The following is a 288,358-nucleotide window of genomic DNA, read 5'->3' on the forward strand; positions in this document are numbered from 1 at the left end:
CCTTCTCAAACATTGTTATGATGACCATGCATCATCGCAGAATCCTCGAACGTTGAGTTTTAGAGGTGTTGGGGGACGCCAATTTGTGAAACACAACCCTTAAAATAAAAAGGAAGTTAACATTGTGTGTAATTTTTTTTATCAAAGGAAAGAGGAAGTGAGAGAGTGACTGCAAAGAATATTCGCAGCTCAACTTTCTGTCACCAGTGCGTTTTTCACCACGTGCTGGGACATAATGCACCCTGAAGCTCTACATCTAAAAGATAGTAAAAGAAAGATGTTACGTTTGGTAATTGTTACTATCTTAATGTGGAGTTGAATAACATCGGCCTTTCACACATGTTCCCTCTCACATTTACAAGAACTATTTGTATAGTTTATATTCCGGATGTTTGAGTGATTATAAAAACGTTCCTGCTATTGGGAAAAAAAATAACATGTAATTTGATACACTATATAGGACTGTGTTTGTCTAAATCGCTGCGTCGCTTTTTTGTATCCAGTCTGCTGCAGCCCATCGACTCCCTCCGATGCGCACCCAGGCCTCACTACTCACCTTTTCGTGGACAGGACACCTTCTGCATCATGTAGTCCTGACGGGCCACTAAGAAGTCTCATATATGGTGCCGAGTCTTGATATCAGTATGGCTAATGACATACTTGTGCTCCCATCATCATCGCAGGTTCCTCACCCGCTCAGTGCTTCTGATACCACTAACTCAGTGACCAAAGAGGCCACACACGTAGTGATGGCCCCCCCTACTCGGTGGTTCGGGTCTACATGAGGCGTTTGAACCAGTAGGACGGGCATTACAGCGCTTGGGATGGGAGCGACTCTAAAATGGCGTAGACCATGTGTGCCCCGTCTTTTTTATTGGTAGGGTCACATGTGTTGTGACGCAGGTGCTGGATGGGTATGATGTGGGTGTATACCAGCCATGAAGGGGTGTGTGTGTACCGTTCTGACAACTAGACCTGGAACTAAGAAATCACTACAATTAAATCTGAGCAATGTTTCGTTGTTATGTTTTCCTGGAAGCGTAAATGGAGTGGGCTGTCCTGACGTATGCCAGTGCTGCACGAGGCTCTGAACTATGATTCCGGAGCTATGGGCGTGGTCCCGTTGTGAGCTATATGAGAAATCAAGTGATTTGGACGTCCGTTTTGTAGTGCTGACGTCACCCGGGTCTTAAAAAGAGATGCGTCATTATATCTGTAAAGTCCCACAACTTGGCCAACATGGAAGGTACGGGGTATCACTGACTCTATATTCGTTCATAGTTGCATACATACAAGATGGTGGACATGACACATTTCTGTGATTATGAATCTTTGTTGTACATTCAGTGGAGTGTTGTAGCTGTAGTAATACAGAGCTGTGAAAGGTTTAAGTTGCAGTTTTTGGCACATGAAGGGCAGCTAATATATATATATATATATATATATTCACTGAAAAAACCATAGGTTATACACCATATATAGTTAGGAATTAGCATTTAAAAAACCTTATTTTACTCACACAAAACCATTGAAATTCCATATATAGTTAGTTGCACTAACTATATATCGCGCACCCGCAATCCACTGCTGATCATGTCACATATTACATCATTCATGACATGGTCAGTGACATCACTGATGACATCACTGATGACATCTCAAATGACATCACTGATGAGATCACTGATGACATCATCCAGTGACTGTGTGTTTCTGTAAAGTTTAAATATGTTTTACATATTGAAGAATGAGTAGATGTATAAGTGTCTGGACGAAGGATTTAGTAGGTGCATGACTGAATGTATGAGTGAGTGATTAAATGTGTCTCACTGAGTGCATGGGTTAGTGACTAAACTGTCTTAATTTGTGCATCATTATGTCTGTTGTTCTGTAAACTGCTGCATGTGTTGATCAGTAGCTATATGATTAACTATATGGGTTATTGATTGATTGTCCAAGTATTTGTATAGGAGACTGAGTGTGTGTGTGGCTGGCTGGGAGGTGTGTGACTCTGTGCAGATCAATGTGTACTTGTATCAATGATTGTATAAGAAAGTAAGTATGTGTTAGTATATGTTTGAAAATGTAAGGTGCTCTATGTTTAACTGTATAGACAAGAAAATGGAAGTGTGATTGATTCTTTACAGGACTGACTAGGTGTGTGAGTAACTCCATGGATGAGTGGCAGAGTGTAAGTGTCTGTATAGGTGTATGAGTGCATATGATAGTGTTGTAAAGATGAGTGATTGTATGTATGAATGATTGTATGGGTGAATGAGTGAATGTGTGTGTAGACGTAGGAATCAGTGAGTACGTATGTAGTAACTAGTATTGGTGTGTCAATGGTTTCAAAAATTATACTCTGTATTTAACACTGGGTGAAACAGAGGTTATATTAAAACGTGAGGAGATGCATTGTATTGTCACATGAATGATATCATCAGTGATGTGGTCATTGATGTCAAATGAGATGTCATCAGTGATCTCATCAGTGATGTCATTTGAGATGTCATCAGTGATGTCATCAGTGATGTCACTGACCATGTCATGAATGATGTAATATGTGACATGAGCAGCAGTGGATTGCGGGTGCGCGATATATAGTTAGTGCAACTAACTATATATGGAATTTCAATGGTTTTGTGTGAGTAAAATAAGGTTTTTTAAATGCTAATTCCTAACTATATATGGTGTATAACCTATGGTTTTTTCAGTGAATTTTCAAGGTTTTGTAAATGCTAATTCCTAACTATATATGGTCTATAACCTATTGTTTTTTCAGTGAATTTCAATGGTTTTTTAATAGCAAATATCATAAGCTGTCGAATGTCAAGTACGTGGTAAGTAAAAACATTTTCGTGTTTATGCACACTGATCTGCTTTGAATGCTGCCCCCCACCCCTCATTTCTATTAGGAGTACTCTCTCTTTGCAGATAGTGAAGGGTAGTTAACGCAGCCCTTTGCCCCCTTTGTAATCCGTCGTGCCTGCTTCTCTCTCCATTTGATTGATTGTTCTCTTTGGGTCATTCTCTATTTACAAACAAGCACAGAGTCGCAATACTCTGTTTAGTCTTTGCAGATAGCGAAAAATCGTGTAAAAAAACAAAAGGAATCGAGCAAAATCAGTAGGCCACTAATGGGATCTCTTTTTGACCTCGCTAAAATAGAAACATTAGGAACAACCTGTTGAAAATAGCAATGCGTATGTACATAAGCGGCGTTCATTTGTGTTCACAGTACCCCTTGTTGATTGTTTGAATCGAGCATTGAATTGTTCGAAGTTAATTCTCTTAAGGATCTTCTCTGCCTGCAAACGAGGAAGAATAGGAATATTCTCTCTCCCATTGCAGATAGTGAAGGGTAGGTAACGCAAGCCTTTAACACGTCGTACCTATTTCATTCCTCATTGATTGATTGATTGTCCGAACATTGACTGTTTGGGAATTAGTTCTTTTTGGAGGTATTCCCTGTTTGCAAATAAACGTAGGAAAATCTTTGCAAGTAGTGAAAGGGTACGTAATGCGGACCTTTCTCCCCCGTTGTAATCTGTCATGCCTATCTACTCCCCACTGATTGATGCACCTGTTTCACCCGGACCATTTACTAGAGATACGTCATCTGGCCCGACCAGAGAGCACCCCTAGTGAAAAGGACATATGCAATAATAACGAAGTGATCACTGTATCCTGTTAACAGAAACTTTAGCATGAAACAACCTGGAAAGAAAAGAATAGGAAAACGAAAATCAGTAAGCCACTGATGAACATGAACTTTTATTAAACAACGAACAAAGAAACGATAACATAACGTAATGATAAAACCTATTAATGTCCTAGAAACAAGAAAACGTTAAAATATGCCAGTGGTGAGAGACCAGAAAAACAGTAAGAGAAACCAAATCACCCCTCGCTGTCCCACCGCCTGCCACGCCAAAAAAATCGATAGACTAGGGAAAATGCAAGTCAGTAGAACATCCGCCCCCACTCTGGAAACTTCCAAGGTGGGGCAGGGTTCCGGCTACGCCCAGCCGGGAGCAGCCCATATAAGGCAGGTCCTGCTGCCACGCCTCGGCCAGGAGATCCTAACGTAGGGTGTAGCCAGAGTAGAGGCCGAGGCCAGCGGGACCCGGCCAGGGGATTGCCTTTACAACGCTGAACAGTTGCAGGGGGGGGGAATGTCTCCTCGACCCTCCCCTCTCTCTCCCAGTCCGGCCGCGGTGGCCCTTGAGAGTTGCAGGTAGTCCCGCCACATGCTCCTCCGGTCCGGCCACCAACGGTCGGGGGGCCGAGGCCGACGGGATCCGGCTGCAGCCGATAAACCAAGAAACCCGTTCATGGGGCCAGAGCCAGGGGCGTCCGGCCGACATCTACCGGAAGCCCGGCCCGAAGACGGACGGGACACTTCTTCTTTCTTGAATAATGGCTGCGACAACACTGGGGGGGGATGTCTTGCACATGCCTCCGACCCCCCCCCCCTCGTCCTCATCGCCTGGTCCGGCCATAACAAATCTCAAGCGAGACGCCGTGGGGTGCACTGGGAGGGAGAGACGGTGCGAACAGGCCTCTCCCGCCTCCCCAGGTGGAGGCTTCCCAGCTGCACCCTCAGCGCTCCAGGCGCCCGGAAAAGGGTTCTTCCACTGTGGCCATGCTGCAACGTCTCGCCCGGCAGGGTGGAGCCCGTCCGCTCATGTGACCCCGCGATCGCCGGTAGCTGCCGAACTCTCAAAATGGCGGTCGACCTGGCAAGAGCGGGCCCAGCATAAAGAAATGGCCCGGTCACTGGTTGACTCCACCACCGTAGTCCTCCACGACCTTGAAGATTCTAGAGGAGCCGCGGGAGTCTCCGACCCCCGATGGGGAATGACTGCCATGATCGCCCGTGGAGTGACGAAACTGTATCCGCGGGACGTCGGCGCTCCCATGCTGGCGCCAGCCTCACTTTGAATTACTAGAATCCTGCAGACCTCACTTCCGGTGAAAGCACAGTGTGACCCGGTAGGAAAAATTATTGCACCCCCTCCCCTTTTTGACTGATAGTTCAAACCACCGATCCTTTCCTTTGCCCTTTTAACGGAACTTTGGACTGCCTCCCCCTCTTTTACATTTTCTAGAGAAAACAAAACATTAACCACTACATTAGCATAGCAGTTGACACCAGAACTGTTTTCAAATTGAAAACCAACAACATCTTCAACAGAATCCTTTTTGTTTCTGCTGTGACCCTGCTACAGCACAGGCATTGTCTCCAGCAGTAATTCTGCAATGCCGGTAAGAATAGCTGTGGTGCCTACTGGACTCATTCACCCCCGCGGCGCCCCACGCCGTTATTTGCTGGGCGGCAACTTACTAGACATCACCTTCGTGCCATCTAGATTTCAGCGCGTTCTGCTGCCTTGGAACTATTCGCACAACAGACCGCTACTGACAAGAATATTTCATTATTGGTGCTGTCAATTTCAATAAATCTATTGGATAATTCAAAAGAAATTGCCACGGTCTCTTCGTTGTTTAAATGTTTTTACTGTTTTTGTTTTGTTGTATATATTTATATGTTATTAAAGTTTTATATTCCTACTACTTTGTTGGAGTGCTATATATTTTTAATGTGACACATAATTGTAAAAACTTTGATGTACAAAGAGTCATTCCTGGAATCTTCCGCTTCAGGCTCGGTCCCCTCCCCAATCACAATACAGGATGGTTTTCAGATAGTAGGAACACGTGTGGTGTGACGGATCTCATCGGGTGTGGGCCTTGATCTACTATAACTCCTTTGAAGAGGGGTGATTCTTTACAGCTGGGGCCATAAACTACATCTGCAGGGCTAGCTGATAGCCTGGACAATCGGACACAGAGGAAGAGGAGTGTCAGAGGGTGCGGTAGTGAATAGGGCGAAAGGGAGGTGTCGGGCGGGCACAGAGTGTGATTCTCAGGGAAGAGCAGCGCAGATGGGGGGAGGTTTATTGCCCATGCATGAGACAGAGAGCGGTGGTGACCAGTGCCTGGGGAAGATGCTTGCGTGGGTGAGGAGCCATGCTACGAATCGACAGCGTGCAGAGAGTGGGTCTGGTCAAGACATCTAAAATGGCTGCCGTGCAGGACAAAAGTGTGGCATTTCAAAAAAGGCAAGATGGCGCAGACAATGTTTTTCAACACTTCCTCATTTCCTTCGAATCGAACGTTAACAGACGTTGGGGCATATTACCAAAGTTAAGCGATATTTATCGCTAACGATGCTTACCAACGAATTTTTTACCACTAAGCATCGTCAGAAATTATCGAAGATAAACCTTGCTATTATCAAGCTTTATCGCAAATGCGATAATAAACGGCCGCAATGCATGAATATCGCTAAAACTCAGCGATATTCATGCATTACCGAGCTAATGCTCTTAGCCATGTTATCCACCTTCCATTGGATAACATGGCTAAGAACTGCTCAGGGCAGGTGTTACTTTTTGGAGATATTCGCGCTTAGCGCGAATATCTCCAAAAGTTGGTAATAGGAGATAGATATCTTGCATGTTGTAATGCAAGTTATTGTGGTATATGGAACTCATACCATAATCTCTCAGGAAAGCAGAAACTGATCCTTTTGAGACCGCCTAAAAAGGCCTAGGGGGTGAGGAGTACTCTACTTTGCCCCCTTTTCACGTTCCGAACTATTTTATTTTACTCTCTTCTGTAATTACACAAAATAGCAGCGATAAGATGCATCGGAGACACACAGTGAGAGAAAGGAGGCCGGAGATGAAGAAGAGATGTCAAATACACATTGGAGATAATATAGTGGCAGAAGGGAAGTAAATATGAGTAAACTTACCATGTAACATAAAAATGTTGCACTCTATACTATAAGTCTCATTTTATACTACAATCACTTCGCTACAACCTCATAAATTAAAAATAAAAATGAATAATGTCTCAAACAATTTTTGATTTCTAAATATAAATTTATTCTTCAGAATTTTCTAAATTTGAAAGAACTAGTAACATGTCCTCATCAGCAATGTCCTCATGAAAAGTCTCCAATGATGATTCTTGTAACTCTATGGTCTCCAAACACTCGATAAATTCGCCATCAAGAGATTGATCAAAAAAATCATTCAAGTCATCTCCTCCTTGTGACAATATTTCATTATTGGTGCTGTCAATTTCAATCAATGTAGTGGAATCATTCAAGTCATCTCCTCCTTGTAACAATATTTCATTATTGGTGCTGTCCATTTCAATCAATCTAATGGAATCATACAAGTCATCTCCTCCTTGTGACAATATTTCATTATTGGTGCTCTCAATTTCAATCAATGTAGTGGAATCATTCAAGTCATCTCCTTGTGACAATATTTCATTCTTGGTGCTGTCCATTTCAATCAATCTAATGGAATCATACAAGTCATGTCCTCCTTGTGACAATATTTCATTATTGGTGCTCTCAATTTCAATCAATGTAGTGGACAATTCAAAAGAAATTGCCACGGTCTCTTCATTGTGAGCCATTTTATTTTGAAATTGCTTGCTGTAAATTGCAGAAAAAAATAATCACTTTCATTTATCGTTTTTAGTAATACATAATATAAAACTAACTTTATCAAGTATTTAGTATAACAGAAGGACTGCAAATAAATAACAGAAAACATTTTTCAAATTATCTTCAAGTGTACAACATAGTTCCCCTTACAAATTAACAACTCACCTTTTTAAAAGTAGGAGAAGTGTTAGTACTGTGTAAATCAAACACCAGAAATTCACCACCAAAAATTCCTCACAAATGTACCTCAGACAGTAGTATCACAAAATGGCTGTGGTTTCCTCTCATTTGAAATATATACATAACCAATTAACTTTCATCACACACAAATACAAAACCAAAGTAACATTTTAATTGGTTCTAAATTTCAACACTTTCAAATGTGTTTTCCCCATGCAATTTTCCATAGGACATTTACATACGTCTACAGCCTGAATGGCTGAACGGAATTACACCAAACTTGGCAAAATGGTACATCAAACCTAAGAGGTCAGGAAGGATCTACTATGCCCCCTTATGGTCATTTCCCCCTTCACTTTGGCCTCCTCTTGTCTCTCAATCCTACCGAGAGACAAGATGGCGGCCGCTACGGACTGTTTGGAATGTTGACAGACGCCGGAGAACCAATCAGCTTCGCAAAGCTCCGTAACGCAAAAAGTACGCGAAGCGGAGCGCTGTTACAGATATATATCTTTTTTTGAACGTTAATTTCTCAAAATCCACTGGAGCACATATATTGATACCTAGCAAAGGCACATCGGGCTACCAGTCCCTAATATTTTGCCAAGTTTCGTGCAAATCCATTCAGCCGTTCGATTATTATTATTTATTTTTTTTTGCCCCGCGGGGCCCTTTTAAAACCTCCACATCAAACATAGGGGGTCAGCGAGGATCTACTATTCCCCCTTATGGTCATTTGCCCCTTCGCTTTGGCCTCCTCTTGTCTCTCGATCCTACCGAGAGACAAGATGGCGGCCGCTACGGTCTGTTTGGAATGTTGACAGACGCCGGAGAACCAATCAGCTTCGCTTCACAAAGCTCCGTTGCGCGAAAAGTACGCGTCCTGGAGCGCTGCCCGGTCCGCTGTTACAGATATATATCTTTTTTTAATGTTAATTTCTCAAAATCCACTGGAGCACATATATTGAGACCTACAAAAGGCACATCGGGCTACCAGTCCCTACAATTTTGCCAAGTTTCGTGCAAATCCATTCAGCCGTTCGGGCTAAAAGTGAGGCCAACCGCCCTATGGAAAACTCAATGTTAAAAACACGTTTTGGGACCCCCCTTATTTCTCAGCCCCCCCTTGACGAACCCCCCCCAAATTTTCAAGGGCTGCTCAGAAACAAAATGTGCCATTTTCCTGAAAATTTCAGCCAATTCCGTCCACAAACGCCAAAGTTATTAGACATAGAATTTTCAAAAAACCCATAGAGAAAAAATCCTAACTATATATACCTACTGGCGACCGCCAGTAGGTAATATATATATATACCTATTTGGTTATTCAGGTACACTTTAGAACTTGGTGCTGGAGTTGCGTCCACATCCTGTTATTGTAGAGTAATGTCATAATGTACGCGTGCCTGAAAATGTATTAGTTTTGGGTTGATTTTACGCTATAAAAAAGGAGGAATAGCCCACACTTACTGTCACAGGTAAGATGGTTGCATATGCTATTTATAGCACAATATAATGTGGTAGGGCAGAGGAGCAGCATTTTACAAACACAATAAATACAAAGACACAGATAGATAGTTGAAGTGGGTACGGGTATGTGTGCTTGACTCCATTTTATTATGTTGTTTTTGGTAAGAAGTAGAATAGTAATCATGATAGCATATACAGATATTTAATCATAAACGGTTTATGACTTCTGCTGTACAAAGGTAGGAGCATTGTATGTCAAATAATACACAGAAGATTCTATCGTAAAGAGTTCATGAGTTGTGGTGGACTGACGTAGGGGTGGTTTGCGTGGAGCCTGCAATGATTTGTAGTACAGTCAGACCGCACTGGTAAAAATGTGTTTTGACTATTGAATTTTGCCTTAACAAGGGCACGTGGCGATTATATGCGGTGTAGTGAGTTAGTGGTACATCTGGTGTTTATCATGTGCTCACCCTGTGATGATGTGTGGTCTATACGGGCTGCACTGAAATCATTCACTGTTGCATACTGGACTATATGAACTTTGAGGGGGAAAAAACTAGCATCGATGGTTATCAAATGCTGTGAAAACTAGGTGTACTGATTGCTCCCCATAACAAATTACACAATTCCTCTTCACGCAGTGCATTGTAACTTTCACAAATTGGGGACGTATGTCTGGTGGCGATGTTGAAGGTGATACCCCAGAGGTACTTGGTATTGCTGGTGGTGGAGGTACATTTTGGCGCAATGTTGTACATTGTTTGTTATCATAGTTCATATGATGCAGCTATTGAAGGTGCTTGCACATACTAGCAGTGCAACAGCACTATTTGTTTCTCTGCTTTAAATAAATCATGGCTGAATTTATTGCTGTCTGTAGTGTAGATGAAAAGGAAAATTCAAGTTGAGAACCCTACGATGCTCAGTGTACATAGAAGTTAGTAGTCAGTACAGTTCTAGAACAATGTTTTTTTTCACTTATTTTAACAAAATCTGAAAACATACAGTATAATTCTCTCTGCATTAAATAAATCAAGGTTGAATTTCCTACTGTCTATAGTGTAGATGCAACAGTGAATTCAAGTTGTAAACCGTGCTGTCCACAGTGTAGATCTTAGGGTGGAGTGCATCATCTGCAATTATGATTCAAGTGGAAGATAGAACATGTATGCAGCGTGCATTTTATTATTCAACTAAAGGTATAAGTGATATAAAATACGTTTTTCAAGGAAGCATAATAAAGGGATATTGTGTAGGGTTTGATAGGTGTTATACTTAGTTTGGTTTCTACTGAGTTAGTGGTATCTAAGACAAGAAGGTTCTGTGGAGCCTGCGATGATGCGTGGTCCGGACAGGCTGTACTGATAGTAATGTTTTTTTGTGTTGTAAATGGTGCCTTAATTAGGCCATGAGATAATCATTTTTGGTGTACTGAGTTACTAGTATCTTTGGTGCTTAGCGTGTACATATTCTGCGATGATGAGTGGTCTGGGGGAGGGGGGTACAGTAATTGGAGTAATGTCTTTTGTCGATTGGATTCTGAATGAATTCCATTTAAAAGGGACAGTATGTTTCACCATGACATAAAACTGTCACTCTTCTTTCCGATGATTTATGGTGCACTGAGTTAATAATATCTTTGGCACTAAGCTTGTACGTACCCTGCGATAATGCGTAATGCAGGGGGCTGTACTGGGATCAATGTTTTTTTCCTAGAGAATTCTGCTTTAATAAGGCTACGGGGAAATGACTTGTGATGCAGTGATTTAGTGGTACCGAAAGATGTCAGCGTGTGTCTACCCTGTGATGATTCGTGGTTCGGGGGGGAGTCGCAGTGTTATAATGTCTCTTGTCTACTGGAATGCATGATGTAAAATCGTCATTCTATCTGAAAAAATCTGAACACATACAATACAATTGTCTCTGCATTAAATTAATCAAGGTTGAATTCCTTATTGTCCATAGTATACATGCAAAGGTGACTTCAAGTTGTGAACCCTGCTGTCCGCAGAGTACATCGAAGGCTGTAGTTGACACACACATATAGGAATGCTTTTTTTGTTACATATTTTAACAAAATCTGATGACACAGTACTATTTTTCTGCCTTAAATAAATCGAGACTGAATTTTATGTTGTCTGTAGTGCTTATGCGCCACTGGTATCAAGCGGTAAACTCTTTTGATCGTAGTGTACATTTGAAAACAGAACTCACTACAGTCATTGAGGAATGTTTATTGTGGCATCCTTTGAGAAAATAATCTTTGCCTTACATAAATCAAGGATATCTTGAATACTGTCCGTAGTGTAGATGGAAAGCTGAATTCAAGTTGTGAACCCTGTTGTACGCAGTGTAGATTTAAGGCATTAGTCAACACAAAGATCGAAGCATGCTATTTTGTCACAGAATCTGAGGACACAGTACAACTGTCTCTGCCTTAAATAAAGCAAGGCTGGATTCAATGCTGTCCCTAGTGTTGAGGCAAAGCTGAATTCAAGTTGTGAACCCTGTTGTACGTAGTGTAGATCGAAGGCAGTAGTCGACACAAAGATCGATGAATGCTATTTTGTCACAGTTAATAGAATCTGAGGACACAGTACAAATGTCTCTGCCTTAAATAAAACAAGGCTGGATTCAATGCTGTCCGTAGTGTTGATGCAAAGCTGAATTCAACTGGTATTAAGTTGTCAACTCTACTGACCGCAGAATAGATTGAAGGCAGTTCTCAGCACAGATACTGAAGACAAATTTAGATCCAAAGTTGAATTCAAGTTGTGAACCCTGCTGTTCGCAGTGACAATGGAAACCACTAGTCGATACAGACATACGTTTGCGGTACTGTGGCGCTGAGTTCGCAATCAGCCTGTATCAAGGAAGCACGCGGTCATGGTGGCAGCCACGTGGCGGGGTGGGGATCTTCGCTGCGCCACAGTCTCTTCTCTTTGCTGAAGTGAACAACGCCCAAGGCGTAGCCTAATTATTTATAGTTGTACGTTGACGTTGTTAACGTTGGACTAGCTTACTCCGCTTCTGTTTCAAAGAGGGGGGGGGGTGAACACAGCTACATGACCAAAATATTCCCCAGTGTCTGAGATAATATGGTTGTGTCCACTATTCAGTACACTACATGTATCAATGGTCTATCTACATATTGAAAAGGGGACATATTATTTGGAAAGGTTCATTGTCCTGTTTTGCGCTGTCTCTGAGGTAGTAGGAAGGAGAGGTCCGTGGGGGTGGTTGTAGTTGTAGTGGTGCTGAGTATTGTGATTTTGTTGGATGTCAGAAGTGTATAATTACAATCTCTAACACATATTGCTCTTTAAACATGGGTTTGAGTTTGATGTAATTTACGTAATACATGTTCAACGTTCTTACAGTAGTTAAATGTTGATGTTAATTTGTTAGTGGTAAGTGGAACTATTGCCTGATTTTTTACGTAGCATTGCAGATTTGGTTTCTGGTTGAAAATATGGGGAAGTGGTCAACATAATAAGTAGAAATTGTCATTTAAAAAACCTTTGAAATTCACTGAAAAACCCATAGGTTTCAAGCAGGTTATAGTAGGAATTATCATTTAAAAAACCTTTGAAATTCACTGAAATAAATCATAGGTTTCAAGCAGGTTATAGTTAGGAATTAGCATTTAAAAAACCTGAGAAATTCACTGAAAAAACCATAGGTTGTAGGAATGTTATAGTTAGCTGGACATTTCACTCATACAAAACCATTGAAATTCCACTGTTATAGTTAGTATAAGTATATTTCATAGTGCTCTATTGATCATTGACAGCATGTATGAGTGAATCTATAGATAATTGATTACATGTTTGTGTAGATCTAAGAATGACTGAGTGGGGTTTTAGATAATTGTATTGGTGTGTCAATGGATTCAAATATGGTACTCTATATTTTACAGTGAGTGATGAAAGATTATAGTAGTGTATGATGAGGTGTATCTGATTGTCACGTGGATGATGTCATCAGTGATGTCATCTGTGATGTCATTTGAGATGTCATCAGTGATGTCATCAGTGATGTCACTGACCATGTCATTAATGATGTAATATGTGACACCATCACCAGTGGATTGCGGGCGCGAGAGTTACAGTTAGTACAACTAAGTATAACAGAAGAATTTCAATGGTTTTGTATGAGTGAAATGTGCAGTTAAATATAACATTCCTAAAACCTATGGTGTTTCAGTGAATTTCTAAGGTTTTTTAAATGCTAATTCCTAACTATAACCTGCCTGAAACCTATGTTTTTTCAGTGAATATATATATATACATATATATATATATATATATTTTTTTTTTTTTGTTTTGTTGTTTTTTTGTTGCCATGTGTAAGATAGGGGAAGCAGAATGACTTGAATGACAAGATTACAGTTTCTCAAAGGCATAAGACAGGGATGAGTCCTGGCCCCTACTCTATTTTCCTTCATTATAAGCAATATTGTTTCCATTTTTACTCACGTCGATGCAGATGCACCCTCTTTTGCCCATGTCAAAATACCAGTACTATTTTTCACAGACGATACTATTTTGGTCTCAAAGACCCAGATGGGCCTCCAGAAACTCTTGACGCATTTTGAGGAGTTCTGTCTCAATAGGGGTCTGGAGCTAAATATGACCAAAACTAAGCAAATGACATTTAACCCACAAAAATCTTTCAGAAAGGTAGAAGTTGTTCATAGCTTCACTAATTTGGCCCCTTTCTCTTTAGTCCCTTTTTCGTCATCAGGGAAGAGCATAAATCCGATCCAAAATTCAGTTTTGCCCAACAAGTCAAAGCACATTGAGTTCATCACTTGTCTCTGTTTTACCCCCTTGTTGAGCAAAAAATAGGTTATAGTATTTTCTCTCTCCTTTCAAGTGGGCCAGGCAACTCATCTGCACTTTTATAAACGTGTGCGAAGACGGTCCAAAACCACCGGCTAGGCTCGGTGTGCGCCACATCTCAATCAGCAAGCGTGTTTTGCTTAATTTTGCACCTTAAGTGCATCTTCTGCTGTTCTCTCAGACATTGGGTATGGTGCAGGCCCACCTAGACTATCATAGACAGGTGCAGCCCTGATTGGGTCAATGCAAAAATCACAGCAGGCACGGTCCTGTCCAGGCCAAAGGCAATATTGAACCCAATCGGGCCCAAGCAATGATCACAGTAGATGTATCCTGAACCGGGCTAAAGGCAATTGCAGTCTTGATTGGTCAAAATCAATGATCATGGCTGAGATAGACCCAACTGGGCCAAAGGCAGTTGTAGCCCTGATCAGACCAAAGTGATGATCACAGCAGTTGCAGTCCATGAATGGGCCAAAAAAAGTTGCAGTCTGAAATTGGGTCTTGACATATCTAGCCCACAGCTGGAACAAAAACACAACATCTAGGGGTGTGGTTCCTACCAAGAACTGATGGTGAAAGACTAGAGAGACCCTCTGTGGTGCTGGTCACTTCTAGCTCACTCTCAGGTAGACAGCTCTCTCTGGGCATCCCTCAGTCCCTCGGGCGACTTGGCTGCTCTCCCTCTGGACAGTCTCAACTCCTGGTCTTCAGCTTCTCCAGCAGAAACTGTGGACTTTAAGTAATGTTACAAAACCTATGGAAGGCTGTCTGTTAGACAGACACTATCTCTCATTGCACATTACTATGCTGGGTACTTTGCAGAGCTGTCCCTTTCCTGATCATGACCAAGTGGAGTGATTTAGGTCTTGCTTTTATACACTTTTTCCTGACAAGAGGTGTTGATCCACCGTAGCAAACTGTAGAATCTGTTTCAAGTGGTTATTCATTCATGTGTCTTCTTCAGGCAGCTCTCCAGACACAGTCTTTACATAACACAGTCTTTACATAAAGGGATGCTTCTCACAGCAGTTAGCAGTGGTGCTCTCTCCAAACTGAAGCACCCACAACCCAGGGACAGGTCTGAAATTTCTGCACCTGGCTATCATAAGCCTAAGTGAAATAGTAATCAGGGCAAGACAAATGGCCAGGTCTTATCTAGAAACATCCTCAATTCCCACAAAAGAACTACAGTCCCACCCCTCACCCCTACCATCAACCAAATAGCAGTGCTCAGGAAGACTAAACAGCAGCCCATTGCTACCAAAAGTCCACAAGCATTTTCAAAAGGTAGTCCTGTCTCCATTCTCCTCACTTCTGTATCTGGTTATCATCCCTCTAGTCACAGGAAAAGAGGCATAACACTTCCACTGCCTGGTAGAAAATAATCTTTACTTGTCATTGTGTGCTATGTCAGGCCAGGGGTATCCAAAATGGATTCTGCTAGCCTAAGTACTTAGGGTTACTCATTCAAATTCACCCCCACTACTAGGCATACTCTGGATGCACTGCACATGTGCATGCACTCAACACACACAGGATGCCAGCAAAGGGCCTGATTCACAAAGGGTCTCCACACTTGTGGCGGAGGTCCTGCAGTCATGAGGGAGTCTCCGCACTCGAGCTCAATTTCCACAATGAGAATTCCCATTACGGAGATTCCGCCTTGAGTGCAGTGGCTCCCCACTACTGCAGGGCCTCCCCCACGAGTGCGGTGGCACTTTGTAATTCAGGACCTCAATGTTCTGCACATACCTATAACAGCAGAACTTTACATGAGAGGGGCCAATAGGCAGAGTGGTACACCAGGATATCATGCATAGTACAATATAGCAACATAAGAATGGCACAAACACAATAACAAAGTGAAACTGAACTATACAATCATCACCAACATAACAACTAATAAACCACACAATTCACACTGCCTGCACCACAATCAATAAAACAGCACAATAGAGTAACACAGCACAGATACAACAGATCACAATATTGACACTCTGAAGTGACACAACAAACGACCAACACAAAAAATAATACAGAACAACCACACCACAACAACATATCAACAAAACAGCCCAAATGTACAACACAATTTCATTGTTGTACTTTTCTTCCAGTGTTTTGGTATGTATTGTTGTGGTGTGCTGTTTTTGGATGCTGACGTTTTGTTGTTCTGCAGTTATGTTAAAATGCTTTATTGTATTCTGCTTGTTTATTTTATTTATTTATAACGTTTTATATAGTACGAACAAGATCCCAAAGGATATCAGAGCTCTTTACATTAGGATAGAAGGAAAGACATACATGCAATATTGACATCAAGTAGGAGTAGAAAAACGGGAATGATCACAGATTACAGGACAATTTGCTCATGGAGGGCAGTACAATAAACAGATACAAGCAGGCAACAAAGGGGGTTACAGTATGCAGTAAAGAAGAGCAGTATCAAATGATGGTACAATGGTAGTAGGAGCAATGTCTTCAAGCAAGTGAGTCTAGCCCACTTAAGGTAAGAATTTATTCATTAGGAATCTTTTGGCTTCCGATTTGAACGCCATCGTTGAGGAGATTCTGTGTACTTCCAGGGGAAGAGAGTTCCATATCTTTGGGGCAGCGCCAGCGAAGGCTCGGTGACAAGTTCTCTTTTTGCTAAGGATGAGTGGTTTTAAGAGGAAAGTATTGGTGCTTCTTGTGTAACCCTGGGCATAGTTTGCATAGTAGCCCTACTCGTAGCTGCGTGAAGTGCACTTTGCACTACACAAGCTATGCGAACTGTGTAGTGCGGTAGGGAAAATGCTCTTCGCACTGATTGCACAGTGCCAGCTGCTTGTCTGCACTGTGCAATCATTGCAAACGCCATCTTGCACAGTGCAAGCAGTCTTTTTCTGCCGCTCAAGTAGATTTGTACTCGAGCGGCAGCTTTCTCAACACGACTGGTAGTTTCTCATTGCGAGCGGTCGCAAGCATACGCGACCACTTGCAATGAGAAACCTGACCTCCCCGCGTTGAGAATCGTGCCGGGAGGTTTATTTTCCACGCTCGCGATCGGCAATTTGATGTTGCTGATCGCGAATGAGGAAAAAGTCTCGCCAGGATGTTGATTTTGCTCGCTCGCAGTCGCCAACTTGACGTTGAGGACCGCGAGCAAGCAAAAAATTTCCACTATGCTATGCTATGCGTTTTTGCACTGTGCTATGTGCAATTCACATAGTGCGTAGTAGCGCAAACTAAGCCCAGGGTTATTCTTGAGGATAGTTCAAGTTTCTTGCGCAAGGTACCAGGGAGTTTTGAAGTTAAGGGCTCTGTGTGCCAGAACGGCAATCTTTAACTGAATTCGTGCTTCATAGGACAACCATTTAAGAGATTTTAGGACTGGGGATATGTGCTCATTTTGTTTGGTGCCTGTAGCCAGTCTAGCCGCAGCGTTCAGTGATACCCTTAGGAGAGCCAGGGTGTATTTGGGAAGGCCACACAGGTTAGCACTGCCATAGTTTAGCCTCAGCAAGACCAGCGCTTGGACCACCTGCTTGAAATCATTTTGTAGAAGGAAAGGTTTGATATTTGTGAGTGACCTCATCAAGTGGTTTGCTCCCTTACACACATTGCTGATATGATTTTTCATATTCAGGTGCATGTCCATGGTGACTCAGAGAGATTTGGCTGAGTAAATGATGAGAATGCAGTTGAAAGCAGTGAGGTGACTCAGCCAAAGGTCTAGCTTGGGTATGTGGTTTGGAGGGGAGATGAGCAGGAATTCAGTTTTGGAGATGTTGAGCAGGAGAAGGTTCTCAGTTAACCAGTTTTGATTAGACTTTAGCGTAGTGTTGAGTGAGATGATGTTTTCAGGGGATGAGATTTTCAAATAGAGTAGCGTATTGTCCGCATATATATGGAAGAGAATGTTCGTGGAATTTAGTGAGTGGTTATGGTATAGTGGAACTATATGGTTCCAAGAAAAGGTTGAAGAGGATATGAGTTTGGGCGGACCCTTGTGGGACTCCCATGAGTACTGGAGAGGGCAGGGAGAGAGAGTGGTTTGCCTTGACTCTTTGAGATCTGTGGTGGAGGAAGGAATGAGAACCATTGTAGAACCAGACCAGAAAAACCCATCCTGTTTTTCAGAATCAATAGGAGGTTGTCATGATTAACAGCGTCAAATGCGGAGGAAAGGTCAAGGAGGATCAGGAGGCAGGATTCATTTTGGTAAAGCATTTTTAAAATGTCACCCATAACGTGAGTGAGAGCTGATTCGGTGCTGTGCCCCTTCTGAAAGCCGGATTGAAGCTGGTCTAGGAGTTGATAATTCTCTATGTGAGTACAAAGTTGGGATTGTAAGCATTTTGCTAGGAGTTTCGCTGGGGGGGATGCTGGAGATAGGGCAGAAGTTATTGAGATCAACTTTGTCTGCGTTAGTTTTTTTAGTATAGGTGATACCTGAGCTGCTTTTAGGCAGTCTGGGATCGTGCCTTGTGATAAAGAAGCGTTTACAATCCTTGTCCAGGTGGGGATGAGTATATTCTTTATTTCATTGAAGATGGTCGGGGGCAAGGGATCACTGAAGTGGTTGGATGGGTTGACATTCTGAAGAATCTTGTTGATGCCTTTTTCACTAAATGGGGTACAGGTGCCCCATAATGCATCGTTCTTGGTGCTCAGGCTGGTAGATTTGTGCTTTTCTAAGAGGTCAAGGGGTGGTGCGGCCCTGAAGGAAGGCAATGGAGCCTTCTTAGAGGCGAGGTCAATGTAGTGTGGCTGAAGGAATAAGTATTTTCCAAGCATATAGCAATGCTTTCATTCCAGGTAATAAACCCACGACAGAGCAAGACAGCAACCAGGCATATAATGACTGAAGAGAATCTTACATTCTAGAATACCTATAATGAGACATAGGGCCTCATTTATGAGACCTTGCATCAGTTTTGCGCTTCCGATGCGTCACTTTTTGTGACGCATCGGCAGCGTAAAACATGCCTCCTGTTGCGCCCTATTTAAAAAGTGATGCATCTAAGCAGATGCGTCACTTTGTAAACCCCTGCGCTACATTATACCTGCGTCAGGTATAATGTATGCAGGGGGAGCGTTCCCCTGCAAATAGCCTTGTATCTATGAGATTTCACTGCGCCACTTCTCGGACGCCGTTGAATCAAAACCTTACGCCTGCCTCACAGCAGGCGTAAGACTGACGCAGGCCCTTTCACATGCCCCATGTGAAAGGACGCATTGCTGGAGTTGCTTCACTTTTGTGACACACTCCAGCAATGCGGCACTTTTGCGCCATACAGATACGTCAGAAATACTGACGTATCTGTAACTCCTTGCGACATGATGCGTCATACAGTAAATATGACGCATCAGGTATGTCGCAAGGAGTGCGCACTGAGAAGTGACGCATCGCTGCTTTCACGCAGCGATGCATCATTTTTCATAAATGAGGCCCATAGAATCTACAAACACAACTATTCCATAAAGTGGTTTTACATAAAAGAAACACACCATTATATAATATGTAAAAAATACCCTTACCACACATCCCCCTTTTTATATAAACAAAAGAAATTGAACACAAATTAAAATGAGAGTAAGATCAAAATTAACAAATCAAAGAAACAACATAATATAAACAATTGAGGATAGCACTTTTAAACAACATAGGGCCATATGTTGTATTGAAATTCGCTTAAGCAAAGGCCGAAAATCGCAGAATTTCAGCCTTTGCGAATGCGAATTCGCTAAATGGTATGTATGATTGCAAAATGATTGGGATTCAAGGAATCGGTAAAAATGCGAATCCCTATTTTGCAAAAATGGCCAATCTGCGATTATTCTGCGATTCCCTACATTTGCGAGTTCTCAGTTTGCGAAAATCGCAAACGGAAAATCGCAAATGTCGGTAATTGCAATTACCACCAAGTAGGAGCAGGTGGTAACCAGGTGCAAACTATTTAAGCAGCAACAAAATTCCACAAACTGTTTACCACAATGGCGGGGCTTTACCTGATAGCTAGGAGGATGCGTCTGAGAGCTGCTGGACAGAGGAGGATACGCCTGGAGAGGATATTCTGTTTGCGCGTCAGCATCTCCCAGCGCCTTGAGGAGGAGCTCTACACCCATTACAGGCTGGATGAAGACAGCATTAATGATTTAATTGCAGAACTCAGACCCTACCTTGAACACCCCACACGCAGGACAAATGCCATCTCCACTGAAATACAGGTCCTGGGTTCATTACACCTGTTGGCCTCAGGATGTTTTCAGGGTGTGATTGCCACAGCAGGAGGGGTGTCACAAAGTGCCCTTTCGCGATTCTTCCATGCCTTTCTAGATGCCATGGTTCAGAGGATGCAACATCACATTTACTTCCCCAGCACCCCACAGGCACTAGCCCAGACAAAGCAGGACTTTTGTCAAATCTCGCAATTCCCACACGTGATAGGATGCATAGATGGCACACATGTTGCTATATCCCCCCCTCAAGCAATTAATACATCTTCAGGAACCGGAAATGCTACCACTCACTGAACATTCAGGTGGTGTGTGATGCCAAACACATCATAACTGACATTGTAGCAAAGTATCCTGGCAGCACACATGACGCATTCCTCTTCTGTCACAGTGAGATATACCGTAGACTCTCAAGAGGGGAGTTTGGTGAGGGATACCTACTCGGTAAATACCTTCAGACATAGGGCTCATTTGTACTAACTACCATGTGCATTTCACAGACTGACCATTTAATTTCAAACCCACAGGTGACAGTGCATATGCAGTACAGGATTTCATCTTGACTCCCTACCTCAATCCTACCAATGCTAGTGAACGCAGACACAACAGGGCACACATCGCAACCAGAGGCACCATCGAACTGACCTTTGGGATCCTGAAAAGCAGATTTCGGTGCCTCCCTAAAAGTGGAGGTGCACTCCAATACAGCCCCAATACGTGTTGCAAAACAGTGGTAGCATGTGCCATGCTGCATAATATTGCCACAAGAAAAGGCACACCAGTGGAGCTGAGTGACTCAGGATCCTCTGACGTGGAGGGGCCTGGACCAGGACGTATGGTAGCTGGTAGAGCTGTTGCAGCAGCTGGGCGCCAGAGGCGTGATGAGATTGCACGCAACTATTTTTAGGTAAGGAAAAATGACACAATGCCAAATCTTGTAAGTGTGAATGTGGTATTTTAATCCTTACTTGCAGGAAAAATAATAACACAAAACGTTCAGGCACAGTAGTCATACTACATATGTTTGGCACATGTTTCAGTCACAGTGCTAAAAAGTAAAAAAGGAGTGACTTTAAAGTGAGATGTTGCAAAGCGTGATGCTAATTGGAAGGTGTAGGCCTATTGGTCCTGCCACTACGGCGCCTCTCCAAGGTGGGTGGTAGGGTGGTGCTGCTCCGACCTGACTGCACGTCCTCTTCACTTGGAGTTAGCACTCCAGGCCCTGTTGTGCGTACTTGCCGCAGCTCGTCCACAGCAGTTGTTACTTGCAAAAGTGTATTTGCAATATCCTGTGCAGCATGTGTGAACTGACGCTGCATCTCAATGCTGCGCCTGGCCTGGATGCTTGTTGTACCCGCCAAGCAGTTGATGGCCCGGGTATAATGATCTTGGTGCTGCAAAGCTCTGCGCCTAGCAGCACCCTCTGTGTGCAATTCCTCACATACCACCTGTAGGCCATGCCTCGGTTCATTCCTCAATTTCCTAAAGCCTGCCCTCACCTCTCTTTGTAACAGTTTAATGTTTTTGGCTTGCAGGCGCTGCACCTGCAACATATTGAGTTCCAGGCCGGTAAACACAGAATCCTCGCCTCGGCCTTCAACATTGTTGGTCGTGCGCCATCTGCGCCTGGCTGCACTTTGTGGGACATGATGGTCTGGTGCAGGGCCCTCTTGCTGTGGCTGTGTGTCATCATTTGTCAAATTTTCACCACTAGCATCTGCATCATCCTGTATTAGCGCAAGTGGTCTCACAATGTGTCTCCTCTTTTGCCTGTGAGTGGTCACGGTGCTCTCCTCCCCATCAGTGTTCTCATCATGGCCGGCATCCCCTGAGTCCAAACCTTCACCGACTGTCCCACTGCCTGTGGGCTGTGTTGAAGATGGTGCTGTGGACATAACAGCACACATTAATTGACGGTACTCACTTGCACTGTATAAATAAATTTGTCTCACCTATTCGGTTTACATTGGTGTTTGTTTCCCTGTCATGACCTGCAGATTCTATGTTTGACTATTTTAGCAGCAAATTTAGAACTTTGATTTTCATGTGACTACATCTCCCATAATGCATTGCTATGTCTGCCTGTGTGCCTGCTCTGGACTACCTATCTTTTTTCCTGACCCTTGGTCACTGCTGGGGGGTGTTGGGGGGTGTAAGGGGTGTGAGGGCATGCTTCTTACCTTTTCCAGATGCTGGTTGGTCAGAGCTGTCAAGATCAGCCACTCCTCCCACACTCTCTGGTTGCAGGGTCCCCTCCACCAGTTCCTCAAGGGGTGTGGAGTCCGAAACAGATGAGGTCCCACCACCGGTTAGCCTGGACTGCCCCAGCCTGACAGCTAGCTTCTCTTTTGAGCGCAGGCGCAGGTCATACCAGCACTTTTTGAGGTCCTCCACACTCCGGGGTGTCACCCCCACAGCATTCACCTTATGCTGGATGTCCTCCCAAATTCGACTTTTCCGGCTCTCTGGCACCTTCAGGGATTTTTTACCAAATAATAATTTATGGTTTGACACCATTTCTTGAATCAAAGCCTCCAGTTCTGCCTCAGAAAATGTTTGCTTTCTTTTCCTGGAGCTTTCACTCTCCTGCTGCTGGGATTCCTGCCTGAGCATGTCTCCACTTTCTGCCATGTTGCTCCAGGAGCACAGTTCACTCTCCCAAACACACCTTCACTCTGCCTCTGACTCAGGAACTCAGGTGCAGCATGGGTAGTCAATCACTTCCTGGTTGTGATGTCATCATGCTGCACCAGAGTCCCTGATTGGCTTATTTGCGAAATTCGCAAAATTGCAATTTTTTCCTTTACGGAATCGCAAAAATTTTGATTTTCTGGTGCGATTAAGGTTAAGGAATTGCACTAGGGTAATTCGCAAATAAATAGCAATTTATAAGGAATCGCTATTTATTTGCGATTTCTTTCATACATACCGATTTGCGATTCTGAATGTGCGATTCGGTAAAAATCGCAAATAAAGAATCGCAAATCGCTACTTTCATACATATGGCCCATAGTCTCTTAGACGAACAGGAACAGTTCTAACTATGTTACTGCTCCTACTTCCCCCACTACATATCCCCTCTCCTTCCCCTTTAACAGGAATCATAGCACGAGGTTGTAAAACAGAACTGGGATGAGTAGAAACACCATCACCTTGACCTGAAAATGAAGGATGAGAAGAAGAATTATTGACTACGGGGTAGTCAAATCACCAAATCCATACCAATTGTCGTTGACACTATCACTTTTGTTAACATGAGTTTTGTGTATAATAGCCACTTGCTTAGATGTAACTCTGACCACAGCATTTTTGTTCCACCAACCCTTGTCTTGAAGCAGAACTGCCATGCTTGAGACTTTCAACACTCGAACGGGCAAAGAAAATCTAGATTGACCTTTGGAAACTCTAATTGTTTTTTTAATAAGAAACCAATCACCTGAACACAATGATTTGTCTTTGACATGCATACGTTTATCATAATCACTTTTATATGCAGCTTGTTTTATCTTAACTCCTTCCTGATTTTATCCAAGTCTAGGGCTGGATGATCACACTTGTCCATTAACCATGCAGGATTAAGTTTAGAAATGGGAGTACGACCCCTGAGTAAAACATATTGAGAAACACCCGTAGTACTATGAGATGTTGTATTATAATTCCAGACTTTTTTAAATAAAAAGGAAGCAAAATCCAAACTATTAGCCACAGTAGTCTGGACTCCTTCTTTAAGTAGGCGATTGGCACGTTCCACCAGACCATTGGAAGATGGACTATATAAAGGAACTAAAATATGCTTAACATCAAGTTTTGTGAGAAATGAATTTACTTCTTGTGCAATGAAATGAGAACCATTATCAGTTATTACTTCCTTACGAGTCCCCTCAATACAAAATAGGCGGTGTAAAACCAGTACAACTGAGTTGGCATCAGCATTTTTGACAAAAGAATAATATATTCATTTCGAGAAATAATATATGGCAACTAAGAGGAATTTCTTGTCTTTACCAAAAACAGAAAAGGGCCCTGCAAAATCAAGACTGTTTTTTTGCCAAGCACCATTAGGCCATTGAACAGGACAAACGGGGTACACTAGAAGTTTTCCAGTGCTTGTCAGAACATCGTCATTGCGGACACTGGTCGATGTGACCTTTAAATTGGTTGTCAATACCAGGCCACCAATATGTCTGTTTGATTTTACTTATGGTAGCAGTAATTCCTAAGTGCCCCTCATGAGCTAAAGCTATAATGATATCTCTCAGACCCTTGGGAGGAACAAACTTGTCTTGACGTAACAAAATGCCATTAGAAAAAGATAACTCTGGGGCTATCTGGGCAAAAGTCTTTTCTTCCAGAGAAAGATTTCTGTCAAGTAGCCAACCTTTAACTAAAAACTTCTTGACGTTGCGCATTGAGTCATCAGTCTCAAAGATACCTAACCATTGTTCTTGGGTGATTTTAGTGTTCTGAACTACATCCTCAATAGAAAAAACACATTACAAATCATAATCACTTCTGACCAAATCATCAACTCCAGGTAAAGGAAGAAATGAAAGACAATCAGCACGTGCATTTTTCCCTCCTGGTAAATATTTAATATCAAAATCAAATTCCTGAAGTCTGGAAAGTAATCTTATGAGTCTTGAAGAAGCTTTGTTAGAACACCTATCACCAAGCATACATATCAAGGATTTGTGATCCGTGTAAAGTTGGAATTTGGTCCCCCAAATGTACATTCTAAACTTTTCAACTGACCAGGAAGACGCTAGTGCCTCACGCTCAATAGCACTATAGTTTTGTTCGGCTGAACTGAGAGTGCGAGAGGCGAAAGCTATGGTGCTCTCTTGGCCATTCACTATTTGACTTAGAACAGCACCAATACCCTTGGCACTAGCATCCACAGTTATGATGCACCCAACATCATGTGTAAAAGTTTTAATAGCAGGAGCATTGATAATCAGATTCTTAACAGAAGTCAAAGCTGCTTGTGTGTCTTAAGACCATAAAAATGTAGCATGTTTTTTAAGCAAATGTCTTAGAGGTTGCACTAGCAAAGCATAACCTTGAATGAAACGAGCATAATATTCGCTTAAACCAAGGAACGCTCTTAAAGAGTCTTTGTCTAATGGAGTAGGGGCATTATTGATTACATCAAGTAAGGATGTTTTACGTTTAATTCCTGCACTAGTGCAACCTCTAAGAAATTTGCTTAACAAACATGCTACATTTTTATGGTCAGAAGTGATTATGATTTGGAATGTGTTTTTTCTACAGACAAAGGAACTTGATGATACGCAGAGCGTAAATCTATGGTGGAAAAAAACTTGCTACTGCCTATTTTTGCAAGCATATCAGGAATACGGGGCAAAGGGTGGCAATCCACCACAATGTTGCGATTTAGTACCCTCAAATCAGCACAGAGGCGAATATCCCCTGAAGATTTGCCTGCAACCAATGCAGCCGAAACCCACTCAGAAGATTCAATGGGACAAATGATGTCCTATGAACACAACTGTGCTAGGTGAGTCTTTAGATCTTCTCTCACAGAAAGAGGTACAGGTCTAACTTTTTGAATGACTGGAACAGCATTGTCATTCAACTTAATAGAATGTTCAAAGCCTCTTACCAGACCAATATTGGCACTGAAAACAGTACTGTATTTATCAAACAAATTGAGTAAAGATGAATCCTGAGACTGAGAACAGTTTACTGATAATGTAGGCAGATCACCAAGTACAACTGGCTCAGGATGATCTAGTCTCAAAAAGATGCCAAAATCAGCTTGATCACGCCATTCAAGAATGTTTCTACCTTTCTGTGCCACATATATTTTAGTATGAATCTCCCGATCTTTAAACTTGAGAGTGTCACTAAAATATCCACACATAATAATATCATACTCCCCGAATGCTTTGGGATCAACATCAGAAGGCGATAACGCAGTGTTGGTCCACAATTTGTAAAAAGTTTTGCTAGCTAAGATAGTAATTGGAGAACCTGAATCTGCAGTAATATGAAGTGAAATAGAACAGATAAGTACTTCACAAATTGGTCCGTTGATCACTTTATGATAAAGCATGTTAACATCTTTAGAGAAGGAAACAATATTCAATGCATCACAAATTGACTCATCTTCAGTACTAATTTGACTAACTTTGCTCTTGTCCTTAACTGCTTTACAAACAGTATGACAATGCCCAATTTGTTTACAACTAATACACCTTTTTACCTTGGGCAGGACAATTAGGAAAATTTCCTACATGGAATTTAGAACCACACCTGTAACAAAATACAGTTGATCTTCGTTCAACTGTCTTCTTATTTTTTAAACGAGTAGCAACTACATTAACATCAGGTTCACTATTACTGTTTGTAGAAGGAGCCATAACACTGGTGATAGGAGTAACTGTGTAATTAGTATTAGTATTTTCAGCAAGAATTTTGGATGAAGTGACAGAACAGTCGGTGCTCCAATCAATTCCCATGACTTCATCAAAAGTAGGATTCTTACAGGTGAGTATACCCTCTTGTATCTTCTTGTTGAAACAGTTGAAAACAAGTTGATGCTGTAATGAAATGTCAAGAGTGATACCAAACTCACACTTAGCAGCAAGAACAGATAAAGTAGCTGAATAATCCTCAATGGATTCATCATGTTGTTTTCGTTTAAAGAATACATGACGTTCCACCATTACTGACAGTTCATCTTTTTATTGCTTTCCCAAATGTGCAAGTGCTTCAAGATACACATTCCAATTGTCATCACCAGAGGTTGCAGGTGGGACAGGTAAGTTATCAAACAATTGTTGACCTGCAGTGCCTAGATGATTAAAAAGTTACAGGCTGGATGAAGACAGCATTAATGATTTAATTGCAGAACTCAGACCCTACCTTGAACACCCCACACGCAGGACAAATGCCATCTCCACTGAAATACAGGTCCTGGGTTCATTACACCTGTTGGCCTCAGGATGTTTTCAGGGTGTGATTGCCACAGCAGGAGGGGTGTCACAAAGTGCCCTTTCGCGATTCTTCCATGCCTTTCTAGATGCCATGGTTCAGAGGATGCAACATCACATTTACTTCCCCAGCACCCCACAGGCACTAGCCCAGACAAAGCAGGACTTTTGTCAAATCTTGCAATTCCCACACGTGATAGGATGCATAGATGGCACACATGTTGCTATATCCCCCCCTCAAGCAATGAATACATCTTCAGGAACCGGAAATGCTACCACTCACTGAACATTCAGGTGGTGTGTGATGCCAAACACATCATAACTGACATTGTAGCAAAGTATCCTGGCAGCACACATGACGCATTCCTCTTCTGTCACAGTGAGATATACCGTAGACTCTCAAGAGGGGAGTTTGGTGAGGGATACCTACTCGGTAAATACCTTCAGACATAGGGCTCATTTGTACTAACTACCATGTGCATTTCACAGACTGACCATTTAATTTCAAACCCACAGGTGACAGGGCATTTGCAGTACAGGATTTCATCTTGACTCCCTACCTCAATCCTACCAATGCTAGTGAACGCAGACACAACAGGGCACACATCGCAACCAGAGGCACCATCGAACGGACCTTTGGGATCCTGAAAAGCAGATTTTGGTGCCTCCCTAAAAGTGGAGGTGCACTCCAATACAGCCCCAATACGTGTTGCAAAATAGTGGTAGCATGTGCCATGCTGCATAATATTGCCACAAGAAAAGGCACACCAGTGGAGCTGAGTGACTCAGGATCCTCTGACGTGGAGGGGCCTGGACCAGGACGTATGGTAGCTGGTAGAGCTGTTGCAGCAGCTGGGCGCCAGAGGCGTGATGAGATTGCACGCAACTATTTTTAGGCAAGGAAAAATGACACAATGACAAATCTTGTAAGTGTGAATGTGGTATTTTAATCCTTACTTGCAGGAAAAATAATAACACAAAACGTTCAGGCACAGTAGTCATACTACATATGTTTGGCACATGTTTCAGTCACAGTGCTAAAAGGTAAAAAAGGAGTGACTTTAAAGTGAGATGTTGCAAAGCGTGATGCTAATTGGAAGGTGTAGGCCTATTGGTCCTGCCACTACGGCGCCTCTCCAAGGTGGGTGGTAGGGTGGTGCTGCTCCGACCTGACTGCACGTCCTCTTCACTTGGAGTTAGCACTCCAGGCCCTGTTGTGCGTACTTGCCGCAGCTCGTCCACAGCAGTTGTTACTTGCAAAAGTGTATTTGCAATATCCTGTGCAGCATGTGTGAACTGACGCTGCATCTCAATGCTGCGCCTGGCCTGGATGCTTGTTGTACCCGCCAAGCAGTTGATGGCCCGGGTATAATGATCTTGGCGCTGCAAAGCTCTGCGCCTAGCAGCATCCTCTGTGTGCAATTCCTCACATACCACCTGTAGGCCATGCCTCGGTTCATTCCTCAATTTCCTAAAGCCTGCCCTCACCTCTCTTTGTAACAGTTTAATGTTTTTGGCTTGCAGGCGCTGCACCTGCAACATATTGAGTTCCAGGCCGGTAAACACAGAATCCTCGCCTCGGCCTTCAACATTGTTGGTCGTGCGCCATCTGCGCCTGGCTGCACTTTGTGGGACATGATGGTCTGGTGCAGGGCCCTCTTGCTGTGGCTGTGTGTCATCATTTGTCAAATTTTCACCACTAGCATCTGCATCATCCTGTATTAGCGCAAGTGGTCTCACAATGTGTCTCCTCTTTTGCCTGTGAGTGGTCACGGTGCTCTCCTCCCCATCAGTGTTCTCATCATGGCCGGCATCCCCTGAGTCCAAACCTTCACCGACTGTCCCACTGCCTGTGGGCTGTGTTGAAGATGGTGCTGTGGACATAACAGCACACATTAATTGACGGTACTCACTTGCACTGTATAAATAAATTTGTCTCACCTATTCGGTTTACATTGGTGTTGGTTTCCCTGTCATGACCTGCAGATTCTATGTTTGACTATTTTAGCAGCAAATTTAGAACTTTGATTTTCATGTGACTACATCTCCCATAATGCATTGCTATGTCTGCCTGTGTGCCTGCTCTGGACTACCTATCTTTTTTCCTGACCCTTGGTCACTGCTGGGGGGTGTTGGGGGGTGTAAGGGGTGTGAGGGCATGCTTCTTACCTTTTCCAGATGCTGGTTGGTCAGAGCTGTCAAGATCAGCCACTCCTCCCACACTCTCTGGTTGCAGGGTCCCCTCCACCAGTTCCTCAAGGGGTGTGGAGTCCGAAACAGATGAGGTCCCACCACCGGTTAGCCTGGACTGCCCCAGCCTGACAGCTAGCTTCTCTTTTGAGCGCAGGCGCAGGTCATACCAGCACTTTTTGAGGTCCTCCACACTCCGGGGTGTCACCCCCACAGCATTCACCTTATGCTGGATGTCCTCCCAAATTCGACTTTTCCGGCTCTCTGGCACCTTCAGGGATTTTTTACCAAATAATAATTTATGGTTTGACACCATTTCTTGAATCAAAGCCTCCAGTTCTGCCTCAGAAAATGTTTGCTTTCTTTTCCTGGAGCTTTCACTCTCCTGCTGCTGGGATTCCTGCCTGAGCATGTCTCCACTTTCTGCCATGTTGCTCCAGGAGCCCAGTTCACTCTCCCAAACACACCTTCAGTCTGCCTCTGACTCAGGAACTCAGGTGCAGCATGGGTAGTCAATCACTTCCTGGTTGTGATGTCATCATGCTGCACCAGAGTCCCTGATTGGCTTATTTGCGAAATTCGCAAAATTGCAATTTTTTCCTTTACGGAATCGCAAAAATTGTGATTTTCTGGTGCGATTAAGGTTAAGGAATTGCACTAGGGTAATTCGCAAATAAATAGCAATTTATAAGGAATCGCTATTTATTTGCGATTTCTTTCATACATACCGATTTGCGATTCTGAATGTGCGATTCGGTAAAAATCGCAAATAAAGAATCGCAAATCGCTACTTTCATACATATGGCCCATAGTCTCTTAGGCGAACAGGAACAGTTCTAACTATGTTACTGCTCCTACTTCCCCCACTACATATCCCCTCTCCTTCCCCTTTAACAGGAATCATAGCACGAGGTTGTAAAACAGAACTGGGATGAGTAGAAACACCATCACCTTGACCTGAAAATGAAGGATGAGAAGAAGAATTATTGACTACGGGGTAGTCAAATCACCAAATCCATACCAATTGTCGTTGACACTATCACTTTTGTTAACATGAGTTTTGTGTATAATAGCCACTTGCTTAGATGTAACTCTGACCACAGCATTTTTGTTCCACCAACCCTTGTCTTGAAGCAGAACTGCCATGCTTGAGACTTTCAACACTCGAACGGGCAAAGAAAATCTAGATTGACCTTTGGAAACTCTAATTGTTTTTTTAATAAGAAACCAATCACCTGAACACAATGATTTGTCTTTGACATGCATACGTTTATCATAATCACTTTTATATGCAGCTTGTTTTATCTTAACTCCTTCCCTGATTTTATCCAAGTCTAGGGCTGGATGATCACACTTGTCCATTAACCATGCAGGATTAAGTTTAGAAATGGGAGAACGACCCCTGAGTAAAACATATTGAGAAACACCCGTAGTACTATGAGATGTTGTATTATAATTCCAGACTTTTTTAAATAAAAAGGAAGCAAAATCCAAACCATTAGCCACAGTAGTCTGGACTCCTTCTTTAAGTAGGCGATTGGCACGTTCCACCAGACCATTGGAAGATGGACTATATAAAGGAACTAAAATATGCTTAACATCAAGTTTTGTGAGAAATGAATTTACTTCTTGTGCAATGAAATGAGAACCATTATCAGTTATTACTTCCTTACGAGTCCCCTCAATACAAAATAGGCGGTGTAAAACCAGTACAACTGAGTTGGCATCAGCATTTTTGACAAAAGAATAATATATTCATTTCGAGAAATAATATATGGCAACTAAGAGGAATTTCTTGTCTTTACCAAAAACAGAAAAGGGCCCTGCAAAATCAAGACTGTTTTTTTGCCAAGCACCATTAGGCCATTGAACAGGACAAACGGGGTACACTAGAAGTTTTCCAGTGCTTGTCAGAACATCGTCATTGCGGACACTGGTCGATGTGACCTTTAAATTGGTTGTCAATACCAGGCCACCAATATGTCTGTTTGATTTTACTTATGGTAGCAGTAATTCCTAACTGCCCCTCATGAGCTAAAGCTATAATGATATCTCTCAGACCCTTGGGAGGAACAAACTTGTCTTGACGTAACAAAATGCCATTAGAAAAAGATAACTCTGGAGCTATCTGGGCAAAAGTCTTTTCTTCCAGAGAAAGATTTCTGTCAAGTAGCCAACCTTTAACTAAAAACTTCTTGACGTTGCGCATTGAGTCATCAGTCTCAACGCTACCTAACCATTGTTCTTGGGTGATTTTAGTGTTCTGAACTACATCCTCAATAGAAAAAACACATTACAAATCATAATCACTTCTGACCAAATCATCAACTCCAGGTAAAGGAAGAAATGAAAGACAATCAGCACGTGCATTTTTCCCTCCTGGTAAATATTTAATATCAAAATCAAATTCCTGAAGTCTGGAAAGTAATCTTATGAGTCTTGAAGAAGCTTTGTTAGAACACCTATCACCAAGCATACATATCAAGGATTTGTGATCCGTGTAAAGTTGGAATTTGGTCCCCCAAATGTACATTCTAAACTTTTCAACTGACCAGGAAGACGCTAGTGCCTCACGCTCAATAGCACTATAGTTTTGTTCGGCTGAACTGAGAGTGCGAGAGGCGAAAGCTATGGTGCTCTCTTGGCCATTCACTATTTGACTTAGAACAGCACCAATACCCTTGGCACTAGCATCCACAGTTATGATGCACCCAACATCATGTGTAAAAGTTTTAATAGCAGGAGCATTGATAATCAGATTCTTAACAGAAGTCAAAGCTGCTTGTGTGTCTTAAGACCATAAAAATGTAGCATGTTTTTTAAGCAAATGTCTTAGAGGTTGCACTAGCAAAGCATAACCTTGAATGAAACGAGCATAATATTCGCTTAAACCAAGGAACGCTCTTAAAGAGTCTTTGTCTAATGGAGTAGGGGCATTATTGATTACATCAAGTAAGGATGTTTTACGTTTAATTCCTGCACTAGTGCAACCTCTAAGAAATTTGCTTAACAAACATGCTACATTTTTATGGTCAGAAGTGATTATGATTTGGAATGTGTTTTTTCTACAGACAAAGGAACTTGATGATACGCAGAGCGTAAATCTATGGCGGAAAAAAACTTGCTACTGCCTATTTTTGCAAGCATATCAGGAATACGGGGCAAAGGGTGGCAATCCACCACAATGTTGCGATTTAGTACCCTCAAATCAGCACAGAGGCGAATATCTCCTGAAGATTTGCCTGCAACCAATGCAGCCGAAACCCACTCAGAAGATTCAATGGGACAAATGATGTCCTGTGAACACAACTGTGCTAGGTGAGTCTTTAGATCTTCTCTCACAGAAAGAGGTACAGGTCTAACTTTTTGAATGACTGGAACAACATTGTCATTCAACTTAATAGAATGTTCAAAGCCTCTTACCAGACCAATATTGGCACTGAAAACAGTACTGTATTTATCAAACAAATTGAGTAAAGATGAATCCTGAGACTGAGAACAGTTTACTGATAATGTAGGCAGATCACCAAGTACAACTGGCTCAGGATGATCTGGTCTCAAAAAGATGCCAAAATCAGCTTGATCACGCCATTCAAGAATGTTTCTACCTTTCTGTGCCACATATATTTTAGTATGAATCTCCCGATCTTTAAACTTGAGAGTGTCACTAAAATATCCACACATAATAATATCATACTCCCCGAATGCTTTGGGATCAACATCAGAAGGCGATAACGCAGTGTTGGTCCACAATTTGTAAAAAGTTTTGCTAGCTAAGATAGTAACTGGAGAACCTGAATCTGCAGTAATATGAAGTGAAATAGAACAGATAAGTACTTCACAAATTGGTCCGTTGATCACTTTATGATAAAGCATGTTAACATCTTTAGAGAAGGAAACAATATTCAATGCATCACAAATTGACTCATCTTCAGTACTAATTTGACTAACTTTGCTCTTGTCCTTAACTGCTTTACAAACAGTATGACAATGCCCAATTTGTTTACAACTAATACACCTTTTTACCTTGGGCAGGACAATTAGGAAAATTTCCTACATGGAATTTAGAACCACACCTGTAACAAAATACAGTTGATCTTCGTTCAACTGTCTTCTTATTTTTTTAAACGAGTAGCAACTACATTAACATCAGGTTCACTATTACTGTTTGTAGAAGGAGCCATAACACTGGTGATAGGAGTAACTGTGTAATTAGTATTAGTATTTTCAGCAAGAATTTTGGATGAAGTGACAGAACAGTCGGTGCTCCAATCAATTCCCATGACTTCATCAAAAGTAGGATTCTTAAAGGTGAGTATACCCTCTTGTATCTTCTTGTTGAAACAGTTGAAAACAAGTTGATGCTGTAATGAAATGTCAAGAGTGATACCAAACTCACACTTAGCAGCAAGAACAGATAAAGTAGCTGAATAATCCTCAATGGATTCATCATGTTGTTGTTTTCGTTTAAAGAATACATGACGTTCCACCATTACTGACAGTTCATCTTTTTATTGCTTTCCCAAATGTGCAAGTGCTTCAAGATACACATTCCAATTGTCATCACCAGAGGTTGCAGGTGGGACAGGTAAGTTATCAAACAATTGTTGACCTGCAGTGCCTAGATGATTAAAAAGTATTGTTCTTTTTCTGGAAGGTGAGTTCTCAGTAGCATCAATTGCCTCTAGATAATTTGAAAATACTCTCAACCACTTATCCCAAGGGGTAACAGGTTTTCCTAGTACTTGTAAAAAAGGAGGTGGAGACAAAATGTTATTGGAATTAGCCATGAGAAGAAAATAAAAAAATGTAAAAAAACATTTGTACCTTACTTGAGTAATCACAGATTGCAGCTTGAATTATAATGATGCAAGCAGAATCCAGTAAAATTGAAACTAAATAAATAAATAATGTGTGCTCGTCACAGAAGAGTAAACCGATCTGTGCACTGAAACATTGTACAACAGGTAATATTCAAGCTGGGTTATGCCAAAGTCCAAGATGGCAGCCAAAAACATCAAAAATGTAATAAGCGTATGACGTGGAGCATGTTGCGTTGCTTGTCTCTGAAGGAAATAGAGTGCAGAGACAATAGAGTAACGAATCTCCGATTCGAATATCAGCAGCGCCAAGGAATCTCAGCTTCGGCAGTGAGCGGGGAAGGTGCGCGTGGAATAGCAGCCTGTAAGGTTTAAAAAATAAGAATGGTTGAGCGACAAACCAGCATCCAAAATTATGCCAGAAAACAGTTTAAAATTACTCACAATCTCCTCATCAGCACCAGAGAAACAGGTTTTTCCGAAAACAATAGCACATCGAAATTGGCGCCCGATTTTACAGGAAAAAGTGTAGATATATGGGCATAGGTCGGTGGGTCCAACGTCAGGTATCCAAAAATCAGGAAAATAAAGCCCCAAATCGTTGCCAATTTATGTAGTGTGGCTGAAGGAATAAAAGAAGTATTTTCCAAGCATATAGCAATGCTTTAATTCCAGGTAATATACCCACGACAGAGCAAGACAGCAATCAGGCATATAATGACTCAATAGAATCTTACATTCTAGAATACCTATCATGAGACATAGAATCTACAAACACAACTATTCCATAAAGTGGTTTTACATAAAAGAAACACACCATTATATAATATGTAAAATAACCTTACCACAGTCAATGGAGATGAGTCTTGATTTCTCAGTGAAGAAAGCAACAAGTTCATCGCATGGGGGTGGGCTGCTACCAGGGTTAGAGTGGTTTGGACCTACAACAGATTGCTGTTTGACCAATTCGAAAAGTTTCTTGGGGGCGGTTAGCCGCTTGATCCAGTTGGAGTCTGAAGTAGTCAGCCTAAGCGCCCTTGATTTTTTTGTTGTAGAGGCTCCTAACATCTCTAAGTAGTTTAGTTGGTCCGAGGAGGGATTGGATCACCCGGAACGATCAACTGCCCTAAGGTTGCGGTGTTCCGTGTTTAAGTTGTCATTATACCATGATTTGGATATTTTTGTAGAGGCATTTTTTTGTTGGAATGTAGCAATGTCATCCATGATGTTGGAGATGGTCGAATTGTAGGAGTCGGTGAGTGACTGCACCTCAACCAAGTCAGCTTGGGAGGAGAGGGCAGATTTACAGGGGCAGCTAGTTCATTAGAGTTTATTGATCTGAAGTCCCTTTTCCATATCTTTGATTTCGTTGGTTGAGCCTTCCTCAGCGACACCTCACTGTTGTTGAGTTGATTATGGGTATTTGGGTACTATCTTGCATTGCTATTTTGTCTTCTTGTAGCAAGGTTGTGCTATTGTGTTGGTGTATTTTATTTAGTTGGCTTGTTGTGTTGAATATGTGTTGTTGTGTGGCTATGTGTTGTTGCTATGCTGTGTGTACTCCTGTTGAGGTAATGAGCTGCTGTGCCATTTTCATTCTAATGTTGTGCTGCTGTGGTGTTCTTGTTTTGTCTTTGCAACTCGGCTTCAGGCCATCTTAAGTATGTATATACATTCGTATTGCGTATTTCCTCCTCCAAATTAAGAGCTCTTTTATTAGACAGTGGTTTAAGGTGCGTTCACCAAGTGTTCACATCAGGGACATGTAATAGCAACAACCAAAAATCAGCACATATCTAAAGTCTGACTACTATTGTAAACATTCCTATGTGCTTTGTTGTGCGGAAAATGATAGTGTTCACTTGGTGTGAGTAAAGCAAGTTATTATTTTCCATACTGCACAGATTTGTTCCTAGATAGGGCCGCCAAGTTTTGCCCTATGTGGAAGAATCGGGATTCTTGCCATTTGGCCGGATGCCGGAAATTTTGATGCGGGAGTTGATCACTTAGATTCTGCATGCCACACAGAAAAACATCTCCTGATACCTTGCCAGCAAGACGAATCAATTTTTCTTTTTTTTTTCAATAATACTGCCTATAAAGATCTCAGTTTAGAAATGTACGTTTTATTTGCTAACTACGGCCCACTCCTGGACACAAGAGCACCACACAAACCCAGGTTTATCTGAGGCATTTGCAACGAAAACATTGGGGCTTGGAGTTATTCGATTTAAAATGACGAGACTATGGGTCATATATACAATGATAAGTTATTTGTTCCACTGAAATGCAATCATGTGAAAATGTTATATCATACTAGAGGATCATGTATAAAACAGATGCAGATAATAAAGGAGTAAGTTAAGGCACATACATCCTGATTCTGAGTGGCGTGCAAATGAAAATTCAGATGCACCAGTTTTTGCACCAAGTTTTACACCTTGCAGCCACTGCTGCATGAGTGCTAATACGCCTCAATCTAAACGTTCGCTAGAGTTATTTCTTCCAGTCCGTAGCTGGAGGAATTCGACCATGTAAAACTGTACCATATGAGCAGACCTTCTGAAATGAATGCAGCTGTGGAGGGCATCATTGTACACTATGACTGCAGCACAGAAAAGATAATTATACAGCAATTCATCCACACCTTTTTTGCAAAAGAAAACGGGTTTGAACAACGGTTTAGTAGATTTAAAATTCATTATGTATTTGTCTGACTAAGAGTTATTTTAAGATTCCAGACAGAGAACTTAAAAATGTATTGCAACACATTTGTGATTCTGCTACGGTGGCGTGCGCTTTTGAAATAGCTGCCGGATTGATAATAGAATCTTTGATGTCAATTTGAATTGGTGTTATATATTGACATTTTAAAAAAATAGTGAAAAATTCGAAAATTTTCTACCCACTCTGTTCGAATTACAAGATGTGCGAACCTGTTTGACGGGTGCACACACTCTAATTCGAAGTTTGCACATTGCAAGATAGATTTCTTTATATGTTCAAATTACATAATAGGTTTTCCATAAACTTTTACTGACTACTAAAATGAGTTTGCGACCCCATAATGATTCTCTGTTCGGGAGGGGCGTGTTATAGGCATATGATCCAAATACTATATCAGTATAAGATGTATCAATGTTTTGTGGGCGAATTTGATCGCAAAACCTTGAAATCGTACGAAATCCCAAACTATGCTGGTGAGCTATTCTAAAAAGAGAAGGGGTCCCCTTCATATCCGTTCGCCTTTGTGAATGTAAAACAAAAAGGCTGTTGGGGACGAAGCAATGGTACAGGGGACCACTGGCAACTCTAAAACAATTTTTCTAAAAAAAAAAAAAACTTCTATTTTTAAAACCAACAATGATTCTGTTAAAGAAAACGGGTGGCATTAACAACTAATGTATCATCATCCATGTGATGGCCACCAACCTGAATAAGCCTCAATTTGCGACCTATCTCATTACTACTCCTTACGACCCACTCTGAATTCGAATTTTATGAACTGACACATTGGCTCATATATCAGTATTACAATTCTTCAATGGTTGCACAAACATTGGTCATAAATTACATAATGTTTTTTTAATTAGTAATTCAGACATCAGGGCCTACATTTTTTCTTTGTTACTGCACACAAAAGCCCTGTTCTTGAAATGGGACTTTTACTCTCTCGGCGTTATAGGCATATGGAGGAGCGGTGCTTACAGGGGCATAACTGTCCACCATACTATGAGAGGTGATGTGGTCTGAAAGCAATAGATGCGCTTATCATTGGTCAGTTTCCGCACATGTTAAAAACTGTAACTGGAGAGAGACAAGGGATGCCGGCAGAGAGGCAGGGCCTGCTTCCCAGCCGGACCCCCTGCTGACATATACCAGCTGCCCAGAGCAGGTGGTAACTATCAGCAGTACCGTTGAAGGAAATGGGGAAACACGTAGATTGTCACCCGGTACTATTGTGTCATCTTAATTATTCCACATTCCAGGGATTATAACTCATAATGGCCAAATTGAAGTGCAGAGATACCAGCTGGAGTCTGAGATTCCAGCCTCCTTGCATTCCTCTAGCAAAAGAATGAAATTTGTACTTGTAAAGCACACTTATACCCCAACTGGGGTGTCCTGGCGCTGTACGCATACCACTGCAGAACCCTTCCTGTCTTTTCCCTGTGAAATGTCCACTCCTGGGCACCCCCAAGGTGAAGCCAGGCATCCCAGCGCTGTTGGGGCAGTTGAGGAGATTAAGCAACCTATTGCCCAGAGTTGCAGAGTGGGACCCATGATTAGAATAGGCACCGAGGCGAGAATTATCAGGTCCGAGGAAATTGAGCCCAAGACCCGCCGATGCGGGAATTGAACCCTGGTCCTGGGCCAGACCTCTGCATCAGGGTCTGCTGCTCTAACCATTGAGCCACACTTCTCCAAAAATGAGCAGCTCGTCATAAGGGTCTATGAAGGCAACAGAGTACTGAAAGTCATGAGCAATTACATTTTTCAGTCATCAGCATTTCAAGAGGTGAATGACTATTTACAGCTTGAACAATTTAAAGTTACTCTTATATAAGGTCCTATTACGACCGTGGTGGTGCGGCGTCGGGTCCGCCAAAACCGTGGTCGGGCTGCACACCAGATTAGGAGTTTCCTCCTGTCTGGCGGGAGATTTTTTGGCGTTCGGAATAGCGGTGCCTCTAAAAATGGGCACCATACTGGGAACATCAATAACAGTTCCTGCATGGCGTGGACTGAAATGTCCACGCTGTGCCAACACTGATGTGCATGCACATGGGGGGCACATGTTGTGCCCCCCTGTGTGCATCCACAAGGTGCAGAGGAACCAGGGGCCTGTAGGGCCTCCATTGTTTCCTCTCTGCCAGGGTTTTCATGGAGGAGGAACTGCCTTGGAAACCCTGGTGGAGAGGAAACTCCTAATATGCTTGGCGTAACCACTGTGGTTCTGACAAGCATCTGTATACCTCTACACCGTCGCAACACAGGCTGTAGAGGGACTGTGGTGGTTTTACCGCCCAACTCCTAATAGAGCAGTCACGAGACCGCCACTGCCGCCCCCCCACGAGTCTGGCGGTCCGTGGACTGCAGAATCGTAAACTGGCCCATAGTGGACCCCATGTGCAGGCATTTTAATAACTTTTGATAATTTTACCTCTATTTGTAACAAAATTGCGTTTTTATCCATGACCCTGGGTATTTGCACAAAAACAGTTGTAAAGATTGTTTTTACACATTATTTACCATTGCTTACCAAAAAAGCTCTAATAGGCTTCAAAAGCCAAAACAATGCCACTCGCAAATGGTATTTAACCAGATGTTTTTTATTCATAATATTACAGTGACGTTAGCATGAGGCTGCTAGTAGGCTCAGAGTGTAAAGTGGCCCAACATGTTGCATGAGATTTAGCTAAGCAACTTGGGTAGGAGAAGCGTGCAAAACAAAAGAGATATCATCAGTAATGTCATCAATGTAAGGTCATAAGCAGCAATGCATGGGGTGCAGATTATGGTGAGTTTACCTAACCGTAACTGGCGAATTTCAGTGCTTTTTAGGTTTTGGTTTGTAACCATAACTGTGCTTTAACTCATTTTATTCCAGCGGATTTCTACATTAAGGTCTTATAACCAAAGCTGAACCTCACTTTGTTCTAACCTTTGTTTTTTCAGCAAATACATATATTACATATATGGTGATATTGCCGATATTGCCTTAGTGCTTAGGTCAGAGTTTACACAGAAAATGCATTTTTTTGGTTTATTTCACAAATCTGAATGAAACTTTCCAATTAAAAAGGTCCACTTTGGGTTCAACCTGACAAGTTTTGTGCAGATCCATCAAGCAGGGGCTGAGAAAAAGAGGGGTCAAAATTAGTTTTTCCTCATTTAATTCCCATAGCAGGAAAAAAACTGCTGAAAGGCATTGTATCAAACTTGACATGACAGAAGAACTTTACTCAAGGAAGTTCCTTTGATTGGTTTCGTATAAATCTATTCAGCAGTTGTTGACGAACTAGCACTTAGCATTGAATACAAATGATTTCAGTCTATGATTAAGAGGTGAAATAATAGTGATATCTTGACAGTTGGAAAGGTGTATTTTTGATTTTTATATTCAATGGGTACAATTAAAAAGGAAGGGGTCAAAAAGTGTTAGTGTGCTAACCCGCTGTTCCGCTGGGGTCATATGCAGGGAGTCAGTACCCTTCTTCCCCGACAGGACAAGGAGGTTCCCGTTAAGAAGGAACTATGTAAAACTGATGAGCTGCTCAGAACAGTATTCTCATTGTCAATCCTTGAACTACCAAGGAATTACAAAAGTGGGTTGCTGCTGCCACTTTGCTCCTCATTTGATGATAGTATTAGTTTAACATTATTGGTTGGCATAGCGTAATATACCCTCTTCAGGGTATAACATCTCTAAGCGGTTTGCTCATACGATATGCCTTATCTGATTGTGTTGTTTTGAACAGACAGCTGACTATTGATGGTGTGTTTATTGTGTCCTCCCCAGGTCTCCCTCCATGCTGTCCCTTCCCTTTCCTTCCCTCGCTTGACTATTTCACCAATCTGTGTATAAATGTATTCCGAAATTGGGGCAGTAGAGTAGTGGACCCCTGAAATGAAATGAAATTTGATTTATAAAGCGCATGGCTGCCCAAGAGCATCCCAGCGCTAACAGAAAAGAACAAAGAACAAATTGAGGAGGGTACCGTTACTTAGGGGTCCTTGGGAAAAATAAATGTTTTAAGCAACTTTCGAAATTTGAGATGACAGGGTTCGGTTCGGTTCCGATCTGGCTAGGGAGGGCATTCCAAATTTTTGCCGCATTTAAAATAAAATAAAATAAAATAAAATTATGCCACAGATATTAGCACACTAATATCTGTGGCATAATTTTATGAATCCACTTGAAATATGGCAGAAATTAGCATGTTTCTTTTTGTGTGATATGGTAACTGTTGTGCAGATTCATCATGTGGGCAAAGTTAAAGGTGGGGGGTGTAAAAAGGATTTCATGTTCTAGAAACTTTGGAGCTGTTTAATTGATCTGCTTGAATTTGAAAGGCTGTTGGCATATTAAACCCAGTGCAGGAATCTCAGATTTATAGCAGTTCTGGTAAGGGAGTTATTAACCGGTATTAGATCGGACGATCGGGGGAGACTTTTGCCTAACTTTGCACTAGGGAGGAGTGGGAATTTAAATTTCTTTTAAAAAAATGTTTGTAGTGTTTTAATCTGACTGTGCTTACAGTGAAGGGTGCATTGTTATTAGTCCTCTTTCTTTGAGTGAGGACTTGTGACACTGAGAGCAGGGGCGGCTCCTCCATGTGGGCGGAGGAGCGTCGCCTCACTGCTTTCTCGCAGTGCGAGAAGCAGACACATAAAATGGTATTATAAATACCATTTTATGTTTCTGTTTCTTGCATTGTGAGAAAGCAGAAAGGTTTGGTTGGGGGTGGGCAGGCGGGTCTGCTCTAGGACAGGGGAGGAGTGGCTTGCCCACTGCTGAGGGCGCTGACTGTTTGGTCGGCCCTCTGGGGCCGACCAAACCAGTCATGCTCACTTTGCCTTTTTTCCAGCTAGGCAGTGTCAGGTTCCTCCTTCCAGAATCCTCAGGGTTGTGCTGATGCTCAAAGGGGTTTATCTGCCCCTATAAGCCTTCCCGGACTCTCCGGTCGGACTTCGGAAACCTGGCCAAGGTTCCCAGAGTTAGGAAGGTGCGCACGGGGGGACGCCGTTTTTCGGTAAATGCGGCAAAAATTTGGAATGCCCTCCCTAGCCAGATCCGAACCGAACCCTGTCATCTCAAATTTCGAAAGTTGCTTAAAACATTTATTTTTCCCAAGGACCCCTAAGTAACGGTACCCTCCTCAGTTTGTTCTTTGTTCTTTTCTGTTAGCGCTGGGATGCTCTTGGGCAGCCATGCGCTTTATAAATCAAATTTCATTTCATTTCAGGGGTCCACTACTCTACTGCCCCAATTTCGGAATACATTTATACACAGATTGGTGAGATAGTCAAGCGAGGGAAGGAAAGGGAAGGGACAGCATGGAGGGAGACCTGGGGAGGACACAATAAACACACCATCAATAGTCAGCTGTCTGTTCAAAACAACACAATCAGATAAGGCATATCGTATGAGCAAACCGCTTAGAGATGTTATACCCTGAAGAGGGTATATTACGCTATGCCAACCAATAATGTTAAACTAATACTATCATCAAATGAGGAGCAAAGTGTCAGCAGCAACCCACTTTTGTAATTCCTTGGTAGTTCAAGGATTGACAATGAGAATACTGTTCTGAGCAGCTCATCAGTTTTACATAGTTCCTTCTTACCGGGAACCTCCTTGTCCTGTCGGGGAAGAAGGGTACTGACTCCCTGCATATGACCCCAGCGGAACAGCGGGTCTCTCCAACATGGAGTTGTGATGTAAAATGCCCAAGGAATCCCACCAGGCCTTCCTCTGCAATGAGACAGTGTAAACAATCTGTCTCTTCCAACAGAGGAGCGTGGGGGAATAATGAATCATCAAGGGGCACTAGCGTGTTCCTCTGCAAGAGACGCTATGGAGCTTTCTCGCCAACAGAGGAGAGAGCGCGGCACGCCGTCAAAGGAACAAAGAACACGGACCACCAGGAAAGTACTCACGGCAACCCCAAATGGTGCGAGTCGCACTCACACCGCCAAACTTCCTGAAATCCAGAGAATCACAAGGACAGCCATCCGTAAAGAATAATCGGCAGCGCCTGATCTTCCTGCTTGCGTTATATCCGGTTTCCAGTATAGCATCCGAGTCACATGGGGCTTGACTCACGCAATGCATGCTGGGAAATGTAGTCCAGAAGGGCTGGGTTACGTCCTGGTTTACCATTCGATGAGCAGTCAGTGCATTACCGGCTGCTAGGGCCTGACAGGCTGCATGCAGCCTACATGGAGAAAATGGCCTACCCATAGGCTGGATGACTTCCCGACCAATCACAATGCTGCTATTGCAGCATTGTGATTGGCTTAGGGGAGAGGAGGGAGGCTGCCTGCTTCCTGTTCCAGTAAAGACGACGCAGGACCGACGATGCGGGACCGGAAGGCGGAGATAAGTTATCTTTTTATTTTCTATTTTTTTTATTTTAAATGAAACCTCCCCCCACGTGAACCCCTCCCAGCGCGAACCTACACCCCCTCAGCCATGAGTCATGCCAGCCACAACTGAGAGGGGACATTTGTTCCACAGTACACTCCAGTGTTCTGGAGGAAGAGACAAGCCCCTCCTATAAGAAGATTGATGCAGCGCAGATGCATGCAGCGGGCACCTAAGGCAAGCACATCTGCGCCCATCTGTGTCCTGACCGCGCCCAGCCACCATGCCTGATTTACCCTAGAATAGTGTATTCTTCACCTGAACTACAAGGTATGAGAGTTAGGGATAAGAGTATATGCAACCCTATTTTAGTGGACTGCGAAGACCCGGCTTCTTGCTCTAAGTGTAAATACCCATTACATCCTTTAAATAGAAGGACCAGGGGTTCAAAGGACACAGCTGTTACCCAGGCCAAATGAAAATCTGCTTGGAGTAACGTGCTCTCCTTTTACAAACTCAAGCCTCTTAGAGGATACCCAGTTAGATGCCCTCTTCTTGACCAAAACATGATTGAGGTAGGACTCTTGTCGTGATCTACAGCTTGTCATTCCCGTAGACTATACTTGTGCCCATGTGGATAGGGTAGGTTAATGCGGTGGGAACTAGCCACAGTAGTTAAGAAAAATATCAAATGCTGTACCTTTCAGCTGGATGAAATGAGTGATGCAGAAGCTCTTGGCTTCTGCTTATCATCCTCTGCCCAATGTTCTTTTACGGGGGTGCTAGTGTATTGCTTCCCGGGATATGCAGGGGACTTTATCACATTTCTAGCCCAGACAATTGCACCCGAGATTATTAGCAATGCCAATTTCATGGTGTTAGGTGACTTTAATATCCATATGGACAATACGGAGGATACTTTGGTTGAGCGGTTCATAGAAACATTAGTAGCTTTTAACCTCTTGGTGGTTCCCATTGGTCCAAAACATAGGCATGCCATAGATGGGATGGCATGCCATAGATGGGATACTGTCAAATGCTTAGGACCAGTTGGATACCTCAAGACAAGAAGTTTGGCCTGCCCATTTCTTACTTCCCTTTTCGTGGTCCCTACCTTCACCTATGGTGGACATGCAGGTTTCTTCAATGTGGCCCTGGAATAATGTAATAATTGCATATCTCCAAAAGGCTTTCATTACTGCCCTGTTGACTGTGCTGGATGATCTTCGTTTGCGTGCAGACAAGGGTCAACATGCCATCCTGATCCTATTAGACCTGTCTGCCTGAACGGAGTTAAGTACATAGATAAATAAATAAAACAAATTACATTGCCTGCCCTGCAACGCCAAATGGCGATGCAGCGTGCGCAATGCAATTTGTTTTATTTATGTATTTATGTACTGAACTCTGTTCACACATATGCCGGAGTTTACTACCCCCACCCTGCCCCTCCCTGCCCCACCTCACTTTAAGAATGTTAAAGAAATTCCTGGATTTTCTTCTATAGGACACGTGGATAATAGTGGTCAGTGGTGATTCTTTCCAGATTGGGCTAAATCAACGTTCTCTATCTTGGAATTCCAGATTATCTTTTATAACATCTCCAGGTTGTACAGAACACGGCAATCTACCTTCTGTTTAAACTGTCTAAATGTTCCTCTGTGTCCCACTTCGGGAAACAAATGAACTGTTTGCCAGTCTGTAAGAAAGTGACTTTTAAGGCATTAAAAATCGCACACTGAGCCTTCCCAATACAGGGTTCAAATATCTTACTGAGAGGATTCTTGAATACTGCCATGCTAAGGCCCTGCACTCAGAAATGAATTGATGATAGCTGTCCCCCACTTTAGAAGAAACCGATGGGGTATGCCTCCTTTGTAGTACTTGTTGCCAAGATTTGGAATCAGCTTTCTCTTCAATTTAGAGCCCTTACGGGTGAGGCTAATTTCTGAAAATCCCTAAAAATGTATCTATTCAATGTAGAAGTCTTACTCCCTGTCTGGGATTTTGCCTTAGCACCGGGACGCTCGCTGAGTAGCTGCGTGCTATACAAATACCAGTCATTCATTCATTAAATGGGAAGAGGAGAACCAAAAAAACTTTATTTGCTAATTGCTTTGGTGCAGTTTCACAGATCTGCATAATACTTGGCATACACTTACCATGTTTAGTTTACACGTTATATTATGAATTTCACGCACATTTGTCAAGGGGGGATGCTTAATGAGGTAGTCAAAAAGCAGCATTTCCGATTTTAACTCCCACAGACATGTTTCCTCTCTGCTACAGAATAAAACCTGAATGGTATTACACAAACGTGGCATGAGAGTAAACGTTATATCTGGGAAGTGCCTCTGCTTCGAATATATGACATTTCAATGCAAACAATTACCACGCATGCTTTTGCAATGCCGTTTTTACATCAAAACTACTATTACATCGCATGAGTTTACAACTCATGCCATTACCACGCATTTTTTAAAACTACCATTTCAACACATTCCATTACAACGCATACCATTACAACAAATACCATTACAACGCATAAAACCTTTAGGGCGACAGTAGGGTAAGTGTTGGATAGTGTAGGGGTAAAAATTACTATTCCCACTCCAGTAAGTGCAAAAGTAGAGTAAGTGTTAGGTAGTTTAGGGGTAAAAATTACTATTCCCACTCTAGTGAGTGCAACAGTCAGGAAAGTGTTGGATAGTGTAGTGGTAAAAATTACTATTCCCATCTACCCCAAAACCCATGCCCACCCAAAAACTAAAAAATCTCCATTACTTACCTTATAATGCGTTGTAATGACATGCTTTGTAATGGTATGCGTTGTAATGCATGCATTGTAGTGACATGCGTTGTAATGGCATGAGTTGTAATGGCATGCGATTTAAAAGGCAGTTGAGTTGTATCAGTTGCGTTGTAAAAGCAGTGCAATGTGATGACTGCGTTTTAATGGATGTTTCCCCTCTGCTTCATTTGTTGTAAATACATTCATATGTTTTCATGAAATTAACATCACAAAATATGTTGATGGCCCTGAAAGGGTTAAAAGTCAGAGCCATTCGGGTGTCTACTCCCCAGACAGTCCTCAGACCCTGTTTGCAGACTGATCACAAACTACATTTAAAAATAAAAGCCCACCATTGATTGCAAAAGCTTTTTGCTCCCAGTGTCCATTTCAGGTCCATAGGACCAAAGTTGAGTCTGTGAACCACAAAACAGGGTTACTCAAACACTTTATACTATGGCGAGAGAAAGTCAGGTCAGTTGCACTCTCCCGCTTATGATGCTTTCACACCCAAGCAACTGATGCCTTAGAAGTTCTTCCAAGGGACACTAAGCTTCTTGTTGGGTCAGGATGTTGTGTTTTACCTCTGCCCTATCCTGCAAGAGGGGAGTAGCCAAAGAAATTGGAGTAGAGCAGGATCCCTGCTTTTCCAGTTTTGCTTTATCTAGGAACTCCCATTTCATCTATGGGTGAGTCCGCCTGGGTAGTATCATCTTACTGGGGTGTGGATCGGTGCCAATGATGAAGCGTGTCACGTTAAGTGAGTGAGGCATCTACTCCAATATCTTTGGATACCCCCATCTTACAGGATAGGGCATAGGTAAAACACAACATCCTGACCCAACAAGAAGCCTCAAACACTTAAGCATATAATGAAAATACATATCAGGCCCTACATCCAACACACTCTGCCCAATACTAAAGGCCATGTCCTATTACTTACCGGTAATCTTCATTACTCCTGGTCCCGTTGACCTCGTCCCATTCCTTAAAATATGGAGATGACCATCTCCACGACAGAAAAAAAGAAAGGAGCATTCTGGGATACCCTACCTGCTCCCTCCCCACTGGGAGTACATAAGCGGTACCAGCCCAGCATGCAGCCTGAAATACCAAGCCAACAACAGGAAGGCCGGCCGCAAGGGAGGGAGGGAGGGAAGTAAGGAATGGGACGAGGTCAATGGGACCAGGAGTAATGAAGATTACCGGTAAGTAATAGGACATTACCCCCAGGTCCCTCCTGACCTCGTCCCATTCCTTAAAATATGGAGAATACCAAAGCAGAGAACCCGGCCTTCCGGAACCCCACCAACAACAAGGGCACCAGACCAAACAACAGAACCCTAGAGGCCCGAACCAAGTCCCCAAAGGCCAGAAGGGGACCGCCACACAGAAGGGAGGCACAGAAGCAGAGCCAAGCCCCCAAGGGAGCAAGCAGAGGGCAAAAACCAAGGCCCCCCCCACGACCAAAGGAAGCCCAGGAGAAGCGCACACGCCCCAACAGAGAACGGAGCCAGGAAAGGGCAAAAAAACTGCGAGAAACCCCCAAAGGCGAAGCCCCCGAACCCAGGCCGCCAAACAACCAGGGGCCAAAAGACCAACCCAGCCCAAAGGACAAGGACAGAAAGAACAGCCCGCACAGGGCGGACGAGCCGAAGGAACAGGAAGGAACAAAGCAGAGGGACGACCCCAACACAGCAGGGGAAGCCCCCAGCAGAACCGAAAAGAGGGCAGCAACAGGGAACCACAGAGGAACCAGGCCACAGGGCAGGACCAAACAAAGGCCAACCCCCGCAGAGACCCTGAAGCAGCAGCACCAAAAAAGCCAACCAACCGGGAGAAGAACCCGGCGCCCCAGAAACGACCAAGAACGGGGCAAAAACGAGGGTGGAGCCAAGAAAGACAACACAGGCCCACACGGAACCAGGGACACCAAAATCCCAGACCCGGAAAGGAGGAACCGACCCCCAGGAGGAAAAAAGGGAGCCACCACGGAACCACCGAAGGCGAAACCCCAAAGGCAGAAGGCCAACAACAAGGCCCACAGCCCAACCCCACGAAACCAGCCGCAGAAGAGGCAGGCCAGCCAGCCGGGAGGCACACAACACTGCACCACCAGGACCCCGAAGGAAAGGAAAAACAAAACCCCCAACCAGGAAGGGGCACAGGAAAGGCACAACAGCCAACCACAGCCAGACTTCCCCGAGAAAGGAGAAGCAGAGGGAGGAAGCCCAGAGCCCACACAACGGACCCAGCTCCACAGCCAACCGAAGGGAGCGGACCCAGAAAGGACCGAAGACCAATCCAGGACCGTGACAAAGCCCAAGAGAAGGAGCAGCCAGGAAAGGACCCCAGCAGGGACCAAAAAAAGGACCCGAAGCAAAGAAGGGCCCCACAGCACAAAGCCCAACACAAGCAAGCCAAGAGGCGCACCAGCGACCTAATCGCAAAGAGAACGGGATGCTAAAACAGGGACCGGAAAGGCAAAACCAACAGAGGCAGAGCCACGGCCCCAGAGCACACGGGAAAAACACCCGGCACCGAAAGCAAAGGAGAGGAGGCCGAAGAAGCCCAAGGCGCACCACTCAACAAGGGAGCGGGAAGGAACACCCCAGCACCAACGAGAGAGCAAAGGGCACAGGCCGAAAAACAGCCCGCGCGGGAGCACAGGGCCAACGCCAGGCCCCCAAAGCCCCAGACCCGAAGCAAAGCCAACCGCAACCCAAGGCAGAGCGAGAGGGGCAGGAAGCAGAAAACCCGGCCACACACCAGGGGAGGCAGACACCCAAACCCCACAAGGAGGGAAAAGGCACGGCCAACAGGGCAGGGCACAAGAGTGGAACAACCAAAGAACAAGAGGCCACCAAAAGCAAAAGCCAAGGAAGACCAAGAAATCCCAGCCACCACCGGAGGGAAAGAGGGTGGCATGCGAGAATAAACCCGAGCCAACACCACCAAAAAGGCCAAGGCCCATCAGCAAGGAGGAAGGGCACAACAAACCCACCACTCCTGGAAACCAGGGGGAGTCACCACCAGAAGGCAGACACTCCAAGCACAGGACAAGCAAAAGCACCCGACGGGAGCAAGAAGCGCCCACCACCGAAAACCGCAGGCAGGCAGGCTGGCACCCAGACAGGCACCCACCCCTCACAAACCAACAGAAGGGCAGGAACCAAGGGGCAAAAGGAAGGCGCAGAGAGGCCACACACCCGGGGAGACCGACACCCAAAACCCACCAGCAGGGAAAGGGCACAGCACAGCCAGGACCGGCAGACAGGGAGGGGCACAGGAGCCAGGCACCCGAAGGAACAAGCGCCCACCCAAGGCAGAGCCAACGACCCAGCCACCATCGGAGGCAACAGTGGCCAGCGAAGCAAAGCCCCAAAACACAACCCATCATCCAGAGAAACAAGAGGGGAGAAGGAAACCACAACAGGAAACCAAACCCTACCAGGCAGAAGGCAAGAAGGAGGAGCACAACCAGCCCGGCCCGGAGCCAACAGCCGAACAACGACAAGGCGCCACCAGGACAGAGGAAGGGCCCAACAGCCCCCCCAACAAGAAAACAAGGGGAGGACACAGGAACCCGCCGAAAACCAGAAGCCCCGAGCACGGCCCAAGCAAAGCACCCGAGAGGAAGCAAGATGCGACCAGCAGCGGACACCGCAGGAACCCGACAGGCACGCACCAGGACCGAACCCACAGGAACGCCAGGAACCACAGGGCAGAAGGCCGCAGAAAGCGAGCCACGGACCAGCAGGAAGACACCCCACCAGGGACGGCCAGGCAGCAGGAGGACCAGAAGCCACAGGGCAACACAGCCGCAGAGCACAGCACAAGCGGCAAACGACCCACTCCAAGCGGCAAGCACCAGAGGGAGAGGCCGGACAGAAACAGAAAAGAAAGTCAGCAAGAACCCCGGAACCAGAAAGCACAGGGAGCCGCAGCAGCCGGAGAAGGACAGAACAGGAGCCCGTCAAGGCCCAACCGGAACCCCCAAACAGGACACAGGCCAGGGGAACAGGAAGAAAAAGCCTAAACCAAGGCACAAGGGCAAGCCAACCAAAGAGGCACGCCCAAGGCACACAGGGGAAAACAGAAGCGTCCCCAGAACACAAAAAAGAAACACAGGGAACCAGGGCGTAGGCAGGAAGCGAGAAGGAACGTACACCCCTCCAAGGGCACAAGCGCACCCACCAGGGGCGCAACAAGGGCAGAGCAGGGGGGCCCGAGCAACAGGGGACCCCCGCAGCAAAAAAGTCGGGCAGGAGAACGCCTGAGAGAGCCAAAAGGAGAGGGCCAACACACACGAAGCAGGAGGCCCCCACCACAGGAGAAACACCCCAGAACCCCACCAAAGACGAAACCCAAGAGGAGTTGAAAAGGACTCCAAGGTGGCAGGAAAAATGCACCACCAGCCCACCGCCCCGATCAACAGAACACAAGCAGCTGAGGAGGCATGGGGAAGGCAAACCAAGGCAGCAACAGAAGAGCCAAGGCAGCACAGGAGACCAAGTGACATGCGGACACGAGCGGATGAAACAGTGCAGGAAAACAGCACACACCCCACTCAACCGGCAGGGAGACGCCCAGAGGACGACACCCACCAGCCAAAGCCCCGGATAACAGCAGGCAAAAGACAAAGAGAGAAACAGGAAAGAAACAGGGACCGCCGACACTCGGCACCCACCCGGGAGGCAGGAAGAGGGCGACAACAGCACCCCCTACCCCCCACCCTCAATAGACTGGCCCGGCGCCCACCAGAACACCAGCGCCTGGCAGAGAAGGCCGCCCCGCCGAGGCCAAGGCAAGATCCACATCGGCCACAGTCAGGGAGCCAAGCACCCGGCCCAGGAGGAACCTGCAAAAGAAAGACAGCAGGAAAGTCGGACAACAACAAACCCAAGAGGAGGAGAAAAGGACTCCAAGGCGGCAGGAAAAACGCACCACCAGCCCACCGCCCCGATCAACAGAACACAAGCAGCCGAGGAGGCATGGGGAAGGCAAACCAAGGCAGCAACAGAAGAGCCAAGGCAGCACAGGAGACCAAGCGACATGCGAACACGAGCGGATGAAACAGTGCAGGAAAACAGCACACACCCCACTCAACCGGCAGGGAGACGCCCAGAGGACGACACCCACCAGCCACAGCCCCGGATAACAGCAGGCAAAAGACAAAGAGAGAAACAGGAAAGAAACAGGGACCGCCGACACACGGCACCCACCCGGGAGGCAGGAAGAGGGCGACAACAGCACCCCCTCCCCCCCACCCTCAATAGACTGGCCCGGAGCCCACCAGAACACCAGCGCCTGGCAGAGAAGGCCGCCCCGCCGAGGCCAAGGCAAGATCCACATTGGCCACAGTCAGGGAGCCAAGGACCCGGCCCAGGAGGAACCTGCAAAAGAAAGACAGCAGGAAAGTCGGACAACAACAAAGAAAGAAACAGGGACCGCTACGCGGTACTCACCAGGAGGGCAGGAGGAGCACTCCAACAGCTCATCGCCCCCCAAGAAACCTGCCCAGGCGCCCACCAGGACATCAGCACCAGGCAGAGTAGGCCACACCACACGCACATCTGGGGAAGACAAACAGCAGCCCCAAGTGAGGACACACCGGAAAAGACCCGCCAACAAGAGGCACAGCGAGGTCGAACCAGGAACGGAGACATGGCGCCAGCGCATGGGGCCGCCAACTTCACATCCAGCGAAGACACATTAACTGCGACCACCGGGAGGGCGCAGGCCAGACCACCAGGAGGTGCCCCAGCAGTCACTCAACACAGACACCAGCATAAGCAACCAGTCTGCGTCCAGCCGGCAAGGGAAACGTGGCACCCCGTCATGGAAACGAACTATTACTTTCCCGGGCCCACAGCCTGAATAGGGCAAATGCGAGCGAAGGCTGCGGTGATGCAACAGACACGGGACAAGAAAAGAGTCAAACACCGCAAAGCGGGACTCACCCGTAGCGGGGGCCGCAGCACCAGGTAACGAGGCCCCCACACACCCAGCCGGCACCAGAATCCAACCAGCGCCACGCCAGCAAGCCACAGGAGCAGCGCGTCTCCCACCCGGCCAAGCTCGGGGAGGCGCGCCCTGGCGACCCGGAAGAACAGGGATGACGGTGCACCAGCCGCAAAGGGCCGGCAAACCGGAAAGCAGCCAGGAAGCAGCCCCGCGACCCAGCAAGCCAGGCAGGCCGGGAAGCAGACAAAGCAAGGACCAGGAAACAGCACCCCTGCCCGCGAAGCCAGGCAGCCGGGCAGGGGAAGCAGAGAAGGACCAGCACGCCACCCCAGCCCAGCAGGAGCAGGCGCAGGTGCAGTAAGTAGAACACAGCACACTTGAACATCCATTCTGTCGGAGACAGAAAAAAAGAACAGGCTGCATGCTGGGCTGGTACCGCTTATGTACTCCCAGTGGGAGGGAGCAGGTAGGGTATCCCAGCATGCTCCTTTCTTTTTTTCTGTCATGGAGATGGTCATATTTTAAGGAATGGGACGAGGTCAGGAGGGACCTGGGGGTAATGCCCTGCAGGTGTTGGCCACTTGCAAAGGGTTGACTGAAGGGCTTTGCCACAAAGCAGCCCCCCATTGCCAACCCCAACTATATACAGCCAAAGGCAGTGCACAGTAGGTGTTGGCATTTCACAGCAGTTTGGTCGCAGAGGATGCTCTTCAGCCCCATGGGCCAAAATCAGTTGCACGTTGCCATCCTACATGGCCTGGCCAACTTCTGCGGCATAAGGCCTTTTTACTTTGCCTATCCCTTTAGCTCATGATGAAGCACCAAATACAAAAGCAAATGTTTTTTTATCACCCGTTAACCTTGTCCCACTTGTCAGAAGTGCTTGAGTGCTGAGATTCCTCCCCCCCCCTATTTAACTGAACCCTCCTTGATGGATTTCCATGAAAATCAATATATCAAGAGTAAGGTAAACATGATAAAGGACTGTCAAATGTTGCAGAATTGTGATTAGGCACCAAAATATGACATACCAACAGAAAACGTAATGTTCTAATAGATCGCCAAATGTAATGCAGAATCATGAAACTGTATCACGGTTATAAATCTTCACAAAACATTCGGAAAATGAGCAAATTTATTTCAGTTCCTTCTTGAAAAGTTTCGTTGTGATCCATCAAGCGGGAGCTGAGAAAAAAGGAGAGTCCCAAAACACAAAATCCCCATTAACGTTTAATAGACTTCTTTAAGAAGCACTACAGCAAACACTGCTGGATGGAACTCCACCAAATATGACAGGAAGCTAGATCTCGTTCGTCAGATTGTGCATTCTGTGATTTGGTGTAAATACCTTCAGTAGCTTTTGAGCAATTAAGGTTTAAAATATTTGTGTATGTAGACGGTAGGGTCTGCGAGAGTCTCACAAGTGTCTTGAGGGAGCGCCAACTTAACAAATAGGTTGGCCCAAGGAGCTTTATTCCCCTTGGGCCATTTTGGCCCCTTGGGAGTCAGGCTTCCTCAGGAGCAGACACTCTGATTGGCTGCCAGCAACATGACATAAATGTTGCTGACAGCAATTACAGCACTGAGACTTAGGGCCATATTTACAATGAAATTGTGCAGCGTGGCACTGCAAGCAATTTAGCTGCACCACACTCTGTCATTTCAAATATGCAGGGATGCATCATATTTACAAGAATACAGTGCACTCCTGTATTTTCCCTTGCGCCAGGGCTAGAAATATCTGCCTGGCACCAGCGTGGGCCCTCTTGCAGCATGGTGCAAGGGTGCCTTCATTGCAGGGATGATCGTGTTTGTGCAGGAAGGTACACCTTTCTGCACAAAAACAACTATTGAATTGGTTTTTTCTCCTTCTATGAGTGCTGCAGACTGCAGCAAAAAGGGAGGAGAAATAAAATATTTCTCCTTGTTGTGTCACTCTAACGCCTCCTTTCCAAAGGCATTCGTTTCTGGTGCTGCCTCAGATTGACAGATCCTTGCAAATTTGGCACAGTGTCAAAAAGCAATGGGTGTTGCTTGGGAACGCCCACAGCAAACCCCATTGCACGCCCCTTTGCCACAGAAAAACTGAGACGAGGAGGGCCATATTTACAAGACGGTGTTACGCCATGCAAAGTGGCCTAGCACTACTTTATAAATATGGAGCAGGGCACTGTGCCACCGGGGCGGGTATATTTATGGGGATGGTGTGTGCAGCAGGGATGAAGGCAGACAAACAGAACAACATACTGCTCCCGCATAAATAGCTGCCCCCTGCAGGCGGAACCAATACCAGCTTCCGCAGCAATTTTGTGCATGGTTGATGCCCCGGGCGGGTACCAGGGCAAACACCTACAAATAATGAAGTCCACTGGGAATGGGGTCCCCAGGGCCAACATAGAATCAAGGAGTGGGGCCGTGCAGCCCTCTCCCCTTCAGTAAATGCATTGGGCCCCTGAAGATGGGGTCTCCTGGGCTGAAAATGGCTTGGGGAGGTGGGTGCATGTTCCTCCACTTTTTAATCGTCTTTGACCCAAGGTTTGGGATCTCCAGGGCCTGATAAGGCTTAGCCCCCTCCTCTCATTTTGATCTACGAAGGCTCGTGAGGAGGATACATGGCCCCCTCTACTTTTTTATTGGTTTGGCCCCGGGGACATAATCCCTGGTGCCTAATAATGCTCGAGGAGAGGGGCCACAGGAACCCCTCCCCCTTTCTATTGCATTTGCCCCCAGGAAATGGGCTATCAAGGGCTTGGAGAGGTGGGGCTGCACGCCCCCTCCCCTTCATATTTATGTTTTGGCTTTGGGGAAGGAGATCCCCTGGGCCCGAAGGCCAGCCCTATGCCCGCACACCAAAGGTGTGGGGTTGGCAGCTTCCTGGCTGGGGGTTTGGTCACAGGGCGTGGCGACATGCCTAGCCCTGTCGCCAATAACCCTGGGTGTAGTTTGCATAGTAGCACTACGCATAGCAACGTGCAGTGCACTTCGCACTACGTGTAGCTACGCGAACTGAGTAGTGCGGTAAGTAAAATGCTTGTCATACTGATTGCACAGTGCCGGATGCTTGTCCGCACTGTGCAATCATTGCAAACAGCATCTTGCAAAATGCAAGCGGTTGCTTTCTGCTGCTCAAGTAGATTTGTACTCGAGTGGCAGCTTTTTCAACGCGTACTGGTAGTTTCTCATTGCGAGCGGTCGAGCACACACACGCGACCACTCGCAATGAGTAACCTGACCTCCCCACGTTGAGAATCTTGCCGGGAGGTTTATTTTACACGCTCGCGATCGGCAACTTGATGTTGCTGATCGTGAACGAGAAAAAAGTCTCACCAGGATGTTGATTTTGCTCGCTCGTGGTCGCCGACTTGACATTGAGGACCGCGAGCAAGCAAAATATGCCTGCGACGCTAGGCGTTTTTGCACTGTGCTACGTGCAATTCGCGTTACATGTAGTAGCGCAAACTACGCACGCTCCGCGAGCGTAGCGTAGTCCTATGCCCAGGGTTAGTCACCAATCCCCCGCTTCACCGGGCCAAAGGCTGTGCACGGCATGGACTTGACAGTCTGCTGGGCTTTTGCTCTAAGGTAACTATAACTCAAGCCCTCACAGTGCACTCCTAATTACCCCATATATTACATCACTTATGACATCTTCTATGACATAATTGATAATATTACTGCAAGATTTGCAATAAACGTTTTGATGAGAAAACTGTACATGGTAGAAGCATTAGTTATAGTTACCTTAGGGCACGAGTTATAGTTACTTGTGATAGCTTTAACTACAAATAGTGATGTTTATGTTTTTCTTAATGAATATTTCACCAAACTATAATGTCACTTTTAGCTATGTTTTTTTCAGTGAATATATAAATATATGGCAGTCACCATTGTTAGTTACAGTTAGGGCCACATTTCCCTAGAAATTAGATATAACAAATCTTCCCAAAACTTTCATCAAGAAAGTTTCAGCCACCTGAGCTTATTCATGGGAAGTTTGGGGGTGATCCGTCAAGGGGGTAGAGAAATCGTTTTCCCCATGCAGTTTCCCATAGGAACTTTAGACAATACTACTGCCAAAATGACTGAAAAGAATTACATCAAATTTGGCAGAAAGCTAGTTCTTTACCCAGAAAGCATTCTTTATGTGATTTGGTGTAATTCCCTCCAGACATTTTAGAGCAAAAAAGCTTCAAATTTTATAGATATCTAGCAATGAGCTTCTACGGAGGGAGTACCGAGGTACTAAACAACAAATGATGCATATTGATTAGCTTTATCTATTGGACCGAGACCAATCCACTGACCTCAGGACTGGGATTTGCAGGCAACAACATAAAGAGAAATGTTCCAGCTGTGATTTTTGGACTCGGGGACTCAGTTCCCTTGTCCTAAAAATAATAAATATAAAAAAAAGAACAGGACAGGGTACAGGGTACCCTCACAACCCAACCCTGAGAGAACCTCCTGGGATCTAAGAGAAAAAATATATTTTTCACATCATTGCTGACTTGCAGCACTCTTGCAATGCTCAGCGCAAAATGAATGTGAAATTACTGCTTGATGACAGTGGGATAAAAAAAACAGTAGGTGAGTGTCCATGGGTTGTTGTGCGACAGTGGAGGATTGACTAGCAATGGGGGGGGTTGGCCACCCGGGGGCGTTCTATGTACAGCACACTGAGGTAACGGGTTTTTAGGAACCCGTTTGGTGCCAGGGGATAACACCCGAAGACCTCTGAGTTCTCCCTTGTTTCGGACCACAGAAACACTGAGTCTTCTAGTCGCAGTCAGAGATCAAGTTTTATTGGCAGCTACCAAGTAACAGGTGTCCTAGAAGCACGACAAACACGGGTCATGTGTTCTCAGGAGACTGTTCATTTTTACAGAACCAGCCTTCTCCTTATATACAAAAATAATAGCTGCAAGCAAGAATTCTTGAGTTTATGATATGGCTATACACATATTTCTACAATAATACAAAAGAGCGAAGTCATGTAGGCAAGCCCGTATTTTAGATGTCCAATTCGTGATAAATTACCCAGCCAACCCCGGAACTCCCATCAGATATCGGTGAAGCCCCAATAAAAGAAGGCACCTCCTAGTCATAAAACTGGCCATAAACAGGGAACGCGGACAGGCGTGTGTGTAGAAAACATGATCTGGATGTAGTGAATGGTTTGGGGCATGTTATGCATTGATGCTATCGTATTAGGCCACTGGGCGAGGAGCTGCCCAAACAGGTTTGGCTGGAGGCAAGGGAGTCAGTTGGGACAGGTCAGGGGGGAGTCAGGGAAGGTGGACGTGTCCTTTTAGATCAAGCTCGACCTTTAATTGACTTATCATGAGGGCAAGACACAAGATGGATACCGTTTACAAAATGGAGTCTGAGGGGTCGGGACGGAAACTACGATTCAGGGGTGTTAGCATGCCTTGATCATGACGCAAATGCATAGAAATGATGTCCTAATCATTATCGGTTCGTCGACACCAAATTCGTCATGGTACGTTGATGTTTCGGGACACGGGTATCGGACCTCGATACCGGGACAACAGTAGGGTCCAGAATTTCAGAACCACAACACGATTACCTGCCCAAGAGGGTTAGGTACATGCCAGGCCCTGCAGCTATTCTCAGGCCATGCACAAAGGCAGTGAACACACACTTTAGAGCTACTTTGGTAGGGTAATAAAATAATATTTGATGTTAATAAACCCTAGAAATTCACTGAAGAAAAGCAAAGTTTAAAGTGACGTTATACTTAGGTGAAAATGTCAGTAAAACTTTACATCGTAAATTCAAAAATTTACCAGTTCTAGTTAACTTAAGGAATTATAACTTACAACCTCGCCAGGTTCTGTCCATGACCTCGTACACTACATCACTCATGTTCTGTCACACCAATAATAATACCACTGATGACATCCACTGATGACATCTGATATGACATCATTGATGAGAACAGTGTGCATGGCGGGGCACACGTTATTGAGTAAACTATAACTCGTGGATTTTGTTATTTTTAATGCTTAGAATGTAACTGCAAGTTCCAAAATGGGGTAAGCCCTTCTAATCCTGCATATGGGCTAAGAGAAACAGTCTGGGAAAAAACAACGATGCAGTAGAACTAATCAGCCAATACTTATATCCAAGGGAGAAATATATTAATCCCTAACTAGAAAAAGTCTCTAACTAGAAAAAGAGAGATCGTCCTGTACACATTCGAGGGATTTTTCAACCCTCATTCGGACAAGGGGGGAATGTTGTTATCTGGTCGAAGAAAGACTGTTTGTATGAAGGCCTACGGCAACTTAATGACCCATCTTGTTACACCATGAGTATAAAATCAGAGGTACTAGCATCTTATTCTAAATACAATGAGATTTTGGTAGATTGGAAGGTTCAAGGATTACTGGAGTGTGAAGAGTTTTGTAGTTTGTACTGTACTGTAAGCACCTGCATATCCCTAGTTAGAATGTAACTGCGAGTTCCAAAATGGGGTAAGCCCTAATAATCCTCCTGCATCTGGGCTAAGAGAAACACTCTGGGAATAAAGAACGATGCAAAGGAGCTAATCAGCCAATACTAAGGGAGAAATATATGAATCCCTATCTGTGAGTAATAAATCTCTACAATTTTTTCATTTATTGGCAAAATCCATACTTACTCCAGAAGTAGTTGTAAAAACATATGTTTTATCAGATTTTTTCAACAAACAAAACTGACTGACAAATATACAAAACACAAATACATATATCCCCCCAAAAAATCTTTCCGCCCATTGCTGTTCTGTAACAGCAATGTAATTCCATCTCTAACTAGAAAAAGAGAGGTTGTCCTGTACACATTTGAGGGGCTTTTTCAACCCTCAATCGGACAAGGGGGGAATGTTGTTATCTGGTCGAAGGAAAATCATTTGTATGAAGGCCTATTGCAACTTAATGACCCATATTGTTACACAATGATTACAAAATCATAGGTACCAGCATCTTATTCTACATACAATGAAATGTTGGTAGATTGGAAGGTTCAAGGCTTACTGGAGTGGGAAGAGTTTTGTAGTTTGTACTGTACTGTAAGCACCCGGGTCACCCTAATATGTATCTGCTTCCAAAACTCGATAAAGATGCATTAAAACCACCTGGTAGACCGATAGTCTCCTCTACGGGATCACAGTTGGAGCTGACTTCCAAATGCATTGATCACTTTTTATGACTTTATGTATCAGATTTACCTGCCTATCTTAAAGATACAACACACTTTCTGACATTGATTGATGGTGTGGTATGGGAGGATAATTACATATTGATTACATTAGATGTAAATAGTCTGTACACCGGTATCAGACATGACTTGAGGATCCAGGCCATCAGACACTTTCTGCGAGTCAGGCCAATATTCTTGCTATTACACACTGAAATGCTTATTGAGATGGCGAGGTATTGTTTGACCAACAACTTCTTCTTCTTTGATCAGTAAATATACAAACAGACACAAGGAACAGCTATGGGCATCTGCTTCACCCCCAGCTATGCAAATTTATTCATGGGCTGGTGGGAGGAGCAGGTGCTCGAAAGCTGGGAAACCTAAGAAGAAAATATTGCGGGGAACCGTTTCCTAAATGCCACTAGCACACATCCTTCTAGCCTAATTCAGAATATTCCCTATGGGGAACTAAATAGGGTGAAAAGAAACTGCAGCACACAGATGGAATACACAGAAGAGAAACAGGTAATGAGTAAAAGATTTGAGCAACACGGTTATAGCAAAAGTACAATCAGACAAGCTGTAGGCAAGGCTGATGCACTACAAAGATCTGACTTATTGTATCCCTAACCATCAGTAGTAGGGAGTGAGGACAAGGTGAGATTCATAACAACATTTTCTTACTAAGCTTACATGATCAGGAAAATGCTTAATCGCAATTGGCACATCTTAAAAACAGATTCCATGATAAAAAGATATATGTACATGAGGCCCCGCAAATTACATTCAGAAGAGGTAGATCCCTGAAGGATGAGTTAAGCTATAATGCAGTAATACAGAGTGTAGCAGAGCAAGGGAAATCAAATGGACACTTGCCCTTTTGAAGGAGTTTGAGGAAAAGGCGCTGCAGGACAATACTGTTAAAATTGGACATCAAGTTATTTCGAGCATTTTGATGCATGGAAAATCACTAGTATATTTGGAAACATGAAGCCAGCATTTGCCCCAGGAATTAATAATACAGTGGAAAACGGAATTGAAGGCTTGAAAAACAGATCTTTAATATGTTGCAAAGGTTGCTTTTCAATGCATTATGGACATTGCAGTAATGAGAGACTACGGAGAGACGCTGTAGCCCTTTAAAAGCGGACTGAATTAAGTCATACCGTCACTATCTACTTGGCTCACCTGTGAACAAGACTCGACGAGAGTTGAAACGCGTCAGGATTGAATTTGTTGCCATTTGGAAGTTTACCTTAATAAAGCGCCTGTTATCATCATCAAAGTCCGGTCTGCGGCATGCTTCTTTGTGTTCCACAAGGGAGGTTATGTTGGATGTAAGCAGGGTGCTCCGATACCCGTGCGCCGTGGCCGCCCTGTGAAGGTCAGTGGCTCAAGATTGGGGAAAATTACGTTGGATATATATTCACTTATTTTTGAGCACTTTACACTCTCAGCACTGTTCTGATTGTCACTGACGCAGGCAAGGCGTAGGTTACCAACGAATCTAAGGCCATGACAACTAGTTATATGGGTTCATGTGCAACAATATCGATTAACTTAACAATGTTATTTGTGCTGATAGCCGGGGGCGGAGTAATTATTATGTATTATGCAGTAAGTAAAGAAAAGTATGATTAATTCTCATTTTGGCCCTTGGTTGCAGCTCCTGTTTCCGATCTCTATGATTGTCACTAGTATAAATCGTAGTGTTTGTAAATGCTAATTGTTCATTGGTCAGTGCATTTTTGTAATATTTGTATTACATTGATATTCAAAATGTGACCTGTGTTTATATTATGATTGTTGGTTAATATATAATTTATGATGTAGGAGTAATAACTTTTATTTCGATTTGGTAAATGTAAAACGCTAGTCTGCTTTCCACAAATGTAACCTTGGATTAAAGTCTTTCTTTTATGGAAGCCAGGGGTCACATGCCAATCTGTTTATTGTTTTCATTGGTGGTTAGTATTTTAAAATATGTGTTTGTTTCCAATCACTGTTATCTGGTGAGCAAGGCGACTGAGTTCGCCGAAACGCGTCTGGATCGGGGCACTCTAGATTCACTTTTAAGTTGCTGTCAAATATTGTACTCCCTGGCTTCATGGTCGATAACCTGTGTTTAATTGCAATTGCATATATTATGAATATAGTATTCATTGAAAATTCTGAAATACAGTCACAATATGCATAAAATAAAATACATCATCATTATATACAAGACAATAGTGTCTAACTTATTGTCTATAGTCCAGTGAGCACGGTGTATTCACATCGAAATGGTTGTTGAAGAAGTTGACCTATGCAGTAACAGGATTAGAACAGTAACATGTGTGATATGCATTGATCAAAGTGTACCAGAAAAAAGACAACACTGGGTGTATCCAATTAAAAAATATATATCTTAATAGAACAGGCCACAACATGACCATATGCTGCGCAGTGTAGCCAAGGATGATAAATGACAATGTAAAGTCCCGGGTAAGGTCACCTGTCTCTATGTACTCCATACTCCAAGTGGTCCTGATGGTGACTTGATGGCATATGTAAAAACAGAGAAATATATGACATCAACTGGTCTACTAGTAATCGTGAAGGTTATACCAATAAGGACAGGTATCTTGATACTTCAACATCTGTAAAACCACTAGTGTGTTATTCATATGTAATCACATGTAAGGCCACTCCTAATTGGAGGATATGAGGCCATCTAGGTAGTTAAATTAACCAGTTCTTGTCCGGAACCAAACTTTCTTACAAGGGGAGCTGGAAAAAAGCCAAAGAAAACTTGCAACGCCTGAGGTCTCAAAAGAGACATACATGGTGACCCACATAGTGAAACATGTCATAATAAAACCTGATGTATAGATCATCACAGATAAGCTGAAAATATCTTATCACACGATGTTGTTCACCCATGGAAATCTCAAAGAAAAGGTCAGGGAACCCAGTGCCCCAGGAATCCAATCAGACGAGGGCCCCTTCATTTCCTCCTAAAAAGGAATAACAGAAAAAAATATATGTTTAAAAACAGCTAAAATACTGAGGTCAAGTTAACCAACATGTTCTCTTGCTGGAGAACAAATAAGCGAGAGTTAAATCAAGCAGTGCACATAGCAACATTGTACATCGCAGCATTGTATTCATGAAATTCAACACAAAATATGAACCTAGGTTTTGTGTTCTTCCTGCAGATGTATGTCCAACTGCTCATCTAGTTATGTCCCCCCGAGCTTTTAGTTTCCAATTCCATAATGTGTTCGGAATCCTTTTTGAATAGGTTAAGCACTCTGTGTTCTCCTGTGTGATCACCCAATTCATGTTCGATGGCAAAGTATCCCAGAAGGGAACTGTTATAGAGATGGTATTGCTCAAAATGTCTTGCAACGGGGTAGTGGGCATCTTTGTTATTGATTGCCGCTCTGGGAAAGGTGCCGATGCTTTGTCTGTTTTTAAAATACCTCACAAACTGAATTTGTGTTGCACTTTTTAAAAATTGAATTGAATAGAAATTTACTGCGCTAAAAATCGCTGTGACACTGGCCAGACTCACTTCCTGGGGGACACACCGCTGAGAGCCAATCAGTGAAGAGGGGGGAGGGGACAAGGCTGACTACGGCTATTAATGCCGGTAGCAAAGCGGGAGTGCAGCGGGTACGCTGGCGGCGCGCCTAAAGCACGCCAAAGGCAAGCCCGTCTGCTGCTGACCGGGGCAAGTCACTATGCCCAAATCACAACCTACTCTGTGACCAAGCAAAAAATGCACCACTCTAACGAGCTAGCAGTCAACTATCTCACTTATACTAGGATAAGCAGGAACGGGATAATGGAAAAAAGATCCTCCTTTCCCGAATTCTCTCACCCTACACACCCTACTAAAGGCATTGATCCTCAGGTCATAAACAAGAAAAAGGCCTTATTGGTCATCTATCTAAACACCCGCTCCTTCATTAAACACCAACTAGACATAAAAAACCTGTTGATGGCCGAGAAACCAGATATACTACTACTAACAGAAACCTGTCTCACACATGACTCCGCCTCATATATTCTAGCAGTGCTACCTAGTGAGTTCTACATCCTCCAAGCCAACTGCGCTCAGGGAAAAATGGGGGGAGGGTGGCAGCTATAGTACACCAAGATTTTAAATTCACAGCACTTATTCCCCTCAACTTATCACAAGTAGACAACCTAGTGATTAAACTAGAATCTGACTTTGCCCCATTGGTCTGTGTGCTACTCTATAGACCACCAAAGAGCATGCCAAGTTCCCACAATCTCTGAGTGAACAGATGACACACCTAACAAATCACGCAAAAGTACTAATGATTAGTGACTTTAATTACTGGGCCAATGACTCAGCAGGTGGACCTCACTCAGCTGAACTAACAGACGTACTTACGGGGCTTAACCTCAGTCAGCATATCTCCACTGCCACACATATCAAAGGGTATATACTAGACCAGGTATGGTCTACCAACCTGGCTTTGACCAGCCCAGATGTCAATCCCTGTATATGGTCCAACCACTATCTCATTAAATTCTCCATATAAAATCTTACCCGACCTAAAACATTGTTACCTGATCTTGGACCATTTAGGAGCTGGAGCACCATTGACAAATGCCAATGTTTGGAGACATTGACCAACACAACTCCAATTATTCAATCCTCTATAGATCAGGGTGAGAAAAACATATCGGACTGGCTTGTGATAGCCAGCAATAAACATGCCCCACTCAGGAAAATACATCGAGCACGCCGCCATGAAGACCAGAGATGGTTTTCCTCTGACTTAAAGAAACTAAAACTCACTCTGCGTCAACCTGAAAGGAAGTGGAGGAGTAAATACTTGCATGATGACAAAAGCACTTACCTAGAAACACTTAGCACTTACAAAAAACCTATATTGGCTACTAAGGCAGAATATTTCTCATCCAAAATCATTACTTCCACAAATCGTACACCGATCGTACAATGGGGTACGGCACGTACACTGATCGTACAATGGAGGTACGGCATGTACACCGATCGTACAATGGGGTACGGCTCGTACACCGATGGTACAATGGGGGTATGGCATGTACACCGATCATACAATGGGGTACGGCACGTACACCGATCGTACAATGGGGTACGGCACGTACACCGATCGTACAATAGGGGTACGGCTCTTACACCCATCGTACAATGGGGTACGGCTCGTACACCCCATGATCGCAGGGGTACGGTGCGTACCCCTGCGATCATGGGGGGTACAAGCCGTACCCGGGGGGCCGTTCTGTACCTGTTTCGGCGCGAATTCTGCTTTTACGGCTGTTTTCAGCTCCCGTAGAAAAAGGGTCGTACGGAGTGTCGTCAACATGGATCGTACTTCCTGGTTCGGAAATGGCTGCCAATTAACGTACGGACGTGGCATACAGCGTCGGCCGGAGTGAATCCGTATGTACTTTTTTATTTGTACGGTGTTTGGTACGAGTCGTACGGAGTGGCGCTTTGGGTTGGGATCGTACTTGCTAGTTCGTACGGGGACGTTGTAGGTGTACGATTCGTACGGGAAAAAGGCTCCGTACAGCTAATCGGAGCACTTTTTACCGGATCGGAATCGACCCCCTAGTGTGGAAAACCTTGTTCCACCAAAGCGTTTCCGTTTAAATGGGGTGTGGTCAGGAGGTGCACATGGGCAGATCTCAGTTTGCGGGTCGGAGTGTACCTGTCGATAAGGCTATTGATGAATTTAAGGTTTCTGCCATTCAAGATTTAAAGATAATGCATCCCACCTTGAAGGTGCATCTCTGGAATGGTTCCCTGTTTAAATATCGACAACAAAAATATAGTTTACAAAAATATAGTTGTACAAATATCGATTACAAAAATATCGACTCCCTATACTTAAACAGGTAAGTACAATAATATTGACTCAAAAATATAGTTGTAAAAAATATCGTTGTAAAAAATATCGACTTTAAAAAATAATATAACTTAAATTAAATAATTATATAATATTAATATTATTAACCGGATACATTAAATTACATTTATATTTTAACTATTTATAACAAATAAACTTAATTTAATTAATATAAACACAATAAATGTGTACATATACATATATTTTCTTAAATACATTTTATTATTATCTTTATTTAATTTATAAACTTTAATAATTATATACAAATAAAATAAACACATATATAAAACATTTTGAAGAAAATAAAATATTCTATATTTAATTAACACATTAAAGTATTAAATAATAATAATTCATACATTTAATAACAAAATAAAAACATTTGATAGTGAAAGGGTAAAAATTACTATTCCCACTCCAAAGGGTGCAACAGTAGGGAAAGCGTTGGATACGTAGGGGTAAAAATTACTATTCCCACTCCAAAGAGTGCAACAGTAGGAAAAGCGTTGGATAGCGTAGGGGTAAAAATTACTATTCCCACTCCAGTGAGTGCAACAGTAGTGAAAGCGCTGGATAGTGTAGGGGTAAAAATTACTATTCCCACTCCAAAGGGTGCAACAGTAAGGAAAGCGCTGGATAACGTAGAGGTAAAAATTACTATTCCCACTCCAAAGGGTGCAACAGTAGGGAAAGCGTTGGATAGCGTAGGGGGGAAATTACTATTCCCACTCCAGCGAGTGCAACAGTAGGGAAAGAGCTGGAAAGCGTAGGGGTAAAAATTAGTATTCCCACTCCAGAGGGTGCTACAGTAGGGAAAGCGTTGGATAGCGTAGGGGTAAAAATTACTATTCCCACTCCAGTGAGTGCAACAGTAGGGAAAGCGCTGGATAGCGTAGGGGTAGAAATTAGTATTCCCACTCCAGAGGGTGCAACAATAGGGAAAGCGTTGGATAGCGTATGGGTAAAAATTACTATTCCCACTCCAGTGAATGCAACAGTAGGGAAAGCGCTGGATAGCGTAGGGGTAAAAATTTGTATTCCCACTCCAGAGGGTGCAACAGTAGGGAAAGCGTTGGATAGCGTAGGGGTTAAAATTACTATTCCCACTCCAGAGAGTGCAACAGTAGGGAAAGTGTTGGATAGCGTAGGGGTAAAAATTACTATTCCCACTCCAAACGGTGCGACAGTAGGGAAAGCGTTGGATAGCGTAGGGGTAAAAATTACTATTCACACTCCAGAGAGTACAATAGTAGGGAAAGAGCTGGAACCCAAAACAATAAAAAAAAATCAAAATTTTTAGTAAATTTAATTTCAGATATAAACATAATTAATATATACATTTAAATATATTTTTATTAACAACGATAATAAAATATAATTAATTACACATTATTTTACACTATAATATCCACCACACACACCTAAAATTAATTACACAATTACATTTATTATTTACTAATTAATTAATTCAAATTTAAAAAAAATTAATTAATTAAATAATTAATTACCAGTTTTCACACCATATACACTTATAAACACCACAACATAAACCTATAATTAATTACACATTTATAATTACTAATTACTAATTAATTAATGGTAATTAATTTAAAAAGTATTTAATAATTAATCAATAAATAATTAATTACTCACCACCCTTCACACCATTTGCACATATAAACTCCACAACACACACCTAAAAATAATTAATCAATTAACATAATTAATTAATAATTGACTAATTGAAATTAATTAGCAACTAATTATTAAACAATTATTAATAAATTAACACAATAATAATCAATTAATTTTATATAATTAAATTACTTCCCACCCTATTCCCCTATAAACCCACAACGCGCTATGGAACTAATAGCAAAAAATTCAACTTAAAATACATTAATAACTAATACAATTCCAAAACATATAATAAAATGACAACCAATTCTCTTCAAAAACACTAAAATACATAACATCATACATAATAAATCGATATTTTTGTAAACTATATTTTTGTAAACGATATTTATTCCAACTATAATATTGTTATCGATATTACTTAGTCAAACTATATTTTTGTCGTCGATATTTCTTCCACTCGATATTTCTGCTGAGATATTTATTTAACACGATATTTCTCCGTCGATATTCCTACTCTGCACCCTCTGGAATATAGGGAGCCAGTTTAGCTTCTTCAGGAGGGGAGAGACGTGTTGGTGGCTATTTTCCTGAAGAATCAATCTGGCCGCCTGGTTCTGGACCAATTGAAGGCGATGGGTGAGATAAGCTGGGATGCCAAAGTATAAAGAATTGGCGTAGTAGATGTGGGATACCACCAAGGCAAGTACTGCCTGTATTTTTGCTTCCTGTGTTAGGAACCTGCTGATTTTCTTTATTTTTCTTATTTGGAAGAAGCATGTAGAGATTACGGATCCTATTTGAGCTTTCATGGTGAGATCATTATTAAGTATGACTCCTTGGGTTTTGGCATGTGTGGAATGAGTGGGAGGCTGTCCCAGTTCCTTAGGCCAGAAATGAGAGCTGCAGTGGTTCAGTGAGCCTCCCGTGAGAATCACTTCAGTTTTATCTGAGTTCAATTTCAGATGATTGCTGTTCATCCAGTCACGGATAAACCGCATCGTCATCTGGAATTCGTGAATAGTGGCAAGCGAGTTGTTGATGGGGAGTAATAGTTGGAAGTCATCCGCATAGTTGAAGGTTTGAACGTTCCTTTCTTTCAGTGCGTGGATCAAGGGGAGAAGGTATAGATTGAAAAGATGAGGGGGAAAGTGAGGATCCCTGAGGAACACCACATGTAGTTTTAATCTTGGGGGTCATGAAGTGGCGAAGGCGAACCGCCTGTGAACGGTTTGTTAAGAAGGAACAGATCCATTCGTAGGGCCGTTCCTTGGATAACCAGCGTCCCTGACACGGTCGATCAGGATGTTATTGTGTGACCGTTACAAAGGCAGCAGAGAGATCCAGCAGCACCAGGGCATGCGGGGAGCCTCTATCTTCCTTCTCTTGCAGTTTGTCCAGTACTGACAGTATAACTGATTCTGTGGAGTGAGCCGGCGGAAGCCAGATTGGTGTGCATCCAGACAGTTGGACTGTTCCAGAAAGGCTGATAGGCTTTTGGCTACATGGGCTTTGAGTAGTTTAGCCAAGTACGGAAGCAGTGAGATAGGTCGATAATTGGTTAGGATTTTTGGGTCTACTCCTGGCTTTTTTAGGAGGGGGATGACAGAAGCCTCCTTAAAGGTATCCGGTACATAGCCCAGGGACAGTGACTCCTTTAGAAGGGTCATGGCTGGGTTATGGCAAGCCGTAAAGGCTTCTCTTAGGATCCACGGGGACAGCAGTCCCTGGGAGATTCGGATTTTACTTTTGCCAGTAGGTCTGAGAATATTTCTTGATTTATTATTGGAAACTGCTCCAGCCTGTATGAGTTCTTGGGTTTTGTAGGACCTGTAGGACCTGCAGGACTCGAGCATATGGGGATACTTGCTTTAATGGTTTTTATTTTGTCAATGAAGAAGTTGTTCAAGGAATCACATAGGGATTGCGAGGGTGTGATTTTTAATGTCACTGTCAGGGTTGGATAGTTTGTTGATTTTCGAGAAGATGTCTTTTGAGCGATTTGTGGAAGTACATCGGTATACGAGCCATACCCCATTGTACATCGGTGTACGAGCCGTACCCCCATTGTACGATCGGTGTACGTGCCGTACCCCCATTGTACGATGGGTGTACGAGCCGTACACCCATCGTACGATCGGTGTACGGCTCGTACACCGATCGTACAATGGGGTACGGCACGTACACCGATCGTACAATGGGGGTACGGCATGTACACCGATCGTACAATGGGGTACGAATCGTACACCGATCGTACAATGGGGGTACGGCATGTACACCGATTGTACAATGGGGTACGGCACGTATACCGATCGTACAATGGGGTACGGCACGTACACCGTACAATGGGGGTACGGCTCGTACACCCATCGCACAATGGGGTACGGCACGTACACCGATCGTACAATGGGGTTACGGCTCGTACACCCATCATACAATGGGGTACGGCACATACACCGATCGTACAATGGGGGTACGGCTCGTACACCCATCGTACAATGGAGTACGGCTCGTACACCCCATGATCGCAGGGGTACGGTGCGTACCCCTGCGATCATGGGGGTACGGACCGTACGGTGTGTATATATTTGTGTGCTTTTCCGTACGACTCGCCCTTACCTGACGTGGACCGTACGAATCGCGTCCTCATACTCCGGTCCGGATCGTACTCGTCGGGTCGTACGGCATGTGTACGAGTCGTACGGTATGTGTACGAGTCGTACGGTTCACATTTTCAGCCTTGCAATACGTACGGATCGCGACGATTCTGACGGATTCACGGAATGCGGATCGTACTTGGCGACTCGGACGGACGGGTACGATTCGTACGGAGAGGGCTCCGGATACAAATCGTACGGACGGTTTTTTTCCCGAATCGGAATCGACCCCTAGGTCCCAGATATTGGAATTCCCTACCTCTAGAGATTAGATCCTGCACAGATCTCATGACCTTCCGCAAACTTCAAAAAACATGGCTATTTAGACAGGTATACGAGTGAAGTATCACTCCAACACCTCCTAGAGTAGCGCCAAGAAACCAATCTGGTGTACGTGCCCTCTACAAATTAAGTATAACATAACATAACATATGTTCCAAGATTCTTTTATTCACCATGAAAGTGATACTACCCACTTAGCGTAGGTTGCATGGGCATTCAAGGACATATATTACATAATGGAACTACAGGGAAGAAATTGTGTTTTTCTTTTGTGCCTGGGCGTGGTGTGTTCTTTATTCATATAGCTACTGCAGTATGCCTTGCCGTGGCCACATGAAAAAAATCCCTGTAAGTTGTGTTAATTGGGACGACATCAGGCAGTAATGTCACCGCAAACCCATAAGTTGCGACTCCTTCTGTAAGTGACCCTAGGTCTTTCATGTAAAGTAGCCAATGATCCGGTCACTGGTCAAGATGTTCCAATTTTTGATAAGTATTTTCTGTGAGTTACTGTTGTATGTGAGAATGACCCTTGTGTTGTTAGAACATTCATCCTGTTCCTTAGTGGTGTTGTCAGTGAGGATGTATTCCCTTGAGACCTTGCTGGCTTTGTTTAATGCCTTTGTAAGAACCCATTTAGGATAGCCGCTTTCCTGGAACCTTTTTACCATGTTGTTCTTTTCTAAGTCATATGCTTCATCAGTGTTGCAGTTTCTCCTTGCTCTGAGCACCGAGCAGTTCTCCATATGGAATGTTCCATTTCAGATTGTCAGGGTGACTGCTCAGAGCATGAAAAAGACTGTTGCCTGCTGTGGGCTTACGAAACAGGTTGGTGTGTATGGTGTTGTTCACAATGTCGATACCTACATCAAGGAATTCAATGTTCTCTCTGCTCATGTTACATGTCAATATCATATTGTAATCATTGCAGTTCAACTTGTTCACAAACGTTCTGGCACTGTCCTCATTACCTCTCCAAATAATGAAGAGGTCGTCGATATATCTAAGCCAAAGAGTTACTTCACCCCCCTTTGCCAATTTCGGAATGCATCACATGTAGCTCCTCCTTACACACCCCTAGGAACAGATTGACAAAACTGTGAGCAAATCAAGTACCCATCTCTGTCCCCAGTATTTGCTTGTATATAGTACCATTAAACATAAAGATGTTGCTGTTCAGGCAGTGTTTGATAATTTCTAACAGCATATTAGTATGCTGTAAGGAACCAATGTTAGTATTTTTGAGGAAATTACAGCATGCCCTAACCCCTAGATGGTGATCAATATTAGTGTACAGGGAGTTCACTTTCATGGTGATGAGTAGGAAATCCTCTTCCCACACAACACCCTCCAATTTTGCCCCAAAAATCTTTAATGTCTCTGACATGCGAAGGTAATGCTGTAACAAAATCACTAAGGAAGTGGTTCACATATTTGGATATATTTTCCAAAGCACTTCCCCTAGAGGATACCATAGGTCTTCCTAGGGGTTCTCTTTGTCTTTGTGGATTTTGGGGAGTCAATACAGTAAGGGGAGTTTGTTATAATCATTCATTAGATAGCAAAACTCATCCCACTCAAGGATCCCCATGTCTTTCCATTCAGTAAGTTTGTCTCAGATTGCAACAATGCTATTGCTATAGTCTTCCTTTGTGATTTTGCTATAGAATCTGGTGTCATCAAATTGTCTAAGGGCCTCTGTCAAGTATTTTTCCCTACCCCAGAGGACTATATTGCCCCCCTTGTCTGAAGGATATATGATAATGTCATTCTCTTCTGCTAAGGATTGAATAATCTTTGATTGGGCTTGAGACATGTTGCGATTAGGATTGTTCTTAAACCATTTGTGGTGTCTGAATCTGATGAGATCTTTAATCATGGTGTCATGAAAAGTGTCTACATTTTCATGTGACATAATAGGAAAAAAAGGTTGAGCGTGGTTTGAAAGAAGTGGATGCTGCTTGATCAGTAGTGATGTTAAGTTCACTCAGGGTATCAATGATATCAGTGGAATTAATCACTGTCTCCCCTTGGAGACCATTAAGGGGGACAAGGGTACCAGTGTCACCCACATTAATATCTAACCTAGGATTAAATGCATCAATTACACCTGCCTCGGTATTTCCTCTAGTGTCTGTTTTGGCTTTGAGTCTATGTCATTTACTTAATTTTAATTTTCTAATAAATGAGTAAATATCAATCCTAATCTCTGCATAATTAAAAGGTTCTGATGGACAGAAAGATAGTCCCAAGCAAAGAGCACTTTTGTCATGTTTTTCCATATTGGATAGTTGGTGAATGGTAGGATTAACAATAGTTTTGCTTACCAATTGTTCCTCCATTACTCCATTGTAGTCTCTTTTTGGAGCTTCCTCTTTTTGTTCTCATGTGCTCCTTTCCTCTTCCCCTTTTGTTCTCTCTGCTTGTGAAACTTTCTCCTCGTTTTGGTCTTTGGCGGCATTGTTCTTGCTGCTTAATGGCCCCACCTGAGAAGTCAATCGTCATCTAAAAAATTTGTAGTTACTTTTCCTGTATTGGCACTTTCAGAGGTTGAGCTGGTTGCTGCGACCGAGGTGTCAGTGTCAGTATCACTGCTGTTCGTTGGTTCAATGCCAGTTTGTCCTGATGTTTTGGAGGAAGGATTCATTTCAGATTCTCCATCTTTGTAAAGATGGTCATACTTAGGGCTATACGTGAGAATCCTACCACTTTCATACTCACCGCAATCCCTATGCAGTTTCCTCTGTTTCCTTGCTTTTATATTGTCTTCGTATTTTCTCATACGAGGTTTCAATTCCTCCATAAATTTCCTAACGGTGTCCTGGTCATTACTGTATTTGAGTTCTTCCTCAATGTTCTTCAGTTCCTGGATAATGTTCTCCCTGTCTGACCATGCATATTTGATCAATATGTTAAGCATATTCTTTGAACTGGTTACAGAGTTTTCAATCCATTCATCCAACAATTTGGGGTTTGAGGACTTGTATGAGGGTGTAATATATATGCTTAATCCCTGGGGAACCATTTCCTTAACCAGGTAATCCTGTAGGGACATATATATATTGGACGTTAAGGTTTACCAAAGTGAAGGACAATTATGTACCACTCTGTATAGGAAAGAAACTGCTGGCAATCTAACTTTACAGGCCAGCAGTGCCCATCCAAAGCACATGATTGACAACATTCCTTATGGTGAATTCTTATGTCTCAAAAAGATTTGTAACAACAATGAGGATTTGAACAGATGCACTGAGGAGGCTTACCAAAGATTTAAACAGAGGGGCTATAGTGAGAGGATCCTTAAGACGGCCATTAACAAAACCAAGGAGAGATCTAGGGAATCCTTACTCTCGAACAAGGTAGAGAAACCAACTGATGATAACTCTGCCCCGAGACTGATCACTGCCTTCAGCAAACAAGAGAGAAAAGTACACGCGATTGTCAAACTTCACTAGCCAATAGTCTTAACAGATGGGGTATTGTCCGCTAGATTACCATCTCAACCTACTGTCACTTACAGGAAGGGCATCTCCATGCGCACACAAATCGGAAAGGCTTGCCCAGAATTGGCAGTGGCCAAAACTTGGCTACAGCCAAAGAATGGCTTTACAAAATGCACTACTTGTAGGGCTTGTAAATTTGGGAAAAATACAACACACTATTCGTCACTTTTTAGCCCAAACAATATAGCCATCAGGGGCAACTTTTCCTGTAGGACGGAGTTTGCTGTATATGTCCTGATGTGCACCTGCTGATTAAGTTATGTGGGTAGTACAAAGTTGCAGGTGCATGTCAGGATATTGCAGCAGTTATGTGCCATAGTAAATTGCGACCCCTCGTACCCAGTGGCTCGCCACTTTAAACAAACTCACAATAATGATCTCAGTTGTTTGAGTTATTTTGTGGCAGCAGCTATTCCGAAACAACGTCGGGGAGGGGATCGCGAGAAAGCCCTTAGACAGTTGGGGATAAAAATTATTTTAGAGCTTGACACTAAGTTTCCATATGGCCTGAATAACACAGTTCAGCTGCATACGTTTTTATAAATCTGTACAGTATTTGTGAGGTGGCCTTCCGTACCCAGTATACCAACATATATTTTATCTAGTTGTAGAGGAGCATCTATAGGAGCAGCGGCCTAAGACATTTGGATGCAGTCAGGGTTGGATTTTATTCAGTCTTGTGTGCACTGTATGTCAAGTGCCCTATATTTTAGAAAATTTTTATGAACAGTGAGGAATCAGTTAAGTTAGAACACTTGTAGTATTTGCACTTTAACACTATTACGGATTTGCACATTCAATATGCACTTTATATTTTGGTCACACTATTTGGCATAGTCTTATGGATAGTACTGCTGTGTTTTCAATATTTTGGATAGGAGAAGTATAGTAGGTTACATATATGAGATTGACAGTGTATTTAAGAAGGCATTGTAAGTTGTCTAAGAAGAGCATGACTAGTTACTATTAATTTGGTAGAAATGTTTTTCTGATTATCAATATTCATTTCATTTGTATATATATATATATTCACTGAAAAAAACATAGGTTATAGACCATATATAGTAAGGAATTAGCATTTAAAAAACCTTATTTTACTCACACAAAACCATTGAAATTCCATATATAGTTAGTTGCACTAACTATATATTGCGCACCCGCAATCCACTGCTGATGATGTCACATATTACATCATTCATGACATGGTCAGTGACATCACTGATGACATCACTGATGACATCTCAAATGACATCACTGATGACATGACTGATAACAACATCCAGTGATTTTTTGTTTCTGTAAAGTTTAAATATGTCTTACATATTGAAGAATGAGTGGATGTGTAAGTGTCTGGACGAAGGATTTAGTAGGTGCATGACTGACTGTATGACTGAGTGATTAAATGTGTCTCACTGAGTGCATGGGTTAGTGACTAAACTGTCTTAATTTGTGCATCATTATGTCTGTTGTTCTGTAAACTGATGCATGTGTTGATCAGTAGCTATATGAGTAACTATATGGGTTATTGATTGATTGCCCAAGTATTTGTATGGGAGACTGAGTGTGTGTGTGGCTGGCTGGGAGGTGTGTGACTCTGTGCAGATCAATGTGTACTTGTATCAATGATTGTATAAGAAGGTAAGTATGTGTTAGTATATGTTTGAAAATGTAAGGTGCTCTATGTTTAACTGTATAGACAAGAAAATGGAAGTGTCATTGATTCTTTACAGGACTGACTAGGTGTGTGAGTAACTCCATGGATGAGTGGCAGACTGTGAGTGTCTGTATAGGTGTATGAGTGCATATGATAGTGTTGTAAAGATGAGTGATTGTATGTATGAATGATTGTATGGGTGAATGAGTGAAACGTGTGTGTAGACGTAGGAATCAGTGAGTGCGTATGTAGTAACTAGTATTGGTGTGTCAATGGTTTCAAAAATTATACTCTGTATTTAACACTGGGTGAAACAGAGGTTATATTAAAATGTGAGGAGATGCATTGTATTGTCACATGAATGATATCATCAGTGATGTGGTCATTGATGTCAAATGAGATGTCATCAGTGATGTCATCAGTGATGTCATTTGAGATGTCATCAGTGATGTCATCAGTGATGTCACTGACCATGTCATGAATGATGTAATATGTGACATCATCAGCAGTGGATTGCGGGTGCGCGATATATAGTTAGTGCAACTAACTATATATGGAATTTCAATGGTTTTGTGTGAGTAAAATAAGGTTTTTTAAATGCTAATTCCTAACTATATATGGTCTATAACCTATGGTTTTTTCAGTGAATTTTCAAGGTTTTGTAAATGCTAATTCCTAACTATATATGGTCTATAACCTATGGTTTTTTCAGTGAATTTCAATGGTTTTTTAATAGCAAATATCATAAGCTGTCGAATGTCAAGTACGTGGTAAGTGAAAACATTTTCGTGTTTATGCACACTGATCTGCTTTGAATGGTGCCCCCCCCCCTCATTTCTATTAGGAGTACTCTCTCTTTGCACATAGTGAAGGGTAGTTAACGCAGGCCTTTGCCCCCGTTGTAATACGTCGTGCCTGCTTCTCTCTCCATTTGATTGATTGTTATCCAAGTATTTACTGTTTTAGAATTGGTTCTCTTTGGTTCATTCTCTATTTACAAACAAACACAGAGTCGCAATACTCTGTTTAGTCTTTGCAGATAACGAAAAATCGTGTAAAAAAAAAGAAAAGGAATCGAGCAAAATCAGTAGGCCACTAATGGGATCTCTTTTTGACCTCGCTAAAATAGAAACATTAGGAACAACCCCTCATGACAAATACAAAACTAGTGAGATGAACTGAACTCCACACAATGATGGCTGCAAAACAGCTCGGCTCCGCCACCCACCCCGCCCAAAATAACGATAAAGAGCGGCTGCCATGATTGGTTGCGGAATGGCCACGATGGAGCTACGAAATGGTGCTGCTCTCATGCTAACCCCAGCTTCAGTCTGAAACATCCAGAAACACTGTAGACTACCAATTCGATCAGTTCCGGTAGCGCCCCAATGTAACCCGGTAGAGAAGAACTAGCCCTCCCCTCTTTGACTGATGGTTCTTGTTGCCTGTCCCTTCTGTTGTCATTTAACAGAACTATTTAGCCTGCTGAAAGGGGTTGTGTTCCGACCGCTGGTTGGTGGAGACATTTTGACTATATTCTGGACCTGCGTTGTCGCGTAATGCGTCATATGACGCGCCGCGTTAGCGCATCCGGAAGTCATCCGGGGCGCGCAGCGCGTAACGTAAGCATAACAAGTCATGTGACTTGTTAATAAAACTTTTCATTGGTTCATTTTACTTTTCTTATTCTAATGATGAAAGGCTTGGTCATATGACCTAAAAATTACGCTTTTTATTACTTCCGAACATTATTTTTTCTTAAATATATGTTATAATGTTCCAGGCTAATGTACTTTCCCGGAAAATTTACAACTGTCCTGCAAGTAAAATATATTCTTTTTTCGAGAAAAAGAGCGTTTCTTCGTCCCATGACGGAGCCGTTGAGCAAAAGAGGGTCGACCTGCTGTCTTAGTCGCCGATACGCCTGAATATGAGATTCTTATCGATCACTTTATGTTGCAGGAGTAGAAAACACAACAGCCCTTGACCATTTATCTTTACTGCGTTCCTTCGTATTATACCTTTTACCCTTCATGTAATTGGTCTGCTTTATTTCACTTGCCTTTTAATGATTCTAAAACAGTGACTATTATTAAAAACTTTACCAATGTATATACTACTACCATGTTTTCTTTTAAAAACCTTTATTGTGAAAATTTCATTATACAAATACGAGCCTATAACCACGTGGGCCGGCCACGGAGCAAACTGTAATCGTATATGATGAGTAGACATTTACACTGTAGAGGAACGTAACGGGCGGGCCATTAGGTTGCAAGAACTAAGGTGTCTAACAGTTGCGGAATCGGTGGACGTACATTTTATAATTAAAATACGACAGGGCCAGTTACAATAAAATTATCTAGATATACATTTGCGGGCAAGTACCATGGGTGACGTTAATTCGAACTTTCAATAGTACAGTAATCAATAACACATCAGAACTTAATATCAATAGGGATGTCGAAATATTCAATCAATTCTCGTCCCCGCCCGCCATGTGCTTCAAAACTGCATACGTATCTCGTGATTTCAAGGTTCTGCAACCAGTACACAACAAGGAGTTACGAGTCCCATTTATTCCGCCGCCATTTTGGGCGAGGACGGGCAGGTCCAGGATATAGTCAAAATGTCTCTACCAACCATCGACTATGATGATGTTCATATGCTGTATTTATTAGAGTAACACTCATCTGTCCACATGAAATTAATTTGCCACAATCTAAACATGTCATTTTAATCTTTCCAAAGTTCTTCTAAATATTTGGGACCGTTTCCCTTGCCTCTGATGCTGTCAGTGCCACTTCTTTGATGAATGTACTAGCAGGTCAGGGGTTCTCCTCCAAATCTCTCTTTTATGCAGCACTATAATTAATTGGTGCCACCTCTCCATATGACGATGCATGGTATAGTTACCATAACTATATTTTTTTTCGGTTCCTCTGGAGAGTTCATCGTGGCAGATGAAGCGTGTAACGTACCGGGCATTTACCTTTTTTTGCATGTACAGGAAAGGAAAAAAAAATCGAGCGTCCGAGTTCTAAGGTGTCCCAGGGCCATTTTAGTGGACCAGGCCCAAATCCAAAGAACAGGCCGCCATTTTGAGAGTCCTGTTGCAGCCGCCTGTCGCTGTAGCATCAAGAGCAGCCGAAACTCAGCTGAATGGCAACTGAAACGGTAAAGGGGCGCCCACCTACAGCAGACGAGCCTCCACCTAGGAAGGCCCGTTCACGCCGCCTCCCCCCCCCACTTCGGGCACCCCACACCGTTATTCGGAGCACTATTGTAGGATGGCCACACCAGTGCGGCAACTTGCTAGACATCACCTCGGTGGTAACCGAATCTCAGCGCCTTGTGGTGTCTTCTATTCAGAAAACATTGTTGTGCTGCCTTCGACCTATTCGCCGCAAGTGCGCACGCAACTCAGCTGCATAGCTTGCTAGACACCACCTCGGTGCTAACCGAATCTCAGCGCCTTGTGGTCTCTTCTATTCCAAAAATATTGTTGCGCTGCCTTTGGCCCCATTCGCACATCGGTCCGCTACTGCCGCCATCTCACAGGCCAACGGGGCGCCCCACGCCGACTTTCAGCATTGTAGGATGGCCACACCAGTGCACCTTACTAGACACCACCTCGGTGCCATCCGGATCTTGGAATCTCAGCGCCTTGTGGTGTCTTCTAGTCAGAAAATATTGTTGCGCTGCCTTTGGCCCCATTCGCACATCGGTCGGCTACTGACACCATCTCACAGGCCAACAGGGCGCCCCACGCCGACTTTTACCATTGTAGGATGGCCACACCAGTGCCACAACTTGCTAGACACCACCTCGGTGCCATCCGGATCTTGGCATCTCAGCGCCTTGTGGTGTCTTCTATTCAGAAAATATTCTTGCGCTACCTTTGCCCCATTCACACAACGGTCCACTACTGACGCCATCTCACAGGCTAATGGGGCGCCCCACGCCGAGTTTCAGCATTGTAGGATGACCACACCAGTACAGCAACTTGCTAGACATCACCTCGGTGCCATCCGGATCTCGGCGCCCCACTGCAGATGAAGTGCCTCTCAACTATGAAACCACCACGGTGACATCCGGATCTTGGCGCCTTGTGCTGGTTCCGGCCTATTCACACATCGGTCCGCTACTGACGCCATCTCACAGGCTAATGGGGCGCCCCACGTTGAGTTTCAGCATTGTAGGATGACCACACCAGTACAGCAACTTGCTAGACATCACCTCGGTGCCATCCGGATCTCGGCGCCCCACTGCAGATGAAGTGCCTCTCAACTATGAAACCACCACGGTGACATCCGGATCTTGGCGCCTTGTGCTGGTTCCGGCCTATTCACACATCGGTCCGCTACTGACGCCATCTCACAGGCTAATGGGGCGCCCCACACCGAGTTTCAGCATTGTAGGATGACCACACCAGTACAGCAACTTGCTAGACATCACCTCGGTGCCATCCGGATCTTGGCATCTCAGCGCCTTGTGGTATCTTCCATACAGAAAATATTGTTGCGCTGCCTTTGGCCCCATTCGCACATCGGTCCGCTACTGACGCCATCTCACAGGCCAACGGGGCGCCCCACGCCGACTTTTACCATTGTAGGATGGCCACACCAGTACCACAACCTGCTAGGCACCACCTCGGTGCCATCCGAATCTTGGCATCTCAGCGCCTTGTGGTGTCTTCTAGTCAGAAAATATTGTTGCGCTGCCTTTGGCCCCATTCGCACATCGGTCCGCTACTGACGCCATCTCACAGGCCAACGGGGCGCCCCACGCCGACTTTCAACATTGTAGGATGGCCACACCAGTGCGGCAACGTACTAGACACCACCTCGGTGCCATCCGGATCTTGGCGCGTTGTGCTGCCTTCGGCCTATTCGCACATCGGTCCGCTACTGACGCAAACTCACAGGCCAACGGGGCGCCCCACGCCGACTTTCAGCATTGTAGGATGGCCACACCAGTGCTGCAACTTGCTGGACACCACCTCGGTGCCATCCGGATCTTGGCGCGTTGTGTTGCCTTCGGCCTATTCGCACATCGGTCCGCTACTGACTCCGCCTCACGTGCCAACGTATTTTCTCCGCATTTTATACCCTATGCCGCATAACAGGTTATGTGACTTGTTTATAAAACTTTTCATTGGTTCATTTTACTTTTGGTTTCCTAATGATGGAAGGCTTGATCATATGACCTAAAAACAACACTTTTCATTGGATGAAAACTTTTTTTTTTCCCAAACGATGAAAGCCCCACCTTGTTTCTGGATGTTTCAGACTGAAGCTGGCGTCAGCATGAGAGCACCACCATCTCGTAGCTCCGTCGTGGTCATTCCGCGAGCAATCATGGCAGCCGCTCCCCACCAGAAGCCTACAGGAGTCGGGGGCCCCCAAAACTTTTGATGAATCCTCAAGGCGGAGGGGACGCTTTCGAGAATGGGGTCCAAGACCTAGCAGACAAGCGTCCGATTTCCAAGGTGTCCCAGGGCCATTTCAGTGGACCAGGCCCAAAAAGGAAACAGCCTGCCGCCATTTTGAGAGTCCTGTGACAGCCGCCTATCGCTGCACCGCAAGAGTGGGCGCAACTCAGCTGAATTGCGGCTTTTGACACAGTGGACCAAAAGCGGACGGAATGGCAACTGAAACGGTAAAGGGGCGCCCCACTACAACAGACGAGACTCCACCTGGAGAGGCCCGTTCACGCCGCCTCCCCCGGGGCGCCCCACGCCGTTATTCGGAGCAGCATTGTAGGATACCAAAACCAGTGCGGCAACTTACTGGACATCACCTTGGTGCCATCGTTCTGCTGCCTTGGAACTATTCGCACAACAGTTTGCTACTGATGACCCACCCCCCGCGACGCCCCACGCCAGAAATCTGGACGTTGTGCTGTGTTGGGACTATTCGCACAGCCGACCGCTACTTCGTTGTTTTTCCCTAAAAATGTTTATATGTTATTACTGTTTTTGTTTTCTTGTATATATTTATAAGTTATTAAAGTTTTATAATCTTACTACTTTGTTGGAGTGCTATATATTTTTAATGTGACACATAATTGTAAAAACTTTGATGTACAAAGAGTCATCCCTGGAATCTTCCGCTTCAGGCTCGGTCCCCTCCCCAATCACAATACAGGATGGTTTTCAGATAATAGGAACGCGTCTGCTGTGACGGATCTCATCGAGTGTGGGCCTTGATCTACTATAACTCCTTTGAAGAGGGGTGATTCTTTACAGCTGGGGCCATAAACTACATCTGCAGGGCTAGCTGATACCCTAGGACCGGCCTGGACAATCGGACACAGAGGAAAAGGAGTGTCAGAGGGTGCGGTAGTGAATAGGGCGAAAGGGAGGTGTCGGGCGGCCACAGGGTGTGATTCTCAGGGAAGAGCAGCGCAGATGGGGGGTGGTTTATTACCCATGCATAAGACAGAGAGCGGGGGTGACCACTGCCTGGGGGAGATGCTTGCGAGGGTGGGGAGCCATGCTAAGGATCGACAGCGTGCACAGAGTGGGTCTGGTCAAGGCATCTAAAATGACTGCCGTGCACGACAAAAGTGTGGCATTTAAAAAAAGGCAAGATGGCGCAGACAATGTTTTTCAACACTTCCTGATTTCCTTCGAATCGAACGTTAACAGACGTTGGGGCATATTACCAAAGTTAAGCGATATTTATCCCTAACGATGCTTAGCAAGGATTAGCAACGCGTTTTGGGACCCCCCTTTTTTCTCGGCCCCCCCTTGACGAACCCCCCCAAAATTTTCAGGGGCTGCTCAGAAACAGAATGTGCCATTTTCCTGAAAATTTCAGCCAATTCCGTCCACAAACGCCAAAGTTATTAGACATAGAATTTTCAAAAAACCCAGCAACGATTTTTTTACCGTCAGAAATTATCGCAGATAAACCTTGCTATTATCAAGGTTTATCGGAAATACGATAAAAAACGACCGCAATGCATTAATATCGCTGAAAACTCAGCGATATTCATGCATTACCGAGCTAATGCTCTTAGCCATGTTATCCACCTCCCATTGGATAACATGGCTAAGAACTGCTCAGGGCAGGTGGTAGCTTTTGGAGATATTCGCCCTTATCTCGAATATTTCCAAAAGTTGATAATAGGAGATAGCGATGTTAGCGACTGTTTCCAGTCGCTAACATCTTGGCATGCCCACTTTGCATGTCATTAGTGATAAATATCACTCACATGCAAAGTGGGGCCCAAGATGGTCGCTATCTCCTACTAGCCGTCGCTAACTGGTGTTGGCAACAGCTAGGTAATACAGATATAATTTTATCTCCGCGAAGCGGAGCGCTGTTACAGATATATATCTTGTTTTGAACGTTAATTTCTCAAAATCCACTGAAGCACATATATTGAGACCTAGCAAAGGCACATCGAGCTACCAGTCCCTACAATTTTGCCAAGTTTCGTGCAAATCCATTCAGCCGTTCGATTATTATTATTATTATTTTTTTTGCCCCGCGGGGCCCTTTTAAAACCTCCACATCAAACCTAAGAGGTCAAGGAGGATCTACTATGCCCCCTTATGGTCATTTGCCCCTTCGCTTTGGCCTCCTCTTGTCTCTCGATCCTACCGAGAGACAAGATGGCGGCCGCTACGGACTGTTTGCAATGTTTACAGACGCCGGAGAACCAATCAGCTTCGCAAACCTCCGTTACGCGAAGCGGAGCGCTGTTACAGATATATATCTTTTTTTGAACGTTAATTTCTCAAAATCCACTGGAGCACATATATTGAGACCTAGCAAAGGCACATCGGGCTACCAGTCCCTAATATTTTACCAAGTTTCGTGCAAATCCATTCAGCCGTTCGATTATTATTATTATTATTTTTTTTTTTGCCCCGCGGGGCCCTTTTAAAACCTCCACATCAAACCTAGGGGGTCAGCGAGGATCTACTATGCCCCCTTATGGTCATTTGCCCCTTCGCTTTGGCCTCCTCTTGTCTCTCGATCCTACCGAGAGACAAGATGGCGGCCGCTACGGACTGTTTGGAATGTTCACAGACGCCGGAGAACCAATCAGCTTCGCTTCACAAAGCTCCGTACCGCGAAAAGTCCGCGAACCGGAGCGCTGCCCGGTCCGCTGTTACAGATATATATCTTTTTTTGAACGTTAATTTCTCAAAATCCACTGGAGCACATATATTGAGACCTAGCAAAGGCACATCGGGCTACCAGTCCCTACAATTTTGCCAAGTTTCGTGCAAATCCATTCAGCCGTTCGGGCTAAAAGTGAGGCCAACCGCCCTATGGAAAACTCAAACACGTTTTGGGACCCCCCTTTTTTCTCGGCCCCCCCTTGACGAACCCCCCCAAATTTTCAAGGGCTGCTCAGAAACAATATGTGCAATTTTCCTGAAAATTTCAGCCAATTCCGTCCACAAACGCCAAAGTTATTAGACATAGAATTTTCAAAAATCCCATAGAGAAAAAATCCTCACTATATATACCTACTGGCGACCGCCAGTAGGTAATATATATATATATATATATATATATATATATATATATATATATATATATATATATATATATATATGTGCTAGGAGTCTGCAAAGATGTTTATTCTCAGTAGCCTGCAAGTCACTAACATATTTGTAGCCCATGCACCACTGCTATAAGTGGCCATGGGAATACATTTGTCATTGTAAACCTTCAATAGGGCAGGTAGTGGTTTGGCCCCCAATCTCCCGGCAATGTCCAAGGTGGCTCCAACTGCTCTGGCAAGTGTGTTTTTTTGTGCCCTCTAAGCCACCCAAGGCCACCTTTCATCAATCAAAACACCTAACTATGGGAATGTAGATACTTTAGTCAAAGCCAAGTAATCTAACCAAATTCACCACGTGAATGAGCTCAATAGGGTGTGGAGATCTAGCAGAAAAGGGCGGGTCTCTGTGCCATCTTAAAGGCGCCCTTGACAAACCCATGGCCGCACTCCTTCAAAGGACTTATTGGAGAGTACAATAACAAGAAGGATGTATCTCTTAGTCTTTTAGCTTGGAATATTGCAGGTATTAGAGCTAAACTCTCTGACCTTGAATGGGGAGCATTCATAGGTCAGCATCATATTGTTATCTTACAGGAGACCTGGGCAGTTTTCCAGTATACAGGAGTGGGTTTTACACTTACTTCATCAATGAGGTCCCATCTTTGTCTGTTAAAGCGTCAGGGGAGTTACTAATCTGGCTCAGGTTGGATCTCTTTCCAAGAACTAAACTGGTCTTATGCAACAGTAAGGATCTCTTAGGCCTGAAAAAAACAGTGAATACGTTACAGGGAGACAGACATTTTTTTTATTGCACAAGCAGCAACGACAGACAGTGGCAGGGTCTGTCTAAAACCTGTATTGGCTGTATCACACGAAGCTTGCAAACAAAAACGCTATCTGCTTTCCCCTAAATTTGACTCTTTCGCCACATTAAGCTGTTTTTAAATGTGAAGGCTTTTTAATTTGCACTGAATTCTGGCACTAATTTGCGGGCGGCTGTGTGTGAAGACAGTTACTTACAGCGGGCTTGTTTGCTCTTTAAGTTCTTCAGTGTTAGTCTCTCCACGCCCTGGTCCGTCGCGGCGATCTTGTGCCGATTGTACGGAGGGCTGGGAAGAGGGGCAGAGCACTTACGGGTTCCCAGGGCAGAGCGGCAGTTAGCGCATAAGTGGGAAGGGGAAGATCCCTACTTAAAGCACATGCCACAGCGAACGCGCGCAGCGGGTCCGCCGCCGGCACGCCAAAGGCAAGCCCGTCTGCGCCAGTCCGCACCCGACCGGGGCCAGGTGCCAGAACCCCTGTCTATTCCGTGTCAGGTGTGCGCTACAGCTTTCAGCAGCTATATGCGATCGGCCCCATGCTGGGAGAGGAGTGCAGGCGCAGTTTAAAGGCAGACAGTAACAGGAAGTGCAATCACTGCTCCTTTACGTTTAGCCCACAGTTAGAGCCCAGGGAGACTGGTCAGAGATTGAGCCTCTCTATGATCAACTGTCGATCTATGAGGAAGCAGAGACGGGATATCTATAACCATCTATCTGATGGACAGATAGAAGTCCTGTTCCTCACAGAAACGTGGCTAAACGAGGATGCAGCCCTTGACATCCTGGAAGCCCTCCCCAATGGTTATGGCATTGCGAGGGTGGATAGATCCACTGGGAGAGGAAGGGGTATTGCAATAATTTATAGGCATTCTATACAGTGCACCCTTGAGCCCACTAACATTACGGACAGCGAAGCAGGGTTCTTCACCATAACTGTATCTAATAACTACATCATAAAGGGCCTTCTGGTGTATAGAACCCCAGGATCTTCCACACGGTTTGCTCCCAGCCTAATCGAGTATCTGTTTCAGCCAGCCAATATGAGAAACTGCTGTTATTAGGAGACCTGAACTTGCATTTCGATGATGCTGCCAAGTCTGGGGCACAAGGGATCTGCCAAGAATTGGCAGCATTACAGATGCCACTTAAATCAGACCTCCCCTCTCATCTACTGGGCCACTTACTCGATCCAATCTTTGCAAATTGGGATGCGCTAGATATTGAGCCGACATGTCCGGTCCCCTGGACAGATCATTTTGTGATCCCTTTTTAAGGTTCAGATGCCGGCTTGAAAGGTACAAAAGACATGGAATACAGGACAAAACACAGGAGATGGGCGAGCTTCTCACAAGAGAACTTCAACAAAGCACTCTTACAGGGTGGACCCCCGGGAGGGTGGGAGATTGACTCGGCCTGTGAGGCCTTAGTTAGGCGCATTACGGAGGCACTTGATAGTTGTGCACCCTGGGCCGCTAAAGAGTCCAGAAGGCAAGCAAAATCAGCCCCTTGGTTTGGAGATGAGCTTAGAATGGCAAAAGCTGCCTGTACACTCTTGGAACGGCGATGGAGAAAGGACTTCTTGGTAACGAGTATGAATGTGTACAAAGTGAGTCTCAAGCGCTATCATGCCCTCATTAGGAAATCGAGAGCCTCCTACTATAAGGAGAGAATTGAGAGTGCTGACAACTCGGTAAAGGAGATGTTTACCATTCACAAAGAGATCTCCTGTCTGGCCAATATCGCTGCACCAATTATAGGCTCAGTGGAATCCTGCGACCGGGTGGCAGAGTTTTTTGCCAAAAAGGTTGAGAAGATTTATTCCACCGTCCCGGTCTCAGCAAGGGTGGGGCACGCTGAGGGTGCGGCCCACAGCAACATAAAAGGAGGAGAAGGTCTGAACACCTTCACCATTGCTGACCGCGAGATCTTAATAAAGATAGCGAGCAGCATTAAGTCTGGTTTCCCCAGAGATCCGGCTAGGCCCGGGGTGCCGAGAGGGAGTATGGAGGGCCTTGAACCATATATCAGGCATCTGTTAGATCTCTCCTTTAGTTCAGGCATTGTGACTAAGAAATGGAAGGAGGCTGTGGTCTTACCGCTGAAAAAGAAGCCTAATGTTAGTGTGGACCAGCTAGACAATCTGCGTCCCATCTCCCTACTTCCATACCTTTCAAAAATTGTTGAGAAGGTTGTGAACAACCAGTTAACGGCTCATATCAACAAACATAGCCTTCTCCACCCCACCCAGTCTGGCCTCCGAGCATTGTATTCCACTGAATCGGCCCTGCTCCTTTCCACTGAGACTATTAGAAGGTACGTTGATGAGGGACAGACAGCGGCCTTAATTTTATTAGATCTGAGTGCCGCCTTCGACACTGTGGCCCATCACACGTTGCTACAATGTCTTAGAAAGGGAGGAGTGGGTGGTAAAACTCTGGAATGGATGGAGTCTTTCCTGCGGGACCGCAGTTTTCAGGTAGCACAGGGACCTTATCTGTCTAAGAGCATCAGGCTGAAATGGGGGGTGCCTCAAGGGTTCACACTCAGTCCGATGCTATTCAATCTTTATGTCACTCCTGTGGCAGAGATTGAGGGGAAGTTTGGTGTCGAAGTCGTGTCTTACACCGATGACACGCAACTGGTGGTATCCCTAGCGCAAGATGATGATAAGGCAGCCTGCAACTTCAACACATGCATGCATGAACTAGCAGTATGGATGGCCGACAACTGCCTCAAACTGAACGGGAGCTAGACGGAAATGCTGGTGGTTGGTAAAGCTCTTTATGTCTGAACATCAGCTTGGTGGCTACAGACCCTGGGCCCTACGCCTGTTCCTAGTGAACAGGTCAAGAACCTAGGGGTGTGGCTTCACCCAAGCTCTCATTTGAGCACCATACAAGGCGGGTGGCAGGTACATGCTTTGGAGTCTTGGGTGGTCTCCGTAAGACATTGGACCTGCTGCCTACCACAGCTAGGAAAACCATGGTCTACGCTTTGGTAACCTCTAGGCTGGACTACGGAAATGTCCTTTACCTGGGTGCTAATGTCAACTGCATACAGAGGCTTCAGCGTATCCAAAATGCAGCGGCCCGCATGGTTCTGATGCTACCCAAGAGAGCCTCCTCCAGGAAGGCCCTGGTTGCCCTGCATTGGCTGCCAATCAAGGAGCAAATCCTATTCAAGGCTCTGTGTGTGAGCCATAGGATTTTACACAGGAAGGGGCCCACTTACCTACATAACCTTCTGACTCCGTATACCCCTTCCCGCCAACTGAGATCTAGCGGAATGCGGCAGGTGAAGATACCCACTATCAGGAGGGCAAGAATGGGCGGTCGCTCCTTCTGTTTCACGGCGGCTCAACAATGGAACAAACTCCCAGGGTACCTTCGGCTGGAGGCCTCGGAGACAGGCTTCCGTAGGAATTTGAAAACCTTCCTATTCCCCACTGACTAGCTAATGGGTGGCAGGGTCTGAACGGCGGGGGGGTGGCGTTTGGTAATCTGCTTCTTTGCTTGTTGTACCTCAGCGCGGGGACACACTAGCCTAGTGTAACCAGACACTTTACAAACTTGCATATTATTATTATTATTATTATTATTATTATTATTATTTTATACATTAAATCAGTCCCGCCCAACTTGGTCTCCCCAATAGTAGACCAGCTCAGAGATATGCTGGCCCAATCCAATCAAGGTGTTTTAAAAATAATTGCAGGGGATTGCAATACCAGACTCTCTCGGGATGGGATGAAGATGATAAGACTTGCAGAGCCTGAGGACTTAGGTTCTCTAGAGGGTGTTAGGGATCAAGTAGCATTGAAAAAAATTGTTGTCACCTCTCAATTGGAAGAGCTGGTAGTTGAATTTGACCTGAGAATTGGCAATGGCAACACCCGCTCCAACTTCCCTCCACATCCAACTGTTAAAAGAGGTGTTTCAACTAGCCACATTGATTACATTTCTATTGACCAGGCACTCTGGTCAGTGCTGGTGGACATGGTCATTATCCCAAGGCTGGACAGTGATCACCAGGCATTATGTGCCAGGCTCTACTTAGCCTTATTCATGAGTGATACCCTAGTGCCCATTACTTTTTCCAGCACAATTGAGACAGTTAATAATAGGTGAACCATAAAATGGGCGGAAGTGTTTCAGAGACAAATTTATGAAGCCCTCATTTACACTTTTTCTGCCTACAATTCTCCTGCTACTGCTCATTGTCAGTTTGACTTTCTTGTCGTCCACTGCCAATTCTTGGATCGAATAAAGCCCATCTTCCTTAAGGCTAGAGCAAGGGAAAGTATCATAAAGAAATGACCTAGCTGGTCTGGTAACGATTGTAAACAGGAATAAAACACCCTGATAGAAATAATAAAAAAGGCAGCAAACCTGAGATATTTATGGCCATGAAACATTATAAGTCCATACTCCTGGCAGCAAGAAAGAGATGGGAGTGGGGTCAATGGGCTGACCTTACTGAGGCATTTGATAGCAAAAACCCACAGTCTTCTGTAAGTTAGTGGCTGAAGGCACACATACCATTGATGTTCACCTGGAGGTTGTTGTCCTGCCCAATAAATGGGTTACCCACTTTAGGTCACTTTATAAGGAGGAGGCTCTAGGAGGGCGATCTGATGGGCCCCAGGAGATAGTGGATGTACTAATGCCCCCTCCAATGCCCACCTACATTACGAGAGTGGCCCGTCCACCCAGGCACTCCCCCTGTTTTACCTTAAGCAAATTTGAAATTGCCCTAAGGCAAACTAAGAAAGTAAAGGTTCCAGGACTGGATGGTATTCCAGGAGATCTGTTTCTATCTAAACCTGAGGTTGTTTGTTCCTTACCTGGGTAATGCCATCAGGAAGGGCAGCAAAATTCCTCCATCCTAGCAGGGCGCTACTATTATCCCAATCTATGGGAAGGGGGTAGGGACAAACCACCAAACTACAGGCCTATTAGCATATTGAATATTAGCTACAAAATATTCTGCAGCCAGGTATTAACTTGGCTGCAAACTTGGGGGCCGATTAGGATGGCGGACGGAAATGGGTACTGTCCGCCATGGTGGGGGAAATTTTACTCCCGGCAGCGCCGCGGAGAAACCGCGGTTGGGATTAGGATATTCATGTCACGAAACTCCGACCGCGGCGGACGGAACACAACCAACACCGTCCGCGGTGGACGGAACACAACCAAGTCCGTCCGCGGCGGACGGAGTCCAATGAACAACCACTGCCGCGGACGGAAATGACCGCGGAAAATAAAACATGTACCGCCATCCCTGAGAATACTCCGTGGCCGCAATTAGGATAAATCCGCCCGTACAACGGAACTCACAGCCATCCACGTCCGCGGCGGAAACAATGCAACGAGAACCACAGCATCAGGGCGGAAGGCCAACACGCACAACATCCCTAGCGCCTAACAAATGTATGAAAGTGCACCGCAAGTCCTAAGCAAACATACGAACATTGACAAGGCCCCCCCCCCCAGCACAAGCCACCATGACACGTCCCAATTATCCAATAATGCACACAAGTCAACACGCCCACCTACCACCTGACTGCCAACAACCATCGAGACACGACTATAAAAAGACACCCCCACACAACCACAATCCCTTGCACCACAGCATTGCTGCCAGCAAGAGGGCCATTCGAGACACTGCTAACTCACATAAAATCACATAGAAGACACCCACCCACCACCCTACCACACAAACACCCACCACACAAATCCTACACATCACACACCACACACCTGCACCTCCCAACTCACTCAACTCACACACTGAGCACCACACACCATGGCACCCAAAAAAAACCCCAAATTCACGGAGACAGAGTTGCGGGTAATGGTAGATGAAATTATCCGTGTGGAGCCCAACATCTTCGGGGCCCAAGTCCAGCAGACGACCGTGGCGCAAAAGAACCACATGTGGGACAGGATCGTCACTCGTGTGAATGCGTCGGGGACTGTGCCGAGGACCAAGCACGACATTCAGAGGCGGTGGCATGACCTTAAGACCAGGGTCAAGGGCATCCGAGCGAAAAACCACGCCAGAGCCAATCTTACTGGCGGTGGCACACCCCCGGAGCCCATACCCTACACCGATTGGGAGGAGAAGGTGCTGGTGATACTACACCCAGAGAGCCTAGACGGCCTTGACGAAGGAGAAGAGACTGGTGAGTACAAACCAAGCACCACGATCAGCACGACATGGTCAGGCTCACACAACTGAGAAGAAACATCCCCCACGCCCCAACCCATGCACGTCGGACACCAACACACTAACATGTCCATGGCTCCCAACAGGCCCCCATGTTCACGGGGAGGGTGGCGGTGGTGGTGGAGGGTGGGGTGTGTGAGAGGCCCAAACTACAACTCCCAACAGGCCCCCATGTGCACGGGGAGGGTGGCGGTGGTGGTGGAGGGTGGGGTGTGTGAGAGGCCCAAACTACAACTCCCAACAGGCCCCCATGTGCACGGGGAGGGTGGCGGTGGTGGTGGAGGGTGGGGTGTGTGAGAGGCCCAAACTACAACTCCCAACAGGCCCCCATGTGCACGGGGAGGGTGGCGGTGGTGGAGGGTGGGGTGTGTGAGAGGCCCAAACTACAACTCCCAACAGGCCCCCATGTGCACGGGGAGGGTGGCGGTGGTGGAGGGTGGGGTGTGTGAGAGGCCCAAACTACAACTCCCAACAGGCCCCCATGTGCACGGGGAGGGTGGCGGTGGTGGAGGGTGGGGTGTGTGAGAGGCCCAAACTACAACTCCCAACAGGCCCCCATGTGCACGGGGAGGGTGGCGGTGGTGGTGGAGGGTGGGGTGTGTGAGAGGCCCAAACTACAACTCCCAACAGGCCCCCATGTGCACGGGGAGGGTGGCGGTGGTGGAGGGTGGGGTGTGTGAGAGGCCCAAACTACAACTCCCAACAGGCCCCCATGTGCACGGGGAGGGTGGCGGTGGTGGTGGAGGGTGGGGTGTGTGCGACAGGAAACAGAAATGTCTACAAATCAATGTAACCATGTACTGTCCACATTACTGACCTGCTCGATCTTGTCCCTCAGGTGATCGTCAACTGACTGGGGAAAGCAGTACCCGGCCGCCAGCCTCGCCTCCCACACCTACAGGACTCTCTGCCGACGACGACACAGGCAGCTCCGGGGCGGAGGATGGAGCGGGACCAAGCACGCAGCCAGGGCCATCTGGCTCACAGGGACTCCCGGGACCGACCAACGTCGCATGTGTGACTCCCGCGGCACCCGTCTCTGTGATCTGCACAGTCCCCACCACCACCAGTACCACCAGTACCACCAGTACCACCACTACCACCACTACCACGAGCACCACGACTCCTGCCGGTGCCACCCAGCATGACCCAGCGCGCAACGCTGGTCCAACGGCCCCACACACAAGCAGGGTGAGTGGGCCACAAACACAGGCAACGGGACAACTGCCAATCAGGCGACCCACACACCGCCGGTCAGAGGAGGGACAGCTACCCGAGCCAGTGGCACAGTCCCTACAAGCTCTTGCCAGGTGCCAGGCCTCATACGACCGGTCCCAGGCAAACGCTGATCGTGTTCACGAGGACTCAGTGGACAACACCAACAGCCTGCGCGAGATCTCTGGCATCCTTGGCCAGATGTTGGTGATCATGGGCCAGCAGGCAACGATGTGGAGGGAATGGGTTGCCCGGAACAACCCCCCCCCTCCTCCACCATGTGTGTCAGCGCCACCGCCACCGTCACCTCCGCCTCCCCCGTCGCCTCCGCCTCCGCCTCCACCGCCGCCACCACCACCTGAGCCCCTGGCGACGGATGTGGCCCATCACCAACCTGCCCTCCCAGCTGCCTCTGTACCACCTCCGAGACGGAGGGGGCGTCCGAGGCAGGAAGTTGCTGAGAGCAGTGTTGGAGCGCCAGGCACACGCTCCAAGAGGGGACGACCTTGACAATGCCACTGCCTGTGCCAGACATTCACCCTGCAAACCATCCTGTCCCACATAGACAATCATTGCCACTGGTCTGCTGGACTAGCCTGACACCCCCCAATGTGGTGTCAGCACGGACATTTCATCTGCCATTACCTACAACTCCAACTCCCTCCCTCCCACTTACTTGTATATATTCACCAGCACAAAAGCACAACCTGTCAATAAATTGCATTTACTCACACAATGATGTTTTGCCTCCATGTTTATTCACATGATTGCCATCAGATACAGACGTAAACAGGTACAGGGATCATAGTCGCACATGATCATGGCGCTGCGGGAGTGACCTAGAGAAAACCAGAGACAGCAAACACACGTCAGTAAAGAGATTCACACACATCACAACACAATGCACAGCAACATTACACAAACGACAACCATCACACAAGCATGGGATGGGAGCACACACATCATGGACACTCCTATGTCCAAAGACATGAAGACACACATGTGCAACCATCACAAACCACACCCAGCTGAATAACCCCATATCCACACAACACCAGATAACATACATGAGGCATTGTCAACCGCCACTAGAGGTAGATACTCACATTCAAGGGAAGTAGCGATCAATGAGCTGGCGCCTCTGGTCCACACCTTCCTCCTCACCACTATCCTCATCAGTCGACATGGGTGGGATGGGAGGCCGAGGAACTCCTTCGTCTTCAGGGTCCAACAGCAGTTCAATGTCATTGCGTACTGCCAGGTTGTGGAGCATGCAGCAGGCAATCACGATCTTGCATACTTTTCCTGGTGAGTAAGGCAGTGCCCCTCCGGTCTTATCGAGGCACCGAAACCTAGACTTCAGCAGTCCAAAGGTACGTTCGATGACTCTCCGTGTCCTTCCATGTGCCTCATTGTACCGCATTTCACCCGCCGTCCTCGGATTACGTAGGGGACTGAGGAGCCAGGGCCGGTTTGGGTAAGCCGAGTCGCCTATGTAGGGGGATGACAGAGACAAACATCAGAACAAGATATGGTGGGTACCCCATGCAACACAGAGATCACAAGAGTCCCCACTGCACACTCACCAACAAGCCACGCTTGACCGGGTGGCAGATTTGCCATGAGTCGTGGGACATTGCTGGTTCGCATGATGTGGGCGTCATGTGCGGATCCAGGAAATCTTGCACACACATGGGAGATGATGTTGCTCGCCAGGCACACCACCTGCACGTTCAGCGAATGAAAGTGTTTCCGATTCCTGAACACTTGTTCGCGTGCCCGTGGTGGAATGAGCGCGATGTGCGTGCCATCAATTGAGCCCACAACGTGAGGTATGTGGCCCAGTGCATAGAAACCAGCTTTGACAGCTGGCAACTCTTCCGGACGTGGGAAATGTATGTACTCATCCTTGTACAGCATCATAGCTGTTAACACATCCCGAAGAACCGTGCTGAACATTGCCTGTGACATACCCCCGGCACCTCCAACTGTATACTGAAATGTGCCAGTAGCGAAGAAATGTAGTACCGCCATGACCTTTGCAGTGGGTGTAAACGAGCCAGGATACGTTCTACGTGGCTGCAGATGAGGAGCCAATTGAGCCACAAGCTCCAGCAACCGACGTCGATCCAGCCTGAATTTCCGAATCACCTCCTCGTCTACCATATCCTCCAGCTGAGTGTATGGGCGATGCACATTTGGAGCCCTCCTGTGTGGGAGAGAGATGTAACTTAGGTCAACGTACAAACGACGCATACGTGTACAACTCCATCACATGTGTACCTTACTGACATAACTCCAGTCGTCACCCTAATGTATCGTAGACACATCACAGACACTCATGCAACTGCATGCACACAAACGATAAGTTTACACACGCCATGTCATCAAGCACAAATGCCACCACCAATGATGATGTGCATACTGTAATGACATGCATGGTGACAGAACGTATAAATCACATACACGGAATGCATGTGTACCACCACCACTGTAGTCACCTCGACACAACAATAAACCGACAACAGATGCATGAATTGGCCACACAGCCGTGATGTACTGTGTAGTTGTGAAGATGTAACAACGTCTGTAGGGTCAAACCCGACGTCAACACGTACGAATGCACATCTGTTGGCCATTGTGTGCCGACCGATGTCCATTGTATGGACACACATGCTATATTGTATGACATATGACCTTTCACAATCACGCTCACATCCCTCATGACGCAACTGCACACAACACATCACGGTGCAGCGTCTGACAAGATCACATATTTGGCGCCGCCATGGCGGTGCTCAACTTCCGCTACTTCCCAAAGGCAGAATGCGGCCTGCGTCCCTCTTCCCATTGGCTGCATGTGCAGGGACCGTGACGGGCACACATCGGCAACCGCACGTGCAAGCTTCAGGCACGGATGCTTCAGTTGCAACAATGTACTATCACTGGCGCCTCCATGGCGGGGCACGTACACAGCGGGGGAGGTGCAGGCCTATACACCCTGCAGATGTACTCAATGGACATGCCAGTTCATGACCCCCCTTACAGTCACCTTGCATCATCCACCGTACACCGGCCGGAGCGGCCGGCCCATGAACAACCGCCGTGCCCGGCCATGAACACAACCGCCATGGCCGTGCCCGGCCATGAACAACCGCCGTGCCCGGCCATGAACACAACCGCCATGGCCGTGCCCGGCCATGAACAACCGCCGTGCCCGGCCATGAACACAACCGCCATGGCCGTGCCCGGCCATGAACAACCGCCGTGCCCGGCCATGAACACAACCGCCATGGCCGTGCCCGGCCATGAACAACCGCCGTGCCCGGCCATGAACACAACCGCCATGGCCGTGCCCGGCCATGAACAACCGCCGTGCCCGGCCATGAACACAACCGCCATGGCCGTGCCCGGCCATGAACAACCGCCGGTCCCGGCCATGGCGGTTGTGTTCATGGCCGGGCACGGCGGATGTTCATGGGCCGGCCGCTCCGGCCGGTGTACGGTGGATGATGCAAGGTGACTGTAAGGGGGGTCATGAACTGGCATGTCCATTGAGTACATCTGCAGGGTGTATAGGCCTGCACCTCCCCCGCTGTGTACGTGCCCCGCCATGGAGGCGCCAGTGATAGTACATTGTTGCAACTGAAGCATCCGTGCCTGAAGCTTGCACGTGCGGTTGCCGATGTGTGCCCGTCACGGTCCCTGCACATGCAGCCAATGGGAAGAGGGACGCTGGCCGCATACGGCCAATCGCAAGTAGCGGAAGCTGTGCACCGCAACAACAGGGCCAGTCATTGGCCCATTTCACGATCACGCTCCCAGGGCTGACCAATTGCTGGCGACGTATGCCACTGACACGTGCTGAGGGCCCTATATATGTGTCTTGGCCAACATGAAACTTCCTACCCTGGGGACCAGTGCTGCCTGTGACCATCACCTCGACCTGCTGCTGCTGCTGAGCTGACCACCGACTGCTGCCTGTGACCATCACCTCGACCTGCTGCTGCTGCTGAGCTGACCACCGACTGCTGCTCTAGTGCCATACTCCGTGATCTTGCCATGTCGAGAGGCAAAGAGATCCGGTCTCGACCCTTCACCGCCGCGGAGCTTGATGTCCTCGTGGACGGTGTACTCCGCAACTATGGACGCCTCTACGGCGCACCGGGACGGGTGGTAAGTGCAGTGTGGGACATGTTGGTGTGCATGAGGGGGCCAAATGATCAGGCCTATTTATATCTTAGCTGTGTAGTGTGGGCTAGACATATGTTCCTGATTGTGCATGGCTGCTGACAGTAACGTCTTGCCCCTATGTGTGTGACAGGCCACCTGTCCACTGACTTAAACCCTTTTGTCTCCCATCATGGTAGGTCAAGCTGCACCTTCGCAAGGACCTGTGGAGGACCATAGCACGGGAAGTACGGGCATTGGGGGTGTGCAACAGACGACATACACACTGCCACAAACGCTGGGACGACATTTCCAGGCTGAGCAAGAATGTAGCGGAAGTAACACTGGGCCTGATTCCAAGGACGCCCCGTCTGGCCCGACGCTCCATGACCCCTCTCATGCACCGTATCATTGCAGTGACGCATCCTGAACTGGCCGAACGTCTGAGTGCCGATCAACAGCAAACTAGCGGTGAGCATACTGTCTGTGTAGGAAACTTGTGAGTGCTATGCATGTATTGGTGCACAGACACACCATTGAGTTCCGTGTTGCGTATGTATGCCTGTGATGGCATTTTGGTCCCATTGGGTGGTACTCATTTGACATCCAGGTCCGCCATGTTGACACGCCACTTGCTTAGTAGTTGAGTGTTAAAGCACATCCCCTAGTGGTCCATGTCCCCATGGCAGAAAATGTGAGGATGACTGGTAGGGGTGGGCCATGTGCAGGCTGAGGGCTCATGAACCTTTGTCTGCTATGTGATTTGGCTATCCTGTTCCTTCTGTACGTGAGTGTGCCCATGACTCACACATCTTTTCTGTGCATTTCAGCTTTGACAGAGGACACTCAGCCACAGATGGTGGAGAGTAGCCGAGGAAATGAGTCCGGCTCAGACTTCGCACACACGCAGACTGACACGGAGGAGGCCAGCGCCGGAGAGGGGGACAGGACCGTCCCTGAGGACTCGCATGTGGAGACACCATCGTCCTCCTCGTCGGACACTCTTGGTGAGCCTGCACTGTTGTCACAGACTGGGAGTGGGCACTCATCACCTTCTGTCGGAAGACAGCACACAGGGCCCACACTTCCGCCAACTGCACCATGTATTGTTCGTGGCCGAAGGAGTAGGGGGAGCAGAGTGGCGTTCGGTGCAGGCACCGCTGCCCCTGCCACGGTGAGCCAAAATGCACTGTGTGCTGAGGCCGTTGATCTGCTGCGACAGCTGTGTGTGGGTCAGACCAATATGACAAATGCTTTCCAGGATCATGATAGGAAGTTGGGGCAGGTGGTGGCATTCATGGAAGGGATGCATGGCGATCTTGCAGGTCTACACAGGACAGTGCAGTCATTGGCAAGCAGTGTGTCGTCTGCAATAGTACAGTCGAATGAACAGGGTGCTACTTCTGTTTCCCCATCTACACCGCTGGATGTCTCAGGGGGTAGTGATTATTCAGAGCAGGACTCAAATACAGGTTATTGCACTAGAAGCAGCGTCAGACAGCACGTCAGGGCACGCAGGGCACAGACCCCATCCCCTAGATCAGCTAAATCTGTTCAGGTAGACGACGTCAGATGCACTGGAGTACACACACAGGATCCACAAGTGTTGTTGGGGGACATGCCTTCCGGAGCTACACAGGCATTCAACACGAAAGGTACTCCGAAGGCAAGGGATACTCACATGTCCATGGACTGTTCCTTGGACAAGGCCAGTCAGAAGACAAAGGCACCTACTGAGAGCAGGGAGACTCCCAAGAGCAGGCCCACAGCAGTGGATAGGAACACTCCCAAGGACAGTGAGAAGACTAAGGCACCTACTAAGAGCAGGGAGACCCCCAAGAGCAGGCCCACAGCAGTGGATAGGAACACTCCCAAGGACAGTGAGAAGACTAAGGCACCTACTAAGAGCAGGGAGACTCCCAAGAGCAGGCCCACATCAGTGGATAGGAACACTCCCAAGGACAGTGAGAAGACTAAGGCACCTACTGAGAGCAGGGAGACCCCCAAGAGCAGGCCCACAGCAGTGGATAGGAACACTCCCAAGGACAGTGAGAAGACTAAGGCACCTACTGAGAGCAGGGAGACCCCCAAGAGCAGGCCCACAGCAGTGGATAGGAACACTCCCAAGGACAGTGAGAAGACTAAGGCACCTACTAAGAGCAGGGAGACTCCCAAGAGCAGGCCCACAGCAGTGGATAGGAACACTCCCAAGGGCAGCGACACACACAGGGAGCAGGTGTCTGCTGGAGGCAGGTGCACCACAGACGACAAGTCTGCTGGCAGGAACAGGGCGGCGAGCAGGGCACAGGCTACATCCAGAGACAACACTCCACCTAAGGATAAGGCACATCCTACGGACAAGGCATCTAGCATGGACAATGGCGCAATCAAGGACAGGCATACTTCACCCCTGGCTGCACTGAGGCTGATGTTTTCTACTAAACGCCAAACTGATGTCTCCGCGGCGGAGTCCCCCCATACCTCCACTCCCATCCAGGCCAGTCAGAAGCAGAGGAGGGTGTCCCCTGTTGTTGCATCCCCCATTACACATCATTCCGAGTCCAGGCGGCAGGCACAGAGCAAACGACAAGCAGGCTCCAGCACGTCCCCCGAAACCAGATCCCCGGCAGCAGTTGCTCCACCTATACTGGGTGGTGATTCTTTGGAGTCCCCACCACTTGGCAGTCCTGTCCTGTCCAGGGTGCACTCACACCTCCCTAAGAAACGCAGACACACACCATTGACACCTGCAAACCCCGATTTGGCTCTAGGTGAGCTATCCCCAGCTCCCAGGCCCACCCTGCCTCCTGGCCCATACAGCCCTGTGGCTCATCATTTCAGTTGTCCCAGTGGCGCCGGTGCAGTTGACTCTCATGTATCAGATGGTGGCACAGTGTCAGTTGTGCCCTCTCCTGTTGCAGGTCCTGGCAGTGTATCTGGGTCTATGGCTCACGTGTCAGTTAGAAGATCTGTGGCTGTGTTGCACACTCCTGTTTCTGGTGCTGGCAGTCTGTCTGGGTCAGTGGCTCACGTGTCAGTGACTACATCTGTGGCTGTGTCTCACACTCCTGTTGCTGGTGCTGCCAGTGTGTCTGGGTCCGTGGCCCATGTGTGTGTCACTCGGGCTGTGGCTGTGTCTCACACTCCTGTTGCTGGTGCTGCCAGTGTGTCTGGGTCCGTGGCCCATGTGTGTGTCACTCGGGCTGTGGCTGTGTCTCACACTCCTGTTGCTGGTGCTGCCAGTGTGTCTGGGTCCGTGGCCCATGTGTGTGTCACTCGGGCTGTGGCTGTGTCTCACACTCCTGTTGCTGGTGCTGCCAGTGTGTCTGGGTCCGTGGCCCATGTGTGTGTCACTCGGGCTGTGGCTGTGTCTCACACTCCTGTTGCTGGTGCTGCCAGTGTGTCCGAGGCAGGTAGTTCACGCAGTCCCCCCTGATTCTGTGATGTGACGTGCTGTACACTTCACTCAAATGTTAATTCACATGGTGTGTCCATTGAGAACTGCGTGGCACTCTTGTGGTCCCTGTGACGGGTTGGTAGGGACACGTAGTTGTGCTGCCTCTGATGTACCTGCTCTGTAATGCACAATGCCCTGTTGATGCTCTGATACTGCATACTGGCCTCTCGTTACCTGCCTCTGATGTACCTGCTCTGTAATGCACAATGCCCTGTTGATGCTCTGATACTGGCCTCTCGTTACCTGCCTCTGATGTACCTGCTCTGTAATGCACAATGCCCTGTTGATGCTCTGATACTGCATGCTGCCCTCTCGTTACCTGCCTCTGATGTACCTGCTCTGTTGGCCACACTGCCCTGTTGCTGTTCTGATACTGCATTCTGCCCTCTCATGTGCTGCCAGTGATGTGACTGTTCTGTGCAATGGACTGTTGATGCACTTGGCCCCTCTCACGTGCTGCCTCTGATGGAGCTGTTCTGTGCAATGGACTGTTGATGCACTTGGCCCCTCTCACGTGCTGCCTCTGATGGAGCTGTTCTGTGCAATGGACTGTTGATGCACTTGGCCCCTCTCACGTGCTGCCTCTGATGGAGCTGTTCTGTGCAATGGACTGTTGATGCACTTGGCCCCTCTCACGTGCTGCCTCTGATGGAGCTGTTCTGTGCAATGGACTGTTGATGCACTTAGCCCCTCTCACGTGCTGCCTCTGATGTACCTGCTCTGTTGGCCACACTGCCCTGTTGCTGTTCTGATACTGCATTCTGCCCTCTCATGTGCTGCCAGTGATGTGACTGTTCTGTGCAATGGACTGTTGATGCACTTGGCCCCTCTCACGTGCTGCCTCTGATGGAGCTGTTCTGTGCAATGGACTGTTGATGCACTTGGCCCCTCTCACGTGCTGCCTCTGATGGAGCTGTTCTGTGCAATGGACTGTTGATGCACTTAGCCCCTCTCACGTGCTGCCTCTGATGTACCTGCTCTGTTGGCCACACTGCCCTGTTGCTGTTCTGATACTGCATTCTGCCCTCTCATGTGCTGCCAGTGATGTGACTGTTCTGTGCAATGGACTGTTGATGCACTTGGCCCCTCTCACGTGCTGCCTCTGATGGAGCTGTTCTGTGCAATGGACTGTTGATGCACTTGGCCCCTCTCACGTGCTGCCTCTGATGTACCTGCTCTGTACTCTACAATGCCCTGTTGATGCTCTGATACTGCATACTGCCCTCTCGTTACCTGCCTCTGATGTACCTGCTCTGTACTCTACAATGCCCTGTTGATGCTCTGATACTGCATACTGGCCTCTCGTTACCTGCCTATGATGTACCTGCTCTGTAATGCACAATGCCCTGTTGATGCTCTGATACTGCATACTGCCCTCTCGTTACCTGCCTCTGATGTACCTGCTCTGTAATGCACAATGCCCTGTTGATGCTCTGATACTGCATACTGCCCTCTCGTTACCTGCCTATGATGTACCTGCTCTGTACTCTACAATGCCCTGTTGATGCTCTGATACTGCATACTGGCCTCACGTTACCTGCCTATGATGTACCTGCTCTGTAATGCACAATGCCCTGTTGATGCTCTGATACTGCATACTGCCCTCTCGTTACCTGCCTCTGATGTACCTGCTCTGTAATGCACAATGCCCTGTTGATGCTCTGATACTGCATACTGCCCTCTCGTTACCTGCCTCTGATGTACCTGCTCTGTACTCTACAATGCCCTGTTGATGCTCTGATACTGCATACTGGCCTCTCGTTACCTGCCTATGATGTACCTGCTCTGTAATGCACAATGCCCTGTTGATGCTCTGATACTGCATACTGCCCTCTCGTTACCTGCCTCTGATGTACCTGCTCTGTAATGCACAATGCCCTGTTGATGCTCTGATACTGCATACTGCCCTCTCGTTACCTGCCTATGATGTACCTGCTCTGTACTCTACAATGCCCTGTTGATGCTCTGATACTGCATACTGGCCTCTCGTTACCTGCCTATGATGTACCTGCTCTGTACTCTACAATGCCCTGTTGATGCTCTGATACTGCATGCTGCCCTCTCGTTACCTGCTATGTTGTACCTGCTCTGGTGCCCACTTTGCCCATGTTCACGCATACACTGTGATTTGACCCCTATTATTTGACAATAAAGGTAGTCTATCAAGTCTCGTGGTCTGTCGTTGTCATTCCTGCTTGCGTCCTGCTAATGTGTATTCGTATATGCTTCTCATCAGTGGTTTCGGTAACATGACACTCCCCCTCCCTACGTCACGTCCCTTGCTGGTATTCCCCTCCAGACAGCCAATGGTTTGTACCTTACCTGCGTCGTCGTCCATAGTAGGCCATGACTAGGACGTGGTGGATCGCGAAGAGCATCGGGAAAGCGTGTAGCGCCGGGTCCATGGTGGTGGTCAGCTTGCGGTGGGTATCTCGGCTGTGTCACCTATGTTCGCTGTGGGGATTCCGCCGTGTTAAGACAGGTTGTTTTTCCGCAGCGGTTTTATGTGTGTTTTCCGCCATCTTGATTTGGGGGACGGTCTTCGACGTCAGTGCGTACGGCGGAGCGTTTGGATGTGTTCCGTCCGCCGCGTGGTCGTGTGTAGTTGGCCGGCGGAGCGTGTTTTTCCGTCGCGGACGGAAATTTGACACGTTTTCCTATCCTGATATGGCGGACGGAGTATCCGCGGCAGGCGGACACGGAAAAGGCTTTTTCCGCCTACTCCAGGGCCGCGGTGGCTCTTCCGTCCGCCATCCTGATCGACCCCTTGGTTTGCAGACAACTATAGCCTGGAAGATGCCCAGGTAGGTTTCAGGAACAAAATAAGCACCATTGATCATGCCTTTCCGTTTAATGTCCCATGTTGGAAGTTGTCACCCTAAAGAAAGATCACTTATATGTTGCCTTCATTAACCTTCATTCATCTTTTGATCTGGTCCCTAGGAAAGGGCTATGGAGGATGCTGGGAAACTATTGGATTCCAGAGGATCTCCTCTGGATTCTCAGAGTATTGCATACCAACACATTTGCTCAAGTAATGTGGAACAACGTCGGCGCCCTCACTGAAGAGATCCCCATCGGAAGGGGTGTCAAACAGGGCTGTGTACTTGCCCCAACCTTATTTATCATGTACATTAATGGGGCAGTGAACAGGGTCTCTGCAGTTGAACACGATGCCCTAAAACTTGCTGGTATCTTGGTTCCGAGCCTAATGTTTGCTGATGACACATCACTTATTTCCAGAACCCCAATGGTATTCCGCAAGGAACTGGATTCATTTTCAGCTTTCTGCAAAAACAGAGGCCTAGACAAGTCCAAATTTATGGGGATTAATCCTCACAGGTCCTTTAGAGTAAAAATGAGTATTGGTGGTTCCCAGATAGAGTAGACAGTTTACTTTGATTATTTGAGCATAAGGATGTCAGATTCTCTAAAATGGGGGATGAAAATAGATAAGAGTAAGGTTGGACTAAACCAGCTCGCACTCTTAATCAGACAGAAACACAAGTCCACAGCAGGAGAGGCCATGTCACTGGCCCTAAAATATATATATAGCCACCACAGTGTCTGCCATCCTTTACGGAGCAGAGATTTGGGGCTAGACTGATGCACACTCCCTGCTACTATTTAAGTCGTTTGGCAGCGCGGACGCGTGTGGCGCACCAAAGGCAAGCCCGTCTGCTCCTGTCCGTGTACATCCGGGGCCGAAAGCATTATTGCATACACCTTCAGCCAACTTCGTCAATTACGGACCCCATAGAAAGATATGTGCCTTCATTCCATCTGTTTAATGAACGGTCTACCTCCATGCACTCACTGTGCCTTTGGTCCCTGCCCTACCCCACGGACACAGCCCAAACTGACGACCCCCAGTGCATATAAAATATTCCTCCTAAATTGCAGGTCCTTACCGAAACACTCTTCTGAAATCTATATCTTTCTTGAAGGAGAACAACCTGATGTTTTGTTCTAATGGAAACATGGCTCCATAAAGATCCTGAACCCGACCTTGTGCAAGCACTTCCTCCCGGTTATTACACTGTGAGGAAAGACCAGGAACTGAGGAAAGGGAAAGGCATTGCTATCATTCTCAAGGATTGCCTTAAGTGTCGAATGGAGCCTGACCTCATTCAAGACTTCGAAAGCCTGCTCGTCGCAATTTCGTTTTCTGCTACCCCATACCCTCCCAGGAATCCTCATCTTTCACCCCCAGGTCCTTGTGGACATTTTCTTAAATCTCTCACAGAAATTGATTCTCCACTAGCAATCTCCTCCCCTAACTTCACCCTCCTAGGAGAGTTCAATCTGCATTTAGAGGACACTTCAAAGTCTGAAACCTTGGAATTCACCCAAGATCTATTGGCTATCCAATTAACTCAAAAGGTCACCAGCCCTGCCCACTGTAAAGGCCACATTCTAGATCCAGTCTTTTCCAACAATGAAAAGCTCTCAGCAGGTGCCCCATCCCTGTGCCCTGGTCAGACCATTTTCTAATTCTGATTCAATGGAACATTCCGACACAGACCACTATTGCTCAATCGACCTGTAGTTGGGAACGCCCATGGGCTTAACTCCCTCTAGAAACTTGGATTATAGCCCTGTTGGCCTCCAGGCCTTTATTTGACCCCAACCTCAAAGTAACCACTGAAAAATTCAATCAGTGGATTGTGTCTTCTTTGAATGCTATCATGCTACCTCGGGAGAGGTGTGGCGCCGCGGCCAGGGCGACTGACGCTGGAATCTGGGGATAAGGGTTCGATCCCCGGCTCCGGCTGCAGGTTAGCCCACCACCATGCGACTCTGGGCAATAGCTTGCTTAATCTTCCCGACGGCCCCCAGCGCCTAGAGACCCTAACGGGTGATTGTGCGCTATACAAATGTGGATTATTATTATTATCAACCCATTCAAACCTGGTCACAAAAGGGAAAAAGAGAAAATGTCACCCTGGTACTCACCTTAACTCCGTAAACTCAAACAAACATGTAAAATACTAGAAAGAGCATGGAGGAAAAACTATGATACTTTAAAAAAACAGATATACAGGGAGGCTATCAAAATTTACCAAACAGACATAAAGAAAGCACAAGCAATGCATTTCAAAGAAAAAATTACCTCCGCAGCTAACAGCCCCTGGGAGATCTTCCGCTTTGCTCCACCCTAGTTCACTGCAATGAACTTGTGGAATTTTGTTATAAAAAAAATCCAAGACATATATAATGCCTTCCCCCATGCCCTTTGTCTCCACAATATTGTCTTGGAAGATGACCCACCATCTAACATCAAACACTGATTGGAGGAACTCTCAATCATGAACCTGGACACCCTTTCACAAATTCTTGCCCAGATTAAATCTGGCTCCTCTTGCGATCGGGCTCCTCTCCACTTCCTTCGTAAGGCAGAGGAAACCATACTCCCAGTCCCACTGGATGTGCTAAACCTGTCTATTTTCACTTGTCAAGTCCCTCTTTCGTGGACACATGCCATGGTAAGAGCCTTGCTAAAAAAACCTAGTCTAAATCCTGAGGTACTGGGTAACTATCATCCCATTTTGCTTCTCCCTGGGATAAACAAAATCCTAGAGAATTACGTCAACAGAACTCTGTCCGAGTTCCTAGAAACTCACACCATATTACATACAACACAAACCGGATTCCTATCACATGGTACGGAAACCATCCTTCTCGCAGTACTCGAGGAATCTAGGAAAATCCTCGACCAGGGGGAGCTGTTGTCATCATTCTCCTCGACCTGATCTCCGTGTTCGACACTGTCAACTAAAACATCCTTCTTAATAGACTTAGAAAGGTCGGGGTCTCAAGTGGCGTCATTACCTGGCTCAAGTCTTTCTTGCATGACAGATCATTCCAGGTATTTGAAGGAAGTAACACCTCTAAGAGTATGTCACTTACTTGTGGAGTTCCCCAGGGCTCCTCATTAAGCCCCACGCTGTTTAAAGTATATATGAAACCCCTTGCAGAGCTAATCCTGCCACAGGGGATCCACATCTTTGCATATGTCGATGATACACAACTGGTGGTAGCTCTAAAACACCCCCAGAAGCTTCCATCTGACCTGGAAATCTGTCTGGAGAAGGTGGCCAAATGGATGGAACACTCGTGCCTTAAGCTCAATGGAGACAAGACTGAGCTAATGGTCATGGGCAACCACTCTATCTCCAATTTTGGACTGGGCTAGCCTAACTGTCTTGACCCCCTTACCAACCCCAAAACCCAAAATTAAAAGCTTGGGGGTCTAGTTGGATAGGTCTCTCAAATTTGTCCACCAAGAGGTAAAGCTAGCAGCTACCTGCTTCAGCATCCTCAGACTGTTCTGGAAAATCCTACCACTCCTATGCCAGCTAGGAGAGTCTTGGTTCAAGCATTAGTTATCTCCCGCTTGGACTACGGGAACTCCCTCTTCCTTGTTGCCCAAAATCCACCATAATAAAACTTCAAGTTGTGCAGAATTGTGCAGTCAGGCTGCTACACAATACCCCCAAAACTCATTCAGCCAAGCCTGCCCTTAAAATGCTACATTGGCTGCCAATACATTAACAAATACAATTTAAAACACTGTGTATAGCCCACAAAACCCTCTGGGGCAAGGACCCACAATTAATCACTCCCTTATCTCCTTTTATCGCCCCTTGAGATGCCTTCATTCAGCCAACCTGTTCTTTGCATCAGCTCCCAAAATCAAAAAAACGCTTGTTCCGGAGGCCGCTCTTTCTCTTAAAACAAAGCCAGATTATGGAAGATCCTTCCTCCTCATCTTCACTCAACTGCTCATCACCTCTCTTTTTGGAAGCTGCTGTAGACCTGGCTGTTTCAGAATACGACCTGAGAACTATTGCTGTTGCTTGCCTGTCGTCACTATCGCTGGATTGCCTGCGGGTAGCTAAGCGCTCAATTAATGCTAAATAATAATAATAATGCATCCATATTATCCATTGAGGTAAAAAAATGTATTAAAGGTCTTTTCAACTTGCAGCAATGCGCCTCATTGGTTCTGTTGAGAGTTGATTGAGCCCTTAACCCCATCCACCTGGTACCTCTTCTCAACTCATAACTATATTGGGTGAGGGTTTAGTCTACCCCAAAATTAACTATTTGCAGAGAGGAACTCAGGGACCTGATTAATTGTGACAAACTCATCCGTAACCCATGGCTGAAGCATGTCAGAAAGCAGCTCAAACAAATCAATCTGGGTAATTTATGGGTCACTCCTGATGAAGTCACTAAAGGTGATAAGTTGCTCTTAAATACAATTTATTGGGATTGGGTTTTGACTAGAACCTGGGTTGAGCATAGGGAGGGGTCCCTGACAGGTCAATTCCTGCTTCACAAATGTTAGCCCAGTTTCGACATCTATTTGGACAAGATTTATCCTTCCGGGGCGAAATGTCTGTATTTCCAGTTCAGATTTGGTTCCCTACCCTTAAGATCCTTTACCTTGGGATGATGTGAAACAGAGTGTGATCCAGAGCTGCCCTTTTTCCCATCGTCAAAGGAAACAGAGGCCCACTTTCTGCTCTTTTGCCCCTGATATTATATTTTACACAAAAAATGCATAATTGCATTGTGTAAGTTAGAGGTTGTGAGTCACTATTGGGAGCCATTGGGATTATTGAAAATGGACATGAAACAGACAATAGTATTTGCGGTCTCATATGTTTTTTTGGGGTCTTGCTCAATACGAATGAAAAGTCCAAAATCAGCAAATCTGTAACCATTATTGCTGCTACTCATGTATGAGGTATACTTCTCACAAATTCAGGACCAATAGCCTAAATTGCTTTTACCAATTGATTCTAATCTTGCCTCCTTTTATGAGATCTAAAAAAATTTAATAGCAGGTCGGGTACTTAATATCCATGGACATTATGAGAGGGATATCGCTTCTCTTAGTATGGCTGGGGTATTCAACTTGGCCGACCACGTAGTAGCCTAGTTTTAGGTTACTATGAAGGTTTATGTTGATAGAGGCAACTGTTTTCCCTGAGGTCCCCTATCATGCTTACTGCATTGCTTGCTGTTAATCATAATGTTTATATATTATACTTGTCTGCTCTAAGTCTTACCTATTGTAATGTATTTATTGTAATTGCACCTTTATGGTCACTAGATCGAAATAAAGTATATCGATGACCTTAAAATACCCCCTCCCTGAGCCACTAGTGTTCTCCAGGACCCTACCCCCCTGGGGCCTTTATTTCAAATAAGGGAAGAGGGGTGTGCGGCCCCCATCCCTGAGCCACTAGCGGCCATAGGGATCCCAGTCAGCAAGGCCATTTCTTCTCTTTTAAACAAGGGGAGGGGGCATGCAGCCCCATCCCCGAGCCACCAAGGGCCTGAGGACCCCATCTCCTAAATAAGGGGAGGGAGGTTTGTGGCCAAGGTCGCCAAGGCCACAAGGACCCCCTGCCCCAGTGCCTTCCTTTCTAATTTGAGAGGGGGCTTGCAACCCCCTCATCCAGCCTTAACCAGCTTTCAGACTTCATCCACTGGGCCTCTATTGGCTCCCCCAGTGTCCACCAAGGGCACTCACAAGGCAGGGCCTGGGAATAATAGAAGGCCCCGGGGATGGTGTCACCAGTGCCCATAGGAACATGGGATGGGGGTTGTGCACCCCAATCTTTTATAGCAAAAGAAGGCCCTGTGGGATGGGTTCCCCTATGCCCATAGTGACAAGGAGTGTGGGTCTGAGTGCCACCCTCCACTTTATAATAAAAGAACACTCTGTGGGATGGGGTCCTCAGGGCCCTTAGTGGCTCAAGGAGGGGGGGTCACACACTACTTCCCCTTAACATATATGTTTTTGCTAGAGCCTATAGTGTCATGGGGAGTAGGGCTGCACGCCACCCTCCACTTTATAATAAAAGAAGGACTTGGTGGAAGGGGTCCCGGGGCCCAGAGGGGCTCAAGGAAGCGGGTCACATCCCATAAAATATATCTTGTGGCCCTGAGCAAAGTGGTCCAATTGGACCTGGCCGTTTTTGCAGGGTTATTCCAAAACGTTTTGCCTTCTCCCTCCTATTTTCTTTGTACCTTTTTTTGTTGGCTTTATGACTCTGGGCACTTTACCACTGCTAACCAGTGATAGAGTGCATATGCTCTCAGAATTTAAAACTACACTTTTTAGTGACGTTGTTTGAAAATGGCACTTTTAGAATGTGGTCATTTTCTTGCTTCACCATTCTGTTCCTCTGCCTGCCTGTGAAATCCACATCTGAGGGAGAGTGACAGTTGGGTTGTTTGTGTATTCACTCTAGAAAGTCGCACAAAGGGAGCTGAGGTGTGCCCTGCACATCCTGATGGCCCATCACCAGGCTGATGGGTCTTCCTGAGCTAGAGTGGTGGGTGGGAGAAGTTGTCACTGTCATTGTGCCTGTCCTCACACAAAGCTGTTTCCACCCCAATGTAATGTACCTGGAGCCAGTCAGGAAAAGGCAGGGTATTGTCTACTTCAAAGGCAGGAATTGGTATAAGTACTGGAGTTGTGACAACATAACTTAAGAACACTTCTGGACCAAGAGGACATTTTGACTGGAAGAAGAGCTGGATGCTGTAGGAGGGGAACAGGCACTCTGCTTGCTGCTATGTTATTCTGGCCTCCTGCTTGCTGCTCCTGTTCTGGAAGGGAAAGGACTGGACTTTGCTTTCTACACCCTGCTTCCATGGTTCTCCAAAGGCTTGTGTGTGCATGCCTCCTGTTAATAAGTCTCAGGGCCATCAAAGACTTCATCTGCAACCCCTGATTTCCTCTGCTGGGAGTTCTAACCTGCAATGTGGTGCCAATTATAGTTCTGGGCCCCATGAGTTTGTTCTTAACGCTAAGAAAACAAGAAAATTCATGCATTGACTCTCAGCACCTATTTTGCACGACGCAGCACCACCATGCACCACAAAAACCAACATATCACTGGGGTGCGGGTGAAAAATCGACGCAGCGTCTGCCATGCTTCAGAAAGATTGTCAAAGCTTGAGTCCAAAGCACCGTGGCATCGATGTCTGGGTCACCCTCTCTCACTCCGACTCAGACCCTGCTGTGTGACTGAAGAAATAGACGCATCACCTATTCCGCGGCTGGAGAATCGAGGCAGCGTCTGTTTGGCCATTGCCGCATAGACCCAGTGCATTTGGATTTTCAAAGCATCGCCACTGTGCACCAAGTTCTTCATAGACATAGCCCAGCAGTAAGGAACTGAGGCCGCGTGTCCAGAAACCGACGCATCACTTCCCCTGACAGCAAGGAAGCGGTGCATCACCTCCCCTGACAGTAAGGAATCGACGCATCCCCTCCGCTGCGCTACAGTAAGGAACCGACACATCACCTTCCCTGGCAGTAAGAAACCAACCCATCACCTCCCTTTGGAGTAAGGAATAGACACATTGCTTTTATTTTCTGGCACCTCACCATTCCTTCACCTGTTTTCATCTTTGATTTTGAATGCATCCCAGTTACTTAGTGAATATAGTGATGCATCCATAGTTTCCTATGTACTGAACAGTTTTGAACCTTTTAAAAGTGATATCTTTACTTGTATATGTTGGATTTTTATCCTTTTGGTCTTGTTTTATTCAGATAAATATTGGTTATGTTTCTAAACTGGTGTGGACTCATTTTGTAGTGTTTTCACTGCGTTACTGTGTGTGTTTGTACAAATGCTTTACACATTGCCTCTAAGATAAGCTTGACTGTTCGTGCCAAACTGCAAAGGTGTGAGCAGGGGTTATCTTAGCTATATGACTCCCTTACTCTGATTAGAATAAGGGTCCGTACTTGGACAGGGTGCAAACATCTGAAAACCAGAGATCTCCATTTCTAATAGGTCCACTGGGTCACTTGGGTAGGGGGCCATGTGTCCTCCTCCCCTTGAAGGCCCCTCGGGGCATCGGGAGGGGAGCTGCACGCCCCTGCCCTTTACAAATATCTTTTGACACTTAGAATGGGGTCCCTGGGGCCACCATTGGCTCATGGAGGGAGGTTGTGTGCCCACCCCCTTAATTTGAAAAAAGGCTGGGGGTGGAGTCCTAAGGGTGCACAGGGGAATGGGGAAGTTGGCTGTGTGCCCCTTCCCCTTTATAATAAAAGAATGCCCAGTGGGATGGGGTCCCACTGCATCGCCAATTTGGCACTGCAGCGCGAGCAATGTAATTCATTTTATTTATTTATTTATTTACTCAACTCTGTTTGGCCGTATTCCTGGGTTTACTACCCACCACCCTGCCCTCCCCCACCCAGCCCACTGCTCCACAGCACTCCCTCGAGGAGCCGCCACTGGTGCTGTGAAAATATGGCTCCCACCTGCAGGGGGCAGCATTACTAGCTGCTCTCTGTGGGCAGGAGCAATGCCGGCTCCTGCTGTATGCAGGGAGCCAGCTGGGGCCAAAGGGTCTCCCCGCTGCCCTCAACAAGACTATTGTGGGTGCCCAAAGTGGGCACCAAGGCACCCACCTTTTATTGTGATGGGGTCCTGGGGCCGAAATCAGCCCAAGTAGGGTGGCTCCTTGCCCTCCTCTCCCAAAGAGTGTTGGGCCCAGGGGTCTGGGGTCCCCAGGCTGAAGTCAGACCGGGGAGGGGGCCGCATGCCCGCCTTACTATAACAATTGCATATGCCCCAAGGGATGGGATCCCTGGACCTGGAATCGTCTGGTGGAGGGAGGCCTCATCCCCTTCCCCTAAAAATTATGCTGGTTCTCGGGGTGTGATCCCTAATGCCAAAATTGGCACAGGAAGGGGGTTGTGTGCCCCCTCCCCTGATAATAATACCAGGTCCTCAGAGCCTAAATCTGCCTGGGGGAAGGTGCTCCATGCCTCCCCTAAAAGACACTCTGGGCTCCATGGGATGGGGTCCCGGGGGCCCAAATCAGCCCAGAGAGGGGAGGCCATGTGCCCCCTAACCCTGATAATAACACTGGGCCATTGGAGATGGAGGGGGGACCGTGTGCCCCCTGATCCTGAATATAACACCAGGCCCCAGGGGATGGGGTCCTTGGGGCAGAAGTTGGCCCGGAGAGGGGGCCACAACACCCCCATCCCTGATAATCATGCTGGGACCTGGGGGTGGGGTTCCTAGGGCTGACATCGGCATGGGGAGGGGGGCAGATGCGCCCCCTTCCCTTTATTTAAAAGAGTGACCCATGGCATCACTCATGACACGTTCTGTGACATCATTTAATACATCACTGATGACATCTCAAAAAGCATCATGTAGTCCTTTTCTATCAAGGACCTCATTGAATATCTAAGGGGAGCCCTGTCTCCACCCTCCTTCACTTCAGTGTCTGAGTATCCATACTCCAGCCACAGGGATACAGTAAATGCATTTAAACTGTCTGGGGAAGCTGTATCCACCAGACATTTTGTGCTTTGCTAATCCAGGGGTCATCCAAGATGACATACTCAGACTGCCACCACCCACAGAGTCCAAACAACAAACATGTCAAACACTCACTGCACATACAAGCACTCATTGCACACTCTGAATATCAGCACATGGATTGGGATATACATTGCAGCAAAACCTTACACACATGAGGTCAGCCAAACAGTCTCCTTTACACACTAACACAAGCAAAGGCACTTACTTGAGTAAAGTTCTACTTACATGATAGGTTTGATATAAATCTATTCAGCCATTTTTTCTTACTGAGGTGCAAGGAATGCAATGGCAGTTCTAATGGTATATGTCACTTTTATAACCCTCTGCTCCCCTTCGCCATCCCTCCTTTACGGATCTGCAAAAACCTTGCCAAGAAGATCCCAAAGTGGATACATTTTCATTTAACAGATTATGCTTTTTCAATATAAAGTTTGATTTAACTTAAGTACTTAGGCACTATACATCAAGTCTACTGCCCTAAACCCTGCAGCCAGGCCTTGCATCCAACCTGCAGTGAGCGGACACACTTCACAGCTTACGACCTTCGGCCCTGAGAAGTGGAGCTGGGTACAAGGCATGGTCTGAGGCCAGGCCCTCTACCCAACCCTCTGCCATGCACCAACTCCTGCTGCGGCCGGACTTCGGCCATGTGCGGTGGGAGTTTGGGACACAGCGTTTCCTGCAACAAGCCCTGTGTCCTACCCTCTCCCATCAGTTACCCCAAGGGCTCATGGCCTTCAACTGTGGTAGGGTGGGTAGGGGTCAGGGTCTGCTCTACTTCTTGTTATGAGTTAACCCTTGCAGCTCATGGCCTCAGGCCGTACACAGCAATGATTGGAAATAGGACTTGGCCTATGGTCAGTCTCAGAATCCTATGCACTGCTGCCAGTCCACTCTTGGAATGCACATACTTTGGCCATGCACAATGGGATTTTTGTACAGGGGCCGGCCTGTGACCAGGCCTTGTGCTGTAACTCCTACCATCACTTAACACCCACTGTGCATAGCCTTCAGCCGTTTGCTACATGTCTTGATCCAAGACTTTGCCTGTAGCCCGGCCCAGTGCCCTCCCATCTGCCTGCAACGTTCCACCACAATGCACAGCCTTCTGGTGTGTGCCGGAGGGGTGGTTGCAAAGGCTACGTCTTTTCTTGTGGTCATACAGTTCTTAAAGTTTTTGCCTTTGCCTTTGCTTCTTGATTGATGGGCATGAAATTCCGGAGTCAGAAGTGGTTTGAGAGTCAACCACAAAAAGGAGGTCAATTTCAGGCCTGAAATGGCTGCCCGTGTCACTCTCAAACTGTGAATCACAAAGCAATTTGATGTTTTTCCTGATGTGTGGCTTGAGTTTTTGAGGCATAATGGTACAACCTAACATTCCCCCTGGAGCCAGGCACCTCTAAGGATGGCTTCCCATGGCGGTGCTCATTTCTTTCCACCGCACCAAACTATTGAGTAATGGCCGACTCATGAGTTGCAAGGCTCTTTAGAGTTACACGAGGTAACTCAGTGGCAACCGTTTGTATTTATTAAGTTTGCATTTAATGCCTCCCAACAAGCATGACATTCTAATCATCCAGACAGGGTTATTTGAATTTCCACATTTTATGCTTTTGGGCCTTTATTCAACGTTGTAATGTAGGACGTATGAAAGCATCACCCATGAAGAGACTACAACATAGGCTAGATGGCACAGAAAACACAGAATATGGGGAAGTTTATGTAAACTGAGTAGATCTTTGAAGAGGGAAGTTAAATAAGGGTTCCAATTACATAACCTGAATGGCAGCTTTAATTGATTTTTTCATTCGCTAAATCTTTAAAAGATTGTTTTAACTTGATATCCCTTTGTGAGACATCAAACAAATGGAGCGGAATCGGAAAGTGAACGCCAAGAAAGAAAGAGTGCTGAATTCAACAAACATCTATATCTGAATTATTGGAATCCATGCATAGCTGTTGCTACCCCCTGGTTTGTTCTTTGGTACCCCCAGCACTTCCCTTGGTATTTATTCCCAGACTAAAGTGTCATGAAGGTGGCAACACGTGTGGAAATTAAATAGGGAGAGTAAAGGCGCATTTACTTCCTCCAGTGTTGCCTTTCCTTTCCCCTTGTTCTAAGCAGAAAACGAGATGCCCGGGGGGACTAAAGATGGACCAAGGGTTTAACCGTGCACTGCTATCTAGGGTCAAAGGGCGCGTGAGCTCAATCCAGCTACCCTGGCCTTTTGGTGAATTGAAGCAGATGGAGCACTCAGAGAAATGTCTCTTCCTTTCCAGGAAGCGAAGGAGGGAAGGAAGGCAAACCACTGGGAAACAATCCAAACTAGCTGCCGTGCCTTTAATTCTGTGTCCTTCACCTCCATTTCGCCCTTCGCCTCCTCGTCGCTCCTCTTATCCCGGAAATGCAATTATCCTACTGCTGAGCTGCCGCTCCCGACGGAACAGGTGGTTTTCTCCATGATGCAGACTCTATAATTTATCCCGTTTAAAGTTATAGAATGCATTAGAAAAACAACAAAACATTGTATTGTATTTGGGGAAAAACTGAGCCATTTTTTTACTGCCTTTTTCCATTGTTATATCAATGACAGGAGTGACATGATTCACATATGACCCGCAGCTTGCTCACTAAACCTATTTTTAACCGTGAGTCTTATGGACTTGCTATGCTACTCCATGCCAACTGCTCTGCCTCAGAGGGCCTAGTTCTTCAACGTGCTGCTCGGCTTAAAGAGCTCTCCCTCCAAGTAAACAAGTCACGTGGATGTTATTTTAGGCTTCGGAGTAAATTTCCTACTCGAAGTGACTAACAAAACTACAACCACACTAAAATACACAGTGCATGCATGTTGTCTTTTATGGGCCCGTCCTCTTTTAAAAATATCAAAATGAATTTCCACAAGCTGAGGAGTGTCGCTTTAGAATGGGGTTCGTTCGCATTATTTAAGATCATGAGAGGTGAATAAATGAAGTGCGTCATTTTCCCAGGCACTCCTGCGTAGTATTTTCTGCTTTCCCTCCCTTCTACCCTCATGTAGTACACTACTAAAGAGTAGGCTGCATAGGTATCTGGCCTAAAAAGAACCACCTGTACACTGTCAAAGTCAATAGAGTTGCCTCGTATGGTAATTGCATTTATACAGTACTTACTACCCCTGACAAGGCATTGAAGCGCATCGTGGTGAGTAGCATGCTACTCCGAACCCAAGGCTAGTGGTTAATTTAGTGGTTTAGGTTGTTGAGTTTAGTCTTGTGTTATCTTAAAAAACCCTTCCATTAATTACTCCAGTTTGTGGTGGAATCAGAGGGAGTTAATTGTCATCGCTAACTGTGGCGAGTGGCTATGTTAATTTATTAGAATGATTGGTGGAGTCAATAGCTCGGTTGGAGAAGGATTGGAGTGTTGATTGGTTGCTGACAAGTGATCATCAGTTTTTGAGAAGGAAGGGGTTATGGTCTATGGAAAGAGACGTGGGAAATTCACATAAGTGCGTATAGAAAAGTAAGAAGAGCAGGGTGTGATGATGAGGATGTTAGGATTTTTATGATCATAAATCAATGTAATTTTTGGTTTGTGCAAGGATTATGCAATATAGTAAGAGGAAGATTGTCAGATTTGATTAAATGTGAGCAGGTTATTGAAAACAAAACAGCAGCATTTGGTTGTTTAATAGTGCTTTATTTGTGCATTTTAGTATACAGGGACCAGGTGAGTGAATGGTCAGTGTGCAGGTAAGATTGATTGAGTTCTTGCATAACACTTTGACTAGTTAGTCAGAGCTTCTTTTTGTGAATAGATCAGGCTTTATCCTTGCTTTGTGCTCTGTTTTGTAAAGCAGGTGTTTTAAGATGTCCATGATGGCCTTGCTTGGAATAGCTAGCTCTTGACCATTTATCTACGTACCTTGGGGCATATTCAGTAATCTTTCATGTAATGCAGAGTAGCAAGCAAAGTTGCTGTGCTGCATTACGTGAAAGGGAGCAAGCAGAAGTGCTTCATATTTTCAAAGATATGGAGCATTTCTGCTTTCTCATAGCGTTGGTGCAGTGTGGGTTGGCTAGCGCCAATGCAGGCACCCTTGACCAAAGTGCAAGGGTTAAACACATGAAATCCTTGGGTCTAAGAACACACACATGCCTGGAAAAGAGACAGCAGAGATGATCTCAACGTGCTACTAAAGGAGTCCCTTAATTAGGACGTAATCCCATCACACACCGAGGTGGCATGCTTCATCATCTGGGATTCTCCTCTTGACGGGGAGGCTGAAACATGTAGACCTGTTTACGTCCACCAAATGCAGTTATTATTTCAAGACTGCAGGTGCTCTGTTTTTAATCCTGACAACAGGCACGAACCAATGAAATCCATATTTCTCCTGGTAGTTATTTTTAACATCACTTCCTCAAATTATTACTGTCTTTTGTTTCGCCCTGCGCATGCCACCCAACCTATTAAGTTATCTTCTGGTCTGAAGGATTTATTATATCCTAAACACCACAGGAATAAAAACATCCCTGAGCTCCTCCCTCACAGTGAGGGGGTAGTAGCCCTTGGCGAGCCAGGGTTCCCCATCAAGAGGAGAATCCCAGATGATGAAGCATGCCCCTCGGTGGTTGATGGGACTACGCATATGTGTTTTTAGACCGGAGGATTTCATGTGTTTAATCATCATTGTTTAGGAATCTAATCCTCGCAGGTCTTAAAATTTTCAAGGACCCATCATACTCTGTTGTTTTCATTATTTCATCAAAGTTCAAGGGTGCCTGTGTTACAGGCAGGATTGTTTTTGTGCAAGAGGGTATACCTTCCTGCATAACAACAATCTTAAGAGGCATTTCACTCTTCCGTATGTGTGCTGCAGAATGCAGCAAACATGTAAAGAGGAAATAACGAGAAGGAACAATTATATTTCTCCTTGTTACGCCTCACTGGGGAAGGTGTAGCATTTTGATGCATTCCCAGGTTTACTAGCTTTAGTAAAAGAGCTGTTATGCATTATATTTCAAAGCCATGCAAGGCCACACAAATCAGGCTTGCATGAAATAAAATACCAGTATTTGTAAAGTGCACAGCTACCTCCGAAGTGGTGTCCCGGCGCTGGGTGCCTTGGAAGATTAAGCAAGCTATTGCCCAGAGTCACATCGTGCTGGGCTAACCTGCCGCCGGCACCGGGGATCGAACTGTGAACCCCATAGTCTAGCACCAAGCACCCTGGCCGCTGCGCCACACCTGCCTTTGAAAATTTCAGATAATCCTTTGCATTGCCCTGCGTCACCTTGCACAACTCAAGAGCAATGCAAAGGCTTACTAAATCTAGGCCCACATATTTGCCAGTTTTTCACTCTCTTATTTTTATGGGATGAAATCTACTTGGTGGCTCCCTGTATGCAGAAAGAAGTGTTGCACATTGTTTTCTTTTAAACATATTTTTATAGCCATTTTATAATGATACATGACAAAATAGCATAATCTCAGCACTTCACAAGGCTAACAGCAACCATACTTTGCATTAATACTACAACCACCCACCCATATGTACAGCAGTGAGCAGTACCCTATCCCAGACTATCAGTGGTCAATGCATAGGCTCCAAAAATGGCTCCCAAAATTAAAGGGCTCTGCCCATCTCAATTGATTTCCATGTCTTCTGGTTATCTGGCCTACTTTATAGATACCATAGTGTCTATCGTCCATGCCCCTTGACCTTACAGTTCCTCTGTGGGGGTTTCCTGGGTATCATGATACAGCATATGCCCATCTACCAAATAACTCTGTGCTCTCCAATAGAATATAGAAATAACTATTTTAGTGGCCATTTGAAATAGTAACTTGTATTAACAACCATAACAAAACCAAACGTCTTCAAGGGGAGTCCCTATCGTTCTAAGTCAGGGGTCAATGTGGCTACACCCTGTCCTGCAACCCTCTATCATCTTAGGAGAAAGGGGGCGGTCATGACTAGGGAGGGTGGCAGGGTAAGCCCGGGCAAGACCACCCTCCACCCTAGTGCCTCCTACACTGCATTCAGGTTTGGGCTCTAGGGCATAAATGGGTATGAGGCCCCTTTTGCACGAACAGGTGCGGGATTAGATAGTTCCGTTCCGAGCGTTTACTCGCGCATAGTCCCTGCATTCCTCCATTTCTGCTAGGAGTTCCTGCCAGTCGTATCCTTACCATTCTCATTATTAGTGGCTTCTTCCGAGTCTACCGTTAGCCTTTCCCAGTTCTCCAGTATCTCTGACCACAAGCTTGCAATAGTGCGCCTACGCACTCCTCTGGTATTTCCCTAATGAGGGCTCTCTGTTCCGCCCTGGCCCATGCCGTAACATCTCCCAACCAGCTTTCTAATCGTGGACCCGCTTCAGATTTCCATTCCAGTGCTCTCCGTCTCCTTGCCAGAGGAAGGGCCAGGTCTATAAACTGAGAACCCACTCTCTTTGGCTTGGGTCTAGGGAATAGGCCTAGCAAGTAGACGTCTAAGGAACAAGTAAGTGGATGGCCCAGTGCACCAGCCAGTCTACGCAACACCTCCCCCCCAAAATGAGCACAGTCTGGGGCAGCTCCAAGTCATTTGCTCGAAGTCTGCGCCAAAACTGCACATCCAGGACATGATTTCATGTCTCCCCCGTTGATGGCTTGAAGCTTACTCAGAGTCAAATAAGTCATGTGCAGATAGTTAAAAGGGATATACTTCAGCCGCATAGTCCAAGATCTGCTTGGGGTATGCTGGGGCTCTTCTTCATTTGCGTTCCGACAGTTTGCGCCCCATAATGGCTTCCCACTTAGTCATAAGGGCTGTAAGAGGCCATCTGGTCATGTCCAGCAGTGCTCTCTAGAACCATTTCACCAGGTGTCTGGCATCTCCCATAGTCAACAATAATTGTAGAAACCTATGCGTCTCGGGTTCGTTCCCACCGCCAGACCACATATATCGTCAAATGATCTTGTAAATGCTTTGTATGTTGGAAATTGACCTGGGGGCAACTCATAATTCTCCACCAGGTCCTCTAGTGGAATCAATGTCCCCAGCTGTAAGCAATTACCCACCGTGAGTAGTCCAGCTTTCGTCCATGCTATCAGCTGCTGGGCCCTATAGAACATAGTCAGGTCTCCAAGTGGGAACCCGCCCAATGGCAATGCCGGGGTGTACAACGGGCTCCCAGCTGTTCATCACAAGCACTGTTTCCAACAGTCTAACGCTACCACCAACAATTCCCCCGGTCATGGCATTTTGATCTTGCGGGACAAGAGCTGAGCCATTAGAGCTTCCTTGGGAGTCAGTCTTCCTGTCCGACCCATCTTCTCGAAACTCGAGTCTGCTAACCAGTGTGCCACCCATTGTAATGGAGCCAATAAATAATAAAGCTCAACATCTGGGACTCCAAGGCCTCTGTCCCCAGGTGGACGTCAAATTGTCTCTAGTGCCACTCTATATTGACCACAGTCCTACACCAGCTCTCTAAGGAGGATGTCCAGTTGTCTAAACCAGGACCTAAGTATCTTGGCTGGAAGATTGGTAAAGAATTACAGCAGTCCTGGTAGCATGACCATTTTGTACAATGAGAGTCGCGCTATAATGTGCAACTTCAGTGACCTCTAAAATGGGATGTAAGACTTAAGAGAATGGAGGGCGCCTCCCAGACTCCCCTCCCGCAGATCATCCATCATGTGAAAGACTTGTATTCCCAGGTATTTAAACATGAACGGGGACCAACTCAGACCATGCATTATATGGTCAGGCCTCTGACTGTCACCCACCACAGGAAACAAGCAAGTCTTAGCCTTGCACATTGTTGTCTTTTTTTAAGGTGAAAAGATTAAACACAGTGCTGGTCTGGAATGTAAGTTCCTAGGTTATGAGTGTGTATTTTCATCCATTGGAATTCAGGGCCTTTATCGTATATATTGCCTTACAAGTGATGTGTATGAGTGTAATTGAAGGTCTTCTTGTGATCGGTAATTAGTGGAGAGCCTCCAGGGAAAGGGATATGTGAGTGTGTATGTCTATACATGTAAGGTAATCATGTACCTGAGTTTTAAATTCTATGAAGTCTCACGGCTGAGAGAGGAATTCCACGATGCAGTCCATTTTACATAATCAACTTTTGAAAGGCTGTGTCATGTTGTTGCTTGAACCTTTTTGTGGAAAATCAAGCTGGGGGGAAAAGGCTATGGAGCGTCCTCATATAATAGAAAGCTAAGTTGGTTAGTTGGTCCACTTTAGAGTTCATTGAGAGTGCAGCGTGCATGACAATGCCAAGACCTTATATGTCTTTTGAGATATATGGGGATGGTCCTAGTTTGCTTGCCCAAAGTGAGTCTAAGGTTTCTGTTTTGGTAGTGTAGTGTACTGAGTTGCTGATAACTTTTGGAGGACTGTTTTGTCAAATGCTGTGGTCATTCAGTCGTAGCTCTTTACAGAGTTTGCCTACAGTTGTGTATTGGTGTAGATGGATTTCAAAGGCACCCCAACTCAGCTTGTTTCGGAGTGTGTTGGTTGCTACCAACTATGATGAATGCACTGAGTCTTAAATAGATCTAAGTGAGGAGGGAGGAGATGATGTGATGAGCAGTCAAGGGAAGGAGAAAGTTTCCATGGATTTTTATATAATGTCTGAGTTGCGGAGGATGGGTGTCTAATGCATCACCTGTTTTGTGGATGAACCCAGTGACAATCTGGAATAGGTTTGCGAGTGAACTTTCCTGAGAAAATAGCATTTGGTTGAGACATTTAAGGTTTATTGAGCCAGATATTTAGGACTCCATGAATGCTTTGCTTATGCTGGAGTGTGGGGGGGACATGTTTGATATTGCATCAATGAAATAAACATTATTGGGTGAGCTGTATAGAAGGGGGAAGTTGTAAGTGAATGTTGGACTTCAGGTTGCATCTAATAAGATGTTCTCAGACTTGTATTATAATATAATCTATTTTTGTGGCTGTTATGCCTTTCTTGGATATATGTGATATTCTCAATTTTCTCTGATGATTAAGAATAAAGCATTGATATTCTGGTGGAACTGATGCAAGAAGCACTGGGACTGTACCCTCATCTAACCATGTTTCTGTGACGAATAGTATGTCTAGTTTTGAGTCAGTCAATAAGTCAAAGATATTTTGTTTGCTTTGGTCATTGATCATGCTTTGATGAGCATACAATCTAGCCAGTGTTGGCAGAATGGGTTTGAGTATATTATTTTGTGGTAATGGTTGATATGTCATGATTTTTTTTTTTTTGCAGAGTTTTATATAGCGCGAACTAGAACCGAACCGAATCAGTTATCAGAGCGCTTTACATAGCACCAGTTACGTTACATGAGGACACACTTTCATTTTAGGCACGGGGAGATTAAGTGATTTGCCCAGAATCACAGGGGGTTTTTGGCGTTGTTACCGAGACTCGAACCCAGATCCCCAGGTCCGAGGTAGAGCGCCTTAGCTGTTAGCCGAAGTGGATGTCCTTCTTGTGAATTAGAGGGTATTGAAATCCATTGTGTAGATGAGATATTGATGATCAGTTGGTCCTGGCATCATTGCTGTCTGAGCTGGCAGTGTTCTGTACTAAGAGACATAATAAAGATTATTGGGACTGTTGTGAGCGGGAAAATAAGAGTCTTTGGGGCACATTAGGATGGCGGGCGGACCCTAATTCAGAACGTTACCACCCGCCATAAGGGCGGGGGTCCCGTAGGGGGAATTAGGATGTGCTCGCCACAGTGGCGGCTGATCCTACATGTTTATCATTGTGGCGGGCGGTGCACTCAGCATCGCCCGCCACAATGATAAACATTTCAGCACGCATTTGCATATGCAAAGCGGCAGGCACCGCGCGGTGCCTGCCGCTTTGCATATGCAAATGTGGGGGGGTACCATAGGTACCCCCCATGTGCACCCCCAACACTGGCATCACCTGGGGGCCTCTCAGGGGGCCCCCCGCAGCAATCACCGCCTGCCTTTCCATGGCTGCATTGCTGCCGCAGAAAGGCCCCTAAATTTAGCCATCGTAATATGGCTGGCGCTGTCCATTGGACACCGCCACCATATTATTCCATTACCACCGCGGTCGCAAGGCGACCGCGGCGGTAAAGCGGAAGACGGTCTTTGTGTCCGCCGCTGTCCCCCCGCCATCCTAATATGGCGGGGGGGATCCAGGCATTGGTGTCGGGTGGATTGCTTCCGCCAGGCCGGCGGTGGCAATCCGCCCGACATCATAATGGGCCCCTATGTGTTTGGGAAGAAGGTGTTGGTGGACAATTGTGGCTTGGAGATGTTTCAAGAAAAGTAGGGATTTGTTGTGCTGTGTAGTGTTGTGGGTGTCCTGCTACAGTATTACTGTTTGTGTTTGTTTTATGTTTTCTCAAGGTGGATGTGTGTTAGTCATAGTGGGGAGAAGCATGATGGTCTAACTTTAATATTCAGCATTTGAGGCTAGGCAGGCGTAAGTGGATTTATGATGAGATGTGGTATACTGATGTAATCGTGTGTTTGATAGAGTGTGATTGTGTATGAATACCACTAAATAGATGGTTGGTGTGGTGATGAACCTTAAAGAAGTGTGAGGACGCTGCTTAGCAAAGATTGTGTTGAAAGTTGTTTCTGGAAAAGCTGTTTTTGCAGAAGGAGATATAGGCTCATTTTGTGAATTTGGAATTAGAGGTATGGGCTAACCAAAATTGTAAGATGGTTGTGGTGAAGGGAGTTTGGTTTTGCTTGTAGTCTTTATCTAAACAATTCTTTGTGATTGGGAGGGATGTCAGAAATGAAAATGAGGTGAAGGATGTGTGAACTGTATATGAAGTGAGGGGTACTGACCATCTATGTAGAAGGTAGACCAGTTGGAATTCATGTTGTGAGAATATTTCCTCATGTCACTGTTGTCCAAAGTATAGGTACTCATTAAGAGCAGCAAACCAATGCATTAAACACACACTCAAAGAAGGGACTAAATAGGCATAAACAGTCCAAGCATATCCTGGACACATAGCAGGTACTGCACAGAAAGAAGCACTGCTAGCATCACTGACAGATTAAGGGTATACTATGGGCACTAACTGTATAGTCTCCCTTAGGCACACAAATAAGAGAAAGAACAACAGCAATGTAAGCTACACAAATGTACAGCAACAGCATAAACTTCTTTCACACAAATGGTAAGGCATAGACAGCAGCATGGCTGGCTTCGCTCACACACAGCACAAATTCAACACAGGCAGCAACATTATTTTTTTTGTCTTACAGCATGGAAAGCCTCTTTGGGGAAAGTGTTCATTCTGTAGGGGTCACATTTACTATTCCCACCTCAAACGTAGCCACACTGAGGAAAGTGTTTGACTCTAATAAACTCAGATATACTATAATCACCCTAACAATATTAAGTAAAAAAAAACATAAAAAAAATAATCAGAAATAAGTAAAATGTTATTTACCAATATGGTATCATATAGTTACCATTATTAAAAATGCAAACAAACACAAATACAAATGTATAAAGTACATAATCAATGAAGTAATTCACAGAGTTCCCAAGATAAAATTAACAATTAAATTACAATTATATCACCGCAAACAACGTTAAAGAACACTTCCACCCAAATTCCTTACAAAGGAAATGACCCACCAAATAAACAGTATATGAAACATATAAATTAATTACTGATATACTAATAGAAACAATTAGAATAAAAATCAATCAATAAGAAAACATTTTAATAATTAAATTTACAATGTATACAAATATAATTATATACATTAATTATTTAGCTCATAACATTAATTAACCAATTTGATTTTACACTTCAATAACACATAAAACGAATATTTCTTAAAACTATTATCCAACCAATTCTCCTACAAAGTCATAAACCTGCCAATAAAATAAGATATCAAAAATCAATAAATGAGAAATACAGTATGGAGTAATAATAGCACAAATTAAAAGTTTTAAATGACATCAAATATAAATAATGAATTGCAAACAACAAATGAAAATAATAAATACAAACATATTACTTACACAAATACATAAATTAACCAATTAAAAATAAAATAAATCAAAAACATTTCCTACCCTACTCCCCTACAAGCCCAACAACACACCAATCGATTTAAAATATTTATATCAAATCAACAATTAATACCATTACAATATTGTAATGCTATAAAAATAATTAATTATACATTCATGCAATAAAAAATTCCTAATTTAAAAAATACTAAATATTTGTAATCAAAAATGCATCCCATCCTATTCTACTATATTAAGTAAGCAAATTATTAGGTGTGCAACCTTCTGTCTATTCAGAACGAAGGGGTCTATTACCGTAAAGGTCAATGGGACCGATCGCAAGAGGTGCGGCGGCACCGCTGTGCCTATAAGGATGCGACCGCCACCATGGCGGTCGCATCCTGTATATTTAACATTGTGATGGGCGGTGCTGTATTCAGCACCCGCCACAATGTTAAACTGGCATGTTGTGCATTTGCATGCACAACGTGACAGGCATCGCACGGTGCCTGCGACGTTGTGCATGCAAATGGGGGTACCATAGGAACCCCCCATGTGCCCCCCACCTTCCCAAAATCCTGGGGGCCCGCAACGGGCCCCCAACTGTGAATACCGCATGCCTTTCCATGGCAGCATAGCTGCTACCCGCCTGCATCATAAAATGGATGGCTGTATCTTGCAGACACCGCCACCATATCAGGCCCCTTTTCCGCCCGTTCACCTGTGTGACCGACGGAAAACCGGCGGACGGTCTTTCCTTCCGCCGGGGTCCCCAGCGCCATCCTAATATGGTGGGGGGAAATTGGTGGCAGGAGGGGAATAATGTCGGGCGGATCGCCACCGCCATACGGGCGATCCGCCCGACATTATAATAGGCCCCTAAGTGTTCCATTGTAGCAAGAGACTTTTTAATTCATGAGCAAAGTGGGCTTTGGTCCAGGGCCCCGGCCTTTCAGGGGGCCCACTGAAGGAGCCAGCTCTGTTCTGCAGACAGTCCTACCCTGATGACCTTGAATAATTCTTCAACAAATTGTTTTAAATGCTGTTTTCCTTTCATTTAGTTTTAAAGTCGGTGATGTGCAAGAGTCTATGGAAGACATATTGCAGAGAACGTTTGCGATTATGTTTCTTGCAACATTCATAGAAAAAGTTTATTTTAGGGCAAAACAGGACCTCACAGGACAAATGGGAGGGGGTCACAGAGATTATTTGCAATATTAATGAGCTGCTGTTTTGTTACTACGTTGCAAATACACATCAATATGACTGAATACTAGATTTAAGCATATTTAACATTTGGACCAATGTGCCTGTGCGCTGTCAGTGATGCTGCCAAAGAGGGCATGGAAGAGCTGGAACTGGAGCATAAATCCAAATCAGTATGGAACAGGGGCCCCAAAATAAGATTGGCCCAGGGCCACCAAAATCCTTAGGCTGTCTCTGATTGCAGCATTTGACTTTCCCAGGGTAGGAATGCAGATCAGTCATAGGCCTACTCAGGGGAGGTGGTGCGTGTACGTACCCCAGTCCACTGGCACAAAACAAGCAACCCAAAAATTATCTAGTTCATGCTCTCACTTATAAAAAAGGAAAAATACTTTATTACTCATACACTACTCAATACTAGGCATTAATAAACAAAAATTTATGAGATGTCAGGTGGAGATACTTATGGTGACACCCTCCTAATAGTTCACTTCCCTAGCAAGTCCTAAACCCTAAAACCACAATATCCCTCACATATACTAGACAAAAGTCGGGCCTTCGGACTTTGTCAGGGTGCCACCTCACCAATAAAAACAGAAATATGTCACAATAAACCAATGCAACACCTTTAAAACTGCTAAGGATACCACCTTACAATTACATCCATTTATTTCAGCTTTGTACCTGGCAAAAAAAGCATTTAACTGACCTTAAATAATACACACAAAAATGGAACCAGTTTAATGACCTTTATTAATACATGTAATGATTTGCTGTTAATTTCTGCTATTGTTGATTAAACATTTCAATTTTGTGTCAACTGTTTGTAAACATACTTGTTTCTTCTATTGAACATACTACAAAGCAGTCTTAAGACTCACCAACAGGGGTCACTGCACACTAGAAGCTCTGGACTGAAAACCCCAGCTCCAATAATATTTGAAAGGTAAGAACAGTCTCTCCAGCTCATGTATCGTAGGACCTGAGAGACTTAGGATGAGGATAAAGCATGAGATGCTTTTGGTGGGAGGGGGAGTTCTGCATCCCTGATAGCCCCTAAATACCTTGCACTATTTGGTGCTGTCCCTGCCCTCTCTGGGGCACTACCAAAAGAGCTATGCAAATTTTACTATGCACATCATCAGCGTCAGAGTCTGAGGCGCATTCAGTGGTTTTCTATCTCTGGCCTCGAGCTGCAACACAGTGCTTTGGCTCCAATGCAGTTTTGCCCTGCACCTTTTCTGTTTTTCTTTTTGCACCTATTCCAGGGGTCATGGTGCAGATGGCTCTCCAACCACCCAGACCGCAGGTGGGATTGTCTTCCCAGGTCAATGAGATATGTGCACATGGAGGCAGAAGTAGCTCCCATCCCCTGTGGCTGAGCATGGTGGTGCTCTCCTTTCTTTGATTCCTGAGGAAGTGGGACTATCGGGGTTCTTCCCACCCCAGTGTGCAGTGATGCCCATGTTTTTTCTTTTCCGTTTCTTCTTTACCGAGTCCCTAGGCAGGGGGGCATGCAGAGGTCAGTGCATATAAGGATAGAGGGGTTGCATGTGCGCTCCCCCACTTATTTTCTTCCATGTGGCCTAGGCCCTCCCCTGGGAATTCAGAAAAACTCAGGAGCAAAGTGCTAAGCACGCCCAGTCTTGGTCAGTCCCAGGTGAGGGAATAAGCTTCCATCTGTGTTTTCTCAGCCTCATCTAGCCATTGCTGACCATTCAAGTGTTTTTTTCCTACTGGTGTCAGGCTCTTGCAACCACAGCTGTTGATTTTCAGCTCCCTGGCCTTTAACATTGTTAGATTCTTGAGGACCTGGATTTCTATAGTTTAACTCAGGACCTCTATCCAGCACCTGGTGTCCTTCCCAGCTTGGGGTCGCCTCTAGAGGCAGCCCCAAACTTGTGCTGCTCTGGGACATATCCACTCTGGAGCACGGCAATGCCAAGTTATTTTTTACTATTTCTTCTCTGATGAGTTCCTGATATGTTGGGATCCCTGGTGACAGTGCAAATAAGGAAAGGGAGGCTGCTATGAGCTCCTCTAGCCATTTCCTCCCTGTAGCCTTGACCGCCCCCTAGGAAGTTCAGGAAACTCCAGGAGTGGTGTCACTCCAGGGGACTGTATTTTCTCCTGTGTTTTCTCAGCCACTGTGGAACAATTTTGACTTTTCTGGTGCCTTTTTGCAGGACTGTGGATTTTTGACCTCCTGGCCTCTAAACTTTTACTATTTTTATGGAGCTACATTTCTATACTTTAGCTCAATAATCAGGACCAGGCTGGTGTCCTCCTCAGGTCGGGTCGGCTTCTAAGACAACTCTGCAGCTGTTCAGGCAGTATACCATCTATGCCCACACTCTTTTGGCCTCATACCCTCAGTGGCCACTTGTAGGATACCTGTGTGATAGCAGAAGTCAGGGAACACTCCCTGATGAGGACTACACCTTTGCAAGCCCAGACTTCAGAAGTTGTCCTCCAGGATTCCTCAGCTGGTCTTTCTCTCTACTGACCCTCAGAGGATGTACTAGTCTCATCCATCCTAAGCCCAGCATCCCAGACAGTGGTTCAAATGACACATCATCACTCCCTACCCCCTTCTTTTCCTAGGAAGACAGCAAAGCAGTAGCAAATAGCCTATTGTGTGAAGTAGCATTTGATGATGCAGCTTGCAAGCAGAGTAAATAACTTGGGCCAACGGGGAACAAAAAACAGGAATATAACAAAAGTCCTGTGCACACATTAGGTTAGTATTAATAAATGTCTATTAAAAAAATGCAACCGGAAAGAGCAACGATCCTAGTTCTCCTTGACTGTTAAGTAATCACCTGTGATGGTTGGACCCGCCCGTCATCCCTTGTTGCTGCTACCTAGGGAAGCGACCGATTTGTCCTCCCTTTGTTTCCCCTCATCAATCAGTGCCACTACTGGCCCTCCCTTACTTGCGAAACCCATTCTGGCCGGGTTAGAATTATCACCGGTCATACGATACTGTGCTTACTGCGTAACTTTCAGCCCTGAAGAGTCACGGTTGACTGGCCGATTGACGAAACACGTGTCGGCTGGTTTTTCCCTTGATGTTCCCCTTCTGAAGAAGAAGGTTTAAATACATGTCACCCAAAAATCCATCTACTGGTGTTGACCCTGTCTTCATTCCTGCTTTTACATTAAAAAATGTTTAATAGACATTTATTAATACTAACCTAACGCATGCACAGGACTTTTGTTGCATTTACTGAGTGGGCCCTTGCCACTTCTTTCCGGGGTATTTGGGTTTCCTCTGACCTAGTAGCACCATACTATTTGTATTGTATATTGCCTAACTCACCGCTACCAGGATAGAGCATAGAGCGCCATTCTTTCTGTATACTTAAAATCCTACACAGAACCTTCAAAAAACAGGAATATAATTAAGAGCCGAGTCAGCAAAATAAGGCAAATCCTCAAATGCCAGCATCAATGCTTATATGACAAACATCACAATAAATATACATTTGAGATCCATTTTTAGGTGTGGCATGCTAACTTTTTCAATTAAGCACTACTTACTTCATACAGACTACACCAGTTCAGCACCAATCCCTTAAGGGTACCTTCCGTAGCAGACAACCTGTGTGTCGTTCCCAGACTAAGATGGAACGTAGCCCTACTCACTTACTAATGCACAACCTAGTATGAAAAACAGGTAGTCCAAACACAAATAATCCAGGGGGTTAAGATGGCTTGAACCTGTTGTTATGCTCCCACAAACCTGAAAACCTGCTAAAAACATACACAACCTATAATCAAATGATTTAAACAAGCTATCACAAATAACATTAAATCATACAACAATTTATACACAATTATTAAACTAACAAAAAGTAAAAAATATACTCTACAAAGAAAAATAGATAACACATAGAATGACATTAAAGTAATCAACAATATGTACACCGATATTTGCACCAAAGTATAAAAAACCGATATTCTTACCCAGTGGCAGCTCCTCTGCTAAGGTGGAGCCTCGTCCCACTGCTTTTTGCCGTGTAAAAAAAGGAAAAATAAAATGATAACCTGATGTTATTATCATTTTAGTTTTCCCCGTTGTGGCGTCTTTGTGGGGTGGGGCTGCTCTCAGAGCAGGGGGAGGAGCGGTTAGCACTCGCTATGTGAGCCGGTGACTAGTCACAATATCGAAAACAAAATATCGACTGCACAGAATATCACGTTTTTATATAGAATGGACAGAATATCGAATTGCAAAAATATAGTGGTGCAGAATATTGAAATTCAGGTAAGAAATTTTGTTTTTCATAATATCGAAGTTAGTAATATCGACAATCATAATATATTAAAAATATTGAATTTTTTTATAGTGTTTTAAGTGTTAGCATATGTGTTAAAAGTATGTATTATTTTTGTTATGTATGTATGATTTTTTTTGAGTAATGAACGCTATGTTATTTAATTTTTGAGTAATTTAATTCTGTAGTGGGTTGTGGGTTTATAGGGGAATAGGGTGGGAAGTAATTTAATAATAGTAAATTAAACATACATTTTTTGGAATTACTAATTATTTTTAATTTAATTTTGCATTTTAGTTCTGTAGCGGGTTATGGGTGTATAGGGGAATAGGGTGGAAAGTAATTTCATTGTAATTAAGTAATTATTTATTTTGATTTATTGGTATTGAAAATTAATTTATTGTTAATTAATTATTAATTGGTAATTCATTTTTATGAATTGGTATTTAATTTTCATTAATTGATTTATTGACAATTATATTGATTGTATTAATTTATTATTCGGAGCGGGTTGTGGGTTTATAGGGGAATAGGGTGGGAAGTAATTTAATTGTACTTAAGTAATTATTGAAATTATTTTTGTGTATTGATAACTAATTTACTCTTATTTAATTATTAATTGGTATTTTTGTATTACTTATTTCTTTTGGGTATTGAAAATTATTTTTTGTTAATTAATTATTAATAGGTCATTAATTTTTAATAAATACTTGTTTATTGGTATTTATACATAATTAATTATTAAATATTATGTAACTGGTAAATAATTGTAATTAATGTTTTATTGGTATTGATAATGTATTTATTTTTATTTGAATATTAAATCATTATTTTCCCTACTGTTGCACTCACTGGAGTGGGAATAGTAATGTTTACCCCTACGCTATCCAACACTTTCCCTACTGTTGCACTCTCTGGAGTGGGAATAGTGATTTTTACCCCTACCCTATTCAACGTTTTCCCTACTGTTGCACTCTCTGTAGTGTGAATAGTAATTTCTACCCCTACGCTATCCAACACTTTACCTACTGTTGCAATCACTGGAGTGGGAATAGTCATTTTTACCCCTAAACTATCCAACGCTTTCCTTACTGTTGCACTCTCTGGAGTGGGAATAGTAATTTTTACCCCTAAGCTATCCAACATTTTCCCCTCTGTTGCACTCACTGGAGTGAGAATAGTAATTTTTACCTTCCCACTATCCAACGTTTTTCTTACTGTTGCACTCACTGGAGTGGGAATAGTAATTTTGATCCCTACGCAATCCAACGCTTTCCCTACTGTTGCACTCACTTGAGTGGGAATAGTAATTTTTACCCTCCCGCTATCCTACGCTAAAAATATTGATTTTTTTTATATTATTAAGTTAATATATATATGTGTTAAAAAATAAAAATGCATGTTTTTTTTAATTACATGAACTATTTATAAATGTTAAGGTTATTTAAGTATTTTTAGTATGTTTTACTTAATTGTATTTATTATTTCATTAATTTTACAATACTTTTAAGACATTTTAAAAATTCGATATTTTAACAAACTATATTATTTACAACGATATTTTGGATTCAATATTTTTGTACTTACTTGTTTGTAGATAGGAATTCGATATTTTGGTAGTTGATATTTTGTCATCGATAGTTTTGTAGGTTGATATTTAACTCCTCGATATTTTGTCAGTGATTCGTGTGAGCATTAGTGCTTGGCCGATCCTCTCGGCCACCCAAAACAGTCATGCACACATACCGTGTTCTCCATGCAGGCTTCATTACATCCTGCGTGGAGAATATGCCCACCCCTCCAGCGCCTGGCTGATCGTAGTGATACGAAGCTCAGACCAATCACAACGCTGCATTGCAGCATTATGATTGGCTGCAGGGAACCTGGGAGCCCTGGTGCTTCCTGTCTCCCCAAGAAGCCAGGAAGAGGACGTAGGTGAGGCGGCCGGGAGGTAAGTGATTTTATTTTTTACCTATTCCCCCGCCCCTTCTCCTCACCCCACCCCACTGCTGCTAAGAGGTAGCAGCCGACGCTTTTCTTATCATTGCTACTCCAGTGACGTTCTTGGCATAACAATATTTCTTCCATGATATTATCGACCAACAATATTATTAAATCATGATTAAGCTAGAACTCCTAAATGTGTTTAAATCACAGAGATGCATCGCAGAAGACGCGCTAACCCAATTTGCTCAACACCCACAATGGAATGCCCATGAAATGCACACAATTCAAACATTGAAGGCACAAATATGAAAGTAGAATGACATGCTCATACAAAATGCAGCGGCACTGCTACCTTTTAACAACAGTGGGGCAGGGGTGAATAGGTAAAAAAAAACACTTAACTCCCGGACGGCTGCTGCCTCTCCTACGTCCGCTTCCGGGCTTCTTGGGGAGACAGGAAGTTGGAAGCACCAGGGCTCCCTGGCTCCCTGCAGCCAATCACAACGTAGCGTTGTGATTAGTCTGAGCGCCGTGACACAGCCCCCAGTCAGGGCTGAAGGGGTGGGCCTCCTGAATGGAGAAAGCAGTGGGGCTACGCTTCTCTGTCTTAGTGGAGGAGCCACCTCTAGCAAAATGTAACAGCTATTGCAAAGGAAGAATACATGCTAAAATGCCCATCAATGACCTAGATACCCAGGGATTTAGGCGCTCTGCCTGCTTCAGAATTAACATACAACCATTTCACTTCCAGGGCATTCCTCTGTGCACATCTTATGTGCTCTTATGGGAGTCTCCACTTTTCTCAAGGCAGGTTTCCTCTTGAGCCACAGTGTATCCACTTTGAAAATGTGTCTGCCATTACTTTGAGTTTTCAGGTAACCATGGAGGGCACTGGGGCACTAGATCCCTACAAACCATATCTTCTACACAGTTCCAAGCTCTCCTGGCCCAATTTTAGGCCTCAAATCCCTCCTTTGCTTTGACTCCAGTCCTGAAAGTTTTTAGGGAGACTCCCTTTCAACTCTTAAAGTTGTTTCTTTACAGTTACTATTGGCCAAGTGCTTTCTGGTTTTTATTGCAATATGGGAGCCCAGGTGCTTCTTCGCAAAGAGCCCTACCTCTGGTAACTACCTGATGTTCTTGTATTGTGGCAATCTCCCACTTTTCTGACAAAGGTTGCATCTGAATTTCACTTAATTTTCTCTTATTTATTCCTGACATGGATTACTCTAGGGGGGGATATTTACAGTTGAATGCCAGAGAGCAGTGCTACTCCAAAAATGGTAATTCCGCGCTCCGACATTTTTTAAACATGAGGATGCCCTGTATTTACAAAAATACAGGGCACCCTTGCATTTCCCCTAGTGCAGGCGCTAAAAAAGCTGCCTAGCACTGGCGCAGGCACCCTTGCGCAATGTTGCAAGGATGCCCTGCCCTGCAGAGGCGATTGTTTATGTGCAGGAAGGAACACCTTCCTGCACATAAACAATGTTTAAAGGCAATTTTATGCTTCTATGAGTGCTGCAGAATGCAGCACATATAGAAAGAGCAAAATATGAGGAGATGTTAATATTTTCTCCGTCGCCTGTCTAAGACCAGGTATTCCCTTGTCTTAGTTTTTGGCTCTGCCCCATCCTTGTAAATATGGGGCAGCGTAACAAAGCAATGGGTGTTGCGGTGGAACACCCACTGCAACACCCATTAAAAGACCCTTTCATGCTAAGTGAAGAGTGAAAAGGGGCCTTAGTGGCTTAACACCAGCTTGTAAATAAGGAGAAGGGGATATCGCCACCAGAACGTAATGTTCTGGTGGCGATATCACTTGTAAATATGCCCCTAGGTGTGGGTCTTGTAGTACCTCTATCTACAGGTAGTGCAAGGCTCCTCTGCCAGGGTTGGTCCAAGGATACTCCACAATTGGTATAGTATCTCTATGGATTGGCCAGAAAGTTTGTAGGGGAGGGGAGGGATCGAAATGCATGACTACTGCGTGGCTGCCCTTGACACTTTTTGAAACATTCCAGCCTGGATGGTGGCACCGCTCAAGCAACCTCAGTACTGAACTTGGCCGCTTGTTTATGTGCTTATTTAGATTGAAGGTAGGCACTTCTACCTGTTGCGTTGCTTGAGTATTATATACTCCATGATCCAAGTTTTACACATATCTTTTGATGGACATTTTGAGATGCCTCACCAAAACCCCTAAAATCTTGGCATTCGGAAATTGGCGAAGCTCCCTAACTTTCCTCCCTTTAGCACTTCATTGCATCCCACCAAACATTTAGGCAGGCTAGCTTTCCAATTTCCTGAGTTAGTGGCTAATGCAACCAACCAATCCAAGAATCTATGTTTGACCTGATGGTCACTAGTGTGACCCTGATAGGTTTTTTTCATTTTTGTTTGAGCAGTTTTTATATAGGGCGAACATTACTCAACACAGAACCAGACATTACACTTTTGTTTTTGTTCTTATTAGGCACAGGGAGGCGAAGTGATTTCCCCAAAATAAGTGGATGTTGAGCTGCCGCAAGATTTGAACCTGCTCGCACAGTTCCGAAGTCGGCAGCTCTAGCCCAAAGGCCACACCACTCAGACTTTTCTTCTTCTTAGGTTGAATGACTAACATCATTGTATTGGGAAACAATGAACACCTGTTGTTCAGTGCCAAGACTACTGGGGAGTGGATGTGACATTTACTAATGCAGTTTATTGTTTTTCAGTTATGATAAATTGAAATGCAAATTCACTTTGGTGCATATTTTGTATAATTTCAGTGTTCACGCAACACGGCGCATGCTGTGCTTCATTGTGTGAGAGAGTAGAACTGCGCCATTTCTTCAAAGAAATGGCGCAGTTCGGGTCTCTCCATATGCTGATAAACGTGTGGCTGCCTAGCGCTAATGCAGGCATAACTGTGCAATAGAGCAAGGATGTCTCCGTTAAGGTCCGCATAGGACAGTTCTTGTGCCGGAAGAGGTGCCTTCCTGCGCAAAAACTGTTCTTTGAGGTTATTTCCTCTCAGCCGGGGACGGTAGTGGGAGTACCGGCCGGGCGGTGACGTGGGGAGGGGGAGGGGCAGGGTGGGGGGGTAGTAATGTATGGATTACGGACTTTAAAAGGTAAGCAAACATAAAAATAAATAAAACGAATTTCGTTGCACACACTGCATTACCAAATGCGATGTAGTGTGTGCAACGAACACACACTGCATCACATTTGGTAATGCAGTGTGTATTTATTTATATGTTTACTTACCTTTTAAAGTCCTTAATCCATACATTACTACTCCCCACCCTGCCCCAACCCCTCTCCACGTCACCGACCGGCTGGTACTCCCACTACCGGCCACGGCTGTTTTCTCTTTGTATGTGTGCAGCAGAATGCAGCACTTCTATCAAGAGGGAATTAAAAGGAAAAACATATTTCTCCTCTAGCTCAGGCAGGTGCACTTTTTTGGTGCAACCCATGTCTTTTTGAAGATATGGGTTTGCATAAAAATCCGTGGGTGGATGCACGGGAATGCCCATGCACCACCCATCGAATGCCTACATGACGCAAATTTGCATTGCTTTGTAAATACCTCATTGGATTTTCTGTTGGGTCTGCATCAAAAAACTGACAAAATCCGACGCAAAAGTTTTGAAATGTTTGTACAGTGGCATAACCAAAAATGATGGTGCCTCCTGCCATAAGTGAAGGAGGGTCCCAGAGTCTCCCATGTCTGACAAATATTCATTGGCCTTGGGGAAATTGGGCCCCTCCGAAAGGTTTGGTGGCCCTTGAAGGGTTGCAAGGAATGCAGGGCCCTGTGTTATGCCCCTGCATCTGTCGGCTAATGTTTGTAATGTAAAGAAGATGCTCAAAGGTGGTGGTCCCTTTCCCCACTGCTAGCAACACAATACCATTTTGTCCCGCAGGTCCACTTCCCTGCCACTCAGTGCATTTATGGGTTCCTAGTTTTAAACTTGGGGCCATATGTACAAGGGAAGTGGTGCAGCTTGTCGTTAGCCTCCTTGGCTTAACCACATGCTCCGCCACTTATGAAACGCAGGGCTGCACCATATTTACAAGCATATGGTGCAGCCCTGTGTTTCCCCCTGCGCTGGTGCTAAGTTTAACAGCTTAGCGCCAACGCAGGCATCCTTGCACCATAGTGCAAGGGTGTCTGCGTGCAGGGGAATATTGTTCATGTACAGGAAGGTCCCCCTTCCTGCACATAAACAATCTTGTAATGCCATTTTGTAACTTCTATGTGTGCTGCCACACAAAAGTTGCAAAACGGCTTTTTTTAACCCCTTCGGTGCGCGTGACGAGACCAGCTTGTCATGAGCCACGGTGGAGCTGTGTTCATGACGAGCTGGCCTCATCATAACGGCGCTGTTTTGCCCACAAGCAAATAATTCACCGCCTGTGTGGACGAATTAATCAGTGGACTGGGCCGTGACGAGACCAGCTCATCATGAGCACAGCTCCACTGTGACTCATGACGAGCTGGTCTCGTTACGAGCACTGCAGCGCCGCGCTCACCCCATGGGGGAATTACCCCCACAGCGAAGGGGCTAAAATTATTGTTTATGTACATAAACAGTCATTGGCCTTTTGCTGTTTTCTCCTCACTTCGCCAGGTTAAGGCCAGGTTTTATTTCTGGTGCTGCCTCCTATTTACATCTCTCTTGTAAATAGGAGGCAGCATCAGAAGCAATGGGTGTTGCAGTGAAATGCCCACTACAACACTCATTGCCCTCCCCTTTCACGCTAAGTATAGCGTGAATGGGTGCCTTATTTTCAAGACAGCGTTAAGCTACGTTAAGTGGCTTAGCACTGCCTTGTAAATAAGGCGTAGCCCCTATCGCCACAGGAACGTCAAAAACAGTGATGTTCCCATGGTGAAAGGGGCTTGAACATATCCCCTTAAAGTGATCTTGGCACGTTTCACCTCTCTTCTATTTGAGGCTCCTCCTATAACATTGCTCTGCTTTATGCTCTTAGTTGTTGTTTTGGGCACCACGTGTTCTTTTTATTTCTGAATTCTGGGCTTGCTACATCTAACCCAAGCATGGACACATTTTACCACAAATCTCCCAAACTCCTTACTGGGGGGAATGAACACACCTGTACCAGTTCAGTTGGAACCCCACACCATGTGCGTGTTGTGTACTGTGAGTGCTTTTTCTTTAATTGACATCAGAGTGTAAAACGTGTTACCTGTAGGCACTGTTGTGGTCTGACCATTGAAGCTCAATCGTGTTTCTTGCCCTGAACTTTTCCCGCAGGGCAGCAGTGGACATGGCACACCCTGGAACGTCAAAATTCCTAAAAGAGCAACTTTACCCCAAATATTGCAGGAGGCTTATTTAGTATTCCAACTCCAATCCTGGCATATTTTGGGGAAAGTTCTACATTCCCCAAGTATTTTTAGGAATGGTTGAATGTAGTAATTATGAATGGTAGAAAGTGCTGCCATAAGGGTGCAGCTCATGGTAAAAAACTAGGCATACCACCAATGAAGGGCCAAAATATACTGGCTGTGGGTTGGGTGCACTTTGGAGCAACACTGCCCTCTGCTGGTCTTCTCTTATATACTTATTCTGGAAACATTATCCAGGCTAAATATGGGGTGCCCAATTCTCACATAGAATTATAAATCCATACACAATGGGCCGCTTCACTTAGGCATTTATGAGTTTGTGAAGCAGTACTCATGTTGTACTCTTTTACGTACTTTTGCATGCCTTTATTAATTGATCACAAAACACGGAAATTGGGAAGTCTGAGAATAAGCATATACAAGCTATACAAATAGAAAAGTGACTGTTCTCTCTTTGCATTTTTAATAGCAGGGAGTGGGACATTTTGGGGGCTATTCAGAAAGTTGTGTATGAGTATGTAAAAAAGGTACTCTTGGAGTATTACTTCTTGTACTCATAAGTCATTTTGTGAATTGACTCACTAGACTTACTATTCCTAACGGTACAGATTCACAGTTTTTTCCCCCTTATTCACAAAACCAAAAAAGTAGTTTGCCTGGAAAGCTGCGCCATGCAATTCATTTAAATACTGTTATGTTCCAGTGTGTAATTGTACATAATGCATTCAGTGAAATGAATATTTGTACAGAGAATGCTTGGCTGAAGTCAGCTGCACCCTCTAGGTAACAGCTTCTCGCATAGTGATAAAGGGTACTGATTATGCACTTTTCTTCACAATCCTTGTCGGATAAGGTGAAGTGACATGACTAAGACTAGATTACTATGACTAGAGATTACGGCATCTTCTCGATATTTCCACAAAATTGTTCTTTCTGAACTGAAATTTGCAAATGTTTTAAAGTATGCTCTATCATTGCAAAAACATATAAAACATTGGGCCCGATTCACAAAGGTGAAGTTAGACATTTGGTCTAAACTTAGACCAAATGTCTAAGATAACGCCTTTGAGAATTCACAAAGGGCATTTACGAGTACTATCTTTATGTCCACACTCAGGCTGGATCTTCCTTCCTAGGACGAGCATAAAGATAGTACCTGTGAATGCCCTTTGTGACTTCTCAAAGTCAAAAACTTAGACTGGTCTTAGATTGGTCTAAGTTTAACTCTTTCGATGCTGATGACGGAACCGCTCCGTCATCAGCTGCGGTGGCGCTGTGCTGATGACGGAGCGGTTCCGTCATGGCCCGGCCGCCGTGCCTGCGCGGCACGGATTCCGCGCCTGCCCTGGGCGTTCTATTGAGCGGGCGGGGTCATGACGGAACCGCTCCGTCATCAGCACAGCCCAACCGCGGCTGGTGACGGAGCGGGTCCGTCACCAGCATGCGCCCGCCGCGCGGCCGCCCCGCCCCCTTAGCGCTGCGGCGGAATAGCCGCCGCAGCGATGTGGTTAAGCCAAACGTCCAAACTTACCTTTGTGAATCTAACCGCTCCGAAGGCGTATATAAAGATAGTACTTGTAAATGCCCTTCATGAATTCCCAAAGTCATAAACGTAGACATTTGGTCTAAGTTTGAGTCAAATGTCCAAGGTTACCTTTCTGAATTGGGCCTTATGCTATGAGCTTTACTTAGAGAAGGCAGTACTGGCCATCCGAAGTCCACCCGCTTTATGGGCATTTCAAATAAATAAATGTATTAATGTATAGTCCGCTATGCTATGGTGCTATAATAAACATATCCTCCCTTCCCACCCCAAAGTGTCTGCTGCTATGGACCGAAGTAGCCGTGGGGTAAAAATGTATGCCAAATCAGCAGCCAGTTCTAAACATGGTGGGCCTTCTCTGTGAGGGTTATCCGCAGTGGTTAATTTGTATAACAATAGGTGCTGGGGCCCAAAGTTTTACTCTGAAGCCCACAGCTAGCACAACTGAAAAAAGATGTGCAGAATACCAAGACTGTATAGTCTTGATTCCACCTCATGCCCCTTTAATTCACCACAACATATAAGCTCAGTCTTCCAGGCTCTTCTTTGCCCCTGCTTTTCCATTTGTCATGTTTTTTTCTTCTTTCTCTTCCTACGTCTTTCCCGTGTGTTCTTTTCTCTCCATTGCTCTGTGTCAAAGTCTGATGAGGTAAAATAAGTGTCTGTCCCCTTTAATGAGTGTTGGTGGCTCCAACTGCAACCACTGGCTCAAATTAAGCACTGGCTGGGGTGCCAATGAAAGGGTAAGCGGGGCTCAAAGTGCAAGACCGTGCATTTAACAGTGCATTTTTCAAAACATGCAGTATGCAATAAAATAGTTTATTTTCATTACTGCATATATTTTTTGAAAAAACAGACAGGCAAAAAACGACAAAGGTATTAGAAACACCTCAGAAAAGAAGATCATTAACAAATCTAATTCTTCAAGGTGCTTCTGCAGCACCAGTTGTGCAGTGGTGGGCCTGCCAAACTATAAATGGCCTTCTATATAGTGGACCTTGCTCAACAAAACAATAATACATTTAGGGGCATATTTGCTAAATGTTTGTGCCTATGCTTGGATGACACATTACAATGGAATGCCTAGAGTCTATTCACTATGCATTAAAAAGTTCCTCGAACCAACACAAATTTGCATTGCACCTTTGCATGAGTGCATGATGAAGCATCAGTACAGATACCTAGGGCCGCATTTATGGGTAGTTGGCGCAGGGCAGCACAGCAAATCACCTTGCTGAGCTACCATATTCAAAGTGAAACGGGCAGGAATGCACTATATTTATCCAATATAGTGCATTCTTGTTCTTTCCCCCTGCTCTGGTGCCGTTGCGGCAGACTAGCGAGAACGCAGGCACACCTGCACCATGGTGTAAGGGTGCCTGTGTTGTCGGCAGGATTGTTTTTATGTAGGGAGGTGCACCTTCCTGCACAAAAACAATAGTGGAAGGCTTTTTCCTCTTTCTTTGTGTGTTGCAGAATGCATCACCCATGGAAAGAGGAGAAATTAAGTTATTTCTTCTTGTTGTGCCTTCCTTGGCGAGGCGCAAGGTTTTGGCACTTCCCCAGGTTTATGTGGCTCTGCAAATCTGGGGAAGTGTCAAAACCCATGGGTGTTGCATGGGAACACCCACCGCAATGTCCATGGAACGCCTCCCTAGCAAAGAGTAAAGCAATGCAGTGATTTGCGCTGCCTTGCTTTACTCCATATGTATGACGCCAATCAAAGGCATGTAAAGTGGCTTTGCGTGACCTCATAAATATGATTTTGTAGTTTGTGATGCTAGAGCGTTACAAAAAGTAATTCTACGGTGGCAGAAGAGGCTTATAAATATACCCCCAGTGACCTATTGAAACAAAGCATTCACAAATGGTCGCTAGATGAGGATAACATAACATAAGTATTTGTAAAGCACATGTAAACCCATAGGCATCTTGGTTCTGAATAACATGTTTTTTGTTACCCAAATCAATGGTACTAATTTTATAAACCTCAGGTGGATGAAAGGCTGAGTGGATCTGTCGGGTTAGAGCCTGTAACCATGAGGTCAAACACAGGCCCCTGCAGTGGAAACCTTAGTTCACTGAGCCACCAGACCTGGCTCTTAAATATGCCCCCCGTCTTCACAAATTGTATCGTAGGGTATAGTGGTGTAGCAGAGGTGCAAGGGTCTGAGCAGGGCCTTCTCCAGGAGAAACACCATTCTTGGATGTGCTAATAAATGGTTATTGTTTAGGTGGGCGCCGTACTTTGGGAATGTTTAGGGTAGGCTGAGTGTGTGCAAATATTTGATGAAAAACATGTAGGGAGTCAGTGTAAAGCATACATCCTTGGCAATTGCACTTCCTATTTTTGTCAATCATTGTGCACCTAATAGAGGCCTTTTAGAAGTTTTGGGGGAATTGTGGACTTTTCGAGAAAGTGGGAATGCATGCCTTTATGTGTGGTGTTTTATATTGTAGCATTTGTAAAGAACTTACTAAACCTATGTGGGTCACGGAACGAAGCACTTATCCACACGAATAGACTGCAGCACTCTGTGGATATAAAGGCACATTTTTGTAGTTTGTGGTGTGCTAGCAGCTGTATTGTGTTGGTATTGTTTTCTTTTATGTTCCAAATTTGATTTCACCTGCTGGCGGCGGGAGGAGGACATCCTCTCGGTGAAAGATGGCAGGTGCAATAGAGAGTGAGGTGAATTTAATTTTTTTTTCTTATCCACTTTGGCAAAAAACATAATTCTATGCACACGAATGAAATACCTTCGTCTATGACGCGGTGTCTGCTGCCACCATGTGGACACAAATAAGGCAGCGTTCGTTGCATCTTCCCTGTCGGTCCTACCTGGAAAAAGTTAATCAACCACGTAGAACGTGCATATAACAGTGAATGTCAACTAGAAAACAAAAGCCAAAAAGTCACTGCTAGCCTTGGACCCGAAATCATAGTAAAAATGATTGTAAACATCGAACTTGAGGATAAGGATACCGAACATTAAAAAAATAAAGGTTGTGGGGTCCCCCAATTTTTTCCTCAGACGCCCTCAAGCGACTCTGGTGAATGCCAAGGATACCGAATGCCAATGCTGCCTATCCCCTATTCTACCTCATGCTTCTTTCTATGACAGCCATATGCTTCCTGTTTCTGTGTTTCACTGTTACTGTGATTCTGTGAACCCCTTATTCCCGCATGCCTAAAAAGGAATGTGACATTGTGTAATATAACTGGTGCTCATGTAAAGTGATTCAATACCTTTGTGCCAACTTCGGACTTCATAAAACTGCAAAACAAAAAATAAATTGTTCCTTTCTCATCCCTGTGTTCTTTCTTTGTCACTGGGGGCATATGTACGAGGAAGTGTCGGAGTGAGGCGTTAGCCGTCATGAGTTAATGCCTCACTACACCATTTCAGAAACGCAAGGCTGCACTATATTTACAAGGATATGCTGCAGCCTCGTGTTGCCCCCTGCGCTGGTGCTACAACGCATCTTTGTGCAAGGGAGGATTGTTTACGTATAGGAAGGTGTCCCTTCCTGCACATAAATAATCCATAAATGCCCTTTTGTCACTTCTACGTGTGCTGCTTGATACAGCACTCATGGAAGTTACAAAATGTATTTTTTTTAACGGTTGTTTATGTGCAAGAAGGGTCACCTTCCTACATATAAACAATCCAAGGCTTTTTGCTTTTTCCATGTGTGCTGCACAAGGCGGCAAACATGGAAAAAGCAAAAATGTGGAGAAATAAAGCATTTCTCCTCATTTTGCCAGCTTAAGACCAGGTTTTCTCTGGTCTTAATTTTGGTGCTGCCTCCTATTTACGCTGTCCGTGTAAATAGGGGGCAGTGTCAAAATCAATGGGTGTTGCGGTGGAACACCCACCGCAACACCCACTGCCCACCCCTTTCACGCTAAGCATTGAGTGAAAGGGGGCCTATTTACAAGGCAGTGTTCAGCGTTCAGTGGCTTGACTCTGCCTTGTAAATAAGCAAGGCCCCTATCGCCACGGGAATGGCACACAAAGTGACGTTCCAGTGGCGATAGGAGCTTGTACTGGAATCCTTTGTTTCTGTTCCACAAGCCTTGGAACCATAGGAGGCAGGGGGATTTACATTGGACCACACAGATTTTTGGACAAATACCCCCTTGGACTTTGAAGAGGAAACTGAAGATTAAACAGTGGCATGCTACAGATTGCCGGAGTCTGCTGGACGCACTGTTATCTGGATTCTTTATGACCTTTTTGTTTAGTTAATTAATTAATTGTGGTGCATATAGGTGTTTAACCTCTCCTAAAATCGCTCCGTTTGTCAAGCGATCTCTTCAATGAGACGCTTGGGAATTTCTGCAAATATCAGCCAGGCATGTTTTGTCACTGTGTTTGATCTTCAGTGTTTGCGGAAATATTCCAGACAGGAAACACACCTTTAAATTGATTGTGTCCGTTTGAGTTAAGGTGGGATAAATATGTTTGTTGAACTTCACATACTAGCAATCACTGAATAACAACAACTGAAGCACTTACCTTTGGTGTTAAATGGAAACAAGATTGATGTAACCCTTTATCAGTTCAGAAAAATTTTATTGAAAGAATTGTAGACAAAGGGAATACAATATATCAGTGAAAACGATATAAAATCGTAAACAGTAATATAAGAAAAATATGCAATAATGGCAATAACATCAATACCAGTAAAATCGGTTAAAGGAATTAAAGAAAAAGGGAAAGGGAAGGACAAGGGGGGGAAAGAGGGAACACAACTGATGGGGGGAAATAGTTATAAGCATGGCCAGTGAATTATAAAGTGAAAAATAATATGCCATTAAAAATTAAAACAGTATACCATTGAGAACTAAAATACGCCACTGAAAATGAGAACAATACTATGAAACATGCAAACTGAAACACAAACTGGAATAGAAGAGGTGACAAGCATATGGAACAACAAGAAGGAATCATGGAGGTTTAGGAACTTCCTGCTGCAAAGGAGAGAGAGGCAGAGAACGTCTGGCACTATCATCAAAAAATAACGTAACTGGCTCCCACAATACCTTTCTTTTTGTAGCCAAAATCAATGGATAAACAAAAGTCGTGTCTAGTCTGTGATTATAACATACAGCATACCACCAAGCCTGATATGATATTTTGGTGAAGTCTTTCCAATTTTTGGTGATTTGTTGGAAAGCTACTGCTAGAAGTAAATCAATTATCTTCGTGCGAGATGTACAGTGACTCCAAATCGGAGATAAACTACCTAAGAAGATGTGTGAGGCAGAGAAAGGGTGAATGGATGAAAAAATCAGATTTATCTGAGACCATACCTGCACCCAAAAATTATGGACTAGAGGACATTCAAAAAGCATGTGAAAAAGGTTTGCGTGAGGTGAGGAACATGACCAACATGAGTCTGTGGAGTCTGGAAACTATTTGCTGAGTGCAAGTGGTGAAAGTAATAGGCGATTGTAAATAAAAAATAATGTCTGAGTCGTGTTTGCGGCTCTAGAAGATTTGCGTACCTTCCGCCAGATATTATTCCATGTGTCAATGGGCCAAGAGGTATGCAAATCCTCTTCCCACTGCTCCTCCGTTTTAGTTTTAATACGAGAAGGAAATGGGGATAAAAGAAAAGCATAGATTTTTGAAGCTGTAGCTCCTTTAAGAAGGAGGGAGTAGAGAAGAGGGTTGTTAGAAGGCTCCGGATAAATCAAAGAGGGAGAAGTGAAGAATGCGTTGTACGCGTCTTGAAGCGCCTTAGTCAACAGAGAACACTTAGTGCGAAAGGATGGAGAAAGATGAAATATGGAAGCCGCTGACTGGAAAGAAAGGAGTTGACCATGATCATATAATTGATGAACCCATATAAGACCCCTTGATCTCCATGTCTTCCAAAAGAAAGGTTTGTTATTAATGAAGATAGACGAATTATGCCAAATGGGTTGCTCAAAAAAGGATGGGATAGGTAAACTTGGGAGAATTTTGGATGTATGTTTAAGAATGGGGGTAGAAAGAAATTGTGGTTTACGTGAAAACATAAGATATGCCTTAAATGAAAAGGGGGAAATGTAGGAGTTTTCCAGATCTAACCAAAGAGGGGGCGAGGAGGGAGAATCGGAAAGCCACTTGGACACTTGATGTAATAGGAAAGATTTGTGGTATGAAGAAAAATTAGGGAAGTTCACCCCGCCTTCTGACTTAGGGTGCATCAATTTGAGCAGAGACATACGAGGCTTTTTATGACCCCACAGAAAGGTAGAAAGAGTAGAATTTATTTTCTTTAAATATTTTAAAGGGATGGAAATTGGGATATTGGAAATGGTGAAGAGGATAATGGGAGAAAGCATCATCTTAATGGTGTCTAATCTTCCCCACCATGATAAATATAGAGGGTGCCATTTGGACGTAAGGGTTGTTAACTTTTGAATACAATCATTCATACAACGAGCCACCGTACCCGCTAGAGAAGCTGTAAAATGAAGGACTAAGTATTTAATATATTCAGTATTCCACGTAAATCCGGAAGCCAAGAAATCATTTTTAAGAGTATATTTTGTGCGGGGTAAGATTTCGCATGTATCCCTATTTAATTTGTACCCGGAAACACGAGCAAAATAATCCACCTCATTTAAGAATGCAGGGATTGAAGTACTAGGTTGAGATAAGAACAACAGAACATCATCGGCATAGGCGGCCATTTTAATGTTAGAGCGCGAAGAAGTAAAACCATGAATATCATTATTCTGACGAATTCGTAGTAAGAAAGGTTCAAGAGCAAGATTAAACAAGAAGGGGGAAAGAGGACAACCTTGCCTGACCCCCCTAGCAAGGGAGAAGTAAGACGATAAACCACCGTTTGCCGATATAGCTGCCCTTGGATGAGAATACAAGAGAGAGATTAATGTAGATATTTTTGGTCCAAAGCTAAACCATTTCAAAGTATGAAAAAGATATAGCCATTCGACCCTGTCGAAAGCTTTCTCAGCATCCAGAGTGATGGCTGCGAGAGGATGAGATAGATGTGAAGATTTAGAAAGGATGTCAACAAATAATCTAGTATTGTCTGCGAGAAATCTACTTTTAACAAAACCCGACTGTTCACTACCTAGAATATCAGGTAAATGTGATTCTAGACGAAGGGCCAGCGCTTTCGAGAATATTTTGTAATCGACATTTACCAGAGAAATTGGGCGATAATTTTTGCAATGTTGCAAATCTTTACCAGGTTTGGGGAGAATACAGATGAGAGCGTCAGAAAAAGTACCAGAGGCGGAACCCTTATCGAGAAAAGTAGAGATCAAAGTATGTAATTTGGGTATAAGGAGTGTAGAGAAGTGGGAGAAGAATTCGACCGTAAAACCATCAGGGCCCAGAGCCTTCCCTTGTTTAAGTGTATTCAATGCCCGAAAGAGCTCAGTTTGTGTAATGTCTGTTTCCAATGTAGAAAGATCTGGGGGTAAAGCAAAAGGGGATTGAATTTTAGAAAAGAAATGAGAAATAGATTCTTGAGAGGCGTTCGATTCGGAAGTATAGAGTAATTCGTAAAAATGATGAAATTCCTGTAAAATGTCATTATCCTTATGTTTAAGTAGACCATCCCGACCATGAATAGATTCTATGGTGACCCTGTTCTGTTTAGCTTTTAAATAATTAGCCAATAGTTTTCCGGCTTTATTTTGACCGCCGTAAAATTTGGCACTGGATTTTAGTAAGAAATTAGAAGCGTTATTCGTAGTATCCTTATTGAATTGCATTTTGGTTGTGATAAGCTCATTTAAGCATTCTTTGGACTTTGAAGTATAATAGGTGTGTTCTAAGCGTTTAATTTTAGAAAAAAGATCTTTAGTGGTTTGCTGTGCTTTTCTCCGTTTACGGGAGACGTAGCTAATAACAAAATCTCTGGCGGACGCTTTAAAGGCGTCCCAAACCACCTGAAATTGAATCTCAGCAGTCTGATTCAACAAAAAATACTCTTGAAAGAAGGCTTTGAAAGAAGAGACAAAATCAGAATCAAGGAGGAGGGAATTATTAAAACGCCATTTCTTAACCGACTTGGAAGTGGGAAGAACGTCTAAAGAGATAGAAACTGGTGCGTGGTCAGATATTAAAATGGAACCGATGTCGGAAGAAATGAGGGATTGAGCGAGTTGGTGTGAAACAAAAATGTAATCCAGTCGTGATTGAGTGTGGTGAGGTGGGAAAAAAAAGTTAATTCTTGCAGAGTGGGATTACATAACCTCCATGCATCTGTAAAGGAAAATTGGTGGATAAGTTGTGTGAAAGATTTATGTGCCTTATGGGGAATGTAAGCACTGGATGACCTTCTATCAAGGAATGGATCAAGAACTTCATTGCAATCTCCAGTCAAAATGAAATTTTCCGCATAATGTTGTGTAATGTGTGGGGCCAGAGAATGCCATAAGGAAGCATCACCAGAAACTGGGGCGTAGATGTTCAATATGGAGAAAGGAACCTTATCCAAAGTAAAATTTACCAGAACCCATCTACATGTTTGGTCATTGCAACTAGTTACAACTTTAATAGGAAGAGATTTACGGAACAAAATTAGGACTCCATTACGCTTACCATCACCTGGAGAAAAATAGACTTCCCCCACCCAACCTCTTTTCAATTTAATAGATTCTTCGGCTGAGAGGTGAGATTCTTGTATGCATGCTATATCCGCATTAAGTTTAGCAAGGTGGGACAGGACTCTTTGTCTTTTAATCGGGGAATGTAAACCTCTAACATTCCATGAGATAATTGTCAAAGGCATACAATAGCATGGAAATTAATGATCAGTAAAGGGCATTCATAGAAGATAAGAGACCAAGATAAAAAAATCATGCATAAACATAATAAATAGGAATGTATCAAAAACCAAGTAGTATACATCAATGGTAAACAGAAGGTAAAATTCAATACAAATCCATGAACAGATGGGTAAATGAAAGTATAGAAGAGCAGGAAGATAGCAAAGAAGAAAGAAAAGAGAGGAAGGTTGAGAGGAGGAAGAAAAGAAAATATAAAATAATGAAATAGGAAGGGAAATTTATGAACAAGTTAGGAAAGAGCAATAAAATGCATTCGAAAAATAACAAGATAGCATGAAAGAAGGAATGTACAATCAACCAACCATATAAAGAGGTAAATGAGCAAGAGACAGAGAACAAAAGCCCTGGAGAAAATAGGAAAAAGAAACAGGAAAATAGCACACAAAGAAAGAGAAGATCAGTTGAAGAACCCAACGGTGTTGAGCAATAGGAGATATGAGGAAACAGGTGTGAGTACATGTGAAACCATAGTGAAGACCAAATAACAACAAGCACTAGAAGAAGGGAATAAACAAAAAACTTACAAGACATCTGGAACATATAAAGGAGTGGGAGGGTGGAAGCCACGTGGATAATGGCGCAACCAAAGCTCAAAGGGGAGGACGAAGGGAGGGACTGGACCCGACGAACCTTAAGGACAGGGGTAGAAGCTTGACAAGCAAGAGAAAATCTGTGTAAAAAAGAAAAAAAAGAGAGAAATGTAAGAATGAATTAAGTAGACAATTAATAGAACATTTTATATACATAAAGCGATTTAAGCAACCATCAGAAACATTAACTGCAGAACATTAAGACATATCGGTTACAGTAATAAGAGTTATGAGGAACCAGAAGTAGAAGAGGTATCCATATTATCATTGGAGTGCGAATAAAGAAAACTTTTCAACTTTAAAGGGTCATCATAAGTAGTAGTCTTATTGTTAAGAGTCACTTTAAAGAGGCAGGGATGAAATAGCCCATATCGTGCTCCTAAAGAATGCATTTGAGGTCGAAGAGACAAGAACTCTTTGCGTCGGTCAGCAGTTGATTTGGCATAATCCTGTGAGAAATATAAAGGTTGACCTGACCATGTGATGCGATTCAGGGCTCGTGCTGCAGACAGAACTTTAAGTAGGTCAGTATATTCGAGAAAGTACATGATGACACCTCTCGATTTCTTCATTGTTGCAGCAGAGGATGTACCTCTAATAGGACCAAGACGGTGTGCTCTCTGTATGTTAAGATTGGTGCCTTCTGGTAAGTGAAGGAGTTTTGGCAGAACGGACTTGAAGTAAGAAATGGGATCAGATCCCTCCAAACCTTCCTCAAGGCCGTAAAGACGCAGATTATTTCGTCTACTTCTGTTCTCCAAATTTTCGATTTGCTTATGTAAAATCGATACTTGTGAACAAACTGGATTGACTTTAGAGATGGTGGACTCCAATGAAGCAACATTCTGTTCAAGCACAGTGATACGTTCATCAACAGTAAGCCATTTGTCTGAAAGTTGGTGTAGTGTAGTTTTAGTCTCTTCAATAAAGGGACGAAGAGCCCTGATTTCCGCCAGTAATAAATCCATTGTGGTAGAGGAAGATGCTTGTGAAGAAGGCGATGGAGGATCTTTTTTTAGTCTTTTAATTGTGCCTTTTTTAGATGAAGTAGAGGAAGTTGAACCTTTAGCAGATGAGTTATCTGGCAAATCCTCCATCACCAAACACTGGTAGCGAGAACTAGTACGAACAGAAAATTGTTCAGTATTAAGGGAAGGTTTGCGAAGGTTTTTAGAAAGGCTCTCCATACAGTAGACAGGTAAATCAAAATTGTGAGACCTATAAGAGCAATTCAACCTAGTCTAGTTGAAGTGAAGAAACAGATATCATATAGAACTACATCTGCATGAATGAGCAATGAGCAATGGTAAGTTCATTTAACAAATAACCGGTAAAATCATCATGCTGACAAAACGAGTTGCAAAGAACGTGGTGTGAGGTAAAACATAAGCGCATAACTAGTAGGCATATCGTAGGAAAAAGCCTGTAAGAAAGGCACTGCCAGTAGAACCTGTACTCATGAAAAGACACCTAGAGAAATGTAGAAGACCCAACATGAATGCCAGAGATATGAAAATAAAACATTCGATAATGTTAGAAAATCAGCATAAATCCTAATAAATCGTAGCCAGAAAGGAGGCACATGTAGACAATAGGTAATACAGCGCATTAAAGGTGCTTGAAGAAACAAAAGCGCTTGCATAAATGACGATGCTGCTCATAAAAAAAAACGATGAGTGAATCTGAAGTAATGAGGCAAGTCATAGCAACCATCAGACAAAATGGCGGTAGTCCGTCAGAGGTGACAAAAAGTAACAGTGAGTTGAAAAAAAAGCAAATGTCCCACGAAATGCAAATACGTAGTTAATATGGAGAGACCTTCAGGAACGCATGAACGTATATTGCGCAGGACCGTGAAGAAAACCGCTAGGTGCCGCGCTCCGTCAGCGGTAATTGCAAAATGGCGGCCATCAAGTCGGCAGCGCCTCAGTCACTCACTGTGGGTTTTCCGCATGAAGAAGGACCCGGTTAGGTCCGAGACAAGCAAGGAGGGCAGATGAGAACCTTCCTACAGCATATCTCCACTGTTCCAGGTGCCGTTCGTCGCGGGGGAAGGAACGCCGGGCCAGTCTCAGTCTTCGGCTCACGGAGAGCTACGGAACTGCGGCCATCACCATCGGGCGTAAGCCACACCCCCCTGATGTAACCCTTTAGTCTCTGAACTGCACAGTATGCATTCCTGGACACAAATCCTATCTTCTCTTCCCAACTTGACGAAATTATGTGATCCACAACTCATAGCTGGACTTCACTATGCAGCATAAGGATGAGACCATGGATACTGTGGAGCACAATTTGCAGGAAATAAGGGACTTGGGGCCAGATGTACGACTTACCATTTTGCGACTCGCAAATTGTGTCACATTTGCAACTCACAATTTGCGAATCGCAAATTGGGATGTGTAAAAGTGTCTCAGACCCTTTGACATTCCAAATGGGCTCGCAAATTGCATGCCTCATGAATGTAATGAGGCAGGCGCAATTTGTGACTCCATTAGGAATGGCTAGCATTCCCAGGGATGGTGGCCTGCTGGCGTCAGCCGACCGCCATGTCTGGAACGGCATTTATATAAAGCAGTCTTTTTTTTTTCTTTAAATGCAGCCCGTTTTCCTTAAATGAAAATGGGATGCATTTTAAAAAGAAAAATGAAACTTTTCAGTTTCATTATTTTAAGGGCAGGCAGAGGTCCTTGGGACCACTACCTGCTCTTAAAAACTATTTTCTCACATACCCACAAAGGGGAAAGGGTCCCATGGGAACTCTTCCCGCTTGGAAGTGGTTTACCACCTGGTTTACCTGGTAAACTGTGAGTTTTTTGCGGCCGCAAATGCAGTCACAAAATAATTGTACATGGCATGGTGACTTGCTATTTGGAAGGGACGCCCCTTCCTAATAGCGGGAGTCGCAAATGCTATTTTGCGAGTCAGTGACTCACAAAATAGCATTTGTATATGTCATTACCCTTTTTTGCGGTTGCAACTGGGAGGATCTCCCATTTGTGGCCGAAAAAAGGGTCGTACATCTGGCCCAAAGTGTTAGATTCACAATACTTCAACATGTTTGCCGTGCAAATCTGCCAGATAGAGACCAACAGAGCTGGGTGGAAGAAAGCACGGGAAATGAGTGTGAAAAGAGTGGCAGGAGCTTTTTTTGTAACCACTGTTTGAAAATTGCAAAGTTTCACTGTTAGGGTTGATTTACAAAAATTTGGTTGATGCGTTCAGGGGGTTCTACCACCTGTCTTACCTAAAAGGGCATCCAGGAAACCACCATTTTGAAAAGGAAATTTGTACACAAAGTTGCAATTATTTAAACGGAGAGAGAGCGAGCGGAAGAGAGATTTCGATTAGTTGCTGCCCAACTGCAATATACTGATTTTCATTGCAGCCAAGCCTTACAAATATACTGCATAACCGTGCAGACCTTTTTAATAACTAACACTGTATCATTCAAACATTGAGGTCATACTAAATACTTCCTGACCTATCACATCTGCCAACACACCAGTAGGAAGACGTTCTGTTATTTGCAAAGAGTGTCAACATTCTAAGAATGTGGGAATGACTTTCAGTTAAACCTGACATCCTTTGTGTGTTCTTCCTCACACATTTTCCCTTCGCCGCCTCATTTGTTTAAAACAATTTGTTTTTGTTGGCATTATGACTCTGTGGACTTTAATACTGCAAACCAGTGCAATATCCCTTAAACATGGTAAAATTGACTTACACCCAATTAACACATTTAATTTACTTGTATGTCCCTAGAAAAGTGGTACTATGTGTACCCACGGCCTGCAAATTAAATGTTGTAGTGGGCCTGCAGCACTTATTGTGCCGCCCACTAAAGTAGCACTTTACAGCATGTCTCAGGCCTGCCATTGCAGCCTCTAGTGCAGTTTTAATCAGAAAGTTCGAGCTAGCAAAATAAACCTTTTGCCAAGTCTAAAACCTCTTTTTAAATGCATGCAAGTCACCCCTAAGGTAGGCCCTGAACAGCCCACAGGGTAGGGTGTGTTGTATTTAAAAAATAAGACGTGTTAAGTTTTACATGTCCTGGAAAGTAAAAACTCATATTTATTTATCAGTACTGTAAGGCCAGCATTTTCATTACATTTACTTTGACTGGGAGCAGATAGGGATGTCAAGTTTGGACTCAAATTAATTTTAATTTGAAATCTCCTTTAATGGTAAAGTCAAATCTTAGGGCGCAATTCTGAAAAGCCACCTTTATAAATATGGCATTTTCTTGTCCTGACCATTTAGTGCCTGGTGTTAGTGTCCTGGGTCTCCGGACCCTGCTGTTAGGCTGTGTGCATTCCTACCAGCAAGTGAGATGATAGGGCTTAGGTTTTCGCAGGATGGGCCATCCGGACAAGATGGATGGTGGTGGAACATTTCCTAGCCTCACTTGCACTTCAATAGGGGCCATCTACAGCACACAGAAAGAAACCTAACACTAGTTTTTTTATGACCCTTGGCTTTTTGGAACCATGACAGGTGAAGGAAGGAACTCTCCAGAACGAGATGCGGGGGTAGCCTAGAAGTTTCTGCACTTTTGCCATAAGCTGTCACCAGGTTTACATATTGAACCCTCAGAGCAACTTTTCAGTACACTCCTGTAATTGTGGATATTACAGAGGAAGGACTGCTTTGCTTCTCACAGGACTACTCTGCTTCTTGAGGCTTGAAATGTTCCCCAGAGGACTGCTTTGCTGCTTGGTGACTGCCTTGTTTTTCAATGGAGTACCTAGTTGCTTGAGGCTTGCCTTGTTCCCCAGAGGGCTGATGGCAGAGACTATTAAACCTAACCAAGGGATACATTACTATCTTAGCAGAATGAAGGAAAGATGGGGCCAGGAGACAGGACAGCCATGGGTTACTGCAGGCCTGCTGCTCACCTTATTCTTCAATATCCTTAAAAAAGTATTGCTCACCAAAGTACAAAACAGACTAGACAACATATTTGGGTTGGACACAAAACCATGGCCAGTGATACAGGCCCATACCATACATTGTTAAAAGAAGAAAATAGAAAAAGACAAGTACAGACGGGCCTAAATACAGAGGGGCATAGTGAGGTTGGTACAGCAGAAATTAAAAAGGAAATGTTAAAGGGAGCAGTTTGTAGCCGCAGCCACACCGAGTTACACAATCCCAATGGGAAGAGACAAACAGGACTTCCAGGGATTCCAGACAAATGATCAAAGGGGAAGGGGAGGCCCTTTGAAAGATAACAGAGAATGTTTCTACTGCCGTAAGATGAGACACCTTGTAGGAGTTGTAGGACCATAATGTATCACGAGCAACAGGAAAAAAAAATTGGAGGAAAGGAAAGCATACATCACCCAGCCCCAGCACAATAGCAAACCAAAACACCCTCAGACACAGAACACTTATGCCCCCGGTGGACAACCACCCCAAGAAGGGCCTCTAGGAGCCCCCTTCTCACCACAAACATGATGGACAGTCCACACCTATGGCAGGACCAGCAAACAGCAGGGAACCTACCTCAAACATTAGCAAAGGGCCCAGGGTTCCCAGCAGCACAAGGAGAAGCAACAGTATGTGGGAGGGAGCTCAATGTTCTAGCCTAGGAACCCATACCGGGTCCAATGAAGGCACACAGGAAACTCCATGTGTCCAGTGTTGTGAGTCATGCACAGGTAGACGATGTACCCACTGTGACGGTGGCTATAAATGACATATCTTGCACCTTCTTAGTGGTCTTCGGGTATCAAGATCTTGCCTCAAGGAGGGGAATGTTCCCCTATTGTGGAACACCATGGACACACAGGGGTTGTCAGGGGCTGGGAGAAGGGTTCGATAGGTGGAAACCAACTCCTAGGTCAACTACTGTATCATCCTTCATCCCCTACCAGCCTTCTGGGGAGAGATCCAATGGCCAAACTAAACATTACAATTCACTTTTCAGTAGATGAACAATGATTTGCTCAACTCCCAGAATCTCCTCCTTCATGACTACGACCCAACTCTGGTAAAGGGGACACAGTCCTATCCTCACCAATAGACCAGGCCACATTCTCCAAGGCAGTTATTATCCTCATCGCCAATGCCACAACGCTATTAGGGAGACAAGTACATGAGGAATGGCATCAAGAGCGGGGGCCCCTGGAGGAGGAACTAGTGGCAGGTGAGGCTATGGAGATCAGACACACTTACGGGGTCTTGAGGGCCATTGATGACAATCAAGTCACATGGGAATGCATCATTTTCTTAGACCCAGTCCTTCATGAATTAGACATATCAGATGAACAACTGTTTGCCTACTACCCAGTAACCTCAACAATAGTCGTTAAAGATCCCATAGACAACAGAGTCAAGCTGCAGCACAGCGCCTTGCCGCCTGTCACCAGGGCAACATCCCTTAGAGATAAAGATTTCACACAGATACCCCGACGTCTATGGGCAACTGGTTCACATGATGTGGGACTCCTCAACGCCATCCTGAATGAGCCCCACCTTCTGGCACATACCCCTAAAGAGAGCATGCTCACCCACCTAAAACTAGGCTGGTTTATTCCCTAAGCAGCAGAAATTATCTCTAAGTACCTACAGTATGCCAGATGCGCTCACCTAAACCCACACTAAACAGTGAAGGTCATAGCCTCATCTATCCCAAGACTGTAGGTAGTCATCCTGCTTTACACCAGTAAAAGGCAGATGTTAAATTCTAACTGCTAATGCGGCTTATCGCCTGTTTTTGGATCGCATCGCAGATTTGGCTGGTCGTTGAAAATATCAGGCTGTGGTGTTTTTGTGTTTATTTTGCATGGGAATGCCATTTTGCATATCGTTAGTTGTCGCTCTCATTCGTGGCGATGTTTTTTGCAGAAGCTCTCGCTGGAAAACTGGCGATATCTTCAGTTTCACCAGGTTGAGAATGGAATGATAATTCTTTTGCTGCGCTAAAGTGCAGAAAACTCAACGATAAGTCCTTGAGAATACACCATATTGTTTTTTATTAATTTTTTGTCCAGATCCGTGCACCCACCCGCTTTTTAAAAAAAAAACAATAGTAATCATTTTTTGGCCCTGGGGCTTTTTGTGGGTTCCCCTGAGCAGGCCTAGGGGGTCAGGGTGTTTGTACACTGCCCACCTTTCTTGTTTTTTCATCTTTTTCTTGTGATTCACATCTAGCTACAACAGAGCAGAGTTATCGGCACTTTAGCGCAGTAAAAGTGGCAAAAGAATTATCGCCCCATTCTCAAGTTGGTGCACAATGCCACGTTGCCCACAGGCTGACGGTACCATCACAGCGGACAATCAGCATCCTTATGCAGACAAAGCTGCTGGCTGTGCTGCACCTGTTGGCCTCTGGTACCTTCCAACTAACAACTGCAGCCCTATAAAACTTCCTCATACATCTTGGCTGCATGTCTACAAAAGCAACATAGGGCCCCTGTATCCGCACCACCCGCTCGTCCCAATTCATAGTATTCCTGCACAACCAACCCCAACCCCAGCCGTTGCTTGACACCTCTGTGCTCCAGATCCAAGACTGTAGTCACTGAAATGGGGGTGCGCCAGGTCATGCAGTCTAGTAGTCAACAGTAGTGGAAAAACAGTACTTTATTAGAAAAACATAAATTAACAACACAAAAACATCAAACAACTAGTGACATTGCCAATTGGGAAAATCAACTTGTGGATCGAAATAACTGTAGATCATCCTGGAAATCCCAAAACTCTGTATTCAGAAACCTGTTGGATAAATGAAGGTAATGGTCAAGCATTAGTATGGTCATAAACGGATTATGGTACAATGTATTGCACTTGGACAAACCGGAATGCTTACGGGTATGATCAATCCTGCACAAAATAACCGTAACTGAAGTTCGTGTGGTCGTAACCTTCGCAGGAAAGAAAAGGAACCTTACAACCACACAAACTTTTGTTAAGGTCTCATTATGCAGGATTTATAACACCTGTAAGCATCACAGTTTGTTTCAGCTTGATACACCTGCATGTTCATTTCACCTACACTGCGTAGGAACAACTGGAGACCTAGCAAGGTAACCACCCCATAGCAGGCTTCCTGCACATGTTGGGAGCAACTGACTGTTCACATGTACCACTTGTGCCCCCTGCCGACACTGCACACAATCACCGCAACAGAAACCACACGCATTCCAACAATGTGCAGGCAAAACTGGACCACGGGGGCCTGTACAGTAATGTCGTCTCAAACTTCTCAGGCAGTGGGCATGATTCCTACATCTTTCGCAAAAATCCCAGCCCTGTTCCCTAGACCAGTATGCCACCCAGCGATGACTGCCTGACCCTGCATACCCAGACCTCAATGCTCACCTGCGGCCACCGGCGTGTCTCCTTGAGGACCCACCACGTGCCGTAGCAACCTCTGAAGCTGTCGCTGAATTCCGCAGCACAGGCCCCCAGCGCATCCTGCTGCACCACGCCGAGGAGTCATGTCTGTACTGCCAGCTGCCTTTGGCGTACATGGGGTTCAGCCGAGCTCACAATTCAAATCGAGTCTTGATTGCCACAATGATGTATCTATGCCTACGCATCATCGCAGGCTGCACACCCGCTCAGCTCTGGTGGCACTAACTCAGTGCAGCTCAAGTCATCGCCACATGGCGGGAGGCCCGTGTCGGCCAAAATGCCTCGGCTGTCACCAACTCTGTGCACCTTAAGTCATCGCCACGTGGTAGGAGGCCACTGTCTGGCAAAGTGCTTTGGCTGCCACCAACTCCGTGTACCTCAAGTCATCGCCACGTTGCGGGAGGCGTGTCGGCCAAAGTGCCTCAGTTGCCACCAACATAATAAGCACAAGGATACACCCAGATAGAGAGTGGAAATGGCGTAGAGCACGTGCACGTAACCCTTTTTATTGGCAGGGTCACATGTCCTGTGGTGCGTGCGCTGCATGGGTGTGGTGTGGGTGTAAACCAGCCATGAGGGAGTGGCTGTGGCATGCTGTCAACTAGACCTGTGATCAGCAGATCGCTACAGGGAAGACCTGGGACATGTTACCTTCCTGTAAGCATAAGCGGAGTGGGCTGGCTGATGCGCATCCTTCATGACTTTACCAATATGGCAGTTTGAATCCGCACACCCACTGAGATAGGTACAGGATGGGTGTGCAACTCCACTTTTTTCTCAAAATAAATAAATATATATATATAGGATATTAAAGTTACAAAATATCACAAATTTTTTTTTTCACAATTACTGAAGAAACCATAGGTTTAATGAACATTATAATTTGAAATTAGCAATTAAAAGACCTTTGAAATTCACTGAAAAAATCATAGGTTTCAGGGACGTTAAAGTCAGTTGGACATTTCTCTCGTACAAAACGATATAAATTACCCTGTTATAGTTAGTTCAGAAAATCTGATCTACTGCCTCACACTCTAATATAACCTTTAATACACCAACTGTAAAATATAGACTACCATTTTCGAAACCATCGACACACCAATACCAGTTACTACATACGCACTCACTGTTTCCTAAGTCCACACACACATCCACTCATTCACCCATACAATCACTCATACATGCAGTCACTCATCAATACAACACTATCATAAGCACTCAATTCAATTCAATTCAATATTCTTCATTCGGATATAACATATCCATAAAAGCACAGAGCAAATTACCAGCAAAATTGTACATTTTAAAACATTACATAGGTTAAAACGATAAACACACAACATAAGCACTCATACACCTATACAGACACTCACACACCACCACTCATCCAGAGTTACTCACACACCTAGTCAGTCATGCAAATAATCAATCACACTTCCATTCACTGACCTATACAGTTATACATACAGCACATCACTTCAAACAGAAACAAATGCATACTTACTCTCTTATACAATCACTGATACAAGTACACACTCATCCATACAGCCACTCTCACAATCACTGACGCGCTCATATAGCCATTATATACTTCAACTTTCACATACACTGCCTTTTACATATGAAGTTACTTGGACATGTAACATTGAGACATCCATTCACTCAGCAACACTCCCAAAAACACATTCACCCACCCATACAGCTGTTTCCACATGCACTCTTGAACCCATTCACACAGCGAATCAACCACTCAAACATCTATGCACAGAGTCACACACTTCCCACCCACCAACACACACACCCAGGCACTCATACAAATACTCAGGCAGCCAATCGATAAACCATATAGACACTCATGTAACTACTGACCAACCCATGCGGCAGCCTTTACAACAGACAGACTAATACAGACATTCACACAGTTTAGTCACTGACACATGCAGTCAGCAAGACACATGTAATCATTCACTTAAACAGTCAGTCACACACCTACTAAATCCTCCATTCAGACACTTATACACCCGTTCATTCTTCAGTGCACATTAGCATATATATAATATATATTTAAACTTTAAAGAAAAAGTCACTGGATGATGTCATCAGTGATGTCATTTGAGATGTCATCAGTGATGTTGTCAGTGATGTCACTGACCATGTCATGAATGATGTAATATGTGACGTCATCAACAGTGCATTGCGGGGGCGCGAGTTATAGTTAGGTGAACTAACTATAACGGGGGCAATTCTATGGTTTTGTACGGGAGAAATGTCCACCTAACTATAAAATCCTGGAAACCTATGGATTTTTCAGTGAAAATATATATATGTACTGGAAATGGGTCTGGATGGCTGTAAACTTTCAGCCGGTCAACAGCGCACAAGATTTCTGGAATTTCAGCTGCAGCATGAAAGGTCTGGGGCCCACTGGAGGGCTGAATAATTGATTATAAAGCAGGAATTGAATTGCGGCATGCACATGGACCCCACCAAGGGGAGTAAATTGAACTACATCGACCAGTATGCCTCACTGGAGAGTGCATAAATAATGGGAAGTGACGTATGTAGTTTTTTTCGTTGCTTGCTGCCTGCCCCTTGATAAAGAAGCATGGTGCTTTGAAACGTGTTGGGACTTGTCATAATTACCAACCTTTGATGTGCGGCTGCTTAAATAAAAGGATTTGTTAACCTTTCTTGTGCGGAGTGGCATCCTTATAGCTAGAGGCACCTTTGGAAGTTATGACTACGCGGCAGCCTCAGCCGCGGAGGATGCACCGCCCGGTGTACTGGAAACTGGTCTGGATGGCTGTGAACTTTCAGCCGGTCAACAGCGCACGAGATTTCTGGAATTTCAGCAGCAACATGAAAGATCTGGGGCCCACTGGAGGGCTGAATAATTGGTTATAAAGCAGGAATTGAATTGAGGCATGCATATGGACCCCACTGAGAGGAGTAAATTGATGTGCGGCTGCTTAAATTAAAGGATTTGTTAATCTTTCTTGTGCGGAGTGGCGTCCTTATAGCTAGAGGCCCCTTTGGATGATATATATATATGGGTCGAATAAATGGAACATTTCTTGCCCTTAAACTGTGTGGTCTGCGTCTCTTTCCTCGCCAAACCTCCACGGCGCTAGTTGGAGGTGGTTCGAGTGTCCAGGATATATATATAAAAGAATTGCCATGCAAGGAGATGCCACTTAGGTGATAACAAAGCCTTCATTTAATGTGGGCAACAGACACGTTGCAATCAGCCCCACCATCAGTATCGCCAAACATGTTTCGGGCATTGAGCCCTTGTTCACTGGCTGCAACACAAAGTTCCGGCAGCTGTGTGGACTTTCATATCCTGCCCCGCCCAAATGGGACTTCTCCATGCCCAATGGCATTCTGGGGTATGTAGTCCTACTAATACCTGAATAGGTGCTGTGCGAGGCTTCGTGCTCAAATATAAATCCCAAGTGGGTCCCAAGGTGAGGAAATGAAACAGTGTCCGCTGAATTAAGCACCCCACAAAATGCGGCAATTATCAGCTCCTCCAGGTGCCCCAATGTCAGGCACCTCGGGTCCACAAAGTACATGGCAGGGCATCTCCGCGGCGTGGCGCGCTGCAGTTCCATATCATGAAAAAGAATTGCCATGCAAGGAGATGCCACTTAGGTGATAACAAAGCCTTCATTTAATGTGGGCAACAGACACGTTGCAATCAGCCCCACCATCATTATCGCCAAACATGTTTCGGGCATTGAGCCTTGCCACTGGCTGCAACACAAAGTTCCGGCAGCTGTGTGGACTTTCATATCCGGCCCCGACCAAATGGGACTTCTCCATGCCCGATGGCATTCTGGCGTATGTAGTCCTACTAATACCTGAATAGGTGCTGTGCGAGGCTTCGTGCTCAAAAATAAATCCCAAGTGGGTCCCAAGGTGAGGAAATGAAACAGTGTCCGCTGATTTAAGCACCCCACAAAATTTGGCAATTATCAGCTCCTCCAGGCGCCCCAATGTCAGGCACCTCGGGTCCACAAAGTACGTGGCAGGGCATCTCCGCGACGTGGCGCGCCGCAGTTCCATATCATGAAAAAGAATTGCCATGCAAGGAGATGCCACTTAGGTGATAACAAAGCCTTCATTTAATGTGGGCAACAGACACGTTGCAATCAGCCCCACCATCAGTATCGCCAAACATGTTTCGGGCATTGAGCCCTTGTTCACTGGCTGCAACACAAAGTTCCGGCAGCTGTGTGGACTTTCATATCCGGCCCCGACCAAATTGGACTTCTCCATGCCCGATGGCATTCTGGCGTATGTAGTCCTACTAATACCTGAATAGGTGCTGTGCGAGGCTTCGAGCTCAAAAATAAATCCTAAAGTGGGTCCCAAGGTGAGGAAATGAAACAGTGTCCGCTGAATTAAGCACCCCACAACATTTGGCAATTATCAGCTCCTCCAGGCGCCCCAATGTCATGCACCTCGGGTCCACAAAGTACGTGGCAGGGCATCTCCGCGGCGTGGCGCGCCGCAGTTCCATATCATGAAAAAGAATTGCAATGCAAGGAGATGCCCGATGGCATTCTGGGGTATGTAGTCCTACTAATACCTGAATAGGTGCTGTGCGAGGCTTCGTGCTCAAAAAAAAATATATATATATTTATATTGTAGGTCATTCTCCCGTTCTGGAGCCCCCGACCCTACAGGGCGGCCTCAATGCAATGGGCACGGAGCAGCCCATCAAACCACTCATTACTGCATGCAACGTTTTATTCACAGTTCAGCTGCACTTGCTTCCTTTTCCCAACGTTTCGGCATCATCGCCTTGATCACGGGTTGAAGACCAACAGGTAAGTGCGCTCATACGTGCTTTTATAACAAAGTGAAATCACGTGACTGCATTAAAAACACTACTATTCCCACAATGCTTTGTTTAGTCCTTCGCCTTGTGCGATTTGGAAGTCCTCAAGAGTAAAATCTTAATGAGTCATTTATATACACATAGACCCCAACCCCTGCAGCCACATTTAAAGGAGTGGGGCATGCAACCACTCCTCCCCAAAATTTGTTTCAGGGCCCATGGATCCCAACCCCTCGGGCTGCATTTTATATAATTAAAAGCGAGGGGGGCATGTTCCCCCTCCTTGCCTTGAGTCTTATTGAGGCCAGCAAACCCCACTTCCTGGAACTGTTTAAACTTTAATAGGGAGGTGAGTGTGTGGCCCCACTACCCGAGCCATGCTATAGCCTAGGGGATCAAATCCGCCAGGGACAACACCATGATGGTGTCCTGGGACAATACCTCCAGGGACACTGTCTTTTACCTAACAAAATGATCACAGACATGGAAAAACATTTGTGCTCCCACACTGTGACAGCAGAATGAAAAGCAGCTCCCACCAAGTGGGAGCAAAGCTGACTCCTGCCACACCCAGGATAGGTGCTGGCAAGGGAGCCAGCAGAGTTGCAGGGACCATGGGCCTCACTTGCATCCCCACACGTGGCTAATGTTGTGTGGAAGACCAGAGTAGGCCCTGGGGCATCCCACTGAGAAAAAAAGGTTCCTGTTCCTCCACAGTCTAATAGAATGCGGCTACTTGCATGGAGTCAGGGGGCCCCGTGTCTCTTTCTGCAAACCCCAACTTAAATGTTTTTGTAGGGTGCTCTGAGTGGGCACCGGGGTGCCCAGAGTTAAAAATAATAACAAAAAAATGCTGTAAGGTGCTCCAGCTTCCAGAAAGCTAGCAAGATGGTGGGAGCTCTGGGGCTCAGCTGTGGCCCTCTACAAAAATAAAAACTGTGGGTGTCCCGGTTTTAAGCAGGACACCTATAAAAAAAAGAAATATAGAAAAAGAATAATAAAATATGAGTGGCCAGGAACACTCATGTATAATTCACTGCTCCTGTCAAGGAGCACCTTATAATGCCCTTCATGGGTTAATTTGCACACTTTTGGCTGCATGGTGGTGCCCTAATCAGGCCTGAGGCACAACTAGCATTTTAATTAGTGTTGTGGGGGCTGCAGGCAGTACCGCAGCCCCCCTCAAATCATTACAAAAACAAACCTATCACTCTTGGGGTCTAAATAACATGACCCCAATACAAGTTAATCACTGTTTTAGGCATTATCAGAGCTTTTGCTCTTCATAATGGAAATACAGAGATCCCTTGTGGTTGGTGTAGAGTTGCATTATGTCGCTTAAGGGGTGTAAAAGAAAGACTCTGATGTGTTTATTTGTTTATTTGATTATAAATACTTTATTAAAATGTTTATTGACAGACAGTACAATGATTCCCTGCAAAACCATTACACTTTCCTTTTATATACTGACAGTGATTTACATTTTTTTTAAAAACCTAGACATTAACTGAAAATCAAAGGTTAAAGTGACAGTTATAGTTAAGTATGCAAAACAACTTAAAATTCAGGGAAAAATACACAGGTTGTTGAGAGGTTATAATTAGGTGAAAATGTCAGGTAAAGCATGTTGTTTTAAATTAACAGAACCACTGGCATTAACTAGTTTCAGCTAGTTCCAGTAACTATTACCTCACATATTACATCACTCAAGGCATGCTCTATGACATCATTGATAACCACCTCAATATCTGAAATGATCTCATTGATGACAACACTATGATATGGATATATGCAGCACTTAAATAGTAATAAAGTGAAAACCAAAATCCGACACCAATTTAGAAACGTAGAGTAAATCTTAATAAATAATTTGACACCAAAACAACAAAAACCAATCAGTAGAACTGGAGCTATGAATGTTTAATGTTTAAACTGAAAAGCAGCCCCTTAAAGAGCCAAGTGCCAACCACGGACATCTATTCGCATGAGACTGCAGCAAAAAGCAAAAGTTGTTGTTGAGTGCGATTTAGCACGATTTAGATACACAAGGTGGATAGGGCCCAGTCTAAGCGTACTTTTGGACTTGAAAGGATTTTCCTTGAAAAATGCCCAGAGGAAGTAAAGTTGAGTGTGGCAAGAGAGCCGGAGGTATCCGAGGAGGAAGAGTTGTCTTTGTCATGGAGCCACTGCTTGAAGTCACAGTGAAGATTTCTACGTTGGGACTTAGGGCCTGATTTAGATGTTGGTGGACAGGTTTTTCTGTCACAAAGTTGACAAATATCTCATCCACCAAAATATAACTCCCACATGCTAGAATGGGAATTATATATCATGGGAACATCAAAATCACGTCCTTAGTTTATTTTATGGAAGATTAAAATTTCCAGTGGGATTGGCACACAGTAGATCCCATCTCTTCTCAATTCTCAGAGCACTTCATGGTAGAAAATTTTTTAAGTCTCAAGTTTTAGATTTGGGTTATCTGGGCACCTTTAGCTCTATTCTGGCTGGTTCCCGGTACTGGTTCAAGATGGTTGGATTCTGTCCCTGAGGCTCTGATCAGGAAAAACGACATACGGAGCTATACCTACCAATAGCCCCAATACCAATTACCAAATAACCAGTCAGTTGGCAGTGAAGAAAGTTCAATCGTTTATTATATAAAATACTCTATAGAGGAGCCTCTCCAATCCTCACCCATCAGGTGCGCGGAGAAGACTGCTGGCTCATAGTCCATACAGCGCATTTATACTTTCAGTTCAACACATGAAGTCACCGTAAATGGAAGAATACTACTTGGCTCTTGGGCCCTGAGGAAAGACCATATATGGCACACATGATTAGTTCAAACTCTGCTTAACTATTATTGGAGACGGTCAGGAGGGGTGACTCCCTTTCGTTCCGGTGCCCGGGGGTGCAGGCACCACGCCTCCAGGAATGTGCTTATCGCACCCAAAGCCAGATGGTACCTTGAGTCCCCGGGAAGAGAAGAATAGTGTGCATTCAGCTGCTCTCAGTAACTCAACCAGACAGGGGCCTAACGACTATTGGAGAGTAATCATGCTATCGCTGTTCGGGTCTAACACAGGCAGGGCAAAGATGGTGTCTGTGTGGTTCTTGGACTACTCAATGTGAACAGGACATACGAGTAGCGTATGCCCTTATCAACCTAGCTAAAACAAATTTTGTGAGGCCTCATACATACTAAAACGTTAGAAGTGATAAATGGAATTCAAACTACATGACCCATAATACCCCAGTTAAGTAATCATGTGTCAAGTGACGTAACGATTTGTTAAATACCAGAAAGTAACGTGGAGGCCTCACCGTGAACAAGTTCTAGGATAGAACGAAACGCGTAGGTGTGTTTGATTGCATGAATTTACAGAAATAAACTCTGATTGGAAAAAGGATTGCTGTTGTGCGACCCATTGCCTTTTCAACGAAAGGAAAAGTGTGTTTTATATGGAGGCGGGCTGCTCGCCCGCGGGATAACGCACAGCCCGAAGCAGCGCCAGAACCACGAACCTGAGCAAACAGTGGAGGATAACAAAGATACATATATAACTAATACTGCTACTATAGGGGAAATTAGATTTTTATCCCTGATGGAGGCCAGACAACTAGACCTTGGCCTCAATCTGGAACTCTTGTATACAAGCAGGAAAGCAGGCTTTAGGCAATATGGCAGTCCTCATACACGGCAGGCCACAGGCAGCAGGGCAATCCTTTGAGAGTCTTTCTGTGTATCCAGAACTGAACTGAAGAGTGGGTCAGAAGGTCCTAATGTTATACCTAGTACCATCTTTGAAGTGAAAGAAATTCAGGAGTTTCCCCACAGAGAATTGTCTGGAATTTCTGGCCTCCCTGCCCTAGTCCCAGTCTGTCTGCAGTGACAATAGACTAGTGTTAAGTTATGTGTGTGTCTTTAAAGTACAAGTGAGGCTGTCACAGCTTTGCCCCCCATTCTGCTAGGGTGGTTCATCCTTATAACACCCAGTTCCTCATTTGTGTGGCTGTCTAGGAGGAATGCACAAAGGTTAACTGCCAGCTACACATAGTTATGTGACCCAAAAAACAGGCTACAGGTACCAAATGGTTAGGACACAAAAATGCCAACTTTTGAAAGTGGCACTTTTAGAATTGTAGCTTTAAATCTGACTTTACCATTAAAGGTGATTTACATTTGTAGGGAGGAGTTTGCCTAACGGCTTGGGCGATCAGCCTCTAATCTAGGGAACTGGGTTCAAGTCTCCGCAATGACGCTGAACATCATGTGATTCTGGATAAATCATTTAATCTCCCCGTGCCTAACAAAAATGAATGTGTCCTCATGTAATGCAACTGGTGCTATGTAAAGCGCTCTGATAGCCGATACCTTTGGGTCAAGTTGGTGCTATATAAAACTCCGTAAAATAAAAATAAAATTACAACTCCTTAGACACCAAACATGACATTTCTCCCTGCTCATAAACAAAAGTTATCTCTTGTTAAATGTAAGAATTAAACCCAATGTTATCCTATGGAAGAGGTAGGCATCACAGTAGTGAAAATGTGAGTTGCAGGGTTTTCACTACCAGGACACATAGAACCTAAAATTACATGTCAAATTTTTAAATACAATGCACCTTGCCCTCTTGGCTGTTTAGGGCTTACCCTGTGTTGACCTATGTGTATTAAAAAGGGAGTTTTAGTCCTGGAACGTGGTTTATTTTGCCAAGTTGAAATGGCTATATAAATCTGATCCCTGGCTTCAATGACAGGCCTTGGATATGTTTCCAGGAACTACTTAAGTGGGTGGCACACTAAGTGCTGCAAGTCCACTATTAGCATTTAATTTACCAGTCCTGGATATATGGTATGCCATTCTTCTAGGGCCTTACTAGTACACTAAATATGACAATCAGGTGTAAGCCAATCTTACCATGTTTTAGCGAGTGAGCATAACCATATTAGCACTGGTTAGCAGTGGTAAAGTGCATAGAGTCCCCAGGCCAACAAAAATGAATTCAGCTAAACAGAAGGGGAGTATACAGAAGGTTTGGTGCAAGAACTCCCTGAGGCTAACAAGTCTAACAGTCACTTAAATGGGTTGTGTTAGTGACGCCTTTTATGCAATTCCATCAAAAGGATTAATTCCAGTCCACAACATAGAATAAGTGAAAAGGTTAAGCTTAAATCCCATAAATTAATCATTGAGAACAACCATCAGTATTGAAGAACATTATAAAATAACTGACATCAATGTTATTCCAGGAATGTAGTCAAAAATTGCAATTGGTCTATATTATCATGAAATATCTAAGGTCTGTTTTCCAAGATAGAAGATAATGAATGTCATTACTTTGTTGCAAAATTTAATATCTACTGCTTTCTGGAGACATGGAAGACTGAAGAATTAATGTTTGGTGGTTACAATGTATATCATATTCTGACAAGAAAGTCTAGACTAGGGTGGCCTGGTGGTGATCTACTAATTTCTTAACCTCGGATGGCTGCTGCTTCTAATAATATTCAATATGTAAGACTGTCCATGGGTAGCATGTAAGATGATTCTCTAGTAGTACTAGACATTCTGAATGTCTATGTACCGCCCGGCAATATCAAGGATTGGATATCAATTATAAATAATTTGTAAGAAATATTGACCCAAATCAGAAATTCAATGAAACCCACATAAAATAGTAGTTTGTGAGGATTTCAATAATGTTTTCCCATGGAAATTATTGAGGGTGTTATCATGGAGGAGGGCAGTACTTGAGGCATCCTAATTTATATCTTAACTTGGGGTAGATACCCAAAACATGGACAACTTTTTTCATAATTTCTATCAAACAACAGAATGCAATTCTTAAATGGTTGCATTAGTCCAGATATGCCAGCTACAAAAAAGGCCACTCTGATTGAGTATATGTTGGTTAATATGGAACCTTGGTCACTTGTTAGGAATGTGGAAGTTGGTAAGTTTGCAAGCAGCTAGAGAGTGAACATTATCCAGTGACACAGCTACTAAATTGGGATTTCTAATTACTGTGGATGAACAACTAAATAAGCCCAATATGAAGGGTCTTTAAAAAACGGATATACGGCTCATGGTGTTGAACCTTTTCTTCCACTCACAAGCATTAGTCTTGCTATAAATTATCAAGACTCAAGGATAATATGAATATTAATACAAGTGAAATGTTTACTGTAAGATATGTGCTATGCATAACTGGCCCCCTGGGATGAGAGAGGAATAATGCCCTGTGGCACAATGAGTACATTTGAGTGGCAGGAACAAGGCAGAGCGAAGGTGTTTTTGGAGAGCTCTGGGACTGCGGGGGCTTCTCGGGGCCTTGACGGCTGCCTGGTGGAGAGAGGCTCAACCCACTGGAAACAGCACACCAGACTCTCATGTGGAAGGGAGGAGCAGAACACCACAAGCTGTCCGAAAGGGTAAAAACAGCTGAATCATCCTTAGCAGACCTAACACCAGCACAAGCAGCATTATCTCAACAGGTCACGGGCCTCTCATCCAAAGTCGACACTTTTGAGCAAAGAGTGGAGGATGCGGAGGGCCACAACAGAAGAAATATTATCCGCATTGTGGGACTGCCTGAGAAAGTGTCGGGGGAGACATGATTGGCTACCTCAAGTCATTACTCTAAACGGTGGTGGCGCCAGATGGGGTGCCTACGTACTACACGTTGGAGAGTACGCACCGGGTCCCGGGAAGGCCCCTGGACCCACGTCGTCCCTCCCTGTGCCCAGTTGTGGCCAGACTGTTGCACTACATAGGGACTTACTCCTGGAGAGGGCACGATCCGATGGCCCATTTACAGTGAACATCAGTGTTGCGGTCTGAACGCTATGTGTTAGTTGTTTCTTTTTCCTTCCTTTTGGGACTTTGCGGGCGGGACCTTGCGGTCTTGAACTTGCGGGCAGGACTACATGGGTGGGAAGTTGCGGGCAGGAACTTGCGGGTGGGACTACACAGGCGGGATTCCATTAGGTGGAAATTGGCGGGCGGGAGCTTGCGGGCGGGACTGGTGGGCGGAACAGCATTAGGCCGGAATTCGATCCTGGAGCTGGGTAGATAGGCAGGATTCTCCCTTCTGTTTACCGCATTGTGATAGGTGGATGGGTGGGCCTTGGTTAGTATTTAAGGTCCCTGCTCCCTCCTTTCATTGCTTGGGTTCTCTTCCAGTTTTCGGCCCCGGAAGCTCTTCGACATTGGTATCCTGGCATCCTGATGTTTGGATCTTTGTCCCCTGCTCTATTGCTACTTGTTCTTAGGATTCCTGTTTTTGCCCTTGATTGGATCCCCTTCTTCTGTGACGGTCTTGTCTGTTTTCCGGCTGGAGCAGACCCTTCTTTGGAAATCTTTTCTACAATTCAAGTTGAATTCACCACGACTTTTCTTGGAGGGCAAACGAGTAGGGGAATTTTGTGGACTCTGGGAGAGATATATTGTTCATACTCTTGGAAGAACATTATATTTTTATTTTTTCAGTGCACTGAGAAAGGTTTTCTAGGACTATATTATTTTTGCCAGCTGGTTTTTGGTCACTCGTTCTGGAGGTGTTACTTTTTTTCCACATTTTTGGAGAACCTGGTGTTACGGGATATACCTGGAACTTCTTTTGTGAATACCCCCCTTTTTTGTTCAGGAGACCTCTGGATTGCCCGACACAATAAGAGAGAGAACTACGCTCTATTCTAGGTATGTGAAGGACAATGTGGAAGGGGTCTTGTTGGGTGACGCTATCTTTGGATATCGTTCTTACCTGTGGGTCTATCCAGTTCTCATAATCTGTTGTCTTTTGTTTATTTTTGCTACAGTATGTTCCTGGTATGGAGATGTGGTATGCCTGCAGTTTACAGGCTGGCCGTATGAATACCGGTACACCCACCATTATTGACGTTAACCAGTTCTCCCCCGGGTGCGTTGCCCGCTCGGGTGAATATTACTGAGTATCGCTTGAGGGGTTAAGGCACAGTTAGGGAGTGAATCGGGCCATCTTCACTTCTGTAGTACCTGTGTTTACAGGTGAGTGGGGTCGGAACAGAAACCCAGGCCCACAATATTTAATACTACCCAAGCAAAGATAGACGTGGACCCTTTACTGGGTGTATTGGGGGCAGGCCCTTCATTACAGGAATTGGCCCTGGCTCTTGCTTCTTTACAGGAGGAGGTGAGGGATTTGTGACAGGAAAATCAAGGATTACAAGGGGAATTGAATGCCTATAAGGCTAGGGAAAGGGCGGGGGTTGCTAAAACACCCGTACAACCCGCCACTTTCCTTTATGATTGTGCCTCTATTAGCACAGGTTCCTGTTGCAGTCTCGGTGAATACACCAATAACTTTGGCAGTCCCTGAGTGCTTTTCAGGGGATAGCAATAAATATGGCATCTTTATGAACCAATGCCATTTGCACTTCATGTGCACTTCATGTGTAGACCGACGGCCTTTCCTGATGATGCAGCAAAGTTTGCCTTTGTGATATCCTACTTGGCTGGGACGGCTGCATTATGGTCGGAACCCTTGGTGGATAATGATGATCTTATTTATTACAATTACAGGGCTTTTAAGGAGCAGATGAGGCGCATGTTTGCGAAGCATACTTTTATGCAAGCTAGCGATGCAGAGCTCCTTAAATTGTGACAGGGTAAACAAGATCTATTGATGTATATTGCTACCTTTAACCATTTAGTGTCCGAGACACATTGGCCCAATGGGAAGAGAACATCTCTTTTTTATCAGGGTCTATGTGAAGAGCTTAAAGACGTCATATCACAGATTGTCGATCCCCCTGAAGATTGTACTGAGCTTATTGACCTAGTGGTCAAATTGGATCCCAGATTATCGCAGAGGAAGGGGAGAGATATCGTTTGCCTATGTCTAGGTATTATGCTGGCCGTAGTGATGTTAAAACAGAGGCAGGAGAAAAGGATCATTCTGAGCCTATGCAGATAGGGAGTATACGAGGTCCCCTTTCCAAAGAGGAAAAAGAGAGGCAACAAAGGCTGAATCTTTGCTTGTACTGTGGAGGGAACTAGAAATTTGTGCTTGAATGTACAGTTAAGCCCTCTTCTGTGCGGTACGTAAGTCCGTGGCTTAAGTTGAACAGGGAGAAATGTTTAATGCAAAAGAACATCTACATGATTGTAATCCTTATGATGTGGCAGGGTTGGTATCTCATGTACTGCGTCATTTTACCATCACTGTCACGTTGGTGATATCCGGTAACAAAAGAAACACCTTTCCTGTCCTCCTTGATTCCGGTGCCATGGGAAATTTTATGGATATACAGCTGGCTAAAACCTTTGTCATCCCTTGTGTTAGTAAGACCCACCCTGAACCAGCGAGGGCTATTAATGGTACAGAGTTGTCCTCTGGATTGATCGTGAAGCAGACAGAACTGCTAATCTTGATTTGTGATAATGGTCACTCAGAGTCTTTAAGCCTTGATCTTATTGATGCTCCGGCTCTTGGTATTATACTGGGGTTGCCTTGTTGTTGCAGACACATAACCCCAAGATAGATTGGGTGAGATGTACATTTACCCTGGACTTAGGATATTGTTTGCAACACTGCTATCAGGGGGCATCGGATTGCTTGTCTCCTTTGGTATGTGCTAATGGATATATCCTGGCGGGTTCTGGTATTCCATCACAATATATGCCATTTGCCGATGTCTTTCATACAGTCAAATCCAGTGTTTTACCACCTCACCATACCTTTGACTGTTGCATTGACTTGGTTCCGGGGGGAAGTTTGCCCTGTAGCAGTATTTATGCCCTGTCTGAACCGGAAAAACAACATCTCCGGCCATATTTGGATGAAATGTTGGCTGCGGGTTTTATTCTGCATTCTTCCCCCCGTGTCTTCCCCTCTCTTTTTCGTACCGAAGAAGGGAGGTGAATTACGCACTTGCATTGATTACATGGCGTTGAATAAAGTGACCATTAAAAACAAATACCCTCTACCATTGATTGATTGGACCAACTGCGACATGCTACCATCTTTACAAAACTGGACCTGCGCAGGGCTTACCATCTCATTCGTGTCCGTGAAGGGGACGAATGGAAGACCGCCTCCAGAACAAAGTTCGGTCTTTTCGAGTATTGCGTTATGCCTTTTGGGCTGTGTAACCCCCCCCCCCCCCGCAGCGTTCCAGTTTTTTATCAATGAAGTGCTGAGGGATTTGTTGGATATTAGTGTCATCGTGTATATCGATGACATTTTGGTGTTTTCTAGAAATATCGGGGATCATGAAAAACGTGTCTCAGGTTTTGCAGCGTTTACATGAGCATTTGTTGTTTGTGATGCTTGAGAAAAGCATCTTTCAGACATCTCGCGTGGAATTTTTGGGTTTTATCATCGCGGCTGAGGGCGTACAGATGGATCCCAAAAAGAGGGAAGCCATTACAACCTGGCCAAGTCGTACATGTGTCTGGGATGTTCAAGTGTTGTTAGCATTTGCCAATTTCTATCGCCGCTTTATCTCTAATTTTTCAGATATAGTCACACCAATAACATCATTATGGAGAAAGGGGGTGGTGTTTCAATGGGCACCAGCGGCTCAAATGGCTTTTCAGACCTTGGTGGAACGGTTTATCACGACCCCCATTCTCCACCATCCTTGATCCGAAATTACCTTTTGTTGTGGAGGCAGATGCCTCACAGTATGCAGTGGGGAGGGGTATTATCGCAACGTGACTCTGAGATAGGACACATGCACCCTCTTGCCTTTTTTGTAAGAAATTGCAACCCGCCAAACAGAATTATACTGTGGCAGAAAGGGAATTATTGGCCATTAAGTTAGCCTTTCAAGAGTGGCAACATCATCTATGGGGTGCGAGACATTCAATCACGATTTATACTGACCACAAAAATCTGGAGTTCTTTCGCTCTGCTCACGCCTTGACGCCCCATCAGATGAGATGGGTAACATTCTTTAATGAATTTGATTTTACCATTACATATAGGCCTGCGGCTCAAAAGGTGAAATCTGATGCCTTGTGGCGTATTCATGTATCTTCGTTGTGTAGGGACATCTCTCCTAGTGAGGGTTCCATGATACCGGCAGAAAAGATCATGGGGTGTACCTCTTTTCAAGAGTTTGAAGATGAGATTAAGGTTTTGTTGTCTTCCATTGATCTGTCTCCTTGGTTGATGGATACATCTTTGCAGTTGAGGGAAGGATTATTGTTTCATGGTACACAGTTGTTCATTCCACCTGAGTTAAGAAATAAAGTCTTGAAGTGGTGTCATTCATCTTCTCTTATGGGTCATCCTGGTGTGACTAAAACACGGGAGATGTGTCTTTGTTGGTTCTGGTGGGCCTCAATTTCCCATGATATCAATGTGTTTCTTACCTCATGTCCGGTATTTGCTGTAAACAGGGCCTCACATACTCCTGTAGGGTTGTTGCAACCACTACCTGTTCCTCCTGCGCCTTGGCCTACCATTAGTATGGATCTTGTCACCGATTTGCCGATGGATGCAGGTTGTACTACTATCTTGGTGGTTGTCGATTTATTTACTAAATTGCTCACTTTGTGCCATTACCCAAGGTACCAACGGCTCAGGAGTTTGCTACAGTCTTTATTGCTCAGGTGTTACGTTTACATGGCATACTCACCACCATTGTGTCAGATAGGGGAGCCCGATTTGTGACTCACTTTTGGAGGGAGTTCGGTTCCTCATTGGATTTGGAACTCCGTTTGTCCTCGGCTTACCATCCCCAGAGTGATAGGGAAACGTAATGTACCAACCAAACTATGGAACAGTATTTGTGTTGTCTCCTGACTTCCCTTACCTGCAGTTGGGTGAAAGCCTTGCCCATTGCTGAATTTGCATCTAATAACAACTTTCATTCTGCACTGGGTGTTTCCCCTTTTTTTTTCGTTCCATGGGTTTCCATCCTAAGGCAGTTCCTATTCAGCCTATCCGGCTGTGGATACGCTAAGTCAGGAGCTTACTGCTGTGTGTCAGACTGCCTGTGGGCAATTGGTGGCTGCTAAGACTAAGATGAAGGTGAATGCTGATTGGCATTGTGTTCCTGCGCTATCTTATATACCTGGGGACCGTGTTTGGTTGTCATCCAAAAATATACCTTTGGCCGGGCCGTGAAAGTTGCAGTCACGCTATTTGGGTCCTTTTCGGGTTTGCTGAGTGGTGAACCCTGTTGCTATTGAATTGGAGTTGCCTGATAACTATCATGTGCACCCTGTGTTTCATACCTCTCTCCTTAAGACCGATGTCCCTCCTACTGTGCCTTTGCCCCCTCCTCCCCCTTTGTTGGTTGATGGTGATGAAGAGTATGTTGTGAGTGCCATTTTGGATCCTAGGAGGCGACAGGGGCTATTGTTTTACTTAGTGGATTGGGAGGGTTATCCCTCGAGGACCGTACTTGAGAACCTGCTAGTTTCGTTCATGCTCCCCGGCTGGTCCTTTTGTTTCACTGTCGTCACCCTTCTAAGCCCCGGCCTGTGGGTGGGCTTTTGAGGGAAGGTACTGCTGCGGTCTGAACGCTATATGTTTGTTTTTTCTTTTTCCTTTTCCTACCTTTCAGGGCTATGCGAGCGGGACCTTACGGGTGGGAACTTGCGGGCGGGACTACTCGGGTGGGAATTTGCAAGGGGGAACTTGCGGGCGAGATTCCACGGATGGGATTCCATTCGGCGGGAATTGGCGGGCGGGAGCTTGCGGGCGGGACTGGTGGGCGGAACCGCATTAGGCCGGAATTCGATCCTGGAGCTGGGTAGGTGGGCAGAATTCTCCCTTCTGCTTCCAGCATTGTGATGGGTGGATGGGTGGGGCCTTGGTTAGTATTTAAGGTCCCTGCTCCCTCCTTTTATTGCTTGGGTTCTCTTCCGGTTACGGCCCCGGAAGCACTTCGGCTTAGGTATCCTGGCTTCCTGATGTTTGGATCTTCGTCCCCTGCTCTATTGCTACTTGTTCTTGGGATTACTGTTTTTGCCCTTGATTGGATCCCCTTCTTCTGTGACGGACTTGTCTGTTTTCCGGCTGGAGCAGACCCTTTGTTGGAAATCTTTTCTTCTACAATTTAAGTTGGATTCACCTGGAGTTTTCTTGGAGGGCAAAACGAGTAGCGAAATGTTGTGGATTTTGGGAGAGATATATTGTTCATATACTTGGGAGAACATTATATTTATATTTTTTCAGTGCACTGAGAAAGGTTTTCTGGGACTATAATATTTTTGTCAGTGGGTTTTTGGTCACTCGTTCTGAAGGTGTTACTTTTTTTCTTGCATTTTTGGAGAACCTGGTGTTACGGGATATACCTGGTTCTCCCCCGGGTACGTTGCCCGCTCGGGTGATTATTATTGCTCGAGGGGTTAAGGCACAGTTAGGGGGTGAATCGGGCCATCTTCGCTCCTGTAGTACCTGTGTTTTCAGGTGAGTGGGGTCGGAACAAATAGTAAGGTCTCCATATTTGCTGATTACACACTGAAGGTCCGAAGGAGGGCCTTGTATCTAGAGGTGAAAAAAGCTCTGTGAAATGAAGGTCTCCAGTATTCGGTAATATTCCCTGCCTGCCTCCGCATCATTCTAGATGTTCAGTCACACTTCTGCGATGACCCTAAAATGGCATGAGACTAGATAGAGGCATACAAAACTGGTAAGCCGCTGGGTGAAGAAAGTCAATCCCAGAGGCGTGGAGACAGAAACAGGAAAAGATTCAGAAGACGACCCACACAGGAATAATTAAAAAGGCCCAGCCCCTCACAGACTGAAATGCTGAGGGCTGCAGCACTATGAGCGGTGGCTGAGATTGTACAAAGTGCTGGATCTCCCTTGGAGCTCGAGTTGGCTAAAGGAACGGAAGGCTCGGAGTCTGAAATCTCTGGAGTCGGCAGCATGATGCTTCGGAGGTTACCCCTGGAACTGCGGACGACATCATCTGACCAATGACTTGAGTGACACCAGGCCGCACCTGGAAATGCTGCGGGACCAGGGCCCTATGGACTCTGTGGAAGTTGTTCTAGCTCAGGCTTTGGGTTCTGGGCTGATGCAACAGGGTGAACTCTTAAATTTGCTCTACTGGATGCACATCCCGAGGGGCGGGTACCAGGATGGTCCCTGCTTTACATTGGTGGTTTGCAACTTGGGTAAGGTTTGGGTAGCTGACCGTTGTTGAGCCAATCTGTGATAAGGGAGTTGTAATTTATGGGAAGTTTTGTTTTTATGTGCTGTTGTTTTGTCCGCTAAACAGGGGTTATTACCAAGACACTGAGGGTGTTCGGGGGTGTTGAGGGTAGCTGTACTATTTCATATCATCATAGGTCATGGCAGCCACACCAGATAGCATTAGATTCCTCACCTGGAAGGTAAGGAGACTGGGGTCAATGATCAAGAGACACAATGTGTACAGCTATCTGAGAAGAAGGGGGGTCGTGATCACCTTACTCCAAGAAACGCACTTTTTGCAGAGCAAGAGACAGAAATTGACAGAACATGGAGAGGGCAGTTATACACAACAAGTTATTCAGCCCTCAATAGAGGTGTCCTGATATGGGTGCAGGCCAGGGATTTTCTTAGTCATCATGAGCTCTAAGATTGACAAGGAAGAGAGATATGTGTGTCTTACTGGTAATCTGAGATTCAGACACATCACCATTGGCAGGATCTATGCCCCAAATCATGACCAGCTTGCCTTTCTGCAAGGGCTTTTCACCCATTTAGTTGACCAGATGCCGGGGGCCACAATAATAGGGGGAGGCTTCTATTGTGTGACAGACGTGGCACTAGATCGCTCACACACGCCCTCTCTGGAACACAGCCAAATTGTACAACAGTGGGTTTTCAGGAGTGGAGTGATCACTGGGGATTGGTTGATACCGGAAGGGTGCAGCATGCATTGGATAGGGAATACTCCTTCTTTTCCCCAAAACACCAGGTACATGCTAGGTTAGATGCATTTCTTTTCACCCCTGAATTTAATGAGACTCTCACCCACACTGAATATTTAGGACGCATCTGCTAGGATCATAATCGCTGCTACTATGTCACTAATCCTCAAGAATTAGGCCCCCGATCCCTTTGTGGAGGTTCAGACCTGAAATCCTAGAGGACAGCCTATTTAAGGAGTCAGTAGAATCCTCAGTTGATACCAACTTTGCCGCAAACACATACTCTGCTCCCACGGAATTAGTGAAATGGGAAGGTTTTATAGTGGTGATCCGGGGGCACTGTTTGCTTACTGGCACGGTTGATTAGAACGGAAAGACGAGATTCCCAAATAACACAGATAAGCAACACTAGAGGCAAGATAGCATGTGAGCCAAAAGAGGTGAACACCATTCTCCAGTAATGTTATGAAGCACTATATGCTGCCCCACCCCTAGCCTCCAAGGGCTCAGTCAGAGAATTCTTGGCACCCCTGCAGCTGGTCAGCTTAAGCAGACCGTATCAGGAATTATTGGGAGGGCCAGTGACACTGCAGGAGACATTGCAGGCCATAACCGCAATGGTCACGGTGAAAACACCAGGACATGATAGTATTTCTGCCGCATTTTATACTATTTTTGCCCCTAAATTGGCACCCCATTTGGAGGTCCTGTATGCTACATCATTAAGGCTGGAACAGCTCCCAGACTACATGCAAAGCACCATAATGATCCCGCTCCCTAAGTCTAAAACCTCAGGAACCTGCGTGGAAGATTATAGACCAATATCCAAGCTCAATATGGATTTCAAATTCTTGAGCAAAGTGATGACACTGAGAATGCTCCCGCACATGCCCACACTAATAAATGCAGACCAGAATGGATTCATCCCTTCACAAAGTACCTCATACAATCTGAGGAGACTTTATTCAATATTATACCACCCTGAGGCAAGAACACGTGCACAAGCCACAATACTATTGATGGTCCTTAAAAAAGACTTTCGATAGAGTTAGCTGGGATTATTTATTTGAGCGCATGGAGAGAATGGTGCTGGGAGAGGGTTGGATTAAATGGGTTAAATTACTGTATGCCCATCTAACTGCCAGAGTCAAAATGGGTGGGACAGTTTTACCCCAATTTGGGATCTTCCATGGCACGTGACAGGGGTGCCCACTGTCGCCAGTATTGTTCGCTCTGGCGATGGAGCCGCTTGCTACACTGTTCCACCAGGGGGGGACTGGGATGGGGTTGACCCTCGATGGGCGGTAGCACATTACTTCCCTTTACGATTTTGTGGTCTATCTAAGCGAGGCAGTGGTCAGATCGGCTGTGGATTTGCACATCTTGGACAGATTTGTCACCCTGTCAGGACTGTGAGTTAATAAGGCCAAGATCTTCCTCTTCCAGGTACAGGGGCCACTGGTGAGGTCCCGGACACTCCTGGAAGATCTTAATTGGGTCCAGGATATGGTCAAGTACCTAGGTATACATATCTATCATTCCCTGGCTGATATGCATGGGGGCAACCTGGACAGAGCACTTCGATCACTCAAATCCTGTGTCGCATTTTGGAGCTCACTGAAGCTACCAGTAATGGTGCATATATCACTGACCAAAATGGTAATGCTGCCCAGGTTGCTGTACTATTTTGTGAACCTTTCTCTGGTCTTACCCAGAAGCTGGTTCACCCCACTGGGTTAATTGTTACGAGGCTTGATTTGGAGTAAGTGTCATAGGAGAGTCTCACTGGCAATACTGAGGCTCCTGATGCAGCAGGGAGGTTTGGGGGTACCCCACTTGGAATTTTATTACTGGCCTCCCAGCTACAGTGGTTGGCACAGTGGTTGGAGGGTGCTAATGCAGAAGGAACATTCATAGGCGAGTCAGGTGGCCATGCCACAATCCTACTTGCTAAGATTTTGGACCATAGGGTGGTGACGCCTTATAGATTAATACTACAAAACACAGCACTGCAGTGTTGGAGGAGGTATGTGTCCAGGATGCCTGCAGACCTCAACTATACACTACTGCTTCCCTTGGTGGGCTTCCCGCATGGGACTCCACACCAGATATTTACCCCCGAACGGCTACCAGAGTGGTCAGAGATGGGCTTGAAGACAGTAGGAGATTGTTATCAGGAAAATACATTTATTCCCTTTGAGAAGCTAGTGGAGCAATATTGATTGTAAGTGGACCAATTCTTGAAATATGAAGCTTTGGTCCGCACATTTGGAGATCTATGGGGTGGAAGCAGGGAGGAACCAGACACACACACCCTACTACATGCATTGCTCTCTCTGGGAGATGCATGAGTGCCCGAGGTGTGATCAACAAGACGTAGGTTTTACATACATGGTTTGGAATTGCCAACACTGACTCCCTTCTGGACTGAAGTTGTGAACTTGACAGGTGCAACCCTGGGGAGAAAGCTGGATAGCTTTGTGGAGGTGTGTCTACTGGGCCTATTTCTGAAACGGAAAGTAGGGTACATATTTATAGACCTAGCCATGGCCCTGGCCAAACAAGGGGTGGCAATGTCATGGAAGGCCAGAAAAAGACCTCAAGTAGAGACTTGGAAATGAGACATCATACGCTGGACTGAAGCAGAGGGGAGGGCACTCTCCAGGGAAGAAGCAAGGGGAGTCCGCAAGAGGCCCATTGCGGAACAGTGGAGGGAGTTGGTACACTCCTTGGAACACCTAATACTAGAAAACAATGTTTCAGCTGAAGAGAGAACCACAGGAACACTAGTCAGAGTATTTGAAACTGCATAGGAATTGGGTGCAACAAACACACAATCAAAGCTGTTAATAACCCCTAGTCAGTAGGAAACATACAGCAACCTGGGTGCCAATAACTCCAAGCCCTACATGGGTGGCCTGGCAGATAAAAGAAGCTGCCCCTCGCCTACCACAGACACTGCACACCCACCTTCTCATCCCAATAAAAGTATTGCATTAAGACACCCGCATGCGGAGATAAGTGTAGCACACTTTGCACTTGTTATGGTTTTATTTCAGTTTATAGTTGCTTTACAAATAATATTGGTGACTTATGATTACTAAAATAAAATAGATACCACAGTGAGATACTGTGGTATCGGACAGTGTAGGAAAGGACAGATCCCAAGTTGGCTGACGCACACTACAGGCATTACTTGGGTGTTGGAATCTAAGTGATGATACGTTATTGAATGTCTAAAGTGCTACCAAGTCATTATGAATATTACTGTAAAAATTTGATGTAATGTTGGGATTGATCTGCATTTATCCTGTAATATTCTGAATATACTTTTGGAAATACCAGTAAACAAATGTTATAAATAAAAAAAAAATCCATCCAATGAGTAGTTTACGTATTGTTTCATGGAATGTTAAAGGACTTCACAATCTAGTTATGAAGCAAAGTGTGTTGCCTCATTTATCAAAATTAAATTGTCATATTGCTTTATTTCAAGAAATGCATCTTAGAGAACAAGATATAGCCTCCTTGTGTAGGCAATGGGTTGGGGGTGTCTTTAGTTCCCCTGCTATAAACAACAAAAATGGTGTCGTAATATTGTTACATAAAGCTTTTGTAGTAATCACACCACGCTGATATGATGTAAACCAAGTAGGTTTATTCACAGGTTGGTTAACAGGTAGTAAAAGTCTTCATCAAGTAATCATAACATGTGGTAAATCACAGCCCCACCAGGAGCAGCCTGCTAGCTGCTCAGCCCCTCTCTCGCCAACTGTCATTCTTCATCCAGTCACCCAGGCATTCTACACAGGGCCCACACACCAACATTCTACCCAGAACACACACACACAGGCTGAGCAGCTAGGGAAAGAGTAACATAAAAGAAATACCATGACATGAGAATACTACATACCTCTTCCCTAATGAACAGAAGAATGAACGAATGCATAAAACTATAAACATGCAATAAACTATAAACATAAAAGTACATCATATGTAAAAAGTCCATAAACCAAAAATGAAGGCAACATCATGAAGAGGAAATGAACTATTAAAAACAGAGTCAAAAGTCCAGACCCAGGGATGACGTGAACACCGTACCACGAGAGGGAAAGGAACCCAATACAAGAAGGAAAGATGGATACTGAATACAATATAACCATCCCCCTCCTCAAATACAGAAAATAAATATAGATCAAAATGTAATGTGGAATAAAGGGACTGAAACCCCAAATCCTGCCCCTAACATAACCAAGGGACAACAATGTGAAGTCATGTGAACAAAGGGGCTAATACCCTGAGTCCTGCCTCCACCATTAACAAAGGACAACCGATAAAAACGTATGTGCTCTCCATGTAGAAACAAGTCACGTGAACAAAAGGGAATAAAAAAACCAGTGTCCTGCCTTAAACTAAAATAAGGGACACCAATGTAAAAATATGTGTCCTCCCATGTAGGAAGACAGGTAATGTGGACAGAAGGGACTTAAACCCAACGTCCTGCCCCAAACTATTCACTAGGGGACAACAAAAATGTAAAGTGCTCTCCATGTGGGGAGGCACGTAGGGAATATAACCCTGCATCAAAATCTTCCGTGCGGCACAAGGTGTCTTACGCACGCAGGGACCCACCCCTGCAACCTGTCAAAAAGACAACCCTCACGTAAGGGTAAAAATGTGATATAGAGCGTAAAATTGGACATTACAATCCCAAAACTTACCCTGATGTAGGGCCAATCCTGTTATAAGGGAACACTCACCCTGTGTAAGGGTTCACCCCTGTGTAGAGGCCATGTAAATTGCAGCTAAATCCTGCAAAGAAAACTACATGTCCCTAACGTAAGGGAAAACTTAATATGTAATGCAATACTGTAAAACTGTACTTGAGACATTTAAGATTGCTACATATATACTGAAAAGTGATTTTGACCTAAACGCTGCAAACAGATATGGAATTAAGACATCAAAAAGAAAATGTGAAAAATAGCCACTATATGGCAGCATTGTACAGATGAGTGAATGAAGATATGCATGTAAACCAGATCGACACAACTGGAGATAAAAAAAAATGCAACCTTCAAAGGAAACGAGTCACTGTTGTTATTTCGAAATCACATGTGCTCAGATAAACCTTCAAAGTATGTTTTGCCGATTTCTTCATGCTACAGTTTCATGAGATAAGTTGTAGAATCAGAAGGCGACAAATAAATCCTCTCACCGGACATAGCTTAATCCTCATGAAAATTCACAAACAGGCAAGGAAAGCATGTAATTGTTGCTCCCACGACGGTGTTCCTGAAAGGCCAAAGCTTCAATTAGCTGTATGTAAAACATCACAACCGACACAAACGTGGTTGGCAAAACGGGAGTCAAGCACTTGAAATTGTACTGTAAAATCACACTTGAATTTTAAGAGTAGAATTGCCAGCCTTAAGATGGAGGCACGTTCATCACGTCGCACCGGTTGGCTCCTGGCACACTCCTGCTGCTAAACATCCATAAGCAGCATTGCTTTGAAGAAGTCATGAGGAGTTCTGTAGCTTCTCCTCACCACAACACGAGCCAGGTAAGGTGCGCGAGCTGAATTCAAAATTTGATTGGTAACACAACAGTTGTCCCTAAAGGCCTTTTTTGGCAGAGAGACGAGGTGAAATGTGTCAACAGAAATGACACTGTCTTACCTCAAACACTTTCACCACTCTGCTCCGTGTACGTTTTAATACATTGAGAGTGTGACCACAGCTTTAAAATGTAGAAAAGAGACCTCTTTAATGACCTTGTGCGAGTGTATTAATCCCTGTACACAAGTTGTGGCATATAGTCATTAATCAAGCACCACCAAAATAGCACCCACAGCTGTCCATGAGAATCTTGTCATTTGCCCCATGCCATGGGCATTTAAACAGATTATGCAGGAATTTTCAGCTAGATTCATGAAGCCAAATTGCGCTCGCAATTGCTGCGAATTCGCAATTGCCATCGCAATTTGACGAAAAGGAATTCATGATACAGAAAAGTGCAAAAAAGCGAATTCGCAAAAAAATAAATAGCGACTTCGCAAATAAATGTGCAGAATCCTGGAGGATGGGCATTAGCGAACCTGAAATTGCGAGAAACCATGAAATCTGCGAATTAAATTGCGAAGTCGCAAAACATTTGCAATCGACATTCATGAACAATCGCTAATTGCGAAATACCAGGAAATCGCTATTTGCGACGCGCAAAATAAGAAGAACACAAATCAGGTGGTAACCAGTAAGGAAACATTCTTTTTTTTCAAAAAACGGTTAACAAACTACAAACAGGTGCAGGGCTGACAAAACATATTTAAGGCCATGCAGCTGGAGCCTGAGGATTCTCACAATGCCTGGACTCTACATGTTGGTGAGGCGGCGAAGGCTACAGCGAGCAGCACAGAACAGAAGGAGGATCCAGGAGCGGATGTTCCGCCAGCGGGTCTCCCTCCTGGGCCAAACCAGGGAGCAAATTTATGCAAAGTACCGCTTGAGTGGGGCTATGATCATCAAGCTCATCCAGGACCTGGACCCCCTGATGCAGCACCCAACAAGGAGGACCAATGCCGTGCCCACACATGTGCAGGTATTGTGCAGCCTGCACCTACTGGCCTCCGGAAGCTTCCAGGGGATAGTTGCTGTTGCAGGGGGGATATCCCAGCCCACCATGTCCCGCTGCCTTAGGAGCTTCCTGGATGCAATGCTGACCCGGCTACACCACTACATATCATTCCCCACCAGCCAACAGGACTTGAATGATACCAAGCTGCAATTCTACAACATTGCACATTTCCCGCATGTAATTGGATGCCTTCACTGTACCCTCATCCACATCTGCCCACCAGCACAAACGGAATACTTGTACCGCAACCGCAAGTCCTACCACTCCCTCAATATCCAGATGGTGTGCAACGCCAAAAATTACATCACGGACATAGTGGCACAATATCAGGGCAGCACGCATGACTCCTTCATCTTCCGGCACAGCGGCATTCACACACGACTGGCCAGGGGAGACTTTGGCGAAGGACACCTACATGGTAAGTACACATGCACCCTATAGTACACTGTGATCATGTATCAGCGCATAACAGGCACTCACCCTGTGCTTATCACCCTCAGGTGACAGCGCCTACGGTCTACGGGAGTACCTCCTCACCCCATACCTCAACCCCGCCACACCACAGCAACGGCGTTACAATGCAGCACACATAAGAACTAGGAATTGCATTGAGAGGACATTTGGCCTATTGAAGAGTCGTTTCCGCATACTGCACAAGACTGGTGGGGCCATCAAATACACACCTGAGGTCTGCTGCCGCCTTGTGGCCGTGTGTGCAATACTCCACAACATTGCTACCAAGCGCAGGATACCAGTGGAGATATCTGGCAGTGAGTCGGAAGGGGACAACCGCCCGCCTCCACATGTGCGTCATGCATGCGGGGAAAATCCTGCTGAAAGACACAGGCGCCGCAACCAAATCACTATTAACTGTTTCTAGTGCACCCATTCCCCTCACAAAACACGGCACTCATGCATAACTAATGTAATAATTACATGAGTGTGAATCAAGTCAGACCATTAATCTTTATTGTTCATGCACAATAAATTGGCCTTTACTTATACTGGTGTCTCATGAAGAGAGTATTACTCCATACCTCCCCATGCTGGGGTAGTGGGCTTGCAGGGGTGTACTGCATGGCCTCCCTGAGTGAGTCTGAGTTTTCAGTGTCGGTTACGACGAGGCGCCCCAAGTCGTCTATTTGTGTCCTGAGGGACGGTGTTGGCCCTAGTTGGTGCTGTTGCCCTCCGGCTGCGGCGTCGTACAGGCATCGGTGGCAAGGATGCGCTGCTGTTAGTTGACGCTACCTCGCTCACGTCGTCAGGCCCCTCTGCTTCTCCATGGGCAGTGGACTGGCTGCCGAGCACTGCTGCTGTAAGCAGATCCAGTGACCTGGCCACATCCTGGCAACACTGCACCATCTGGCCCTGCATGGCAAGTGACCTGCGTGCCAGCTGTGATGTAGCATTCGGAACTACATGGTTTGACCGGGTGGAGGCCGATAGGCGGGCAAGTAGTTGGCTGTGGCGGCGGCGGGTCATGTCCTGCTGGGCTACCAGCAGCTGGCTGTTCTCTCTGACAGCAGCGGTCATCTGGGCAATATTTTCGCTTGTCTTCTGCAGCTGGGTGTGAATTGCTGCCAGGTGACGCGCCTGTGTACGGTGCACCGCCAGCATGCAGCGTTCAATGTGCTGTCCAGGATCAGGCAGTAGGAGCGCCCTGGCCATGCCTGCTGAGCCCTGACGCTGCTGGCGCCTCAGTGTGCTGGTGTGTGATCTTGCTCCAGCTGCGCGTCTCGTCTGCCTCCCAGGCGCTGGTGGTGGGGCCTGTACCACTGCTGTGGCTGTTAGTTGGGGTGTGGGCTGCACACCTGTGGCTCCAGGGGTGGCCCTGTCCGCACGGGGTGGTGGTGGTGGAATGACTGCTGGTGGCTGTGATGGACCGGGTTGTTGGTTGGACTGGCCCTCACCCTCAGTGTCGTCCTGTGTCTCGGCAATGTGCAGGGCCTCGCTATCCGTGCTGGGCTGCTCAACTGCACCTGTAATGTGAAAGGGTGCATGATTAATGTTATGTATCTTGCACAAGCTATGTTGATACATGCATGCAGGCTTGCTTTCCCTGACTGGCTTTTTGATTTACTTTGAATTTACAGCTCTGGCTGTGTTCAGCTGCCTGGGGGTATATGATTTCACTACATCTACCACAATGCATTGGGGCATTTCAGGTGTGCATGGGCTGCATTGTTGGGGATGTCATATTGCTAGCTCAGGAGTCATGGGCATTGTTGGGGGACAGGGTCGCAGTCGCATGGCACTTACCTTCAGATTGTTGGCTGGGTCGAGACGAGTCCAGCTGCATGACCCCCACGCAGGCTGCTGGTGCAACAGTGTCCTCTATCAGGTCCTCCAATGGGGTGTTCGGTGTGGCTACAGGTTCCCCTCCACCGGTGGCCAGTCGCTCCCCAAGCCTCTCGGCAATACGCTCCTTAGACCGACCTCTCAGGTCGTACCAGCGCTTTTTAAGCTCATCAATTGACCGCTGGGTCACCCCAACCGAATTGACTTTAGCGTGGATGCGCTGCCAGATCCTGTGCTTATCTTGCTCTGGAACCCTCCGGGAGTCTTTGCCAAAGAGCCGGGCATAGTCCTTGCTGACCCCCTCAATCAGATGCTCCAGTTCAGCTTCTGAAAACTTTAGTTTTCGCTTCCTCTCCTGCCCACTGCTCCCTGCTGCATCCTGGGACATCTTGGTGAATTTTTTCCTGCTGGGGTGCAGCACAGTCTAAGGTTTGCAGCTCTTCAGTATCCAGCACCCAATCTCTGGCTCTGTGTTCTGTTTGTGGGTGGGGTTAGCCTACTTCCTGGTTGTGATGTCATCAGTGGGCTCGTAATGCGACTTCCCGTTTTTGCGATCTCGCAGTTAGCGAGATCGCAAAATGCGATATCGCTAATTGCGAGGTCGCAATTTCTACATGGAAAAATGCCAATTCTGTGATTAATTAGCGATTGTGGCAAGATCGCAATCGGAAATTGCGATCAATTGCGATTCGCATATTTGTATCGCTTTTCTACATGAATGCCATTCTGCGATTTTCATATTGCGAATCGCAATTTTTCGCAATTTGCTAATCGCAGATCGGCAACTTCATGAATCTGGCTGATTCTTCCTTGCGCACACATCTGGATGAAGATCACACTGTCCAACAAAGATACAAACTGCGCAGCATCATATCATATAGGCCATGAAAATCTGTCAGAGCAAAATCATGTGTGACTCTGTGCATGTTCCAGTATGTTGAGACAGTTGGTCCAGTGCCTTCAAGCCTTAGGTACACACAGGCAAAGCCTGACAGTCTTTCCCTAGTGAAAATGTACATTCAGGTCACATTCTGCGCAACACCCTTGAATTAACATGAAAAGCTTACTGTTTGTGAAAGCTCCCACTGCGCAGTGTCCATGTAGTCTCTTGTTGAGGTTGACTCTAGAAGCAGGGCACAGCACGCTTTTGTGGGGGCTGTCCGGTGTGATGGACACTGGTGGGGCTTCTTGGCGTGCTGTTTATGTTCCTTTTGTGGTTCCTTAGTTTGTGGCTCCTTAAGTTTCTGTTATGAATCTTGTGGCTCACGCTTGTTGCGTCTTGTTCCTGTTATCTGCGCTAGTCATTTTCTCTTTGTTGTAGCCTTTTCCCAACCTGTTGTGGAAGACATCTTCAGGCTACTTTTACCACTTTTTGTGCGTGGGGAGGTCTCCAATTCGTCGCCAAAATTATGTAGTAAGCGCTGGTATGATGTAAACCAAGTAGGTTTATTCACAGGTTGGTTAACAGGTAGTAAAAGTCTTCATCAAGTAATCATAACAGGTGGTAAATCACAGCCCCACCAGGAGCAGCCTGCTAGCTGCTCAGCCCCTCTCACCAACTGTCATTCTTCATCTAGTCACCCAGGCATTCTACACAGGGCCCACACACCAACATTCTACCCAGAACACACACACACAGGCCGAGCAGCTAGGGGAAGAGTAACATAGAAGAAATACCATTACATGAGAATACTACAGCTTTATGTAGGGGGAAGATGGCAGCCGGCTAAGAAGCCAGGTCGGGAGCGCCGTATCAGCCGACTGCAGGAAACTGGAATTGCGGCAAAAAAAGAACACCCAACATGGATTTATCCAATACCTAACCTATTTGTAACTCATATGTAAACTGATTCCCCCCTTTTTTCAAGATATACCGCAAAATCGGGAATAACACGGAGGGAGCAGCCGTCACTGGAACCGGAGACACATAAGCACAGTCAAAATCGCTAAAACTAGAATGAGCTACGGCAAAGGTGGAAAAGGAGGATACTCTTACCTTTACTCGTTCGTGGGACCTCTTCCCCAAGGAAAGCTGAGAGCAACACTATCCCCTACATCGGTCTATGGACCGCCGCGCAGGAAACCCGGAAGAGTTTCCAGAGGGCAGCAAGCAGAGTCCCCTTCCTCTTCCGGGGGAAAGAGGGCAGTGGCAGCGCTCGTGCTGTGGCAGGGAGGAGCACCGAGAGTAGGAGCCCCCGGAGTGCATCGAGTGCACCTTCTAGTGAGCCAAGGAAGGTGGAGAGCGGTGCAATCCAGGACAACGCGACCACCCCCAGGGGAGTAGTGGTCAGGAAACTGGTGGTGCCTTGATTGTTTGAAGCGGAATATTCAGGGAGGACGACGAACGCTGCTCAGGTGCCTACAGCTCACAAGGCACTTGAAGGAGAGAGAAAGCAGGCAATAGAAACGGCAGCACTAACGGAAACTACGCAACCCCCCTGATTTCAAGACTTGATCATGGGGCAGCGAGACAATCTCTGGAAATCATCGTGCCCCCTGCTGCTGCAGAGTCGGGACTAACTACGCCAAGAGGAGCAGAAGGAGACTCAGAGGGCCCAGAGGACAAAGGAGCAGTGGCAGTGGCAGTGGCAGTGGCAATCGAAGCTCCGCAGCGGATGAAAAGAGTAAGCAGGCTTGAGGGTATTAAAGGCAAAGATGTGGGAGGTAAGACCTTAAAGGATCGCGGGGAGGAGAATACAGAGCAAGTATCAAACATAGAGGTGTGTTGCGCAACATCAGAGGGTGAGAGGGGGCACTGGCAGATGCTGGGGAAGACAGAACAGACGAGGGTAGATCAAACTACTGCCTAAGAAACAGACAGTTCCTTAAACACACCCCCTCACTAGCCGTCAAACAGACTATTGCTCCCCGTAGCACTAAGAGGAGGGCCAAGAAACACGCCAAAACAGACACACACTCTCTTACCTTCAAGAGGAAATCCCTGAAAGAAGAAGGGGGGTCGGGGTCCACCGGGACAACCTCTCAGAATAACCCCTTCCCTAAGATCCTTTTTCAAAGTACAGCAACAGACACAGGAGCAGGTGCAGACCAAACTTGAGTTTCAAAATATAGAATCTGTCCCAGCCCCGGTAGTAAGACAAAGTCTATTACCCACAGCAACCAACACTATCTCTGCCTCACGAACAGGGGCAGAGTACAGGATGGAACCCGGCCAAAGTAACTCCACAGAGGCACTACCTCACAATGTATCTAGCTCCACTGTCGATGGGGCATCTGTTTCGCACTCCTCACCATCCCTACAACAAGACAACGAAGATCCTGGTGACCATTCCCAAAACGCTTCTCTCACTCCAAACTCAACAGACCAATTTCTAGAAAAAATGTTGGATGAAATGAGAGCGAAATTCGCAGTCTCAGAGGTAAACCAGAGTAAATTTCGGGAGACGTGTGAAGTATTAGACACTAAATTTAATGCCCTGAGCGACCAAGTTACTGCAGTGGAGTCAGAGGTTGGGGCACTGAGTAAAAGAGTAGAAACAAATCAAAAGGAAATAAGGGTCCTGAGAGAAAGTGATAAGAGCACAAAAGAAAACTTGGAATCGTTGGAAAATCAGGCAAGAAAGAACAACTTAAGAATCCTAAATATACCAGAAGTCTAAGAAGGGACAGATGTCAAAAAGTTTATAGTTCAACTCCTAGAGGAACATTTCCCGTGGACAAAAACGGTAGGGTTGTAAGAGGATATACAAAGGGCACATCGCGCCCCCTTTGGAAGAAATAAAGAAAGGAAAAACCCTAGGAAAATACTAATAAACTTTAAAACATATACCCTCGAGGAGAGAATCCTGAGCGAGGCCTTAAAAAATGGCCCCCAGGATAAGGGGGGTTGGTCATTCAGGATCCGGTCGGATATCTCGAAAGCAACTCAGGACAGGCAGTGGGAACTAGGCCAGCACATGCAAGAATTAAGAAGCCTGGGAGCCACTGTTCAGATGAAATTCCCAGCAGCACTCCGAATCATGTGGAGAAACAAGATGCACAACATAAGAGAGCCAGCTGAAGTCGCACATTTTCTCGAACAAATGAAGGATCAAGTTAGAGGTCAGTCAGAGCCAAAATACTGAATGTAAAAGCAAAAAAGGGCGAAATAAGTAAAGGAAAAAAGATCATTAAGTGAAGGACGTTACGCACTAAAAAGGTCATACACGGAGCTCAAATAGGGCCAATAGTGCTGCCCAAAGAAGACAATAGGGAGGCTTCCCCAGGGTGGGCCATTTTTAATCACATGAAAAACAAAACAAAACAAAATGTACACAAGGGTGGGGAGCAAAATAGGGAAAAAAAGAAAAAAGTCCTCAAACTATGAGAAAGGAGAAATCAGGAACCACCAAATACAGCTAAGGGCCTGAAGGAAAATATGGCAAAGAAGAGGGAAAAGGAATAATGGTGAATAGAGTCAATATACTGTCGTGGAATGTAAACAGACTCAGAACGCCAAGCAGAAGGCATCGGATTTTGGAATATCTGAAGGTAATAGACAGCGAAATCATCATTTTACAAGAAACACACCTTTTAAAAAAGGAATGGGAAGAAATTATAAAAAAACTAAACTGGGTAGATTGTTTTGTCTGTACAAACCAAGAATGCGTAGTAAAAGGAATAGTAATACTTTTAAAAAAATCATTAAAAGCCAGAATGGTGACCCTTTCGTGCCCAGGAGACGCTGTGGGGAACTGTTTGCTGTTGCTGTTGTGCCGCCTCTCTCTACCTGCCACCGCACGCCGCTCCCGCTCCGCGGGAGCCGCTTCGTGGGAGGACCCACCAACATCGCTTGCTGCCTGGCCACCGCGTTTTTGTTGCACCAACACCTGTGGGGCTGAGAGAGGCTGCAGGGGAGTAGCGCGGCAGGGACTCACTATCCCAGGAGTCCCTGCTTGACCACGCAACATCCGGTCAGCGCCCCCCTGCGTGCCCCGCCCACCATCGCCCTACACGTATAATAACAGGCACAGCTCACCTTGCGGGACGCGAGCGGGACGCCCGTGGCGAAGCCCGGGCAAAGGGCGGGCCGTCTGTGGCCGTCCGGGGCCAGCAGGGGGCCGGGACGGGCCACCCCCCTAATATATACTGAATGGTATATTAAGTTATCATTGTACTGGGTTTTTTAGCACCGATACTTATTCACTTATCCACTGTTTTACAAGCCCTACATGTCTGCCTATTCCCCAATGGCTACTCGCTCAGGCAGAAGTTCAAGGCGAGGAGGAAACTCCATGATAGGTACCATGGACAATTTTATAACTCGTGCTGTTTCTGTCGTTGAAAAGGAAATCATCATGGCAGAACGTAGATTATCACGGGAACACCTCGCTAATAAGTGTTCTTCTTTAGGATCACTAGCACAGGCCAAATCTCCTACGAACATTAACATGGCAGAACCTTTGATTTCAGTAAGTCCTAGCCATGTGCAGCCTTGCGTGATCGACTCGGAAATGGTCAATGGTTTATCTGAAATAATTCCTGACCAGACAACAACATGCAGAGCCCCAGATGAGGTTAACACAAGAACCCGACCAGCCACCTCAGTAACTGATCTATCATCCTTGCCAGTAATATTGATACATGAGGCTCCAGCGGGACAAGCTCCATTATCCCCCCTGCTTAAGGCACATTGTGTCACAGGAAAAAGGAAGAGACCGGTCATTCCTCGAAAGGCTTATAGACTGAAGGCCCTTAAGAGAATACGAAGGAACTATATGTACAGGGGCTATATTTGTAAATCTCCAGAGCCGGAGTCTATGCTTACAGAGATAGAAGCAAGTGAGAAAGAAGAGGGCGATCTTGTAAACGGTTTAGCCAGCCAAAAGCATGGAAACGGTCTGGTAAATTGCCCAAAAGACCTTCCTGTAGCTATTCCTTTGATTGAACAAATCCAATTGCTTATGACAACACTGTTACTACCTGTAACTGAAAGACTAAAAGGGCTTCGGAACGCTTGGACAAATTTGAGCAAAGCTCATTGGACAATTTCTTTCCCTTAAAAACATTGGTAAAACTTCACTCTAAGATTGGAGCTGATACCATAAGGGGAGAACTCAGCCCAGTGGTTTCTAAACCATCACAACAAACACAACCATCTAGCAAAGACAAGGCGACAGATCAGAATAGGGTCAATGTTGTATCCCAAGTAGTACCACCGAAGGCGCAACCAATTAATGGAGGCACACAATTGGTTGTTCCACCAAAACCGGCGCCTCGTTAAGGAAAATCGGCACCTACCATAACTATCTCTCAAACCTTGGTGCCATCAAAGCCTAATGATGGGATAGTCACCCCTGTTTGTATAACCAGCAATGGCCCCAATAATAATGTTTCACTTATTAACCGTAACATAGGCAATTTAGTACCTAAAAAAGCTCCAAACGCAGATCTTCCTCCGGGGTGCCAACCGTATGTGGTAGTGCTCACTGGCGTCCCCCCTCTAAAACCCAACAAAAGGGAGTCTTACGACGAACTGAAAAATAAGACACTTTATTGGCTGAGGGAAAATAGACCTCTCCCACACACCACCAACTGCCAGGTTATACAAGTTCGAAGAGTTAGCTGGTTGGGAACTAGACCAAAAGATATAATAGGGGACTGCATATTGGTTAATTTTAAAGATCCCTCAGTAGCACATCTTGTGTACAGCCAGAACCAACGGAGAGGCCAACTAGGAATTGGAACTTGTGATCTTAGTTATTTCTATCCAAATCAATGTACACATGTCAACAGAGATTTGCCTTGGTCAGGGTCGATGAACAACAGATATTCGTTTCTTGATCCCGTAACTCCTGTAAATAGAATGTACCCACTGAACATGGACACGGATACAAATTGGTCATGGTGGGGGCAATGACAAGAAGAAGAGTGTACAAACCGTGGAATCCCCTCCCCCAAGTTCAGTGACCACTTAAAGGATCCGTGTGTTGGACTAAGTCCAGGCACTAGTGAAATGTTCCCTGTGACAGACCTATTAAAAACTACACGGATTGAAATGTTGCCTGAAAGTGTTCTCAGAGTCCAACAAGAGAAGTTGATGTTACTTGTACTGCACAGGATCAAAACACGACATTATTGGTATATGACGAGCTCCAAGAAATGGTACCTGGTGGTGAGTTTTTAGATGGTCCGAATGAGGAGGAAACAACAAATGTATATAACATGCCCCCCGGTGACCCAGTGCAATGCCCTATAAAACAAGATATAAAAATCCTGTCTTGGAACATTGCAGGATTGGCTAGGAATCTTTGTGACAGGAATTGGAGTTCTTTCCTGGAGGAGCATGATATCATACTCTTACAGGAAACATGGGCAATCAATGCGGTTCACAGACTTGGTTACAAAACATTTCATTGTGGGGCAATTGCATCTGTAAGAAGCAGACCCTCAGGGGGTTTATTGATTTGGATAAGAATATCCCTGAATGTCGTTGTCTCACCCTTGTTCATTGATTCTAATGATTTGCTAGGAGTAAAAATAACTACAGCTAAAACGGGGGATATTTACTTGATAAATATCTACAACAGACCTAACCCCCAAAATAAGGAATCAATGCTTATAGAACAATTGAGCTCGTATTTGTGCAAACTAGAGGGAAACTCCAAAATTATTATAGGTGGGGATTTTAATTGCCAATTCGAGCCTGTGCAGGGGCTTGTTAACTTAATGGAAAATGAAGATAGGGCTAATAACATCCCTTCCCTAGATAGCCTCAAACTAGCCAAAAGCACGGTGGCAGCTATGCAGATCTTTGAATTGACTATATCAAACGATCTAAGGGCATGTAACGGTCGGTTAGACCCTGATAAACCTGCAAATTATACGTACAGTAAGGGGACCTGTAAATCTTTAATTGATTTTATTTTGATTACATCAAACTTGTGGCATCTGTTGTTAGCCTTTAAGGTCGTGGAAAGACCAGAAAGCGACCATTTCCCCTTGCAATTGGGGTTACCTTCTGACCCATTTTTAATACCTGATGGCGTAACCGAATCTACCAGAGAGGTGGGAGAGGTTGAGGTATCTAATAACAGAAGAGCGGTAAAGTGGCCACATATATTAGCAAAAAAAGATACACTTATGGGTATTTACAATACATTTGTGGACATTATTCCTTTATACGATAATTTGAGCTTGGGTTCTTACGAAGTCCTTAATATGCACCAACATTTAGTTGAGGCACTAACTCCCCTCCTGAGCAAAACATGTTGTAATAAGAAAGTTAGCACAAGACGGCAACTAGAACTAGAGACACCGTGGTACAATAAGCAGTGTCGTCTAGCAAAAAGTAACCTAATTAATGCCGTGAAATCTAAAGATCAGGAAAGGATAAGAGAGTGTAGATACGATTATAAAAGACTACTCTCTAGCGCTAAAAAGGATTGGGATGACTCGATCTGGGAAGATCTTCTAAATGCTGCTAGGAAGCATGATCAAACTACCTTTTGGAGCTTGATAACAAAAAACAACAAAACGGGAAGCTCCAATAGGGATTTCTTCCTGGATGAAAAAACTTGGTATGATCATTTTGTTAAACTATATGACTTGGCAGGGGGCTCCCCAGACCTAAACAACCAAGAACTTCCCTCATCATGTAGCAGTCCTCTCAAATTTAGTATTGAAGAGACCTTGAACACTATAAAGGCAATTAAGGCGGGCAAAGCCCCAGGCCCAGATAAATTACCAGGGGACCTATTTACGCATAACACCGAAGTATGGTGCCCCTATATAAACTTCTTGTGCAATTCTATTTTTCTGGGAACCCCGATCCCTGAGACATGGAAGGGTGCGGAAATAGTCACCATATATAAAAAAGGAGACCGTTATAATCCAGGTAATTACAGACCGATAAGTTTAATCGATATTTTACAAAAAATCTTTGCCAGGCACATTTTAAACAGACTCTTAGATTGGATAGAGGAAGCCAAAATCCTCTCAAAATATCAAGCAGGCTTTAGAATTAAGACAAGCACCATAGACCAAGTGTATAGGTTCATGTGTATTTGCTGGAAATATGTTCAAATTAAGAAATGTAGCCTATATGTTGCTTTCATGGATTTACGCTCAGCGTTTGACCTTGTCCCCCGTTCCCTATTATGGGATACCCTAAGGAAAATGGGCGTCCCGGTTGAATTGCTGTCTAACCTCATAAAACTCCACACTGATAATTTTGCAAAAGTAAGGTGGGGAAGAAATGGCGAACTCACTCAAGCAATACCGGTCAAAAGGGGGGTGCGACAAGGGTGTGTGCTGGCCCCGACCCTTTTCTCTTTATTTGTAAACGATATCCCCCCCTATTTGGCACAATGCAACCACGATTCCCCGAAATTATGTAATGAGGCAATTACAGCATTGTTATTTGCGGATTATACCATTTTAATATCACAAACACCTAAGGGATTACAAAACTTAATAAATCAATTCAATAGTTATTGTGTGTTAAAGGGGTTAGAAATCAACTCTCTCAAAACTAAGTATATGGCCATTAATCCACCAAAAACCTTTAAGAAGAACTTGGCATTAAATAATACTAAGCTAGAGTATGTGGAATTTTTTGATTATCTTGGCATCAGGCTTGATCATAAATTATCTTGGAAAAAACAACTAGAAAAAAGTAGGCTGACGCTTAAACACAACTCTCTACCAATTTTAAAAATTCATGGAGGGAGTACTTCAAAAGCAATAACACCTGCGATTGAAGTGTTCAAAGCAAAAGCACAATCTGCAACCCTGTATGGGGCAGATATTTGGGGGCCTCATTCAAACAAGCTATTTGATATTGATGAGAACGCGTTCTTCAGGCGCCTACTAAGACTACCACAAAGAACGCCTTTAGTGCCTGTTTACCTAGATATCAACTTAAAACGCACATATCTCTTATGTTGGTTGAGGCCACTACTCTATTGGGTGAGATTGTGGTCTACCCCTGAACTCGCTGACTATAGAGCTGGTTTATTGGAAATTAGGGAACTGGATACGTTTAACTCAATCAAGTGGTTAAGACATATATCCACTTGGCTTACAAAAATTGGTCTCTTCCATTTTTGGAAAAATCCAATTGTATTGCAAACTAATTCTAAAGAACAGGTAAAAACTGCTTATTGGTACTACATGACCAGCAGAGTTTACAAACTTGTCACTGGCTCGTTGACACAAAAGTTTTTGCAATTTAAGGATACTCCCATATTTGAACAATTTATGGATGAAGTTGAACCACCATTGGCTAAAACCGTATATCTTCAATATAGATATGGAGTCTTACAGATAAATGCAAATACCAGTCGGTGGGGTAACTTTAAGGGGACTGACTCATATTGTAAGCTGTGTGAATTGATGCAAAGGGAGAATGAGGCCCACATTCTTTTCTTTTGTCCTCTTTACAAAATACAACGTAGGAAATGGATTAAGCCTCTTTGTAAAAATCTGGGCATAAGATCGTTTAGTGAGGCTGAAAGACTACTCAGATCCTCAACTTCTCAGCTGATAACCTTTGGAGTCAGTAGGTATCTCTATAGTGTCTGCTTGATTAGGAAGAAACATGGACTAAAAATATAGTATTTTAACCTTTTATACTGGCATTTTTATCTATTTATATCGTGTTTATAATTCTTTTTAATACTCGGCCTTGTAATCAATTTTATCTGGAAGATTATTATAAATTGTATGTTAAACTATAAAATAAATCAACGTACCCTCGTGCAAATTGTAAATGGATTGTGATGTTGTCTGGGACTTGACCTATGTATCAACTGTATTCTTCTTTTCTTACTTTTTGAAACTGATATCTGTTTTTAAGAAATTATGTATATGGAAGTATTTTTAAATTGTTGGCTTTATGACAAAAATGTCGAATAAAAGCTTTACAACAACAAAAGCCAGAATTGGGAAAGTAGAACTAGATAAAAAAAGGCAGGTGGCCGGTCACTAGGGTAAAAATTCACAATAATCCTTACACTATTGCGGGTTACTATAGGCCCAATATGGATGACCCAGCCCCACTACAAAACTTGTATGCGCAACTAATATCAGCTACTTCCCTGGTAATACTAGGGGGGGATTTTAACTTAGTCCCAGATCTTAAAACCGATCGTTCCCCTCCACTGAACAATCAAATCTGCCTAAAATTAGGGACTGGCTGGGGATTTGCAAAAGAGACCTAGGATTGGTGGATATCTAGAAAGGAAAAGGTGACAAAAAACATGCATTCATGTTCAAGAATAAAAAATTAGATCTGCAGTCCAGAATAGACTACTTTTTAGTAGACATAGCCCTGGTAGACAGCATACAAAAGGTTGAGCATCTGCCGGCTCATCTGTCCGATCATTCCGCGGTGATATTAAAAACACAATTAGGAAAGGACAAATCAATCTCAAGGTGGACTGTGGATCGCACCATTTTAAATGACCCACAGAATGTAGCAGAACTTAAAACTGAGTCAGTTGCCTATTTTGAAAACAACAAAGAGGGAACCTCACCGCAAGTTACGTGGGACGCATACAAGGCAGTAATTAGGGGGAAAATATTAAGCCTAGCAACACACAAAACAAAAACAACAAAACAAGAGATATGGAATTTAGAAAACATCATAAATACTCTGGACGCACAAATAGAGGCTGAAGAAGGTGCAGGTAAAAAAAGGAAATTAGAAGCCGACAGGATGAAACAAAAAGAAAACTTAGCAGGAGTACTAGAGAGTAAAGTGAGAGAGAGATGGGAATTGAGTACATTGTCTCACTATGAGTATGGGGAAGGGTGCAATAAGTTGCTGGCTTGGAAAACAAAAACTGACTCAACTAGGAACAAGATAGTCAATATCCAGCCACAAGGTGCCACAGAATCGAGCTCAAAAGAAGCTGTGACAATGAAAGAATTCGTAAATTTCTTCACAGAACTATGTACAGAGGACACAAATCCTACAAACGAGCAACTTAAGGAATACCTAGAAGCCCAGGAACTCCCAAGGTTAACAAATGAGGAAAAGGAAGAAATAAATTCTGAAATTACAAGTGAGGAACTAAAGGAAGTGCTGAAAGGCCTAAAGAGAGGGAAAGCGGCAGGTCCAGATGCACTTACAAATGAACTAACTATACACTAAGCTCAGTGCGGTTCTGACCCCCCACTCACAGATTTGCTAAACATAATCTACCAAGAGAAAGAGAAACTCCCAGAATCCTGGAATGATGCTCAATAAATATTATATTAAAGCCGGGGAAAAATCCAGCAAAATGTGAGTCTTATCGTCCAATTTCTTTACTAAATTGCGACTACAAAATATTCACACAAATCATGGCAAAAAGGCTAGGGAAAATAGCCGGAACCTTGATCAAGGTAGACCAGAAAGGGTTCATGAAGGATAGGCAACTGCATGACTTAACACACGAGCTCATTGGGGCCATAGACATAGGAGTGATAGAAAAACTCCCATGGACTATAATTACCCTTGATGCTACTAAAGCCTTCGATAGGGTGAACTTGGACTTCCTAAATAAAGCACTAATTAAGTATAACCTAGAAGACAAGTTTCAGGGAATGGTCAAGGAATTGTATAGAGCCCCTAAGGCCAAGTTTCTAATCAACGGGGGTCTAACAGAAAACATTGAGATAAAGAGAGGGACGAGACAGGGTTGTCCCCTTTCCCCTCTACTCTTTAATCTATATATTGAGCCTCTGGCAAACAGTCTTAGAAGTCACCCAAACATAACTCAATTCAAGCACCATGGGTGGGAGAAGAAGGTCGCTCTACATGCGGACGACCTAATGATTTTTTCTAACAACTATGAAGGGTCCATTACACCAATAGAGGAAACTTTGTCTAAATTTGGGAAGGTATCTGGCTACCAAACAAACCAGACAAAAACAGAAATCATGAGCTGGAATTCCCCGATCAACAACACTCACACCAGGGAGAAAATTAGATACCTAGGAATAGATCTAATTAAAGATCTTGACAAAATGGCTAAGACAAATCTTGATAGGATTTTTGCTGAGGTCGGAAAACTGTTCAAAGCTTGGGGAGGTCTACCCCTTAGCTTTCTCGGAAAATCTAACATAATTAAAATGTCTATACTACCCAAATTCACATATATTTTCGGTGCAATCCCACTAGAATTTTAGAGGGAATCCCTAAAGAAGATACAAGGGGAACTTGCAAGCTTCATTTGGTCAGCAAAAAGCACACAAATAGCCTGGAGCAAATTGAGGAGGAAAAAAGCACAAGGGGGAATAGCAAGCCCAGACTTACTTGAATATTATAGGGCCTTCCAATTTAAGACCATAAGGATACTCTTGAAAAACTACGACCAGTATCCGGAATACCTTCAAGCATTGGCAGGAAAGGTCGGACACTTCTTATACAAATTTGGCCACCCGAAGTACTTTAAAAAAGTAAAACTAAAGACCCTTAATTCAGCAGCGAAACTGTGGTACCAAATAAGAAGTACCCTGAATATACCATACTACAGTGAGTTCGCACCAATATGGGTCTCTCCTGGAACACCGGAGTGCCTTAAGGACAGCTTGGCAACTCCATTGAAAACAGCAGGTATTCAGGAATGGGGCCAATTAATGGCTGATAACACCATTGTAGACTGGGAAACTCTGACAACAAAGACAAATGTGTCCCTTGCAAAATTCAAGTACTACCAGCTCTCTAGTTGGGCAAAAACATTGAAGGAGAACAAAAGAGGTAACACTGCCATAGAAACAGAGATGATAAAGAACACTCCCATAAAAAAGCAATATCCTGCTGGTATTGGGCCCTTATTTTGGCTGGGGAGGAGAACTTCCTGATTCCAGAGACGACCTGGGGGAAAGAGCTGCCATCGCTGGAGGTCCAAAAACTGTGGCAAGTATCGATGGAAAAATCTTGGTCAATTGTGAAATCCGCTGCCTTAAGGAGAAACCATCTCTTTACCACCCATAGAGCTTACTGGACCCCGAAGAGGCTATCTAAATTCGGCGGCCAAATACAAAAAGCTGTCCCAAATGCGGATTGGAGAAAGCAGACGATATACATATGTTTTGGCAGTGCCCCCTGCTCGACGAATTTCGGCAGGAAGTGGGTAAGACTCTAGACACAGTACTGAGAAGAGCAACAGATGTAAGTATGGATCTTGTTATTTTTGGGGTGACTAGATATGTTGGCCCAAATATTTTAACGAAAAAAGAAGAAAACCTTCTGATTATCTTAATTCTGCTGGCACGGAGGGAACTCTGCATTAAGTGGGTAAGCTCGGCACCCCCGATACACCGAGAATGGGTTGCCTCAGTAAGTAGAATAAATAAGATGGACAGGAAAGAGAAACCCAGTAGGGAGTATAACTTTTGGGAAATATGGGAGGACTCCCAGTTTGCCTCCTAAAGGATGATTTTTACTGCACACTACAGAAAGGGCAAAATCCGATGATTATGCAATGGCAATAAATAAACAGGCAAAGTGCCTGTGTGAGTAAACAGGCAAAGTGCCTATGTGAGTGGCCTGGTTGGTCAGCTCCCCCAGGATGGAATACATTTATTGAATTTGGGTATGGAAACAAGGGGACCCCCTCTGAACACACTTACAGAGAGACTCCCCAAACCCAATTCCCGGAATACAAAAGGGGCAGTGAAGGAACAGAGAACAGAGAAGCGGGTCCCTGAAAACTCCGTATAATTTAAAAAAAATAATAATAATAAATAAAGCTTTATGTATTCAATTGTTGAATGAGGCTAAAGACGATGTTGGGCGACGGTTTTTACTAACTATTAAGATAAATAATACCCAGTTCTCCCCATGCAAAGTTATATGGCCCTTATGGAGTAGACCTACTCTTTCGTCTTCCCATGCATCAGGAAATCTTATAGTGGGAGTGATTGCAACCAACTAATGGATCCTTTTCTCGATCAATGCTCTCAGACAAAGTTCATTCCCAACAAAATGCACAAAGCCTTTCAGAAAGCCATTTCCTCCAGAGGGTTAGTCGACGCTTGGAGAACCTCTTATCCTGATGTATTAGAATCCACTTTTTTCTCGTGTTCACAAGTCACATTCCAAAAAAGACTATATAGTTTTTACTCAGACTGTTCTTGAATTTATGACAAATGCTGAGATAGGTTCTATACTTTTTTCTGATCATGCTCCTGTCATAGTCGGTTTGGATAATCCTACCCCTATACCTTCTGCTCACAGGTGAAGATTTAATAATGCCCTATTGCTTGATAAACAATTCACGTAACAATTTATAACTTTTTACCACCAATTTTCTTACGAACAACCTTTCCTTAGACACGAAGATGAACTTTATTTGGGATAAATTTAAAGCTACTGCCAAGGGTTTTATTATAGATGTTGTTACAAAAAAAACTCTGTGCAATGCTTAAAACAAATTAAATCTTTAGAGCATGAATACTTTTCTTCTAATCAGATATTTTGTCTAAACTTATTAAAGCTAAACTGAAATATAACAAACAACCCTGGGGCAGTGCTTATGGTAGCTTACTTAAATTTAATGCTACGATGTTTGAAGGTCGGAATAAGGCAGGTAAATCTCTGGCAAATTGCCTTCAAATAAGAAAGCAAAAATCTATGATAGTAGCCATAACAGGCACCACCGGGGTCAACTATGTCAGTGATTCCAAAATATTAAAATGTTTCACAGAATACTGTACCAAATTATATTCCCCAGAGCCCTCTCTAAGTACTGAACAATTGGATGCTTTTTTTCTATCAATTCTTAAATCTACAGACCGTACAGTGGATCTGTCCTTTCTTGATACTGCAATTTCTGAGCAAGAGATTCTAACTGCTATTAATCACCTTCCAAAGGATAAAACTTCTGGGCCTGATGGCTTTTCTGTGCAATTTTATTCACATTTTAAGCATTTTTTTATTGCAAAGAAGTTATTAATTCTTATTACTCACTTTTTAATCATAGGGCAGACACAAGATTCATTTTCTCAGGCCATGCTTTGTTTGCTCCCCGAAAAAGTTAAAGATGTATCTCAGCGCATTAACTATAGGCCTATCTCACTCATTAATACCAATTGTAATATTCTAGCTAAACTATTGGCATTACATATTAACCAAGTGATCCCCGATTAAGTTGTTTACATCAGTCAGGGTTTGTAATGGGACAATTTATCTCGGCTAATTCTAATATGTTCCTCAATATCATTCACTATACTTACAAGTTACACTCCCCCTTAGCGCCATACATTTTGATGCAGAAAAAGCTTTTGATCAGGTAAATTGGGAATTTCCGTTTGGAGCATTGAAATGGCATGGTTTGATTCCACATAACCTTCAGTATATTAATGTATTATATTCTGAGCCTTCAACCTCCTTTTGGGTCAATGGCATTCCCTCCAGTTATTTTTCTCTTCATAGACCGACTAGACAGAGTTGTCCATTATCCCCTCTTTTATGTATTTTATCCTTAGAACCCTTTTCGGGAAAAATGTGTCGAACTCTACATTTTTCTGGTTTCCAATTCAATATTATGGATATAAAATTCATGTTTTAAGCTGATGATATCTTGTTATATGTATCTGACCCTAACACTACACTAACCAAGTTTTTTTTATTATTAAATAAATACTCTGCAGTTTCTGGATACAAACTTAATATAGCCAAATCAGAGGTCTTGCCCTTGAATAAATATTGTCTTCCCAATATGTTCAAAGAAACTGGATTCACATGGAATTCTAAGCATATTAAATGTCCAGGTACTCTCTATTCAAATACTATAAATAAGCCATTAAAATGAATCTGAATGAAGTCAGCTCAGAAAGCACATCTTTGACTAAGGGTTGGTCCCCTTTATACTTATCATGGTGGGGCAAATTAGCCACAATTAGGATGATGAAGTTACCAATAATTATTTTGTATTTGTCCATGCTCCTGATTACACTTCCGCTAACATATTTTAAAACTATTACTCGTTCTTTGATCAGATACCTATGGAACAAATTCAGGCCATGAATTTTCACTAGCAAGACTTCGGCAACCCAAGGATAATGGAGGAGTTACTTTCCTAAGCTTAGGCTATACCACTCTGCCTTCACACTCAAACACATTTGGACCTCCTTTTTGACTAATCCTCCTGATGTATTAAAAGTTTGGGGTCAATTAAAGCAGGCTCAGTTCACATCATTTTCATTCAGTAATGCAGTTCATATTTTTCAGCCCCTGAAGGCCTTTTTCTCACCCATACCTAATAATTCTGTATCTATTTCTACACCTTTAATTACTGGTTCTAATTCTCGTTTTGAAATTATTTCACAAACTCCTATTTGGTACAATGAACACATTAAACTAGTTCTCTCATGGAAAGTATGGATTAACGAAGGTATTTCAACCATAGGTCATATACTCTCTAATGGATCCCTTTTGGATTTTTCTGAAATTCAGCAAACATATGGAATTTCTTCTTATTATGCCGCTCACTATCAGCACCTTAAGACTCCTCTTCTCCAATTTCTCTCTCAATCATCTACTTCTGTATACACACCTTCCTCTTTCACATTGGATTTTTCCTCACCATAAATCTTCGTGCATATATAATTTTTTGCTTTGGTTCTTCTATATGAACAGCAAAATGTACCATAGAACTGCAGTGGGAAGCGGATCTTCACCAAAAATTTTCTTTTGAAACCTAGAAATCTGTGTGCGCTAAGATCCACACTACTTCTCGTTCAGCAAGTACAACTCAAACATTAAATTATTTCTATAATAGTCTGTACTTAACTCCTAAGTGTCTCCATAAATTCAGGCTCTCTAGCAATTATAAATGTAGGTGATGTTCTTATGATAAAAGCAACCTTCTACATTTGTTTTATGAATGTCCTTTGGTTGAAAAGCTTTTGTTACTCATATGGGACAAATTAAACAAAATTCTGTCCATGAATATACCTTTCAATATTTTGCATATTTTTTAGGAGGTTCCTCTACTGTATGGCAATCCCAAGGTATGGTTTAGAAGTTTATTGATTTGATAATGGCAATCACTTTACAAATAATCATAAGAAATTGAAAAGATATCACTACAATTACTTTTATTGGTTGGTGTAAACTGCTCTGCATGATCACAGACTGGATCTAGCTAATGCTATTTCTATACCTTTAATGGTTAAGAAAGATTTATCATGGTTGCCACTCACATCCTTATTATCCAAAGAAGCTGCACATTCTTCATCCAATGCTACAAATTGTGATCCAATGTGAATCTTGTGAGGTTCATTAGCTTGTTATCATTAGTATTACATTGCTGTTAATGTAGGGTCAAGTATCATATTTAGTACTATGTCTCTTTTCTCTTTCTTTTAATTTTTTTCTTCCTCTTCCTTCATTCTTTCTTTTTATCGTCTTTTCTTTCTATTCTCAAAAATTGTTAAAATGTGTTTGGTCTATTAAAAAGTTTATATCCTTTACTTCAAGCATTTGGTTTTAAGGTTCACATGACTATGTGTTACTAACTTTTGTTGTTAGTTTTCTCTCTTCCCTATTTCTTATTATAAAATTGTGAAGTTGTAATATTTCTTACATATTCTTGGACTAATTATATTGTTTATTTTGATCACATGCAATGTCTTTTTGATTCTCTTTAATAAAGCATTTCTAAACTAAAATAAAAAGTCAGATCAACTTTCTTTGTTTTGGTATGCAGTTAAATGCCTGGTTGTTTTCACTTTCCATATAGCTATCATTGTCATTGGAATTAGGCTGGACACAGGATTTTGCTAGCAGCAAGATGCCCTAGGGCAATTGTGTGCTTTAGAAATCTCAAATCAAATCAAATCAAATGATGGACCCAGCTGAAGACATAGGGCCCGATTCACAGAACTAATTTAAGACAAAATCCTAAACTTACTACCATTTTGGTATTCACAGAAGACACTTACTCATTTTGGTATTCACGGAAGACACTTACTCCTTTCGGTATTCACAGAAGTTAGGAGTCCTAACTTTAGGACTCCTAAATGCCTTCTGTGAATACCGAAAGTCTTAAAATTAGGATTTTTCTCAGTTTAGTAGTACTAAAGTTAGGACTCCTAACTTTAGGACTCCTAAATGCCTTCCGTGAATACCGAAAGTCTTAAAATTAGGATTTTTCTAAATTTAGTAGTAGTATAGTTAGGAGCCTTAACTTTAATACTACTAAACTGAGAAAAATCCTAATTTTAAGACTTTAGGTATTCACAGAAGGCATTTAGGAGTCCTAAAGTTAGGAGTCCTATCTTTACTACTACTAAACTGTGAAAAATTCTAATTTTAAGACTTTCGGTATTCACAGAAGGCATTTAGGAGTCCTAAAGTTAGGAGTCCTAACTTTACTACTACTAAATTGAGAAAAATCCTAATTTTAAGACTTTCGGTATTCACAGAAGGCATTTAGGAGTCCTAAAGTTAGGAGTCCTAACTTTACTACTACTAAATTGAGAAAAATCCTAACTTTAAGACTTTCGTTATTCACAGAAGGCATTTAGGAGTCCTAAAGTTAGGACTCCTAACTTCTGTGAATACCGAAATGAGTAAGTGTCTTCTGTGAATACCAAAATGAGTAAGTGCCTTCTGTGAATACCAAAATGGTAGTAAGTTTAGGATTTTGTCTTAAGTTAGTTCTGTGAATCGGGCCCATAGAGGCTATTCTCAGTATATACACCAGGAATGGAGTGAGGGAAGAAAAATGATTTGACCGATTGCTGAAAACACCTGCAGAGCATCTGACAACAACATACCTTTATAGTCATAGCAGCCAGGATAAGAACTTTGACTGATTTTATATGGAGTTCAGGCAAAGAAAAAATGCGCTTTACAGTCTTCTAAGTATTGCCATTCTGCAACTGAAAATGATCTGTTGTTCAAGCCTATGCTCTACCTCTTTCCACACAGATACCTTAGCTCTACTTCTTTCTATTTAACCCCACTGACGAGTCACCGACCAACCCTAGAAAACTGTCTGGTCCAACCAACTCTGCGGCCAGACTCATTAACCTCTAAGCGACGTTAGCAACATTTGTGACGTTAGCCCGCCGCATCCCTATCTCGCTGCACCTATCTACCCATTCTGCCTGACCTCCCGGGGGCTAACCCAAAGAACTCTTGTGGGTTACGTTACTCGTAATTCAACGCCTAGACAACAGCAACAATCTCGCACCCCTCCAGAAACAAAATAACACAATCCTCACCGCTCTTACTCTCTTCCTGTCCTCAGGGTCCGCATATTCACAGCCAACCAACCAACCCATAAAGAAGCGGCCTGACCTCGCAATCAGTCCCGTCCATCACTATAATCCACCTGGCCCCTGTGTTAGTGTAACACACCTAGCCGGAAAGGAACTAGCCCCACCGCCAACTTAGATAAAATGCCTTCTACCATGCCAACCTACGCCAACAACCTCAGCCACGACCTATGTAAAACCGCACGGCCCGAACTCCTTCTCGATCATTCTCCTCCTAAACCTCTCACCCAAAGTGAACGAAAACCTCAAACACAAACTGATCAGGCACTACCCACAGTCACTATTTGGTTACGTATATCACTGCTCCTCCAAAGGTCAAGTAAAAATGGACCTCATTTTTCACACGGAGAGGCCCAACAAGTGGAATTCCATCCTCAGATCACTACTATGCATTACCAAAACTACCAATACACCCCATAGCTGCAAACTATCATTCTCAATCCCGAACGGCATGACGCGATGCGGGAACACCTCGGTGACCATTTACTCCAATGGCACAGTCCTGATTCAAGCTAACAATGTCAACCTTGAGGCATTTGACCTCCTCTTCCCCTTAATGCGGACTGACGCCATTCACACACATCCCCCCTCCCATCGCTCCCCTTCTACCTGGACAACCAGTCCCCCTAGCAGAACACCCACACCATTCAAGTGCCGACTGTCACAAGCCCCTACGCTCCACCTTGAGCCATCACCAGCACTCTAGCACCAAGAACAAGGCTCCCCCTCCCCGCCGGTTTGTCCCCTTGAACAGACACCCGCACATAACCTCCTTCAAGCAATACTGTTCGACCGCAATACTCAGTCTAAGTCTTCCAACCACCTTCCAATACCCACCTGCTAAAGAAAGAAATTACCACAACATGACCCCCGCTCACCCTGCGCCTAATCCCATAGCACTAAATAATAATAATATAATCCACATTTGTAAAGCGCAAACCATCACCCGTAAGGGTCTCTAGGCGCTGGGGGCCGTCGGGAAAAAAAGCAAGCTATTGCCCAGAGTGACATGGTGCTGGTCTAATCTGCCGCCGGCCCTGGGGATCGAACTGTGATCCCAAGATTCCGAAATCAGTCGCCCTGGCCGCTGCGCCACACCTCTACCCCGGTAGGATGACAACACAATAACTACCAGAAGGCAACACAACATCGTCAGGCCTTCTCCCCTCTAGGAAGACTCCGCCCAGAATCCACCCCCCCCCCACAGAGATGGGGCACCGGCTTTCCCTTCTTGAAGGCCAAGTGGCTATTATTATACAGGGCTTTAATGAAATCCTAAACAACCTTGCTACACTCCACAAGCCCTCCATAAACCCCCACTGAACGCCCCCCCCCCACCATCTCCAACAACACACATCAAAGGCTCCCCAAGGCTCCGCGACCCATTTGGACCTCATCCCCCCTCTCGAGCCATACACCGAGGCCTAATAGAACTATGGAAGCTATGTCCTCTGATAAAACGACCGAGCTGGCCTCCTCGTACACCACCCACTCTACTCACATCCCTCAATCCTTGATTCAGGTAATCACTGGATTCAGAAGAGATCACTCCACTCCAAAAACCCCTAGACCCCCAGCCTCCCTCATCAACAGCGCTACTGCTCCCCTTAGAAAAACCCGCAAAAAAGCGACACCCCCTACCAACTGCATGCTCATAAACTGCAGATCAGCCACCAAACATGCCACAGAGCTAGCTGAATCCATCCTCAACCATGTCATAGACATAGCCTTCATCACCAAGACCTGGCTAAATGACAGCTCGCCCCCAAACATGGATACTATAGTACCCCCGGGAATCTCTATCATCAACAAAGATAGAAAAGGTAGGGGTTTAGCAGTCATTCACAACAACAACTTGTTTGTGACCGAAATTGATACCTTCAACTATAACACCTTTGATTGCCTAACCGCCAACATTAACTCCAGCAACAACAAATCACTACACTGCCATCTGCCATCTCCTATACCATACCCCAGGCAACACCAACACGTTCACTGAACACCTGTCAGACCTGGTTGCTCACTGCTCTCTCTGAGACAACAGCAACCTAATTCTGGGTGACCTCAACCTGCACTGGAATGATAAAAACAGCTCACCAAATACAAAACCTGAATGAGCTATTACATAGCAACAACCTTACCCAGCACTGCTTAGAAGAAACTCATAACAAAGGGGCAACCCTGGATCCCATCATCACCCACCACAACACAATCAAAATAGACCACATCCTACCGGTCGACTGCTCAGACCACCACTTAATCCTATTCCACATCATGGAACCGATCATGTGCCAACCTCCTATCCAAGACCCCCCACATGGACAAGATACCTAACACAGATCAACATAGCAGACTTAGAAGAAAAAATAAGCACCCTCCTGCCCACCTCCCCAGATGGTCTCTCCACAACAGAACTCACATCCCACTACAACACAACTATGTAGTTCATCTTAGACCAAATAGCCCCCCCTGAAACTGAAATAATCCAGCAAATTCCCCCCCAGATCCTGGTTCAACAAGGACACTAACGACGAAAGGAGACAATTTAGAGCTACATGGAGAAATAATCCCTCCACAAGCCTCTGCGAGAAACTCAAAACAGCAAGAAGGAATTCCAAAAACATATCAACAATAAAAAAAATAACTTTTTCTGCATCGCTCTTGACAACGCGAAAAACAGACCAAAAGAGCTCTTTAACATCATCAGGCAACAAACTTCCAAGACCTCTGCAACCCCAGTCCAGGCCTCCAAAGACCTGTGTGACAACTTTGCCAACTTCTTCAACGACGAAATCACCAAGATTGAGCTATCACTTGACATCAACCTCAACCCCTCCTGCTAAAACTTAGCCCCAAAAGTCGAAACTACCACGAGCTTGCTCCCAACGAAAACCTGGATATCCTTCGACCCCGTACCTGAAGCTGAGATTCTCAAACTAATCTCTTCCTTCAAGCCCTCATCCCACATCCTTGACCCTGTACCTACCCACCTGACCAAAAAGCTGAAACTCTCCCTTGCAACACAATGGTGCAAAATCATGAACAGCTCCTTGAAAACCGGAATCATACCAGACTGCCTCAAAGTCGGCCAAGTCACGCCACTATTGAAAAATCCAGGCCTAGACACTAACGATCTGAACAACTTCAGACCTGTTTCCAACCTCTCCTTCCTAGCCAAAATCCTCGAAAAGTGTGTTCTCCTACAACTGAATCAGCACATTGACATCAACCTGCTAGACCACCACCAATCGGGCTTCAGAAAAGGCTGTAGCACCAAAACCGCAATCCTTAACATCGTGGATGACATCCTCAAGTCCCTTGATACTGACCAATTCGGCCTACTCATCATCCAAGACTTATCGGCAGCCTTTGACACAGTTGATCCCAATCTACTCATCAAGGCTCTAAAAGACCAAGTAGGTGCAGACAAGGTGGTCCTACAATGGTTCTCCTCCTTCTTTTACAACCGCTCCCAAAGAATAAAAATCAAATCCTTTACGTCGACCTACACCCCATCAACAGAGGTGTCCCCCAATGCTCAGTGCCCAGGAAACCTCATCCATTAACGACATTCTAAGACTCAACAACAGTCTTAGAGAAGTTCAGCAATGGCTATCAACAAACCACCTTAAACTCAATCAACACAAAACCGAAATCCTCCTCATCTGTAACAAAGAAGAAAACCCTCAAATCGTAGAGTGGCTTAAAGCAATTGATGCTCTCAACGGTAATCTCACCCTAGCTAATTTGGTAAAATCTCTAGGAATCACCCTCGACCAAAAACTAAGCATGACCAAACACATTAAGATCATCGCGAAGAGTACCTTCCTCAATCTGAAGCTTCTCAACAAAATTAAACCCTTCATCCCGCCCATGGACCTCAAGCAAGCCACCCAATCACTGGTGTTATCTGGACTTGACTATGGGAACGCAGTCCTCTCCGGTACAGCTCGTTCCCACTTAGTGCCACTCAAGACAACTCTTAATATTACTTCCAGAATGGTCACCAGAGCTAAAAAATATAACCACTTATCTCCCACAATCAGAGAACTAAAATGGCTCCCAGTCGAAATGTGTGCCAGCTTTATAACTGCCTATCTCACGTTCAAAGCCCTGCACACAGGGAAACCGGAATACCTGGCCTCCAAACTCAAGAAAGCCGGCCAGACAAGAAACCTCAGGAGCTCTAACACCCTCTTACTCAACCTTTTGAAAACAAGCAAAAAAAAGCGTCACAATCCTTCGCTGGAAAAACACCCAAAATCTAGAACTCCATCCCGGCCGATATCAGGACTATCCCTTCCTTTATAAAATTCAAAAGATTCCTAAAAGACCCCTACCTCAACCGTGTATGCCCAAACTGAGAACCGCCGCCGAAATGCAATGTTCCACCACAATTTACCTCTTCCTGCACTTCACAGACCCTTGTCAAAGTTCCACCACTACCTACCTCATCCCCACTCCCTAACCCCTTCCTTGTTCTGATGGTGTGAGATTACCAGTATAGGATAATTTCTAACACCATACTCCCCTGGGCCCATAAACATAGACACTTTAAACCAATAATCTAGTTTCCTGCCGATCAGGATATTATATTTTATACCTGTACACCATAACTTACCAATTCCTTGTCACTTTATTTCTAATCACTCAGGTCAACAGATCTAGTAGTTAGAATAATAGGTATAGGGAACAATTTAATTTTATCATAGAATAACCACAGACTCAGGAAAGTTTTAAACTCTTTATCTATGCAATATTTCGTGAGTCAAAATCCAACATACATTAGTCACCAACTTTTCAAAGAGAAAAATAACGATCAAAATAAGCATATTTAGAGTCTTAGTAGTATTTCTAGACATTGGTACCTGGGAAGGGGGGAGAAAATGAAACGGTACAAGGACATACAGCACAGAGTAATATTTACCTAGAATGGTGCGAGGACCAACCCCTGGCCAAGGGCTGGAAAGAAAGGGCTCCCGACTAGACAGGAGCCGACAGGTCAGGACAGGTGCAGACAGGTCAGGACAGGTGCAGGACAGGACAGGTAACCTCTTCTAAGTGCAACGCCAGCGTTACACCCCTCTCTGATGCTACTCTCGGACCCCTCTGGATTGATCCATTCTTCTCCTTCAGAATCCCCGATTCTTCTGTCAGAGAACTCGACCAGCTCTCGCTCTCGATACCATTCATGATCATTTTCAGCATACGTTGGGTCAGTGACGGGTCTCTGACAAGTCGGACAATCTAACTGACTAAACCTACCTTAGTTATACCATTTTCCAAGATATGTACCAACCCCCAATGTTGCAATTTTGTGAATTCCCTTCATTTGATTGGTCAGTAGGATGGGGAGAGGTCATCACATTATACCAGTATGAAGTAATTTTCCTTTATTTAATTAATCTATGTTCCCACCCATAATTTACTTTCCCAAATATTTATTTAACCCAGCATTATTTCATTTAATTTCCTATACAATGTATAAAATTTCATTCGCTTCTCTTCCTCTCTTCGGGTCGAGAGGTGAGGTTCTCAGGCGCCTCGCTGGTAAGATGGGACTTGGCAGACGCTCAATGCCAATAAATTTAAGGATTTCAAAGTTCAAATGTGCACGCGCAGCAAATCGAAGATGGAGAATGCAGACACCCTTCAGGCCCAAATATGAGCTATTAATAAAGTCAAAGAAAAACACATTAGAATATGAAAATAAATGAATGCACTGTGTACCACTTATTTCTACTCCAACCCCATTATTTTATTTTAACTATTGCATTGTCAGATTTGCAAAACACGCAAAGTTTAGTTCAAGCAAAACCATATGCATTAGCATGGCGTTTCAAAGCGGCCATGTTGGGCCCTACTGCACAGCTACAAAGAATTCCCACTAAAAGCAAAGAACGTCATACTATGTAGATGCAGTAGACGCATGCACAGAAGAGTTCCCGCATTTTCGGCAGCCATATTAAGACACTCGGATTACTTGTTAGTAAAGCACATAGGTAAGCTTACCCTAGATATAAGAAATAATGTGTGGTGCAATTATTAGTTTTACAAACATGTTGATTATATATTATTTTGAAAGGGCTGAATTCAAGCATGAAACCTTGCTCCATCAATCCCCTCTTTGATGGCATTTTATGCCATCACTCATTCCTGAACCAGATGGCAACTTTAGCAGTTTCCCAATTCAATTTCTTCTATTACTTTAGAATTTCCCCTTTCCCTTTTCTTTTGAAACCCTTTCATTCTTTTATAAATATCTCCTTTCATTTCCTCAAGTTGGATTTCATCATATTTTCTCTCCTTTACCTTTTCATTCACTGTGTACCATTTTCTATTTCTGCAGCATTTGCACCAAATCATTGTCATTAATATTAATAGGGCTATTCCCATTATTGGCATCAGTATTCGACCTACAATACTTCTTCCTACATTAGAAAACGAACTACCTACAGAGGAAAGACCATTAGTTATTCTCTTCCATGCACTATTTATTTTTATTTTTTATTTAGAGAGTTTTGTATAGCGCGAACGTGACCCTTGGGTATCAGAGCGCTTTACAGTTACATGAGGTAGGATTAGATATACATTTTATATGGCAACATCATTCAACAATATGAGAGGTGGGTTAGGTATAAAGCTATATAGTGAGCTTTACACAGTGATATGAGGTAGGTTTGGCATACATCTTATACAATATATATTTTATATAGCAAAACCATTCAACACTATGAGAGGTCGGTTAGGTATAAAGCTATATAGTGAGCTTTACCCAGTGATATGAGGTAGGTTTGGCATAATCTTATACAATATACATAAGTATGTACCATGACGAGGTATAATTAGGCATTAAACGAAATCCGAACTTACATAATTCTCTAAAACACGTCTGTATGTCTATCTTCAAAGTTACCATCAATGTTATTCTACTGCTTACTGTACTGTATATTATATTCCAGTACATAGTTCAGAATTGTCTTTTTCCGAGCAATATTCATCCATAAGTCTGGTTTAGTAAAGTACTGCCAGGTAATCCCCCGTAAAGCTGGTGCCTTTCTCTTTACTTACATTTGTTGTACAGTTTTGAAATATCTATGTCGCGGTGGCGGCGATGCCTGTCTTGTCTATGTAAGGAACTTACTCATTAGGAATATCTTAGCTTCCCTTTTGAATGTTGCCGTGTTTGGAATTTTCCTAATATTTGAAGGGAGTGAGTTCCAAATTCTGGGGGCTGCCCCGGAGAAAGCCCTGTCATATGTTTTCTTCCTCCTGAAGATGGGTGGTTTCAGTAGCAACTCCTTAGCACTCCTGGCTGGTCTGCATCCTCCAGATATCTCTATTTTCTGGGCCAGGTATCTTGGTGTTTTGTAGTGGAGCGCTTTGTGCGTCATGCATGCCATTTTAAGTTGGATTCTGGCTTCGTATGGTAACCAGTTTAATGACTTTAGTTGTGGCGAGATATGATCGAATTTTCTCGATCCCGTGATGAGTCTTGCAGCTGCATTGAGGCGTGCTTTTAGTGGTGCTGTGGAGATTTTTGGTAGCCCTGCTAATGTTGTACAACCGTATTCAATCCTTGAGATAACTAAGGATTGCACTGCCAGTTTGAGATCCGTCGTAGAAATGAATGGTTTCACTTTCCTAATGTAGTTCAAGTGAAAACGGGCATTTTTTGCCATTGCTTTCATGTCTAGGTTCTTATCCAGCGTGATTCCTAGAGATTTAGCTGAGTCCACTAGGGTAGGGGTGCAGTTTAGTGCCGTGATCAGTTTGGTCCTTTCCTTCACTTCTGTGTTGTTCTTATGGTGAGATTAATAGAAATTCAGTTTTTTGCACGTTTAACTTCAGATGATTGCTAGTTAACCAGCATAGAGTCATTTTTAAGGCCTCATTCATTAATTTAATATCTTCCAGAGATGTGATCTTGATGTAAATCTGCGTGTCGTCCGCGTACATGTGATATGATATGTTAGCGTCTCGTAGAATTTCTGTCAGAGGTTCGACATACAGGTGGAACAGTGAGGGAGATAGTGTAGATCCTTGAGGGACTCCAATTGAGTTAGGACAGGGAGGGGATAGCGTCTGGTTGACCAAAAATCTTTGCGTTCTATTCTGAAGGAAGGATTCAAACCATTTCAGGACATTTCCTGACAGTCCCATTCTGTCATGAAGCCTGCTTAGTAGTTTTTCATGATTTACCGTGTCGAATTCGGCCGACAGGTCAAGCAGGACCAGTAGACATGTTCGATTGTGATCTAGGGCCAGTAACGCATCATCTACGATGTGTAGGATCGCTGTTTCAGTGCTGTGTCCTGTTCTGAATCCTGATTAGCAGTCGTCCAATAGCATGAAATTAGCGATGTGATGGTTCAGTTGATTTTGCACACATTTCTCGATTAATTCACATTTGGCCAGTATTGGAATATTGGTGACTGGACGAAAGTTATTAGGATCTGCTGGGTCCGCTGTAGGTTTTTTTATGATGGGCACGACTTGGCCTGTTTTTAGACATTCTGGAAGGATCCCTTGAGATAGCGAGGCATTTATTATCTTGGTCCATATTGGGATGACGATATGGTTGATTTTTTGTAGACATTTAGAAGGGAGTGGGTCATTGTAGTGGTTATTCGGTTTGATATCCGAGAGCATTTTGGCGATAGCAATCTGATCATATAGCTTGAAGGTATCCCACTGTGCTTTGTTTTTTGTCCTTTCATGGTCGATAGTCGGGGTGGTATTATTCAGTGAGTGTGGTTGGTTGGGTATCTTGAGTTCTCTTTCTAGCGTGTTGGCCTTCTCAGTGTAGAAATTTGAGAATTCTTCACAACTCAGATGAGTTTTAGTCAATTCTTGTGCCGATTTGGCCAACTTGTTGGATTGCTGCTTTAAGATCTCGAATAGTTTCTGTGGTCTATTTTTTGCATTATCCAGTTCTGATCTAATAAATTCCTTTTTGGAATTTAGGATCTTTTTGTTGTACTCCCTTCTGATTTTTCTGAGCGATTTCAGCTCGGGGGATGATGGGTGTTGTCTCCATTTTCTTTCGGCAAGTCTTAGTTTTCGCCTATCTTCATTCAGATCCCCATTAAACCATGGGTTTTTATCCTTTCCTGTGACTCTTTTCAGTTTTAGTGGCATGGTCGAGTTGACTATATTTGTAACTGATGTAGTGTAGTGATTGGTTAGATCATTCACATTCTGCAAGTTGTTAGGCGGATTCAGTTCCTTCTCACAACTTTCTATCAGTAGTTCAATATTCGAGTCTTTAGTGTCCCTGGTCCATTTTTTGATTTTGATTGGCTGTGTGGTGTTGTTCTTTTTCAAGGTGGGTATAAAGAAGGTTATGGCATAGTGATCCGACCAGTCACATGGAACAATTGAGTGGATTGCTATGGTCTTGTTTCTTGATAAAATCCAGTCTAGCGTTGCTCCTTTTGAGTGCGTTGGCTGTGTGCAGGCTTGGGTAAAGTTTAGTTCATTTAAAAAGTCTTTAAGAGCGTTGACCTGTTTGTCTGTATTGTCTTCCCAGTGTAAGTTAAAATCGCCAAGGAATATGTTGTTAGAGTGAGTGTTAGAGTTATCAGTGATGATCTCCATTAACTGGTCTATGAAAGTGCCATTATTTCCTGGAGGATCGTACAGCGCATGCAGGTTGCATCTTTGGCTGTCTGACGATCTTAAATTAAGACCTAGGTATTCGCAGGATTCAAGAGGGTCGGATTGTATTTGGTTGATCTCTATATCTAATCGGTGTATGCAGGCTATACCGCCTCCTATCTTTTTTAGTCTATCTAGTCTCACAATGTTATATTGAGGGGTTACTAAGAGATCCATGAGAGGAGATGAGGACTCCGAAAGCCATGTTTCTGTCAGTATTGCTAGGTCAATTTCCTGGCTGATGATAAGGGCAGCTATGTCTGAAGCTTGTTTTGCTGCGGATCGACAGTTGAGCAGTAAGCATTTCAGAGGTTTCCTTGTGCTACTGGGGTCCTGCTCTATCAAGTTGGTGGTTAGTTGGACTTGTTTTAAGTTGTTAAGGTTGGGTTTCCTTTCCTTATTTCTGGATGTTCTATTAGCATCGATCGGAACTGTTCTAATTTCCTCTCCTCTAATGTGTTCTTTAGGCTCATATGTCTGGAGTAAGGATAGGGTTTCGTCTTCCGACAGGTAACTAAGATTCCTTACTGGTCGACTATGTCTATTTGATAATGGCATGGCCGTCTCCCTCCTCTTTCCTTGAGAGTTATGCACTACTTTTCGGATGTGCTCGACTTTGGTGTGCGTGCTTACCGTAATTTCCAGAAGCTTTTCCAATGTCTGCAGTGTGCTTAGCATGTCCTGTGATACATTGCTAATTTGTGCCTGTAGTTCTTTGATATCTCTCTGGGTCTGGGTTGGCATATAAGGAGTGCTCATCCGCTCATTACGGTATTCACATTCTTCATTCCAATGTTTTGGATCTGTTCTTTTTCCCGATTACCTTTTCTTTGTGTCATTAGTGCCGCTGTCTGCGCCTTCTCTATGTACGATGTGGGATTCGCTAACTGTGTCCTGCGCACTTATTGCCACGTTTGGGTGAAGGACGTTTCGTATGGTCATATTTGTCGATTGAGCTGTACTAGATGTGGGTAAGGTTCCTAGGTTCTTATTGAGTGGCCTACTTATAGGAAATGTCACTTCGTGGTAGAACAGCGATGATTCTCCCCTCTGTACCTGCGCCGGGGCGGTATTAGCGTATAATGTAGATATTTCTGTTGTCACTATGTCCTCTTCATCCAAAGCGTTTGTCTCCATTGTGACCTCTAGTGGCATTGATTGCCGTGGATCCTGAGGTTCTCTAGGTAGTGTGATGCCTGTGATGTTAGCGATGGTGATAAATAAGGTGTCTACTTGTGATATCCAGGCTCTTGGGCTCTCCAGTGGCGTTGAGTGCTGTGGATCCAGATGTTCTCTAGGTAGTATGATGTCTGTGGTTCTATTGTTAGTGGTACATAGGGTGTCTACTTGTGAGGTCCGGTGTTGTTGAGCTCCTGGGTTCTCTACATACTCCTTTAAGGATAAAAATATGTTGTCAAACTTTTCTAGATCGTTATTGGCTGCTTGTATAAGCACTATTCCGTTCTTGTACAACGTTATGCACAGGTCCACCCTGAGTCTTGGTGATGGTGTAATCACTAGTTTTGTGCCATGTGGGATATTGCTTACAGTTTTTATGTTGAGCATCTTAGTAATGATAGTACGCCATTTAGCCGTTTTTCTGGTGAAAAATATCAGGTCATTTATAATCATGCCATTGTCTAGATTATAGGAAGGGTCAGAGATCAGCGTGTCCGGGTTTTTCTTCATCAAATTGTGCTTGAACTTTTTGGCTGCGGTCTTTGATAAGTATGTCGGATATTTTATGACATAAGCGTTTGTGCCTACTGATTCTAAGTTGGTGTCCACCATGCTTGCTATCTGATGTAACGTGATATGATGGTAGACACTCTTATATGTAGCGACGACTCTCTTAAAAGTTACTATCTATCTCTGATTATTATCGCGTTAATGATTTTTTTTTATCAAAATGTTGTGATCCTTTATGGGTTCCCCTTGTCTTAGTATAGGTTAGTTTACTTTTGTAGTCTTGTTCCTTTCTCTTTGTTCGTGGTGTTATATTTGGTGTTTAGAAATGGCTGACGTCATAGTTCCTAAGCTCATCTGAGAGCTGGCTGCCCTTATCTGTTCCTCTGGTGATAGTCCTCTTTCCTTTACTATTTCTCATAACTTCCATTTTGGAATTGATGTTGGTGCAGCAGGCATCAGGCTCTGAGTGGTCATTTTTGCAGACCATATGTGCATCTAGACCTTGGAAATACACAGGTCGACTGAAATTCCTGCTCACTGTCTCTTTTTAAATGTATTATCCATCTTTAAGGGTCTGAGAGTCAGCAGCTGCCGCCATCTTAAAGTCAGGCAGGCCGGGCCATGACTTCCCTGCTCGTTGTGCTCTGTGCAACTCTTTTATACTTGAAAGGCCTAATTTCTAGATTATTGCAGTTCCAATTCTTTCTATATCACAATTCAAAAGAGAGCATCGGTTCGAAAGCGCTCTATTCCGGTCTAGTACCCAGCGGCGGCCATTTTAGTGTCAGGCAGTCCGGGTCCTGACTTGCTTCCTATTCTCACCGCATTGTGAGCCAACACTCTTTTACTTTACTTTGGCTCCCGTCACTCGCTCCTAATGTCTTCTACACAGCGGGCTGCATGAGGACAGCGCGAGTCTATTGCTGGGCATCCTATCATCAGTGTCCCTGTTGAGAGGCAGCGGCTCGTGGGTCTCGGTCCCCAGAGCACCGGGAGCTCTCCCAGCAGTCCGAGTCTTTCTCTGCCCCAATTGTCCAAGCTCCGCTGGCGATGTGATGCGGAGCGCTCCCTCCGTGCCTTGCTGCCCAGTGTCTAATTCACGAGGAGAGTTCGGAGAGGTCGAGGAGATGTTGTGTTGTGCCGGTGTAGATCCACACCGGTAAGCTGCTACTATCAACCTCCAGTGGTTTCAATTCTTCTTCCAAATTTGTGATATTTCTGACATATCTTCCAATTTCAATACTTTTGTCAGGTATGTAGGTGCAACAATGTTGCGCCTTCAACATTTCACAGACACCGCCCTCTTTTGCCAATAATATGTCAAGAGTAAGTCAATTTTGCGTAACCATAGATCTTACCGCAACTAATTCGGTATTGATCAATAAGAATCCACCAGCAGTGTCAGTCGATAAGCGATCAACCACAGTAGATAATTTACAAATTCTTTGCCTATTCAGAATTACTCCCACTGAAGGAATCAATGCAGTAAATATATCTCCTACAATTTCTGAAAAACTACCTCTTTTCTGTCGTGTTAGTCCATTATTTCCTTCAGTGCTTCCAGTGACTCTTTTTACATGATATACCTTAGGGAATACTATTCCGAAATAGCAACTCCATTTCCAATGATCAGGCAGCCTAAAGTAAGCTTTGTTTCCACAAATATAATAAACTCCGGGAAATACTGGATCAGTTCTCCCTTTTAGTCCCCAACCCCTGATTATCAGGAAATTGTGTTCACATTCACTGGAACCAATGAATACATTGTTATACTCTGTTTTTAACCTATGGAGACAGATTTTCCCTTTCTTTTCAAGATCCAGGGACATAGCAGCATGAGTCTTACCAGTTGCAATAAAATCTTCCCTTTCAGCCCATTTAGGTATCTGAGGTTTCGGTTCAGTAGCCCTTCTATGGAAATCCTGTCTCCTTTTCTTCACTAAATTCAAAAATATCTTTTCTTCTTCGTGTAACTTATGTGTTAGATTATCTTTATGTGCTTCAGCTATATCTATAGTTTTCATTTTTAGGAAATATTCACCCATGAATTGTGAATCTCTACTGCTAAGGAAAGGATTCATATTTCTACGCAGTGGAATTTCAGAAAAGATCACATCTATGTTAGAATATTAATATTTTAACTTTCCAGTTCTATAAAATAAACTAGCTAGAATACTACATGAAATACCATATGTCAGTGGTAAATGATGATATGTCACTCCTTGCTGCTACTGATGTCGGTAAGTTACTTCCATAGTTTCTACATAATGTACTAACAAGTTAGCAAAAACATTTAGATCTGTCTCATTTCTATTTACACTGTGATCCAAATCTGTCTCATCTGGTGCTTCTAATTCTACTCTGTCTTGTTTAAGGTTAGCTATCTTTCAATCTGTACTAGTGTCATTCTGTTAACTTGCAGTTATTAGGTAAGGTATGGCTATTGTCAGTCCTAACCATGCTGGGAGCACTATCAATATACAACATATACATATTCTACAACATGTCTTTATACAATTTTGTTTCGGTTTTCCAGCCGCTCTATTATCATCCATTTCTGTCTAAGGAGATTTAATCCCCTCTTAGTAACTTAAGATGGAATGCAAATTGTGAATTTTAAATATTCAAGTTGGTCTCACTTCTTCGTCAATTCGATCAACACTTAAATCTTCATCACTGTCTCCACTTATTTCCAAATTTTTAAAATCCTCAAGAATCACATATGTCCATTCAGGACCCTTGAATTTACTATTCAGTCTTTTCAACCGTGGACTTCTCCTTTTAGGTTTTTCTGTTGACGGTCCAGATTGACTTGTTATTTCATTTACTTGGTCTGTTTCTTCATTTATTGTTTTAAGGCGATATTTCAGTCTCTTGATAATACTAGGCCAAGTATCACCTTTTCTGAGTCTCTTAGCTGGCACTGTGCTTTCACTTTCTCCAAATGCTCTTTTCTTTTCATTGTTCTGTGGCACACTTTAGTTATTTTCATCTTCAGAATTCCTCTATATCTGACCTTGTCCAGGGCTTATTACCTTTGCCATTTCTGCCTGGATGGGTTCTTCTTCACTATTCTGACCCTGTTCAGAAATTTGTTTGCCTAGACTTTGGTGTTTGTTCTCCTTCTTCTTCCTGAACTTGTTTTTCTTTACCTAACTGGTCCTGCTCAGGTCTGATCATTTCTTGATTGTCTTCTGCCTGGGCATTTTCTCTAGTGCCTATCTGTTCCTCCTCAGACTCTGGAGTGCTGTTTCTATTTTCTTCTGTCTTCGTGTAATGCTTTATCCTTATCTGGTCCTCCTCATATTTATTATTTGCTTTGGTTTCTGTAATCTGAGTGTGTTCTTCTATTCCTGTTTCATTCTCACTATCACTCTTTCTGTCTACATATGTTTGGCTCCTTGTTCTCACTGTTATTTCAGGTATGCCTACTATTGGGATCCAATTGTCCTGACTTGTGCACAGTCGTTCATCATCAGCTACTTCAGGATCCAATTCTTGTGATCCCTCAGCTGTAAAACCTTCCGCCTCTGCTTCGTCAGGTTTGGTTACTCTTTTCGTATGGCTGGCATGAATCCAATTAGGTATACCTGCACACTTTACAGCTATTGTGGTAACCAATATTACTTGATGTGGTTTTTCCCACCTTGGTGCTAGGCACGATTCTCAGGTGTGATCTTTTATCACTACCCAATCACCTGGATGATTCAGATCATGTGCTTGAGTCGACTGCCTGGCCACAGCGTCTTCCCCAACCTGGTGGGAAATACAACGCACTTGATCAGACAACTCTTTGCAATACTCTAATACCAAATCATCAGATATATTTAACAGCTTGTGTCCTGTACACATGCTTGCCTCATTGTCCTTACCATCAGTATCTCATAGACACTCAAGCCTGTATTTTTGTCTGGTATGCTTCTGAGTCCCATCAGAACAAGAGGTAAAGCATCAAGCCACTCCAGTGGGGTGGATGCACAGACCTTTCCCAGTCTTGATTTGATTGTGCCATTCAGTTGTTTTACCACTCCAGAAGCCTCTGTGCAGTTTCTGCTCAATTTTTAAAGCTTTGCAAATTAACATCGTCGCCGCGGGGGGGGAGGGGGGTAATTCCCCCACGGCGCGGGGGTGGGAGGGATCGCTGTGCTCTTGACAAGCCCAGCTTTTCTTGAGTCAGTGAAGCTGTGCTCATGATGAGTTGGGCTCGTCACGACCTCGCCCACTGATTAATTCTCCTGCACAGGCAGGGAATCAATCACGCGTGGGCAGGCCACGGCCGTTATGATGAGCACAGCTCGTCATGAGCACAGCTCCACTGTGACCCATGGCGAGCTGGGCTCGTCATGAGCATGGGAGAGGTTAATTGAATTCTTTCATTATTAAAATGAGACCCTCGGTCTAACTCAATCGTTACTGGAAAACCAAAACTAGGAATGAGCTCTCTCAACGGGAGTTTGGCCACAGTTAAACTGTCATTTCTTCTGGTGGGATATGCCTCCACCCACTTGGAAAGTAAACAAACAATAACAAGGACATATTTTAATCTTCGACAAGCAGGTAACTCAATGAAATCAATCGGGAGTCTTATGAATGGACCCACAGCTTTCCCAATTTTTCCAGGACAAACTACAGTTTTCCTGCCTGGGTTTATTTGTTGACAAATTAAGCATCTCTGGCAAAGACTCTCTGCGATATTCCTGAACCTTACATTAAACCAATTTTGTCGGAAAAGTCGAATCATTGCAACTCTGCCTATCTGTGTGTCTCTATGATACATTCTAGCCATTAGGGCAAGCATAGAGTTAGGTAACACAGGTCTCCCATCTAAATAAACTATCACACCATCTTCAGTTCTTCTCTGACAACCTATTTTCTCCTATTCTTCCTTTTCTTTCGTTTCTGCTTCATTTTGTAACTCTCTCACTTCCTCCCATGTCCCTATGCCCCCTAGTAGCATAAGTTGGCAGCTGATTCCACATGCATCGATTTTCTTGTTTACTGCTATTTTGTATTTAGCACAATGTTGGGCAACTTGTTCAGCATAATGATTACCAGCTATCACGTTATTGTTTCCTGATTGGTGAGCAGCACACTTGACCATGGCCTCTTCTTGAATTGCTTCAGTCAATTCTTTTACAAAATGTCAATTTTTATTAGGGGTTTCTGAAGAAGTCATGAAATCCCTTTGCATCTAAAGTTGACCAAGGTCATTCACAACCCCGTAACCATACTGACTATCAGTGTAAATGGTTACTCTCCAATTCTTCCCAATTTTGCACGCTTTGATTAAAGCTACCAATTCGGCTATCTGTGCAGACTTGACTCCTGATAAATAGGATGCTCCGACTATTCCAGCCAATGTACACACAGCATAAGCAGCACTCAAACCTCCTTCCTCATGATGCATACACAAGCCATCTACAAGCAGCTCATGTTCTGGATTCTTTAGAGGTTCTTCTTGTATATCTGGACATGGTTTAGCACTGTATTCAGTAAGGTCGAGACAATCATGTTCGACTTCATCTTTTACTTCTTCAAAGTGTGAATCTGGCGACAAGGTTGCAGGATTTGAAACAGTACATCTGACTATCTTCACATTTTCTGTACCAAGTATAACTCACAACTACTTAGTCAGCCGACTAGGAGTAAGATACTGTGTGCGAGTTCACGTTAACAAAATCATGACTGTATGTGGGACATACACTGTTACAGGGTGTCCCATTACAATAAATTCACTTTGTTCCAAACTCATGCAAATTGCAGCTACGGATTTTAGACATCCAGGTAATACAGATGCCACTGGTTCCAAGGTGGTAGAGAAATATGCCACAGGACGTCGCATTAGGCCATGTCTCTGAGTTAAGACTGAGAGAGCACAATTGTCTCTTGCCTCACAGAATAATGGGATCTCTTTGGAATAATCTGGCATTCCTAATGCAGGTGCTTCACACAGACAGTTGCGTAATTTCACAAAAGCTGTCATGCTTTCATCGTCCCATTCTACTGGATCCTTTGTTTTTTTCTTACTCAATTGTATCAATGGTTTAGCGAGCACTGCAACTCCAACAATCCACTGCCTGCAATAACCCACAACTCGGAGAAACATCCTGATTTTTTTCTGTGTCTGTGGTAATTTCATATTTCTGATTATTTTAATTCTTTCTGAAGTTACTCTTCTGAACCCTCTTTCTATTTGGAGTCCCAAATATTTGACTGAAGTGGTACAAAATTGTAGTTTCTCAGGTGACACCTTATGTCCTCCTTCAGCCAGGTGATTCAACAGTGCACTTGAATCAATGACCCAATCATCTTGGGCCTTTGAGGCAACTTGTAAGTCATCAATATACTGCACCAAGACGGACTTTCTGGGCAATACCAGAGATTCAAGACACTTTTTCAAATTCTGATTAAAGTTTGATGGACTTTCTGTGTACCCTTGTGGAACACGATTTCAGATGTAAACATGCTCATCAAATTTAAACAAAATAAAAAACGACTTTCACGTCTGGATGCAATGGAATGGAGAAAAAGGCATGGTACAAATCGATTACAGTGACCCATCCTGCACTCTATGGTATCTGATACAGGATCACTGCTGGATTCGGTACTATTGGACAGCATGGTACAACAATTTTATTTATCTTACGTAAATCTTGGACCACTCTATATTTGCCGTTTGGTTTCTTTATGCCAATTATAGGTGAGTTACATGGACTGCTCATTGTTTCTTTTAATATGCCTTGCTCAACCAAACAGTCAATTTCTGCTGCAACACCTGCTTTTATTTCTGGGCTCATTTAATAATGTCGGATATTTGGATAGAATGCACCTTCCTTTACAGTCACTTTTACCGGGTCGACATTTGCCAACAATCCCACTTCTTTTCCGGTACAATCCTACACCAGGGTGTACTCTATTTTGAACCTCCTCTGGCAGCTCATCTGTAGTCATCTGTTTAACTTCAGTCCCTTGTCTCGCTAACATAATTTTGTACATTCCGTCTTCATCAGGAGTCTGTATTGCAACGCCCTCTGGTGTGCAAAAAATGGTGCAATTCTTTTTGCACAATAAATCCCTTCCTAACAAGTTCACAGGGATCGAGTTGCAGACTACGAATTTCTGCATTTCTTTAAAGTTGCCAATATATACCTCCATTGGTTCTGTAATAGGGGACCTAATCTGCTTATTAGAAATGCCCACTACTTAGATCACTTCTCCCGAGAGGGATAGGTTTGAGATGTCTGCTGTTCTCACAGTAGAACTGGTAGCACCAGTGTCTAGCAACAAGGTGACGTCATTTCCTTCAACCTTACCTTCAATGTAGGGGCCTGACTGATCTACCGGCAAGGATGTGTCAAGTACGCATTCCTCTTCCCCCCCTCTCAGGTACCATCATAAAGTCTCCTCATCAACAAATATGTCCTGTAAAAGAAACTGTGGAGTTACCAAGTTTTTCTTACCACTTCCTTTCTAGAATCCGGTGTCCACACTGTACTTGGCTTGACTCACAAAATCTAGCATAGGGGCAGGTGGCAATTGATTCTGTATTACCTGTTGCGGCTGCCTCATTAACACCTCATTTTGCGTCTGCGGATTTAAATTTTGAGTTTCGACATTAGTGTTCTGTATAAGTTTACACTCATTTTTCCAATGCCCCAATTTTCCGCACTCGTGACAAGAAAACATTTTCTTTGCCTCTTCTTTGCTTAATCTCTCACTGGGTTTACCCCCACTGTTTTTACCTGGACCATCCCCTCTTCCTTGATTATTTGCCTGTTGACATAACTGAGATTCCTGTTGTTCTGCTAATTTAACTTGAGCCCACATTACTTTTTCTTCTAATTTCTTTCGTCTGTTATCAATTTCATCCCCACAGTACTTTGCGTACTTAAAGATTTCGTCAATAGGTTTGGCCTCCCAGCATAACGTATGCTCCTTAATCATTTGGGATATATCTGCCCTTAACCCACTCACCAAACGATATCCAAAGTGTGTCATGCGTTTATTATCAATGTTTTCTAACCCACTGTACTGTTTAAATACCTGTAAAAGGCGCTCATAATATGCATGTACATATTCATCCTTCTCTTGGGTTGTTCTGTCTATTTTTATCCAATCTGTCTCTCTTGGGGGTACCTTTCCTTTCAAATAAGTTATTACCGGATGATATTTGTTCATTATCTCATCTGACGGGGTTAATGTTTTTGCATCTCTTGGGTACTGATCTTTAGGCCAATCTACTGAAATATTACTTTCTGTCCATAAGTCAGCAGGTACAACTATGTCAAACAAACCATCTAGATGTTTTAGCAGCGCTTTCGAAACCTTCACAAACCTTTCAACTTGCCTGTACCATTCTACAGGTTTTTCTCTAAGCTTTGGGAAATCATTTGTAAATGACAAAATATCCTGTCGGGACCATGGGACATGCACATAACCTCCTCCTGGAACTTCTCTCATTGAACACAACCTTTCAACCTATTCTGTTTCATTCATTACATATTCGGATGTCGTTCGATTTGCCTGTGCTTCTTCCTTTTCCTTTATCCATCGGGCTTTCCATCTATCTAAGTCTCCCTATTTTTGTAACAATGTCAATAATTCTTTTATCTGCAATTTTCTCCCTGACACATTCATGTTCTCCAAATCTTTGTTGGAAAATTCTGCTCTATATGGCTTCTGCAATACTTTGACTTTACCTATGTCAATTCCCATTTCTGAGGACAAATTCATTAATTTTTCATTAAATATTTTTGTTTTTCGGGTGATGCTTCTGCATCTGAATAACAACTCTTCTTCACTGAAATAACTAAATCTTTCTAACCCTACATTTCTAGCTATCATTTCTTCAAATTCTACCCTTAATTTAAAGATGTCTAACACCTTGGCTGTTATTTTGGTTTCTCTATTTCTCGTGTCCACCTTTCAATTTCTTCTGGGGTTCCTGCAGTGGCACTCTTTGTTCCTGTAGACGTTTCAATCTGTACCTCTCTTGAGCCTCCAGGGGTAAGTTTTCTGAAAGAATCATTTATTGGCTTTCTTATGGGCAAATCCATTAGTGAAATTACTGACTCATACGCACTTGCTTGATAATCAATTATTATATTTCCTTTTCTGGGTTGCATGATTGGAGTAGTCAGAATAGGAGTTTTAGGACTGGTTTGCTTATCTCCATACAAAGGAACAACGGGACCTATAGTCACTGGGATCGTTAGGGCTTCAGGACTTGTATTCCATTGGGTTATTTTCTGAATCAGTTCACTTCTATGTTTATTTATTGCTTCTCTTTCTTTTTCTTGCAACACCTTTTCTATAGTAGTCTCATGTACAATCTGTGGAAGCAAGGGTGTTTTTAAGAACGGGCACTATGGGCAACTCTATTTGTCTCGTCCTGATAAGGTGGAGGATTTTTCATTAATAGGTCTTCAAGATAATTGTCTTCTAAACCTCCATTACCAGTCCCTAAATGTTTTGTTTGCCCTGTACATTTACTTCCTGTTGGTTCTTCTGTGGAAAATACAGGACATAATCCTTCCACTATCATAGACTGTCTCCATTGTTTCATCTGCTTATTTCGATTCTCTTGGCGAAATCTGGGGTAAAATTTACTTAAGTTCCTGTCACATCGGGATCTGTCCCACTCAAACACCTCCGTTTCCCACTCTTCTCAGGCTTCATACTGTGTTAATCTAGGCCTTGGTTCTAATTCATTCATTCGAGTTCGCAAATTGTGCAAAATTCTTCCATTAAATATTCAGTATTCTGAAAATGCTTATATTCCATCATCTTTTGTGTATTCTATCCAATTTTCTAACCATACACAAGTGTGGTAGCCTCTTTCTATCATCATATATGCTGCAGGCGTTTTTGGAGGCGGAATAATAATTCCTTCTCTTGTTTTAATAGGCTCATCCTTCTTAAAATAATTCTTAATTTTCTGCATAAATTACATTTTTCTCGTTTCTCCATACATGATGTTTGGTCTTCCTCTAATGGACGGTTTGTGTGCAAAACCTATATATATTCTACCTGGATGGGACCCTGTTATAGTTGGATCAAAGTTTCACATATAATCACCACTATCTATTAGCACTAAAAATTCTATTTTTGCAATTTACTTTATGATTTACTTCTCTGAAATGTTTCTCCAATTCCAGCGCATCTCTTATTTTAATGAGCAATCAACATTTAATTTACACTTAATTTACACTTTAACCAATGCTTGCGCGGCTCTCTTGTGAATTTAAGTTTTACTCTCTGTACTCACCCTTCCTTTATAAAATTACCTCAGCTACACAATCTCTGTCACAACCAATCCCAGCGCGGCTCTCAGTGACGTCAGTTCAGCACCCACGACTGACCCCTCCTTTGCAAGGTAATATGACAACTCAATTTCTTTCAATTTTTAATTACACATTTCATTAATTCAAAACATTAAAACATTCGCTACTGTGCCTGATTGACTAAATTCAAAGGAAAGTCAAATTTGTTCAAAACAAGTAAAACTTTTCCGTTTACCCTTCACACACTACGAGTACACCTCTCCTGCTTACTCTTCACTCAAGCAAAAAGAACCTGTTACTTCTTTAGACCTACCCTTTCTAGGTGATATAAGACAAAAGTTTAATCAGCAAACCCCTTTGCTATCAATCACTCTGCTTTTACACGAAAAATAATCCCTAACTAGTGCTTCAAGCTTTACCTAACTATCTGCACTTACTTCATCAAAGCCAGTAACCTCACTGCAGTGTGGCTTCCATTTACTACCCGCTATTCAATATCCCCAGGGAATTCTGGACAACATGAAACAATACAAGCAGGTTTTGGTTAAAACATGAAATCAATATAAAATCAATACACAACTAACTACCTATCTTAATTAAAACCTAAACCATAGCTCTGCTACCAAAGAAATACTGATGGTGCGAGATTACCAATTTAGGATAATTTCTAACACCATACTCACCTGGGCCCATAAACATACACACTTTAAACCGGTAATCTATTTTCCTGCCGATCAGGATTTTATATTTTATACCTGTACATCATAACTTACCAATTGCTTGTCACTTTATTTCTAATCACTGAGGTCAATGGATCTAGTAGTTAGAATAATAGGTATAGGGTAACAATTTAATTTTATCATGGAATAACCACAGACTCAGGAAAGTTTTAAACTCTTTATCTGTGCAATATTTTGTGAGTCACAAACCAACATACATTAGTCACCAACTTCTCAAAGAGGAAAATAATGATCAAAACAAGAACCTTTAGAGACTTAGTAATATTTCGAGACAATGGTACCTGGGAAGGGTGAGAAAAGGAAACGGTACAAAGACATACCACACAGAGTTATATTTACCTAGAATGGTGCAAGGACCAACCACTGGCCAAAGGCTGGAAAGAAAGGGCTCCCGACTAGACAAGAGCCGACAGGTCAGGACAGGTGCAGGACAGGACATGTAACCTCTTCAAAGTGCAACACCAGTGTTACACCACTCTCTGATGCTACTCTTGGACCCCTGTGGATAGATCGATTCTTCTCCTTCAGCAATCTCCCGATTCTTCTGTCAGAGAGCTCGACCAGTTCTCTGCTCTCGATACCATTCACGATCTTCTTCAGTATACATTGGGTCAGTGACAGGTCTATGACAAGCCGGACAATCTAAATGACTAAACCTACCTTAGTTATAGCATTTTCCAAGATATGTACCACCCCCCAATGTTTTAAATGTTTGTATTCCCTTCATTTGATTGGTCGGTGGGACTGGGAGAGGTCATCACACCATACCAGTATGAAGTAATTTTCCTTTATTTTAATTAATCTATGTTCCCGCCCATAATTTACCTTCGCAAGCTTTCATTCCACCCAGCATTATTTCATTTCATTTCATAGACAATGTATAAAATTTCATTTGTTTCTCTTCCTCTCTCCGGGTCAAGAGGTGAGGTTCTCAGGTGCATCGCTGGTAAGATGGGATTTGGCAGACGTTCAATGCCAATGAATTCAAGGATCTCAAAGTTCAAATGCGCACACACAGCAAATCCAAGATGGAGAACGCAGGCACCCTTCAGGCCCAAATACGAACTAATAATAAAGTCAAAGAAAACCACGTTAGAATACGAAAGTAAATTAAGGCGCTGTATACCACTTATTTCTACTCTAACCCCATTATTTTATTTTAACTTTTGCATTAGCAGAATAGCAAAACACGCAAAGTTTAGTTCAAGCAAAAGCATATGCATTAGCATGTGAGTTTCAAAGGGGCCATTTTGGGCCCTACTGCGCAGCTGCAAAGAATTCCCACCAAAAGCTAAGAACGCCACACTACGTAGATGCAGTAGATGCATGCGCAGAAGAGTTCTCGCATTTTCGGCAGCCATATTAAGACACTCGGATTACTTTTTAGTAAAGCACATAGGTAAGCTTCCCCTAGGTACAAGAAATGTTGTGTGGTGCAATTATTAGTTTTACAAAACATGTTGTTTAATTCATTATATATTATCTCCAGAGGGCGGAATTCAAGCAAGTTTCTTTACATATAAAACCTTGCTCCATAATTTCACCTCCTCTCGGAGGGAGGTTTAGCCCAAGACTTTGTGCACGCATCTAACATACCTCAGGTGCTCTCTACCTCAATGACGCGCAGCACACTGGGCCTTTTGAACATTTATGCTTACCTTTGCCTCTTTTATGTGATTTCTCCACTATATCTACTGTAAAGCGCTCGGATACCCTCGGGTCTGGCCAGCGCTTTATAAAACCTCTTAAATAACAAAAATAAAAAAAATTAATAAGGGAGGATTAATCACTTAAAATAGAAGTAATACAAAATGCAAAGCCCTACGAAATGTATGGGAAGCAATTAAACAGGCTGCTAGTGGGAAAACCTCAAAAAGATTTAGAGAGTTTAAATGCTATGGATATTCTGTTGAAATAAATGTATCGGAATGCCGTATCTCCCCAAAAGGAATGACAACAATCGAATGTGTATAATTATATATCTTACACACGAAGTAGCAAATGAAATTCCATTTGCAATTAAAAGCCAAAGGTCAAACAAAGCTCAGGGCCTGATGCAATACTGGTAGAATTGTACGAGATAGATACTGAGGGGCCCCTGTGTCACTTTTGCGCCACTGGTGTGTCACTTTTTGTGACGCACCAGTGGTGTAAAATATGCGCCATATTGCACCATATTTATGATGTGACGCATCTAGGTAGATGAATCACTTTGTAAGCCCCTTCGCTACATTATGCCTGCGCCAGGGATAATGTATGCAGGGTGGGTGTACCCCCTCAAGAAGGGGTCGTAGGAGTGGTGCAGCGAAATCTATGAGATTTTGCTGCACCACTTCTAGGACGCCAATGCATCAAAACCTTATGCCTGCCTCATGGCAGGCGTAAGGTTGACGCAGGCCATTTCTTTCACATGGGGCTTGCCCCATGTGAAAGGAACATTGCTGGAGTTGCGTCAGGCTTCCAACACAATTCCAGCAATGCGCCACTTTTTGCACTGACAGATACATCAGTTATACTGACCTATCTGTCCTTCCTTGTGACATGATGCTTCATATTGTAAATATGACGCATCATTGGTGTCGTAAGGATGGTACACTGAGAAGTGGCGCATCGCTGCTTTCACACAGCGATGTTCCACTTCTCGTAAATGAGGCCCTAAGTATTAACGGATATGTGTGTATTGATGGAAGTCTTTAATGCAGAAACATTCACTCTGCAGTACTACTCACACACATCCCACACATACACAAAAACATAGATCAGGCGGATGAGCGTGCTCTTACACGTTTTGATTTGATTTTAATTTATACAGCATGACGTATGCCCGAAGGCGTCCTGGCGCTACACACATGCATTTGGGTCCTCGACATCAGGCAGATTAGAATTTAAACAGGAAGGATGAAAAGCCATGTTTCAAGCTGTTTTTGAAAGTTCTGCAAAGTGAGTCGGTCTCTCAACTGCTCAGGCATATAGTTCCAAAGCTTTGAAGTGTGATAAACAAAACCTCTGCAGCCCCAAGAGGTTCTGTAGATTCTTGGTACTGCTACTTTCTTTGCAGCTGCAGAGCACCGGTCCCTCTTAGGTGAACACCAAAACAATTTGGGTCCTGTCAAGTAAAGGGCTTAATGGGCAGTGCAGAGGACCTTAAAGGCTACCCTTTTCTTAACAGCGAGCCAATGGAGATCAATCAGAGTTGCTGAGACTGAATCTTACTTTTCAATGTTGCAGAGCACCCAAGCTGCTGCATTCTGAATTCTCTGCAGCTTTTGGAGCAGTCCTTGCTGCATGCCCAAATAAAGTGTGTTACAATGATCCACTCATGAGAAAACCAAAGAGATGATAACAGTCTTCCTAAGACCAAGAGGAATAAAAGAAAGGATCTTCTTTAAAAATTTTAATACATAGAAGCACAATGACATGAGTTGATTAGTCTGATCCAGAAAGGAAAGTTTGGAATCCAACATAATTCCTAATTCTTACTCATGAAACAGGGTTGGGCAAAATACCCAATTCTTGAGGCCACCAGGCACTGTCCCAAAAGGCTGTATCTTTGCCAAAGATCAACACCTCTGTCTTATGAGAATTAAGCTTCAGACAATACATACTCATTCAACTCGTTATGGCTCTCTTCCAATTGTTGACTCACTCAGCTACTTCCTCGTTGTCGTTGGTAATACATACGACTATTTGGGTATCGTTGGCATAGCAGATAGTGGAGAAGCCATAAAATCTTATCAATTTAGCTAAAGGAGCCAGGTAAAGGTTGAAAAGCATGGGGCTTAATGATGACCTCTGTGGGACAAAACACAGCAAAGTGAAGGCTTTCGATGTAAACTCTCCCAAAGCAACTTATTGTTTCCTGTCATCAAGGAAGGAGCACAACAGATCAAAAGCTGCCCCTCAAATTCCAACTTCAGTCAGCCGATGTTTTAACACTGAAAGTGTCAAGAGCTGTGGCTTGATCTAAAAGCACCACTGCAGCCTTTCCACCTTTATCCATTACCTCACTAATCAACCCGGAGCTACCACCAGGGCTGACTCAGTACTGTGGACTTTCCTAAACCCAAACCTAGCTACATCCAAGATCTTGTTTTGCTCCACACATTCCGAGATCAATACATTTAAATGTCTCTCTAAGATTTTAGCTGTAAAAGGGAGTCACAAAATTGGGTGATAATGCTTCTCTTCTTTGGGATTTAAGAAGGCGTTTTTGAATAGCGGAAGAATCAACGCTTCTTCCCATTTCTTAGGGGAGTGGCACTATAACCTGCAATCTTATGAAACTCTTTGGGAGGACAAGGATAAACTGGGTACCCTGACTTGGTGATCAATATAAAACCTTCTACAAGCTTCTGTGTCAAAGATGGGAAACCACAGAAACCCAGACAGTTTTCTTCAAGACGGATTCCTTGTCCAATGAGCCAGCCTCCCACCTCATCACACTCAGCTCCTCATAAACGCCATCAACTTTTTTCCCCCAAAAAACTGTCAAGTTATCAAAAAATGATATCCACAATCCCAACGGCAGACTCGTAGGTCTGCACCTTAGGCTAGTTCCCAAAAATCCTGGTCCTGCGCAATGCTCCCCAGCGTCAGCCTTTGTGTGACGCCTCTGTGTTCCAGATCCAGATAGATAAATGTAAGTGGGGGTGCGCCAGGAAATGAAGTCCTGTAGACTCTGTGTAGTATCAAACACATTTTTTCTATATTTTGAATGTTTTTTTCACAAGATCAAAATAGCAAACTCCGCTCACCCAACGCATTTCATTCCCTCGAGTGGAACTTCATCAGGGCTTATAATTTCATCATCAAGTATAATTGTTCATAGGTACTGTAATCCAGTATATTGCACTGGACACCATGGAAGTCTTCACAGGTATGATAAAACCTGCATAACACCTGCATGGAAGAAACCGTTACTCCATATGTCTGGGTGAAAAAAATGTCACTTTACTCTAAGTTTGTGTTTCATAGCGTTCGATTTGGTCAACAGGGGTAAACTGTGGTCCTCACTTATTAAAAAAAGTATTGAAAATCCAGTGTTAGAAGCAATACAAAGGGGGATATGTTCAAGGAAGTGGAGGAGAGAGGTGATAGCATTCCTGGCTTAACGCCTTTCTCCTCCACTTCTGAAATGTAAGGCTGCCTCAAATTTACAAGAATGTGGTGCAGCCTTGCGTTTCCCCCTGCGATGGTACTAAGTTTAGCAACTTAGCGCCAATGCAGGCACCTTTCCACAAGAGTGCAAGGGTGTCTGTGTGCAGGGGAGGATTGTTTATGTGTAGGAGGTGTCCCTTCCTGCACACAAACAATCCGAGTAATGCCATTCTGTCACTTTCATGCATACTGTTTCATGCAGCACACATGACAGTGACAAAATGGCATTTAAATTTTTTTTTGTTTATGTACAGGAAGTGACGAGGAGAAATAATGCATTTTTCATTGCTTCACCATCTTAAGACCAGTTTTTCCCTGGTCTTAATTTTGGCGCTTCCTCCTATTTACGCCACCCTTGTACATAGGTGGCAACATCAAAAAATTATTGGGTGTTGCGGTGGAACGGCCACCGCAACACCCACTGCACACTCCTTTCACGCTAACCATAGCGTCAATGGGGGCCTTATGTACAAGGAAGCGTTAAGCCACATTGAGTGGCTTAACACTGCATTGTACATAAGGCGCTGCCCCTTTGCCACCACAAAATCAATATAGGTGACATTGTGGTGGCGATAGGGGCTTTTACATGTGTTCCAAAGTCTGTACAGCTACTGTACATTATGGAGAAAGAGTACACTGCATAATTACACTTGGTGTACGGAAAGCGTGTGTTGTATTGACACTACTGTATAGTTTGTTTATTAATTATATACTCACCCACCAAGGATAATTAGCTGTGTATGCTAACAAAAATTGCAATGAGTGGTTTTGCACAATATTACTTAACGATTACCATCGGCAAAACAAAGGTTGTGAGCATTAAAAGTGTAGTCCTAGAAGGTTGATTTTAGCCAACAAACACCCCGTGGAGTGTGTAAATCCTTTAGATGACCGAGGGGTAAGCATTAATGCTAAGTTTAACTGCTGTCAGCAAAATTTCAAGTGTATTAAACCAGTCAAGAAATGATGTTCTTAGATGTCAATGTAAGTTACGCTGCCAATCAGTTACAATAATTTACAGATCTATTGACAGCTGGTGCCTGCGGCTAGAGACTTGGGCTGTGCCAACGTGAAATGAGCCAGTGATTGAAGTGTGGCCCATCAGCAATCATTCATAGGGAAAAACACGTATTTTTTTTATCATCTGACTTGACCCAGAGCAAGAGAGGGGAAAACACAAAAGGGGGAAATAGGGAGAAAGAGAAAGTGGTAGAGAAAGAAAGCAAGGATGGAAAAGAGCATACAAGAGCGAGATAAATGAGCAGGCAGCATCTGGTGGTGGATAAAAGAACCATGAGGTGTGACTAAGACTACGTAGCCTTGGCACACGGCACCGCCTACATTTTACAGAGGGCTTCTGAGCCATGCTTTGGAAACCAGCACTTATTCTTTTGTGACAACAACTATCTGAAATCTTTATTCCAGCTGGGACTAGGTAGCTCACGGAAAGCTCTCTTCGTGGAATTGTGTACCACCGTATTTCTAATGCCATTGCTTTGGAGCCGATAATATACTGGGTACGATTGAACAGGAACTGTCATACCAAAGTATATAGAAGGTCTTTGGAGGAATACAGCAGATGAGGCCCCGTTGAAAGCTGTGCACAATTAAAACAAAACAATGCATGAAGAACACACCTGCACCCCGCTCAGTAAATATTTAATAACAAATTGTACAAATCGTTGGCATCATAAAAAGGACACATTTTTTTCTTTCTGCTGGAAAAAATGACTTTTTACAGATTTCCACATTTATAAAAAAAATTATAAAAAGTTCATACATTTTATAAAAAGTTTGTACAATTCAGATATTTCCAGTATGCAGAAATACTCCATGCTGCTGCGCAGTTTCTTTTGTAAATATTGTATTTCCTTCCTGACTATAAGAACCTGAACATGTTTTTGTGTAGGTCTGAAAATACTACATCAATTTTTTCTCAGAGGATGATGCAAACACAGTTCAACGTAACCTTCCTGTACCAAATATTATGGCTAGCCAAGTGAAAAACCTTTTCGTACTTTGTATGTGTGCTGTACAGTGCAGCCCACATGCAAAGTCTGAAAAGAAAGGAGTAAGGAAAACATTTCTCCTTTTAATCCCTGCTTTTCAGCTGCATAAATGTTTTGGAGCTAAGCCCTGTCTACTGATGTTAGTAGATAGGGTTTGGTGTAAAAAATCATTTGTGGTTGCATGGAAAGCCCATGTTCCACCCATGTAACACCCCTTTGATGCAAAGTAATGCAAAGCAGCATTTCGTGCGGCTTTGTGTTTCTTTTGGGTACTTTCCAGCACAAAACAAGTTTAGCACTGGATAGTGAATAAGGAAATAAAAATTTTGTGCTGGTTAGCCCAGCACAAAATATTTGAGAATCTTTCCGTACATGTGTAGCAGAGCTGAGCAGTGAACAGAATCCTTCAGTGCCAACATTTGTGCTCATGCTTTCCCTCTCCTTTGTGAGCACTCCAGCGCTTTCCCAGTGCCTAGAAGCCTCCACCCAACAAGTTATGAGCAAAGGCCCATTAACAGCCTAAAAGTACCCGGGTTCTGGGAAAACTGTTGCCGAGCCACCCTAGGGGTCCCTTAACCTGTTGTGCAATACAGCCTCCTAGCACAGGGCTAGTTTGTGTGCTGTCCAGATCCAGATATCTTAAAGAGGGTGTACGCAATCCTAGTTTGTGCCATAGTTTATGCCTACTACTAGGTGGGAGCAGGTACCCTGCCCGTGCCCTTTTGGGCAGGGAAACTCAGGTTGCTCCCGCTCAGAGGGAAAAGAGAAAAATACCTGCTCCCGCAAGGCGTAAGCAATGCTGGCTACTGATGCAACCAGTATGGGTGCATGCAGGGAGCCGGCAAAGCTGCGGGGGCCCTCGTGTCCCACCTGGAGCCCCCAATTGCCTGTGCTGTGTGTTCCCCGGTTAGGCACCGGGGCACCCGTGTAAAGCCCCAGGGATCGGGTACCAAGGGAAACTATTAGCTCGGGAAGGAGGTCCTCGTGGCACCTTGCCTCCTCAAAAAAACAAAAATGGCCCCAGTAGATGGGGTCCTCTGGGTCCAAAGTGGCTCAGGGAGGGGGCTGCAATCCCCTCCCCTTATTAAAAAATAATGGTCCGGGGTATGGGGTCCCCAGTCCCATGAAGGCTGTACCACACTCTCCATTCCTAATAATTTATAAGAAGTTGTACTGGGTGGGCACTGGGACACCAAAATGAATAATAAAGGAGCGCCAGGAGGCTCTCATTTATTACTCACTGCTCTTCTGGGACTGCACCATAATGCCCTGTAAGGGCTTTTTTGTTTATACATTTTTAAGGGAGGGGCACCACCATGCCTTTATTTAACGTTGTGGTGTGGGGTGCTGCAGGAAGTCCTGCAGCCCCCAGCAACATGAAAAAAAACTCTTCTGGGTCATTAAAAGTATGAGCCCCAGAGAGGTTACCATATTTTTTAAGCACTCCTAGCTGGAGCTCTATTACCATATTTTTTAAGTACTCCAAGCTTGAGCTCTATGCTCTTCAGACAGAGTGCAAAGTCCTCTTGTGTTTTTTTTATAATTCCATTTTGCGAGCTAAAACATTTTAAAAGAATGGATAGATATGGTTTTTTTATACAATGTCCCTGAGTGTTTAAAAAAAATGCCCAACATAATGCAAAAATTAAAACTATGTTGAAAGAAATGCTTACAAACCTTTTTAATTAAAACTTTTTTTTAACATTTTATGTTTTAAAATAAACAAAAATGCTGAAATTCCCTAGTTATAGCTGTCACTAGTAACTATAACTTGTGCCCTAAAGTAACTCTTTTTATCATTTTCTGAAGAGGTTCTATCTTTACGGCATAGTTCTGTATGAACTTGGAGTAAAATTCGCAAGTGCCCAAAAATGATGCAGGGTTTCCTTGTTGGTTGGTGTTGGTGATTTTGAGATTGCAGATATAAAAGAGGGTTTGGGCTGAACGCTACATTCGTCAAGGAGGTGTCCAAGGTATTCAACAGTTCCTTTGAGAAATTTTCATTTGTCTTTCTGTAATGTTAGACCACAGTCTAGCGCTATTTGTAAAACTTTTCATAAGAAAGACGTGTTCTTGCTCTGTTTTGCTGTAAATTAGTATGTCATCAAATGTCCTTACGCCTTCCATTTAATACACACTGAAAGACGGCAGACGCTGAACACAGCCCAAAAGGCAATCTGTGAAACTGGTAAGCTCCTTTGGGAGTGATAAATGCAGTGTACATTTTCACCTTTCTTCCAACTGTATCTGTTGGTGGTCTGCACTGATGTATAGTGTTGTAATGATCTTAGCTTGGTCTAATGTCATCAATATTTTGTTTATCAGAGGCAAGGGTAGGCTATCAGCTTCCACATGGCGGTTAAGTTGGCATAGATAAAGACATTTTTCTTTTTTCCTATAGCAACAGGTGATAGCCACTCTGATGTACTGATTGGTTCAATTCTTCATTGTTGTACTAATCCTTTAGAATGGCCTTGACCTCAGTGCAGGCTGACAAGGGTAAAATCCTTACACATTGCTTGACAGGCTTCATGTCCTTCCTTAAGATTCTCTCATGTTTAAAAGTCTTTAAGCAGCTACGTTTCTCACTGAATAACCCTTTGTACTTTTCAAAAATATGTTCTAAATTGTCTGTTTGAATAATGAACACATAAGGGGGTTGACATGGATTAAGTAACATTCTTAGCTTCCGTTGTTCTAATCAGCTGAGGATATTGACATTGTAGTCTACTACGTAAACATTTGTTGAAGTATTCTTCTCCTTGAACAACAATTCTGCACTGACTACTTCTTTCAGTTTTATTGTGTGGCCCCCGTAGGCTCCTGGAATGATCTTGCTGGCTTGTAGTGGAGTGTTGCACCTTAAGTTATCGTAGGTGTCTTTTGACAGAATGGCGATTCTAGACCCAATGTCCCCTAGCATCTCCACACTTTCTCCATTGACAAGTAAATTGCATTTAGGTTGATCCTAAGTATCTTTTTTGTTGATGATGGCCACAAGTAATACTACATTTCCCATCATTTCGCCATCATCTGAGTCTTCTTCTGGCTTGGATTCTTCCTCTATGAAGACCTTCTTGAAGCAAGAGGTTTTGCAAACCTTAAGGAAATGTCCTGTTTTTTCCGCACCCTTTGCAGACTTTGCCTAAAGCAGGACATCCTTTGCTAGATGTTAAGTGGATACTGGACCCACAATTACATGCCAATTTGTTGCTGCTAGAATTTGGATTGCTATTTTTATTGTTCCTTCTGAACTGGTTTGCCCACCCTTCTCCTTATTTTCATACTAGATTGACTTCTGCATGATGATTGTCAGGTTTGAGCAGTAACTTCACATCCTTGGCAGACCTTTCAATGCTCTTTATGGTCGAAATCACTTTCTCCAAGGTAGGATTGCAATGGCACAATAGTTTTTCTTGTGTCTTCACACAAGTGGTGTGCATCACAACCTGATCATGAATCATTTCATCCATTTCTCTGAAGGAGCATATTTTGGCCAACATCCTAAATGTTGCTACATAAGACTCGATTGATTCACTGGGTGCTTGACAGTGGTAGTAAAAGTTGTACCTTTCCATTATAACACTCATAGTTCTAGTTGTGGCTTCAATGAACACATCCCATTCTTGATTCACCTCTTTTTCAACAGGGTTTATAGGATCAAACAAGTTCTTCCTTCCGCCCCCAAACAATTGTACATCGTGGCTTTTTTACTGGCTGTTTCATTCTTGGTCCAATCTGTGGCCTTCTTGTGCTTTTCAAAACACCTAACCCATTGGGTCCAACTTTCTGTGGGCGGTCCTGGCACTTCCAAGAGAGTGCTGGGCTTTGTTACTGCATTCATTATGCCAGCCATATTAACTCTGGTTCACAGGGATCACACAATTACTATAATCTTAAGATGCACTAACTGTCATACAAGTTTTAAGCATGCAAGTAATTATACAACATTTCAATGTGTCACTTTGAATGGTTTGGCTCCCTTCGGTGCTCACTTGGTGTATTTTCCTTTAAAATTCAGTGGATACGAGGAGTGAATGCACTTACCGTTTAGTTCTCAAACTTCTCCCAGAGGCTGTTTGAGGCAGGTCCAATGTGTTGGAAACTGGCAGAATCTGGGTGAGCCAGGAGCAGACGTGGGCATGTGAAAGGAGCGACAGACATCGGAAGACACTCATCGCTCCTTGTCACTCCAAGGAGGAGTCTCTCTTAGGATGGAAGCTGAATGAGGCGATAGCTTCACAAGAATGAAGTCGGGAGCAGCATTTGTATCCCATAATCCTCACCAATTTCTCCATGTAATGAGGATGAAACGAGAGCCAGTTAAATGCCTCTTATTTCAGCAATGCTCTTTACAAAATGCTGTTTAGCAACCTTATGTTTTCTCCGCAAAATTCTAAAGCCATGCACGCACACAAACACATGGGTGACGGGGTGAATTGGAGGGCCGATGTGGGGTTACAGGACATTACACAGGTTTTAAGGGTCACAAAAAGGAGAACGTATAAAGGGTGTTAACAGATTTTAGTTACCTTATTAATCATTTGTTAATGGTACCATACTCATTTTAGGAATTGTGGTGTGTTCTCAGGTGATTTTACCCTGTGGAAAAACTTTCTTCTGATATTTCATGAAACATGTTTGAGAGAAAACTGTTTTCTCATGATTTTCCCATAGAGGTTTTGGAAGGTGGTCCAGGAGCTAAAAAAAAGAGCATATTTTCTGAAAAATTCACACTAGCTTTCTCAGCCATATGAAAACGAAGTATGACATTCTCAGTAAATCATATACTTCCAACAGGAGTAGCCTGTTAGTTGATTCCTGTGTGTTCTACTGCAGCCTCGTAGAGTGTTCTAAAGAACAACTAGAGCGCTAACAGTATTACTTATGACAAACATATGGAACACCTGAAGCCATGTTGATTCAATTAAACTGGTAAAATGTATAACATTTAATTTAGAATGGAATAAAATTAGTGTGTTTAGTTTGTCATAGAAATTATGGTTAGGCGGGTGTGGCATGGAAGCCTAAGATGGTGGACGACTGAGTCTTCCCCTCCACACCGGCCCAATCACAATCCTGCAGTTACTGACTATACAGGGTGACTGAAAGTGAGGCTTTGACTGCCCAATGGACCAGGAGGAGCCTCAGCTTGAAGCGCCCGGCTGGGACTCTGGAATTGGCCCTTTTCCCAAACTACAGGAGACCCAGACCTACAATATGGATGGTGACCACGGGCTGGAAGTTTGCGTCGGCCTGAGGCGTGCCTGGGCCCAGTACCCTTCATGATACCTGAGGTGTCCAGGTAACCTGGGATTATCAGGCTTTGCTGTAACCTGGAGATGACCTTTAGCTGGCTATGGGTGGTCCACAACGGGGAGCCACGGGATCAACTCGGTGGAACTGCACCTGCAATGGCACCACGCCCCTTCCAACAGCATTGGTAAGGCCATGGGGGGCCCGGGGGCCTGCGGGCAGTGGTGACAGGCAGACATGTTGGTGCCTGGACCACTGCTGGACTGGATCTAGTGGGGTCCCCCTGGCAGCTGCCACACCACAATTAAACAAAGAGATTCTACCAAAATTCAATATATCCTTCCTTGTCTAAAGAAATTCTAATGAACATGGTGGATAGTTAGTGTTTGACCCAAAAAGTTGCCATGGGAAACACTATGTGTTTTTAAAATACCTCTCACACACTAAGAATCCATTATTGTCATGCTTCATCATGGGGGTCTTCCTGTCCCTCTACGGGATGGGCCGTGCTACAACCTACAGAGATGTGGGAGCACTTAATACAGTGAAAAAGGCTATGTGTAGTGCAAGAGTTAGAGGGATAGGGTCAAAGGAGATTAGTGGTGCAATAATTAAAAGTTGCCTGGCTAGTGGAAAAAATAAACTTTATTCACTTTCCTAGCTGGAAACGTTAAAAAACTGGGGAAACGTAGGTGGTCTACTGTTATGAGTAGCATCCTATTTGGTCAACATGTTTCAAAAGCCAACCCCGTGGCTTTCGCTTCAGGACCCTGTGTGATCCCTATATCACTCACATATCATTTATATGTAATGTGTACCTAATTTAGTTCAACCATCAGAACATGCTCTATTTAGCATGCAAAAAAAATACCTAGTTGATATCTTATTTGACCTGTGAAAATATTGAAAAAATGATAAAATAATGCATTATTATACACAGATCACCATCATGGGGAACAAGGTAGTTGGCAGTAAATACCACTGTGATATATTTTTCAATGTGATCATCACACCACACTGTGCTGCCCAATGTTTTATTTCACGTTTTTTGTTTTCACAACACACACACGAAGACGTATAGAACACTTTAAAACACTTAAAAACACACACATGTATATGTAAAGAAAATGGTTGGTGTTAATAAAGGCATTCCATTACATACTCTCTTTTGGAGACTCTAGCGCTCCATGAGCTTTCACAGTAGAGGAACAGTAAATGGTATTAGTTACGTACACGTTAGTATTCTACAAGCTGTGATGGGGCTGTTTTTAAAAACCCGCCTGGGTCTTACTCAAATCTTAAATGCCGCACATTTGCCGGTCAGTGCCTTCGTGTAGCTCAGTGGAACGGGGAATGAATGTTTGGAGCTTGTATTTGTAATGATTACTTCCTGAAGTAGCACAAGGAGTAGAAGAACCATGGGTCTTTTATACCCACACAGAAGCTCAAATAAAGGCGGTACAAGCACACATAGGAGAGTTACATACATAAATGGTCACACAGAAATGCACAGTCAACAAAGAAGGAGGAGTTAATAGTTGCTGACCTCAATAGAAACATCCTGACAGTAACAGACCTAAACAGGTGCATGGGCAGCTACAAGTTCAACTGAACATGTGCAGAGTAGCAGAGGCTAAGTATAGCCAGTCCTTTGAGCAGAGCACAAGGGTAAATGACAGAGAAAAAGGAAAGAGCACATGGCGAGCACATGGCATACGAAATGGCTGCCGGAAACAAGATGGCTTCAGCTAAATGCTAACATTAATCGCTGCCAATTTTCCACAGACTACCCTTTTAGCATTGGCTGAAGACATTTCGGATCTAGAATAATCTGAGTATACATCTTGTATGTCAATCCACATCATATTATCAATTTCTTTATCTAGCATACAAAGAGCATTCATTTGTGCAACATTATGTTTAGCTGGTGTACAGGCAGTACTACAGATGGAGCAAAGCATGTCAGTAGAATTGCAAACAATATACATAGGGCCGTTAGCACTTTCCAACCCCAGGTTACAAACAATGTCCAAAACCAGCTGGCGAAAGTCCATATACCAGTATCGTTATGAATCTCAGCAGCATTCCTATGAAGTTTAGACATTGCATCAAAAACTGAAGGGGCATGATCCGGTATGTAGACACAACAGCTACTTCCGATGATGCGACATTAACCAGCTCGATCAGCCAAGACTAGAGCACCACAGACCGTGCAATTTGCAGTTCCTCAGTAATGTTCCCACGTGCCATAGCTGTCTGGTTGGTCACAGCTTCCACAACACAAGTCAACCGTCTTATTTTCCTACTGTTCAAGGCAGCACCAACAAATAAGAACAGTCTCAAATAGAAATCAACATATTGTTGTAGTGCAGTTTCAGTCTGGTCCACCTCATCATTACTTATTGTCGTCTTGTATCTGTTCTTAGAGATATCATTAAACAATCAATAGTCTTTGTGATATGACGCAGGTGCCAGAAACACAGGTTTTAACAAAAAGGACATGTAGCAGACTCCAGTCCATCCAACAGGCAGATGGCAGTATCCCTTGTTATCGCAGACTAAATATGTATTATGTGAAGACATAAAGCTATTGTTATTTGCACCTTCAATGGTCAAAACCTGAGTACATTCACTTCTTCCTACTGGAATTCTTCCAACACTGCTTATACACAAATCTGCTCGGGCTCTAGTGACAGCTATTACAAATGGTCCATTACCCTTAGTGGTTTGCATATTTGGATAAACATATGGTGTAGAAGCATTTCCTGGTCGATACTCCTCTCACTCCCATTTAGTTCCTTTAGCTTGTGGATCACCTTCTTCATCAGGGTAACACTCTTTATTAAGGTAATCATTTATTTTACCTACAGCCATACTAGTAATGTTAGCCTCTTGAGAAGTGATTAGAAGTGCAAACCATGCTTGACAAGAACCATTATGAGAGAATGAAGAGGAACGAAAGGTGTTCCTCCCTTTTTCTGATTAGCTGGCATCATCCCACACACCCAACAGTTAGTAATGTTTGTAGCTTTGTGAGTGTGGTGTAACATCTGGATCCACGTATTGTTCAGATAAGATTGTCTATGCTTCTGCTCATGATATGGGAGAGTGAAATAGTGGTGCTCAGTTGGTACTGGGGTAGTAGCAGACATCAGTTGTCGAGCAGGAGCCACTTCCTCTACAACCCAAGTTATCACTGTCATAGCAACCACAGTACCAACTAATCCAGCAATGCACATGGTCTTTTTATCACAGATTTTCACAGTAGTTGATGTTTTTCCCACAGACATGGCCATTTTGTCGCTGAAGTAATTTTTGGAGCTCTAAAGTCCTGGGCAGCCGTTGTTTTCTTCACTGAGGGTCAAGACGGGTGTCACTATGCAGGACCGATCCCCCTCCCCTTCCCACAACAGCTCCCTTTCACTAACCCAGGACGGTTGCTCAACCAGTCTTTTTCAACAATGCAGGTTCTTTCCGGGGTCTTAGTTGGTATCGGGATACACCAGGGATCGTGTGGTCCGACTAGACTTCCGCAGGTTCTTCAGGTGATATGGCTTGGCCTTTCTCCATATCCAGAATGTCTCGATGGTCGATCAGGGCAGCAGGTTCCACCAAGGTAGACGGCACCATTTTGCATAGGGTGGAGTGTACCCAGTTCCTTCTGTTCATCACTCGAACCGCAGTTCTCATCGCGAGGAGCACTTGCTCTGGTCCACGACACCTGGGCTCCAAGCTGTTTGACCTCTGCAAGGATTGGACCATAACGTGGTCCCCTGGCCGGAGTCCCTCAGGGTGAGTAGCGCGCTATATAAATTGTTTGATTGATTGATTGAGCTTCTCGAACCTGTTGATGAATAAAAATCAAACTGTCAGTCAACTGTGATAGGTAGTCACTCATCAAAATTTATGATACATCATGTATGGGGCGTGGCTTAGGAATTCCCCAAATATTCATAGGCCTTCCAAATACCACCTCATATGGTGTAAGCCCAGATCATGAGTGTGGCACTGATCTAATGGACAACAATGCCAAGGGTAGTGCATCAGGCCATTTCAAGGATGTGGAAGCATGTATTTTCGCTAGCTTCAATTTAAGAGTAGCATTATATCTCCCCACTAGCCCTGCTGATTGTGGATGGAAGACAGCATGAAACTTTTGCTTGATCCCTAATCCTTTCAGGACATATTCAACAACTTGCCCAACAAAATGGGGCCCGTTATCACTTCATAAAGGTTTGCAAACACCGAATCTGGGGAAGAATTCTTTGAGAAGCACCTCTGCTGTAGTAAGAGCTGTATTATCTTTCGTAGGGTACACCTCTATCCATTTACTGAAGGCACATACCACGACTAGAACATACTTAAAATTGTTACAGCGTTCAAGCTGGATGTAATCCATTTACAAAACTGCAAAAGGTGCAGTTCATATAGCAAACCCTCCTGTATGAGTTTGTGTCCCTTTAACAGGATTATACTAGAGACAAATCAAGTAGGACTGTATTGTCTGTTTAGCCGTGCTGGCATTCTCTGGATGCTCCCAAACTTTCGTGAGCAATTTCGTTATCGAGGAAGCTCCAACATGTGCCGGCCCATGTGCCATATGAATCATAGGTTGTAAATAGGCTGTGGGCAGTTTCCATTTATTCATCTCTTTATTTTGCCAACAGCCCTCATCATTCAATGTTCCCTCTTTGGACCATTGTTCAAGTTCTTCCGCAGAAGCAGATCTCTGCATGTCTAGCACTTCCTGCCTAACATCATGCCAACGTTCAGCCTGCGACCTCACTAAGTACATGGATGTGGTGCCTCGCTGCATTGCAGTTTCACGGGCTGTGTGATCTACGAAGGCATTACCTTGTCCTATTTTATCGGTCACTTTCTTGTGTGCGCTACATTTAACAATTGCTATTTTCTTTGGATATGTCAAGGCAGTCAAAAGATTATGCACCAATTCTTCATGCATTATTTGAATTCCATGGGATGTAAGAAAGCCTCTTTCCTTCCAGAGTAACCCAAAATCATGAGCCATTCCAAAAGCATAGCGGCTATCTGTGTAAATATTCACAGACAAGTCAGTACTAAGTTCACACGCTTGTGTCATAGCTATTAGCTCAGCTGCCTGAGCTGACTTCTGTGGGATACGAGTTGTCTCAACTACCGTCTGAAGTGTTGTAATTGCATATGCAGCTGATGTCGTGCCATCTGGTAACTTCAAACAAGACCCATCAAACCATAGTTCCCCATCAATGTTTGAGAGGGCCGTGTCTTGCAAATCGACACGACCCTTTGTCTATTCCTCAGGTAAGGAATATACAATCATGAGACTCCTGTGACTGAGGCTGAGTCGCTGGGTACGGCAACAAAGTAGCTGGTTTCAAAGTTGAACATCTTTTCAAAGTGATATGAGGGGCCAAGAGTGTCAATTCATATCCTGTCAAACAAGCACTAGTTAAGTGCTGCGTTTTGGTCTGGTTCAAAAGGGCATCAACTGCATGGGGTACTAACACCAACAGTCTGTGTGACAAAACTATCCCTTCACTCTGACTTATAGACACAGCTGCTGCTGCGACAGAACGAAAACACCCAGACAATGCACAAGCAATGGCATCAAGAACAGCTGAAAAATATGCACAAGGACGTTGCTTGTCACCGTGTATCTGTACTAACACTGTTAAAAAAAGAGAGAGGTACCCTTTGACTGGCCAAGGGAAATAGGGTATTATTACCAAAATGTACAAACAGGTTTCCCCAGGTTGTCCAATTGAAATTACAAGTTTTACAATTGAGATATGTTTAAAAACATTACATTTATTAAAACATAATAAATCGCATGACACAAAAATTGCACAATGATCACTATAAAATTATAGAATACAATAAAAAGAAGAATATATCAAAGAAATCTAAACAAGAAGTGACAGTATCCACAGAACGATAAACAATTAATAGGACATAATTATGACCAGCATAATTGCAAAAGACAGAAAACTACACGACATAAAATTTGTCAATTGTTGATTGTACATCCAAGTTAAACTATAAGACTTTGTTCTAATATTTAAAAAAAATGTAATATTTAGAAACAAACGAATTGTCCATTGGATTGTACTCTTTCTTGCGTCGACGCGTTTCGATGGTTCTCTCTTGTTTATACCATCTTTTTCAAGACAATTCAATATGTTCTGTCTCCAAAGGTATTACAATTTCACTCCCTATAAAGATATATAGGATATTAGATCACAATCCCGAGTACATTAGATACATGTTTCCTGCAGTATGTTTAACTATTCTAATGTTTAACAATAACATCACACTCTATCGATATACATTCTGTTATGTAAATCATTCAAGGTCAACTTCCCAATTGAGAGAATCTTCTATGTACTATATCATTAGGGTGTCTACATAAAGTTTTACTACCTACCCTGCCCGGGGTTAGGCCCACCCTCCTTCATTATATTGATGAGGAAATGTACCTGTATGTTTCAACGCTAGGCCCTTCCCTGATTGGTATCTATAATACACTGGCTTTCAACAGGAAGAGACTTTGTCATGAATAACCTAAAAATATGAATAGGTGTTTTTTTTTTAAAAAGAGGTATTATTATATCCATCTAGACTGGTAATTTGAAGTTAGATTAAATGTCTAGATCTTCTCACCTTAATATTAGTCATTCTGGTTTGAGGTTCATGTATTTAAAATCATATGTTTAATTATTGGGAGCTCGGTTTGTATTCTTATTTCACCTGTTGGTGGCTACGAAATCTTTGATGGTGCATCGGGTCTGTGGGGTAAAAAATATATACTAAGTATTCGTAATATTATACCCTACTTATTAATTTTATGGGGAGCTTTAAGGTACACATTTATTACCTGATGAGTTCTTAAGGTTGCACAGTCTAACGCTGATGTATCTCGTAGTCTGGATCTCGACTTTAGATCTAGGTAGATATACTCCTTAGTTTGTTTAAGGGCCGCTGTATAAAAATAAACATTAGAGCGGTTTAAGTAAGCCCCTAAATTTCACTATCCGATTTAACACTAATAATGTAGTCATCAGGTCCCCGACAAACTATTTTACCACCGATAGGAAACAAAGGCTGACGTGCGGTTCTATCCACGGTAAGACGCTAGTTGGTCGGCACTAGAGCCATTCTTAGTGTTAAATCGGATAGTGAAATTTAGGGGCTTACTTAAACCGCTCTAATGTTTATTTTTATACAGTGGCCCCTAAACAAACTAAGGAGTATATCTACCTAGATCTAAAGTCGAGATCCAGACTACGAGATACATCAGCGTTAGACTGTGCAACCTTAAGAACTCATCAGGTAATAAATGTGTACCTTAAAGCTCAACATAAAATTAATAAGTAGGGTTTAATATTACGAATACTTAGTATATATATTTTGTACCCTACAGACCAGATGCACCATCAAAGAACTCGTAGCCACCAACGGGTGAAATAAGAATGCAAACCGAGCTCCCAATAATTAAACATATGATTTTAAATACATGAACCTCAAACCAGAATGACTAATAATAAGGTGAGAAGATGTAGACATTTAATCGAACTTCAAATTACCAGTCTAGATGGATATAATATTACCTCTTTTTAAAAAAAAAACACCTATTCATATTTTTAGGTTATTCATGACAAAGTCTCTTTCTGCTAAAAACCAGTGTATTATAGATACCAATCAGGGAAGGGACTAGCGTTGAAACATACAGGTACATTTCCTCATCAATATAATGAAGGAGGGTGGGCCTAACCCCGGGGAGGGTAGGTAGTAAAACTTTATGTAGACACCCTAATGATATAGTACATAGAAGATTCTCTCAATTGGGAAGTTGACCTTGAATGATTTACATAACAGAATGTATATCAATAGAGTGTGATGTTATTGTTAAACATTAGAATAGTTAAACATACTGCAGGAAACATGTATCTAATGTACTCGGGATTGTGATCTAATATCCTATATATCTTTATAGGGAGTGAAATTGTAATACCTTTGGAGACAGAACATATTGAATTGTCTTGAAAAAGATGGTATAAACAAGAGAGAACCATCGAAACGCGTTGACGCAAGAAAGAGTACAATCCAATGGACAATTCGTTTGTTTCTAAATATCAATTTTTTTTTAAATATTAGAACAAAGTCTTATAGTTTAACTCGGATGTACAATCAACAATTGATGCATTTTATGTTGTGTAGTTTTCTGTCTTTTGCAATTATGCTGGTCATAATTATGTCCTATTAATTGTTTATCGTTCTGTGGATACTGTCACTTCTTGTTTAGATTTCTTTGATATAATCTTCTTTTTATTGTATTCTATAATTTTATAGTGATCATTGTGCAATTTTTGTGTCATGCGGATTTATTGTGTTTTAATAAATGTAATGTTTTTAAACATTTCTCAATTGCAAAACTTGTAATTTCAATTGGACAACCTGGGGAAACCTGCATGTACATTTCTGTACTAACACTGACAATGCACACCCATCTCTCTCATGTACATAGAGTGTAAAAGTCTTAGTGTAATCTGGATTGCCTAATACTGGAGCAGAACAAAGAGCAACTGATGGAAAGCATTCTGGCATTCATCCGTCCATGGAAGGGGCATTGGAGTGTCTTTAGTCAGAAGAGCCAACAAGGGTTTAACAATTTGTGAGAAACCTAATATTAATTGTCTACAAAAAGAAGTAAGACCAATGAATGCAAGGACATATTTCTGAGTACGGGCCACTGGTGTGTCTAAAATAGCTTGAATGCGGTCTGGTGTAAGTGCACGTCCCTCCTTAAACAGAAGGTGACCTAAATAGGTAACCTTCGGTCTACAATATTGCAATTTCTTCCGTGAAACTTTGTGGTGGTGCGATGCAAGGAAGGAAATCACTGACAACGTTCCTTCTTCACACTGCTCAGGCGTATCAGTGGCCAACAAGATGTCGTCAACATACTGTATGAGAGCCACCCCAGTCGGCACAGGAAAAGAATCTAGTTGTCGTTTCAGTGCTTGACTGTAAATACTAGGACTCTCTGTATACCCTTGAGGAACCCTACAGAATCTAAATGATCGATTATTCAAAGTGAAGCCTATTCGGCTGTCAGGATGAATAGGGATTGAGAAGAAGGCATTCTTCAAATCAATCATGGTGAAGGTAGTGGCAGTCGGAGGAACCAAAGTATGAAGTGTTGTGATATCAGAAACTACTGGGTATGGTGTTACTACAGTCTTGTTAACCTCTTCTAAATCAATGATAAACCTGTAGATCTTAGTATCAGTATCTTTCTTCAAAATAGTAAGGATAAGGCTATTGCAAATATTGGAAGGGACTTCTTCCACAACCCCCACTTCAATCAAATCCTGAACAATGCGTACAAGTGCCTCTTCACCTTCTCGAGAAAGTTTGTATTGAGGCAATCATGGCAATGAAGCTCCCTCCTTGACAATAATATGCAATGGTGGAATAACCATTTGCCCTACATCAGTGTCCGAAGTGTCCCACAAAGTACTAGGGAGTGAAACCAATGCAATATCCTCTCTAATAAGACAGGACTTCTCAATCACCGGGTAGTTATCATTCAAAATAACACGCACACCTTCTGGGGAACAACGTATCGTAGCCCTAAAATAGTTGAGCATATCAAGACCAACAATATTGTCCGGTGTGTTAGGGGAAGGCAAAAATGGACATGGAACAGTAAATTTATCAACATGGAATGCATGTGGTTGTGACAGTAGGCTAAGGGAAGGTGTAATGGTTAAGCCAGACAGGGGAGCCCTTGGAATCAATTGTTTAGACAAGGCGCTACGAGTAGCTCCAGTATCAACCAGAAACCAATCAGTAGAACCCAAAACATGTGCGTGAACATAGGGGCCCTTCTGATTTACTGGAACTTCAACTGATTCCTTACCCCATCCTAGGCAGTCCTATGCGTAAGCAGAATCTTTCAAATCAGATGATAAATAATCAGACCTTTGATATTGGTTCCGTCTATCAAAAGTATTGAAAGCATTCTGATCATGCGCAACAGTGTCAAACCTAGCACGGTCATCCATGCCTCCTCCAGGCCCTGAATACCCCTGATGACTTCTCGTTTGCCCACGTCCACACGGATACTGCTGAGCACGCAATGCTGGACAATCAACAGCCCAATGTCTAATTTTCCTACAATACGCACACTGATCATAAGACAAAGTTGGCCGAGCATAAGTGGGTAATGTTGGACAATAAGACGCATGTCCGCCTCTGCCACCACTTCTGTAAGACGGGCCATAAGCCTGAGCTAGCATAACCTTCATTTTCAACTCCTCAGTCTTCTTATCCTCATTGTCCTTAGTTTCCAATTCCTGACGTTCATAATACTGGGCCATAGACAAAAGAGAGACTGGAGAAGATGTAGTCCATGAACTTTCACTGGCCTTTAGGCGACTAGCTATTCCTTGCAACATGTTTGCGACAAATTTATCAAACAGATGCCTGCCCGTGTCATCTGTAAATGACTGGCCACTAAAATCGTGGAATGCCTCCTCAAAACGTGTGAAGAAGTCAGAGACCGATTCATCTGCCTTTTGCTTGCTGGATGCTAACACAGTCCAATCTATCTTTTTAGGAGGAATGATTGTTTTCAACTTAACTAGTATAGCTTTGGGAAGGTCTAAAATTACCTGATGTGGTTTCTGTGTGGGTTCCCTTTCTGCATCAATCTTTTCTAATTCTTTCCAAACATCCCCAAAACTTGTATGATCCTCGACTTTACGAATAGACCTCCACATATCAGGGGGTAAAATCAGCCCAAAAAAGCTATCAATATCAGACAAAGTCATGGTACAAGAACTAATGGCTCCTTCAACTTCCTCATAAAAAGCGGCGGGATTATTCCGCGGGTCCAGCAAACAGTTTTAAGAGCCATGACATCCGCTCTACTCCAAGGAGTGTAAACTCAATTATAAATAAAATAACCCTTCGCATTCACAGAAGTTTTATCATCATCTGTACCCGCACCCTTAGGAGGGACATACAAAGGTGCGGCTTCCCGCTTGGGTTTCCCATGAACTACAACATTCTTATCTGTCTCTGAAGCATCAGCCTGCATCACGGTGGTCTGAAGTGTTTGTGCAGCTGCAGCAGCCGCCTTTTTCTCCTCTAGCGAATGGAATGCATCAGCTTGCAGTTTAACCACGCATCTAATTAAGTCAGCCACCTGAGGGAGGAGAAAAAGACCATCATGCAATTGCTTATAATCCCTTGCTATATCATCAGGCTCTAACTCTGTGAGATCCGTTCAATTACTTCTAAGTTAAATACTTCCGCAAAATATAGCTGTTCTCTGTCCTGCCATTGTTGCTCGTCAGCTAAAAGATCAGAGGCAGGAATGCTATCATGAGCAGCTTTATGAGCAGCGGATCTAGAGCAAGTCTCTTGCAGAGGATCTGATCCTGGCTTATCCTGATCTGAGGGAGAATCCTCATCATCATAATCAAGGACAGGAGCATATAAAAGTATATGGAGGTGGAGAATGATCCAGCAAAATTGAATCATCCTGTGGTTTATTAAGGAGAGGCGGCGGCGGATAGGGGATTGGCCATTTAACTGTAAAGGATGCTCCCTATCTTCTCTCTCTTTTATCTCCTTCATTTCTTCATTTTTCAATTTCAGTGCTTTTGCATGGATACTTTTACGTTGTTCCTTATCTATCAACGCTTGCTCTCTTCTCACTCGTTCACGTGCTTCTTTCTCCCACATTCGTACACAGTCAAACATATCTTCTCTACTTTTGCGCCTAAACATACATTGCTCCACATACTGAATCTTTCTAAGATCAAATGACCCATGCATAGGCCAGCGCAACTCAGGATCCTTACTAGCATATTTATTCCATAACGTGCTGTACATTATAGAAAAAATACAATTTTTAATATGCATGTCCCTATTAGGTGTCCCCTCCGGGGGAGCCGGCTGATTCCTGTCAAGTTCCATACTGGTACCTTTAGAAAAGCAACACAAAGTGTGCTAAGAACAGGCTTGCCAAAAATAGTGCAGTATATGCAATATTATACGCAAAGTGGCACTTAAATTACGGTGTGCCATTCAAATTTTGTGAAAAGTAGACAAAAGTCTCCTCATTACCTGCCTATATAAATTGCAATTCATATATATCCAAACAAATTCCAAGTATTGGCCAATTTCCATATACAAAGTGTTGCATCAAACGACCTTACCAAACAAAAGTCTCCAGATTCCAACTGCCAAGTTCTGAATCGACCTAATGGTCTCTGCACGGTGAACACCAGTAGAGATCTCAGTCAAGGACCCGCACCACCTGGAGGGTCAGATCAGAAAGAGAGGAAAAACGCTGTGGGTGCCAAGACGCGGGTCTCCTCGGATAGCGATCGTCCGCAGCGAGATTCCAATCCTTCGTTTCGACCACTCCTTCGGGCATCCGAATCGCCAATGAGCCGCACTGCTTGGGCGCCAATCTGTAGAGGTGGACCTCAGCAAGGTCTACCAGTGCTAGGGGATCACGGTTCTCTGTACGCAAGTCCTCATTCCAGTAAATAGAAGTTGGCACAGAAGCTGAAATAGTAAAAAGATATTTTATTAACCTCCTGAGGTGGAACTACATTCACACAACACCCTTCGGTAATGTATGAAGCAGCACAAAGAGTAGAGGAACCATGGGTCTTTTATACCCACACAGGAGCTCAAAAGAAGGCGGTACAAGCACACATAGGAGAGTTACATACATAAATGGTCACACAGAAATGCACAGTCAACAAAGAAGGAGGAGTTAATAGTTGCAGACAACACACAACATACATGAGTGCAATATTATTTTGGGTCTTAAACAGTGGAGTTTCCTATACAACTTTGACTCTTCGAGCACTGTCTGGAAATGTCTCAGGAAACGTAACTTTATTCTGAAGGCCCAAATTATTACCTGAAGAAGTTGCTTAGTTCTAACTCCCTTTTAAATATACATCATCATTTAAGGTAGACTTCCAGATTAATTATATTAAATAAGCCATTCTTTATTCATGACCTTCTACTTTTTTGGTATTATTATAATTTTCATTTCATTCCTTTAGATCTTGCTGATCTCCCTGTATCACACAGCCACCTAGGGTCTTAATCCCGACCGTAAGCTGACAGACCCTTAGTGCCCTATATACCTAACTATGAGGTAACTTTATTTACCAATATTAAAACTACTTTAGATAGTCCTAATTATTTAAATCTCTTTAGGTAAATACAATTTTTAAGGTTTATTTTTCAGCTATTCATCATATTATTCATCGTTATATCCCTAGGTCCCATATAGATTTTGGCCTGACCACCATATCATCTGGTGCTGGTAGGCCACCTTTCCCCCTTTTTAATTCTTTTCATTCACTTTAGTCTATATGAGAGGATGCTTTTGGGGTTCATCTGGTCTTTCTTTTTCTTGCACATTTTCATCTACAGGTCATCTTATAGCTATCTTAATACTCTCCTGACTGAGAATTAATGAAGGGTGGGTTTGACTTGGTGACGGTAAATCTTTTCCCATCACTATCCTTTCTGCGTTGCTCTTTTTCTTTGTTCACAGAGAAAGAAAATTTTTAAATTTGTATTATAGGTTTGTTTTTTATTGAGACTCAGTATAAGTCTTTTCATTTTTGGTATACGATTTATTGTGGCTGTCCTGACAAAGGTGCCCTGCACGCCGAAATGCACGTAGATATTGAGAAAATTCATCATCAAATTATTAGCCATTTTGTTATATATTTTTTTGACTAATTGTGTTTTTGATTTTTCTTCTTTGTTTATTGTACTTTTTGTAGTATCCTAATCAGTTTATTTTTAATACGGATCATATCATTTGCTTTATATGATTATATGTATAGGACATATGCACATGATTGTAGTATGTATTCTCCTTTGTCAATTCTGTTGCCCATATTGTGATCTTATTGTCTTATCTATGTTCCTCACAGACCTAGAACCTATATTGGTAATTTTAAATGATTTGTATGAATGAAATGAATTTTTACTGATTATAATTGTACACTGAGGGCCAGATGTAGGTGGCCCAATACCGGTCGGTAACGGCTGAAATGACCAAATTTTGGGCGTAAACGACCGGTATTGGGCATTTGGGGTGTAGGGGAGGATTCGGTAAATAACGGATCGGTATTTACTAATTCGGTAATTACCGAATCATCATTTACTGATTCTGTATTTACCAAATCAGTAAATGACATGCTGGAAGCACTTTGAAGAGTGCTTCTGTGCTTTAAGGATTCGTTATTTACCACCAACTATTAGTTGGCGGTGAATAACGAATACCTCTGTAAATGCAAATCTGTGCATTTACACCTGTACCATGTGATAGACATACATGCCCTTAGGGCATGTATGTGTGCCACATGTGCACACAAGCACTATTCAGGGGTGCAACAGGGTGTCAAAGTGACACCCTGCAACCCTTAACTCTTTCCCTATTTTACCGAATCGGTAATTACCGATTCAGTAGACATTCATTCCTATGGGCCTCCAGGCCCATAGGAATGAATGGCAATTACCGAATCGGTAAATACCGGTTCGGTAAATACCGAATCTTAACGATTCGGTAATTTTTACCGAATTATTAGCTACATAGCATTTACCAATTCTAAAATACCGAATCGGTAAAATTCTGTATTTTAGAATCGGTAAATCCTATTTACCTACATCTAGCCCTGAGTCTTTAAATATCATGTGTTTGCATAACTAGGTCTTTCATATTATATAGACCAATAGTTGCCTAGGGATATTTCTACAATAAAATAACTGGAAGATTGGTACAGGGGCAGCTAAGCCTGAAAGGGAAGGTTCGCTACCCCGTCCCCCCGCTCACATCGCACCTGTGAGGCTTACTCCTGTGTCATGGCCGGTGGATCCTGCTCTGGTGGGCTAAAGTGCCTGGTGGGAGATTGTGGTTGCTGGAGACCTGGGAGTCTCGCCCTGCATAGGACAGCTGTGCAGCCATACCTGAGGGCTGATTGCTGTTGAGACAACTCGGGGCCCAGATCGGAGCCCGGTGGTGGTGTGGAATACTCCCTGGACTGAGGGGCTGGCAGTGGAACCGCCCTCTGACTCTTGGCCCGAAGGCTCACTGCCATTGAAAATTAGTACCTTCTGACTTTGACTTTGCATCATATCTGGCATCCCAAGGTACTATGCCATACACCCAGGAGAAGCATGAAAGGCTATACCTTCTTGGTGCAAATATACACCTGCCCGCCTGGCCCTGCAACCACCCTGGTACCCTACACATAGCCCTGCAGCATGCAGACACTACAGAATCCTTGCATTGGGCAGCCTTGCCTAAGCTCCTCTAAACGGCCTGAGCCAAATCGTGACCCTGTCTGTTTGAGCCATCTGACTGTGCGGTTGAGCTGTGAGGGACGGCACCCCCAGTTCCCTGCACATCGTAGTGATGGGGAAAGCTAGAGCGAAGACGAGCACCCGGGGAACAGGGGGGTGACACCATTGATCAACCGCAGGAGGCCCCGACAGACCCCGTGCAACAACAGTTGACCACGATATTGGCAGCTATAGCAGACAACAAATCTACCCTTCACCAAGATATAGGCACAGTATCCGTAGTGCTGGGATTATTACGCACGGAATATCGTAAATTAGTGGAGAGAGTGGGAGTGGTTGAAACATTCATTGCTGACATTTACCCCAATCGCTGACACATCAAGTTAAGAAACTTTCTGAAGTGTTTGCATCTTGGAACACAGGGCAGAAGACGCCGAAGGACGAAACAGGAGGAATAATATTCGAGTGACCAGACTACCTGAAGGAATAGAGGGCAAAGATATGTTAACCTTCCTTGAATCATGTCTCAGCAGGGTGGTAGCCTCAGACGGCCTTTCCACCTTCTACACTCTCAAAACAGCCCACCAAGTACCCGCCCTCCAGCTTGCGCCTGCTCGACCGCCATGCCTAGTGGTGGCATAACACTTGCATTTCAGAGATAAAGGCACACTCCTGAAGAAAGCAAGAACAGATGTCCCATTTGTGGCTGATAACAGCCAGGTATCCATCTTCCCTGACTACACACCTGAGGTGCAACAACTAAGAGCATCATTTGTTGAAGTTAAGAGAGTACTGCGGGAAGAGGGCCTGCTGTACTCCTTGCTCTTCCCTGCCAGGATCTTCATACAACTGGATGGAAATACCCATTTTTGTGATGAGCCTGGGAATGGATTGACAACTACAGGGCTGGGAATCCACAACTGAAGGCAGGAACGGCTGTCTCGGGCCGAGAACAACGCTTTCGGAAATGGACCAGGAGGTGGTCCAAATTAATACCAGCTAAGAAACCGACCTCGTCCTAAACTGAGAAAAGAAAGGGCGGTGGCGCTTCAGGCAGTGGCCAAAATATGAAGCCTAGAGACTCTCAATCAGATATGGGGTCCCTTCAGTGAAAGGCACAGGAGATTATGACTCAGATTCCTCGAGGGCAGATAGTGTCTAGCTGCTGACCATTACCCCTAGGACTGCTGATGACCTCTAAGTAAAGTGCTTGACTGACAGGATAAGATCACGCTGAGAAGCTGGGTGGACCGCTACAAAGTTTGATGTACCAATCATGGTACCGGTGGCTGGCTGTTGCCAGACTGCTCTGGGGAAAGGCAGTTTTGTTTTGTTGGGGGGGTTGTTTTTGTTTATATTGTTCTGCTCTACTGATGTGGCAGTGCTAGTCTGATTGTGGGGGCATGGGAGGAGGCGGGGAGGGGAAGAAGAGACTGGTCTCCAGTAAATGGCATTCGCACCATGCACGCTGAAATTTCTGATGTGGAATATTAGGAGGATGGGGTTGGTATCGAAACTACATAATATACCCAAGTGCCCCAGGAGGAACAACAAGTCTTTCTATCATTGCTCCCTCTTAAATGAATGGACCAGCAAGACATAGATGCGCTGGGTGGTCTGATAGAAATTCAGGAAATCTAGGCAGCCATCAAGAGTATGGCCGCAGGTAAGACCATGGGCCCAGATTGTCTCCCTGCAGAATTTTACTCCACATATGCACAGAAATTGGCTCTCCACCCAGAGACTCTGTATGCAGAATCACTAAGGCTTGGGGAGCTCCCTGTGTCCACAAGGGATGCCCTAGTGATCCCACTCCCTAAAAAGACCACTCAGGGAGCCTGTGTCACAGAATTTTGACCACTCCCCTGGCCCGATTCACAAAAGTAATCTGAAACAAAATCCTAACTTTACTACTTTCGGTATCCACACTTTGTGAATACTAAAAATAGTAAAGTTAGGATTTTGTCTCAGTTAAACTTAAGTTTTGGACTTAAGAAGACCAAAACGTAAGTTTAACGGAGACAAAATCCTAACTTTACTACTTTCGGAATTCACAAAGTGCATTTAGGAGTAGTGAAGTTAGGAATCCTAACTTTCCTACTCCTAAATATCCTTTGTGAATACTGAAAGTAGTAAAGTTAGGATCTTGTCTCAGATTACTTTGGAGAATCAGGCTCCCAATGCTTAATTTGGATGTCAAAGTCCTTAGCAAAGCACTGGCGCTTTGCCTATTACCACCCATGTCGTCACTCATCCACCCGGATCAGAATGGCTTGAACCCCCCCCCTCTTCCCGGAACACATCGTTCAACCTTCATAGGCTGTACTCAGTGCTCTACCATTCCGGGGTAAATCATATTCCTGGGGCAGCACTCCTGTCAATAGACCTTGAGGAAGCTTTTGACGCTATACGGTGGGATTTCCTGCTAGAAACTATACGACACATAGGTTTGGGGGATGAGTGGGTAAAGTGGGTCAAAATGTTATACAAACACCCCATGGCCAGAGTTAAAACAGGCAAGATGATATTCACGCAATATCGGATTTTTAGTTGCACCCGACATGGGTACCTACTGTCACCCCTTTTATTTGCCCTGGCCATAGAACCCTTAGCTGAGTTGTTCTGACAGGGAGGTGAAGGAGTGGGCCTGACAGTTGGGGGAAGAGTACATATCATCTCATTTTATGCAGACGATCTCACGATCTATCTTATCGATGCCGTGCAAGGTTCCAAAGTCACGCTTGGCCTCTTGAGCAGATTTGAACGAGTGTCTGGCCTGAAGGTTATTAGAAACAAGAACTTTTTGTTCCCTGCTTCTCTTAATGTACTATGCCCACGGGATCACCCACTGGACCACAACTGGGCCCCCCTCCTTCAGATACCTAGGGATACACATCTTCCACTCGTTGGAGGATTTGGGAGAGGGGAACCTGGGAATAGGGCTAAGAGCCCTTAGAGCATTTGTACCCTTCTGGTGCTCCTTGCACCTCCCGAGTATGGAGCGAGTATCCCAGGCAAAGATGGTCAATCTGCCACATCTTTTATATTTCTTTACTAACCTCTCAAAAGTGGTGCCCGCTGGATGGTTCAAACAAATAGATGCACTGCTGAAAGACCTTATATGGGATGGGGGGCGTCAGAGGGTGTCCCTAGCAATGTTGCAAAGTCCTATGACGGATGGCGGTCTGGGAGTACCAAACTTCGAGCTTTACTTCCTAGCTGCACAACTCCAATGGCTGACACAGAGCCTAGGGGGCACAAGACCAGAGGGGACGGACTTGACAGAATCTGGTGACCACACTACATTATTGAATGCTAGAATATTAAACCCAGCGGTGATTTTCCCTCAACAATCCTTGCTACAATCCACTCCCTTGCAGTGCTGAAAATGCTGTGTGGCCAAAGAAGTGAAAGCGTCTCTGTATGACCCGACACTGCCCCTGATAGGCCTACTGCATGGCAACCCTAGAATGAGATTTACCTCTGACCAATTGTCAGACTGGACAGAGGTGGGTTTAGAGACAGTGGGGGATTGCTATCAGCAAGCTACCCTTGCCCCGCTGGAAGACCTGTTTGAGAGCCTCAAACACCAGGCAGGACAATTCCTGCAATACGAAGCTCTGATTTGTACATTTAAAGGGCAGTGGAGCAACAGACGAGAAGAATGCATGACTCATGTGGTATTGCAGGCCATTCTGACTCCAGGAGGAGCTAGAAATGAGGTGAAATGGTATTATGCTTCTTTATCTGAAATGTTCCGCCCCCATTATAAATTCTGTGCAATAAATGGGAAATTATATTACACAAGGAGATTTCAGACCCAGAGTGGGGTAAACCTTTGTCATACCATAAACAGGTCTCTCGCAACACTAGGATGAAATACATACAGTTCAATTATACCCACATGAAAATATATATGAACCCCATATGCTCCGTGCTGCCTATAAAGGTGATATTCATAACTGTCAGAAATCCAGCTATAACAATGCGGATTTCATCCATATGATTTTGGAATGTGCCACAGTAAATAGGTTCTGGTTGGCAGCCCTACAAATGATAGGTGCAGCAACAGGGTGTGCACTAGAACACACGATCGGGTCCTACCTATTGGGGCAATTCCCGACCACCCAAACGCAAAATAGGCACAAAGTTTATAGACCTGGTGCCAGTCCTAGTCAAAAGAAGAATAGCTCTAACATGGAAATCTAGTTGCAGTCTCAAAGTCGGAGACTGGAAAAGAGATGTGACTGACTGGGCAGATGCAGAGGAGAGGGCACTGGGTAAGGAAGATGCACGCCATGGCGGAACCCTGGAGAGAAGTACTCCAACTCCAATGGCTGACACAGAGGCTAGGGGGCACAAGACCAGAGGGGACGGACTTGACAGAATCTGGTGACCACACTACACTATTGAATGCTAGAATGCTAAACCCAGCGGTGATTTTCCCTCACCAATCCTTGCTACAATCCACTCCCTTGCAGTGTTGTAAATGCTGTGTGGCCAAAGAAGTGAAAGCGCCTCTGTATGCCCCGACACTGCCCCTGATAGGCCTACTGCATGGCAACCCTAGAATGAGATTTACCTCTGACCAATTGTCAGACTGGACAGAGGTAGGTTTAGAGACAGTGGGGGATTGCTATCAGCAAGCTACCCTTGCCCCGCTGGAAGACCTGTTTGAGAGCCTCAAACACCAGGCAGGACAAGTCCTGCAATACGAAGCTCTGATTTGTACATTTAAAGGGCAGTGGAGCAACAGACGAGAAGAACGCATGACTCATGTGGTATTGCAGGCCATTCTGACTCTAGGAGGAGCTAGAAACGAGGTGAAATGGTATTATGCTTCTTTATCTGAAATGTTCCGCCCCCATTACAAATTCTGTGCAATAAATGGGAAATTATATTACACAAGGAGATTTCAGACCCAGAGTGGGGTAAACCTTTGTCATACCATAAACAGGTCTCTCGCAACACTAGGATGAAATACATACAGTTCAATTATACCCACATGAAAATATATATGAACCCCATATGCTCCGTGCTGCCTATAAAGGTGATATTCATAACTGTCAGAAATGCAGCTATAACAACGTGGATTTCATCCATATGATTTTGGAATGTGCCACAGTAAATAGGTTCTGGTTGGCAGCCCTACAAATGATAGGTGCAGCAACAGGGTGTGCACTAGAACACACGATCGGGTCCTACCTATTGGGGCAATTCCCGACCACCCAAACGCAAAATAGGCACAAAGTTTATAGACCTGGTGCCAGTCCTAGTCAAAAGAAGAATAGCTCTAACATGGAAATCTAGTTGCAGTCTCAAAGTCGGAGACTGGAAAAGAGATGTGACTGACTGGGCAGATGCAGAGGAGAGGGCACTGGGTAAGGAAGATGCACGCCATGGCGGAACCCTGGAGAGAAGTACTTGTGATCTGGGAAAGCCCGGAGGGCCTCCTAGTGGGTCTAGTAGTGGGACTGAGGAAAGCGATGACAGTCCCCACTTGGACAGCGAACAGGAACTGACAACCTGAGCAGATATCAGGAATACAATGAACACGGATATGAATAGTAACACAATCAGGGCTTTAAGTGGGATGAAAAAACTGGGGGGTCTCTCAAATGGGCGTGGTCAATGTAATAAGGGTGTGTCTTAAAAACACGTAAGCTAAAAATCTGTGTTTAGCACAGTGTGCTGCCCTACTTTTATTTTGCTGTTCCTGTCATTGCGTCCAGATATATGATACAACAACTCACATCATATTTAAAAGTCAGGACTGTTGGCTTTGTCATTGGTTACTAGTTGCATAAGATAAATACGAAGCAACTATGGTTTATATTAATAAAAATTCCACATAAAGCCCTGGTGACACCATGACAATGTTGCTGCTCCTTAGTTTAAATAAAAAAGAAAAGGGAAATCCAGAGAGAAAATGACTCTCTAAAGGATTTTTCTTCCTCTGCAACTCTCAGCATGCGCACATCAAGGTGCCTGCTGTCACTGCAGTTGGGAAGAAGAAAACGGACCGCCTCTGCCAGGGCACAAAACAGAGCCCGATAGAGACCTGTTTCGAGGCCCCCTTAAAAAAACTGCCGGTGCTCAGACCCGGTGAGACCTGCCCCACTTAAAGCCCTGAACACAATATAAGTTCTGGTAACACATAACTTCCCTGAATATCTGAATGATACCCCACGACCCTGTCATGCCCTATGGCCCACCTAAGTAATGAAAACACCGATCCAATCACAAATTGTGGAGTCAATGAGTACAGAAGCAAATAAATAGATCTGCAGTTCCCTTTTTAGGTCTCGCCTACGAAACGCGCATGCACTGCTGAGGCAAAAAGACCTTTTGCCGTTGCTTAGGCTTTTTTTAGGTCTTGCCTACGTAACGCGCATGCGCTGCATAGGCAAAAATACCTTTTGCCGTCGCTTAGGTTTTTCAGCCAAAAACGTGCACGCGTTCCATTGCCTTCAATGGCAACGCGTGCACGTGTGGCGTTTCACTTGGGGGAGCGTGCAGCACCATATGGAAGCAATTATTGCTCCTGGCGCTGCATGCTCCTGCAAGTGAAACACGTTCACTCGGCCCCGCCTCTCACCTCTCCCCCTGCTGGAAACATTTGCTGTTGCGATAACCGGCTGCTCATAACATCTGTGTTGCTGACTTTAGCTTTAGGGAACCCGGTTCAAGTCCCGGCTTCGAATCAATATCCTGAGATTCTGGGCAAATCACTTAACCTTCCAGCGATAAACACAAGTCTTGTGTGTCTTTATAGTTTGATCTTTTTGATAGTCTTAGATATTTTTACATATTGCCTTGTGGTGTAATATGCCTAAATTGGTTATAAGCAGCCGCGTGGTGTTCGGCGGGTTGGGGGCGTGGTTAGGGTGGGTGCGTTATCGACGCCTCTGTGTTCCTTCTACTTCATTTGGGAATTATTTCCTTGCGTTCTCGTGTGGCATTGAGGCTGGGTTCTGCACGTCGGTGGTGACAGGCAGGGTTCGGATCTCGCTGCCTCTCTGGTATTTTCAAAGAAACAAAGGTTAATTGCTATGAGGGCACAGTTTTTTCAGTTGTCATGTAAACTGTGGGCTTGGCAAAACAATGCGATGCAGTGCCTTTGCCTTCTTTGATATGCCGCATGGTGCAGGGCGGGCCGCTAGGTAGTGTGGGTGGGGCCGGAGGTGCGTGACGGTATTGCTCCAGCATGGCGTCCTGCAGCAGCTGCCTTTTTTTTCTTAAGCCGGTGTCCACAATGGTATTCAGTGAAAGGCTTGTGCAGTGGGGACAAGTCCTGTGCTTTGTGGCACTTGGAAGCCGCAGCGGGTAGCAAGATTGACCACATGGTCGGCCGTCATGCGGTGGCCTGCTCATGCAAAAAGGGGCAGGGCTTCTGCTTCTGGCACTGTTTATCTGGTAGTTTGCCCAATTATGAAGGGTATTGCTCGCACCCTTGTTGCTTAGGGAACTAACCCTGATGGGAGTCCTTTAGTTAGCGTAGGGGGTGTGTGGGTGACTATGGTGTCTGCTGTTGAAGGTGTTTGGTTCCTACCATGGAAGTTTAAAAATAAAAAATTAATGACATTTTGGTTTAAAAAAAAAAAGTAGTACACATTTATTTTTGGCTGCTGGTATAGTCGCAATAGGTGTTAAAAAAAAGAGAAGTCAAATATATATCTATACATAGTAGTGGCATGCAGGACGTGGTAATGAAAAAATTAGCACACAGAAATATGCAATTATTTTGCTCCTTCTAACTTCCAATCAGGACCCTGGAAATGTAACAAGCATTGGCATAGTCAATAGGTCTCGCCTTTGGGACCTTATAAGTGTTTAACCGCACAACAGTTGATGTGGTTGCACCAAGGATAATGTGCTGCACAAGTAAATACTTAGAAGGTCCCAAAAGCGAGACCTATTGGATATGCCAATGCTTGTTTCCACTTCCCTCCACGTTGTGCCCAGTGCCCCCCCAGACTATTGCTTTTCCCTCTGACAGACTTCTACCTTCCGACACAGCCCAGCATAGAGCAATTGTTAGTAAATAGTTACGTATTGAATTAAATGATCTGGACCATTTCCCCTAGGTTCTCCCTTCCTCACACCGATTGATATATGATTGTAAGATGCAAATTACAGGCTTAATAAGCTGTTAATGTGTGAACAAGTTGGGTTTCAAATGATACATCATGCAATATTGAGTATTAATATATCCAACAGATGCTGAATTGAAATGCTAATAAAAATGTGTTAGAAAGTATGGCTAGTGCTGTAGAAAGAAAAATTAGGGCACTTTTAAATGCGTTCTTGTTAGAACTGGGGGTCTCTTGTTGGCAGAGGTAGGTACCACTGTCCAAATATGGACCCCTGCTTCTAGTCAGGGCAAGGAGGAAACACTCTTTAGATAACCTCTGCTCACCCCCTTGGTAGCTTGGCACAAGCAGTCAGGCTTATCCAAAAGCAATGTGTAAAGTATTTGTACCAACACTCACAGTAACACAGTGACAACACCACAAACTGACTCCACAACAGTTTAGAAAAATAAAGATATTTAATCTAAACTACACAAGACCAAAACGACAAAAATTCAACATACACAGTTCAAGAATATGGTTGCAAAAGAGTTCTACGGTTGCGATAAAATAATCCACAGTTGCGTGAAAAGTTCACAGTTGCGTCACGTTTAGCCAACAGTACCTTTAAATGCGACAAAGTTCCAAAGCAGAAGCTGGTGCAGTGGAAAATAAGTTATGCGTTGCTTCTGAGACACTGGGGAGGCGATGCGACAACCCCGCTGCAGCAGCGGGCGTTTTGCGACAAATCCGGTCTGTATGGGAAGGAAGGCGGACTTGTATGGATTCCAGTGCATAGGTTCCGTAGGAGGTTTTCTCTCACAAAGGCACGATGCGATGATCTTTGGATTTGCGATGATATCCGGGGTGACGAAGCGTGGACCAGCGGTGATCTCTCTCTCGCAGCTCCTCGGTGCGATGGCTCCTGCGACGACACTCGCAGCGGCGTGATGCGGTCCGCAAGCAAGCGGGCGGCGATCTCCCACAGCGACGATAGGCTGTGCGACGACACTTGCAGCGATGATAATCTTCCCGCACCGGTCTGGTGCATCCCGCAAACGAAGGCAGCGGCAACAGGCGCTGCGACGATCTCGGCCTTCGTAGCGGCGGGAATTTCCTCGCACTGTTGGAGATGCGCTCCGCAACCGAGCGATGCGACAAAACTTGCAGAAATTCTTTAAAAGCTTGGTTTCCAGCTTCCCAACACAGATACAATTTCAAGAGGCACCACACATGGGCCACGCACTCCAGGAAGGACCGAACTCTCCCAGTAGAGTTCAGGGAAGCTGGGGGTGAAGTCCTTTTGTTCCAGGGACTTCAAAAACAGGGAGCCAGCTCTTCTCAGGCCCTTAGAGATTCCTTCAAGCAAGGGGACACAGCACAAAGCAAAGTCCTTCCCCTCTCCTTGGCAGCAAAGCAACAGCAGGTCAGTCCAGCAGAGCAACAGCAGGACAGTCTTCCTTCTTCAGTTTTAGCTTTCTCCTTGACAGAGGTTCCTTCTTGATTCCAGGATGATCTAATTTTCTGTTGTCAGGGGTCCTGTTCTTATACCCCTAAAAGTCTTTGTTCTCTTTGTGCAAGTGGGCCCTGAGCCCGGTCTGAACCAGTTCTGGGTGTTCCTTGAGCACTTTGTTTCCCTGGCTTCTACTTTCCTTTCAGAGTGAGGGGCAGGGTCGTCAGCCGCCCAGCAGGAGGTGGAGTAACCATTGTGAAAGGCAGGCACAGCCCTATTCAGGCCCAGGTGCTATCTCCTCCCACCACTCAAGTTGCAAATGCAGTCATTCAGCCTAGGGCTGACTCAGCCAGCCTCCTGGGGAATCCCCAGCCCCTGTCACTCTCAAACCAGACAGTCAATTCACAAACAGGCCAAGGCACACAGAAGGATCAGACAAGAAAACAGCAACTTTCTAAAAGTGCTGTTCTCAAACACAGGATTTAAAAACAACCTTTCCTAAAAGATGTGTTATTAAATTCTGAGTTCAGGGATACTAGACTTTTATGTCCTATCTTGTTCCTATGGGAAGATATTCTGGTAGCCACTGTAGCCAGCATCCCTCATGATAGCCTATGGAGCAAGATAGCCTTGCAGCAGTGAAAAATGAAAATGGCTGTAATTCACTACCAGAGCATGTCACCTGCACAGTTACATGCTCTACCTTTCACATACACTGCATCCTGCCCAAGGGGGTACCTTGGGCCTTCCATAGGGGTGACCAATGTGCACGGAAAGGGAAGGGTTAGACCTGGTCAGTGGTGACACTGACCAGGAGGACATGGCAGTTCACATACTGCACACAGGCACTGCGGTGGTAGGCCTGAGACACCATTTTAGGGTTACTCATGTGGGTGGCACAATCAGTGCTGCAGGCCCACTAGTAGCATTTGTCATCACCAGCCCTGGCACACCAAGTGCACTTTACTAGGGACTTCTTGGTGATACAAATATGAAAATCATGTGTATCCAATCACAATAATATTTTGCACAGAGAGCATATGCACTTTAGCACTGATCAGCAGTGGTAAAGTGCCCAGAGTCCTATTGCCAACAGCCACAGGTCAGGAAAAATAAGAGAGGAAGAAGCAAAAAGTTTGGGGATAACCCTGCAAGAAGGGCCATTTCCAACAGTTCTCAAATATCTTCCATTTCTATTTCATTAAAACATTCTGACATGGAGACTGAAACATGCACTTTGAACACAAGTAGCAGACTGACAGTTAACTCCCCGGTGATCAGCTTTACTACAGTTTCTAGTTAGCAACAAGAGTGCTAAAATTCTGACTTTAAGCCAAAAGTCTGGCACATCTGAAAGCCATCTTGATGGAATCAAAGTAGAAAACTAAAGTATATTCTAAGGATACTGCAGCAAATGAGGAAATTAGGGCGCTTCATAACAAATACGTCTTCCAAGATGGCCACCAGAGAAAAAGAGCCAAAAACGAAAATCACAAATATCACCCAAATGTAGACCAAGTATAGCCCAATGACAGAAGTGTGCAAAACACCTAGGGGGAGTTTTACTAAGATTTTGCGCTGTATTTGCATAAAAAAAGTGGCATAAATCGGGGCAAAATCTGTTTTTTCCCATTTTAATTTCCATCTCTAAACTTGTTTAGCGCTGGAAATAATGGAAAAGTACTGCGTACATTACTTTGCCCCATGGGGGCATATCAACAGCCCAACGTTTCTCACGCTACCCAGTTTACTAAATAAATTAGTAGGGTTTAGCGTGAAAAAACTGCACCCTTTTCAAGTAGGCCCAAGGAATGAGAAATGCTTTCATTTCTCTTTCCTTTTCCAGCTTTGCATGTGTGCTACACATTACAGCACACACACAAAGTGGGAAAATGGTCAAAGTGAGTCTGTTCATAGTATTTTGTTTTGGAAGAGTTCCTTCCAGAACAAAACCTATGCTAGACTCAAGGAGACACCCTTGCACCATGGCTGGTGCTAGTGAGAGGGGAGGAGAGTGCCTTATTTTAGTAAATAGGGTGCTCTCCTCCTCTTTCCTTTTCACAAAGCGCACCACAGCATTTGCCACTGCTACAGTGCAACACATGAAAAAATAGTAAATCGGCCCCTTCATCTTCACTTACCACAGTTACACAGATGTTGTTCTCCATTTTATCTTTCCCTTGCATATAGACTGAATAGGATATTTACTTGTCATTGTATTCAAAGCCTGAACGAAATGGCATTCATCCAATAAGAACCTTTGCCCTGCTTAGACTCTTGCATCCATATTGAAAGTCAGGAGATATGCATACAAGACTCTACTGTTTTTACAGCCGGGGACATCTTTTCCGACAAGATTTGCCACATTCTAATCTCCTAAAGTACTTTATCCGATTTGACTGAGAAGATAACCCATTCATAAAAGAAGTATAATACTAATGATACTCATTTTAGATTGATTCACATATAAAATCATTTTCATCTGTTTACCACCAAGCCGAGTGGTTTCCATTCTCTGACGGGTCTCTATATCCCATAAGAAATATACCAGGTACAATGGGATCATTTGAAATATGCATATTTTGGTATAAATGTAGGTCTATTTCCACCATTTAAGCATTTTTCATTTTCCCCACAGTTTGAACTAGCCGATCTTGTTTTTATTTTCCAACCCCCTTCTTACATCCCGAGTTACATTCACCAGAGCTTCATAGTTGGTGAGATCTTGCAGCTCCATTTTTACATGATTCACTGTTCTGACAGATTTATAACTCATCTTATTCTCCATGAGAGCAATCCCTGGGGCTTATTTGTCATTTTACTTTGTGTGTAGTGTCACATAGTATTTCTTTATTCTCCTTTGCACGGAGATTAACACTTGTTTCGGTGATGGCACAGAGTGCTCGATCTTTCTATCTGCTTTTATTTTATTTTCATCTCTTATGTTCTTTAAAATGTTTTTGAGTTTAAGGCTAAGGGGCAGATTTATAAGCCCCCTGCACCACCAGTACGTCACTTTTTGCGACGTGCTGGTGGCATATCTCACTGCCCCATATAAATGTGGCTCCTTTACACGCAGCACTTTGCGTGAAAGGGGCTTTCCATGGGTGTTGCTGTGGGTGTTCCCACGCAACACCCATGGAACAAGACACATTTCCAGATTTACGAGGAATCGTAAATCTTGAAATACGTGTGAATGCTATGTTTCCCCAGGGGAGGCGTAGGGAGGCGCAACGAGGAGAAATGTTTTCATTTCTCCTCATTTTTCACTTTCAATGCATGCTGCATTCTACAGCACGCATTGAAAGAGGAAAATGCCTGTAGTGATTGTTTATGTGCAAAAACAATCTCCCCACGACGCAGGCGGTGCCGGTGCATGCCAGCAGTTTGTACGCCAGCGCAGGGGGAAGCACATGGATGCGACATATTATTGTAAATATGTCACATCCCTGTGCTTTGACAGAGACTCAGTGCGATGCAGCCAAATGGCTTGCAGCTCGCACTGAGTTACTTACATTAATCATCTACCCCTAAGTGTTCATTTATTTATTATTATATCACTCATGACATGCATGGTCAGTGAAATCACTGAGGACAATGCCAACCATCTCAAATGACATCACTAATGACTTACTGATGACATCATCCAGTGATTGTGAGTGTTTTCTAAAGGTTTATGAGCGTTAAACATATATATTAAGGTACTAAAAAGGTACCACAAAGCCCAGACATACAAATTTGTTTTACCTTTAATATCTCAAACACTAATGAACAGATTTACACCAAATAACAGATGTATGATATCTGGAATAAAATCTACCTTTCTACCAAATTTGGGGTAATTCTGTCCAGTGGTTCGGACTGTAGGCGTATCTAAAGACACTATGGGAATCAACGAGGGAAACACACCTTTTTTGAACCCCCAATTTTTCTCAAACCCCGCTTATAATTATCCGCCTGAAACTGTCAATGCACAACTCAATCACCAGCAGACTTTTTGGGGAACATATATGTGTGTGTGTATATATATATATATATTCACTGAAAAAACCATAGGTTATAGACCATATATAGTTAGGAATTAGCATTTACAAAACCTTGAAAATTCACTGAAAAAACCATAGGTTATAGACCATATATAGTTAGGAATTAGCATTTAAAAAACCTTATTTTACTCACACAAAACCATTGAAATTTCATATATAGTTAGTTGCACTAACTATATATCGCGCACCCGCAATCCACTGCTGATCATGTCACATATTACATCATTCATGACATGGTCAGTGACATCACTGATGACATCACTGATGACATCTCAAATGACATCACTGATGACATCATCCAGTGACTGTGTGTTTCTGTAAAGTTTAAATATGTTTTACATATTGAAGAATGAGTAGATGTATAAGTGTCTGAATGAAGGATTTAGTAGGTGCATGACTGACTGTATGAGTGAGTGATTAAATGTGTCTCACTGAGTGCATGGGTTAGTGACTAAACTGTCTTAATTTGTGCATCATTATGTCTGTTGTTCTGTAAACTGCTGCATGTGTTGATCAGTAGCTATATGAGTAACTATATGGGTTATTGATTGGTTGCCCAAGTATTTGTATGGGAGACTGAGTGTGTGTGGGGGTGGCTGGGAGGTGTATGACTCTGTGCATAGATGTGTGAGCAGTTCATTCACTAGATGTATGGGTTCAAAAGTGCACGTGGAAACAGCTGAATGGGCGGTTGACTGTGTGCATGAGTGTATTGGTGAGTGAATGGATATCTCAGTGCTACATGTCAAAGTAAGTACATATGTAAAACACAGTACATGTGAGAGTTGACATATATAAATAACTGTGCATAAGAGCCAGTGAATGTGTGAGTGGCTGTATGGATCATTGTGAACTTGTATCCGGGATTGTATAAGAGAGTAAATATGTGTTAGTATATGTTTGAATGAGTAAGGTGTGTATAACTGTATAGTTGAGGAAATGGAGGTGTGATTGATTCTTTGCATGACTGACTAAGTGTCTGAGTAACTCGATGGATGAGTGACAGTCTATGAGTGTCTGTTTACACTGAGTGTATCTAAGGTTATATTAGAGTCTGAAGAGGTTCATCGTATTATCACATGAATGATGTCATCAGTGATGTGATCAGTAATGTCAAATGAGATGTCATCAGTGATGTCATCAGTGATGTCATTTGAGATGTCATCAGTGATGTCATCAGTGATGTCATTTGAGATGTCATCAGTGATGTCATCAGTGATGTCACTGACCATGTCATGAATGATGTAATATGTGACATGATCAGCAGTGGATTGCGGGTGCGCGATATATAGTTAGTGCAACTAACTATATATGGAATTTCAATGGTTTTGTGTGAGTAAAATAAGGTTTTTTAAATGCTAATTCCTAACTATATATGGTCTATAACCTATGGTTTTTTCAGTGAATTTTCAAGGTTTTGTAAATGCTAATTCCTAACTATATATGGTCTATAACCTATGGTTTTTTCAGTGAATTTCAATGGTTTTTTAATAGCAAATATCATAAGCTGTCGAATGTCAAGTACGTGGTAAGTGAAAACATTTTCGTGTTTATGCACACTGATCTGCTTTGAATGGTGCCCCCCCCCCCTCATTTCTATTAGGAGTACTCTCTCTTTGCAGATAGTGAAAGGTAGTTAACGCAGGCCTTTGCCCCCGTTGTAATCCGTCGTGCCTGCTTCTCTCTCCATTTGATTGATTGTTATCCAAGTATTTACTGTTTTAGAATTAGTTCTCTTTGGTTCATTCTCTATTTACAAACAAACACAGAGTCGCAATACTCTGTTTAGTCTTTGCAGATAACAAAAAATCGTGTAAAAAAAAAGAAAAGGAATCGAGCAAAATCAGTAGGCCACTAATGGGATCTCTTTTTGACCTCGCTAAAATAGAAACATTAGGAACAACCCCTCATGACAAATACAAAACTAGTGAGATGAACTGAACTCCACACAATGATGGCTGCAAAACAGCTCGGCTCCGCCACCCACCCTGCCCAAAATAACGATAAAGTGCGGCTGCCATGATTGGTTGCGGAATGGCCACGACGGAGCTACGAAATGGTGCTGCTCTCATGCTAACCCCAGCTTCAGTCTGAAACATCCAGAAACACTGTAGACTACCAATTCGATCAGTTCCGGTAGCGCCCCAATGTAACCCGGTAGAGAAGAACTAGCCCTCCCCTCTTTGACTGATGGTTCTTGTTGCCTGTCCCTTCTGTTGTCATTTAACAGAACTATTTAGCCTGCTGAAAGGGGTTGTGTTCCGACCGCTGGTTGGTGGAGACATTTTGACTATATTCTGGACCTGCGTTGTCGCGTAATGCGTCATATGACGCGCCGCGTTAGCGCATCCGGAAGTCATCCGGGGCGCGCAGCGCGTAACGTAAGCATAACAAGTCATGTGACTTGTTAATAAAACTTTTCATTGGTTCATTTTACTTTTCTTATTGTAATGATGAAAGGCTTGGTCATATGACCTAAAAATTACGCTTTTCATTACTTCCGAACATTATTTTTTCTTAAATATATGTTATAATGTTCCAGGCTAATGTACTTTCCCGGAAATTTTACAACTGTCCTGCAAGTAAAATATATTCTTTTTTCGAGAAAAAGAGCGTTTCTTCGTCCCATGACGGAGCCGTTGAGCAAAAGAGGGTCGACCTGCTGTCTTAGTCGCCGATACGCCTGAATATGAGATTCTTATCGATCACTTTATGTTGCAGGAATAGAAAACACAACAGCCCTTGACCATTTATCTTTACTGCGTTCCTTCGTATTATACCTTTTACCCTTCATGTAATTGGTCTGCTTTATTTCACTTGCCTTTTAATGATTCTAAAACAGTGACTATTATTAAAAACTTTACCAATGTATATACTACTACCATGTTTTCTTTTAAAAACCTTTATTGTGAAAATTTCATTATACAAATACGAGCCTATAACCACGTGGGCCTGCCACGGAGCAAACTGTAATCGTATATGATGAATAGACATTTACACTGTAGAGGAACGTAACGGGCGGGCCATTAGGTTGCAAGAACTAAGGTGTCTAACAGTTACGGAATCGGTGGACGTACATTTTATAATTAAAATACGACAGGGCCAGTTACAATAAAATTATCTAGATATACATTTGCGGGCAAGTACCATGGGTGACGTTAATTCGAACTTTCAACAGTACAGTAATCAATAACACATCAGAACTTAATATCAATAGGGATGTCGAAATATTCAATCAATTCTCGTCCCCGCCCGCCATGTGCTTCAAAACTGCATACGTATCTCGTGATTTCAAGGTTCTGCAACCAGTACACAACAAGGAGTTACGAGTCCCATTTATTCCGCCGCCATTTTGGGCGAGGACGGGCAGGTCCAGGATATAGTCAAAATGTCTCTACCAACCATCGACTATGATGATGTTCATATGCTGTATTTATTAGAGTAACACTCATCTGTCCACATGAAATTAATTTGCCACAATCTAAACATGTCATTTTAATCTTTCCAAAGTTCTTCTAAATATTTGGGACCGTTTCCCTTGCCTCTGAAGCTCTCAGTGCCACTTCTTTGATGAATGTACTAGCAGGTCAGGGGTTCTCCTCCAAATCTCTCTTTTATGCAGCACTATAATTAATTGGTGCCACCTCTCCATATGACGATGCATGGTATAGTTACCACAACTATATATTTTTTCGGTTCCTCTGGAGAGTTCATCGTGGCAGATGAAGCGTGTAACGTACCGGGCATTTACCTTTTTTTGCATGTACAGGAAAGGAAAAAAAAATCGAGCGTCCGAGTTCTAAGGTGTCCCAGGGCCATTTTAGTGGACCAGGCCCAAATCCAAAGAACAGGCCGCCATTTTGAGAGTCCTCTTGCAGCCACCTGTCGCTGTAGCATCAAGAGCAGCCGAAACACAGCTGAATGGCAACTGAAACGGTAAAGCATACAGCAGACGAGCCTCCACCTAGGAAGGCCCATTCACGCCGCCTCCCCCCCCCCCTTCGGGCACCCCACGCCGTTATTCTGAGCAGTATTGTAGGATGGCCACACCAGTGCGGCAACTTGCTAGACATCACCTCGGTGGTAACCGAATCTCAACGCCTTGTGGTGTCTTCTATTCAGAAAACATTGTTATGCTGCCTTCGACCTATTCGCCGCAAGTGCGCACACAACTCAACTGCATAGCTTGCTAGACACCACCTCAGTGCCATCCGGATCTTGGAATGTCAGCGCCTTTTGGTGTCTTCTCTTCAGAAAATATTGTTGCGCTGCCTTTGGCCCCATTCGCACATCAGTCCGCTACTGACGCCATCTCACAGGCTAATGGGGCGCCCCACGCCGACTTTCAGCATTGTAGGATGACCACACCAGTACAGCAACTTGCTAGACATCACCTCGGTGCCATCCGGATCTCGGCGCCCCACTGCAGATGAAGTGCCTCTCAACTATGAAATCACCACGGTGACATCCGGATCTTGGCGCGTTGTGCTGCCTTCGGCCTATTCGCACATCGGTCCGCTACTGACGCCATCTCACAGGCTAATGGGGCGACCCACGCCGAGTTTCAGCATTGTAGGATGACCACACCAGTACAGCAACTTGCTAGACATCACCTCGGTGCCATCCGAATCTTGGCATCTCAACGCCTAGTGGTATCTTCCATACAGAAAATATTGTTACGCTGCCTTTGGCCCCATTCGCACATCAGTCCGCAACTTAGACATCACCTCGGTGCCATCCGGATCTTGGCATCTCAGCGCCTTGTGGTGTCAGTCAGAAAATATTGTTGCGCTGCCTTTGGCCCCATTCGCACATCAGTCCGCTACTGACACCATATCACAGGCCAACAGGGCGCCCCACGCCGACTTTTACCATTGTACGATGGCCACACCAGTGCCACAACTTGCTAGACACCACCTCGGTGCCATCCGGATCTTGGCATCTCAGCGCCTTGTGGTGTCTTCAAATCAGAAAATATTGTTGCGCTGCCTTTGGCCCCATTCGCACATCGGTCCGCTACTGACGCCATCTCACAGGCCAACGGGGCGCCCCACGCCGACTTTCAACATTGTAGGATGGCCACAGAAGTGCGACAACTTACTAGACACCACCTCGGTGCCATCCGGATCTTGGCGCGTTGTGCTGCCTTCGGCCTATTCGCACATCGGTCCGCTACTGACGCAAACTCACAGGCCAACGGGGCGCCCCACGCCGACTTTCAGCATTGTAGGATGGCCACACCAGTGCGGCAACTTGCTACACACCACCTCGGTGCCATCCGGATCTTGGCATCTCAGCGCCTAGTGGTGTCTTCTATTCCGAAAATATTGTTGCGCTGCCTTCGGCCCCATTCACACATCGGTCCGCTACTGACGCCATCTCACAGGCCAACGGGGCGCCCCACGCCGACTTTCAGCATTGTAGGATGGCCACACCAGTGCGGCAACTTACTAGACACCACCTCGGTGCCATCCGGATCTTGGCGCGTTGTGCTGCCTTCGGCCTATTCGCACATCGGTCCGCTACTGACGCAAACTCACAGGCCAACGGGGCGCCCCACGCCGACTTTCAGCATTGTAGGATGGCCACACCAGTGCTGCAACTTGCTGGACACCACCTCGGTGCCATCCGGATCTTGGTGCGTTGTGTTGCCTTCGGGCCTATTCGCACATCGGTCCGCTACTGACGCCGCCTCACGTGCCAACGTATTTTCTCTGCATTTTATACCCTATGCCGCATAACAGGTCATGTGACTTGTTTATAAAACTTTTCATTGGTTCATTTTACTTTTGGTTTCCTAATGATGGAAGGCTTGATCATATGACCTAAAAACAACACTTTTCATTGGATGAAAACTTTTTTTTTTCCCAAACGATGAAAGCCCCACCTTGTTTCTGGATGTTTCAGACTGAAGCTGGCGTCAGCATGAGAGCACCACCATCTCGTAGCTCCGTCGTGGTCATTCCGCGAGCAATCATGGCAGCCGCTCCCCACCAGAAGCCTGCAGGAGTCGGGGCCCCCAAAACTTTTGATGAATTCTCAAGGCGGAGGGGACGCTTTCGAGAATGGGGTCCAAGACCTAGCAGACAAGCGTCCGATTTCCAAGGTGTCCCAGGGCCATTTCAGTGGACCAGGCCCAAAAAGGAAAGAGCCTGCCGCCATTTTGAGAGTCCTGTGACAGCCGCCTATCGCTGCACCGCAAGAGTGGGCGCAACTCAGCTGAATTGCGGCTTTTGACACAGTGGACCAAAAACGGACGGAATGGCAACTGAAACGGTAAAGGGGCGCCCCACTACAACAGATGACACTCCACCTGGAGAGGCCCGTTCACGCCGCCTCCCCCGGGGCGCCCCACGCCGTTATTCGGAGCAGCATTGTAGGATACCAAAACCAGTGCGGCAACTTACTGGACATCACCTTGGTGCCATCGTTCTGCTGCCTTGGAACTATTCGCACAACAGTTTGCTACTGATGACCCACCCCCCGCGACGCCCCATGCCGTTATTTGCTGGGTGGCAACTTACTAGACATCACTTTCGTGTCATCTAGATTTCAGCGCGTTCTGCTGCCTTGGAACTATTCGCACAACAGTTTGCTACTGATGAGCCACCCACCGCGACGCCCCACGCCGGAAATCTGGACGTTGTGCTGCGTTGGGACTATTCGCACAGCCGACCGCTACTTCGTTGTTTTTCCCTAAAAATGTTTATATGTTATTACTATTTTTGTTTTCTTGTATATATTTATAAATTATTAAAGTTTTATAATCTTACTACTTTGTCGGAGTGCTATATATTTTTAATGTGACACATAATTGTAAAAACTTTGATGTACAAAGAGTCATCCCTGGAATCTTCCGCTTCAGGCTCGGTCCCCTCCCCAATCACAATACAGGATGGTTTTCAGATAATAGCAACGCTTCTGCTGTGACGGATCTCATCGAGTGTGGGCCTTGATCTACTATAACTCCTTTGAAGAGGGGTGATTCTTTACAGCTGTGGCCATAAACTACATCTGCAGGGCTAGCTGATACCCTAGGACCAGCCTGGACAATCGGACACAGAGGAAAAGGAGTGTCAGAGGGTGCGGTAGTGAATAGGGCGAAAGGGAGGTGTCGGGCAGGCACAGGGTGTGATTCTCAGGGAAGAGCAGCGCAGATGGGGGGAGGTTTATTACCCATGCATAAGACAGAGAGCGGGGGTGACCACTGCCTGGGGGAGATGCTTGCGAGGGTGGGGAGCCATGCTAAGGATCGACAGCGTGCACAAAGTGGGTCTGGTCAAGGCATCTAAAATGGCTGCCGTGCACGACAAAAGTGTGGCATTTGAAAAAAGACAAGATTGTGCAGACAATGTTTTTCAACACTTCCTGATTTCCTTCGAATCGAACGTTAACAGACGTTGGGGCATATTACCAAAGTTAAGCGATATTTATCCCTAACGATGCTTAGCAACGATTTTTTTACCGTCAGAAATTATCGCAGATAAACCTTGCTATTATCGCAAATACGATAAAAAACGACCGCAATGCATTAATATCGCTGAAAACTCAGCGATATTCATGCATTACCGAGCTAATGCTCTTAGCCATGTTATCCACCTCCCATTGGATAACATGGCTAAGAACTGCTCAGGGCAGCTGTTACTTTTTGGAGATATTCGCGCTTATCTCGAATATTTCCAAAAGTTGATAATAGGTGATAGCGATGTTAGCGACTGTTTCCAGTCGCTAACATCTTGGCATGCCCACTTTGCATGTCATTAGTGATAAATATCACTCACATGCAAAGTGGGGCCCAAGATGGTCGCTATCTCCTACTAGCCGTCGCTAACTGGTGTTAGCAACAGCTAGGTAATACAGATATAATTTTATCTCCGCGAAGCGGAGCGCTGTTACAGATATATATCTTGTTTTTGAACGTTAATTTCTCAAAATGCACTGAAGCACATATATTGAGACCTAGCAAAGGCACATCGGGCTACCAGTCCCTAATATATTACCAAGTTTCGTGCAAATCCATTCAGCCGTTCGATTATTATTATTATTTTTTTTTTTTGCCCCGCGGGGCCCTTTTAAAACCTCCACATCAAACCTAGGGGGTCAGCGAGGATCTACTATGCCCCCTTATGGTCATTTGCCCCTTCGCTTTGGCCTCCTCTTGTCTCTCGATCCTACCGAGAGACAAGATGGCGGCCGCTACGGACTGTTTGGAATGTTTACAGACACCGGAGAGCCAATCAGCTTCGCTTCGCAAAGCTCCGTAACGCGAAAAGTACGCGAAGCGGTGCGCTGTTACAGATATATATCTTTTTTTGAACGTTAATTTCTCAAAATCCACTGGAGCACATATATTGAGATCTAGCAAAGGCACATCGGGCTACCAGTCCCTACAATTTTGCCAAGTTTCGTGCAAATCCATTCAGCTGTTGGATTATTATTATTATTTTTTTTTTTTGCCCCACGGGGCCCTTTTAAAACCTCCACATCAAACCTAAACGGTCAGGGAGGATCTACTATGCCCCCTTATGGTCATTTGCCCCTTCGGTTTGGCCTCCGCTTGTCTCTCGATCCTACCGAGAGACAAGATGGCGGCCGCTACGGACTGTTTGGAATGTTTACAGACGCCGGAGAACCAATCAGCTTCGCTTCACAAAGCTCCGTTGCGCGAAAAGTACGCGAACTGGAGCGCTGCCCGGTCCGCTGTTACAGATATATATCTTTTTTTAAACGTTAATTTCTCAAAATCCACTGGAGCACATATATTGAGACCTACAAAAGGCACATCGGGCTACCAGTCTCTACAATTTTGCCAAGTTTCGTGCAAATCCATTCAGCCGTTCGGGCTAAAAGTGAGGCCAACCGCCCTATGGAAAACTCAATGTTAAAAACACGTTTTGGGACCCCCCTTTTTTCTCGACCCCCCCTGGACGAACCCCCCCCCAATTTTCAGGGGCTGCTCAGAAACAAAATGTGCCATTTTCCTAAAAATTTCAGCCAATTATATATATATATTACCTATTTGGGGGGGGTTCGTCAAGGGGGGGCCGAGAAAAAAGGGGGGTCCCAAAACGCGTTTTTCCCATGTTAATTTCCATAGGGCGGTTGGCCTCACTTTTAGCCCGAACGGCTGAATGGATTTGCACGAAACTTGGCAAAATTGTAGGGACTGGTAGCCCGATGTGCCTTTGCTAGGTCTCAATATATGTGCTCCAGTGGATTTTGAGAAATTAACGTTCAAAAAAAGATATATATCTGTGACAGCGCTCCGGGCAGCGCTCCGCTTCGCGTACTTTTCGCGTTACGGAGCTTTGCGAAGCGAAGCTGATTGGCTCTCCCGCGTCTGTAAACATTCCAAACAGTCCGTAGCGGCCGCCATCTTGTCTCTCGGTAGGATCGAGAGACAAGAGGAGGCCAAAGCGAAGGGGCAAATGACCATAAGGGGGCATAGTAGATCCTCCCTGACCCCCTAGGTTTGATGTGGAGGTTTTAAAAGGGCCCCGCGGGGCAAAAAAAAAAAAATCGAACGGGTGAATGGATTTGCATGAAACTTGGCAAAATTGTAGGGACCGGTAGCCCGATGTGCCTTTGCTGGGTCTCAATATATGTGCTGCAGTGGATTTTGAGAAATTAACGTTCAAAAAAAGATATATATCTGTGACAGCGTCCCGGGTAGCGATCCGGGTCGCGTACTTTTTGCGCCTTTGCTAGGTCTCAATATATGTGCTCCAGTGGATTTTGAGAAATTAACGTTCAAAAAAAGATATATATCTGTGACAGCGCTCCGGGCAGCGCTCCGCTTCGCGTACTTTTTGCGTTACGGAGCTTTGCGAAGCGAAGCTGATTGGCTCTCCGGTGTCTGTAAACATTCCAAACAGTACGGAGCGGCCGCCATCTTGTCTCTCGGTAGGATCGAGAGACAAGAGGAGGCCAAAGCGAAGGGGCAAATGACCATAAGGGGGCATAGTAGATCCTCCCTGACCCCATAGGTTTGATGTGGAGGCTTTAAAAGGGCTCCGCGGGGCAAAAAAAAACAAAAAAAAAACACGTTTTTTTTGGTGGGGTGCGCCCGGTTAGCGTAACGGGAAGCGGACTGGGGAGCGTACTACAAGGAAACAAGAATGATTGACTTTTAACTTATTGTATGTTTATAGACTTTTTTTAAACTTTTTTTTCTGCTGAGTGACGTCTCGGCCTATCTCCACGGGATGCAGTCCCTACCATCTCGGCGTTTAAGCCCAGGGGGACCGGTAGTGTGGGAGAGATAACGTCTGTTAACGTTCGATTCGAAGGAAATCAGGAAGTGTTGAAAAAAATTGTCTGCGCCATCTTGCCTTTTTTCAAATGCCACACTTTTGTCGTGCATGGCAGCCATTTTAGATGCCTTGACCAGACCCACTCTCTGCACGCTGTCGATCCTTAGCATGGCTCCCCACCCTCGCAAGCATCTCCCCCAGGCACTGGTCACCCCCGCTCTCTGTCTTATGCATGGGCAATAAACCTCCCCCCATCTGCGCTGTTCTTCCCTGAGAATCACACTCTGTGCCCGCCCGACACCTCCCTTTCGCCCTATTCACTACCGCACCCTCTGACACTCCTCTTCCTCTGTGTCCGATTGTCCAGGCCGGTCCCAGGCTATCAGGTAGCCCTGCAGATGTATTTTATGGCCCCAGCTGTAAAGAATCACCCCTCTTCAAAGGAGTTACAGTAGATCAAGGCCCCCACCCGATGAGATCCGTTACACCACACGCGTTCCTACTATCTGAAAACCATCCTGTATTGTGATTGGGGAGGGGACCGAGCCTGAAGCGGAAGATTCCAGGGATGCCTCTTTGTACATCAAAGTTTTTACAATTATGTGTCACATTAAAAATATATAGCACTCCAACAAAGTAGTAGGATTATAAAACTTTAATAACTTATAAATATAAACAACGCAACAAAAACAGTAAAAACATTTAAATATTTTTAGGAAAAAAGGAACAATGGTCAGTAGCGGTCGGTTGTGCGAATAGTCCCAAGGCAGCACAACGTTCTGAGTTCTGGACGGCACCCAGGTGATGTTGACTGGGTGCCGCACTGGTTTTGGGAATCCTACAATGCTGCTCCGAATAACGGCGTGGGGCGTCCCGGGGGGTGGCTCGTCAGTAGCGGTCTGTTGTGCGAATAGTCCCAAGGCAGCAGAACGCGCTGAGATGTGGATGGCACCCAGGTGATGTCAAGTAAGTTGCCGCACTGGTTTTGTTATCCCACAATGCTGCTCCGAATAACGGTGTGGGGCGCCCCGGGGGGGGGGGGTGAGGCGGCGTGAACGGGCCTCCCCAGGTGGAGGCTCGTCTGCTGTAGTGGGGCGCCCCTTTACCGTTTCAGTTGCCATTCCGCCCGCTTTTGGTACACTGTGTCAAAATCCGCCATTCAGCTGAGTTGCGCCCACTCTTGCGGTGCAGCGATAGGCGGCTGCCACAGGACTCTCAAAATGGCGGCAGGATCTTTCCTTTTTGGGCCTGGTCCACGGAAATGGCCCTGGGACACCTTGGAAATCGGACGCTTGTCTGCTAGGTCTTGGACCCCATTCTCGAAAGCGTCCCCTCAGCCTTGAGGATTCTACAAAAGTCTTGGGGGCCCCTGACTCCTGCAGGCTTCCGGTGGGGAGCGGCTGCCATGATTGCTCGCGGAATGATCACGACGGAGCCACGAGATGGTGGTGCTCTCATGCTGACGCCAGCTTCAGTCTGAAACATCCAGAAACAAGGTGGGGCTTTCATCGTTTGGGAAAGAAAAAAAAAGTTTTCATCCAATGAAAAGTGTTGTTTTTAGGTCATATGATCAAGCCTTCCATCATTAGGAAACCAAAAGTAAAATGAACCAATGAAAACTTTTATAAACAAGTCACATGACCTGTTATGCGGCATAGGGTATAAAAAGCGTAGAAAATCCGTTGGCACGTGAGGCGGCGTCAGTAGCGGACCGATGTGCGAATAGGCCGAAGGCAGCACAACGCGCCAAGATCCGGATGGCACCGAGGTGGTGTCTAGCAAGTTGCCGCACTGGTGTGGCCATCCTACAATGTTGAAAGTCGGCGTGGGGCGCACCGTTGGCCTGTGAGATGGCGTCAGTAGAGGACCAATGTGCGAATAGGCTGAAGGCAGCACAACGCGCCAAGATCCGGATGGCACCGAGGTGGTGTCCAGCAAGTTGCCGCACTGGTGTGGCCATCCTACAATGCTGAAAGTCGGCGTGGGGCGCACCGTTGGCCTGTGAGATGGCATCAGTAGCGGACCGATGTGCGAATAGGCCGAAGGCAGCACAACGCGCCAAGATCCGGATGGCACCGAGGTGGTGTCCAGCAAGTTGCCGCACTGGTGTGGCCATCCTACAATGCTGAAAGTCGGCGTGGGGCGCACCGTTGGCCTGTGAGATGGCGTCAGTAGCGGACCGATGTGCGAATAGGGCCAAAGGCAGCGCAACGCGCCAAGATCCGGATGGCAACGAGGTGGTGTCTAGCAAGTTGCCGCACTGGTGTGGCCATCCTACAATGCTGAAAGTCGGCGTGGGGCGCACCGTTGGCCTGTGAGATGGCGTCAGTAGCGGACCGATGTGCGAATAGGCCGAAGGCAGCGCAACGCGCCAAGATCCGGATGGCACCGAGGTGGTGTCCAGCAAGTTGCCGCACTGGTGTGGCCATCCTACAATGCTGCGCCAAAAGTCGGCGTGGGGCGCTCCATTGGCCTGTGAGTTCGCGTCAGTCAGTGGGGGTTGTTTGAGGATCTGACTGCATTGGAAAGCAATGTGATGCTGTGCGTCGCCCCCAAGATGAAGGTTCCTCGGCTGCAGTGGGGCGCCCCTTGGTGTTTCACTCGCTATGCAGCTGAGTTGCGTGCGCACTTGCGGCGAATAGGTCGAAGGCAGCACAACAATATTTTCTGAATAGAAGACACCACAAGGCGCTGAGATTCGGTTGGCACCGAGGTGGTGTCTAGCAAGTTGCCGCACTGGTGTGGCCATCCTACAATCCTGCTCCGAATAACGGCGTGGGGTGCCCGAAGGGGGGGGGGAGGAGGCGGCGTGAACGGGCCTTCCCAGGTGGAGGCTCGTCTGCTGTAGTGGGGCGCCCCTTTACCGTTTCAATTGCCATTCAGCTGAGTTTCGGCCGCTCTTGATGCTACAGCGACAGGCGGCTGCAACAGGACTCTCAAAATGGCGGCCTGTTCTTTGGATTTGGGCCTGGTCCACTAAAATGGCCCTGGGACACCTTAGAACTCGGACGCTCGAATTTTTTTTCCTTTCCTCTACATGCAAAAAAGGTAAATGCCCGGTACGTTACCTGCCTCATCTGCCACGATGTACTCTCCAGAGGAACCGAAAAAAAATATAGTTATGGTAACTATACCATGCATCGTCATATGGAGAGGTGGCACCGATTAATTATAGTGCTGCATAAAAGAGAGATTTGGAGGAGAACCCCCGACCTGCCAGTACATTCACCAAAGAAGTGGCACTGACAGCATCAGAGGCAAGGGAAACGGTCCCAAATATTCAGAAGAACTTTGGAAAGATTAAAATGACATGTTTAGATTGTGGCAAATTAATTTCATGTGGACGGATGAGTGTTACTCTTATAAATACAGCATATGAACATCATCATAGTCGATGGTTGGTAGAGACATTTTGACTATATCCTGGACCTGCCCGTCCTCGCCCAAAATGGCGCCGGAATAAATGGGACTCGTAACTCCTTGTTGTGTACTGGTTGCAGAACCTTGAAATCACAAGATATGTATGCAGTTTTGAAGCACATGGCGGGCGGGGACGAGAATTGATTGAATATTTCGACATCCCTATTGATATTAAGTTCTGATGTGTTATTGATTACTGTACTATTGAAAGTTCGAATTAACGTCACCCATGGTACTTGCCCGCAAATGTATATCTAGATAATTTTATTGTAACTGGCTCTGTCGTATTTTAATTATTAAATGTACGTCCACCGATTCCGCAACTGTTAGACACCTTAGTTCTTGCAACCTAATGGCCCGCCCGTTACGTTCCTCTACAGTGTAAATGTCTACTCATCATATACGATTACAGTTTGCTCCGTGGCCGGCCCACGTGGTTATAGGCCCGTATTTGTATACTGACGTTTTCACAATAAAGGTTTTTAAAAGAAAACATGGTAGTAGTTTTTACATTGGTAAAGTTTTTAATAATAGTCACTGTTTTAGAATCAGTAAAAGGCAAGTGAAATAAAGCAGTCCAATTACATGAAGGGTAAAAGGTATAATACGCAGGAACGCAGTAAAGATAAATGGTCAAGGGCTGTTGTGTTTTCTACTCCTGCAACATAAAGTGATCGATAAGAATCTGATATTCAGGCGTATCGGCGACTAAGACAGCAGGCCGAGCCTCTTTTGCTCAACGGCTCCGTCATGGGACGAAGAAATGCCCTTTTTCTCGAAAAAGGAATATATTTTACTTGCAGGACAGTTGTAAATTTTCCGGGAAAGTACATTAGCCTGGAACATTATAACATATGTTTAAGAAAAAATAATGTTCGAAAGTAATAAAAAGCGTAATTTTTAGGTCATATGACCAAGCCTTTCATCATTAGAATAAGAAAAGTAAAATGAACCAATGAAAAGTTTTATTAACAAGTCACATGACCTGTTATGCTTACGTTACGCGCTGCGCGCCGCGCCCCGGATCGCTTCCGGGAAGCTGCGCTTCGCGCACCGGAGCACTTCCGGGTGCGCTAACGCGGCGCGTCATATGACGCATTACGCGACAACGCAGGTCCAGAATATATTCAAAATGTCTCCATCCAACCAGCGGTCGGAACACAACCCCTTTCAGCAGGCTAAATAGTTCTGTTAAATGACAACAGAAGGGACAGGCAACAAGAACCATCAGTCAAAGAGGGGAGGGGAAGTTCTTCTCTACCGGGTCACGTTGGGGCGCTACCGGAACTGATCGAATTGGTAGTCTACAGTGTTTCTGGATGTTTCAGACTGAAGCTGGCGTCAGCATGAGAGCACCACCATCTCGTAGCTCCGTCGTGGCCATTCCACGAGCAATCATGCTAGGCGCTCCCCACCAGAAGCCTGTGGGAGTCGGGGGCCCCCAAGACTTTTGTAGAATCTTCAAGGCTGAGGGGACGCTTTCGAGAATGGAGCCCAAGCTCTAGCAGACAAGCGTCCGAGTTCCAAGGTGTCGCAGGCCCATTTTAGTGGACCAAGCCCAAATCTGAAGAGCCGGCCGCCATTTTGAGAGTCCTGTGGCAGCCGCCTATCGCTGCACCGCAAGAGCGGGAGCAACTCAAGTACATGGTGAGCGAGACGCTGTAGTTGAAAGAGCGGGCGGTAAACAGCTGAATAGCGGAAGAGGCACAGTGTAGCAAAAGCGGGCTGAATGGCAACTGAAACGGAAAAGGGGCGCCCCACTACAGCGTGTCTTTAGGTGAAACGGATTGTGGGACAAGGTGAAGAATGGAAGAGTCACCAAAAGGCAAAAAGTTCCGCTTGACCCCGGGAGCCGGCCACCTATGTCGGGGGCGATCTCAGGCCACACCAGGGCAACACGACTTGGGGAGGGGGCCGGAGCCAAGCGCCCCCTCCGAGTCCGCGCCATGACACCGTCCCTCGGGGGCCTCCGTCAAGCGGTTCAGGGAGGCACCGCATCACATTGTTTTCAAATGCAGTCACGTCCTCAAACAGCCCCCACTTACATTAAGAATAGTGAAGCTGAAGCAAGTGCAAATAGGCTTCAGACAGTGTTACAAGCACTCCTCAAAACTTTGAACCATCAGAGTGCATGAGTTTCATGCTCGATCGATTGAGCTAGCCGGATCGGGCAACAAAAAGTATAAAATAGTTATGTAAATAGTTATTTAATAAAATGTTTTACCCTGTTACTTTGCTGGTGTGTTGTATATATTTGTAATATTTGCATAGAGTTTATCGTTATTTTGGGCGGGGTGGGTGGCGGAGCCGAGCTGTCTTGCATACATCATGGTGTGGAGTTCAGTTCATCTTACTAGTTTCGTATTTCTCATGAGGGGTTGTTCCTAATGTTTCTATTTTAGCTAGGTCAAAAAGAGATCCCATTAGTGGCCTACTGATTTTGCTCGATTCCTTTTGTTTTTTTACACGATTTTTCGCTATCTGCAAAGACTAAACAGAGTATTGCGACTCTGTGCTTGTTTGTAAATAGAGAATGAACCAAAGAGAACCAATTCTAAAATAGTAAATGCTTGGATAACAATCAATCAAATGGAGAGAGAAGCAGGCACGACGGATTACAACGGGGGCAAAGGCCTGCGTTAACTACCCTTCACTATCTGCAAAGAGAGAGTACTCCTAATAGAAATGAGGGGGGGGGGCAGCATTCAAAGCAGATCAGTGTGCATAAACACGAAAATGTTTTTCTTACCACGTACTTGACATTTGACAGCTTATGATATTTGCTATTAAAAAACCATTGAAATTCACTGAAAAAACCATAGGTTATAGACCATATATAGTTAGGAATTAGCATTTACAAAACCTTGAAAATTCACTGAAAAAACCATAGGTTATAGACCATATATAGTTAGGAATTAGCATTTAAAAAACCTTTTTTTACTCACACAAAACCATTGAAATTCCATATATAGTTAGTTGTACTAACTATATATCGCGCACCCGCAATCCACTGCTGATCATGTCACATATTACATCATTCATGACATGGTCAGTGACATCACTGATGACATCACTGATGACATCTCAAATGACATCACTGATGACATCACTGATGACATCTCAAATGACATCACTGATGACATCACTGATGACATCTCAAATGGTTTTTTCAGTGAATATATATATATATATATATATATATATCTGCAAATACCTCGCAGCAGCGCTCCTTACAAAGAGACTCGAGGCAAGGACCAACTTTTTCTCAGCATTCTTTTATTCAGCCATTAGGTAGTGTGTCATGACGCGTTTCGGCCGTCCCAGCGGCCTTGGCCACATCAAATATATATATATATTCACTGAAAAAACCATAGGTTATAGACCATATATAGTTAGGAATTAGCATTTACAAAACCTTGAAAATTCACTGAAAAAACCATAGGTTATAGACCATATATAGTTAGGAATTAGCATTTACAAAACCTTATTTTACTCACACAAAACCATTGAAATTCCATATATAGTTAGTTGCACTAACTATATATCGCGCACCCGCAATCCACTGCTGATGATGTCACATATTACATCATTCATGACATGGTCAGTGACATCACTGATGACATCACTGATGACATCTCAAATGACATCACTGATGACATCACTGACGACATCTCAAATGACATCACTGATAACATCTCAAATGACATCACTGATGACATCACTGATGACATCTCAAATGACATCACTGATGACATCACTGATGACATCATCCAGTGACTGTGTGTTTCTGTAAAGTTAAAATGTGTCTTACATATTGAAGAATGAGTGGAAGTATAAGTGTCTGGACAAAGGATTTAGTAGGTGCATGACTGAATGTATGAGTGAGTGATTAAATGTGTCTCACTGAGTGCATGGGTTAGTGACTAAACTATCTTAATTTGAGCATCATTATGTCTGTTGTTCTGTAAACTGCTGCACGTGTTGATCAGTAGCTATATGATTAACTATATGGGTTACTGATTGATTGTCCAAGTATTTGTATGGGAGACTGAGTGTGTGTGTGGCTGGCTGGCTGGGAGGTGTGTGACTCTGTGCAGATCAATGTGTACTTGTATCAATGATTCTATAAGAAGGTAAGTATGTGTTAGTATATGTTTGAAAATGTAAGGTGCTCTATGTTTAACTGTATAGACAAGAAAATGGAAGTGTCATTGATTCTTTAACAGGACTGACTACGTGTGTGAGTAACTCCATGGATGAGTGGCAGACTGTGAGTGTCTGTATAGGTGTATGAGTGCATATGATAGTGTTGTAAAGATGAGTGATTGTATGTATGAATGATTGTATGGGTGAATGAGTGAATGTGTGTGTAGACATAGGAATCAGTGAGTGCGTATGTAGTAACTAGTATTGGTGTGTCAATGGTTTCAAAAATTATACTCTGTATTTAACACTGGGTGAAACAGAGGTTATATTAAAATGTGAGGAGATGCATTGTATTGTCACATGAATGATATCATCAGTGATGTGGTCATTGATGTCAAATCAGATGTCATCAGTGATGTCATCAGTGATGTCATTTGAGATGTCATCAGTGATGTCATCAGTGATGTCACTGACCATGTCATGAATGATGTAATATGTGACATCATCAGCAGTGGATTGCGGGTGCGCGATATATAGTTAGTGCAACTAACTATATATGGAATTTCAATGGTTTTGTGTGAGTAAAATAAGGTTTTGTAAATGCTAATTCCTAACTATATATGGTCTATAACCTATGTTTTTTTCAGTGAATTTTCAAGGTTTTGTAAATGCTAATTCCTAACTATATATGGTCTAAAACCTATGGTTTTTTCAGTGAATTTCATTGGTTTTTTAACAGCTAATATCTGTAGCTGTAAAATGTATTCTTCTTTAAATCCCAAAATATATTTTATATGTTTATGAATAATTTTTTTTTAAAATATTTTTTTTTCTTCGTTCCCGCTTCGCGAATCGGGAAGCTTCCCGTTAGCTGACCTTGATGCCGCAAAATAGACCGCGAGCCGGTAAACGTTTCTTTACCGCAACTGCCGCGTTAGAAAACAACATCGTGACGCCTCCCGTCCGCATGACGTTTCACGTTGACGCGTGATACGTCATATGATGTGCTACGTTAGCGAACTGGTACGCGAAGCGAGTCGCAAAGCGCAGGTTTCTGGAAGCAAACCGGGAGGCCCTGCAAAGCGCTTAACGTAAACACAGAAGGTCATGTGACTTGGTAATAACACTTTTCATTGGTTCATTTCACTTTTGGTTTCCTAATGATGTAAGACTAGGTCATATAATCTAAAATGAACACTTTTCATTGGTTGAGAACTCTTGTTTTTCCCAAATGATGAAAATCCCTCCTTCTTTCCTCACTCTGACTTTCATCATTGTGAGAGAAAGACCCTTTGTGATTACTGAGCAATGGCTTCTTTAGTAGCTTCAGCTGGTGCTTCCCCACCACCTCCAGCACATCCAAGGAAGAGTGGACCACCTGCTCAAGTTATAATTCAACAAGAAGAGGAAGAAGAGGAACAGGACGACGAGCACGAAGAGAGGCAGTTTTTGCCTGAGGAGCCCAGGACGTCTCACCGGAAAGAAAACTTCATTTGGCAATTTTTTAAAATTCCCAAAGGTCAGAAAAAAGTAAATGCAAGATACGTAACTTGCCTTATATGTCAAGATAGACTGTCCAGAGGAACCGAGAAAAAATACAGTTTCGGAAACTACACAATGCATCGCCATATGACTAGGTGGCATCCTAACAACTACAGTGCTGCACAGTTTCGGAACGACCTAGATAATCTCCCTATTATGGCCAGAAGATCTGTTGTACCGGAAGTAACGGGACCAGAGGGCAGGGAGATGGTGCCAAATATACAAATGAGATTTGGTGAAGTAAAACACATCTGCGTATATTGCGATGGATTCATTTGCTACGGAGAAAGAAGCATCACTCTGATCAACAGAGCTATTGACTATCATATGCAAGTTTGTACGAAACGCCCAAAATAATAAATACTTTTTTTTTGTTTTGTTGCTCCTGTTGAGCCCTTTACAATGAATCGTTTTCATTGCCCCCTCCAAGAAAAACCCAAAAAAATATAAAACTGTTCAGAAAAATTCAAAAAAAGTAAAAAAATGTTCAGAAAAATAATAAAAAAAATATAAAACAACAAAAACAATTTAAAAAAAAGTTCTTTTCAGAAC

The sequence above is a fragment of the Lissotriton helveticus genome, chromosome 9, assembly GCF_964261635.1.
Source record: "Lissotriton helveticus chromosome 9, aLisHel1.1, whole genome shotgun sequence".
In the NCBI taxonomy this organism is placed as follows: Eukaryota; Metazoa; Chordata; class Amphibia; order Caudata; family Salamandridae; genus Lissotriton; species Lissotriton helveticus.